Source organism: Heteronotia binoei, chromosome 2, assembly GCF_032191835.1.
Source record: "Heteronotia binoei isolate CCM8104 ecotype False Entrance Well chromosome 2, APGP_CSIRO_Hbin_v1, whole genome shotgun sequence".
Lineage (NCBI taxonomy): Eukaryota > Metazoa > Chordata > Lepidosauria > Squamata > Gekkonidae > Heteronotia > Heteronotia binoei.
Window position 1 is genome coordinate 175,914,766 of NC_083224.1, and position 287,302 is coordinate 176,202,067.

General features: G+C 45.6%; 10 protein-coding genes, 1 non-coding gene and 1 pseudogene across 11 annotated transcripts; 10 read left to right on the forward strand and 2 right to left on the reverse strand.

The window, feature by feature from the left end:
- Window positions 1-29,064: 29,064 nt before the first annotated feature.
- LOC132567381 (vomeronasal type-2 receptor 26-like) lies at window positions 29,065-36,254 on the forward strand. The gene is made up of 3 exons (XM_060233056.1): window positions 29,065-29,205; window positions 33,234-33,360; window positions 35,335-36,254. Exons 1-3 carry the CDS (start codon window positions 29,065-29,067, stop codon window positions 36,252-36,254), a joined length of 1,188 nt encoding a protein of 395 aa, XP_060089039.1.
- A 4,940-nt stretch (window positions 36,255-41,194) lies between these two features.
- On the forward strand, window positions 41,195-53,937 carry LOC132567382 (vomeronasal type-2 receptor 26-like). The gene is made up of 5 exons (XM_060233057.1): window positions 41,195-41,400; window positions 42,913-43,204; window positions 49,464-49,682; window positions 50,793-50,919; window positions 53,018-53,937. Exons 1-5 carry the CDS (start codon window positions 41,195-41,197, stop codon window positions 53,935-53,937), a joined length of 1,764 nt encoding a protein of 587 aa, XP_060089040.1.
- A 17,182-nt stretch (window positions 53,938-71,119) lies between these two features.
- On the forward strand, window positions 71,120-116,070 carry LOC132567383 (vomeronasal type-2 receptor 26-like). Its single transcript, XM_060233058.1, has 3 exons — window positions 71,120-71,325; window positions 72,640-72,931; window positions 115,828-116,070. Exons 1-3 carry the CDS (start codon window positions 71,120-71,122, stop codon window positions 116,068-116,070), a joined length of 741 nt encoding a protein of 246 aa, XP_060089041.1.
- Window positions 116,071-116,738: 668 nt separating this feature from the next.
- Window positions 116,739-119,338, forward strand: LOC132567384 (vomeronasal type-2 receptor 26-like). Its single transcript, XM_060233059.1, has 2 exons — window positions 116,739-116,904; window positions 118,419-119,338. The coding sequence occupies exons 1-2, from the start codon at window positions 116,739-116,741 to the stop codon at window positions 119,336-119,338; spliced, it is 1,086 nt and encodes a 361-aa protein (XP_060089042.1).
- A 2,245-nt stretch (window positions 119,339-121,583) lies between these two features.
- LOC132567386 (vomeronasal type-2 receptor 26-like) lies at window positions 121,584-138,736 on the forward strand. The gene is made up of 6 exons (XM_060233061.1): window positions 121,584-121,589; window positions 123,649-123,818; window positions 125,078-125,369; window positions 134,765-134,983; window positions 136,469-136,595; window positions 137,817-138,736. The coding sequence occupies exons 1-6, from the start codon at window positions 121,584-121,586 to the stop codon at window positions 138,734-138,736; spliced, it is 1,734 nt and encodes a 577-aa protein (XP_060089044.1).
- On the reverse strand, window positions 130,445-130,526 carry LOC132567847 (U4 spliceosomal RNA; annotated as a pseudogene).
- Window positions 138,737-149,474: 10,738 nt separating the features above from the next.
- Window positions 149,475-168,662, forward strand: LOC132567387 (vomeronasal type-2 receptor 26-like). The gene is made up of 5 exons (XM_060233062.1): window positions 149,475-149,783; window positions 153,106-153,297; window positions 163,319-163,537; window positions 165,261-165,387; window positions 167,743-168,662. The coding sequence occupies exons 1-5, from the start codon at window positions 149,475-149,477 to the stop codon at window positions 168,660-168,662; spliced, it is 1,767 nt and encodes a 588-aa protein (XP_060089045.1).
- Window positions 168,663-173,316: 4,654 nt separating this feature from the next.
- Window positions 173,317-189,506, forward strand: LOC132567388 (vomeronasal type-2 receptor 26-like). The gene is made up of 5 exons (XM_060233063.1): window positions 173,317-173,522; window positions 174,712-175,003; window positions 185,291-185,509; window positions 187,264-187,390; window positions 188,587-189,506. Exons 1-5 carry the CDS (start codon window positions 173,317-173,319, stop codon window positions 189,504-189,506), a joined length of 1,764 nt encoding a protein of 587 aa, XP_060089046.1.
- A 25,582-nt stretch (window positions 189,507-215,088) lies between these two features.
- LOC132567389 (vomeronasal type-2 receptor 26-like) lies at window positions 215,089-224,170 on the forward strand. The gene is made up of 8 exons (XM_060233064.1): window positions 215,089-215,246; window positions 215,361-215,652; window positions 217,899-217,993; window positions 218,593-218,687; window positions 219,320-219,592; window positions 219,956-220,137; window positions 221,613-221,739; window positions 223,260-224,170. Exons 1-8 carry the CDS (start codon window positions 215,089-215,091, stop codon window positions 224,168-224,170), a joined length of 2,133 nt encoding a protein of 710 aa, XP_060089047.1.
- A 6,858-nt stretch (window positions 224,171-231,028) lies between these two features.
- Window positions 231,029-238,103, forward strand: LOC132567390 (vomeronasal type-2 receptor 26-like). Its single transcript, XM_060233065.1, has 7 exons — window positions 231,029-231,243; window positions 231,363-231,654; window positions 233,293-233,536; window positions 233,900-234,081; window positions 234,176-234,394; window positions 235,549-235,675; window positions 237,193-238,103. The coding sequence occupies exons 1-7, from the start codon at window positions 231,029-231,031 to the stop codon at window positions 238,101-238,103; spliced, it is 2,190 nt and encodes a 729-aa protein (XP_060089048.1).
- Window positions 238,104-244,181: 6,078 nt separating this feature from the next.
- SLC5A5 (solute carrier family 5 member 5) lies at window positions 244,182-277,198 on the reverse strand. Its single transcript, XM_060233370.1, has 15 exons — window positions 276,827-277,198; window positions 266,222-266,287; window positions 265,695-265,746; window positions 265,103-265,170; window positions 264,709-264,863; window positions 262,516-262,656; window positions 257,763-257,892; window positions 256,192-256,280; window positions 253,851-253,963; window positions 252,895-252,965; window positions 252,026-252,112; window positions 249,464-249,669; window positions 246,340-246,443; window positions 245,358-245,461; window positions 244,182-244,494 (listed from the first exon to the last, which is right to left on the reverse strand). Exons 1-15 carry the CDS (start codon window positions 277,196-277,198, stop codon window positions 244,300-244,302), a joined length of 1,953 nt encoding a protein of 650 aa, XP_060089353.1. The 3' UTR covers window positions 244,182-244,299.
- Window positions 272,100-272,166, forward strand: TRNAI-GAU (transfer RNA isoleucine (anticodon GAU)). Its single transcript has one exon. It is a non-coding gene; the product is annotated as a tRNA-Ile (tRNA).
- Window positions 277,199-287,302: the final 10,104 nt, after the last annotated feature.

Genomic DNA, 287,302 nt, shown 5'->3' on the forward strand with positions numbered 1-287,302 from the left:
GCCTCCACATATGCAGAGGTGCTGTGCAACTGGTGTTTGGGTGCAACATCCTTCAAGCATAGCTGTTTGCATTGTGTGAAAACTAATGGCTATGAATGTTGAGCGTAATTTTAAAAAGGAAATCTTGGACCAATATTGTGCATTAAAATGATCCGATTTAATTGATTTGTACCAGGGTGAGAATTTAGTTTCTAGTGCAACTTGCCTGTCTGTGGCAGCAGCATCTGTGTATATTTGCACCTTACCATTAAAGTCAGCCTGAGAGGTGCCTTGGAGAACATCTGGCAAATTATATCTTTGAGTAATTTTATTACAATTGGATTGCCACTTAGAATCTTTTAGGCGTACAGAGAAACAGATACTTGAAAGATGACCTACTGGGGCTCTCTTCAGTTTGTGTCTATAATTAAAAAAGGATTTGTGTGCACGTGCCCGAAGAGAGGGAAGGCCCAGTTCAGCTCTCAACAATGCAGCTGGGGAGTTTGGAGGCAGTATCAGTAATCTTTTCAGAAAAAGGTTTGGGATTCCCTCCAGGTTTACAATCAGAGCATTGTTCCATCCCCAAAGCACAACACTGAAGAAGTTGGGCAACTACTTTACTCTAAAAAAGCTTTAGGGCGGGGTCAGTCTGGAACCGGTGCTTGCACAGGGGACCACTTTTACCTTTTACAATCTGGAAACCCCCTTTGGAGTGGTAAAATTTGAGAATTGTCCCCACTGACTGGAGGGCTGTTGATTTTATAATTTATGTGTGTGCCTTCTAGGAGACTGTATCAGTAAAGGTGATACCCAGATGTTTGAAAGTTCAACATTGATCAGCTTGGGAATGATCTATTGGTCGGTGAGAAATACGCTGCTCTTTTTCACTAAGTTTGGACACTAACCTTCTTAAGCCAATGTGCATTATAGACAACAAAAGCTTATCATTGGCATAAAGAAGGATTCAAATCTCCGTGAGCCAAAGCAGGGAGGAAAATGGTCAGAGCCTGAAAGCTTCTTAGTGATGTCATTAATATAGAGGTTGAACAAAATCCTGTTTTACACCTCTAGCTACTGAGATACTGTCTGTTAAGGAACCTGAGATAACTACACTTATTCTGGATGATGTATTGCTATGGAGTTCCCTTATTAGAGGCAGAACGCATTTGTCGATATTAGTACCTGTTGATTTAGACCAGAGCCTTTCTGTATTGATTGAGTAAAAAAACCCCACAAGGTCAAGAAAGGCTGCATGTAGGTGTTTAGTGAGATCCATTACACAATCTATAGTTAGCCCATGCAACATTAGACAGTTGCTGATGGTAGCACAGAGTTTAGTACTTTGACCCTTCGTAAAAGCAGCTTGTTCTGGTGAGATGACCTGATTGTCAGCTTCCCAGTCTTTCCAGTTTTCTCCAGAAAAATTTACTATGAAGCTTAGAGTCTATATCCAACAACTGATAGGGTGGTACTTATGAGGATCCAGTTTATTGCCCTTTTTGTATATTGGCACAACAATACTTTGTTTCCAGCTGGCAGGAAGGAGTCCAGAAGAGTTTATCTAGGTAACTACCTCTGCCAATACAGGGGCCCACCAATCAGAAAATTGCTTTAAAAGCTCCAGAGGGATCATGTATTTTCCAGGACCCTTTCCACATGAGAGAGTGTCAATAAGGCTTTTCACCTTAGATGCCATGACTGGCGGTCACTGAGGTGTATCGAGGGAGCTCAACCGAGAAGTTTATGGATCAGCAGTATGGGTACCACTGATAGAGTTGCCAAGGACTTGACTAAATGAAAATGCCAGCCTTTGGCACTGATTTGAGCAAAGGAGACATTTTGCCCATAGCTAGGGATACCACCAGCTTCCAAAACCTTGGCTCATTTTTTTCATGCAAGTTCTTCATACTGGGATCTAGCAAAAGCAGCTTCTTCTGTTTTAAGAGCTCTTTATATGCTGGTCTCATTGACAGTAGCTGGTCAGTGGGTGGGGATAAATGTTAACACATATCCTCAGAACTTGAATTAGGTCCAGGGATTCACTTTTCAAAACCTGGATTTGCACTGACAGTTCAATGGAGACCAGAAGTGCCAGGCCCGCCCCCTACTGCTGGATTTAATTGCTACTGTTAGGGCAATTTCCCCCTTCAGGTTACCAGATCCTGCCTCCTCCTCAGAAGAGTATAACCAAAGTCTACATCACACAGCCGGGGACCAGAAAAGACCTACTGGCTTCCACCACTCTGGCAAGGGCCTGTAAGGGAGGGCCCAGAACACAACCACCCTTGTCTCTTATTTTAGCTAAAACTTGTACCTGTGACCAAGGAGACGTGAGGACCCAGGCAGTTAGACAACAACAACAGTTTATTTACAGTGCTCAAACAATAGGTGGGTAATGAAAACTTTTAGTGCAGCAGTGAACTATACATACAGTAAAGGTTGGTGTAAACAAAAATAAACGTGGCTTGCTAAACTTTCCCTTGATACAACTACAAAGACTTACACCTACTGTAAGGGATCTCTCCTGCTGCCTTTTCCAGAGACAACAACTTCCTTTTCCAACCAAGCAACTGGCTCTTCCTTCTTCACCTCCAGAGGAGCCCTCCTCAGTGGCCATGGGTGACTGCCTTGGGGGAGGAGCTTGGGGTGGGGCTTCCCCCACCGGTCAGCTGGCTGGTAGTGAGCAGAAGCCACCAAAATTGGGGGATCCTCCACCCCCAGCTGTGGACTTGCATCCTTATTCCACCTTCTTCTCAGAACTCTTTCAGTTTTTCTCTCTGGTCGTTTTCGCACTTAGCGTTTGCTACCGGTTTTCGCCGGAGCAATTATGTCCGGACCATTTCCCTCGTTTTCGCACTAGTGACTCTTTTGCGGAGTTGCTTTCCATGAAGCCCCAGCTCAAATCGTTTTTGCACTGGCATCGACTTGAGTTCGATGCCCTGTCAATCATTTTTTTTTAAACGGAAGTCTGGTTGCGTTACTACGTAACAACGTAACAATGAGCGGTCACAGCTGTTCCTTCCCCTTATTTTCGTGGGCAAACCGCATCACATGTGCTGATTCTGCTTATGGATTGGCTGCAGCTGTAGCATCCTCCACAGCCCTTTATGTATTGACAGAAGCATTCACAGTGGAGAATCTGGATAACGAGACTGTGGCATGTCTTTATTCCAGAGTGGAGGTTTTGCTTTTGTGTCTGTACGCCAGACGCCAACTGATTAATACATATGCAAGGAGTCTCACTTCCATGAGAAGCCTCCCAGCACTAGATTCCCCCCCCCAACACTTATGTCCGCAGGGATCGACCCTGATTCCGTAATTCCGTATGACCAAATTCTGAAGTTGCGAAATATCGCAATAACGCTGACAGCCTGAAGAGAGAGAGGGAAATCGAGGGGTAATCGAGAGAGAGGGGGGGGGGTGTTTGTGTGTGCGTGTGTGGCAGCTTCTTCCCTTCCCAGCCTCGCTCCCTCCCGGCCTTTCCACAAGATGCGCCTGTTGAACACATTAAAACTGTGCTGGATGCGAAGGTTGGGGTTGGAGAACCCTCTTTGGCTCCCCCTTTCCCCGTCCTGGTCTCAGAGACGTCATGGGAGGGAGGTATAAAATTTCAAGGCAGAGGAGTAGATAGAGGCAGTGTGTGCTGTGAGCCAGCGATTAGCAGCTGGGCAGCAGGAGCGGCGGCGGCAACGGAGCCCAGGCGAGCGAGCAGGGGGCCAGGGTTCGCCTCGAGCTGCGCGACCATGGAGCGGGTGAGGAAGGAGGCCAGGCGCTCCCGGCGCTCTCCCTCCCCTCTCTCCATGAAGCCGAGGCATAGCTCTTGAGGGGCGAGTCCGCTCGGGCGCTGCTGCCGTCCTGAGGGGCATGCCAAGCCCGCGGGAGGCATGAGTGGGGCGCGGCGGCCGCCACAAGTGCGCTCCGGGGCCCGCCTGGCACGTGGGCTCCTGGCTGTGCCTCTGCCACGCCTGGCTGGGGAGCTGGCCGGCGCAGCGTAAATTCGGAGCGCAGACGGGGCCGCCCAAGCTGGCAGGTTCTCCTGGCCCCGGCAAACCAAGCCGCCGCTTTGCTTTGGCCCGCGGCGGCACTAGATTCCCCCCCCAACACTTATGTCCGCAGGGATCGAAATTTCGTAGCTGTGAAATATCGCTATTACGCAAGGAACTGAAATGAAGGGGAAAAAAATGGCCGGGCAGGCACGTTTCGGAAGCACCATGAACACGGCTGATGATTGGCCAGGCCAGCAGCGTAGGGATGGAGTGGGAGGACTGAAAGGCAGGGGAGGGTGCCGCCCCCAAAGCAGTCGATGCGGATCTGATGAGTTTCCCACTAAAAAATCTGCGGAGTGGATCCGGTGTGGATCCGCAGGTTTTCGGAAACTCCGGAAGCCTGTGGATCAAGAAACTCCGGGGTAAAACCCCTGAAGCCCCGGAGCAAACCGCGACCGCAGAGCAACATGTGGGAAATCCAGGAAAAGATCCGGAGGTAAACTGGATGCCACCCCGGAGCAAACACTAATGCAAAAACGGCCTCTGTCTCTCAACTACTGATTCTCCACTTTCCTATCAAGTTTGTTAGTTTGTAAATAAACTCTCACCGACTCTTTAATAAACTGTTACCTACTCTTGCTGTGTTAGTTACACTGCCAACAATATGTAAGATACAAGTCCAGCCTCGCATCCAGTGAGACACAAGGGGGATAATAATGTCGAGAGGGTAGAGACAGTGTGATGTCACTTTCGTAAAACCCCTGGAAGTAATGTCAATCATTTCTAATAATCACCAGAAACAAAGAGTTTCTGACAACTCCTAGAGAAGCCAGCATCACTTCCAGATGACCCCGGGAAGTAATGTCTTGCCATGTTTTGTTTTATTTTTCTCTTGTTGCCACTCTGAGTTGTGGCGGGGAACACCCACCCCACTGGGGAACTTACAACTCTAGTTCCAGGCTCAGTCATCAAACTGGTATCCAACAACGAGATCTTTGACTCTTGAAATCTTACAACACAAAGATCTCTTTGGTCCTTAAGTACTGGGCTCCATGCTGGATAGTGTGTGGTAGCAGAGAGCCGTCCAAATAGGCTGATAATTATGGTCATGCCAACAAGAAGAGTCTTCACACCAGTTCTTCTAGAACTATCAGTGTATTTACAAATATTTACAGATAAGTGCAGTATAAATACAATCCAGAGCTCCGAAGTGCTACGCCAGACAATCATCAATACAGAAGAAAAATACCTTGGTACTCAGCACTTTTTTTATAGCTCAGCCCACCAATCAGCAAATATGCTGACTCACTGTGACTACAGGCATTGCATCAGCCTGTCCTGTGATCACTGTCACATGACCTCATCTACACTGACAGTAGATGATCTAGGATGCAGTAACTTTTAAGCTACTCAGTCACTGACACACCTCCTTAGATTACAAGTTAATGCATACCCAATAAGTTTGTTAACTTTACATGTTTCTCTGTGCATAAACACTTGGTATACAGGTCTGCAACATTATTGTCTGTGGAACATTTTACCAATGTCATAATACCACGACTTATTGCCTCCTTTGCCAATTACCGTGTTCACTGAAGTTTGCTGATCTACTCAGTGTGATCTTTTTGTCTGGATCACTGAACCTGTAGGACTTCATGTGAGTTTGGTATCCTAGGAATACTAGTTTCTTGGACCTTGCACCTCCTTTGCATCTTAACTGCAAAGGGATATTTACCCAGGCTTTAGATCTGAACACCTTCAGGAATTCTAAACTTGGTTCTTTATTGTACAGTGCTACTAAGGAATATTGTTTGTGGCTTTGGTCCATAGTCTGTTATGCAGAAATGTAGCCACCATAATTGCTTCTGCCCAATAAGCCATTGGTAGATCTGCATCAGCTAACATTGCATACATCATCTGTTTTAATATGGCACCACCCTTTCTGACACGCCATTCTCAGAGGGGGTTTCTGGGTTCGCTATTCCATGCACAACACCCTGCTTTTCCAGCCATGTTTTAAACTGATTAGACGTAAACTCTCCACCTTTATCAGATTGCACAGCTTTTAACTGCAATCCAAGTTGTTTTTGCACCTTTGTTGCCCACAACTTAAAACAGTTAAACACATCAGATTTATGCTTGAGCATGTATGACCAACAAAAACGTGTACAGTCATCAATGATAACTAATAGGTATCTATTGGATGAGTGGCTTTTTGGGAATGGTCCCACTATGTCGGTATGGACCAACTCTAGTGGCCCTTTAGACACTCTTAGACTTTCTTTAGCCACAGGGAACACTTTACTTTTCACCTGCTTGCATATCTGGCAGTCTAAATATGCCTTGCAATTTTTCACTGATGCAATAGGTGACAGGGACAACATTTTGTTTATAGTGTGGAAGCTAGAATAATGTGGGCCAGAGCCTTCTGCTCTTGAGCTGCCTCATTAGCTGACTGTTGAGTATCGGACACTGCACCCGCGCCGCGCAAGCCGGGACGTCCTCGGGTTACCTGGCGCAGCGCGGGAAAAGTCACCGCCAATCAAGACCAAGCGCGGGAAGTTTAACTGGCCAGGATTGGGCTGGCCAGCAGGGGGGTTGATCCGGGGTGCATGTATATATTAGCGGACCCGGCCGCGTGTTCCCCAGTTCTGTAATGTACCAGCGATTAAAGACCAATGCCTTTACCACGTCTCGTCTCCCAGTACATTACACTGGCGACGAGGATGGGATCTAGATAGGTCCGGCCGGAGACGAGGAAGGCGAGAGACCGCAGGATCGGGCAGCCCGCCGCCACCATGGCGAACTCGAGCGTAACGACGGGCCATCTTGCGGAATTCAACCCGGAGCACCCCGAGAGATGGGAGACCTACACCGAAAGGGTCGAGTGCTACCTGCGGGCGAACCTGATCGACGATGACGAGAGAAAGAGAGACGTCCTGCTGAGCGTCTGTGGCGAAGAGACCTTCGAGATCGCACGAGGTCTCTCCGCTCCAGCTAAGCTGACGGAGAGGACCTACCGGGAAGTCGTGAGGCTCCTCACGGGCCACTTTTCACCCCAACCGTCCATCGTCGCCCGCCGATTCCTCTTCCACAAGAGGGACCAAAAGTCGGGGGAGACAGCGGCGGTCTACCTGGCGGCCCTTCGGCAGATCGCCGGAAATTGCAACTTTGACAAAAGGGACGAAGCCCTGCGGGACCGTTTCGTCTGGGGCCTCCGCGACGAGCGATTGCAGCAGAAGCTCTTCGCGAAGGAGGAGCTAACGCTACAACAAGCCTTCAACGAGGCAACGGCCTTCGAGAGGGCCACCAAGGCGTTCGGCCAGCCACGAGGTGAAGCAGTCCACCAAGGGGAAACGGAGCCAGAAGACCGAACAGAGGAAGAAGCGTTTCAACTCCGGCGGCCCCAAAGAACGGACACAAGGGCCCCCACTAGACAGCGAGCGACGGAGAGGGCCACCGCCACCACCGGTCCCAGGTGCGCCAGCTGCGGCGACCCCCACGAGCGCCGTGACTGCCCGTACCGCAACCTGGACTGCCGCAGCTGCGGAAAGACGGGCCACATCGCTCGGGCTTGCCGGGCCAAGAACAGCCGCCGACAACCATCAGCGCATCACGACTCCCTGGACACCCACACGACGGCATCCACCACTCTGCAGGTATTGAACTTGCCCCTATCGGCCCCAGACAAGGTCAAAATGTCGGTCCTAATCGAGGGCGCCCCCTGCACCATGGAAGTGGACTCGGGTTCCTCCATCTCCATCATTTCGGAGGAAACCCTCAAGAAACTATGCCCCCACCGCCGCCTGCAAACGAGGCCAGCGGACTTCGTACTGAGGGACTTTCAGAAGAACCCAGTACACATCGTGGGGTGGGCCCGGGTGCATGTGGAAAGAAGGGGTTTCAGAGGGCCCCTGGACATCCTAGTGGTCAAGCGCCAACTGACCACACTTCTAGGGTTGGCTTGGTTCAATCCCCTGGGGATCCAGCTGGTGGGGGTGGACCACTTGCAGGCAAGCAATTTCGACGGGGTCTGCCGAGAGTTCCCCGAGGTCTTTGATGGGTCTTTGGGGAGCTATAAGGGTCCGCCCATCACCCTACCGATTGACCCAATGGTCAGGCCCATAAGGCTTAAAGCGAGGCGCGTCCCGTTCGCCCTTAAGCCGAAAATAGAGGCAGAACTGGACCGCCTAACGGCCCAGGGCGTCCTAGAACCGGTAACATACGCGGAATGGGAAACCCCCATAGTAACGCCCGTCAAACCCAATGGGGAGGTGAGGATCTGCGCTGACTACAAGTGCACGATCAATAAGGCGCTACAAGACAACCCCTACCCAGTCCCGGTGGTCAGCCACGTCCTAGCAGCGCTAGCCGGGGCGAAGGTTTTTGGGAAGCTGGACTTAGCACAAGCATACCAGCAACTGCCGGTCGACGCTAAGACAGCGGAGGCGCAGACGATCGTGACCCACAGGGGCGCGTTCAGGGTTAAACGGCTGCAGTTCGGGGTCAGTGTGGCTCCGGGGATATTCCAGAGCATAATGGACTCTCTCCTGAAAGGGATCCCCGGAGTTCAACCCTTCTTTGACGACGTTTTAATCGCCGCCCCCAATGAAGGAGAGTTCTGCTGCCGCCTGCGCGAGGTCCTCAGGCGGTTCCAAGCGGCGGGGCTGAGAGTCAAAAAGGAGAAATGTTTGTTAGGGGTCCCGCGAGTGGAGTTCCTGGGGTTCGCCGTGGACGCGGCGGGGATACACCCGACGGCGGACAAGACCAGGGCCATAGTCCAGGCTCCTGCGCCCAAATGCAAGGCAGAACTACAGAGTTTTTTAGGATTGTTGAACTTTTATCACACGTTCCTACCGCACAAAGCCGCCGTAGCGGAACCGTTGCACCGTTTGCTGGATAAACAGGCCCCGTGGGTCTGGGGCCAACGCCAAGCCGCGGCGTTCCAAGCAGTGAAGGACCTCTTGGTCTCTAACGCGGTACTTCACCACTACGACGAAAACCTACCCCTGATCCTAGCTTGCGACGCCTCCCCCTACGGAGTAGGAGCGGTTTTGGGGCACCAACTTCCGGACGGGAGGGAAGTGCCAGTCGCGTACTATTCACGGACTCTATCTCCAGCGGAGCGGAACTACGCTCAAATTGACAAGGAGGCCTTGGCGATCGTGGCGGGGGTGCACAAGTTCAACGACTACCTCTACGGTAGGCGTTTCACCATCGCCACGGACCACAAGCCGCTCCTGGGCCTCCTAGCTCCAGACCGTCAGACCCCCCAAATCCTATCCCAGAGGGTCCTGAGGTGGAACCAGTTCCTGAACTCCTACACGTATGAACTGGTCCACCGCCCGGGTAAAGCCATGGGACACGCCGATGCCCTCAGCCGCCTGCCGCTCCCCATGACAGAACCGGATCCCGCCCCTGCACATGGGGTAATGCTCATTGAATCGCTCCCCGAGCGCCCCCTGCACGCGGCGGAGGTGGCTCGGGCAACAGGGAGGGACCGCATCCTGGCACGGGTCAGGGACTGGGTGGGGAGGGGGTGGCCATCAGGCAAAGTCGAAGACGCGTTCAGGCCATTCGCGTCCAGGAAGGACGAGCTATCAACCCACAAGGGGTGTGTGCTTTGGGGCAGCCGGGTGGTGGTTCCCCCCCCCTTGCGCAAGCAGGTGCTGGAAGACCTCCACGAGACCCACCCGGGCATCGTGAGGATGAAAGCCCTGGCCCGTAGTTATGTGTGGTGGCCGGGCATGGATGAGGAGATAGAGGGGTGGGTGAGGAGGTGCCAACCCTGCCAAGAATCCCGGCCCGATCCCCCATCAGCCCCGGTCCACAGATGGGAGTCTAACAGGCGACCATGGTCCCGCCTCCACTTAGATTTTGCAGGCCCGTATCAGGGCCAAATCTTTTTTATACTTGTGGATGCCTACACAAAATGGCTGGAGGTGATTCCAGTAGCCTCGACCTCCACAGCAGCAGCCGTCCGGGCACTCAGGAGGGTCCTATGCTCGCACGGGATCCCAGACACCCTGGTGACGGATAACGGTACTGCATTCACCTCCCGGGAATTCCGGGAGTTCACGGAGAGGTACCTCATACGACACATAAGATCCGCACCCTTCCATCCGGCCACCAACGGCCAGGCAGAGCGGATGGTGCGGACCACCAAGGAAGCACTGGGGAGAATAGTACAAGGGGATTGGGACCACCGCCTCTCAGCCTTCCTGTTCCACAACAGGATCACCCCAAACCCTATAACGGGATCCAGCCCCGCAGAACTGCTTATGGGGAGGAAACTGACAACACGCCTAGACAGGCTGCACCCCGACCGGGCCCCCGAGGTCCGCGGGTCCCCAGAGGTCCGGGAGGCGGTGCGGGGGTTCTTTCCGGGTGACCCGGTATACGCGAAGAACTTCGCAAGCGGTCCCGAGTGGGTCGCGGGGAGAGTCCTTAGGGTGACAGGTTCCAGGTCATACGAGGTGACCACCGAGGGGGGCCAGGTACTAAGGCGGCACATAGATCAGCTGCGCCGCCGCACCCTACCCGAAGAAACAGAGGAGGTAGGGAATAGGGAACCGCGGGCAACCGAAGGTCCGGAAGGGCGCTCGCCAATACAGGAACTACCCACTTATGACGCCCCCAGAGACACCGAACCAGAGCCGGAGCCTGAAACAGACCCCAACATCCCGCAGCCAGAAGCAGCATCGCCCACAACGGAACCAGCCTCCGCACCAAGAGCGACCCCGAGGAGATCGACACGGGAACGGAGAGCACCGGCGTACCTCCGGGACTATGTGGTTTAAACTAAGGGGGGAGGAGTGTTGAGTATCGGACACTGCACCCGCGCCGCGCAAGCCGGGACGTCCTCGGGTTACCTGGCGCAGCGCGGGAAAAGTCACCGCCAATCAAGACCAAGCGCGGGAAGTTTAACTGGCCAGGATTGGGCTGGCCAGCAGGGGGGTTGATCCGGGGTGCATGTATATATTAGCGGACCCGGCCGCGTGTTCCCCAGTTCTGTAATGTACCAGCGATTAAAGACCAATGCCTTTACCACGTCTCGTCTCCCAGTACATTACACTGACCCAGCCTGCGGTGCAGTAAATGAACACAAGAATCATGTGGACAAATATGACACTTGCTCTGCTTTTGCAGACATACTTTCCATCACATAAACACCATCAATTAGTCTCCTCCGGGAATAAACCTTCCCGTTCTTGGACACCTTGCAATCAGGACCAGTAAACCTCACATCAAACCCTGCTTTTGCTAAAGCACTTACACTCAATAGATTAGATTTCAGCTCCGGTACACAGAGCACCTCCTCCAGCTCACACCCCAGAGCTGGAAAACTCACCCTGCCTTTGCACACTGACTCAGACCCATCTGCGAGGTTAACATGTGTTAATACAGGCTTTTGGGCATTTTTAATTAGAGCTTTGTCAGTACAAATGTGACTGGTTGCACCAGTGTCCACCAGCCAAACAGTCTTTAGTCCATTCGTTCCTGCAGTCACCAGTCATGCTTGCTCACAGCTCCCAGATGATGACAGTGACGTCTGCTTCCGCTGCATCCTGGTCTCAGTACAAAACCTTCTGAGATGAGATGTAGAACCACAACGATAGCACTTTCTTACATGAAGAGCAACCGGGTCGACCTCTTGCTTCTGCCTCGCAACAGGCTTCAAGCTTGACACAGAACTCTGCTCATTCTCACCGGCAAGTGCACTGGCTCCATTCCCAGAATGGGACGCTGCAGTCATCCTGTCCTGATAGTCGTAGAGATGAGCGCAAACATAGTCTATGGTCAGCGTTGCACCATTCACAGCCTCTAATGAAGTAATTAGCTGCAGATATTCTCCTGGCAGCGAAGAAAGTAAAATATAAGCACGGTCATCAGCCGCAACAGCTTTTCCTCTCATCTCCAGCTCCATGAAACAGTCAGTTAGAGCCTTAATATGCTCTTTCACATAGCTTCCTGGGCTCATCAGCATATGATACATTTTCCACGTCAAGGCCATAAGCGAACCAGCCGTAGTACGCTCGTACATACCACGTGTGTGCATTCCACACTTTGCTAGTGGTAGCTGTGCCTCTCACGTAAACAAGCTGATCGTCTCCCACACAGAGAATAATGTGGGCCAGAGCCTTCTGCTCTTGAGCTGCCTCATTAGCTGTAGGATTCACAGGAAGGGTAGAAACAAACACCCACAGTCCTTCCCTCCGTAGGAAATATTCCATCCGGAGAGACCACACAGCATAATTGCTCAAGGTTAGCTTCTCCACCGGCACAGCCTGCAGTTGAGCCATATCTCTGCTCTCCTCTGCTGATAGCTGGACTCCGTCCTCCCCCTCGTCACTCACTGACAAGGATAACGAGACGTCCTCGGCACTTTCTCCAACTCGCTCATGCACTTCTGTTCTGCATGACTCTTCTCCACACGGACCTTCACAGTCAGAACAGCCTCAACACCACAGCCTACGGTCTGGGCCCATAACCCTGACGGATAGTGTGTAGTAGCAGAGAGCCGTCCAAATAGGCTGATAATTATGGTCATGCCAACAAGAAGAGTCTTCACACCAGTTCTAGAACTATCAGTGTATTTACAAATATTTACAGATAAGTGCAGTATAAATACAATCCAGAGCTCCAAAGTGCTATGCCAGACAATCATCAATACAGAAAGAAAAATACCTTAGTACTCAGCACTTTTTAAATAGCTCAGCCCACCAATCAGCAAACATGCTGACTTACTGTGACTACAGGCATTACCAGGCATTGCATCAGCCTGTCCTGTGATCACTGTCACATAACCTCATCTACACTGACAGTAGATGATCTAGGATGCAGTAACTTTTAAGCTACTCAGTCACTGACACTCCAATCTAGCCATCAAATGGGGACAAATCAATTTGGGCCACCCCAGATGCCATTTTGGTTTCTACTGGTTAGATTCACACAGGCCCAAGTTCAGGATCTGGCAGCCTAAGTTCAACCCCCCTGAGTCTGTCTGCCCCAAGGAGAAACACAGAGTCACACAAACACATTTATCTCCCATTGAGGTGCAAATACAGTCCAGTACTCTTGAGATGTGATTATCGCTCTCCTCTGAAATTGACAAAATCACAGTAATTCTTACTCACCCCCTGATGTTTTCTATCTATCAAGCGCAAAACAAACAACATCCAGATCAGAACAAAACAAGTTTGGATAAAGCATGTCATATAGACTGGGTGTTTCTAAAGGGGTTGGGGTGGGCAGTGAGCACATTGACATCATATGCTTCCTCCCCACAGTCTGCAAGTCCACAGTGTTGACTGCGATTCAGGCTCTATGCAGCAATTTCTTTGCTGATCTAGGGGGGAAGATTTCGATCTAGGGGGGAAATTTTCATGAAACTGGTACTGATGTGGGTGCTGTTCCTCTCTTGGCTCTTGCCTCGGGCTGTGCAAGGGACCCCGAGGAGCAAGTGCCTCTTGACCAGACACCTTGAGCTCCGAGAAGCATATTACAGACCAGGGGACTTCCTTGTTGGTGGGATTTTGCCCTTCCTCAGGACTACATTTATACAGTTGTCCTTTGAAAAACCTCCCAGGTACATGCATCATTACCGGTAAGTTGTGCCAAGTGGGCTCTGAAATGATGTACTTTCTGTCTGTCCAGCAATTTCCACTGGAATTTCTAGAAACAGGCACCTGTGTCAAGCAGCAGAAGGGCAAAAAGAAATGCTTCTTTACACAGAGAGTGATTATTAAAATGTGGAATGTGCTGCCAGAGGCTGCAGTGATGGCCACAGGCATAGACAGCTTTAAAAGGGGAATAAATCAGTCAGCCTCTGAACTCCAACCTCCAGTACCTGGAGGCAATATCAGGGGCAATGTTCCCTCTACGATGAGTTAGCGTGAGCTAGCTCACAGTTTCTCAGCCTCCAGCTCACACACTTTTGTCTTAGCTCAAGAAATATGGCCCCAGAGCATACTAATGTATGCAGTAGCTCACATCTTTAATGCCAGTAGCTCACAACGTAGAACTTTTGCTCACAAGACTCCATGGCTTAGAGGGAGTACTGATCAGGGGAAGGCCTCACCCTCTGTCCCCTGTTGCTGGCTCTCCAAAGGTAATGGTTGGCCACTGTGTGAGACAGGATGCTGGACTAGATGGACAACTTGTCTGATCCAGCAGAGCTCTATTATGTTCTTATGTGAAACTAGCGTTAGATGCTGTCAGATCCCATGGAGACAGAGCTCAGAGATCACTTCCTATGCTGATAATCTGGAAAGGAAGAGGACATATTAATAAGATAAAATGATGCTATAGACCGAATTTCAGTCATTTATTATCATATTCATAGGTAGTGATCCTGGACAAAACACCAAAAGAACAGCACAGTCTGTTAAATACTTTTATCTGGACACCAGGAGGAAATTAGGCTACTTCTCAAGATTAGTGAAATCGTAAAAGGATGGAAACCCCCATTATAAAAGGATGTAATGAAGCAGCTATATTGACCTGAATTGAGCAACACATAAAACTGATTTAACTGACATTGGTATTGAATAATCCTTGGTTAGAATGCCTTTTTTATGGATTAAGAACTCTGATAGATACAGGGGTTGTCACTGGGACAATTTAATTATTAGTGTCCCACTGCAAATATGGGAGCTATAAAAAGTATCAGCTGCTAAACCATGACAGAAAAAGAGACCTTCCACAGTCAGAGGCAGTCTACCCCTGAATGACAGATGCTAGGGAGGGTGATGGCAGGAAAGGGGTATTGCCTTTATGTCTTTCATGTGGGTATCTTGAAGACTCTCTCAGAAACTGGATGCTGTAGTAGACGTATTCTTGGTCTGAGGCAGTTAGAGTCTTATAAAAGTAGCAGTACTCTGTGTGAAGGGGCAGGGTGTTTAAATGCAAATATCTGATGAATGGACTTAAAAATAGTCTGATTATGAGCCGCTCTGAGATTCAGAGTGGAGGATGGGATATAAATCCAATAACTTCTTCTTATTCTGGTCTGCAGGGTTTTCTTTCTAAAAGATTGTGACTGCAACCAGAAGGTCTTTCGTTACACTCCTTGTTTTTCCACTGGCTCATCTCATGTACCTTTTATTGCAGCGCAGTGGCTAAACACTATCAACAAATCCTGGCCCTCGTGTTTGCCATCAGTGAGATCAACAAGGATCTGGCACTCCTCCCCAACATCACGCTGGGCTTCCGCATCTTTGAGGACACCTACTTTGCAAAAATGACCTACCAGGCAGGCCTGTCCTTTCTGTCCACGGGGGACCAAGTTGTGCCTAACTACAGATGCAGCAGACAGGAGAAGCTGCTCTCTGTCATTGGAAGTCTCTACTCCAGAAGCTCAATGCAAATGGCCTCCCTCTTGGGCCTCTACAAGATCCCACAGGTAAGAGGACGTTTTTATGGGGATAAAAGCATGTGAACACACAGAAGAGGCAATGGGGCTTGCTGAAGGGCATGTTAGAGTGGAGAAACAGGATTTTCAGTAATATATTCGCTTTGATAATAATGTAAATGTATTGTCATCAGTGGTTAGTATTCCAGAAAAAGATCTGAGTGAGTGCAGATCCCCACACTGCCATGATGCACGCTGGCTGACTTAGGGCCTGTTCATCTTAGTGTCTCACTGGGTTATTACGGTGAGGGTGAACCAGAAAAGAACCATGTAAGATGCTCTGAGCACTTAGGATGAATGGGAGAATAAAACTGTGCTCAATAGACTGGCTGAGAAGAGATTTCCTTCAGGGGAGAGAAGCAGCAGGGCTGAGACTGAGGCACTGGGACTGCACGCTGAAATTCCTGGCTACTGGCCTGGCTGCCTTTTATGGCCTTATTCCAAAGAACTACCAAACTGATTTCCCCCTGCACCCTGCAGCCTGCTCTGGGATAGCCATAGAGAATCAGGATTGTGCAAAACTTTTAATTCAATGAACTATTCATAGAACTTACTGCAGGTGTTAAGTTCCACCAACATTGTTGGTGGAAGGTGCCGTCAAATCACAACTGACTTCTGTTGTCCCTATAGGGTTTTTTTTTTCAGTAATAAACAATTTTATTAGTAACATATGGTAGCAAAACTATATCTACGACTTATAAAAACTTAAAGTAAAAGAAAAAAACTTTCTACCCCATATCTTACTTTTCCCCCACCCCTCCCCCCGTTACTTGACCCCCACCAGTGTTATTTACTTAAAGGAAACAAATATTAAAGGTACGCTTAACTATTAAAAACAAACAAACAACAGTTATATTCTTATTTTAAAAACCTTAATCATTATCAAAGATTGTCCAATGTCCTTTTATTTTCCACTCTTTTTCTACGTATCTTCTGAATTTCTTCCACTCCAACTTAAAAAGTTCCAAATCATAGTCTCTTAATTTTCTTGTTAATTTGTCCATTTCACTCCATGACATAGCTTTTGTAATCCAATCCCATTTCTCTGGTATTTTTTCTTGCTTCCACAGCTGCGCATACAATGTCCTAGCAGCTGAGAGCAAGTACGATATTAAAGTTCTGTCTTCTTTTGGAAATTTTTCCATTTGTAATCCCAGCAGAAAAGTCTCTGCCGCTTTATTGAATTCATATCCCAAAATCTTAGAAATCTCTTGCTGAATCATTTGCCAAAACATTTTAGCCCTTTCACAAGTCCACCACATATGGTAGAAAGAACCTTCGTGCTTTTTACATTTCCAACATCTATCTGGCATCTTGTTGTTCATCTTTGCTAATTTTTTGGGAGTCATATACCATCTATACATCATCTTAAAACAGTTTTCTTTAATACTATGACATGTTGCGAGTTTCATAGAATTTTTCCACAAATATTCCCAAGATTCCATCTTTATTTCTTTATTTACATTAATTGCCCATTTTATCATCTGAGATTTCACTACTTCATCTTCTGTAGACCATTGTAAAAGTAATTTGTATACTTTTGAAATTAATTTCTTATTATCTCCAAGCAGAATTCTTTCCATTTCTGTTTGCTCCTTCCTTATTCCTTCAGTTTTGATATCATTCTCCACCAAACTTTTTATTTGTTGCATTTGAAACCAATCATACTTGTAACTCAGTTCTTCTGCAGTTTTCAGTTCTATTTTTCCACTTTGTATTTTTAGTAGCTGATTGTATGATAGCCGTTTTTCTTTGGCTGTTTTAGCCGTTATCTTTATCACTTCAGCTGGCACTATCCACAAAGGTCTCCTCTCATCACCATATTTCTTATACTTTATCCATACATTTAGTAGATTCCTTCTTATATAATGGTGAGAGAAAAGGCCATCCATCTTCTTTTTTCCATAGTATAAGTATGAATGCCAGCCAAATTTTTTTCCATGGCCTTCCAACATTAAAAGTTTTTTATTTAACAATGTTATCCATTCTTTCATCCATACTAAACAAACTGCTTCATGATACAATTTCAAATCTGGTAATTGGAATCCACCTTTCTCTTTTGCATCTGTCAAGATTTTCATTTTAATCCTTGGTTTCTTCCCAGCCTACACAAATTCTGAAATTTTCCTTCGCCATTTATCGAACTGTTTAGCATCTTTCACAATGGGAATAGTTTGAAACAGATACATTATCCTTGGTAGAATATTCATTTTTATTGCAGCTATTCTGCCCAGCAATGACAAATTGAGCTTGTTCCATTTTAGCACATCTTCCTCTATTCTACGCCATAACTTCTCATAATTATTCTTAAACAAATCAATATTTTTCATTGTTATCTGTACCCCTAGGTACTTTACCTTAGAGGTAACTTCACAGCCCGTTAGTCTTTGTAATTCTTGTTGTCTATTTATCTGCATATTCTTACACAAAATTTTAGATTTTTCTTTATTTATGTAAAGTCCCGCCAACTCCCCAAACTCTTGTATTTTTATTAATAACAAAGGTGTAACTTGTATGGGGTTTTCATTTATAAACATTATATCATCAGCAAATGCTCTGTACTTGTAGGTATAGCCTTTTATTTGTAATCCTTCTAGATCTTTTTCTTCTTGAATCTGCATCAATAAAATTTCAAGAGTCATTATGAACAACAATGGTGAAAGCGGGCAGCCTTGTCTAGTACCTTTGCTGATTTTCATTTCATCTGTAAGATCTGCATTCACACACAACCTTGCCCTTTGTTCAGAATATATTGCTTTTATCATTCTTATAAAGCCTTCTCCAAGCTCCATCTTATCCATTACTGCAAACATAAAGTCCCAGTTTAAATTGACAAATGCTTTCTCTGCATCCGCAAAGAATAATGCTACTTCTTTTTCTGGATGTCTTTCATAATATTCTACAATATTTACAACAGTTCTGATATTGTCTCTTATTTGTCTTTTGGGAAGAAAACCAGCTTGATCTTCCTTTATAAAATTTATCAAATATTTTTTAAGTCATTCTGCCAGAATTCTTGTAAATATTTTGTAGTTGTTATTCAAAAGCGAACTTGGTCTGTACTTTTTCACATTTGTGGCATCTCTATCTTCTTTGGGTATCAAGGAAATAACGGCTTCTTTGCATGTATTTGGTACATTCCCTTCTGTTCTTATTACATTCATCAACTTCTGCAATTTTGGTACTAATTCATCGTTAAAAGTTTTAAAATATTTAGCTGTATATTCATCTGGCCCGGGAGCTTTCTCATTTTTCATCGCGTTGATTGCTGCTTCAATTTCTATTTTTTTCAATTGGGTCATTTAAGACTTTTCTCATATTTTCAGTTAGGGGCTCAATTTTTAATTTTTGTAGATATTCATCTACCTTCTCTCTCTTTACTTCAGCACCTTTAAACAGCTTGGCATAGTACTTAAAAAATTCTCTTTTTATTCCCTCTTGAGTAACTACTTCTCTTCCATCTATCACAATCCTACTAATTATTTTGTTTTCTCTCTTTTTCTTCAATTGCCACGCCAAATACTTTCCCGTCTTATTTGCCCCTTCAAACGATTTCTGCTGAAGCCTTTTCAGATTCCATTCCACTTCTTTGTTTAACAAATGTCTCAATTGAGTTTGTAATATTGAAATTTCCCTTAGAATTTTCTTTTTCCCTGGTCTTTTTCTCAGCTCCCCTTCTTTTTTCTTTATTTAATTTTGAATATTCAATAATTGTTTTTCTTTTTTCCTTTTGTCTTTATTGTTCAGAGTAATCAACAACCCTCTCATTACTGCTTTATAAGCATCCCAGACCATCTGAAAGTGAATATCTTCTTTATCATTCACTTGGAAAAAGTCCTTAGTTTCTTTTTCTAGAAATGTCACTGTTTCTTTACTCTGTAGTAAATCTTCATTCAGTCTCCATCTCCTCAATCTTTTAGACAATTTTGTAATCCACATTATTGGGTTATGATCAGCCCCAATTTTAGGTAAAATCTCTATCTTCCTTGTTATGAGACCTAAGTCTCTAGTTTCCCACAGCATGTCAATTCTGGAAAAAGTCTTATGTCTTGCAGAAAAAAAAGTATAGTCCCGCACTTCAGGATTAAACTTCCTCCATATATCTTCTAAGTTTTCTTGTTTAACTAGTTCAAAGAAAGACTTTGGCAGTTTCCCTTCTTTCCCATCGCTTTTTTCCCCTCCAGATCTATGCAATGAGTTCTCAACTGTTCCATTAAGATCTCCCATTAAGAGTATTTGATCATAAGTCAACTCATCCAACTGTTGTATAATGTCTTTGAAAAAAGCATCCTTTGCACAGTTGGGTGCATATAGTCCCAATAACAACGTTCTTTTCCCACTTAATATTATCTCAACTGCTATAAATCTTCCATCTTTATCTTTAAATACTAACTTTGGCTCCAATTCTTGTTTAATATAGAAAACTACTCCCCTTTTCTTCTGTTCAGCTAATGAAAAAAATTCCATTCCCAATTGTTTGTTCCATAAAAATTTATAATCCTTTTGTTTAATGTGTACTTCTTGCAAGCAAATTATATTACAATTTTGCTTCTTGATCCAATGAAATGTTGCCCTTCTTTTTTGTGGTGAATTTAGTCCATTAACGTTCCAAGACAGTAATTTGTAATCCATCATGGTGCAAATTCTTTATTTTCTTCAAAAAATCTACTCAACTCCTGAGCATTTGTAATTGTAACTCTCTTCCCCTGAAGTTCAAAACTCAAACCTTCGGGTATTATCCATCTGAACCTCGTGCCATTGTCTTTCAGTTTTTCTGTCAACTTTTTGTATGTTCTCCTGTCGTATCACTTGTCTTGGCAGCTCCTTCATGATTCTCACTTTACTGCCTCCTACTATCAGTGACTGTTCAAAGTTTTTGTTCATGATCCTTCCCACCATTTCCTTTGTCATATATCTTATAACAACATCTCTTGGTAAATTGTTTTTCTTGGCAAAAAGTGAATTAACTCTATACATGTGATCATACATGTTTTTGGTCTCATCAGGGTCTTCTTCTAAAAATTCTGCAATTATTTTTATTATATATCCTTTCAAGTCACCATTCTCTGCTTCAGGTACTCCTCTCAGACGTATCTGAGTTTCCATTAATTTACAGTCGTGGATTGTCACTTTTTCTTGAATTTTCAACAAGGTGGTATCATGTACTTTTACTTTCTCTTCCACCCCCTGCACTTTCTTAGCTGTCTCCTCAGGTTTTTTTTTTTGAGATCATCCACTTCTTTTCTAACCTCCGTAATAATTTCTTCCTTTAGTTCATCTATCATTCTCTTAACTCCTTTCATTATTCTGGCTTCCATGGCATCCATTTGGTCCTGCATTTTCTCTAATTTCTCGGCATGGACTGCAGCCCGATTGGGACGGCGACGTGGGCGCCCGGGCCGGGAGTGAAATCGACACCGCGGACTAGCGACCTGACGGAGGCCGGAGCCACTCGCTTGGGCTGGGAGTGGAGCCGAGAGTGGAGCCGACATCGCTGCTGGGCTGCTTGGCTGGGGCCAGGGGAGGCCGGAGTCGTCTCCTCGGTGAGTGCGGCAAGCAGCGGCGGGTGCGACGAGAGGTTTCCGACGCCTACGTGGTGGGGACGACAGGAGGAGCGCCGGATGAGCCGAGCCGCCCGGGGGAACTTTGAGGTGACTACGGGCAACGCCGGGAGCCGATGCAGGTGACCTGGGTGCCTAAAGAGAATAATGGGATACATAGGCGAAATGAGGCCTCATATGAACCGACTGCCCCTATAGACAAAGTGGGGGGGAGCTCCACTGCGTGGCAGGCGAGCACGAGGGGGGTTTTTACCCGCCACGGGCTCACCAGCCTATGCAAGAAACACCGGACAAGACCCTCAATTACGAGACCTTGCACCCAGAGCCTGCGACCCTTGGAACTACCCAACATATCCACACGGCACCCCTGTCGCCGACGTCTGAATCTGATTTTACACCTCGCACTTTATTCCACGTTGACTGCTTAACACCTCATTGGAAATACTCCACTATAACCTGCTGGTGCCTTTACTACCTCATGAGAAGAGTTTGGACTGCACTTACATCGCACTTTAACAACTTCTACCTCCACTTACCCGTAATCCCCTAGTTTAAAAAAGAATTTTTGCTACTAATTGACTCTTTGATTATTCTATTTTACTGTATATTTTGGATTGGATATATAAAATTTTTAGCCAATTAATTTGAGGTTAATAAGGGGGGACTAAAATTGATTGCTATTCGAATTAACTTTACCAAATATATACAAAGGAATTTGGGTGGGGTTTTTAGGTTGATTGGAAGACTAGGACCTAGTGGGACGGAGTAGTGTGAGAGTAATTTTGATAGCAGCCTTGACAGTGGTTAACATAGCAGCTGCTGCCAACGAGAAATGGCCGGCTCAGGGATTCCAGTGCTCCTGGGGAGGGGGAGGTATGGCGGTGGGAGCAGATGTTATAAGGGAGGAGGACAGAGACATGACAGTGCTCGGTCCTCCTCCAATCTGCGTCCCATCCCAAGGGTGACAGGTAGCAGGGCCAGGCTGAATAACCCGCCTCCATCATTGGTGTTATGCAACGCCAGGTCCATTAATAATAAGACCTCAATCCTTCGAGAGTTTCTGCTCGAACAGAACATGGACCTGGCTTGCGTGACTGAGACCTGGATTCGGGAGGGTGATACAGTAGCCCTCTCGCAAACAGCTCCCCCGGGTTACTCAGTCTTTCACCAATCGCGGACTAGCGGGCGGGGGGGAGGAGTGGCATTATTTATGCGGGAGGCTTACTCCTTTAGGGCGCTCCCAGCCCCAAAGATTGAGGGTATTGAATGTGCCGGTCTGGCGTGGGAGGCTGGAGAGGGGTTGGCGATATGGCCATATGCCTAATGCACCAGCCAGCGCCTTATCATCCCTGCTCGAGGCGGCAACAGGCTGGGCGCTGGAGCACCCAAGGTTGATAATCCTGGGTGACTTCAACATCCATGCTGATGACCCATCCTCCAGTCAGGCGACGGACCTAGTGTCTTCCATGGCGACACTGGGACTCTCTCAACTTGTTGCAACCCCCACCCACCAGGCTGGACACATGTTGGACTTGATCTTTGCGGCCGGGGTTGCAGTGACTGATATAACCGCAGAGGCGGTGCCATGGTCAGATCACTTCGCCCTCAAGGCCCGTGTAGATATGCCTCCCCAAACCTGTTTAAGCATGGAGCCTATTATGGCTCGCCCGCGGAGCCAAATGGACCTGGAACGGTTCCAAATGGCCCTGCGGGATCCCTGGCCCTCTGGCGATTCCCTTGATGGCCTGGTTGAGACCTGGAATAGCTGGCTCTCTAGGGCCATTGAGGAGATCGCACCTCGACGCCCTCTGCGACATCGGACTAGGCTGGCCCCGTGGTATACCCCGGAATTACGCCAGCTGAAACAAGGTCTTAGACGGCTAGAGAGGCAATGGCGGCGTACCCGCGACGAAGCGACTAGAACATCTTATAGGAAGCTTATGAAGTCCTATGAGATGGCAATCAAGACCGCAAAGAAAATATACTTTGCAGCTAAGATTGCATCTGCAAATTTGCGCCCGGCTCAATTATTTAGAATCATTCGGAATCTTACTACATTGCCACAGGGCAATTCAAATGTTAAGGAATTGGAGATAGGCTGTGAGGCTTTTGCGAAATTTTTTGCAGATAAGGTCCAATCGCTCCGCCACGACTGCCCTGCCAACTTAGATGCAGTAAGTGAACTCGAGGCCCAATGCGTGTCTTCTGATTTAACCCTGGATTGCTTCAACCCGCTCAGCTTGGAGGAAGTCGACAGAATTCTTGGCACTGCACGATCCACAACTTGCGATCTGGACCCATGTCCCTCCTGGCTAATTAAGGCCTATACGGGACATCATAAATCGATCTCTTTCAGAGGGTGCCTTTCCAACACCCCTGGAAGAGGCAGTGGTCCACCCTCTCTTGAAAAAAGCTACATCGGACCCGGCTGAATTGGCACATTACCGACCGGTCTCAAACTTGCCCTTTTGGGGCAAGATTATTGAGAGGGCTGTGGCGTTGCAGTTACAGGACTTTTTGGAGGACGCTTCCGTCCTGGACCCATGCCAGTCCGGCTTCTGCCCGGGCCATGGGACAGAAACAGTCTTGGTTGCCCTCATGGATGACTTCCGGCGGCAACTGGACCGAGGCGGCTAGGCAGTATTGCTGCTGCTAGACCTATCGGCTGCGTTCGATATGGTCGATCATCAGCTGCTGACCCGATGCAGGAATTCGGGGGCTAGCCTTGCAGTGGCTCTCCTTCCTCGAAGGTCGGGGACAAAGGGTGGCAATTGGGGAGCTGTCCCAGAGACACCCACTTCATTGTGGGGTGCCTCAAGGGGCAGTTCTCTCCCCGATGTTGTTTAACATCTACATGCGCCCCCTTGCCCAAATTGCACGGAGGTATGGGCTTGGCTGTCATCAGTATGCTCATGATACCCAGCTCTATCTATTGATGGACGGCCGGACTGGCGATGTCCCTATAAATTTGGACTGGGCGCTACAAGCCGTGGCTGGCTGGCTCAGGCTGAGTGGGCTGAAGCTGAATCCGGCGAAGACTGAGGTCCTTTGCGTGGGCCACGGCGGACCAGGAGGGGAGATCACCCTACCGGCTTTTGACGGTGCGCCATTGATACCAGTGCGCAGGGTCAAGAGCCTGGGAGTGCTACTGGAATCCTCTTTATCAATGGAGGCCCAGATAGCTGCCACTGCTAGATCCACCTTCTTCCATCTTAAGAGGGTGAGGCAGTTGGCTCCCTTCCTGGAACGCAGCAACCTAGCAACTGTGATCCACGCAACGGTCACCTCGAGATTAGACTACTGCAATGCCCTCTACATGGGGCTGCCCTTACGCCGAACACGGAAACTTCAGGTAGTGCAGAACGCGGCGGCCAGGCTGTTAGTGGGACTACCACGGTGGGAACATGTGCAGCCTGGGCTGCAGGACCTGCACTGGCTGCCGGTTGTGTACCGTGTCCACTATAAGGTGCTGGTTATTACCTTTAAAGCCCTATATGGCCGAGGACCTGCCTACCTTAGGGACCGCCTCTCCCCATATGTTCCCCAGAGAGCACTGAGATCTAGCTCTCAAAACCTCTTAAAAATCCCTGGGCCAAGAGAGGCTAGACTGAAGACAGCCAGGGAGCAAGCCTTTTCAGTAATGGCCCCTCGACGGTGGAATCAACTTCCAGAGATGGTACGAGCCCTGCGGGACCTGAATCAATTCCGCAGGGCTTGCAAAACCACTCTCTTTCACCTTGCTTTTAAGACAGAACCTGACTAAACTGAATTGTAGCTACCTAGCCATCTTATGTACGATTGTGATCTATAGCACCTTAACTAATTTTAATTTCATAATAGTTGTTTTATTTATTTTAACCAACCTATGTAACTGAATTGTATTTTAAATTGCCTGTCTAGATTGTATTTTATGTAATTCATGGTATTCCATGTCTGTGAGCCGCCCTGAGCCCGCCTTTGGCGGGGGAGGGCGGGATATAAAAATAAATTTATTTACTTACTACTTACTTACTAATGAAAGAGCCCTTTGTCGAGTCTGCTTGGGTTCAGACATTTAAGCAAAAAACAAAGGGTTAGAAGAAATAAAAAAATAAAAATACTAAAAGTTTCGGTCTCACAAATTACAAGTTTAACTACCAAATTCAAAAGATCTGAATTTACTCTTTTAGTTAAACTTTATTCTATCTTCTTCTGAGCTTCCTAGACCAAGATATAAATTTTTTTTAAAAAATTCCCCTTTAAAAAATGACGAAATTTTTGACCTCACCAATTTGCAATCTGACAGTCAGGTTCAATAGAATAGGGCTTGCCCTTTCCAGCAAGCCCAATTTCGCTGGTTTCTGAGCCCCCAAAGTTAAGATATTTATCAAAGAAGTCTCTAAAATTTCCAAAATGGCGGCCGCAATTTTTTACCTCTTCAAAAAAAAAAAAAAAATTCCTTTTAAAATCACCCTAGGAGTCCACAAATAATGTAGCCAATAGTTCTTATCTTCTTACCCTTTTCCAGTTGATTCTGACAATTTTTAATGTCCCAAATTCTTTTAAAAACGATGTTTTATATTTGGCCTCCCAGCAATGGCTGCCGATGTTTCTCTATGGTATAGAGTAGGCTTTTTTCTTTACTGCTTCCTGCCTCTGTCACCTTCAACTCTCATGAAGATCTCACGATACTTGACGTACTTCCTGTCTTGCTCAGAAGTGCTGCAGGTCTGTGACGTAGTTGCTTTTGCTTCGAGACCACAAAACCGCAAATAGACTAAACAATGAATTCCTTTTCACTTTTTAGCAGTTTTTAGCACTGTCCTTTATATTTAAACAATCCAAACTTCACACCTTTCTTCTTCTTCTTGCAAGCTTTCTATTTTTCTTTTCCCCACCTTTTAATTTTGTCCCTTTAAGCTATAAATAGCTCCGGAATGAAAAGAAAACTTCTGTACCTTTTTCTCCACTTATCCAAGTTTCCACTGGTCTTTCAAAGCTTTAGTCGTTTAGAAATGTCCAAGAAGGTTAGGATCCTGATGAGCTTATGTCAAATCAATGACTCTGAGAACTTTTGCAGACGTTGACTATGCAGACTCCACAAGACCCCTCAAAGAAGTCCCCTCCAGGGCTCCTTTTCAGCCAAGGTAAATCTCTTATCAAAGTTTCCGTGCAAGTCTTGGACCTTTCTCTCACTGAGAAAAGTAGGCAGTAGGCATTAATTTGCCCTCTACTACCCCGAACAAAAGTTTCAGCCTGCTCCTGTTATGAGAGACAGCTCAGCTCGGCATTTTCCTTCCTCGGAAGTCCCCGATAGGGTTTTTAGGTACAAGACTAACAGAGGCAGTTTGCCATTGCCTGCCTCTGTGTTGCAACCTTGGACTTGCGTGATGGTCCCCAATCCAAGTTCTAAAAAGGGCTGGCCCTGCTTAACTTCTGAGATCTGATGTGATAGAGCTAGCCTGGGCTATCCAGGTCAGGGTGCACCAGCATTATGGGTCAGTAAAACTGCTTTATGAGAATGGCCTTTGCATGCCTAAAGGCAAGTTTACATGTTCTTCTGATCCTCTTCCATGTAGCCAGTCTGTACTCTCTTCAGGGCAGTCACTGTGGTCTGCTGCTTTTGGCCACTCTGTGATGTGGCAGCTTCAGTGATAGCTGAGGGGCCTCCCAAAGGATATTGGGCAATGAATCCGAATGCCCTAAATTCCCACCTTATAATATTCCTCCTCCATAAGACTCTTGAACCTGAGAACGGCACTGATCACCACAGCAAATATTACTGGAGGGATCATGGCATCCCGTGTATGTCCCCTCAGCATCTGATTCTTGTTACTCTCCTGACCTGGTTTTACATATGCAAAATCTCCAAAATCTCAGAATTCTCTGATTCGAATTACTCTAAAATGTGAATTACAAGTTCAACCTTGATCAAGCTGAGTCTTTATTCCCTGGCAGAAGACAACAGTATCCAAGTTAGAATCTCCCTTCAAACAGGGTGAGAGGAAAAACTGAACTAGGAATATTACCTGAAATCCTGGCGGCTGGCGAGAATGATTTCTGTCTGGAAAGAAACTAAATGCTCTCATGGAGCCAGTTTGGTGTAGTAAAGTGCACGGACTCTTATCCGGGAGAACCATGTTTGAGTTTGATTCCCCACTCCTCCACTTGCTGCTGCTGGAATGGCTTTGGGTCAGCCATAGCTCTGGTAGGAGTTGTCCTTGAAAGGGCAGCTGCTGTAAGAGCTCTCTTAGCCCCACCCACCTCACAGGGTGTCTGTTGCGTGTGTGTGTGGGGGGGGGGGAAGGTCAAGGAGATTGTGGCCACTCTGAGACTCTTAGATTCAGAGTATAGGGTGGGATATAAGTCCAATATCATCATCTTCTTCTTCTTCTTGATGCTGGTAGGCTAAATACAAAGGAGATGAACTGAAAGTTACTGTGTAAGATTAGGGAAGTGGCATTCTGTGGCTGCACTGAGATAGTGGTGCTGGCAGAAATGTCAGAGCCTCTCAATTTTGATGGGCTTTTTGCAATCGTCTTCCTGACAAATTAAGACTCCCAGGAAGACTCTTCCAGGGGAATTCATCCAGGCAAATGTTTCCACAGAAAATTCTCACAGCTCAGAGAACAATGTCAGTGGTTTGAAGGAACTTTGGTGAGCTGGTTAGATTCAGCTACACTCCGTCCAGATTTCAGTCATGGCCCCTACTCTTCTGGTTCACCAGCCTCCAGGCTTAAAGGAAGTATTCCTAATTCAGTTTTTCCTCTCACCCTGATTAAAGAGTGACTTTAACCTGGGTACTGATCAGACCAATGGCCCATCCAGTTCTATGGTCTGTGTCACACAGTGGCCAAAACAAGGCTGCATGAGGAAATCCACCTGCAGGGCCAGAACTCCAGAAACCCTCCCACTGTTGCCCCCCAAGCACCAAGAATACAGAGCATCACTGCCTCAGAGAGAGTGTTCCATCTATACCTTGTAGCTCATAGCCACTGATGGACCTCTGCTTCAGATATTTATCCAGTCACCTCTTGAAGCTACGTTTATAGCTGCCACCACTTCCTGCGGCAGTGAATTCCATGTGTTAATTACTCACACAGGCACAAACACACACATGTATGCACACAATGTGTCCAAGAGCAGATTCTTCATTTCTCTTTCTCACAAGCAGTTAATGGCCCAGTTGGCTGCATTGCTGAACCAAGTACCTTCATTGTCTAAAAGAGCCCAGATAGATCAGTAGATTGAACCCTGAAACAGTAATATCTAGCAATAGAAATTATTTCTTCTGAAAAAACAGGAAAATAGTCACCAGGATTTGAGATTACCTCCATGGGCCTGATTTTTGTGGAGCCGCATACAACATTTAGCCATCTGTTTTCCAGCTAAAAACCTTCCTTCCTTCCTCCTTCCCTCCCTCCCGCCCTTTCTCCAGCTTGGTTATGGCTCATTCAATCCTGTTAAAGAGAGGACCATATTTCCTTCCTTCTACCGGATCGACCCCAGTGAAGTCTCACAGTATTTGGGGATCACCCGCTTACTTCTTCATTTCCACTGGAACTGGATTGGGATTGTTGCTTCAGATGATGACAGCGGTGAAAACTTCGTCCGAGCCCTAACACCAATGCTTGACCAGAACAACATCTGTGTCGAGTTCACTATACGGACTTTATCTGAAATCTCACTGTACTATGCAAGTATGTATATTTATTTTAATCTAGCTTTAGCTCTCACGCAGCATAAGGCCAAAGTTGTTGTTGTTTCTGGTGACTCAAATTCCATACGGAATTTAATCCTGCCCCTTTGGACTTCTAGACTAAGGAATAATACATATGTTGAGAAGATCTGGATTGTGACGAGCCAGTGGGAATTGGCTGCATTTGGCTTCACTTTTACCTGGAGCGCTGTAAAGACTCTCCATGGTGCCCTGTCCTTCAGAGGCCATACAAGTGATGTTCCGGGATTCCACAGATTTCTCCGGATTTTGGATCCACGCCAGCCCCAGGGAGATGTCTTCCTTAAAGAATGGTGGAAACTTGTATTCTTATGTATATTTAAAAAGCCAAATGATGACATTTCTGGGATCGTTAAGAACTGTACAGAGAAGGAGGACATTGAGACCCTCCCACCCTTTCTCTTCGAAATGAGTATGACTGGGAAAAGCTATAATGTTTATAATGCTGCCTATTCCGTGGCACACGCCTTACATGCCATGTATACTTTTGCATCAAGACGTGCAATGATAAGGAATGGCAAGAGGCTTCTGGATGTTCAGCCATGGCAGGTAACCTCCTCCGTAGGCTACGTGGCTCTTGTGTCAAGGAATGGACAGCCTAGAGCATGTCAGTCAAGATGGGTCAATGCTACAGTAATACTGACCCATCCCAAGTAAACGAATTAATCTGATTTTCTCCCTTTCCATTTCTTTGGCCACAAAGAAGGAGGAACAGCAGCCAAAGAGTTGTTTTCCTTGTGCAGAAAAAGCAGCATAAGTTCCTCTTATTTTTTTGTTCACAGGGTCCCCATTTACTTAAACAAAGCAATCTCCCTCACCTCTTAAACTGCCCTTTTTGGGCCATGTGGCATTTCCAGGTCCCTTCTGGCTCTCATATTTGGATAAAACTATGTTAAGATAACTTCTACAGAAGAGTTTTTGCCCACATACCAGAGCATCACCCAGAAATCAGTGCCATGGGGATGATTCCTCCTGTGTGATGCCACCAAGGTGGCCTAGGCCTTCCTTTTTTTCCTGGACACAGGGCCTGATGGCAAGGGACCCCGGCCTGCACTAGGGGGGCTGACAACCCTAAGGCCTTGGTGTGAGTTACAAGGGGGCTTGCAGCTTCCTTTTCTCTCTCTCGTTCCCATCTTTTACAGAATCTATCTGGTTCTGCAAGCAGAGTTTTCTATGGTTTCAATTACACATTCTGCATGGCCAGCTTCCCTTCTGAACCTCTTGAATGGGAATATATTTCCTTCATTTATGGTCCACCTTATTTTGCTGAGACTCAAAGCAAACTACAGATTAGACTACAAGTAGAACAGTGTGCAATACATCCAGTCAGCTATGCAGTAGACAGAGTTAAATTCTGTTGTAGTTGTTACATTATATGTAACTTCGTGAATCTCCCCATCCCAGCCAGCGCCAGGCTCTGGGCGATGTACAACACAAGAATAAAATACATACATTTAAGTCAATAAAACCAATTACATTAAGAAGAAGTTTTAAATCCCAGTGGCTTCTCATTTAAAGTGCTGTTGTTCACTTCCCAGCCGTTACATTGAGGATGCGGGGATTCCCCCCAGCAGTGGTAGAGAGAAAAAGGCGCCAGCATGGCAACCGTTGCTGTCCTTATGCAAAGGCTTGGCGGAACATCTTCTTGCAGAGTGTTCCTCCAAGTCGGGACCAGGACTGAAAAAATCCTGGCCCTCATTGAAGATAGCTGGAGCTCTTTAGGCTCAGGGATCACTAGCAGATTTTGACTGGTAGAGCCTAACGCCCTTTCAGGGACATAGTGGAGGAGGCGGTCCTTTAGATACTTTGGTCCCAGACCACTCAAAGCCTTAAAGTCATAGCCAAAACCATGAATCTGACCTGGTACTCAACTTTCAACCTGTGCAACTGGCCCAGCACAAGTAGACTATGTGCCATCCATATATTTAGAAGTATATTGTTTTCATGGGTTGCCTTGATTGCCCAGTGTCAGCAATGGCCAGTCTTTCGTGGAATCGCCTGTTCTGCCATGGCTTTTAGTGAGCCTGTGCTACCAAGGTTATACTTGACTGATGCACTAGCACAGTCGGGTTGGCATCACATCACTGAAGCTTTCTCAGTATACTGAGAGAACTCCACCCATTCGCTTATACAAAACAATGAGGGGACATTGTTGAACACTATGGAAAGCCACTCAGATACAAAGAGCATGCACCCCCCCATTCCCCACCTTCTTTCTCGATAACCAGGTGCATCATCTTAAACTTCTGTTGCCTCCATCCTCCATCCAAGCATATGGAGTGTATATCATGGAAAGCAGCTACTATGAGAGATGCTCCCCAACGTGAAGAAGTCAGCTAGTATTTGTACCCACTAAGAATTCACCCTTAGCTTTTCCATTAAGGAAGCAACTACAGAAACTATCATCTCTTCTTGTGGTAGCCCAGACAGAATGCCCAAAGTACCAGTCTCCTAACGGTCAGGGCCAGTGTAAGCATACCCTGAGGAGGGGCAGCTGCTGGGGACCAGGATTTCTTCTGAGGCTCACTGTTGTGTCAACCCCTTCCCCCGACCGCTCTCTTCCTGGCAACTGATGCTGCCAGCTACACACACTGCTATAGCCAGGGAAAGGGCTGCAAGTGGGCAGGAAGCTGTGAGCAAACACAATAGAAGGTTATGCAAGTGGGCAGGAAGAAGGCACACAGGTAGGTGAGTGGCATGAGATGGAGGAGAGGGCATAAGCAGGGGGCCTGATGCTGGAAGGAAAGGGGGTCTTGAGAAATCTATGCACACAGCTCACCAAAACCTGAAAATGTCCCTTCTCATTGTCATATAGCCAGTGACATCATTTTCTTAGGATCTCTTTCATTTCAGATCCTCACTTCTTTGAGAAGCACCCACTTCAACAACACTGCTGGCGAGGAAGTGTTCTTCACTGGAAATTACAAGGAATCAGCTGGCTATGATATTCTGAACTTGATCTTTTCCCCAAATCAATCTTCAGCGCAAGTGAAAGTTGGAAGGATGGATCCTAGAGCCCCCCCAGGCAAAGATTTCATCATTAATGCAAATGCAATTGTTTGGGCTACGCAGGTGGGGAAGAAGTCAATATTATTGAAAAAAATGTTCACAAAACCTTTGGGAGTATAACATTGCATTTATAGAACAGACTAAACGCCAGCTTCCTTTAGAAGTTGGTCTGCAGAACGGTATATTTTCCCCTCCCAAAGCTTGGTTTTATTGGTTGTAGTAAAATACGCATATTTCCTAGAAAGATCTGATCCTGCTAAAATGGTGACTCATAGCACCATGCCCAAGAAAACCCTTTTTAATAGTTCTTTAATGCAAGAAAGACATTGGAGAGCCAGTTTGCTGCAGTGGTTAAGTGTGCGGACTCTTATCTGGGAGAACCGGGTTTGATTCCCCACTCCTCCACTTGCACCTGCTAGCATTGCCTTGGGTCCGCCATAGCTCTGGCAGAGGTTGTCCTTGAAAGGGCAGCTGCTGTGAGAGCCCTCTCCAGCCCCACCCACCTCACAGGGTGTCTGTTGTGGGGGAGGAAGGTAAAGGAGATTGTGAGCCGCTCTGAGACTCTTCGGAGTGGAGGGCGGGATAGAAATCCAATATCATCATCATCTTCATCTTCTTCTTCTTCTTCTTCTTCTTCTTCTTCTTCTTCTTCTTCTTCTTCTTCTTCTTCTTCTTCTTCTTCTTCTTCTTCTTCTTCTTCTTCTTCTTCTTCTTCTTCTTCTTCTTCCATTCCAGGTTGAGTCAAGATGAAACGGGGGAAACTGTGTTGTCATTAGAGTGCCTCTGCATCCACAGTAACAAGACAGTTCTAGGGAAGGGCATGAGCTGAAGTTCAAGGCAAATTTTGACCCGTTTGCGGTTTATGAAGTCAAGTTTATGGCTGGTCAACCAGCCTTTCTAATTTATTTTTTAGCGTGGACTTACTATGAACTTTCATTCGTTTTGTGGAGGTTTGTGCCAGTTTGTGAGCAGAGACATTTCCAGACAGATTGTCTGTGCTCATTCAAAGTATTTACATAACTACTAAGCAACAACTTGGAGGGCATGTTGAGGAACATCTGGGGGGGTCCCCTGATACTGTGATGTCTCAAGTTTGTACAGGATCAATTTTATACACTCCTGAAGCTCCTGAACCTGAGCCTGTTAGAATGACTGCTGCAGTCGTTTTGACAGGTGCTTGTTCAGGAGTGTATAGAATAGATCTTGTTCAAGGGGAAATGACAGGCACTTTCCTGGGGGCACCTACTTTGGGGGGCCCTAACTCTGACCCCATAACTCTACTCTTAAGTAGAAGGGAGTAATTTGGTGATCTTGTGAGCTTGGTATCTAGCAAGCCAAGGAGGGGCATTCTACCACCTCGTCTACCTCACAAACTGAACCAGTACATAAACTGGTTAAGAGTTTGTGACAGTTCATGGGTTACAAACGGGACAAGCCACAAACCACAAACCAAACTGTATTTTTCTGGTTCATGTCTATCCTTAGGGAGCATCGTGGAGAATTATTAGGATGTGGAAGCAATCCTACTTATTCAGAAAATCTCACGAGTTCTTCTTTCTTCCACTTAGAAGCTGCCCTCTTCCAGGTGTGTGGAGAGCTGCCTGCCAGGGTACAGCAGAAAAGTTCTAGAAGAAAAGCCGCCTTGCTGTTATGAATGTAAACTTTGTCCTGAAGGGATGATTTCTGACCATACAGGTAGTTCAACGCATCTTGAAACCCCAAGTTAAAGGGTCAAAGTTGTTGGATACTGAGTGGCTCTCAAGGGCTGCAAATGCCACTTAGGTTTAGACTCTGGAATTACAGAGTTATGCCTGCCTTTTGACATTATAATGTATACCTCAGATAAGGAGCTACAGCTTTCTATTGGGCCCCATACAAAGTTCAGCCCTGAAACTATCACTGATAACTTCACACAGTCTGTATAACGAAAAAACTGATTCTCTCGTACAGTGATTGAAAGATTTTCTGTCTTCGTCACTGAATTCATTTTGGGGAGATGATCTGGATAATTCTTTCTCTTCTAGATAGATCAAGGTGGGGAGCCACGTTGGTCTGAAGCAGTAGAACAAAGTTTGAATCCAGTGGCTCCTTTAAGAACAACCAAGTTTTATTCAAGGTATGATGTATCGTGTGCATGCACACTTCCTCAGATACAATGAAATAGTAGTTAAGAAGAAGAAGAAGATATTGGATTTGTATCGCAGTGTCTCTGACTCAGAACCCAGGAGTATTAATTAATCGAGAAACCAGGAAGAATCACAACTCACAAGTCTCTATGTGTCAGTGTGTTTATCAGTTCTTTGTGTTGTTCATGTTCTTCAAGAGTTGATTCTATACATATCTGATTTTGAGTGCTGCGTGGTGCCATGAATGATAATTGGTTAATTAAACATGACTTCATGACCTCGTCCCTTCCCTATTGGATGATATTCTCCCCGAGATATAGGAGTTGGAGCCAAAAGTGTTGTATTAACACGTTTTTCAAAGTTGCACTTTTTGTGCAGTGGCTATTCTCAAGGGAAAAATCAATTTGCTTACAAGTAGTCACGGAAATGCGAAGTCCTATTATGGGATGGGACTTCCCCTCTCTCAAAGTTGCGAAGTTGTCTTGACCCATCTCTGCTTTTGGAATGTGGAAGTTTTTAGGAAGTGCTTGCCCTGCATCTTGTCTGAGATAACGGCTCTATTGCTTCGAGGACTCTTGCAGGTCTCTTAATATGACTGCATTTCTTAATACAAAGTAAAGCTCTTTAGTATAAAGTACAACTCTCAGTATCAGATATGCTTTAAGGCTTAATCAAAATATATATGTTTCCATATTCAAGTATGATTCTCTGTGCAAAGCATACCTAGTATGGCTCTTGTTTAGTCTCTGCAGAAATAACTGTGCGAGTTCACACTGTGCACGCTTCAGGTTCACAGAGGCTACTCTGAACATAGGATCTGCTGTTCACCCTCTGCCTATATGTATGGGATGTTCAATTCTATCTCAGTATATCTGAGGAAGTGTGCATATGCCCCAAGGTCATAGCTTAAATAAAACTTCGTTAATCTTCAACGTACCACTGGACTCAAACTTTGCTCTTCTCTTTCTCTTCTAGAACTTCTTTCTCTTATGAACTTCAAAAAGTTGCATTTCTTATGAAGAATTATTTTTGGTTAAATTGCAGAAGTAGAAAAAGAGGGATGTCAAAGAGAATCTGCACCTTTAGATTGACACTAGTCATTCTGAAAGATTTTGAAATGGGCCCATTTCTATACAGGTGTCATTTTGGGGACCTACATAGAGTGTAACTTCGTGCTGCTCCCCTACTCCTCAAGTAATAATATCAAAATGGCTCATAATAGCAAACCAGTTTCTGTTCTCTGTTGCCTGCTTAGTATTTCTTAATATATAACATTATTGTTATTATTATGCAACAGGCTATATTTCACAAATAAGATGCAGCAGGAAACTCAGTCTTATCCCAGATTCTCTGTTCCGTCTTCTTCCTCCTGGCTTAACCTCTAAGAGAGTTGGGATCTACTTTCAACCTCTGATTCACAGCATGAGAACCACTAGCTAGACAGTGTATCATCCCATCTCCATGGATAAGGGCTGCATTGAATACTATACAAACATCAGTTGCGTTGTGCTGGAATTCATTAATCAGTGGTTCTTTGTTCCAGATGCTGACCGTTGTGTCCCATGTTCAGAAGATCAATATCCAAACAAGAACAAAGACCAATGTATCTCCAAGAACATAAGCTTTCTTTCCTATCGAGAGATTTTGGGGGTGGTTTTGGCTTCTCTTGCTCTTTTGCTGTCTCTGATCACAACCCTAGTTCTGACAACTTTCATTACATATCGAGACACACCAATCGTCAAAGCTAACAACAGAGAACTCACCTATGTCCTCCTCAGCTCCCTCCTGCTCTGCTTCCTCTCCTCCTTCCTCTTCATTGGTCGACCTACAAGGGTCACCTGCCTTCTGAGACAAATTGCATTTACTGTAAACTTCTGTGTTGTTCTTTCCTCGATCTTGGCCAAAACGATCATGGTAGTTGTGGCCTTCTTGGCCACTCAGCCAGGAAACAGGGCCAGGGAACTGTTGGGGAGACAAGGAGTGAACTCCATTGTCCTGGCATGTCCCCTCCTCCAAGTTTTTATCTCTGCCATTTGGCTAGGAACCTCTCCCCCATTCCCCAACTTGGACTTCCATTCCTTGGCCAAGGAGATCATAGTGGAATGTAATGAGGGGTCCGTCATCATGTTTTACACAGCCCTGGGATACATGGGATTTCTGGCCCTGGTCAGCTTTGTGGTGGCTTTCCTAGCCAGGAAACTCCCCGGCAGCTTTAACGAAGCCAAGTTTATCACCTTCAGTATGCTGGTCTTTTGCAGCGTGTGGATCTCCTTCATGCCCACCTACCTGAGCACGAAAGGGAAGGCTATGGTGGCCGTGGAGGTCTTCTCCATCTTGGCCTCTGGTGCTGGTCTCCTGGGCTGCATCTTCCTTCCCAAATGCTACATTATTTTCCTGAGGCCTGATCTCAACAGCAGAGATCACCTCCTAAGGAACAAGAAATACAGGAACCTACATTTCTGAATATTCTCCCCCTGTTCCAGTTTGATCTCAACAGCAGAGATCACCTCCTAAGGAACAAGAAATACAGGAACCTACATTTCTGAATATTCTCCCCCTGTTCCAGTTTGATCTCAATAGCAGAGATCACCTTCTAAGGAACAGTAAATACAGGAACCTAAATTTCTGCGTCTTCTCTGCTTGCTCCAGTTTCAGTTCATTATAGCTCCTTATGCAGGTGGTGAAAATGAGCATTTTTAAAAAAAAAATCAACTAGGAACTTCAAAAGAGACTCTTATTATAATGTGTATAAGTACTTTGTTTTATTCTATTCAAAAAGGTAAACATCAGAACTATACAACTGTTGGTTCATTTCATAACATATGGAAACCTTACTTAAAAATTCATCCACCTGGCTAATTGTGGTCCATCACAAGCTAATGACCTTAGGTTCCCCCTAAAGTCTCTCCTAGCTATGGGTCTAGATCAGGCAAAAGCTGTCATCAATCAGAGGGTGCTTGGCATTGAATGGCAGCCAAATATTTGTGAAGCACCAAATTTTCTGGCACTGGAAAACAGCAGGTATATAGAAATGTCAGCAATGTCTGTGGTCTTAGAGGGGAAATATAGAAAGACGCTTGAGAGGGCCTGCCCTTGTAGCACTGGTGCTATCAAAACTGTAGAACATGTTCTGCTCTCGTGTTGATTTTATCAGGAGATACACGTTAAATTTATTATTCCAGTAGTCTCTCTGGTCACTCTGATTCTGAGATCATTATGAAGTTTCTCACGGTAGCCAACCCGCAGGTTACAGCTTCATACGCAAGGCTTCTTTCAGCTGTTTAGAAAACCTGCAAAGCTATTTTGTGTACTAAAGCAAAAAATGAACTATTGGGTGTTAAATTGTTTATCCTAATAACAACTATCATCATGTTAATCTTTTATCCCTAATAGTTTACACTGATTTCATTTGTTTGTGTTTGGAGTCTCTCTCCACTTTTAGTGTTTATGAAGGAACACTATATTGTGCGTAGATTTAACTTTCAGTGGCCTGGCTGGGAGGAGACTATCAAATTTAGGGTAGGCCTTGGCCTAATCTCCTCATTCCCCCCTCCCCTCTGTCTTGAACCAGTAATCTGAGGGCAACTCCCTAAGGAGGACAAGAAATCCATCATGGTTATAAGAAGATATGCCCCATAATGCTGCAGGAGGGAGAGCCCGTTCCTGGGCAGGAACTGCTGTTTATATGATTTAGTTTTTGGGTGAAAAGTTAGTTTGTTGGAGCTTGCAGCAGACAAAGGCAGGTATGGAGCCCTGCTCCCGGGCCAGAGACGGTGGCCATTTGGGGTATATGTTGTTCCAGCTTACCCTAGGTAACCAAGTACTGCACCTGCCCTGTATACCACCTAGATAGGGCATGAGTTTAGAGGAGGGAGAGAGAAGAAACATTTTTGTCCCCGCTATTTTATTTCTTCCATTCACGTTTGATGTGCCTGCATATAGTGGTGAGTTTGAAATAAATCCTTTGAATGTTGAAGGAGTGAAGTCTCTCAGTACCACATAGTTCACCCAACCACTTGGAACACTAGGAGTGGGTTAGAGAATCCCTAAGGAGGAGAAAAGTGGTAAAATGACAACTTACCAACTCTGCAGGTGCCCCGAATAGGTCCTGGAAGCCCCAAGGTGGGTTCCGAATGATTCCACTGGGAGATTAGGAAGCTGTCCCACCTAACCAGGGCCCAAGACAGGGTCGATGATGGCAGCCAGTCCCTGAGGTAGTGGAGTGGAATGGCCCCTTCAGATCAGAATCCCAGGAGAGGTAGACACCGCTGGGGCCCACCAGATAACCAAGCTCGGTCCGTCACAGTGTTTATTAACTATAGTTCATATTCCTCTTTAGCGTTTAACGAGCTATGTAACCATTATGGAAAATTAATAAAAATTATATATTTTTAGAATCACTCAAGAAGGTTGGGGGAAAGGCCACCCCCCCCCCCCTCCCCAACAGGCCGGTTTGTGTCTTTGTGTAAAGAAAGCAAGCCCTTAGAGGCTGGTGGACAAGGAGAGCAAGTGGCAGGTCACATTTGGGTTAGTGAGACCCATTACACAATCTATAGTTAGCCCATGCAACATTAGACAGTTGCTGATGGTAGCACAGAGTTTAGTACTTTGACCCTTCGTAAAAGCAGCTTGTTCTGGTGAGATGACCTGATTGTCAGCTTCCCAGTCTTTCCAGTTTTCTCCAGAAAAATTTACTATGAAGCTTAGAGTCTATATCCAACAAGCTGATAGGGTGGCACTTATGAGGATCCAGTTTATTGTCCTTTTTGTATATTGGCACAACAATACTTTGTTTCCAGCCGGCAGGAAGGAGTCCAGAAGAGTTTATCTAGGTAACTACCTCTGCCAATACAGGGGCCCACCAATCAGAAAATTGCTTTAAAAGCTCCAGAGGGATCATGTATTTTCCAGGACCCTTTCCACATGAGAGAGTGTCAATAAGGCTTTTCACCTTAGATGCCATGACTGGCGGTCACTGAGGTGCATCGAGGGAGCTCAACCGAGAAGTTTATGGATCAGCAGTATGGGTACCACTGATAGAGTTGCCAAGGACTTGACTAAATGAAAATGCCAGCCTTTGGCACTGATTTGAGCAAAGGAGACATTTTGCCCATAGCTAGGGATACCACCAGGTTCCAAAACCTTGGCTCATTTTTTTCCTGCACTGCAAGATCAAGTTCTTCATACTGGGATCTAGCAAAAGCAGCTTCTTCTGTTTTAAGAGCTCTTTATATGCTGGTCTCATTGACAGTAGCTGGTCAGTGGGTGGGGATAAATGTTAACACATATCCTCAGAACTTGAATTAGGTCCAGAGATTCACTTTTCAAAACCTGGATTTCCACTGACAGTTCAATGGAGACCAGAAGTGCCAGGCCCGCCCCCTACAGCTGGATTTAATTGCTACTGTTAAGGCAATTTCCCCCTTCAGGTTACCAGATCCTGCCTCCTCCTCAGAAGAGTATAACCAAAGTCTATGTCACACAGATGGGGACCAGAAAAGACCTTCTACTGGCTACTACCACTCTGGCAAGGGCCTGTAAGGGAGGGCCCAGAACACAACCACCCTTGTCTCTTCCTTTTTAGCAAAAGCTTGTACCTGTGACCAAGGAGACGTGAGGACCCAGGCAATTAGACAACAACAACAGTTTATTTACAGTGCTCAAACAATAGGTGGGTAATGAAAACTTTTAGTGCAGCAGTGAACTATACATACAGTAAAGGTTGGTGTAAACAAAAATAAACACGGCTTGCTAAACTTTCCCTTGATACAACTAGAAAGACTTACCCGTATGGTCAGGGATCTCTCCTGCTGCCTTTTCCAGAGACAACAACTTCTTTTTCCAACCAAGCAACTGGCTCTTCCTTCTTCAGCTCCAGAGGAGCCCTCCTCAGTGGCCATGGGTGGCTGCATTGGGGGAGGAGCTTGGGGTGGGGCTTCCCCCACCGATCAGCTGGCTGGTAGTGAGCAGAAGCCACCAAAATTGCAGGATCCTCCACCCCCAGCTGTGGACTTGCATCCTTATTCAACCTTCTTCTCAGAACTCTTTCAGTTTTTCTCTCTGTCTCTCAGCTACTGATTCTCCACTTTCCTATCAAGTTTGTTAGTTTGTAAATAAACTCTCACCTACTCTTTAATAAACTGTTACCTACTCTTTCTGTGTTAGTTACACTGCCAACAATATGTAAGATGCAAGTCCAGCCTCGCATCCAGTGAGACACAAGCGGGATAATAATGTCGGGAGGGTAGAGACAGTGTGATGTCACTTTCGTAAAGCCCCTGGAAGTAATGTCAATCGTTTCTAATAATCACCGGAAACAAAGAGTTTCTGACAACTCCTAGAGAAGCCAGCATCACTTCCAGATGACCCCGGGAAGTAATGTCTTGCCATGTTTTGTTTTGTTTTTCTCCTGTTGCCACTCTGAGTTGTGGCGGGGAACACCCACCCCACTGGGGAACTTACAACTCTAGTTCCAGACTCAGTCATCAAACTGGTATCCAACAAAGCGATCTTTCACTCTTGAAATCTTACAACACAAAGATCTCTTTGGTCCTTAAGTACTTGGCTTTATGCCGGATAGTGTGTGGTAGCAGAGAGCCGTCCAAATAGGCTGATAATTATGGTCATGCCAAGAAGAAGAGTCTTCACACCAGTTCTTCTAGAACTATCCGTGTATTTACAAATATTTACAGATAAGTGCAGTATAAATACAATCCAGAGCTCCAAAGTGCTACGCCAGACAATCATCAATACAGAAGAAAAATACCTTGGTACTCAGCACTTTTTTAAATAGCTCAGCCCACCAATCAGCAAATATGCTGACTCACTGTGACTACAGGCATTACCAGGCATTGCATCAGCCTGTCCTGTGATCATTGTCACATGACCTCATCTACACTGACAGTAGATGATCTAGGATGCAGTAACTTTTAAGCTACTCAGTCACTGACACACACAGGCCCAAGTTCAGGATCTGGCAGCCTAAGTTCAACCCCCCTGAGTCTGTCTGCCGCAAGGAGAAACACAGAATCACACAAACACATTTATCTCCCAATGAGGTGCAAATACAGTCCAGTACTCTTGAGATGTGATTATTGCTCTCCTCTGAAATTGACAAAATCACAGTAATTCTTACTCAGCCCCTGATGTCTTCTATCTATCAAGCGCAAACTAAACAACATCCAGATCAGAACAAAACATGTTTGGATTAAGCATGTCATATAGACTGGGTGTTTCTAAGGGGCTTGGGGTGGGCAGTGAGCACATGGACATCATATGCTTCCTCCCCACAGTCTGCAAGTCCACAGTGTTGACTGCGATTCAGGCTCTATGCAGCAATTTCTTTGCTGATCTAGGGGGGAAGATTTCGATCTAGGGGGAAAATTTTCATGAAACTGGTACTGATGTGGGTGCTGTTCCTCTCTTGGCTCTTGCCTCAGGCTGTGCAAGGGACCCTGAGGAGCAAGTGCCTCTTGACCAGACCCTTTGAGCTCCGAGAAGCATATTACAGGCCAGGGGACTTCCTTGTTGGTGGGATTTTGCCCTTCCTCAAGACTACAGTTATACAGTTGTCCTTTGAAAAACCTCCCAGGTACATGCATCATTACCGGTAAGTTTTGCCAAGTGGGCTCTGAAATGATGTACTTTCTGTCTGTCCAGCAATTTCCACTAGAACTTCTAGAAACAGGCACCTGTGTCAAGCAGCAGAAGGGCAAAAAGAAACGCTTCTTTACACAGAGAGTGATTATTAAAATGTGGAATGTGCTGCCAGAGGCTGCAGTGATGGCCACAGGCACAGACAGCTTTAAAAGGGGAATAAATCAGTCAGCCTCTGAACTCCAACCTCCAGTACCAGGAGGCAATATCAGGGGCAATGTTCCCTCTACGATGAGTTAGCGTGAGCTAGATCACAGTTTCTCAGCCTCCAGCTCACACACTTTTGTCTTAGCGCAAGAAATATGGCCCCAGAGCAAACTAATGTATGCAGTAGCTCACAACTTTAATGCCAGTAGCTCACAAAGTAGAACTTTTGCTCACAAGACTCCATGGCTTAGAGGGAGTATTGATCAGGGGAAGGCCTCACCCTCTGTCCCCTGTTGCTGGCTCTCCAAAGGTAATGGTTGGCCACTGTGTGAGACAGGATGCTGGACTAGATGGACAACTTCTCTGATCCAGCAGAGCTCTATTATGTTCTTATGTGAAACTAGCGTTAGATGCTGTCAGATCCCATGGAGACAGAGCTCAGAGATCACTTCCTATGCTGATAATCTGGAAAGGAAGAGGACATATTAATAAGATAAAATGATGCTATGGACCGAATTTCAGTCATTTATCATCAAATTCATAGGTAGTGATCCTGGACAAAACACCAAAAGAACAGCACAGTCTGTTAAATACTTTTATCTGGACACCCAGAGGAAATTAGGCTACTGCTAAAGATTAGTGAAATCGTAAAAGGATGGAAACCCCCATTATAAAAGGATGTAATGAAGCAGCTATATTGACCTGAATTGTTAGATGAGCAACACATAAAACTGATTTAACTGGCATTGGTATTGAATAATCCTTGGTTAGAATGCCTTTTTTATGGATTAAGAACTCTGATAGATACAGGGGTTGTCACTGGGACAATTTAATTATTAGTGTCCCACTGCAAATATGGGAGCTATAAAAAGTATCAGCTGCTAAACCATGACAGAAAAAGAGACCCTCCACAGTTAGAGGCAGTCTACCCCTGAATGACAGATGCTAGGGAGGGTGATGGCAGGAAAGGGGTATTGCCTTTATGTCTTTCATGTGGGTATCTTGAAGACTCTCTCAGAAACTGGATGCTGTAGTAGACGTATTCTTGGCCTGAGCCAGTTAGAGTCTTATAAAAGTAGCAGTACTCTGTGTGAAGGGGCAGGGTGTTTAAATGCAAATATCTGATGAATGGACTTAAAAGTAGTCTGATTGTGAGCAGCTCTGAGATTCAGAGTGGAGGACGGGATATAAATCCAATAACTTCTTCTTATTCTGGTCTGCAGAGTTTTCTTTCCAAAAGATTGTGACTGCAACCAGAAAGTCTTTCGTTACATTCCTTGTTTTTCCACTGGCCCATCTCATGTACATTTTATTGCAGCGCAGTGGCTAAAAACTATCAACAAATCCTGGCCCTCGTGTTTGCCATCAGTGAGATCAACAAGGATCTGGCACTCCTCCCCAACATCACGCTGGGCTTCCGCATCTTTGAGGACACCTACTTTGCAGAAATGACCTACCAGGCAGGCCTGTCCTTTCTGTCCATGGGGGACCAAATTGTGCCTAACTACAGATGCAGCAGACAGGAGAAGCTGCTCTCTGTCATTGGAAGTCTCTACTCCAGAAGCTCAATGCAAATGGCCTCCCTCTTGGGCCTCTACAAGATCCCACAGGTAAGAGGACGTTTTTATGGGAATAAAAGCATGTGAACACACAGAAGAGGCAATGAGGCTTGCTGAAGGGCATGTTAGAGTGGAGAAACAGGATTTTCAGTAATATATTCGCTTTGATAATAATGTAAATGTATTGTCATCAGTGGTTAGTATTCCAGAAAAAGATCTGAGTGAGTGCAGATCCCCACACTGCCATGATGCACACTGGCTGACTTAGGGCCTGTTCATCTTAGTGTCACCTACCTCACTGGGTTATTAGTGTGAGGGTGAACCAGGAAAGAACCATGTAAGCTGCTCTGAGCGCTTAGGATGAATGGAAGAATAAAACTGTGCTCAACAGACTGGCTGAGAAGAGATTTCCTTCAGGGGAGAGAAGCAGCAGGGCTGAGACTGAGGCACTGGGACTGCACGCTGAAATTCCTGGCTCCTGGCCTGGCTGCCTTTTATGGCCTTATTCCAAAGAACTACCAAACTGATTTCCCCCTGCACCCCGCAGCCTGCTCCGAGATAGCCATAGAGAACCAGGATTGTGCAAAACTTTTAATTCAATGAACTATTCATAGAACTTACTGCAGGTGTTAAGTTCCACCAACATTGGTGGAGGAAGGTGCTGTCAAATCACAGCTGACTTCTGGTGTCCCTACAGGGTTTTCTAGGTACAAGACTAACAGAGGCAGTTTGCCATTGCCTGCCTCTGTGTTGCAACCTTGGACTTGTGTGATGGTCCCCAATCCAAGTTCTAAAAAGGGCTGGCCCTGCTTAGCTTCTGAGATCTGATGTGATAGAGCTAGCCTGGGCTATCCAGGTCAGGGTGCACTAACATTATGGGTCAGTAAAACTGCTTTATGAGAATGGCCTTTGCATGCCTAAAGGCAAGTTTACATGTTCTTCTGTTCCTCTTCCATGTAGCCAGTCTGTACTCTCTTCAGGGCAGTCACTGTGGTCTCCTGCTTTTGGCCGCTCTGTGATGTGGCAGCTTCAGTGATAGCTGAGGGGCCTCCCAGAGGATATTGGGCAATGAATTCCAATGCCCTAAATTCCCACCTTATATTATTCCTCCTCCATAAGACTCTTGAACCTAAGAACTGAGAACGGCACTGATCACCAAGGCAAATATTACTGGAGGGATCATGGCATCCCGTGTATGTCCCCTCAGCATCTGATTCTTGTTAGTCCACAAGGTTACGTGATGGAAACATACAAAAATGTAAAGAGAGTTGGGAACCGATATATAGTTGGGTAAAAAGTAAAGGTATATTGTTGGAATAAGAGGAAAGTAAAATATTACTCTCTGGTCACTCCCGGTGTGTTTGGGAGGATGTCTGGGAGGTGGAGGGGGATTGAAAGTGTTGAGACGATTGTGAGATATATGTATGTGTATATAAATGTGTATTGTATGTCTATATGTTTTTGTCTTTATAAGGTGGACTAATTCAATAAAATTTATACATCTGATTCTTGTTAGTCCCCAGCCATGGTTTTACATATGCCAAAATCTCCAAAATCTCAGAATTCTCTGATTTGAATTACTCTAAGATGTGAATTACAAGTTCAACCTTGATCAAGCTGAGTCTTTATTCCCTGGCAGAAGACAACAGTATCCAAGTTAGAATCTCCCTTCAAACAGGGTGAGAGGAAAAATTGAACTAGGAATATTACCTGAAATCCTGGCGGCTGGCGAGAATGATTTCTGTCTGGAAAGAAACTAAATGCTCTCATGGAGCCAGTTTGGTGTAGTAAAGTGCATGGACTCTTATCTGGAAGAATCATGTTTGAGTTTGATTCACCACTCCTCCACTTGCTGCTGCTGGAATGGCTTTGGGTCAGCCATAGCTCTGGTAGGAGTTGTCCTTGAAAAGGCAGCTGCTGTAAGAGCTCTCTTAGCCTCACCTACCTCACAGGGTGTCTGTTGCGTGTGTGTGTGTGGGGGGGGGGGGAGGTCAAGGAGATTGTGGCCACTCTGAGACTCTTAGATTCAGAGTATAGGGTGGGATATAAGTCCAATATCATCATCTTCTTCTTCTTCTTCTTCTTGATGCTGGTAGGCTAAATACAAAGGAGAGGAACTGAAAGTTACTGTGTAAGATTAGGGAAGTGGCATTCTGTGGCTGCACTGAGATAGTGGTGCTGGCAGAAATGTCAGAGCCTCTCAACTTTGATCAGCTTTTTTCAATCGTCTTCCTGACAAATTAAGACTCCCAGGAAGACTCTTCCAGGGGAATTCATCCAGGCAAATGTTTCTACAGAAAATTCTCACAGCTCAGAGAACAATGTCAGTGGTTTAAAGGAACTTTGGTGAGCTGGTTAGATTCAGCTACACTCTGTCCAGGCTTCAGTCATGGCCCCTACTCTTCTGGTTCACCAGCCTCCAGGCTTAAAGGAAGTATTCCTAATTCAGTTTTTCCTCTCACCCTGATTAAAGAGTGACTTTAACCTGGGTACTGATCAGACCAATGGCCCATCCAGTTCTATGGTCTGTGTCACACAGTGGCCAAAACAAGGCTGCCATGAGGAAATCCACCTGCAGGGCCAGAACTCCAGAAACCCTCCCACTGTTGCCCCCCAAGCACCAAGAATACAGAGCATCACTGCCTCAGAGAGAGTGTTCCATCTATACCTTGTAGCTCATAACCACTGATGGACCTCTGCTTCATGTATTTATCCAGTCACCTCTTGAAGCTACATTTATAGCTGCCACCACTTCCTGCGGCAGTGAATTCCATGTGTTAATTACTCACACAGGCACAAACACACACATGTATGCACACAATGTGTCCAAGAGCAGATTCTTCATTTCTCTTTCTCACAAGCAGTTAATGGCCCAGTTGGCTGCATTGCTGAACCAAGTACCTTCATTGTCTAAAAGATTTCAGCCCAGATAGATCAGTAGATTGAACCCTGAAACAGTAAGATCTAGCAATAGAAATTATTTCTTCTGAAAAAACAGGAAAATAGTCACCAGGATTTGAGATTACCTCCATGGGCCTGATTTTTGTGGAGCCGCACACAACATTTAGCCATCTGTTTTCCAGCTAAAAGCCTTCCTTCCTTCCTTCCTCCTTCCCTCCTTCCCGCCCTTTATCCAGCTTGGTTATGGCTCATTCAATCCTGTTAAAGAGAGGACTATATTTCCTTCCTTCTACCGGATCGACCCCAGTGAAGTCTCACAGTATTTGGGGATCATCCGCTTACTTCTTCATTTCCACTGGAACTGGATTGGGATTGTTGCTTCAGATGATGACAGCGGTGACAACTTCATCCAAGCCCTAACACCAATGCTTGACCAGAACAACATCTGTGTCGAGTTCACTATTCGGACTTTGTCTGAAATCTCACTGTATTATTCAAGTATATATATTAATTATAATCTAGCTTTAGCTCTCATGCAGCGTAAGGCCAAAGTTGTTGTTGTTTCTGGTGTCTCAAATTCCATACGGAATTTAATCCTGCCCCTTTGGACTTCTAGACTAAGAGATAAGACATATGTTGAGAAGATCTGGATTGTGACGAGCCAGTGGGAATTGGCTGCATTTGGCTTCACTTTTACCTGGAGCGCTGTACAGACTCTCCATGGTGCCCTATCCTTCAGAGGCCACACAAGTGATGTGCCAGGATTCCACAGATTTCTCCGGATTTTGGATCCACGCCAGCCCCAGGGAGATGTCTTCCTTAAAGAATGGTGGAAACTTGTATTCATATGTTCCTTTAAAAAACCAAATGATCATATTTCTGGAATCGTTAAGAACTGTACAGAGAAGGAGGACATTGAGACCCTCCCACCCTTTCTCTTCGAAATGAGTATGACTGGGAACAGCTATAATGTTTATAATGCTGCCTATTCCGTAGCACACGCCTTACATGCCATGTACACTTTTGCATCAAGACGTGCAGTAATGAGGAATGGCAAGAGGCTTCTGGATGTTCAGCCATGGCAGGTATCCTCCTCCGTAGGTTATGTGTCAAGAAATGGACAGCCTAGAACATGTCAGTCAAGATGGGTGAATGCCAAGTAAACGAATTAATCTGATGTGCTCCCTTTCCATTTCTTTGGCCACAAAGAAGGAGGAACAGCAGCCAAAGAGTTCTTTTCCTTGTGCAGAAAAAGCAGCATAAGTTCCTCTTATTGTTTTTGTTCACAGGGTCCCCATTTACTTAAACAAAGCAATTTCCCACACCTCTTAAACTGCCCTTTTTGGGCCATGTGGAGTTTCCAGGTCCCTTCTGGCTCTCATATTTGGATAAAACTATGGTAAAATAACTTCTACAGTAGAGTTTTTGCCCACATACCGGAGCATCACCCAGAAATCAGTGCCATGGGGATGATTCCTTCTGTGTGATGCCACCAAGGTGGCCTAGGCCTTCCTTTTTTTTCTGGATGCAGGGCCTGATGGCAAGGGACCCTGGCCTGCACTAGGGGGGCTGACAACCCTAAGACCTGGTGTGAGTTCAAAGGGGGTTTACAGCTTCCTTTTCTCTCTCTCGTTCCCATCTTTTACAAAATCTATCTGGTTCTGCAAGCAGAGTTTTCTATGGTTTCAATTACAGTTTCTGCATGGCCAGCTTCCCTTCTGAACCTCTTGAATGGGAATATATTTCCTTCATTTATGGTCCACTTATTTTGCTGAGACTCAATGCAAACTACAGATTAGACTACAAGTAGAACAGTGTGCAATACATCCAGTCAGCTATGCAGTAGACAGGGTTAAATTCTGTTGTAGTTGTTAAATTATATGTAACTTCGTGAATCTCCCCATCCCAGCCAGCGCCAGGCTCTGGGCGATGTACAACACAGGAATAAAATACATACATTTAAGTCAATAAAACCAATTACATTAAGAAGAAGTTTTAAATCCCAGTGGCTTCTCATTTAAAATGCTGTTGTTCAATTCCCAGTTGTTACATTGAAGATGGGGGGATTCCCCCCAGCAGTGGTAGAGAGAAAAAGGCGCCAGCATGGCAACCGTTGCTGTTCTTATGCAAAGGCTTGGCAGAACATCTCTGCCTTACAGGCCCTGTGAAACGAATAGATCCTGCAGGGCCCTGATGCCTTCTTGCAGAGCGTTCCACCAAGTCGGGACCAGGACTGAAAAAATTCTGGCCCTCATTGAGGATAGCTGGAGCTCTTTAGGGTCAGGGATCACTAGCAGATTTTGACCGGTAGAGCGTAACGCCCTTTCAGGGACATAGTGGAGGAGTTGGTCCCTTAGATACTTTGGTCCCAGACCACTCAAAGCCTTGAAGTCATAGCCAAAACCATGAATCTGACCGGGTACTCAACTTTCAGCCAGTGCAACTGGCCCAGCACAAGTAGACTATGTGCCATCCGTATATTTAGAAGTATATTGTTTTCATGGGCTGCCTTGATTGCACAGCATCAGCAATGGCCAGTCTTTCGTGGAATCGCCTGTTCTGCCATGGCTTTTAGTGAGCCTGTGCTACCAAGGTTATACTTGACTGATGCACTAGAACAATCAGGTTGCCTTCACATCACTGAGGTTTTCTCAGTATAGTGAGAGAACTCCACCCATTTGCTTATACAAAACAACGAGGGGACATTGTTGAACACTATAGAAAGCCACTCAGATGCAAAGAGCATACACCCCCCCCCCCATTCCCCATCTTCTTTCTCGATAACCAGGTGCATCATCTTCCTCCATCCTCCACCCAAGTAAATGGAGTGTATGTCATGGAAAGCAGCTACTATGAGAGATGCTCCCCAACACAGAGACATAAAGAAGTCACCTGGTATTTGTACCCACTGAGAATTCACCCTTAGCTTTTCCATTAAGGAAGCAACTACGGAAACCATCATCTCTTCTTGTGGTAGCCCAGACAGAATGCCCAAAGTACCAGTCTCCTAACAGTCAGGGCCCGTGTAAGCAAACCCTGAGGAGGGGCAGCTGCTGGGGACCAGGATTTCTTCTGATGCTCACTGTTGTGTCAACCCCTTCCCCCGACCGCTCTCTTCCTGGCAACTGATGCTGCCAGCTACACACACTGCTATAGCCAGGGAAAGGGCTGCAAGTGGGCAGGAAGCTGTGAGCAAACACAATAGAAGGTTATGCAAGTGGGCAGGAAGAAGGCACACAGGTAGGTGAGTGGCATGAGATGGAGGAGAGGGCAGAAGTAGGGGGCCTGATGCTGGAAGGAAAGGGGGCCTTGAGAAATCTATGCACACAGCTCACCAAAACCTGAAAATGTCCCTTCTTGTTGTCATATAGCCAGTGACATCATTTTCTTAGGATCTCTTTCATTTCAGATCCTTACCTCTTTGAGAAGCACCCGGTTCAACAATACTGCTGGCGAGGAAGTGTTTTTCACTGGAAATTACAAGGAATCAGCTGGCTATGATATTCTGAACTTGATCTTTTCCCCAAATCAATCTTCAGCGCAAGTGAAAGTCGGAAGGATGGATCCTAGAGCCCCCCCAGGCAAAGATTTCATCATTAATGCAGATGCAGTTGTTTGGGCTACCCAGGTGGGGAAGAAGTCAATATTATTGAAAAAAATGTTCACAGAACCTTTGGGAGTATAACATTGCATTTATAGAACAGACTAAACGCCAGCTTCCTTTAGAAGTTGGTCTCCAGAATGGTACTTTTCACCCACCCAAAGCTTGGTTTTATTGGTTTAAGTAAAACATGCACATTTCCTAGAAATGATCCTGCTAAAATGGTGATTCATAGCACCATGCCCAAGAAAACCCCCTTTAATAGCTCTTTAATGCAAGAAAGACATTCCAGGTTGAGTCAAGATGACTGGGGAAAACTGTGTTGTGATTAGAGTGCCTCTGCATCCACAGTAACAATACAGTTCTAAGGAAGGGCATGAGCTGAAGTTCATGGCAAATTTTGACCAGTTTGTGGTTTATGAAGTCAAATTTATGGCTGGTCAACCAGCCTTTCTAATTTATTTTTTAGCATGGACTTACTATGAACTTTCAATCGGTTTGTGGAGGTTTGTGCCAGTTTCTGAGCAGAGACATTTCCAGACAGATTGTCTCTGCTCATTCAAAGTATTTACATAACTACTAAGCAACAACTTGGAGGGCATGTTGAGGAACATCTGGGGAGGTCCCCTGATACTGTGATGTCTCAAGTTTGTACAGGATCAATTCTATACACTCCTGAAGCTCCTGAACCTGAGCCTGTTAGAATGACTGTTAGAATGACTGCTGCAGTCGTTTTGACAGGTGCTTGTTCAGGAGTGTATAGAATAGATCTTGTTCAAGGGGAAATGACAGGCACTTTCCTGGGGCACCTACTTTGGGGGGCCCTAACTCTGACCCCATAACTCTACTCTTAAGTAGAAGGGAGTAATTTGGTGATCTTGTGAGCTTGGTGTATCTAGCAAGCCAAGGAGGGGCATTCTACCACCTCATGTACCTCACAAACTGAACCAGTACATAAACTGGTTAAGAGTTTGTGACAGTTGATGGGTTACAAACGGGACAAGCCACAAACCACAAACCAAACTGCATTTTTCTGGTTCATGTCCATCCTTAGGGAGCATCCTGGAGAATCATTAGGGTGTGGAAGCAATCCTACTTATTCGGAAAATCTCACGAGTTCTTCTTTCTTCCACTTAGAAGCTGCCCTCTTCCAGGTGTGTGGAGAGCTGCCTGCCAGGGTACAGCAGAAAAGTTCTAGAAGGAAAGCCTCCTTGTTGTTATGAATGTAAACTTTGTCCTGAAGGGATGATTTCTGACCATACAGGTAGTTCAACGCATCTTGAAACCCCAAGTTAAAGGGTCAAAGTTGTTGGATACTGAGTGGCTCTCAAGGGCTGCAAATGCCACTTAGGTTTAGACTCTGGAATTACAGAGTTATGCCTGCCTTTTGACATTATAATGTATACCTCAGATAAGGAGCTACAGCTTTCTATTGGGCCCCATACAAAGTTCAGCCCTGAAACTATCACTGATAACTTCACACAGTCTGTATAATGAAAAAACTGATTCTCTCGTACAGTGATTGAAAGATTTTCTGTCTTTGTCACTGAATTTATTTTGGGGATATTATCTGGATAATTCTTTCTCTTCTAGATAGATCAAGGTGGGGAGCCACGTTGGTCTGAAGCAGTAGAACAAAGTTTGAATCCAGTGGCACCTTTAAGAACAACCAAGTTTTAGTTAAAGTATGATGTGTCGTGTGCATGCACACTTCCTCAGATACAATGAAATGGAAGTTAACAGTCCATACATATAGGGAGAGATTGAACAGTGAAGCAAATAAATAGGAGACTAATGTGTAATTGTGGAATGCTAAGAGTAATTCACTGAGACCCAGTTACAACTCTGTTTCCGCCCCCCTGTAATTAAATCCAAACAAATGGTGACCATAATGTTAGCTTCTTATTCCTGTTTTTTCTTTGCTTTGGTTAAAACAACTTCATTATCTTAGATTCTAATCTGTTGCACACAAACTTGTGCATGTTTCCTCTCTGTTCCAGTGTGTACATTACAGTTTATTATACACATATCTGATTTTGAGTGCTGCGTGGTGCCATGGATGATAATTGGTTAATTAAACATGACTTCATGACCTCGTCCCTTCCCTATTGGATGATATTCTCCCTGAGATATAGGAGCTGGGGCCAAAAGTGTTGTATTTTTCAAAGTTGCACTTTTTGTGCAGTGGCTATTCTCAAGGGAAAAATCAATTTGCTTACAAGTTCAGAGGCTCAAAGTCATGGAAATGCGAAGTCCTATTATGGGATGGGTTTTCCGCTCTCTCAAAGTTGTGAAGTTCTCTTGACCCATCTCTGCTTTTGGAATGTGGAAGTTTTTAGGAAGTGCTTGCCCTGCATCTTGTCTGAGATAAAGGCTCCGTTGCTTCGAGGACTCTTGCAGGTCTCTTAATATGACTGCATTTCTTAATACAAAGTAAAGCTCTTTAGTATAAAGTACAACTCTCAGTATCAGATATGCTTTAAGGCTTAATCAAAATATATATGTTTCCATATTCAAGTATGATTCTCTGTGCAAAGCATACCTAGTATGGCTCTTGTTTAGTCTCTGCAGAAATAACTGTGCGAGTTCACGCTGTGCACGCTTCAGGTTCACAGAGGATACTCTGTACATCGGATCTGCTCTTCACCCTCTGCCTATATGTATGGGATGTTCAATTCTATCTCAGTATATCTGAGGAAGTGTGCATATGCCCCAAGGTCATAGCTTAAATAAAACTTCGTTAATCTTCAACGTACCACTGGACTCAAACTTTGCTCTTCTCTTTCTCTTCTAGAACTTCTTTCTCTTATGAACTTCAAAAAGTTGCATTTCTTATGAAGAATTATTTTTGGTTAAATTGCAGAAGTAGAAAAAGAGGGATGTCAAAGAGAATCTGCACCTTTAGATTGACACTAGTCATTCTGAAAGATTTTGAAATGGGCCCATTTCTATACAGGTGTCATTTTGGGGACCTACATAGAGTGTAACTTCGTGCTGCTCCCCTACTCCTCAAGTAATAATATCAAAATGGCTCATAATAGCAAACCAGTTTCTGTTCTCTGTTGCCTGCTTAGTATTTCTTAATATATAACATTATTGTTATTATTATGCAACAAGCTATATTTCACAAATAAGATGCAGCAGGAAACTCAGTCTTATCCCAGATTCTCTGTTCCGTCTTCTTCCTCCTGCCTTAACCTCTAAGAGAGTTGGGATCTACTTTCAACCTCTGATTCACAGCATGAGAACCACTAGCTAGACAGTGTATCATTCCATCTCCATGGATAAGGGCTCCATTGAATACTATACAAACATCAGTTGTGTTGTGCTGGAATTCATTAATCAGTGGTTCTTTGTTCCAGATGCTGACCGTTGTGTCCCATGTTCAGAAGATCAATATCCAAACAAGAACAAAGACCAATGTATCTCCAAGAACATAAGCTTTCTTTCCTATCGAGAGATTTTGGGGGTGGTTTTGGCTTCTCTTGCTCTTTTGCTGTCTCTGATCACAACCCTAGTTCTGACAACTTTCATTACATATCGAGACACACCAATCGTGAAAGCTAACAACAGAGAACTCACCTATATCCTCCTCAGCTCCCTCCTGCTCTGCTTCCTCTCCTCCTTCCTCTTCATCGGTAGACCTACAAGGGTCACCTGCCTTCTGAGACAAATTGCGTTTACTGTAAACTTCTCTGTTGCTCTTTCCTCGATCTTGGCCAAAACGACCATGGTGGTTGTGGCTTTCTTGGCCACTCAGCCAGGAAACAGGGCCAGGGAACTGTTGGGGAGACAAGGAGTGAACTCCATTGTCCTGGCCTGTCCCCTCCTCCAAGTTTTTATCTCTGCCATTTGGCTAGGAACCTCTCCCCCATTCCCCAACTTGGACTTCCATTCCTTGGCCAAGGAGATCATAGTGGAATGTAATGAGGGGTCCGTCATCATGTTTTACACAGCCCTGGGATACATGGGATTTTTGGCCCTGGTCAGCTTTGTGGTGGCTTTCCTAGCCAGGAAACTCCCCGACAGCTTTAACGAAGCCAAGTTTATCACCTTCAGTATGCTGGTCTTCTGCAGCGTGTGGGTCTCCTTCATGCCCACCTACCTGAGCACGAAAGGGAAGGCTATGGTGGCCGTGGAGGTCTTCTCCATCTTGGCCTCTGGTGCTGGTCTCCTGGGCTGCATCTTCCTTCCCAAATGCTGCATTATTTTCTTGAAGCCTGATCTCAACAGCAGAGATCATCTTCTAAGGAACAAGAAATACAGGAACCTACATTTCTGAATATTCTCTCCCTGTTCCAGTTTGATCTCAATAGCAGAGATCACCTTCTAAGGAACAGTAAATACAGGAACCTAAATTTCTGTGTCTTCTCCGCTTGCTCCAGTTTCAGTTCATTATAGCTCCTTATGCAGGTGGTGAAAATGAGCATTTTTTAAAAAAAATTCAACTAGGAACTTCAAAAGAGACTCTTATTATAATGTGTATAAGTACTTCGTTCTATTCTATTCAAAAAAGTAAACATCACAACTATACAACTGTTGGTTCATTTCATAATATATGGAAACCTTACTTAAAAATTCATCCACCTGGCTAATTGTGGTCCATCACAAGCTAATGACCTTAGGTTTCCCCCTAAAGTCTCTCCTAGCTATGGGTCTAGAGCAGGCAAAAGCTGTCATCAATCAGAGGGTGCTCGGCATTGAATGGCAACAAGATATTTGTGAAGCACCAAATTTTCTGGCACTGGATAACAGAAGGTATGTCTGTGGTCTTAGAGGGGAAATATAGAAAGACGCTTGAGAGGGCCTGCCCTTGTAGCACTGGTGCTATCAAAACTGTAGAACATGTTCTGCTCTCGTGTTGATTTTATCAGGAGATACACGTTAAATTTATTATTCCAGTAGTTTCTCTGGTCACTCTGATTCTGAGATCATTATGAAGTTTCTCACGGTAGCCAACTGCAGGTTACAGCTTCATACGCAAGGCTTTTTTCAGCTGTTTAGAAAACCTGAAAAGATATTTTGTGTACTAAAGCAAAAATTGAACTATTGGGTGTTAAATTGTTTATCCTAATAACAACTATCATCATGTTAACCTTTTATCCCTAATAGTTTACACTGATTTCATTTGTTTGTGGTTTGAGTCTCTCTCCACTTTTAGTGTTTATGAAGAAACACTATATTGTGCGTAGATTTAACTTTCTGTGGCCTGGCTGGGAGGAGACTATCAAATTTAGGGTAGGCCTTGGCATAATCTCCTCCTCATTACCCCCTTCCCTCTGTCTTGAACCAGGAATCTGAGGGCAACTACCTAAGGAGGACAAGAAATCCATCATGGTTATGAGAAGATATGCCCCAGAATGCTGCAGGAGGGAGAGCCCGTTCCTGGGCAGGAACTGCTGTTCATATGATTTAGTTTTTGGGTGAAAAGTCAGTCATCAGTTAGTTGGTTGGAGCTTGCAGCAGACAAAGGCCGGTATGTAGCCCTGCTCCCGGGCCGAAGACGGTGGCCATTTGGGGTTCCAGCTTACCCTAGGTAAGCAAGTATTGCACCTGCCCTGCATACCACCTAGATAGGGCATGAGTTTAGAGGAGGGGGAGAGAGATGAAACATTTTTGTCCCCGCTATTTTATTTCTTCCATTTGCTTTTGATGTGCCTGCATATAGTGGTGAGTTTGAAAGAAATCCTTTGATTGTTGAAGGAGTGAAGTTAGGGTTGCCAAGTCCAATTTAAGAAATATCTGGGGACTTTGGGGGTGGAGCCAGGAGACTTTGGGGGTGGAGCCAGGAGACATTAGGGGTGGAGTCAAGACCAAGGCTGTGACAAACATAATTGAACTCCAACGGGTGTTCTGGCCATCACATTTAAAGGGATGGCACACCTTTTCAATGCCTTTATTCCATAGGAAATAATGAAGGATAGGGGCACCTTCTTTTGGGGCTCATAGAATTGGACCCCCTGGTCCAATAGTTTTGAAACTTGGGGGATATTTTGGGGAGAAGCACTAGATGCTGTACTGAAAATTTGGTGCTTCTACCTCAAAAAACAGCCCCCTCTGAGCCCCAGATACCCGCAGATCAATTCATTATTTTTTATGGGAATAAATCTCCATAGGGAATAACAGAGTTCCCAGCAGACATTTCACTCCTCTCCCCCTGCTTTCTGACTACCCTGAAGCAGGGGGTGGGCCTCCAAACCGGGGGATCCCCTGCCCCCACCTGGGGATTGGCAACCCTATGCCTGCAGCATGAAAAAAAAATAATACCAAGGTCATCCTTCTTTGGAGGAAAAAAAACAACCCTTACCTGTTGTTTCCAGATTGCGGCTCAGCTCCAGTCTGTGCTGCGGCTGCTACCTCAGCTTGTTCTGAGGCCTCAGGCTGGAGCTAGGAAGCAAAGATGACCACCAAGCAACTTGCCCAAGTCCCACGTCCACCAAATGAGGGTTGCTGGGACAGGAAATGCAGCTGCTGAAGAGAGGAGGGCGGGGCAAGGCCACTTCTCTCAGAACTAGAAATTCCCCTGTCAGACAAAGACTTGTGCTGGCTGGGGGCGGCGCCGGCAAGGGACACACAGGGAATCACAGAGACAAATCCTAGAGCATCTCTTTGGTATCATAGAGAGAAAATCCTAGAGTGGCAGAAAAATTTGCGCCATTTCTCCCCCGCTTTCGGATTTTTGGAGAGCGGGGAAGCAGGCTGCATATCGGGGGGTCCCCCGCCCGGGCGGGGGCGTTGGGAAGCCTATGTGAAGTCTCTCAGTACCACATAGTTCACCCAACCACTTGGACACACTAGGAGTGGGTTAGAGAATCCCTAAGGAGGAGAAAAGTGGTAAAATGACAACTTACCAACTCTGCAGGTAATAGATCCTTTCCACATGAGAGAGTGTCAATAAGACTTTTCACCTGAGATGCCATGACTGGCGGTCACTGAGGTGCATCAAGAGAGCTCAACTGAGAAGTTAATGGATCAGCAGTATGGGTACCACTGATAGAGTTGCCAAGGACATGACTAAATGAAAATGCCATCCTTTGGCACTGATTTAAGCAAAGGAGACATTTTGCCCATAGCTAGGGATACCACCAGCTTCCAAAACCTTGGCTCATTTTTTTCATGCACTGCAAGATCAAGTTCTTCATACTGGGATCTGGCAAAAGCAGCTTCTTCTGTTTTAAGAGCTCTTTATAGGCTGGTCTCATTGACAGTAGCTGGTCAGTGGGTGGGAATAAATGTTAACACATATCCTCAGAACTTGAATTAGGTCCTAGGATTTACTTTTCAAAACCTGGATTTCCACTGACAGTTCAATGGAGACCAAAGTGCCAGCCCCCCACTACTGCCGGATTTAATTGCTACTGTTAGGGCAATTTCCCCCTTCAGGTTATAAGATCCTGCCTCCTTCCCAGTAGAGTATAACCAAAGTCTATATCACACAGCCGAGGACCAGAAAAGACCTACTGGCTTCCACCACTCTGGTAATGGCCTGTAAGGGAGGGCCCAGAACACAACCACCCTTGTCTCTTCCTTTTTAGCAAAAGCTTGTACCTGTGACCAAGGAGACGTGAGGACCCAGGCAGTTAGACAACAACAACAGTTTATTTACAGTGCTCAAACAATAGGTGGGTAATGAAAACTTTTAGTGCAACAGTGAACTATATACAGTAAAGGTTTCTGGGGACTCAGTAACGCCATAGAGTCCTAGATCCTTGGTTTGCAATCCTCCACAGTTATTTGTTGAGAGGATGCAGTTGTGTGTGTAAAATGGTAGCTATTTTTGCACCAGTTTGTGTTTGCAACGGGTAAGCTTTTCAAAAATAGACGCTTTGTAATTCTAGGAGATCCCCAACCCAGAGGCTGGTAACCCTAATGCTGGGCATCTGTGCAAAAGCTGTGCTTTGGGGAAAAAACGATGTTGAGGGTGTTAAAAGGTTTTTCAGTGTCTCTCTGTGTGTTTTACAGGTGGAAAGTGTTGCAAGACAAGCATGACTAATTCTCAACCCATTCTAATAACACTGCCCCAATTGCAAACACCTATAGTTTTAATCCTATCTTTCTAGCATCTTCAGCAGCCTGTTCTCAAACGATTATGTTCTCTGCAAGCACTCAGGGGGGGTGGGGGGGGGGGTTTGCCAGTCTCCAGACTGGAGAATCTAACTTTGGCTACCAAAACAGAAAAAGCACATCCTTGCAAAAAGAGTTCTCAGAGGCCCGTGTCTGGGAAACTGATTTCTTCCATGGGGCTTTGGAACACAGCTTTAAAAAAAACAAACAAGGTATAGTTTTTCAGCTTCATGATGTTTTGATAACTACCTTCTAATTTAATCAATCTTATATTTTGCTATTACAGGATGGGAGTGCATGCTGCAGAAGGTTACAGAAATGTACAATGTATTTCAAAAGTTGCCGGTCACTCCCGGTATTAGACTCCCATTTTCATGGACATTGTTTTAAAATTACATGCTCTGCTTAGACCTTATCAGGTCAGACAAGATAAATAAAGAACTTGGGAGGGTTTTTCAAAAACAGATGTTTTCATCTTGAGTAATTCTAGGAGATTTCTACCCGGAGGTTCGCATCCCTAATGCACAGCATTTGTGCTTGTGCAAAAGCTGTGCAGAGCTGTGTCTGTTACATGTTTTTAAGTAATTAGTTTCCCCCACATTTCAACGCAATGAACATTTTTTAAAATTTTTAGTTCCCCAGCCTGGAACTCTTCCTCTGTAGCTTCAAATAGTTAAGCAAACTCGGTTTATAGAGTGTTTCGAGCCCGTCCCTGTGGCATCGGTCCCATCGTTGTAGGGCCCAGGGGGCCGGCGCAGCGGCCCGCTGAAGCAGCCTGTCGGTCACGTCCGGGTTCCTGTCCTGCATCTCCACCTGTGTTATTAGTGACAGGCTGCTTCGGCGGGCCGCTGCGCCGCCCCCCTGGGTCCCACAATGATGGGACCGATGCCACAGGGACGGGCTCGAAACACTCTATAACTCCTCAAAAGAACAGCAGTCTAGCTCGCTTCCCCCGAGCCCTGCCGCCATAAGCCTCAAGGGGGCTCATTTTGCGGCATCTCCCGGCGGGAGGGTGGCACCCGCACGGGACACATATCAAATGAAAGAGGGGGCGCAGGGCTATCAGAAACAGCCGGCGGAGGGAGTCGGGAGACCACCCCACTGGGGGATCCACACCCCGAAAGTGATGAAGGTGGCGCAGATAGAACCAACAGAGCAAACAGGACAAAATAAATAGGCTGCATTATGCAGCACAGTTGAGAAAGTGCCTTATCCCATATACTGATGAAGTAAATACAGGATCTGAGAACAAAATTGCACCAGAAGACACAAACACAAAGCTCCCTTACACTGAATCAGTGCTTGGGTGCACCAAAGTCAGTATTGTCCACTCCAGTCACAAACACAAAGCTCCCTTACACTGAATCAGTGCTTGGGTCCACCAAAGTCAGTATTGTCCACTCCAGTCACAAACACAAAGCTCCCTTACACTGAATCAGTGCTTGGGTCCACCAAAGTCAGTATTGTCACATAAGAACATAAGAGAAGCCATGTTGGATCAGGCCAGTGGCCCATCCAGTCCAACACTCTGCGTCACATAAGAACATAAGAGAAGCCCTGTTGGATCAGGCCAGTGGCCCATCCAGTCCAACACTCTGCGTCACATAAGAACATAAGAGAAGCCCTGTTGGATCAGGCCAGTGGCCCATCCAGTCCAACACTCTGCGTCACATAAGAACATAAGAGAAGCCCTGTTGGATCAGGCCAGTGGCCCATCCAGTCCAACACTCTGCATCACATAAGAACATAAGAGAAGCCCTGTTGGATCAGGCCAGTGGCCCATCCAGTCCAACACTCTGCGTCACATAAGAACATAAGAGAAGCCCTGTTGGATCAGGCCAGTGGCCCATCCAGTCCAACACTCTGCATCACATAAGAACATAAGAGAAGCCCTGTTGGATCAGGCCAGTGGCCCATCCAGTCCAACACTCTGCGTCACATAAGAACATAAGAGAAGCCCTGTTGGATCAGGCCAGTGGCCCATCCAGTCCAACACTCTGCGTCACATAAGAACATAAGAGAAGCCCTGTTGGATCAGGCCAGTGGCCCATCCAGTCCAACACTCTGCGTCACATAAGAACATAAGAGAAGCCCTGTTGGATCAGGCCAGTGGCCCATTCAGTCCAACACTCTGTGTCACATAAGAACATAAGGAGGGAGGGAGGGAGGGAGGGAGGGAGGGAAGGAAGGAAGGAAGGAAGGAAGGAAGGAAGGAAGGAAGGAAGGAAGGAAGGAAGGAAGGAAGGAAGGAAGGAAGGAAGGAAGGAAGGAAGGAAGGAAGGAAGGAAGGAAGGAAGGAAGGAAGGAGGGAGGGAAGGAAGAAAGGAAGGAAGAAAGGAAGGGAGGAGGGAGGGAGGGAAGGAAGGAAGGGAGGAGGGAGGGAAGGGAAGAAGGAAGGAAGGGAGGGAGGGAGGGAAGGAAGGGAGGAGGGAGGGAAGGAAGGAAGGAAGGAAGGAAGGAAGGAAGGAAGGAAGGAAGGAAGGGAGGAGGGAGGGAAGGAAGGGAGGAGGGAGGGAAGGAAGGAAGGGAGGAGGGAGGGAGGGAAGGAAGGAAGGGAGGGAAGGAAGGAAGAAAGGAAGGAAGAAAGGAAGGGAGGGGGGAGGGAGGGAAGGAAGACCGCCCCCTCCCGCCAGCCCCCCCCGCTTTCGGCCCCCACCCTCCCTGCTTACCTTCTTCCAGGGCGGGTGACGGCCTCTCCTCCCGGCGGCTGGTGCTGCTGGCGAGGCTGGCGGCGGCTGCGGAGGCCGGGGAGGGCCTCCGCTGGTCTCTGGAGGACCTCCAGCGACCAGCGCCGGCCTCTCCGCGGCCTCCGCGGGTCGGCGCTGGTCGCTGGAGGCCCTCCAGAGTCTCTGGAAGGCCTTCCAGGACCAGCACCGGCTGCTGCGCGGCCCCTCCGCGGCCTCCGCTGGTCGCTGGAGGCCCTCCAGAGTCTCTGGAGGGCCTCCAGCGACCAGCGGAGGCCGCGGAGAGGCCTTCGCTGGCCGGCGCTGGTCCCGGAAGGCCCTCCAGAGTCTCTGGAAGGCCTTCCGGGACCAGCGCCGGCTGCTCCACGGCCTCTCCGCGGCCTCTCCGCGGCCTCCGCTGGTCGCTGGAGACCCTCCAGAGTCTCTGGAGGGCCTCCAGCGACCAGTGGAGGCCGCGGAGAGGCCTTCGCTGGTCGGCGCTGGTCCCGGAAGGCCCTCCAGAGTCTCTGGAAGGCCTTCCGGGACCAGCGCCTGCAGCTCCGCGGCCTCTCCGCGGCCTCCGCTGGTCGCTGGAGGCCCTCCAGAGTCTCTGGAGGGCCTCCAGCGACCAGCGGAGGCCACGGAGAGGCCTTCGCTGGTCGGCGCTGGTCCCGGAAGGCCCTCCGGAGTCTCTGGAAGGCCTTCCGGGACCAGCGCCGGCTGCTCCGCGGCCTCTCCGCGGCCTCCGCTGGTCGCTGGAGACCCTCCAGAGTCTCTGGAAAGCCTCCAGCGACCAGCGGAGGCCGTGGAGAGGCCTTCGCTGGTCGGCGCTGGTCCTGGAAGGCCCTCCAGAGTCTCTGGAAGGCCTTCCGGGACCAGCGCCGGCTGCTCCGCGGCCTGTCCGCGGCCTCCGCTGGTCGCTGGAGGCCCTCCAGAGTCTCTGGAGGGCCTCCAGCGAACAGCGGAGGCTGCGGACAGGCCTTCGCTGGTCGGCGCTGGTCCCGGAAGGCCCTCCAGAGTCTCTGGAAGGCCTTCCGGGACCAGCGCCGGCTGCTCCGCGGCCTGTCCGCGGCCTCCGCTGGTCGCTGGAGGCCCTCCAGAGTCTCTGGAGGGCCTCCAGCGAACAGCGGAGGCCGCGGACAGGCCTTTTCTGGTCGGCGCTGGTCCCGGAAGGCCCTCCAGAGTCTCTGGAAGGCCTTCCGGGACCAGCACCGGCTGCTCCGCGGCCTCTCCGCGGCCTCCGCTGATCGCTGGAGGCCCTCCAGAGTCTCTGGAGGGCCTCCAGCGACCAGCGGAGGCCGCGGAGAGGCCTTCGCTGGTCGGCGCTGGTCCCGGAAGGCCCTCCAGAGTCTCTGGAAGGCCTTCCGGGACCAGCGCCGGCTGCTCCGCGGCCTCTCCGCGGCCTCCGCTGGTCGCTGGAGGCCCTCCAGAGTCTCTGGAGGGCCTCCAGGGACCAACGGAGGCCGCGGAGAGCCCTTCGCTGGTCCGCGCTGGTCCCGGAAGGCCCTCCAGAGTCTCTGGAAGGCCTTCCGGGACCAGCGCCGGCTGCTCCGCGGCCTCTCCGTGGCCTCTGCTGGTCGCTGGAGGCTCTCCAGAGTCTCTGGAAGGCCTCCAGCGACCAGCAGAGGCCGCGGAGAGGCCTTCGCTGGTCCTGGAAGGCCCTCCAGAGTCTCTGGAAGGCCTTCCGGGACCAGCGCCGGCTGCTCCGCGGCCTCTCCGCGGCCTCCGCTGGTCGCTGGAGGCCCTCCAGAGTCTCTGGAGGGCCTCCAGCGACCAGCGGAGGCCGCGGAGAGGCCTTCGCTGGTCGGCGCTGGTCCAGGAAGGCCCTTCAGAGTCTCTGGAAGGCCTTCCGGGACCAGCGCCGGCTGCTCCGCGGCCTCTCCGCGGCCTCCGCTGATCGCTGGAGAGCCTCCAGAGTCTCTGGAGGGCCTCCAGCGACCAGCGGAGGCCGCGGAGAGGCCTTCGCTGGTCGGCGCTGGTCCGGGAAGGCCTTCTGGGACCAGCGCCGGCTGCTCCGCGGCCTCTGCTGATCGCTGGAGACCCTCCAGAGTCTCTGGAGGGCCTCCAGCAACCAGCGGAGGCCGCGGAGAGGCCTTCGCTGGTCGGCGCTGGTCCCGGAAGGCCCTCCAGAGTCTCTGGAAGGCCTTCCGGGACCAGCGCCGGCTGCTCCGCGGCCTCTTCGCGGCCTCCGCTGGTCGCTGGAGGCCCTCCAGAGTCTCTGGAGGGCCTCCAGTGACCAGCGGAGGCCGCGGAGAGGCCTTCGCTGGTCGGCGCTGGTCCCGGAAGGCCCTCCAGAGTCTCTGGAAGGCCTTCCGGGACCACCTCCGGCTGCTCCGCGGCCTCTCCGCGGCCTCCGCTGGTCGCTGGAGGCCCTCCAGAGTCTCTGGAGGGCCTCCAGCGACCAGCGGAGGCCGCGGAGAGGCCTTCACTGGTCGGCGCTGGTCTCGGAAGGCCCTCCAGAGTCTCTGGAAGGCCTTCCGGGACCAGCGCCGGCTGCTCCGCGGTCTCTCCGCGGCCTCCGCTGATCGCTGGATACCCTCCAGAGTCTCTGGAGGGCCTCCAGCGACCAGCGGAGGCCGCGGAGAGGCCTTCGCTGGTCGGCGCTGGTCCCGGAAGGCCCTCCAGAGTCTCTGGAAGGCCTTCCGGGACCAGCGCCGGCTGCTCCGCGGCCTCTCCGCGGCCTCTGCTGATCGCTGGAGACCCTCCAGAGTCTCTGGAGGGCCTCCAGCGACCAGCGGAGGCCGCGGAGAGGCCTTCGCTGGTCGGCGCTGGTCCCGGAAGGCCCTCCAGAGTCTCTGGAGGGCCTCCAGCGACCAGCGGAGGCCGCAGAGAGGCCTTCGCTGGTCGGCGCTGGTCCCGGAAGGCCATCCAGAGTCTCTGGAAGGCCTTCCGGGACCAGCGCTGGCTGCTCCGCGGCCACTCCGCGGCCTCCGCTGGTCACTGGAGACCCTCCAGAGTCTCTAGAGGGCCTCCAGCGATCAGCGGAGGCCGCGGAGAGTCCTTCGCTGGTCGGCGCTGGTCCCGGAAGGCCCTCCAGAGTCTCTGGAAGGCCTTCCGGGACCAGCGCCGGCTGCTCCGCGGCCTCTCCGCGGCCTCCGCTGGTCGCTGGAGGCCCTCCAGAGTCTCTGGAGGGCTTCCAGCGACCAGCAGAGGCCGCGGAGAGGCCTCCGCCACCGCCGCCGGGCCCCGCACGCGGGCGGGGAAGGCGGCGAGTGAGGGAGGGAGCGTCCCTGCGCGTGTGCAGGGGCCCTGCGCACGCGCAGGGACGCTCCCTCCCTCACTTGCCGCCTTCCCCGCCGGTGCCCGCGGCCCACCGCCTCCGGGGCTGGCTAAACCGGGACCTCTAAATGGTCCCGGTATAGCCAGCCCGGGAGGCGGGAATAGGGGGCCAGAACCGGGACATTCCCGGGCGCCCGGGACGGTCTGGCCACCCTAGTAGGTACAAAGCACACAGGTAGGCGAGCGGCATGAGATGGGGGAGGAGGAGATGCTAGAAAGAAAGGGAACCTTGGGAACTCTATTCTCACACCCACCAAAACTTGAAAATGACCCTGCTAGTGATCATAACCAGTTAAATCATTTTCTTAGGATGTCTTTCATTTCAGATCCTTGCCTCTTTGGGAAGCACCCAGTTCAACAACAGTGCTGTCAAGGAAGTGTTTTGCACTGGAAATGACAAGAGATCAGCTGGCTATGATATCCTGAACTTGTTTTTCTTCCCAAATCAATCTTCAACTCAAGTGAAAGTTGGAAGGATGGATCCTAGAGCCCCCCCCAGGCAAAGATTTCATCGTTAATGCAGATGCAATTGTTTGATGCTACCCAGGTGGGAAAGAAATCAATATTCTTGGGTAATGGCAGAAAAAAATGCTCATAAAACCTTTGGAAGTATAAGGCTGATTGCAGACGGGCATTCTGGGGCAGCTGCAAGGTGGCGGAAAGCAGGATGGCTCAAAACGAGCCATCCCGGATCCTCCGCACGGTCCCGGAGAGACAACCCCATCCCATCCATGAGGCGGCTGGGCACCTTCACATGGGGAGGTACCTCAGAAGTTGCTGCCCTGCATGGGTTGAATGGGAAGAGTGCACATGTGCAGAAGCACTGCCACCGGCTTTCAAAGGAAAAAAAAACTGGAAATGGCTTGTTGTGGCTTGGCGCTTCCACACTGCCAAGTTGACTTGTCTGCGCCCTTTCCCTTCCAGACGATGAGGAGGTGACTGGTGGCTGGCTCAAATATTTGCGACCACTTCTGACATGGTAGCTTTTGGGGCCAGTGGATCGGCCTGGAGGATGGGGTGAATATGGGATAGAGATGGGCACCAGATGTTGCTGGGTGGATGGTTTTTTGGGGTCAACTTCAGAGGCGTCTGAGTCAGCCCAAAGCGCTGGTCTGTTATCAGTCTAAGATTGCATTTATAGAACAGATTAAAGGCCAGTTTCATTCAGAGGTTGGTCTCCCTTCCCTGAATATACTTCCCCTCCCCTGAAGCTCTGTTTTAGTGGTTGTAGCAAAACATGCACATTTCCTAGAAAGAACTGATCCTACCAAACTGGTGATTCATCTACCAAACTGGTGATAAAATCTTTTAGTAGTTTTTTAATGTAAGAAAGTCATTCCAGACAGAGTTGAGATAACTATGTTAATATGGCCCCACTGGTGGACTTCCTGATGACACCTGGTTGTTGTTGTTGTTGTTTTTGCCACAGTGTGACAGAGTGTTTGACTGGATGGGCCACTGGCCTGATCCATCATGGCTTCTCTTATCTTGTTATGTTGCAATGTGAGTGCCTCTGCATTCACAGCAGTAATGAGAGCTCTAAGGATGGATATGAACTAAATTCATGGCAAATTTTGTCCACTTCATGAAGTCAGCTCAACCAGTATGAACTTTAAATGAACTTTCAAGATGTTTATGGAGATTCCTACGGAGGTTCCTATAGAACAGATTCTGTGCTAGCTAGAGGCACCAAAACTGCAGGGGATCTCCAGATGGAACTTCTCTCTGCCCTCCATGTTTGGTGATGAATGGATTTATGGGCTCCACGTTATGGCCTCCTCACAGTAGGTCTTCCCAGGAAAGTACTTTCTGGGGAAATGACAGGCACTTTCCTGGGGGCACCTAATATGGGAGGGGGAGGAAGTACCTCAGACCTCATAACACCAATCCTCCCAAACTTAAAGGGCAAGTAGGAGAGAGTCATCCAGTGATCCCTTGTGAGTTTGGTGTGTCTAGCAAGTCAGAGGGAGGAGCATTCAGCACCTCATAAATCTCACAAACAGACCCAATTCATGAACCAGTGAAAAGTTTGTGACCTTTTGTGGTTCGTGAACAGGGCACATCAGACCCCATAAAGCAAACTGCATTTTTCCAGTTCATGTCCATCTCTAGAGAGCTCCATGGAGACTCATCATGGCGTAGAATCAACCCCACTCACTAGGAAAATCTCACCAGTTCTTCTTTCTCCTACTCAGAAGCTGCCCTCTTCCAGGTGCGTGGAAAGCTGCCCACCAGGGTACAGTAGAAAAGTTGTAGAAGAAAAGCCACCTTGTTGTTATGAATGTCAACTTTGTCCAGAAGGAATGATTTCTAACCATACAGGTAGTTCAACACATCTTGAAACCCCAAGATAAGGGGTCAAAGTTGCTGGACACTGGTTGGCTCACAAGGGCTGTAAGTGCCACTTAGGTTTAAATTCTGGAGTGATGGAGTTATGTGTGCCTTTTGAGATTATAATGTATACCTCAGATAAGCAGAGGCCATGCAGTTTTCAGCCCTGACACTACCACTGAAAATACTGATTATCTAGAATAAACTTTGAAATATTTTCTCTTCTTCACTAAATTCAGTTTTGATAGATACTCTGGATAATCCTTTCTCTTCTAAATGGATCCAGGCAGGCAGCCATGCTGGTCTGAAGCATGAAAGCTCATACCTTGTATAAAACTTTGTTGGTCTTAAAGGTGCCACTGGATTCAAACTTTGTTCTTTCTCTTCTAGAACTTGTTTATGTTTTATTTACAACTGAATTATGAAATTCAAAAAGTTGTTTGTCTTTTTCATGCATTTCTTATGTAGAATTTTTCTCAACTAATTTGCAGAAGTAGAAACAGAGGGCTATCACAGGGAATTTGCACCTTTAAATTGACCCTAGCCATTGAAATGGTCCGCTTCTACACAGTTGTCCTTTTTGGGTGTAACCTCATACCACTTCCCTCCTCCTCAAGTAAGAACATCAGAATTGCTCATAACTTAACAGCAAACCAGTTTCCATTCTATGTTGCACATTTAGTAAATATAAATATATAAGATTAGTATTAGTGTGCAACAGGCTTTTTTTGATGCAGCAGGAAACTCAGTCTTGCAATTGAGTGTATTGTCCCAGATTTCCTGTTCCTCCTTCTCCCTCCTGGCCTTGTGACCCACCTCTGAGAGAACTCGGATGCACTTGTAGCCTCTGACCCACAGCATGAGAACCACGAGTTGACACGGTATCATTCTATCTCCTTGCATAAAGGCTCAACCGAATACTACACAGACATTAGTTGTGTTGTGCTGTAATTTATTAATTAGTGGTTCTTTGTTCCAGATGCTGACCGTTGCATCCCATGCTCAGAAGATCAATATCCAAACGAGAACAAAGACGAGTGTATCTCCAAGAGCATAAACTTTCTTTCCTACCAAGAATTTTTGGGGATGGTTTTGGCTACTTTTGCTCTTTTACTGTCTTTGATCACAGTCCTAGCCTTGGCAACTGTCATTACATATCGAGACACAGCAATCGTCAAAGCCAACAACAGAGAACTCACCTATGTCCTCCTCAGCTCCCTCCTGCTCTGCTTCCTCTCTTCCTTCCTATTCATCGGTCAACCTACGAGAATCACCTGCCTTCTGAGACAAATTGCTTTTACTGTGACCTTCTCTGTTGCAATTTCCTCCATCTTGGCCAAAACAATCATGGTGGCTGTGGCCTTCATGGCCTCTAAGCCAGGAAACAGGACCAGGGAACTGTTGGGGAGACAAGGAGTGAACTCCATTGTCCTGGCCTGTCCCCTCCTCCAAGTTATCATTTCTGCTATTTGGCTAGGAACCTCTCCCCCATTCCCCAACTTGGACTTACATTCCTTGGCCAAGGAGATCATAGTGGAATGTAATGAGGGGTCCATCATCATGTTTTACACAGCCCTGGGATACATGGGATTTCTGGCCCTGGTCAGCTTTGTGGTGGCTTTCCTAGCCAGGAAACTCCCTGACAGCTTTAATGAAGCCAAGTTTATCACCTTCAGCATGCTGGTCTTCTGCAGCGTGTGGGTCTCCTTCATGCCCACCTACCTGAGCATGAAAGGGAAGGCTATGGTGGCCGTGGAGGTCTTCTCCATCTTGGCCTCCGGTGCTGGTCTCCTGGGCTGCATCTTCCTTCCCAAATGCTACATTATTTTTTTGAGGCCTGATCTCAATAGCAGAGATCACCTCCTAAGGAACAAGAAAAATACAGGAACCTAAACATTTGACTATTTTCTGCTTGCTCAGTTTATGATAGCTCCTCATACAAGTTTTAACATTACTGAAGAAATTAAAAAAATTAAAACATTCATTAAAAAATTCAATGTGATTCCATATGAACCCTTAAAGAGAATCATATTAGAATATGTATACATACTTTGTTTTATTCTATTCATAAAGGAAAACATCAGAACTACACAGCTACAGGTGTATTACATAACATATAGAACTCCTACTTAAAATACAGTAATAACAGTAGCGATCACTATCTCTAGCCCTCTAATTTCTACATTTCCACCACCACACTATAAACCTAAACTGAAGTTTCACATTGCCATACTTTTTAAATCTCTAAATGTATAGAACCATGTTTCATACAAATTCCAGTATCTGTTCTTGCACATTCTGATAGCCTCTAAAGTTTTTCCAATACAATGAAATTGAATGAATGAAATTTCCAAATATCTACCAATTTAAGAGCAGACCAACCTTTCCATGTCCACATGTACCTGTATGATGATGTTTTGTTCATTGTCCATGCAAAGCATACTTCATGTAAGCACAGTCCCAAAGATAGCACCAGCAGGTCCTTCCATTCTTGTGCCAGTACTATTATCACTGCTATAACCAAACTGAGACGATAAATACTTTTGAATCACATTCAGACTAGTGGGGCAGTCATTCTGTAAACTGATCTTTGGTGGGCAATTAAATTTATGTTGCAAAATAACTTCAATTTCATTATGCCCCATTCCAGTGTTTGTTTGTTTTTTGAACAATTTGGCAGGTCCACTATGGGTGAAAAAAAGGAAAAAAAGATCCCTTTTCCTTCCCATACTGTCAACAAATGTCAGGAGGACCTTCTGAGACTTCAGCCAGTCTTGCAGTGGTGAAATAACCATTCTCTCTGATCCCAACATGTAATGCTCTTACAAACCATATAAAATGCTTTCTGCCATTCCTTTGGTGAGATGTGCGGAATAAATGTGAGAATTTTTTTTTTTATTCTCATCCCTTTATATAAAAAATAATTTAGAAATTTTTAAAGAAGAAAATTCTATTTATAGATCCAAACCTGTCACTAGCCAAATAGTCAACATCTCCATTTGTGCTAATGTAAATCAAGAGTGACTCCTCATTTCAGTGATGTTTTGTATGCCCAGTTGTATTGTTAAACATCATAACTGGGAGGGGAATTTCAAGTTGTCCTTGAAAGGGCAGCTTCTGTGAAAGTTCTCTCAGCCCCACCTACCTCACAGAGTGTTTGTTCTGAGGGAGGAAGGTAAAGGAGATTGTGACTGCTCTAAGACTCTGAGATTCTGAGTGAAGGGCAGGATATAAATGCAGGATATCTTCTTCTTCTTCTTGCTACTATATGGATATGTGGATAAAAGTATACTTTTAATGCCAAGAAGCAATCTGTTGGGTACTTGGAGAAGGGGTGTCAATGGAGGAGGTACTGATTTCCTGTCTTATTCAAACTGCCTAGACCCTGAGAAGGGGGGTTGGAAAAGACAATTTCTGACATTCAAAGAGAAATACGACCTTTATGGGGGCCACAGCAAGAAGAAATTACATAGGACAGCACCTTCTCTTGCCTGTTAAGTGTAACTCCTTGTCTGTCTCCAGATTTCTGCTGATGATAGATGATAGATAGATAGATAGATAGATAGATAGATAGATAGATAGATAGATAGATAGATAGATAGATAGATAGATAGATAGATAGATAGATAGATAGATGATAGATAATTTTATTTATATCCCGCCCTCCCCGCCGGAGCAGGCTCAGGGCGGCTAACAACATCATTCAAATTTCCCTTATACAAAAGACAAGGTTACATTTAACATTAAACATTAACATTAAACATTAAAAATTCTGATAGTTTAAAATTAATTAGTTAAATTGATAAAAGTGCTAATGCTATTTGTTCTTTTATAATGGCGGTAATCATTAGCAATTTCTTAGGGCAATTCCCCCTTCTCAGAAGTGCCACATTTAGTTTTACTTTCTCTTTCTGAGCTACAGATGTAGCTAGGAGCCTATCTCTGTCTCTCCTCCTTCCAGTCAAGGATGTTAGTTTGTAAATAAATGATTACCTAGTCTTTAATCAGCTTGTGCACCATTGCTGTGTTAATTAGTCTGCCAACAATATGTAGGATATGAATAAAGCTATGCAATCAGTGAGAGACAATGGGGATGTGAATGGTGGGGAGGTGGAGACAGTGTGAAATCACTTCCAGAAAACCCCTGGAAGTAATGTGAATCCTCTCTAGTAATCACTGGAAATTTTATGATAAAACAGGAGAGTTTCTGACAATTCCTAGAAAGACAGACAGAAACATTGCTTCCAGATGAACCCTGCAAGTGATGTCATGCCATAGTCCTGGAAGCCATTTTTATTTTATCTTTCTTCTCCTGCCACTCTGAGTGGGGGTGGGGAACAGGAGAGGGGTGGGTGGGATCAACCACCCCACTGGGGAACTTGCAACCCTAGTTCCAGACTCAACCATCAAATTGGTATCCAATTAAGGGACCTCTGACTCTTAGAATCATAGAGTTGGAAGGGACCTCCAGGGTCATCGAGTCCAACTCCCTGCACAATGCAGGACACTCACAAACACCTCTCCCTAAATTCAGGATCTTTGGGGTATAAGCTTGAAAACTTATAAGTTTGAAAGCTTATACCCCAAAGATCCTGTTGGTGTTTAAGTATTGGGCTCCAATCTAGCTGTCCAATTGAGACAAATCACTTTGGACCACCCCCGGATGTCATTTTGGTTTTTGCTGGTCAGCTTCACACAGACCCCATTCAGAATCTGGCAGCCTAAGTCCAACCTCCTGATTCTGTCTGTCCCATGGAGAAGCACAGAGTTACGCAAACACATTCGTCTCTGATTGAAGTACAAATATAGCCCAGTGCTCTTGAGATGTGATTATCGCTTTCCTCTGAAATTAGCAAAATCACAGTAATTCCTACTGAGTGCTCTGAACGTTTTTGTCTTCCATGCTCAAAATAAGCAGCATCTAAACCAGAACAAAATATGTTTCCATTAAGTATGTTATATAGACCGAGTGTTACCAAGCAGGTTGTGGTGTGTAATGATCATATTGACATCATATGCTTCCTCCCTCACTACAACCTAAAAGTTCACACTGTTGACTGTGATTTAGGTTCCATGCAGTAATTTATTTGCTGATCTAGGAAAGAAGATTTCATGAAACTGGTACTGATGTGGGTGCTGTTCTTCTCTTGGCTTTTGCCTTGGGCTGAGCACCGGACACTGAGGAGCAAGTGCCTCTTGACCAGACCCTTTGAGCTCCAAGAAGCATATTACAGGCCAGGAGACTTCCTTGTTGGTGGGATTTTGCCCTACCTCAAGACTACGGTTACACATCCATCCTTTGAAAAACGTCCCAGGAACAGGCATACTGACCGGTAAGTTTTACTTGGAAGGCTCTGGGATGCTGTATATTCAGTCTGACCAAATTCCACCAGAACATTTAGAAATGGGCACTTATGTTAAAGAGCAATAGGAAATGCTTCTTTACACAGAGAGTGATTAAAATGTGGAATTTGCAAGCCAGAGGATACAGTGACGGCCATAGACCGCTTTAAAACGGGAAAGCAACGTCACCCCAGAGTCAAAAATGACTGGTGATTGCACAGTGGACTACCTTTACCTTTTTAAAGATAGATTTACAAAGGATACATCAATCAGAGGCTACTAGCCATGGGAAGCTCCCCATTTTCAGGCAGTCAACCTCTGAACCTGAGTGCCAGGAGGTAAAATCTAGGAAGGCCTCGGCCTCTCTGCCCTGTATTTGGCTCTCCAGAAGAAGTGGTTCAGCACTGTGTGAGACAGGATGCTGGACTACATGGACTACTGGTCTGATCCAGTAGGGCTCTACTTATGTTCTTACATGAATCTAGTGTTAGATGCTGTCAGGTCCCAAAAGGCAGAGCTGAAGAACAGTTTGAGCTGCATGTTGAGTGAAAAGGACCAAGACATGTCAATGAGACGAACATGATCATATTGAGCAAATCTCAGACATTTATTATCTAATTTATGTCTAATGATTCTGGACAAAACACTGAAAGCACAGCACAGCCTGTTAAATACCTTTATCTGGTCAACCAAAGGAAATTGGGCTAGTGTTCAAGATAAGTGGAGTCACACAAGGATGGAAACCCAAAATATTAAAGAACGCAATGAAGCAGTTAAATTGACCTGGATTGTTAGATGGTCTGCACATGAAACTGATTTTGCTGACACTTGGTATTCACTAATCCTTGATTGGAATGCCTTTTTATGGATTAATAAATCTGATGGATATAGGGTTTATCACTGCAACAATTTAGTTATTATTGCCCTACTGCAAACATGGGAGCTATTAAGAGCTATTAATAGCTAAATAGACCTTCAATGGTCAGAGGCAGCCTACCCCTGAATTACAGGTGTTGGGCAGGGCAATTGCAGGATTGCCTTTATGTCTTCCATGTGGATATCCAGAAGGCTCTCTCTGAAACAGGATGCTGTAATAGACAGACTCTTGGTAGGAGCCAGTACCAGTAGCAGTGCTCTGTATGAAGGGGCAGGGCATTTAAATTCAAATATCTGTTATGACTGGACTTAAAACTAGACTTTAGGTCTGCAGGAGTTTTTTTCTAAGAAATGGTGAGTGCAACCAGAAGGTCTTTCATTACACTCCTTTTTTTGCCGCTGGCACATATCATTCACTCTTATTGTAGCCAGGTGACCAAAAACTATCAGCAAATCCTGGCCCTTGTGTTTGCCATCAGTGAGATCAACAAGGATCCGGCACTCCTTCCCAACATCACACTGGGCTTCCGCATCTTTGAGGACACCTACTTTGCAAGAATGACCTACCAGGCAGGCCTGTCCTTTCTGTCTACAGGAGATCAACTGGTCCCTAACTACAGATGCAGCAGGCAGGAGAAGCTACTCTCTGTGATTGGAAGTCTCTACTCCAGAATCTCAATGCAGATGGCCTCCCTCTTGGGCCTCTTCAAGATCCCACAGGTAAGAGGACTTTCTGATGTGGATAAAAGTGTGTGTTTGGAGAATGGTGTGAGCACATAGGAGAGGTGACGGGGCTTGCTGAAGGGCACATAAGAGTGGTGAAGCAAAATCTTCAGTGATATTCAGTGTTTAGAATGTCAGTTGGGGATCTGAGTGACATGGATACAAATCCCCATGCTGCCATGATGCAGGCTGGCTGATCTAGAGCCAGTTTATCTCAGTCTCACCTGCCTCACAGGATTATTACTGTGAGGATGAACCAGAAGTGGAAAGAACCATGTAAGACTCCCTGAGCACTTAGAATGAATGGGAGGATAAAACTGTGCTCAATAGCCTGAATGAGAAAAGAGGACCGATTTCCCATTCACCTTACGCCACTTTCACGCTCCTCTTCTCAGTGGGGCGTTCGTCCGATTTCACACTATCTGCCCCGGGGCTGCAACTAGTGTTGGGTTTTTCGCTCAGCAAACAGAAAGTTTCGGTTATTAGAAGTTTCTGTTTGCTGTGCGAAAAAGCTGATGCTAGTTGCAGTCCTGAACCAGATAGTGTGAAATAGGACGAAAGTCCCACTGAGAAGAGGAGCATGAGAGCAGCATAAGGTGAGTGGGAAATCTGTCAAGGTTTCCACAAGAAGGAGAGAAGCAGCAAAGTGGAGAAATGAGGCACTGGGGCTGCATGCTGAAATTCCTAGCTCCTGGCCTGGCTGCCTTTTATGTACTTGTTCCAAAGAACCACCAAACTAACTCACCCACCCCAGCCTGTCCGAAGACAGCCATAGAGAACCAGGATTGTGCAAAACTTTTAATTAAATAAAGTATTCATAGAACTCTGAGCATATGTAAATCCCACTAACACTAGTGGTGGAAAGTGCCATCAAGTCACAGCTGATTTCTGGGGTCCCCAAGTATATTCTCATGATTAAACTAACAATGGTGGTTTGCCATTGCCTGCCTCTGTGTTGTGACTTTGGACTTCTGTGGTGGTCACCCATCCAAGTACTAAACAGGGCTGGCCTTGCTTAGCTACTGAGATCTGATGTGACTGAGCTAGCCTGGGCTGTCCAGATCAGGGTCCACCAACATTATAGGTAAGTAAAACTGATTTATGAAAATGGTTTTTAGTTTACATGTTCTTCTGTTACTCTTCCATATAGCCATCTGTACTCTCTTCAGAGCAGTCACTGTGGTTTCCAGTTTTTGGCTAACCTGTGATTTGCCAGCTACAGAGATATCTGAGGTGCCTCCCAAACGACACTGTGCAGTGAATTACAGTGCCCTAAATTTCTACTTTATCATATCCCTCCTCCATAAGACTTTTGAATCCAAGAATTAAGAACTGCACTGATCACCACAGCAAATATAACTGGAGGGGTCATGCCATCCCCTTCATGTTCCCTCAGCATCCTTATTCTTTTTGGTTAACTAGGAATACTACCTTAGAGCATCGTGCTTGGGGTGCCATTATTGGAGCCTGTATGGGGTCCAGTTGAACCTAACCACATTCATTGGAGAGGAGTGACAAGTGGAGTTCCTAAAGAATCAGTCCTAGGGCCTTGTTTGTTCAACACCTTTATAAATGATTTGGATGAAGGAATAGAGGGAATGCTTATTAAATTTGCAGATGATACTAAATTGGAAGGGGTCACAAATACAGTAGAAAACAGTATGCAGGATGATCTTGACAAGCTGGAATACTGGGCAAAAAGAAATAAAATGAATCTTAACAGGGAAAAATGTAAAGTTCTTAATTTAGGTAAGGAAAAGCAGGGATAAAATATTTTATTAGAATTTTTGTACAAATAATAAAAAAGAGAAAAAGAAAAGCAACACCAAAAAAAACCCTACTCACAAAGAAGAAACAACTACAGTTATAAATGAAGGGATTGATACATAACTTTCTCCACTACCAGAATCCATATATTTTTTACTTATTACAAACTCAGTCCGGATCAGACCAAGGGAAATTTATCACCTTTCTGGATAATCTTACCATCTTTTCCTTTTAATCTTCAAAAGCAGAAATCATCAATTCATATTTTTTTTTTCTTTTTCACACAAGAACTCCATAAAGGGTTCCCATGCATGCATAAACATAAGTAAAGTCTTATATTTTAACAAGGCCATAAGTTTGGCTATCTCTGCAAATTCTATCATCTTGACCAGCCATTCCTCTATTGTAGGTATATACACAGTTTTCCCTTTCTGAGCATATAACAATCTTGCTGCTGTTGTCATATACATAAACAAAGTTCCATTCATCTTCTCAGGTTGCTTATCCATTATTCCCAGCAAAAAGGGGCCTCTGGTTTTATCTGTATGTCAGTATTTAAAATCTTCTGCATGACTGAATGTATTTGTATCCAATACAAATATCAGACAGCTAAGGTCTTAAAACTTACAGATAAAAGCCACAACGTCTGCTAAGAATATCTTAAAATGTCTTTAAAAGCCAAATTTGTCAGAGCCAACACCATAGCCGCCTGCACTCCGCCATGTTGTTCTTAATCCTTGTATCCAATATTTTTCGGCATTCTTATAAGACTACCACATATGATAAAATGTCCCTTCATTCTTTTTTTTTAATTAAGCTTTATTTTAAATTTGAAGCTCAAGTACAATATTCAGAGAGAGTAGTTGCTCAGGTTATAGTTCCATGTCAAATACAAAGACAAAATTCACAGAAAACTAAAACAGTATGAACATTTCCATTTAAAAAATATCACATCTTACTATAAAGCATTCTGCGTGGTAGGACATTTTGTTCAGATAGGTAACTTATTACTGGATACCATACAGCAACAAAAAGGGTTTCATAATTTTCAGTTAAAGCAACCTGGAACTGAACAGAAATCTTAGTCATTATAAAATATTCCCAGAGTCTTTGTTGCCATACTAGGAGAGGTGGGGGATTTTTATCTATCCAGTGCGCTGACTACATAAAGCAAGACCAAACTGGCTTTATGTATAAGAGAAATATCACAGACAACATACGACACCTTTTAAATGTAATTTCCCACTGTAAATCCAATAACCTCGAAGCCCTATTACTTTCACTAGATGACACCAAGGCTTTCAACAGTGTGGTAATTCCCTATTTGAAAATGGTATTAAATGTCATTTGGCACTAAGTTTAACAATGCAATACATGCTCTGTATATTGAGCCCTCGGCCAAATTACTGATATGGACTCTTTACTGAATCAATACCACTACAAAGAGGAATGATGAAGGGATGCCCCCATCTCCGCTTCTCTTTGCACTGGCCATTGAGCCATTAGCTGAAGCGATGCGTACAAACCCCCTAATTAAATGTATAGATATAGGAACTGTCTCTCATAAAATATCCTTATATGCTGATGATGTCGTCTTGTGTCTTTCAAAACCTTCAGATTCACTGCATGAAATACAGTCAGTTTTACACAACTTTAGCTTAGTCTCTGGACTAACTTTCAGTCAAACAAAATCGGATATCTATCCCATCAATATGTTCAAACTAAATATCCAAAACATTAAACAATCCTTTCCTTACAATTGGATTTCCAAAAATTGGAAATATTTAGAGGTGACTATACCTGCAGATCTATCACAGATATTTTCTGCAAACCTCTGCCCCCTACAAATAGAAATTAGAAATTCAATTAAAAAATGGAACACTTTGACACTAAATTGGACTGATAGAGTAGATCTCATCAAATACTTTCTCCTCCCCAAATATCTCTATCTCTTTCAAACTATTCTGATTGAGATACCTAGGAAACATATAGATTCTTGGCAAAGAGAATTGGAAAATTCCTATGCGCAAAAAAGGGCCGCAAATCAACAAATGGATTCTCTATAGAACAACACAGCTTGGAGGCCTTGAAATACCAAATCTTACACTATATTATGAGGCTTCCAATCTAGCTTCTCTGCTTAGTAGGGTTGCCAAGTCCAATTGAAGAAATAGCTGGGGACTTTGTGGGTGGAGCCAGGAGACTTTGGGGGTGGAGCCAGGAGATGTTAGGGGTGGAGCCAATATCAAGGCTGTGACAAGCGCCGCAGCCGCAGGTTCCTGCGCCGCAGCCGCACTAGCAGCTGTCCCTCCCTCCTCCTCCCGCTCGTCCTCCCCGCCCCTCCGCGGCCGCCTGAGGCTGGAGGCCTGGGTGAAGCAGGGCAGTGGCGCGGGCATGGAGAGCAGGGCCGGGGGCTCGGGGCCTCCTCCTCGGCCTCCAGCGCTGCCGCGCTGGTGCTGGCGGGGCTGTGCTGCACCCCTCCAAGAGCTCCCTCACCGCCCTGGGCCGCACCTGGCTCCGCCGCCTCCGCTGCCCGATCTCCTCGCCGCGCTCCTGCTGCCTCTCTGCTGTGCCAACGCGAGGCCCTCGGCCGACAGCTCCTCCGCCACTGCCTCCTCCTGCTGCTGGGCGCCGGCGGGCCCGCCGCCTACGGCTTCACTGGGCGGGGAGGGGGCGGCAGAGGCTCGCCATTTCCCCCCCTCCCCCGCTTCCATTTTTGGGGGGAGCGGGGAAGAGGGTGGAAATCCTGAGGTCCCCCGCCAGGGCGGGAGGGTTGGGACCCCTACTGCTTAGGGCCCTAACCTCCCCCAATTTGGCATGGGTCCAACCTTTAAATCTATTTGATTATGTATGGAACTCAAATGCTAAGAAACCCAAAACTAAAGCTACTCTCACAAAAAACCTATTTACATACAGCTATCAAGATTTGGAATAAATATAGGACACAGACTATCCCAAACCTATCCACTCAATCTTCATATATGAATCAAGAATGGTCACTCAAAGAAACTGCAGATATACTGACAATATGTTATAATGCAGGACTTACTCGAATTATAGATTTTTTTTAACAAAGGGAAGGTCTTCGACAAAGACAAATTGGAGCAAAAATTGATTTTAAATTATTGTGGTTACATTATTTTCAAATACTAAGTTTTTTCTCTGTTCCATTAATACAGAAAGCTCTGACCAGACCTCCAACAGAGTTTGAAAAACTGTTACATTCCTTATCTACAAATGACTCTAAACTTATCTCTAGAATACACAAAACTCTGCTTAATCTAGATCATACACCATCTCTGAAATATCAAAAGTTATGGCAAAAAGACTGCAACAGAAACTTCCTCACCAAAAACTGGAAAGAAATATGGTCATCCCCATCTTACACCTCTAAAATCATACCTATCAGACTACAATCCTATAAATTGATAATGCAGTGGTACCTACCTCCAAAGGTGCTCCATCACATAAATAGCGACAAAAGCCTAAAATGTATAAAACAATGTGGCAAAATCGGAGACTACTTTCATTGTTGGTGGACCTGCACATATATACAGAACTTCTGGAAACTTATCCTACAACATATTGCACTTATTACAAACACATGCCTACCTTTAAAACCTAAAGTGATTCTCCTCGGTAAATGGGTGGATCCTGGAAAAGATAAAACAAACTTAGAAAGACCACATATGTTAATATCAGCTAAAATGTCCCTTCATGATATTGACATTTCCAGTATTTATTTTTAATATCTTTAAACATTTTAGCTAGTTTATCTGGAGTCATATACAATCGGTACATCATTTTATAAGTTTTCCTTCTAATTGGAACTTAATGTAGATTTTAAACCTTTCAAACATAAATGTTCCCATTGTTCCATTTAAATAGAATAACCATTTTTTTTACCACTTTATCATAAATCTCTTTACCCGATTTTCCTCTGTTTCAAATTTCAACAAAGGTTTATACATTCAGGCAATAATATGTTGGTCACTGGAACACAATTCTGTTCAATACAGTAGTAGATTGTTCAAAACTACCCATCCTTTTCTCAAGTTTAAATCTTTCTAATAATCGTGATTTTTTTAAAAAATCGGCAATTATAATATTGTGTTAACAAATTCTCATTTTCATTTCACAATTGCATTCATTTCACAAGCACAATCTAAAATATCCCAATATGTTAAATATTTTTGTATAGTAGCCATTTTCCATCTAAAAAATGCCTCTTGAGTTGAGATCCATAGCAGAGTTTTAGGACATAACCTGGGATTATATTTATTCTATATTCTCAGAATGGAATGTCTAATATAGTGGTTTTTAAAATCAACATTAACTTTATCATACCATAAATAAGCATGCCCAGGGGTTATTTTGTAGAAAAATAGGTGGTGGTGCTCATCCAGGGATTGTTATGCAGCTGCACACACTATTCAATGGACAAGGAGGTGGAACTCTCAGAAGGAGGAGGTGGAACTCTCAGAAAGGTTCAGGAGCTGTGTTCCTGTGAGCTTCTACTGAATCTGAGGCCTGAACATGCCACCCAAATATCAAAGCATGACCTATTAAGGTAGGAAAAATCAAATGCATCATTATAGGATAGGGGAAATTGTCTTGGCAGTAGTATCTCCGAAAAGGATCTAGGGGTCTTAGTGGACCATACACTGAGCATGAGTCAGCAATGTGATGTGGTGGTTAAAAAGGCAAATGTGATTTTAGGCTGTATTAACAGAAGTATAGTGTCAAGATGACATGAAGTGATGGTATTGCTTTACTCTGCTCTGATTAGACCTCACCTAGAGTATTGTATTCAGTTTTGGGCACCACAATTTAAGAAGGATATAGACAAGCTGGAATGTGTCCAGAGAAGGGCAATGAAGATGGTGAAGGGTTTGGAGACCATCCTATGAGGAATGGTTGAGGAAAGGTTTCAGAGAGCTGGGTATGTTTAGCCTGCAGAGGAGACAACTGAGAGGTGATATGATCACCATCTTCAAGTACTTGAAGGGCTGTCATATAGAGGATGGTACAGACTTGTTTTCTGTTGCCCCAGAAGTTTGGAGCAGAACCAACAGGCTGAATTTAAATCAAGAGTTTCTGGCTAAACATTAGGAAGAACTTCCTGACAGAGTGGTTCCTAATTGGAACAGGCTTCCTTGGAGGTGATGGGCTCTCCTTCCTTGGAGGTTTTTAAACAGGCTAGATGGCCATCTGACAGCAATGCTGATTCTGTGAATTAGGCAGATCATGAGAAGGAGGACAGGAAGGGTTGCATCAGTGCATAGTTCTCATTGCCTTTTCTTACATGCCCTTGGAAATGCTGATTTCCACTTTGGGGTCAGTCAGCAATTTTTCTCCAGGCCAGTTTGGCAAGGGATCCTGGAAGTTTCTATCATCTTCTGGCCAGGGAGCAGGGGTCACTGGGGATGTGAGGGGCTCATAGTCAGAGGCATCGAATCCTCATCTGCGGGCACAGTATGGTTTTCTGGGCTGCCCACCAGACCAGGAGATGGCAAGTTGGTACCCAGCGGGCTCAGTGAGTGGGCAACGGTGGAGTGGATGGGTCGCCGTGGCCTGCGTTGGCCTGGGATCATGCCACTTTTGTTCTGTGGGAGGCAGGCGCCTCCCCCGCACATCCTGGTTTTCCACCTCGGTGGCAATGACCTTGGCTTTATGAAAGGAAAGGCGCTTTCATTGCAGGCGAGTGAGGATTTGCGGGCCATTAAGCGGAGATGGCCAGGAGTTCTTTTAGCAATTCTGCCATGCAGAGTCTGGCGGTGTGCTTTATCCCCTGCTGGGATTGAACGTGCCAGGTGCAAGGCCTTGCATAAGGTCATGGAGGGCGGATTAGGGATGTTTTTGCCCCATCCGGCTATTTGAGTTGAGAATGCTGATTTGCATAGGACAGATGGGGTACATTTATCTGAGCTTGGTAACCGGGCCTTTTTGGAAGAGCTTAGGCAGGGGTTGCAGTCAGCTCTGGACCGTCCGGTGGGTGCTAATGCCTAAACAGAGGCTTGGCAGTGGCAGTGGCAGGATGAGGTATGGGCTACAGTATTTGTTCAGGGGAGCACCTATGGCCCTGTACCAGTAGGTGCAGGTGGTCTGTATGAACTGCAGATGGGCTGTACGGCTCAATGCTGGGAGTACAGATCACGGCAAAGCCTCACCGGGGCAGATTTTTCCAGAGGGATTGATGCTGGCCTAGGTAGAGGTGGAGTTTGGTCCTGGCCGCTCAGCACCAGTCAGAATATGTGGTGGGTGCTGGGGGCAGGGTGGCTCGCCCTCTAAGGACAAGGCGGGGTCCTGCGTTTAACCCCAGGGCTTGTCCTGTTAGGTCTATACCCCTTGCCGTTCTAGTTGATTAAGTTATATTTAATAAAGCGGCCTGGTTTATCCAACATACTGTGTCAGCCTCTTCATTCCGACTGGGGGGGCAAGATCGGCCCCTTCCCAGCCACGCTGGCATCGTGCTGTTGCCCTCCCGGAAGGAGGGAAGGCTGGCCCCGCCTCATATGGTAGCCGGGAAGGCTCATCGGGTGTGGCGTCGGGGCTATAAAGGCCCCGCCCCCACTCGGTGTGTTGCACTTGCTTTTCTGCTCTTGGCCCGCCCGCCCATATACCCCTTGCTGTTCTAGTTGATTGTTATATTTAATAAAGCAGCCCGGTTTATCCAACATACTGTGTCAGTCTCTTCATTCCGACTGCGGGGGCAAAGCAAATGCACTGTTTAGATGCTGGTGGGCTAAATAAAAGGAGAGGAACTGACAAGTACTGGGTAAGATTTGGGAAGTGGCAGGCAGGTGCTTATAAGAACATGAGAGGCCATGTCGGATCAAGCCTATGGCCCACCCAGTCCAACACTCTATGACCCATAGTAGGTCAAGATCCAGGTGCCGTCAGGAGGTCCATCTGCAGGGCTGGAACTCCAGGAGCCCCTTCACTGTTGCCTCCCCAATCATAAAGAATACAGAGCATCATTCCCCAGAGAAAATGTTCCATCTGTAGCTTGTAGCTAAAAGCCACTGATGGACCTCTGCTTGTTTATCCAATCCCCTCTCAGAGTTATGTTTGTAGCTGTTACCACTTCCTGTGGCCGTGAATCCCACATGTTAATTCCACAGTCACACACACACACACAGTGTGTCCCAGAGCAATTTCTTCATTTCTCTTTCTCAGAAGCAGTGCATGGCCCAGATGGTTTCACTAATGAACCCAGTGCCTTCGTTGCCTCAACAATTTCAGGCCAGACAGATTCGTGGACCCTGACACAGCAAGATCTAGCAACAGAAATTAGGTCTTGAGAAAGAAGGGGAAAATCCAGTCACCAGGACATGGGATTACCTCCACAGACCTGATTCTTGTGGAGCCTGAAAATATCTGTACAACATTTATAAATTTGTTTTTCAACTAAATGTCTTCTTTCTTTCCACCAGCTTGGTTATGGCTCTTTCAATCCTATTCTGAAAGAGACGACCAGATTTCCTTCCTTCTACAGGATTGACCCCAGTGAAGCCCCTCAGTATCGGGGGATCATCCGCTTACTTCTTCATTTCCACTGGAACTGGATTGGGATTGTTGCTCCAGAAGATGACAGTGGTGAAAACTTCATCCAAGCCCTAACACCAATGCTTGAACAGAACAACATCTGTGTCGAGTTCACTAAACGGACTTTGTCAGAAATCTCAGCGTACTATACAAGTCCATATAAGGATAAGAGTCTAGCTATAGCTCTCATGCAGGCTAAGGCCAAAGTTGTAGTTGTCTCTGGCAACTCAAATTCCATACGGAATTTAATCGTACCCCTTTCAGTATACAGAACAAAGACTAAGACATCTCTTGATAAGGTCTGGATTGTGACAAGCCAGTGGGAATTTGCTGCAGTCGGCACCTTTTTTCTTTGGAGGGCTATAGAGGTCTTCCATGGTGCCTTGTCTTTCAGAGGCCACACAAGCGATGTGCCAGGATTTGACAGTTTTCTCCGGACTTTAGATCCATGCCAACCCCAGGGAGATATTTTTCTCAAAGAGTGGTGGCAATTTGTATTTGTTTGTTTCTTTAGAAATCCAAATGATTTTCCTGGAGGCTTTAAGAACTGTACAGGGAAGGAAAAGATTGAGACCCTTCCACCTTCTGTATTCGAAATGAGCATGACTGGAAACAGCTATAATGTTTATAATGCAGTCTATTCCATGGCACATCCCCTACATGCTGTGTACACCTTTGCATCAAGACATGCAATGATGCAGAATGGGAAGAGGCTTCTGGATGTTCAGCCATGGCAGGTAACCTCCTCCCTATGTTATGTGTGGTTCTTGTGTCAAGGAACAGACAGCCTAGGACATGGCAGTCAAGATGGATCAGTGTTACAGTGCTGCTGACCTTTCCCGAGTAAACTAAGCTATCTGATGTGCTGCCATTCATGGCTTGCGACTTCTTCAGCCATAGAGAAGGAGGAAGAGCTGCCACTGGGCTGTTTTCCTTGTGAGTTCCCCTACCAGCCAGCTGATTGGTGGCAGGGGGTGGGGCTTGGTAGTAGGGGACCAAAGCATCTACCAGAGGGCTGGCCATCCTAGGTCCTTGGTGTCAGTTGAAAGGTTACAACTTCCATTTCCCCCTCTTGCTCCCCATCTCTCATGAAAAAAAGGCCAAAAAAGTCCTGGATGTAGTTAAAGACAGCAGGATATATTTAGGACCAGGGACCACCAGCAGATTTTTCTCAGCAGAGCATAATGCTTTTCTGGGGACATACTGGAGGAGGCGATCCCAAAGATTCAGGTCCCAGATTGCTCAAGGCCTTAAAGGTCAAAACCAAAACCTTTAATCTGACTTGTATTCCATTGGGACCCAGTGTAGCTGGTGCAGCACAGATTGAATATGTGCTCTTTCTGGCATTCTTCTCAAGACTTGTGCCACCACATTCTGGAACAGTTGGAAATTCCAGATCAGTCTCAAAAGCAGGTCAGTGTACAGCGAGTTACAGTAGTCCAGCCTGGATTACAGTGGCTAGATCAAGGCAATTGCCTAATTGGTACAGATGAAAAAATGCCAGCCTAGCAATATTCATGATCTGGACCTCCACAGTCAAGAAGCCATCCAGGGTCATGCACAAACTCCTGATGGATGATGCCAGAATCAGTGGTGTCCCATCTAGAGTGGGAAGAGTATGGCCTAAGCCTGCCCCCCCCCACCACAGAACCTTCATATTTACTAGATTCAGTCTCAGCTTGCTCTTTTTTAACCATCCCACCATGGCCTCCAAACCCTCAGCCAGGTCATCAGGGGTGGTATCCAGGTGGCCATCCAATAACAGATATAGCTGGTTGTTATCATTCTACTAGTGATAACCCAGGCCAAAGCTCCATACCAGCTGGGAGAGGGAATACATATAGATGTTGAATAACATCAGAGAGAGGATTGCCCCTTGGGGAACCCCATTTATTGGGGGTACATAGGTGATGACCTCTCCCCTAGTGCCACCCCCTATTCCCAACCATGGAGAAATGAGGTAAGCCACAGTAACACCACCCATGAATTCTCATGTTGGTGAGGTGGTGAGTCATAGTTGAGTGTAGTAGTTGAGTGTGTCATACACTGCTGTAAATCTAACAACAACAGCAGTGGCAACCCATTGTGATACAACTGACAATGGAGATGATCTCTCAGGGTGACCAACACTGTCTCCATCCCATGGTCAGGGTGGAAACTGGGCTAGAATGGATCCAGTGCTGATATGTAATCCAGAAAATTCTGGAGATGGTCAGCAACTGCTCTCTCAATCACGTTGCCCAGAAACAGCAGGTTCAGAAAGGGGTGGTAATTGGCTGTACCCTTTGGAACCAAACAGCCTCCTTTAAACCTTCCAGATGGAAAGCCACTCAGATGCATGCATCCCCATTCCCCAGTTTCTTTGATGATAACCAGATCCACCATCTTCAACTTCGTCACTGTTTCTAATCCAGCTGCATCCAGCCTCCATCCAAGCATATGAAGTGTGTGTCATGGGAAGCAGCTGCTGTGAGAGATACCCACCAATGCAGAGACATAAAGAAGTCACCTGATCATTAGTGCCCACTGAGAATTCACTCTTGGCTTTTCCATTCAGGAAATGACTACAGAAACCTTCTTGTAATAGCCCAGACAGAATGTCCAAAGGACCAGTCCCCTAATGGTCAGGGCTGGTGTCAGCATACTCTGAGGAGGGGCAGCTGCTGGGGCTCTGGGTTTCTTCTGGAGCTACTACTGCCAACCGCTCCCCCTGCCCACTCTCTTCCTAGCAAACCATGCTCCCAGCTACAACAACCACTATTGCCAGGGAAAGAACTGCAGGTGGTCAGGAAGCCATGAGCATAGGAGATATAAGAGAGTGCAGGTGGGTAGGTACAAAACACACAGGTAGGCGAGTGGCATGGAATGGGGGAGGAGGAGATGCTAGAAAGAAAGCGAACCTTGGGAACTCTATTCTCACAGCCCACCAAAACTTGAAGATGACCCTGCTAGTGATCATAACCAGTTACATCATTTTCTTAGGATGTCTTTCATTTCAGATCCTTGCCTCTTTGAGAAGCACCCAGTTCAACAACAGTGCTGGCGAGGAAGTGTTTTGCACTGGAAATGACAAGGGATCAGCTGGCTATGATATCCTGAACTTGGGTTTCTTCCCAAATCAATCTTCAGTGCAAGTGAAAGTTGGAAGGATGGATCCTAGAGCCCCCCCAGGCAAAGATTTCGTCATTAATACAGATGCAATTGTTTGGGCTACCCAGGTGGGAAAGAAATCAATATTCTTGGGTACTGGTAGAAAAAAATGCTCATAGAACCTTTGGAAGTATAAGGCTGATTGCAGACGGGCATTCTGGGGCAGCTGCAAGGTGGCAGAAAGCAGGACGGCTCAAAACGAGCCATCCCAGATCCTCCGCACGGTCCCGGAGAGACAACCCCATCCCATCCATGAGGCGGCTGGGCACCTCCACATGGGGAGGTACCTCAGAGGTTGCTGCCCTGCATGGGTTGAATGGGAAGAGTGCTCATGTGCAGAAGCACTCCCACCGGCTTTCAAAGGAAAAAAACCTGGAAACGGCTTATTGTGGCTTGGCGCTTCCACACTGCCAAATTGACTTGTGTGCGCCCTTTCCCTTCTGGACGATGAGGAGGTGACTGGTGGCTGGCTCAAATATTTGCGACCACTTCTGACATGGTAGCTTTTGGGGCCAGTGGATCGGCCTGGAGGATGGGGTGAATATGGGATAGAGATGGGCACCAGATGTTGCTGGGTGGATGGTTTTTTGGGGTCAACTTCAGAGGCGTCTGAGTCAGCCCAAAGTGCCGGTCTGTTATCAGTCTAAGATTGCATTTATAGAACAGATTAAAGGCCAGTTTCATTCAGAAGTTGGTCTCCCTTCCCTGAATATACTTCCCTGAAGCTCTGTTTTAGTGGTTGTAGCAAAACATGCACATTTCCTAGAAAGAACTGATCCTACCAAACTGGTGATTCATTTCACCATGTGCAAGAAAATCTTTTAGTAGATTTTTAATGTAAGAAAGTCATTCCAGACAGAGTTGAGATAACTATGTTAATCTGGCCCCACTGGTGGACTTCCTGATGACATCTGGTTGTTGTTGTTGTTTTTGCCACAGTGTGACAGAGTGTTTGACTGGATGGGCTACTGGCCTGATCCATCATGGCTTCTCTTATCTTGTTATGTTGCAATGTGAGTGCCTCTGCATTCACAGCAGTAATGAGAGCTCTAAGGATGAATATGAGCTAAAGTTCATGGCAAATTTTGTCCACTTCATGAAGTCAGCTCAACCAGTATGAACTTTAAATGAACTTTCAAGATGTTTATGGAGATTCCTACGGAGGTTCCTATAGAACAGATTCTGTGCTAGCCAGAGGGACCAAAACTGCAGGGGATCTCCAGATGGAACTCCTCTCTGCCCTCCATGTTTGGTGATGAATGGATTTATGGGCTCCACGTTATGGCCTCCTCACAGTAGGTGTTCCCAGGAAAGTACTTTCTGGGGAAATGACAGGCACTTTCTTGGGGGCACCTAATATGGGGTGGGGGGAGGTAACTCAGACCTCATAACACCAATCCTCCCAAACTTAAAGGGCAAGTAGGAGAGAGTCATCCAGTGATCCCTTCTGAGTTTGGTGTGTCTAGCAAGTCAGAGGGAGGAGCATTCAGCACCTCATAAATCTCACAAACAGACCCAATTCATGAACCAGTGAAAAGTTTGTGACCTTTTGTGGTTCGTGAACAGGGCACATCAGACCCCATAAAGCAAACTGCATTTTTCCAGTTCATGTCCATCTCTAGAGAGCTCCATGGAGAATCATCATGGCGTAGAATCAACTCCACTCACTAGGAAAATCTCACCAGTTCTTCTTTCTCCTACTCAGAAGCTGCCCTCTTCCAGGTGCGTGGAAAGCTGCCCACCAGGGTACAGTAGAAAAGTTGTAGAAGAAAAGCCACCTTGTTGTTATGAATGTCAACTTTGTCCAGAAGGAATGATTTCTAACCATACAGGTAGTTCAACACATCTTGAAACCCCAAGATAAGGGGTCAAAGTTGCTAGACACTGGTTGGCTCACAAGGGCTGTAAGTGCCACTTAGGTTTAAATTCTGGAGTGATGGAGTTATGTGTGCCTTTTGAGATTATCATGTATACCTCAGATAAGCAGAGGGGGGCCATGCAGTTTTCAGCCCTGACACTACCACTGAAAAAACTGATTATCTAGAATAAACTTTGAAAGATTTTCTCTTCTTCATTAAATTCAGTTTTGATAGATAATCTAGATAATCCTTTCTCTTCTAAATGGATCCAGGCAGGCAGCCATGCTGATCTGAAGCATGAAAGCTCATACCTTGTATACAACTTGGTTGGTCTTAAAGGTGCCACTGGATTCAAACTTTGTTTTTTCTCTTCTAGAACTTGTTTATGTTTTATTTACAACTGAATTATGAAATTCAAAAAGTTGTTTGTCTTTTTCATGCATTTCTTATGTAGAATTCTTCCCAACTAATTTGCAGAAGTAGAAACAGTGGGCTATCATGGGGAATTTGCACCTTTAAATTGACCCAAATCATTGAAATGCCCCCCTTCTACAGTTGTCCTTTTGGGGTGTAACCTCATACCACTTCCCTCCTCCTCAAGTAAAAACATCAGAATTGCTCATAAGTTAACAGCAAACCAGTTTCCATTCTATGTTGCACATTTGGTAAATATAAATATATAAGATTAGTATTATTGTGTAACAGGCTTTATTTGATGCAGCAGGAAACTCAGTCTTACAGTTGAGTGTATTGTCCCAGATTCCCTGTTCCTCCTTCTCCCTCCTGGTCTTGTGACCCACCTCTGAGAGAACTCAGATGCACTTGTAGCCTCTGACCCACAGCATGAGAACCACAAGTTGACACGGTATCATTCTATCTCCTTGCATAAAGGCTCAACTGAATACTACACAAACATTAGTTGTATTGTGCTGGAATTTATTAATTAGTGGTTCTTTGTTCCAGATGCTGACCGTTGCATCCCATGTTCAGAAGATCAATATCCAAACGAGAACCAAGACGAGTGTTTCTCCAAGAGCATAAACTTTCTTTCCTACCAAGAAATTTTGGGAATGGTTTTGACTTCTCTTGCTCTTTTACTGTCTTTGATCACAGCCGTAGTCCTGGCAACTGTCATTACATATCAAGACACAGCAATCATAAAAGCCAACAACAGAGAACTCACCTATGTCCTCCTCAGCTCCCTCCTGCTCTGCTTCCTTTCTTCCTTCCTATTCATCGGTCAACCTACGAGGATGACCTGCCTTCTGAGACAAATTGCGTTTACTGTGACCTTCTCTGTTGCCATTTCCTCCATCTTGGCCAAAACGATCATGGTGGTTGTGGCCTTCATGGCCACTAAGCCAGGAAACAGGACCAGGGAACTGTTGGGGAGACAAGGAGTGAACTCCATTGTCCTGGCCTGTCCACTCTTCCAAGTTATCATTTCTGCTATTTGGCTAGGAACCTCTCCCCCATTCCCGAACTTGGACTTACATTCCTTGGCCAAGGAGATCATAGTGGAATGTAATGAGGGGTCCATCATCATGTTTTACACAGCCCTGGGATACATGGGATTTCTGGCCCTGGTCAGCTTTGTGGTGGCTTTCCTAGCCAGGAAACTCCCTGACAGCTTTAATGAAGCCAAGTTTATCACCTTCAGCATGCTGGTCTTCTGCAGCGTGTGGGTCTCCTTCATACCCACCTACCTGAGCACGAAAGGGAAGGCTATGGTGGCCGTGGAGGTCTTCTCCATCTTGGCCTCTGGTGCTGGTCTCCTGGGCTGCATCTTCCTTCCCAAATGCTACATTATTTTTCTGAGGCCTGATCTCAATAGCAGAGATCACCTCCTAAGAAACAAGAAAAATACAGGAACCTAAACATTTGAATATTCTCTGCTTGCTCAAGTTTCAGTTTATTATAGCTCCTCATGCAGGTTAACATTACTGAAGAATGAACATTAAAAAATTTAATGTGATTCCATGTGAACCCTTAAAGAGAATCTTATTAGAATATGTACACATACTTTGTTTTATTCTATTCAAAAAGGAAAACATCAGAACTACACAGCTACAGGTGTATTACATAATATATAGAAATCCTACTTCAAATATATTAATAACAGTAGCGACCACTATCTCTAGCCCTTTAACTATTTTCTACATTTCCACCACCGCACTATAAACCTATACTGAAGTTTCACATTGCCATACTTTTAAAAGCTCTAAATAAATAGAATCATCTTTCATGTGAATTGCAATATCTGTTCCTGCACATTCTGATAACCTGTAAAGTTTTTCCAATACAATGAATGAAATTTCCACATATCCACCAATTTAAGAGCAGAACAACCTTTCCATGTCCACATGTACCCATATGATGATGTTTTGTTCATCATCCATGAAAACCATACTTCAGGTAAGCACAGCCCCAGAGATGGCACCACAGTTCCAACTGGCTTGGTGTCAGGGGGCATGGCCTAATATGCAAATTAGTTCATTCTGGGCTTTTTCTACAAAAAGAAAGCCCTGCTTTTATTGCTAGGAAGCAGTCTGTGGGGTACTTGGAGAAGGGGCATCAACAGAGGAGGCACTGATTTCCTTATTTAAACTGCCTAGAAAATGAAAACAGGGAGGGAGAATTGTACATATTCTATTTTGTATTTGTTTTATCCCCATGTATATTTTGTGTCTGCTTTGCCTTTGTGTATCTGTATTAGGGTCTTTCTGATTATAAATATATTTAAAAAAAACAAAAAGAATGAGGAATTACTAGCCATGATAAAAATGCCTATGGAATGCCTATGGACTGTGTGCAACCTGGTTAATGATTCCAACCTGAGCTGGTAGAGGTGTTTGGCTTGCTTACCTGGAAGGACACTGGCAGCCTTGGGGTTGCCAGATAGTGGAATTCCCTTGGAACTTTTCAAGTTGCACAACCTGTCAATTCTCCTTCCTGCTCAGACCCACAAATAATTTTCTTCCAGGAGACCTTCCTCTTGGCCAAGCAGCATGTCAACTTGATATACTAGTCTTTCATCCTCATGGTTTTTAGAAAATACGGATTCTGGAGAGTTTATATCCCAGGTTGGAAAGAGAGGCAGCTACCTGCTCACGGAACCATGAGATTCAAGTCCAATAGCATTTTAGGGACCAACAGAATTTTTTTGGTATAAACTTTCAAGAGTCAAAGCTCCCTCCATCAGATGGTAAATCTTGTTCATCTTTAAGGTGCTACTGGCCTTTAATCCAGCTGATCCATTACAAATGAACATGGCTGCCCTTTGAATCTGCTAACTAAAATTAGGCAAGGTTTGCAGGGCTCTCAGATTTAAGAGTAAAAAATCCCAAACCAGTACAACTCTTTGAAGACAACCAAGAGTGCATAAAACTTTGCGCAGATAGAGAAGATCAACTGCAGAACTAAACACATGGATCTGAAGTGTCACCTAGTAAGAAACATGCAAGAAGAAGGGCTTCTTAAGAAGGACTACTGTCCTACAGATGAAATTTTATGCATTCACCAAGCCATGTCTGGAGAAAAGTTTGAAAGTCTATGTAAGATCAGTCTTGTGGAGTTTGTACACTAGACGCTGAGAAGGCAGGTTGAAAAAGACAATGTCTGATCAAAGAAAAAGACAACCCTGATGGGGGCCTTAGCAAGAAGAAATTACATAGGATAGTGAGGACAGCACCTTCTCTCTACCATTGTGTAATTCCTTGTCTGTCTCCAGATTTCTACTCTTAGGGCAATTTCAGATTTACTCTCTTTTTACTTACATCAGCTACAGGTGTAGTTAGGAGCCTATTTGTGTCTTCTCCTTCTAGTCAAGGATGTTAGTTTGTAAATAAATTATCACCTGCTCTTTAATCAGTTTGTGCGCCATTGTTGTGTTAATTACTCTGCCAACAATATGTAGGATATGAGTCCAGCCATGCAACCCACAGGGGATGGGGATGGTGGGAGCTGGAGAAAATATGACATCACTTCCAGGAAACCCCTGGAACTAATGTCAGTCCTCTCTAGTAATCACTGGAAATTTTATGATAAAACCAGAGCGTTTCCAACAATTCATAGAGAAGACGGACATAACTTCCAGATGACCCTTGCAACTAATGTCATGCGCCTGACAGCCATTTTTATTCTATTTTTCTCCTCCTGCAACTCTGAGTGGTGGTAGGATGCAGAAGATGAGTGGGGGATCACCCTTTCTCACTGGGGAACTTGAAACCCCAGTTCCAGACTCAGCCAAAAAATTGGTATCTAATTAACAGACCTTTGGCTCTTGAAAGATTATACCCTGAAGATCTCATTGGTCTTTAAATATCAGGCTCCTATCTAGCCATCAGATAGGGATGAATCACTTTAGGCCACCCATGGTCATTTTGGCATTCGCTGCTCAGATTTACACAGCCCCAAGTTCAGAATTTGGCAGTCTAAGTCCTGTGTCTGTTTGCCCATGGAGAAGCACAAAGTTAGACAAACAACTTTGTCACAAGTACAGTCCAGTGCTCTTGAGATGTGATTATCTCTCTCCTCTTACATTAGCAAAATCACAGTAATTCTTAGCGAGCCCGATATTTTCTCTCTACCAAGCTCAAACTAAACAATATTCAGATAGAACAAAACATGTTTGTATTAAGCATGTCCTATAAACTGAGTGTTTCCAAGGGGGTAGGGATGGGCAGTGGATACACTGACATAATATGCTTCCTCCCTACAATCCAAAAGTGCACACAGTTGGCTCTATGCAGTAATTTCTTTGCTCATCCAGGATGGATAGGGTTGCCAAGTCCAATTCAAGAAATATCTGGGTACTTTGGGGGCGGAGCCAGGAGACTTTGGGGGTGGAGCCAGGAGACATTGGGGGCGGAGCCAGGAACAAGGGTGTGACAAGCATAATTGAACTCCAAGGGAGTTCTGGCCATCACATTTAAAGGGGCAGAACACCTTTTCAAATGCCTTTCTTCCATAGGAAATAATGAAGGATAGGGGCACCATCTTTTGGGGCTCATAGAATTGGACCCCCTGGTCCAATCGTTTTGAAACTTGGGGGGTATTTTGGGGAGAGGCACTAGATGCTATACTAAAAATTTGGTGCCTCTACCTCAAAAAATAGCACCCCCCCCAGATCCCCCAATACCCACGGATCAATTCCCCATTATTCCCTATGGGAATCGTGTTCCATAGGGAATAATAGAGTGCTTAGTAAACATTTCCCTCCCCCCTCACACTTTCTAAAGCGTGGGGAAGCCTCCAAACTAGGGAATCCCCTGCCCCCTCCCTCTCTCACACACACAAATACTTACTGGGTCTTGTTCCTGCAGAACTTTACTTGCTCTGAAAAGGAAAGCAAAAGAAAGGGAGGGGCCGTTCTCTGAGGAAACTGTTACTGATCCTTTCCCATGAAGCCCTTCCTGTTTCCTACTTCCTGCTCAGCCTTAAAGGCACACATTTTAAAAACTGCAGGTTTCTAAACCTGCAGGAGCTCTAAAACTACAGGATTATTGTGAGGGCGGGGCTTCCCCCGCCGGCCAGCTGACTGGGGGCCCGGAGAAGCCTGTCAAAACGGGGGATCCCCGGCTGGGACCTGGAGATTGGGAAGCCTAAGGATGGAAGATTTCACAAAAATGGTACTGATGTGGGTACTGTTCCTCTCTTGGCTCTTGCCTTGGGCTGAACACAGGACACTGAGGAGCAAGTGCCTCTTGACCAGGCCCTTTGAGCTCCAAGAAGCATATTACAGGCCAGTAGACCTCTTTGTTGGTGGGATTTTGCCCCATCTCAAAATTATAGTTACACTTGCATCCTTTAAAAAACCTCCCAGGAGCAAGCATGTTGACCGGTAAGTTTTGCCAGGTGGGCTCTGGAATGCTGTACTTTCAGTCTGGCCAGCAAATTCCACGGGACCTTTTAGAAACAGGCACCCGTGTTAAGCAGCAGCAGGGCAAAAGGAAATACTTCTTTACACAGAGAGGGATTAAAATGTGGAATTTGCTGCCAGAGGATACAGTGATGGTCATAGGCACAGACAGCTTTAAAAGGGGATTAGATAGAGTCACAGAGGATACATCAATCAGTGGCTACTAGCCATGGTGACTGAGGGGAAGCTGCCCATTCAGGGGCAGTAAACCTCTGAACCCAGTGCCAGGAGACAACTTCAAGGGAAGACAGCCTGTAGAACCAGTTGGGTGTCGTGGTTAAGTGCATGGACTTTTATCTGGGAGAACCAGGTTTGATTCCCCATTCCCCCACTTGCAGCTGCAGGAATGGCCTTGGGTCAGCCATAGCTCTTGTAGGAGTTGTCCTTGAAAGGACAGCTGCTGTCAGAGCTCTCTTGGCCCCACCTACCTCACAGAGTGTCTGTTGTGGTGGGGGGAGGTAAAGGAGATTGTGAGCCACTCTGAGATTCGAAGTGTATGATGGAATATAAATCCAATGTCATCATCATCATTATCATCTCCTCCTCCTGCTCCCTGTTGTTGGCTCTACAGAGAAACTTGTAAGCCACTGTTGCAAAACAGGATGCTGGACTAGATGTGCCACCAGTCTGATCCAGCAGAGCGCTTCTTATGTTCTTACATGAATGTAGTGTTAGATGCTGTCAGTTCATATGGAGACAGAACTGAGCAATACTTTGTGTTCTATGCTGAGACACTGGAAAGGACTAGGAGATGTGAATGAGATGAACATGATGGTATAGACCAAATTTCAGTCATGTATTATCTAATTCATGGGTAGGGATTGTGGACAAAAGAACAGCACAGTCTGTTAAATAACTTTATCTGGACACTCAAGAGGAAATTGGACTACTGCTCAAGAAAAGATAAGTGGAGTCATAAAAAGTTGGAAACCCCAAATATTAAAGTATGTGACGAAACAGCTAAATTGACCTGCATTGTTAGATGGGCTCCACATAGAACTGATTTTCCTGACATTGGTTAGAATCACTTTTTTATGGATTTGCTCCATGGAGTGTAATGGATTTTTCCTGGGATAATTTATTTATCACTGGGTTTTGTCCTGGTACAATTTAGTTATTTGTGCCCCACTGCAAACATGGGAGCTAGAAAAAGAATGTTCTATCAGTTGGTAAGCATGACCATATTCCATCTGTTAAGCTGCCCTTCCTGGGCCTTAACGGTCACCTCAAGATTGGATTACTGTAATGCCCTCTACATGGGGCTGCCTCTGTGCCGAACCCGGAGATTGCAGCTGGTGCAGAACGCGGCGGCTAGGCTGTTATTGGGGCTCCCGAAGTGGGAGCACATGCAGTCGGGGCTACGTGGGCTGCACTGGTTGCTGGTTACTTACTGAGTTCATTACAAAGTGCTGGTTATTACCTTCAAAGCCCTATATGGCCGAGGACCTGCCTACCTGAGGGACCGTCTTTCCCCATATGAACACCAGAGAGCACTGAGGTCAGCAGGGAAGAACCAGCTGGCTATCCCCGGACCAAAGGAGGCAAAACTACAAAATACTCGCACACGGGCCTTCTCTATCGCAGCTCCAGACCTATGGAACCAGCTCCTGGAAGAAGTGCGAGCCCTGCGGAGCCTTGACCAGTTCCGCAGGGCCTGCAAGACCACTCTTTTCAGGATGGCCTTTGCCGGCTGAGCGACTGATGCTAGGTGACTTCTACCACCATTATTTTTATGAACAGAATTAGCACCTGGAATGTTTTTGTTTTAAATTGGAATGTTTTAAGATTAATGTGATTTTAAACCCTTGTATAATTATATGGACATGTTGTTAGCCGCCCTGAGCCTGCTTCGGCGGGGAGGGCGGGATATAAATAAAATTTATTATTATTATTATTACGAGGGAGAAAGATTAAGGCATCATAGGCTGCATTGCTACTGTTGCACAGAAAGTGATGTCATCCATCTGTGATATCACTGCAAGGCTCTGATTTGTATGTTTAACATTTATTCATTTATTTTAACCTTTATGGTTAAAATTTATTTTTGTGTATGTTTTATATGATATGCTATACATTTCAGGATTTGTGGTATAGGCAGTTTGACCCTCCATTACACTGTTTTGATTTGGGCTGAGTTTTTTCCCCTTCCCCTTTGTTCTTCTTCACCAGATTTGCTATCACTGATTCTGCATCTGATTCAGCTTCCCCTCTGGGTCTCTTGTATGGAAATTTATTTCCTTCATTTTTGTTCCTTTTTTTTTTTGGCTCTGACTCAAAGCAAACTACGCAAGTGAAAACAGTGCAATTAGAACAGTGTGCAATACATCCAGTCAACAATGCAGTAAAACCAGATTACACATTTAGAAGTACATTGTTTTCATGGGCTGAACTGATTGCCTAGCTTTGGTGATGGTCAGCCTTCCATGAATTCACCTGGAGTTCCGTTGCTGAAAGTGAGCCTCTGCTAGCAAGGTCATGTGTAGTTGAAGTTCTAACAGCACTGGGTTGGCTTCTCATCTTTTAGGCTTGCTCATTATAATGAGAGAACTCCACCCATTCACATATACAAAATGATGAGGGGTCTGAAGGATAATATGGAAAACACAATACAAGTGAAAACTGTGTGGCAAAAGATCATCCAATGTGTAGTGTATCCAGAAATGTCATGCGACCCGACGGGGGGGGGCAACTGGGCAGTCCCAGGAGCCCCAGCGCCGGGAGCCTGTCCCCGCCTATCTACAGCTGTGGCGGGAAGTTTAAAGGGGCTGGATTGGCCCGACCAACCCAGTAGGCAGTACCCGGGATTGTATATAAGCGGGACCCGGCCCGCGTGCTCGCTCTCTTGCAACGTGCTCCTATAAACCATGTTGCCCTACTCTCGTCTCCGCTTCGAGTACGTTACACTGGCGACGAGGATGGGATTCTAGCCTCAGCGGCTACGACGGAGATCTGGGCAACAAGCGACCGCCGCCGCCATCATGGCCAACCAAGGCGGGATCACCGGCTACCTCGAGCCCTTCGACCCGACCAACCCAGAGGGATGGGAGTCCTACGCGGAGCGGGTCGAGTTCTACCTCCGGGCCAACAAGATCACTGACGCCGGAGCAAAGAGGGACGTTCTCATGAGCGTCTGCGGGCCTGCCACATTTGAGATCGCCAAGGGTCTCTCGGCACCCGCCCGTCTGACAGAGAAATCCTACGACGAGATCATCCGACTCCTCACGGGACACTTCTCACCACAGCCTTCGCGGGTGGCTCGCAGGTTCCTGTTCCACAAACGGGACCAGATCGCGGGCGAGTCCGCCGCGGACTACCTGGCGGCCCTCCGCAAACTCGCCGGGAACTGCAACCTTCCCCAACTGGAGGAAGCCCTGGCGGACAGATTCACGTGGGGCCTCCGCGACGAGAGGCTCCAGCAGAAGCTCTTCGCCAAAGAAGAGCTCACTCTCCAGGCCGCCTTCAGCGAAGCGGTGGCATGGGAACGAACCGCACGAACGTTTCCCCGGGCCAAGATGGAGGCTGCCCACCACGGAGAGCTGGACCACGACGGCCCCGAGGAGGAGGAAGCCCATCAGCTACACCGCCCAGCCGGGCCACCCAACAGAGCGACCCAACGCCCCCGAGCGACCGACCGACCACCAGCGTCGGAGAGAGCCCCGGCCACCAAGTGCGCCAGCTGCGGCGGCCCCCACGAGCGGAGAGACTGCCAATACCGGACCTGGGACTGCAGGAGCTGCGGAAAGACCGGCCACATTGCCAGGGCTTGCCGAGCCAAGCCCAACCGCAGGAAGCCGACCACGTACCACGAGTCCGCGGAGTCCCACGCGGTAGACTCCACGTCCCTACAGGTACTGAACTTGCCCCACGATTCCCCCGATAAAATCAAAGTGGCGGTCCTTATAGAGGGGAACCCCTGCCAAATGGAGGTGGACTCAGGGTCCTCCATTTCCCTTATTGCGGAAGAAACCCTAAGAGAACTGTGTCCCCGCCAGCGGCTGCAACTTCGGCCGGCAGACTTCATACTCCGGGACTTCCAGAAGAACCCGGTGCAAATTGCGGGGTGGGCGCGGGTACAAGTCGAGCGGGGGCCCTTCCACGGCCCGCTGGACATCCTGGTGGTTAAGCGCCAGCTGGCCACCCTGCTAGGTCTGGCCTGGTTCAAACCCTTGGGAATCCGAGTGGAGGGGGTGGGCCAGACCATCACGCCCCGGGGGTTCGGGGAGATTTGCAAGGAATTCCCCGAGGTATTCGATGGGTCCCTAGGGAGCTACCGGGGGCCGCCCATCTCCTTGCCCCTAGATCCCGCGGTCAGACCGATTCGGCTCAAGGCCAGGAGGGTTCCATTCGCCTTGAAACCTAAGATTGAGGCAGAGTTAGACCGCCTCACGGCACAAGGCGTCCTCGAGCCGGTGGACTACGCCACCTGGGAAACCCCCATAGTTACCCCCATCAAGCCGAACGGGGAGGTGCGGATCTGTGCCGATTATAAATGCACCATAAACAAGGCACTACAGGACAACCCCTACCCAGTGCCGGTGGTGAGCCATGTCCTGGCCGCCCTAGCGGGGGCTAGGATATTTGGGAAGCTAGACCTGGCCCAGGCCTACCAGCAGCTCCCAGTAGACAATAAGACGGCGGAGGCCCAAACGATCGTGACCCACAGGGGGGCTTTCCGGGTAAAGAGACTTCAGTTCGGGGTGAGCGTCGCTCCGGGGATTTTCCAGAGCCTAATGGACGCTCTCCTTAAAGGGATCCCAGGAGTCCAGCCGTTTTTCGACGACGTTTTAGTCGCCGCCCCGGACCCCGATGAATTCGGCAACCGCCTTCGAGAGGTGCTCCGCCGGTTCCAGGCAGCGGGGCTCAAGGTCAAGAGAGAGAAATGCTTGCTGGGGGTTCCACGGGTGGAGTTTCTGGGGTTCGCCGTCGACGCAGCAGGCATCCACCCCACGGAAGAAAAGACCCGAGCCATAGTGCAAGCTCCGGCTCCCACTTGTAAAGTGGAGCTCCAAAGCTTCTTGGGGGTGCTCAACTTTTACCACTCCTTCCTCCCCCACAAGGCAGCCTTGGCGGAACCCCTTCACCGGCTGCTGGACAAAAAAGCCCCTTGGGTTTGGGGCAAGCGACAGGCCGCGGCGTTTCAGGCGGTCAAGGACGTCCTGGTGTCCAATGCGGTGCTCCACCATTTTGACGAGGCCCTCCCCGTCATCCTGGCCTGCGATGCATCGCCGTATGGGGTGGGAGCAGTCCTGGGGCACCAGCTCCCGGACGGGAGGGAGGTACCGGTCGCATATTACTCCCGCACACTCACTTCAGCCGAGCGCAACTACGCGCAAATAGATAAAGAGGCCCTGGCAATCGTGGCAGGGGTCCGGAAGTTCCATGAGTATCTATATGGGAGAAGGTTCACCATTGCCACGGACCACAAGCCCCTCTTAGGTCTACTGGCCCCAGACCGACAAACCCCCCAAATACTCTCACAGCGCGTGTTGAGGTGGAACCAATTCCTCAACTCATACACGTACACACTGGTTCATAGGGCCGGCAAGGCTATGGGACACGCGGATGCGCTTAGCCGTTTGCCGCTGCAGGAGACGGGTCCGGACCCCGCACCCGCACACCAGGTCATGATGATAGAGAGCCTCCCTGAGCCGCCCCTCCACGCAGCGGAGGTGGCCAAGGCCACCCAGAAACACAGGACACTGGCACGGGTGCTCGACTGGGTGGTGAGGGGGTGGCCAGAGGGAAACATGGGGGAAGAATTCAAGCCTTACAAGGCGAGGAGGGAGGAATTAGCCGCACACAAGGGCTGCATACTTTGGGGCAGTAGGGTAGTGATTCCACCCCCGCTCCAAAAGCGTGTTCTAGAATCCCTACACGAGACTCTTCCCGGCATAGTGCGGATGAAGGCTCTGGCCAGGAGCTACGTCTGGTGGCCGGGAATGGACGGGGAGATCGAGGGCTGGGTCCGCGGGTGCCAGACCTGCCAGGAATCACGGCTCGAGCCGCCCAGCGCCCCCGTCACTAGGTGGGAGTCCACCCGGAAACCATGGTCGAGGCTCCATATCGACTTTGCGGGCCCATTCCAGGGGCAGACCTTCATCATAATGGTGGACTCCTACACCAAATGGCTGGAGGTCGTCCCCGTAGGGTCCACCTCGTCCACAGCCGCGATCAGAGCTCTGCGCAGGGTCCTATGCACACACGGCATCCCGGACACCATAGTCTCTGATAACGGGGCCGCCTTCACCTCAGCCGACTTCCAGGCGTTCCTACAAAGATATCTGATCAGGCACATAAGGTCGGCTCCCTTCCATCCGGCCACCAACGGCCAGGCGGAGCGGATGGTCCGCACAACAAAGGAGGCCCTCGGCCGGATTGTACAGGGGGACTGGGACCACAGGCTGGCCGCGTTCCTCTTCGATAATCGGATCACCCCTAACCCGGTCACAGGAGTCAGCCCGGCTGAGCTCCTCATGGGACGCAAACTCATAACCCGGCTGGACCGGCTGCATCCCGACCGAGTTTCAGACACCCGCGGGAGCCCCGAAGTCCGAGACGCCGCCCGGGGCTTCTTCGCGGGCGACCCAGTTTTCGCCAGAAACTATGCTAGGGGCCCCGATTGGGTGGCGGGGCGGGTACTGAGGGTAACCGGGTCCCGCCACTACGACATATCAACGGAGGGGGGCCAGGTACTACGGCGGCACATTGACCAGTTGAGGCGCCGCACCCTTCCGGAGGCCCCCACAGACACGGACGAGGCTATATCCAGCGAGGAGCCTAACGGCGACCGCCTAGAGGACGCGATCCCAACCTCCGTGATGTGGGCGCCGGAGGGACCGGAACCGACTGAGCCCGAGGGATCCGCTGAACCGGACGGGCCGCCCCCGTCCACCCCAGGACCTACAGAGGCACCATCCTCGGCGGCCGCGCCGCCGACACCGGGACCCCCCCGACGGTCCACGCGGGAGCGCCGGCCCCCCGCATACTTACAGGACTTTGTACATTAACCAGGGGGGGAGGGGTGTAGTGTATCCAGAAATGTCATGCGACCCGACGGGGGGGGGCAACTGGGCAGTCCCAGGAGCCCCAGCGCCGGGAGCCTGTCCCCGCCTATCTACAGCTGTGGCGGGAAGTTTAAAGGGGCTGGATTGGCCCGACCAACCCAGTAGGCAGTACCCGGGATTGTATATAAGCGGGACCCGGCCCGCGTGCTCGCTCTCTTGCAACGTGCTCCTATAAACCATGTTGCCCTACTCTCGTCTCCGCTTCGAGTACGTTACACAATGCTAAATTATTATTGTAACAAGATTATTATTTATATTATTATCAATAATAATAATCTTCTGTGGTTCTGTTTTTGTTATATGACCTTGTGCTTGGATAATATGGTAAACTGCTCAAATGCAAAGAGCATGCATCACCTGTTCCCCAGGTTATTTCTTGATAACCAAATCCACCATCTTAAACTTCTGCGCTTTCTCTAATCCAGTTGCTTCACGCCCCCATCCAAGCATATGGAATGTGTGTTGGGAAGCAGCTACCATAAGAGATGTCCCCCAATGCAGGGACATAAAGAAGTTACCTTAAGAATTTACCCATGGCTTTTCTGTTAAGGAAACAACTACAGACACCATCACCTCTTCCTGTGGTAGCCCAGACAGAATGTCCAAAGGACCAATTCCTTAACAGCCAGGGTTGGTTTCAGGATACCCTGAGGAGGAACAGCTGCTGGGTCCCAAGTTTCTGCTGGGCTGCACTGCTGTCAACCCCTCCGCCTGACCATTCTCTTCCTAGAAACCCATGTTCCCAGCTACACACGCCGCCATTCCTAGGGAAAGGCCTGCAGGTGGCCATAGGTGATAGAAGAGTTTGCCAAGTGGGCAGGGACAAAAGACAGGGGTAGGTGAGTGGCATGCAGATGGAGAGGAGGGCATAAGCAGGGGGCCTGATGGTGAAGGGAATGGGGACCTTGAGAACTCCATGTCCATGGGCCACCAAAACCTGCAACCAGCCCTGCTAGTGGTCATATAACTACTTACATAATTTCTCTTTCATTCTCTTAGGATCTCTTTCATTTCAGATCCTTGCCTCTTTGAGGAGCACCCAGTTCAACAATAGTGCTGGCAAGGAAGTGTTTTTCACTGGAAATGAGAAGAGATCAGCTGGCTATGATATTCTGAACATGGTCTTTTTCTCAAATCAATCTTCAGCTCAAGTGAAAGTTGGGAGAATTGATCCTAGGGCTCCCCCAGACACAGATTTCATCATTAATGCCGATGCAATTGTTTGGGCTACCCAGGTGGGGAAGAAGTCAATATTCTTAGGTAATGGAAGAAAAAATTGCTGATAGAAATTTTGGGAGAATAAGATTGAACCGACTAAAGGCCATAGAGTTTTACCTCCCAAATGGCTAGATTGTCCCGGAAAAACATAGTTTCCCCAGAAATGCCTAGAGCGGCCCCGCATGGGCACCACCATTTTGATGACATCACTTCTGGGTGACGTCATTGCGCCAGTGACACAGGGGGAGGTTCCCCCCGCTGGCCCAATGTGGGTTGGCAGGTTGAGAACCTCCCGGGCTGGAAATCCCCCACCCGAACCGGGGGCTTGGAAGCCCTATGTTTTGTTAATATTTGCATATCTATGTAATCTATATAGAAAATTAATTAAAACTATATAATGGCTCTAGCAGGTCTTTTTGTAGATTGTACTTGAGAAAGGCAGCCTTCTAGTTGCACACTCAGCTGAGGTCCTGAGGCCATGTTCCAGCTGCTGGCGTGGCTGGCCTCCCAACAGAGAACTTGGTTGGACATTTTGGTGCCTGAGCTGCCTATGGTGTTGGGGGAGAGGAGAAGGAGGTGAGTCCGGCTGTGGTGGTGGCGTTCATCCTCGTCCCCTGGTGGAGTCTGAGCCTCCACAAGTGGCGGGGGGCAGCAATCCTGGAGGCACTAGTGACTGGCAAGTAAGGGAAATGGCACATAGGGCAGGGGCAGAAATGGCTGGAAGGCCTACCAGGCTTGGGGGACAGGATAAGAAGGGAAGGCAGTGGAAAGAGAGCCTGATGGGGACAAAGGCCAACGCAATAACTTCCCCCCTGAGCGAAACTCAAAAGAATGTATCTCACAACAGGCTGGTTTGTGTATTTGTGCAAAGAAAGGAAGCCTTTATGCTGGCAAGCAAGGAGAGCAGCTGGCAGATCACAACTGGGAAGAGAGGAGGCAACCAATACTGGAGATCTGGATTAAGCACCTTGGGGGGTATATGGATCCAATGCAAGATAGTGGATCTGTAACCCCTTAGAAATGCCTCTCAGCTTCCACCTGCACTCTCTCCAATTGAAGCTGGGTACTCATTTTACCAACCTCGGAAAGATGGAAGGCTGAGTCAACCTTGAGCCGGCTACCTGAACCAGCTTCCTCTGGAATCAAACTCAGGTCGTGAGCAGAGGGTTCCAACTGCTGTATTGCAGCATTACCACTCTGCACCACGGGGCTCTTAATAGCATTTAATTGGACCTTAAAATACTTTTGAAGAGCAGGGACAGTCATGCCTGAATCCCAAGTGGTTGTAGGTGTGCGGTTGGCAGCCAACTCTCTCCCTCTCCTGCAATCTGATTTAAAGGCACTCCAGCTGATCAACTGGTCACATGCTCCTGCGGATCAGCTGGAGGGCCCGTTAAACCTGGCAGGAGGGGAGGGAGCGGGGTGACCATGAGTGGCCTCATTTGGGTGTGGAGCTTGGGGTGAGACTTCCCCCCCTCTCCAGCTGGCTGGTGGCAGGTAGGAGCCCCTAAAATCAGGGATTCTCCACCCCCATCTGGGGACCAGCATCCCTGTTTCCCCTTCTTCTTGTAACTGCCACATTGTTTTACTCTTTCTCTTAGCTAGAAATGTAGTTAGGGACCTAGCTCTGTCTCTCCTCTTTCCTATCAAGTATTTTAGTTTGTAATAAACTATTATCTACTCTTTAATCAGGTTGTGCATCATTGCTGTGTTTATTATTCTGCCAACGATATGTAGGGACAAGTCCAGCCTCACATCCAGCGGGAGACAAGGAATGCATGGGAGGCAAAGACAATGTGATGTCACTTTTGAAAACTCATGGAGGTAATGTACTAGTGTTCTCTAATAATCACTGGGAATTTTATGGTAAAACCTAGAGTTTCTGACAATTCCTAGAGAAGTCAGAATCACTTCCAGATGACCCCTGGAAGTAATGTCAGGCCATAGGCCTGATAGCCATGTCTTATTTTATTTCTTCTCCTGTTGCCACTCTGAGTTGTGGTGGGAAACACCCATCCTCAATGGGGAACTTACAACTCTAGTTCCAATCTCAGTCATCAAACTGGTATCCAGTGAAGGGACCTTTGACTCTTGGAAGCTTACACCCCAAAGATCTCACTGGTTTTTAAGTACTGGGATCCAATCTAGCCATCAAATTGGAACAAATCACTTTGACCATCTTCGGATGCCATTTTGGTTTTCTCTGGTCAGCTTCACACAGGCCCAAGTTCAGGATCTGGCAGCCAAAGTCCAACCTCCTGCGTCTGTCTGCCTCATGGAGAAGCACAGAGTTACACAAACACATTTGTCTCTGATTGAGGTGCAAATATAACTCAGTGCTCTTGAGATGTGATTATCGCTTTCCTCTGAAATTAGCAAAATCACAGTAATTCTTACCGAGTGCTCTGAACTTTTCTGTCTTCCATGCTCAAAATAAACAGCTTCTAAAATAGAACAAAACATGTTTCCATTAAGCATGTTATATAGACCGAGTGTTACCAAGCAGGTTGTGGTGCATAATAATCATTTTGATATCATATGATTCCTCCCTCACTACAACCTAAAAGTTCGCACAGTTGACTGTGATTCAGGTTCTATGCAGTAATTTGTTTGCTGATCTAGGAAAGAAGATTTCATGAAAGTGGTACTGATGTGGGTGCTGTTCCTCTCTTGGCTCTTGCCTTGGGCTGAGCACAGGACACTGAGGATCAACTGCCTCTTGACTAGACCCTTTCAGCTCCAAGAAGCATATTACAGACCAGGAGACCTCCTTGTTGGTGGGATTTTGCCCCACCTCAAGACCACAGTTACACATCCATCCTTTGAAGAACCTCCCAGGAACAAACATCCTCCACGGTAAGTTTTGCTTGGAGGGCTCCAGGGTGGTGTATTTTCAGTCTGGACAGTACGTTCCTATAGAATTTTTAGAAATGGGCACCTGTGTTAAAGAGCAGTAGGGCAAAAGGAAATACTTCTTTACACAGAGAGTGATTAAAGTGTGGAATCTGCTGCCAGAGGATGCAGTGATGGCCACAAACATAGACAGCTTTAAAAGGGGAATAGGTAGATTCAGAGAGGATATATCAATCAGCAGGTACTAGCCATGGTGACTGAGGGGAAGCTCCCCATTCACAGGCAGTCAACCTCTGAACCTGTGTGCCTGGAGGTAAAATCTTGAAAGGCCTCAGCCTTTCTGCCCTTTATTTAGCACTCCAGAAGAAGCAGTCCATCACTGTGTGAGACAGGATGATGGACTACATGGGCTACTGGTCTGATCCAGCAGGCCTCTACTTATGTTCTTAGTGTTAGGTGCTGTAACATCCAAAAAGCAGAGCTGAAGAACAGTTTGGGTTACATGCTCAGACTTTGGAAAAGACCAAGACATGTCAATGAGACAAACATGATCATATTGAGCATATCTCAGACATTTATTATCTACTTCATAATAATAATAATAATAATAGATTTTATTTATATCCCGCCCTCCCCGCCTAGGCGGCTCAGGGCGGCTAAAAACATTTTACACAATTAACATAAATAAGTAAAACTCTAAATTTAACAATTAAAAAGAAAATAGACATAAAAACCAGTTAATTAAGTTAAAATACATAATTCAAATTACATTAAATATATCTGGCAGCAATAAAATTGTTTGGCGCTGGTTCTGCCAGTTTAGGTAGTTCCATGATCGTATTATAAATGGCGATTCATTATTCTTAGCAACTCAGTAATCAATATCAGCATAGGCTTGTTTGAAAAGGGCGGTCTTGCAGGCCCTGCGGAACTGGTCAAGGTTCCACAGGGCCCACACTTCCTCCGGGAGTTGGTTCCACAGTGCAGGGGCCGCAGCTGAAAAGGCCCGTGTTCTGGTGTTTTGAAGTTTGACCTCTCTCGGCCCAGGGATGGTCACTTTATTTTTACCCATTGACCTCAATGCCCTCTGGGGTTCATATGGGGAGAGACGGTCCCTTAGGTAGGCTGGTCCTCGGCCATATAGGGCTTTAAAGGTAATAACCAACACTTTGTACTGGACTCGGTAGGTAATTGGCAGCCAGTGCAGTTCGCACAGCCCCGGCCGTATGTTCTCCCATTTTGAGAGCCCCAATAGTAGCCTGGCCGACGCGTTCTGCACCAGCTGCAGCTTCCGGGTCCGGCACAGAGGTAGCCCCAAGTAGAGGGCATTACAGTAGTCCAATCTTGAGGTGACCGTTGCATGGATCACTGTTGCGAGGTCGCGACGCTCCAGAAAGGGGGCCAGCTGCCTTGCCCGCTTCAGATGGAAGAATGCTGACTTGGCAGTGGCTGCTATCTGGGCCTCCATTGATAATGAAGGCTCCAGTAAAACGCCCAAACTCTTTACCTGGCGCACTGGTTTCAATGGTGCGCCGTCGAAGGTTGGGAGAGCTATTTCCCCTCCTAGAGCGCCGCGACCCACACAAAGGACTGTAGTGATTCTGGATAAAACAATGAAAGAACAGCACAGCCTATTAAATACTTTTATCTGGTCACCCAGAGGAAATTGGGCTACTGCTCAAGATAAGTGGAGTTACACAAGGATGGAAACTTAAAATATTAATATACTTAATGAAGCAGTTAAATTGACCTGGATTGTTAGATGGGCTGTACATCAAACTGATTTTGCTGACACTGGTATTCAATAATCCTTGCTTAGAATGCCTTTTTTGTGACTTAAGAAAGCTGATAGATACAGGATTTATCACTGCAACAATTTAGTTATTATTGCCGTACTGCAAACATGGAAGCTATTAAAATAATGTTCTATCACCTGTTAAGGCCTTATAGCTAAATAGACCTTCCATGGTCAGAGGCAGCCTACCCCTGAATGCCAGGTGCTGGCAGGAAAGGGGCATTGTCTTTATGTCTTCCATGTGGGTATCCTGAAGGCTCTCTCAGAAACAGGATACTGTAGTTCAGGGGTGGCCAACGGTAGCTCTCCAGATGTTTTTTGCCTACAACTTCCATCAGTCCCAGGCAGCATGGCTGATGGCTGGGGCTGATGGGCGTTGTAGGCAAAAAACATCTGGAGAGCTACCGTTGGCCACCACTGCTTGATGGACTCTTGGTAGGAGCCAGTTAGAGTCTTATAAATGTAGCAGTGCTCTGTGTGAAGGGGCAGGGCATTTAAATGCAAATATCTGTTATGACTGGATTTAAAACTAGTCTTTAAGTCTGCAGGGTTTTCTTTCTAAGGAATGGTGTGTGCAACCAGAAGGTCTTTCATTACACTCCTTGTTTCCCCACTGACCCATATCATTCACTCTTATTGCAGTCAGGTGGCCAAAAACTACCAGCAAATCCTGGCCCTCGTGTTTGCCATCAATGAGATCAACAAGGATCCGGCACTCCTCCCCAACATCACGCTGGGCTTCCGCATCTTTGAGGATACCTACTTTGCAAGAATGACCTACCAGGCAGGCCTGTCCTTTCTGTCCACGGGGGACCAAATTGTGCCTAACTACAGATGCAGCAGACAGGAGAAGCTGCTCTCTGTGATTGGAAGTCTCTACTCCAGAATCTCAATGCAAATGGCCTCCCTCTTGGGCCTTTACAAGATCCCACAGGTAAGAGGACATTTTTTGGGGGATGAAAGTGTGTGTTTGGAGAATGGTGTGAACACATAAGGGAGGAAATGGGGCTTGCTGAAGGACATGTTAGAGTGGCAAAGCAAAAAAAAAAAAAACCCTACTCACAAAGAAGAAACAACCAAAGAAATTATAAATGAAGGGAGTGATATCTGGCCTTCTCCACTACCAGAATCCATATTTTTTTTTTACTTTTTACAATCCCCATCCAGAATCAGACCAAGGGAAATTTATTACCTTTCTGGATAATCTTATAATTTTTTCCTTTTAATCTTCAAAAGCAGAAATCATGATTCATTTTTTTTCTTTTTCACACACGAAGTTCATAAAAGGTTTTCATGTATGCATAAAATTAAGTAAATCTTATCTTTTATCAAAGCCATACGTTTACCGTCTCTACTAATTCTATCATTTTGACCAGCCATTCCTATATTGTAGGCATATACACAATTTTCCATTTCTGAGCCTATAACAAACTTGTTGCAGTTGTCATATACATAAACAAAGTTCCATTCATCTTCTCAAGTTGTTTATCCATTATTTCCAGCAAAAAAGCCTCTGGTTTCATTTGTATGTCAGTATATAATTTGTATGCCAGTATATGGACTTTGCCCATGGGATTGCAAAGAGTTGGACTCGACTGTACGACTGAACAATAAAATATAAAATCTTGTGCATGATAGAATGTATTTGTATCCATTTTTACGGGGCATTCTTATAAGACTACCATATATGATAAAATGTCCCTTCATGATATTGACATTTCCAGCATTTATTTTTAATAATTTAATCTTTAAACATTTTAGCTAGTTAATCTAGAGTTATATACCATCGGTGCATCATTTTATAAGTTTTCCTTCAAATTGGAACTTAAGGTAGATTTTAAACCTTTCAACCATAAATGTTCTCATTGTTCCATTTCAACAGAATAACCATTTTTTTTACCAATTTATTATAAATCCCTTTACCTGTTCTTCCTCTTTCAAATTTCAACAAGGGTTTATACATTTTGGCAATGACATGTTGGTCATTTGAACACAATTCTGTTCAAATACAGTAGTAGATTGTTCAAAACCACCCATCCTTTTCTCGAGTTTAAATCTTTCTAATAATTGTGAATTTTTTTAAAAATGGCAATTATAATCTTGTGTTAACAAAGACTCTCTCATTTTCATTTCACAATTACATTGAACAAAATCTAAAATATCCCGATATGTTAAATACTTTTCTATAGTAGCCATCTAAAAAATGCCTCTTGAGTTGAGATCCATAGCAGAGTTTTAGGACATAACCTGGGATTATATTTATTCTATATTTTCAGAATGGCATGAATAATATATTGTTTTTTTTAAATCAACATTAATTTTATTATACCATAAATAAACATGCCACCCAAATCTCAAATCATAACCTATTTAGGTAGGAAAAATCAAATGCTTCATTATAGGATAGGGGAGACTTGTCTTGGCAGTAGTATGTGCGAAAAGGATCTAGGGATCTTAGTGGACCATACGCTGAGCATGAGTCAGCAAATGTGATTTTAGTCTGTATTAACAGAAGTATAGTGTCAAGATCACATGAAGTGATGGTATTGCTTTACTCTGCTCTGGTTAAACCTCACCTAGAGTATTGTGTTCAGTTTTGGGCACTACAATTTAAGAAGGATATAGACAAGTTGGAACGGGTCCAGAGAAGGGCAACGAAGATGTTGAAGGGTCTGGAGACCAAGTCCTATGAGGGAAGGCTGAGGAAAGGTTGAGGGAGCTGAGCATGTTTAGCCTGGAGAGGAGATGACTGAGAGGTGATATGATCAACATATTCAAGTACTTGAAGGGCTGCCATAATCTCCAGGTAAATATTTGAAATAACTTTCTGACAGAGTGGTCCCTAAGTGGAACAGGCTTCCTTGGGAGGTGGTGGGCGCTCCTTCCTTGGATGTTTTTAAACAGGCTAGATGGTTATCTGACAGCAATGCTGATTCTGTTAATTAGACAGATCATGAGAAGGAAGACAGGAAGGGTTACGTCTGTTTTTCAATTAAAAGTCTTCCTTCTTTCTTTCCACCAGCTCGGTTATGGCTCATTCAATCCTGTTCTGAAAGAAAGGACCAGATTTCCTTCATTCTACCAGATTGATCCCAGTGAAGTCTCGCAGTATTGGGGAATCATCCATTTACTTCTTCATTTCCACTGGAACTGGATTGGGATTGTTGCTCCGGATGATGACTGTGGTGAAAACTTCATCCAAGCCCTAACACCAATGCTTGACCAGAACAACATCTGTGTTGAATTCACTAAACGGACTTCGTCAGAAATCTCAGTGTACTATACAAGTCCATATAATGATAAGAGTCTAGCTATAGCCCTCATGCAGGCTAAAGCCAAAGTTGTTGTCGTCTCCGGTGACTCAAATTCCATACGAAATTTAATCATGCCCCTTTTGAGATACAGAAAAAAGACTAAGGCATCTGTTGAGAAGATCTGGATTGTGACAAGCCAGTGGGAATTTGCTGCATTTGGCCCCTTTGTTCTCTGGAGGGCTGTAGAGACCTTCCATGGTGCCTTGTCTTTCAGAGGCCACACAAGTGATGTGCCAGGATTCCATAATTTTCTCCGGACTTTAGATCCACGCCAGCCCCAGGGAGATGTCTTTCTTAAACAGTGGTGGAAACTTGTATTCATATGTTCCTTTAAAAAACCAAATGATGGTATTTCTGGAATCTTTAAGAACTGTACAGAGAAGGAGGACATTGAGACCCTCCCACCTTCTGTATTTGAAATGAGCATGACTGGAAACAGCTATAATGTTTATAATGCAGTCTATTCTGTGGCACATGCCCTACATGCCATGCACACTTTTGCATCAAGGCGTGCAATGATGGGGAATGGCAAGAGGCTTCTGGATGTTCAGTCATGGCAGGTAACCTCCCTATGCTATGTGGTTCTTGTGTCAAGGAATGGGTAATCCAGAACGCGTTAGCTAAGATGGGTCAACGCTAACTGATACTGACCCATCTGAAGTAAACTAAGCTATCTGATGTTCTGGCTTTCATGGCTTGCCAATTTTGTGGCCATAAAAAAGGAGTAGCAGCTGCCATTGGGTTGTTTTCCTTATGAGTAAAAAGCAGCAAAAGTTCTTATAACTCTCTTTGTTCAGTACCAGAGTCAATCCAACATCCTCTTTCTCTTAAACAACCTCTCTAATCTATTAAACTACTTTCTGGGCCTTTAGGAGTTCTTCCCAGGTCCCTCCTGGAAACTGGTGGGGGATGGGGGGGGGGGTGACTTACCAAAAAAAGAGAAGGCACAGGTCACATTGCAGGAAGTTCTGTTATCAAGCTGTGATATTCCTGCAATGCTCTGATATCTGAATAAAAACTCTATGGTAAAAACAGTTTGTACTATAGAATTTTTGCCCAAATATGAGAACATTGCCCAGAGATCAGTGGCATGATGACATCACTTCCTGTGTGATGCCAGCAAAATGGCCTGGGCATTCCTCTTAGTCCTAGCAAGCCCCCCTAACAGCCAGCTGTGGTGGCGGGCGGTGGGGCTTGGTCGTAGGGGACACCAGTAGGGTTGCCAAGTCCAATTCAAAAAATATCTGGGGACTTTGGGGGTGGAGCCAGGAAACATTGGGGCGGAGCCAGGAGCAAAGGTGTGACAAGCATAATTGAACTTCAAGGGAGTTCTGGCCATCACATTTAAAGGGACCACACATCTTTTAAATCCCTTCCCTCCATAGGAAATAATGAAGGATAGTGGCACCTTCTTTTGGGGCCCATAGAATTGGACCCCCTGGTCCAATCTTTTTGAAACTTGGGGGGTATTTTGGGGAAAGGTACTGGATGCTATGCTGCAAATCTGGTGTCTCAACCTCAAAAAACAGCGCCCCCCCAGAGCCCCAGATACCAACGGATCAATTCTCCATTATTTCCTATGAGAATAATTCTCCACAGGGAATAATAGAGTTCCCTCCCCTCCCCCCTTTTTCTCTCTCTCACTCACACACATGCTTAACTGTCTCTGGTGCAAGTGGGCAGCCGTGTTGGTCTGAAGCAGTAGAACAAAGCAGGAGTCTCTGGTGCCTCCACAAGGAGGTCTGGAAAGTACAGGGGCTAAGCTTCTCTTTTACACACACACTCACTTGTCCAAAAGGAAAGCAAAACAAACAAAGGGGCTGCACTCTGACGAGGTCTGCTGTTGCTAACCCTTCCCCATTAAGTACTTCCTGCTCCAATTTAAAGGCACACACACATTTTAAAACTGGACCTGTTTGCAGGTCCTGCCCAAGATCTAGAGGTACAGGGTGGCTGTGGGGGAGGAGCTTCCCCCGCCGGCCAGCTGGCTGGGGCGGGGGGGGGGGAAGCCTGTAAAACCGGGGAATCCCCTGCTGGGACCTGGGAATTGGGAAGCCTAGACAACAGTGTCTATTGGGGGCAGGGCTTTTTTGTACCTGCTACAAAAAAAAGCCCTGACCAGGGACTGGCATTCCTAGGGTCTTGGTGTCAGTCGGAAGGGGTTTTACAACTTCCATTTCCCCCTCTTGCTCCCCCATCTCTCATGGAACCTATCTGGTGCTGTAAGCAGAGTCTTCAATGATTTGAATCACTGGGTTTCCTATCTACCACTCATTCTGCATGTCCAGGTCCCCTTCTGTGCCTTTCGTATAGTCCGCCTTTTTTTTTGCTGAGACTCAAAGCAGACTGCGCATGTGAAAACAATGCAATTAGAACAGCATGCAATACATCCAGTCAACAATGCAATAAAATCAGATCACACATTTAGAAGTACATTGTTTTCTTGAACTGAATTGACTGCCCAGTGTCAGTGAAGGCCAGCCTTCCATGGATTCACCTGAAGTTCCATAACTGTCAGCTTGTGCTAGCAAGGACATACTTAGCTGGCACACTATCAGCAATGGATTGGGTTTTCACCTCTTACACTTTCTAACTATAGTAAGAGAACTCCACCTATTTGCACATACAGAATGACAAGGGGCCATTGTTAGACAATATTTATATATCCAATTTATGAATCGCCTATTCCCTACTGGCACATTATCTACTACATTATTTCAGATGGTGTCAAATATTTACTACCCCACTCTGGACTGCACCATCTACTTGCAGGTAGATGAGGAGTGGGTCAAAGTAAAGATGGAGGAAGAAAAGAAAGAAAGAGGAGAGTGCCAGTTATGATGGTACCATCAGTGTCCTCAACCAAAGGCCTGGCGGAACACTTCTGCCTTACAGGTCCCGAAGAATTGCATCATGTCCCTCAGGCCTCAGGTGGTATGTGGCAGAGAGTTTCACCAGGTCAGAGCCAGGGCTGAAAAAGCCCTGGGTGTAGTTGAGGACAGCCGGATATCTTTGGATCAGGGACCACCAGCAGATTGTTTTCAGCAGGATGTAATGCTTTTCCAGGAATATACTGGAAGAGGTGATCCCAAAGATGAGCTTAAAGGTCAATACCAAACTTTGAATCTGACTTGGTATTCCATTGGGGACCTGTGGCTGGTGTAGCACAGGTCATATATGTGCTGTTTCTGACGTTCTAACCAGAACTTGTGCCATGCATTCTGGACCAACTGGAGCTTCTGGGTCAGTCTCAAGGGCAGGCCAGCTAGACCAAGTTACAGAAGCCTGGAGGTGACCATTGCATGGATGACAGTGGCTAGGTCAAGGCGCGACAGCAAAGGGGTCAGTTACCTAGTTGGTGCAGATGGAAAAATGCCAGCCCTAGCAATATTCATGACCTGAGTCTCCATAGCCAAGAAATCACCCAGGATCATGCCCAAACTGCTGGTGAATGATGCTGGATTCAGTCTCCACAGGGCTGTAGGCAGGATTTGGGGAGTCAAGGACCGTGGGATTTTGAGGGGGCACTCAAGGTCCCCCCTTGCCCGACTCCTGCCCCGCTGCAGCTAGCTTGAGGACTGCGCTCCCAGCCTCCTCCTCCCTCCCTTCCCCACCATTTCAATGCCCAGGAAGCGGCAGTGGAGTGGCTGCGGCTTTCCAGACTATTTAAGTCCCCCCCCCCCCCCACATGATCAACTGATTGGCAGGTAAAATGGCTCTGGAGCCTCATGGTTCCTATCCCAGCCCTCCAGCGCGATCACTATCAATGCAGGGTGAGGAGGCAGCAGCAGTGGGAAAGACACGCAGCCAAAAGAGCAGCCACTCCTCCCCCCTTCCTTCCCACATGATCCAGGAAGGAAGGGGGGAGGAGGAGGAGGAGGAGGCAGTGGCTGCAGTTGCTCTTTTGACAGCTTATCCTTCTCACTGCTGCTGCCCCCTCACCCCACACAGATAGCGATCACACCAGAGTACCAGCATAGGAGCCATGAGCCTCCAGAGCCATTTTATCAGTCAATCAACTGATTGGGGGGCTTTAAATAGCCAGAGAAGCCATGGCCGGTCCACTGCCGCTTCCTGGGTATTGAAATGGTGGGGAAGGCAGGGAGGAGGAGGCTGGGGAGCCAATGAAGGACCCCTACAGCCCTCAAGCCACCGGGGGGCTCCAATTCAGGGGGGCCCAGCCTGAAGTCAGGGGGCTGTTATGATGTTAAGTCGGGGGGTTGTTATGATGTTATCAATTAAAGAGTTTGTGAGCCCCATAGATGGGGAAAAATTATATTATGTCAATTGCAACCCAAATTATATTTGTCAATTGCAACCCAAAAGAATTGGTCTATGCAACTTTATGCAAATGTGGAAAATTATACATTGGTAAAACTTCACGTGCATTCAACGTACGAATTTTGGAACACAAGGCACGTCTTGAAAGAAAATTGCCTGAAATACCGATGTTTCAACATATTAATGAGAGTGGCCATCTAATTAAAGATCTGAGTTTTTTTGTCTTGTTTAAATCTCAACCCAGACCTTATGCTAGAGAAAATATAGAAATTCTTTTGCAACAAGAAAGTTCTTGGATTTATAAGCTCCAGACAGTCGCATCAAAGGGAATGAATTTGTTGTTAGATTTCTCGCCCTTCTTGTAGAGTTATTATGGTAACAGTAAAAATGGAATAGCAGGAAGAGAGAATAACAGCGGAGCTGTATGTGTGTGTTTTTAGCCCTTCGTATATGTTAAACTGTAAATATAGACGTTTATGTAACATTAAGTAATGATAACAGTATGGCAGTGATGTCTTCTCTGAAATATAAAGAAATAAGCTTGAACTTATAGGTTTAAGAACAGTTGAAATGGGACTATTTAACAAACCCTGAAGAATGGGAATGGTGACTGCCAGCAGCAGAGGTTTAGAGCATGCGTTGATCCGTGTCTGTAACATAATTACTGTGGGTGAGTGTGCACTAGATTTCTGTTTAAGTGTGATGTTGGTTGTTCGTATGAGCGTTATTCTAATGGCTTTATGTTATGACAGCTCCGAAAAACACTGAGAATAGAGCTGACAGAGTGTAAGACGGGCGAAACCGTGAGGACTCCTTTCTATATGGTCCCTCCTTTTTTTCTCTATTGCAACGTCACAGCGGAACGTTTAAAGACTCCGCCCTAAAACATTTACTTATAGACTTGGTTAAGGCTGGTTCCTATGTAGAAACGCTTAAGTATATAATTTGGGGGAGTACAAATACCATATTGTTCCTTTGTTCTTCATTTTTTCTTATATTTGCACTAAATCAATAGTATGTACACACAATGAGAGTGAGAATATTTATTGTTGACCGGTGATTTTATTATTTTCCTATTGCCAGGGAACAGGCTGGAGGTGGTCAGGCAGCTGTAAGCATAGGTGATAAAAGGGTTTGCAAGTGGGCAGGGACAAAACACAGAGGTAGGTGAGTGGCATGCAGATGAATGGGAGGGGAGGGCATAAGCAGGAGGCCTGATGGTGGAGAGAAAGGGGACCTTGGAAACTCTGTGCCCAGGGCTCACCAGAACCTGCAACCAGCCCTGCTAGTGGTCATATAACCAGCTGTATCATTTTCTTAGAGTGCGGTCACATGTACCATTAGTGGCGACACAGCTCCGTCTCGCTGACAGATTAAATATGTTCGTCCAGACATCCACATCTGGCAATCGAGCGTAATCCAGGGTCATTCCGACTTGATGCGGATCAGCGCCGCATTAATTTGACAGCGTAGAAAGTCCGACCCTTTTTCAAAAAAGCAGCACAAGATCGGCTTTTTCCTGTTTGGACAGCTCACGCACGATACTGCCCCTTGGAATGTTTAACGCTCCTCCTACCTTTTTTTTTTTTTTTAAAGCCCCAGCAGACATGTGCATTGCCAGATCATCCGAGAATCTGAGGTGACGCTTCTGCTTCGCCAATCAACACAGGATCGGAGGGGGGGGGGAACGTTATCCCACTATTGAGAACAGGAAAAAATTCTTTTTTTTCAATGTGGAGGATTTCCAGATATCATTGTCACTGCCAATTTCTAAGAAAGTAATTCCTGGCAGTTCCTTGGTTTGAATCGGAAACGTTAATTCCGGAAACTTTCCCCCTTCCCCCCTGCCTCTGAAGCAACGTTTGATTTCCCACCTCCAAACAGTTGGGTGCATGTTCAATGGACCACCACCCCCTCCCAGAAATCACCATCTGATCACGCATGCTCCAAGAAAAGAGTGTGATAGTATTGGATGTCTGATCGCTCAACAGAATGAGTCGCATTCTTGGATGCTTGTCTGAATAACCCTTCATCGAATCAATATTCAGCGGTTCAAATTTGAGTGTTACACACCTGCTTTTAATGTGACGTGTGACCGCACCCTTAGAATCTCTTTCATTTCAGATCCTTGCCTCTTTGAGGAGCACCCAGTTCAACAACAGTGCTGGTGAGGAAGTATTTTTCACTGGAAATGAGGAGAGATCAGCTGGCTATGATATCCTGAACTTGGCTTTCTTCCCAAATCAATCTTCAGCTCAAGTGAAAGTTGGAAGGATGGATCCTAGGGCCCCCCAAGGCAAAGATTTCATCATTAACGCAGATGCAATTGTTTGGGCTACCCAGGTCAATATTCATGGACAATGGTAGAAAAAATTCCTGATAGAACTCTTGGGAATCTAAAATTGCATTTATAGAATAAACTAAAGGCTAGCTTTGTTTAGATGTTGGTCTTCACAATGCTATACTTTCCCCCCACCCACCCAAGCTCTGTTTTAATGGCTGTAGTAAACCATGCACAATTCCTAGAAAGAGCTGATCCCACTAAGCTTGGGATTCATTTCCCCATGCCCAAGACAACCCCTTTCAATAGTTCTTTAATGCAAGAAAGTCTTCCCAGACAGAGTCAAGATAATTTACAGGATTGTCTGAGTTATGGCCTCCTCGAAGTAGATGTCCCCAGAAAAGTACTTTCTGGGCAAATGACAGGCACTTTTCTGGGGGCACCTAATATGGGGGACCATAACTCAGACCCCATAAAACCAAATCCTCATCAAACTTGAAGAGCAAGTAGAAGACAATCATCTGGAGATCCCTTGCAAGGTTAGTGTATCTAGCAAGCTGTGGGAAGGGGCATTCTACCACCTCATGAACCTCACAAAACCAAACCATTTCATGAAGTGGCTAAAAGTTTGTGACCTTTCACGGCTTGTGAATGGGACATGCCAGAAACCATGAACCAAACTGCATTTTTCCAGTTCATGCCCATCCCTAGGGAGCTGCATGGCGAATTGTCAGGGTGTGGAATAACCCCGCTCATGGGGAAAATCTCACCAGTTCTTCTTTCTTCTACTCAGAAACTGCCCTCTTCCAGTTGCGTGGAGAGCTGCTCACCAGGATACAACAAAAAAGTTGTAGAAGAAAAGCCGCCTTGTTGCTATGAATGTCAACTTTGTCCAGAAGGGATGATTTCTAACCATACAGGTAATTCCATACTACTTGAGACCCCAAGTTAAAGAGTCAGAGTTCCTGGACACTGAGTGGTTCACAAGGACTGTAAACACCACTTAGGGTTAGACTATGGAGTTATGAAGTTATGTGCACATTTTGAAATTACAAAGTATACCTCAAATAATGTGCCCAAAAGAGTTTTACAGTCAATACAATCAATACCTACTGGTTGTCCCCAGCCTGAAAGACATCCGATTAGCCTCGACTATGGCCAGGGGCTCCAGCCTGCTGGAACATGCTTCCCCTTGAGGTTAGGGCACTGCTGGACCTTCTGCCATTCCACAGGGCCTGCAAAATGGAGCAGTTCCACCAACCTTTGGTTGAGACAATGGGCGTCTACATAATTTGGCCTCTGTACCACGGTCTCTTTGTATGGGCCAAGTTATAAGAAGTTATGCTCAGCAGCACTAGTCTCTGACTTTGTGTATTCTGGGCTGACAACTGTCTGTTTTAACTCTTATTTTAACTGTTTAATATATTTATGCTTTAACAAATTCTGTTATTATATGTTGTAATCTGCCCAGAGCCGAATTGCAACAAGGGCAGAATATAAATCACCTAAAATAAAAATCAATCAATCAATAAACTACAACTTTCTCTTGGGTCCCATGCAATATTCAGCCCTGATACGACCACTGATAACCACCCAAAGTCTGCATAATGAAAAAAATGATTCTCTAATACAAACACTGAAAGATTTTCTCTTCTTCATTAAATCCAGTTTTGGGATATAATGTGGATAATCCTTTCTCTTCTAGACAGAGCCAGGTGGGCAGCCATGTTGCTCTGAAGCATGAAAGCTCATACCTTAAATAAAACATTGTCGGTCTTAAAGGCGCCACTGGAGTAAAACTTTGTTCTTTCTCTTCTAGAACTTCTTTCTGTTATATTTACATCTGAACCTTCAAAGTATGAATTGCAAAAAGTTGTTTGTATTTATCATGCATTTAGTATGTATAATTCTTCTCAGTTAAGTGGCAGAAATGGAAACAGAGGGTCATCATAGGGAATTTGCACCTTTAGAATGACACTAGTCATTAAAATGGGCCTGCTTCTACACAGGTGTCCTTTTGGACCCATTTGGGTTGTAACTTCATGTTACTTCTCTCTTCCTCATGTAAGAATATCAGAATTGCTCAAAAGTTAACAGTAAACCAGTTTCTATTCTATATTGCACATTTAGTATTTATAAATACATAACATTATTATTATGCAACGGGCTATATTTCACAAATATGAAGCAACAGGAAACTCAGGCTTACCACTGAGTGACTTATCCCAGATTCCCTGTTCCTCCTTCTCCCTCCTGGTCTTTTGACCCACCTCTGAGAGAGTTGGGATCCACTTGCAGCCTCTGACCCACATCATGAGAGCCACTAGTGAAACACTGTACTGTTCCATCTCTTTGGATAAAGGCTCAACTGAATACTATACAAACATTACTTGTGTTGTCCTGGAATTAATTAATGAATGGTTGTTTGTTCCAGATGCTAACCGTTGCATCCCATGCTCAGAAGATCAATATCCAAACAAGAAAAAAGACCAATGCATCTCCAAGAACATAAGCTTTCTTTCCTATCAAGAGATTTTGGGGATGATTTTGGCTTCTCTTGCTCTTTTCCTGTCTCTGATCACAGCCCTAATCCTGGCAATGGTCATTAAATATCAAGACACACCAATCGTCAAAGCCAACAACAGAGAACTCACCTATGTCCTCCTCATCTCCCTCCTGCTCTGCTTCCTCTCCCCCTTCCTATTCATAGGTCGACCTACGAGGATCACCTGCCTTCTGAGACAAATTGCTTTTACTATCATCTTCTCTGCTTCCATTTCCGCCATCCTTGCCAAAACAATCATGGTGATTGTGGCCTTCATGGCTACTAAGCCAGGAAACAAGGCCAGGGAACTGTTGGGGAGACAAGGAGTAAACTCCGTCGTGCTGGCCTGTCCCCTCCTCCAAGTTATCATCTCTGCCATTTGGCTAGGAACCTCTCCCCCATTCCCAAACTTGGACTTCCATTCCTTGCCCAAGGAGATCGTAGTGGAATGTAATGAAGGGTCAGTCATCATGTTTTACACAGCCCTGGGATACATGGGATTTCTGGCCTTGGTCAGCTTTGTGGTGGCTTTCCTAGCCAGGAAACTCCCTGACAGCTTTAATGAAGCCAAGTTTATCACTTTCAGCATGCTGGTCTTCTGCAGCGTGTGGGTCTCCTTCATGCCCACCTATCTGAGCACTAAGGGGAAGTCTATGGTGGCCGTGGAGGTCTTCTCCATCTTGGCCTCCGGTGCTGGTCTCCTGTGCTGCATCTTCCTTCCCAAATGTTACATTATTTTCCTGAGGCCTGATCTCAATAGTAGAGATCACCTCCTAAGGAACAAGAAATTCAGGAACCAAAATTTCTGAATATTCTCTGCTTGCTCAAGTTTTGGTTCATTATAGCTCCTCAACATTCAGGTGTTTAACATTATACTGACAGTGGATCAATATCTTAAAATTCTAGATTTTACCTTTCCCAGGAGGGTTTTTACACTGGCCAGATGTGACACCATGCCATCTATGATTTTGGAAGGGAAATATAAGAAGAGTCCATACTCTGAGAGGATTTGCCTCTGCCCTCTAGCTGAGACAGAAACTATAGAACATGTCTTTTTTCTGATGCCTCCTCTATAATCAAATTTAAGATAAGACAATTCTTTCCATTGTAGACAGACTTGTGGTAGGGGGAGGACAAGACATGTTTAATTAAATTATTGGGGTTGCCAGGTGCACTTGAAGAACTATGTGGGGACTTTAGGGGTGGAGACTTTGGGAATGGAGCCAGGAGACTTTGGGGGTAGAGCCAGGAACAAGGTTGTGACAAACGTCATTGAACTCCAAAGGGAGTTCTGGCCATCACTTTTAAAGGGACTGCACATCTTTTAAATGCCTTCCCTCCATTGGAAATAATGAAGGATAGGGGCACCTTCTTTTGGGGCTCATAGAATTGGACCTCCTTGTCCAATATTTTTAAACATGGAGGGTGTTTTGAGGAGAGGCACTGGATGCTATGCTGCAAATTTAGTGCTAAAAAACCCCAAAACCACAGAGCCCCAGATACCCACAGATCAATTCTCCATTATAACCTATGGGAATCAATCTCCATAGGGAATAATGGAGTACCAGCAGACATTTCCCTCCCCTTCCCCCGCTTTCTGATGACCCTGAAGCGGGGGGAAGGGCCTCCAAACTGGGGGATCCCCTGCAGCCAACTGGAGATTGGAAATCCTATAAATTATTACAAGAGAAAATTTCATTTATGTGAAATGTAATGCCAGGAAGTGAAGATACAAACTTTATAAAGCACACGGACAAGTACAATTAACGATTTTGTATCGCTCCTGTGTGATTGAGGAAACTGGGCAAATGAAGCTCTGGCTTTTTCCCTCCCTCTTCCTTCTTGTTTTTTAGATTTCTAGGTTCAAATTTAAAAATAGTTATTGGTGCTGTTATTTATGTATTTTATATATTATCTTTCTCTCAACTATGTAATTTTATATAGTTTTTATACATTTTATTATTGTATTTTAGCTGCAACTTGTATACTAGTATGCCTGATAATGTTTTGTTTTGTCAGTTGGATCTGGTTTTGGACTGTAATAAAACTGAATCTGAATCTGAAATCTGAGCCTAAATGTTTGAATATTCTCTGCTTGCTCAACTTTCAGTTCATTATAGTGTCTCATGTAGGTGGTTAAAACTACTGGATTTATTCAAAAATTTCAACTTGAATCCACAAACACAGGGCTTTTTTGTAGCAGGAACTCTTTTGCATATTAGACCACAACCTCTGATGTAGCCAATCCTCCAAGAGCTTACAGGGCTCTTCTTACAGGACCTACTGTAAGCTCCTGGAGGATTGGCTACATCAGGGGTGTGTGGCCTAATATGCAAAGAAGTTCCTGCTACAAAAAAAGCCCTGCACAATAAATTAATAAACGATTAAGTGGGTGAGTTCTGAATTCTGAAAATTTTACTTCAGCATAATGGATGATTATCTCCTCAGACCATCTGTTTAAAAGGCTTGCTTGCAGGATAAGCTGATGGACTGGACAATCAGGGTAACTGTGCAAGCTGGCACCTATTCTGGCATTAAAGTCACCGCATAAGAGAACATGAGAATTCCGATATTGAAAACCTAGAGTTTCCAGAGTAACACAAACTTTCTTCCAGACATTGTCTGGGCTCCAAAGGATAGAATTTGGAGGGGGGAGGATAAACGTTGATGCAAATGAGGGAGCCAACCTGGGCCCCATCATGTATCACAGAACCTGAATCAGGTCTTGGGATTCCCTTTTCAGAACCTGGATTTCTGCGGACAGATCAACTGAGACCAGAATTGCCAGGCCCCCATTACCATGGCCCTTGCTGCTGGGTTTAATAGGAACTGTTAGGGCAATTTCCCCCTGATGGTTGCAAGGTCCTGCTTCTTCCCCAGCAGGGGACTTTGGGAGGCGTTCCTGGAAGGGACGGGGATGTTCCAAATGTGATGATCCTCAAAGTGATGACTTCACTCAGAAGTGAAGTGGTGATTCAGACAAGTGTGGCCCCTGCTCTCTGAAAGCATTGAAAGGGGCCAGGTGAATCCCAAGTGGTGAATTTGCTGTTTAGGATGCAGGTGTGTGACTGACAGCTGATCAATGGGCCACATGCTTTTGCAAAGCAGCTAGATGGCCCTTTAAATCTGGAAAGAGGAAAGGGAGACGGGTGGACATGGGTGGGGTTGGGGCTTGAACCAGGGCCTCCCCCACTGTCCACCTGGTTGGTGGTGGGCAGGAGACCCCAAAATAAAGGGTTCCCCCACCCACACCTGTGGACTGGCATCCCTATTCCCCGTTCTTCTCAGAATTGCCACATTAAGTTTTACTCTATCTCTCTCAGCTAGAGATGAACCTATCTCTCTCTCTCCTCTTTGCTATCACGTATTTTTGCTTGTAAATAAACAATTATCTACTTTTTAATCAGGTTCTGCACCATTGTTATGATAACCACTCTGCCAACAATATGTAGGATACAAGTCCAGACTCACATCCAGTGGGAGACAAAGGGTGTAGGAATGCGAGGAAGCAGAGACAGTGTGATGTCATTTCCTGAAAACCCCTGGAGATAATGTCAGTCCTCTCTATTAATCATTGGAAATTTTATGGTAAAACCATAGAGTTTCTGAAAATTCCCAGAGAAGACAGCATCACTTCCAGATGATCCTTGGAAGTAATGTCAGGCCATAGGCTCGACATCCATGTCTTGTTTTATTTTTTGCCTGTTGCTACTCTGAGTTGTGGCAGTAAACCCCCAGGGCGGGCCCTAGACTATTCGTCATCCTAGGTAAGGCTAACTTCTGGTGCCTGCTGCTGCACTGATAATGTCACGAAGTCACATTGGGGTTGCACAACTGGATGCCCCCAGAAGGCCGGCGACGTTGCCTAGTTTGCATAATGGCAGGGCTAGGCTTAGAAACCCCCAGCCAATCACCAGCTGTGGCGGGAAGTTCAACAGGCCAGGATTGGACTGGCCTGTCTGGAGGGAGGTTTCCGGAGTTGTACATAAGCGGGACCCGGCCCGCGTGTTCTCTCTCTTGTAACGTGCCTCCATTAAAGAAGAAGAAGAAGAAGATATTGGATTTATATCCCGCCCTCCACTCTGAAGAGTCTCAGAGCGGCTCACAATCTCCTTTACCTTCCTCCCCCACAACAGACACCCTGTGAGGTGGGTGGGGCTGGAGAGGGCTCTCCCAGCAGCTGCCCTTTCAAGGACAACCTCTGCCAGAGCTATGGCTGACCCAAGGCCATGCTAGCAGGTGCAAGTGGAGGAGTGGGGAATCAAACCCGGTTCTCCCAGATAAGAGTCCGCACACTTAACCACTACACCAAACCGGCATGTTGCATGTTGCCCTACCAACGTCTCCTGTCTCAGTACGTTACACATACTTCAAAGGATTCCCAAAGGAGGGGGCGAGGGATGCTCTCTAACACATAAACTATCATAAATGTCTACATTCTCACAATGTTATCAGTATATTGTCCTTGCTCTCCTCAGATGTCTCACACTCCCAGGCAGGAATGTATGGGAAGGTGTTGATTATTCTTTCTCTTACTAGTTTCATTTCTCACTACTCTACTTCAAAAGCAATAAAGCAATAAAGCAAGAAGGGGGAGGGGGAGGGGGAAAGAATAACAGAGCCAAAGTACTACGGTCCTCCATGATGTTTCATAGACCAGCTTTATGGAGGACCCTAAAACAATTAATTACCATTGAAATTTTACCATGCTTGACATCCCATAGATGAGCACAAGTTACACAAACACGTCCATCTCTGATTGAGATGCAAATACAGTCCAGTGCTCTTGAGATGTGATTATCATTCTCCTCTGAAATTAGCGAAATCACAGTAATTCTTATTGAGCCCCTGATGTTTTCTGTCTCTCATGATCAAAATAAATAACATCCAGATCAGAACAAAACATGTTTGTATGAAGCATGTCATATATAGACTGGGTGTTTTCAAGCAGATTGGGATGGACGATTGACGTCATATGCTTCCTCCCTACGATCTAAGAATCCACACAGTCGACTGCGATTCAGGTTCTATGCAGTAATTTGTTTGCTGATCTAGAAGCGAAGATTTCATGAAACTGGTACTGATGTGGGTGCTGTTCCTCTCTTGGCTCTTGCCTCAGGCTGTGCAAGGGACCCTGAGGAGCAAGTGCCTCTTGACCAGACCCTTTGAGCTCCAAGAAGCATATTACAGGCCAGGAGACCTCCTTGTTGGTGGGATTCTTCCCCTCCTCAAGACTACTATTACACATCCATCTTTTGAAAAACCTCCCCAAAACAAAAATAATATAAGGTAAGTGTTGCTAGGTGGGCTCTGGATGTTGTACTTTCTGTCCAGCAAATTTCGACCATAACTGTTAAAAACCTGTATAAAGCAGCAGAAGGGCAAAAGGAAATACTTCTTTTCACAAAAGGATGTTTAAAAGTGGAATTTGCTGCCAGAGTGTGCAGTGATGGCCACAGGCACAGACAGCTTTAAAAGGGGTATAGTTGGATTCACAGAGGATACATCAATCAGTGGTTACTAGCCATGGTGACTGAGAGCAATCGCCACATTCAGAGGCAGTCAACCTCTGAACCCCAGTACCAGGAGACAACATCAGGGCAAGGCCTCAGCCCTTCTGCCCCATAGCTGATTCTGCAGAGGAAATGGCTGGCCACTCTGTGAGACAGGATGCTGGACTAGATGGACCATGGGTCTGATCCAGCAGGACTCTTCTTATGTTCTTAAGTGACTCTAGTATTAAATGCTGTCAAGGCTCATGGAGACAGAGCTGAGCAATATTTGGGTTGTATGTTGAGAATCTGGAAAGGACTAGGAGATGTGAATGATGCAAACATGATGACATTGACCAAATTTCAGTCATTTATGATCTAATTCATGTGTAGTGATTCTAGACAAAACGCTGAAAGAGCAGCACAGTCTGTTAAATAATCTTATCTCACCAAGAGAAAATTGGACTACTGCTCAGTATATGGAGTCATAAAAGGATGGAAACCCCAACTATGAAAGTATATAATGAATCTGTTATATTGTCCTGGATTAATAGATGGTCTGCACATAAAACTGATTTTGCTGACATGGGTTATAATGTCCTTTTTTTTGGATTAAAAAATTTAATAGATAAAGGGTTTATCACTAGGACAAATTAGTTATTAGAGCTCCACTGCAAACATGGGAGCTGCAAAAAGAATGTTCTATCAGCTGCTTAAGCCATGATAGATAAACAGACCTTCCATGGTCAGAGGCAGTCCACCTCTGAATGACAGGAGCTGGGGAGGGTGATGGCAGGAAAGGGATATTGTCTTTATGTCCTCTATGTGGGTACCCTGAAGGCTCTCTCTGGAAAAGGATGCTGTAATAAACAGACTCTTGGTCCAAGCCAAATGTAGCAGTGCTGTGTGTGAGGGGGCAGGGCATTCACGTGCAAATATCTGATGAATGGAATTTAAACTAGCCTTTAGGTCTGCAGGGTTTTTTCCTCAAAAATTGTGATCTTTCAGTACAGTATCTGTTTTGCCACTGAATCATATCATGCACTCCTATTGCAGACAGGCAGCCAAAAACTATCAATACATCCTGGCCCTCGTGTTTGCCGTCAATGAGATCAACAAAGATCCGGCACTCCTCCCCAACATCACGCTTGGCTTCCGCATCTTTGAGGATACCTACTTTGCAACAATGGCCTACCAGGCAAGCCTGTCCTTTCTGTCCATGGGGGATGAAATCGTGCCTAACTACAGATGCAGCAGGCAGGAGAAGCTGCTCTCTGTTATTGGAAGTCTCTACACCAGAATCTCAATGCAGATGGCTTCTCTCTTGGGCCTCTTCAAGATCCCACAGGTAAGAGGACATTTTTATGGAGATGTGTGTTTGGGGAGTGGAGTGAACATGTAGGGGAGGTAATGGGGTTTGCTGAAGGGCACATAAGAGTGGAGAAGAAGGACCTTCAGTCATATATTTGCTTTGCACTATTTTTTGTAATATAAGACAAGGGTTATTACTGTGAGGTTGAACCAGAAATAGAAAGAACCATGTAAACTGCTGCCCTGAGCACTTAGAATGAAGGGAAGGATAAGAATGTGCTCGATTGAATGACTGAGAAAAGAGGTTTCCATTAGGAGGAGAGAAACAGCAGAGCTGAGAATGAGGCACTGGAACTGGATGCTGAAATTCCTGTCTCCTGGCCTGGCTGCCTCTTTTTCCAATGAGCCACCAAACTGACCCTCCACACACACACTCAGCCTGTCCCAAGACAGCCATAGAGAACCTGGATTGTGCAAAACTTTTAATTACTTGAACCACCCATAGACCGTAGTGCATATATAAATTCCAGCAGCACTGGAGGTAGAAAATACCATCCGGTCACAGCTAATTTCTGGTGTCCTCATAGGGTTTTCTAATTATGAGACTAACAGAGTCAGTTTGCCATTGCCTGCCTTTCTGTTGCAACCATGGTCTTCCATGGTGGTCACCCATTCATGTACTAACCAGGGTGAAGGGGGGCAACTCTGTTTAGCTTCTGAGATCTGATGTGATTGAGCTAGCCTGGGCAATCCAAGTCAGGCCCACCAACATTATGGGTCAGCAAAACTGCTTTATGAGAACAGCCGTTGCATGTCTACAGGCAAGTTTACATGTTCTTCTGTTGCTCTCCTATATAGCCATTCTGTACTCTCTTCAAGGCAGTCACTGAGTTCTCTTGTTTTTGATCACCCTGTGATGTGGCAGCTTCAGTAATAGCAAGGGGTGCCTTCCAAAGGATACCGTGCAATGAATTCCAGTGCCCTACATTTCTCTCTTATCCTATCCCTCCTCCATTAGAATTCTGAACCTAAGAATTAAGAACAGCACTGACCACCATAGCAAATATTACTGGAGGGATCATGGCATCCCTCAGCATCCTGATTCTTCTTCCTCCCCACCCATACCCTCAATTTCAGATATGCCAAAGTCGCTGAAATCTCTGATTCCAATTATTCTGAGGTGTGAATTATGACCTTGATAAAGCTTAGTCTTTATTTCCTGCCAAAAGGCAACAGAACTCAGGTTAGAATCAGAATCCTTCAGACAGGGTGGTGGTGGGGAAACACTGACCTAGGAACACTACCTTAGAGAGTGGAGGTTGGGGAACCAGAAGAATGGGCGCCATGATTGTAGTCTGGGTGATGTCCAGTTGAACCTAACTAGTTCACCTAAGTTCCTTCAAGCTACTGACACTGTTCTCTAAGCAGTGAGAACTTTCTGTGTGAGTTCCTGGGTGAGTTCACTTGGAAGAGTCCTCCGGGGGGGGGGGTAATTGTTAGGAAGAGAGTTGCAAAGTGCTCCTCAAGATGAAGAGGTTAGGACACATCTACCACCAGCACTACCCTAAGTCAGCCACACAATGATTTCTATCTGAAAAGAAAGCAAAAGCACTGTTTAGATGCTGGTGGCTAAATGCAAAGGAGAGGAATGAACAGGTACTGGGTGATATTTGGGAAGTGAGAGACATGTGCTATATGAGTACTGAAGAGAAGCCATGTTGGATCAGGCCAATGGCCCATCCAGTCCATCACTCTGTGTCACACAGTGGCCAAAACCCAGGTGCCATCAGGATGTCCACCTGTGGTACCAGAATTTTAGAAGTCCTCCCACTATTGCCCTCCAAGAATACAGAGCATCACGGCCCCAGAGAGAGTGTTCCATCCAGGGCTTTTGTTGAGCAGGAACATACAGAAATTGCAGTTATGACTGGCTTGATGTCAGGGGCTGTAGCCTAATACGCAAATAAGTTCCTGCTGGGCTCTTTCTACAAAAAAAAGCCCTGTGCAAAACAACAGTGATGCCACAGGGTGTGGCCTAATATGCAAATTAATTCCTGCTGGGGGGGTTCTTTTTTTTTTAAAAAAAAAAAAAAGCCCTGGTTCTATCTGTACATTGTAACTAATATTTAAGCCCCACTGCAGATCTTTTAGTGGATATCTTCCCTGGGGCCAGGAGAATCAAGTGGTCTGAGCAATTATTTACAGTCTTGGCTCAGATTTTGACAAGTGAAGTTCTATGGTCTCAGTGCCAGTCATTATTGCAGCCTGGCAGTGATTCTGTCACACTTTTTGAAGAGATTATTAGTTTCCTAAAACCTGTGATCTCAAATAATAGAGCTTTAAAATCTAAAACCCTTGGTAGCAGTGGGTGGCTTGACCAGGAGTACAAACTTGCCAAGATAGAGTTAAGTAAATGCATGTGTTTAACTTGTCATAGTAAATATGAAACTTCTGTAGCACAACTTATACTTTCTAGATCCAAATATAAAAGCCTCCTTAAACAAACACAAAAAAATTAGATCATGCCAAACTTTTGTGGCATAAATTAGATCTGGCAGTCACAGAGCAAAGAGAGAAGCACTCTTCTGGGAACTTGTTTCCTTTGGGTTTGGTAAACCCCCTCCTCAGGAAAGGCTGGGTTTACACATTTTAGTAATATCTTTGGAGTACCCCCATCCTTGCCCTTGATTGATGCTCACAGAGGCAGATATCCACTTTTGAATTTGCTATGTCACCTGACTGGCCACCAGTCGCTGAATCTGAGGTTAAAGGTCTTATTGCCTCTCTATCCTTGGGAAAATCAAGTTTTTACCCAGATTAATGAAACTGGTAACTTTCCTTCTGGATGGAAACTGAGCATCATAGTTCCAATTACAAGTAAGGTGATAAGGCAGACCCAAAAAATTATCGCCCCATAAACCTACTGAATATAGCTGCAAAACCTTATAGTAAATATCTCTTGCATAAACTGGAGGACTGGGAGACTTCTAATCACATGATCCATCCTAGCCAAATTGGCTTTAGAAAAAGACAAAGCACAACTGAGCACTGTCACACTCTTTATCATTTAGCCCTTTGGGGCATTAATGGCCCCACCAAAGCCCTTTTTGTAGCTTTTGTAGATCTAGCTGCTGCATTTGATTCCATAGATAGGAACCATCTCTGGAAGAAGTTAGCCAGCACAAATATTGACAAACGTTTGCTGTTTCTTCTCCAGGAATTGCATGCAGACATTTTGCTAGGATTAGAGTGGGCACATCAGGCTCCCTAACAAATGAAATCCCAATTTGCAGGGGGGTTAAGCAGGCATATGTTCCTGGCTCCCCTGCTCTTCAATTTGTACCTAAATGACATTGTGCACAGGTTGTCAGGGCCTGAGTTTGTCACTCCCTCATTTGGCCATCAGAAATTTTTTGATTTTATTATATGCAGATGATATGGTCCTAATCTCCCTTACATAAACTGGATTTAAAAGGTTGCTGTACCAATTAGGTGAGTACTGTAAATAGGAGGCCCTTAACATAAATTATTGCAAAACCAAGGTTATGGTTTTTAGAAAACGGCCCAGAAAATTCTACTGGAGTATTCACGGAATTTCTATTGAACAGTGCAGCTCCTTTAAATACTTGGGGAGTGAGACTCTAAATTGGAATTCACATCTGGAAACCGCCAAATCCTCCAATGTAAAAACAATAGGGGTAATCCTGAGACTTTACCATATTGGGGTGGATTTCTTTTAGATCCAGCAGTAAAAATATTTACACACGAGGTAATCCCCCATCTTCTTTATGGTGTTGAGGTATGGGGCTGGAAAGAATAAATAATCTCCAGCTGGAATCAATCCAAAATGTATTCATTAGACAACTTCTTGCTTTGCCCAAGCGGACCCCTGAAGACCTTATGAGGACGGAACTTGGTCCGGAATTGTGTCCATCTTGCCTTACTTAAATTTTGGAGCACTACCATCAACCCACGCAGTAATCAATGTTTTCAGTCACATAACAATATAGTTTGGTCTGCATGCTACAATTAACATACTTGCCCGTTATTCTATTCCAGATTGTTGGGGGCTTTGAATAATGGCTCCAATATTCAAAATGGGGTGTATAGATGTGATGCCTTACTGAATAGTTTTACCATTTCCAAGTCCAAATTTTCCTCATGGCTCAAGCCAGGGGTCATTTTGTAGAAAAATAGATGGTGGAGCTCATCCAGTGATTGTTATGCAGCTGCACCTACTATTCAATGGACAAGGAAGTGGAACTCTCAGAAGGAAGAGGTGGAACTCTCAGAAAGGTTCAGGAGCTGTGCTCCTGTGAGCTCTCACTGAATCTGAGGCCTGGTTCAAGCTAATCAAAAGAGATCATGTTAGATCTTCTTCCTTGTTAAATATTTCATCTTAGAACCTCAGAAAGGCACTCACTTCTTTACGCTTTCAGACAATGCCAATGGCTTTGCTCATGGGAAGAAGCTCTCAAATACCGATATACAAACCGTATATTTTGTATATGTGGTGCTTCAGTTCCAGAGGATATATTACATTACACCTTATTTTGTCCTATGTATGCAGAAGTTAGAACTAAATTCCTTGAAAACCTGTTAAAGGGACAACATTTTTCCTCAATGATCTCAATAAGCTGAGTTTTTTATTATCTGATACTAACCTGTTCGTTACCTATAGAGTGTCACTTTCCGCCCTGGCTGCAAAAAAATATATATATATATATTGGCCAATAATGCCATTTCAGTAAATACATTTTATGACTAACTGGTTTCATTTTAGATGTTTATAATTTTATCACATGCCAATATTTGTAACTAATTAGGTTGGCTGAGTCTAGTGGTAATTGTATTTCTGCAATTTAATATTACTTGCTTTTGTATCTTATCTTGTAATGGATTTTTTTTGGATGATTCTTTTAGTCTTGTTTGATTTTTTTTTATCATCATGTTCTTAATTTTCTGTTGTGATGACCTTCAGCTATGTACAATAAATATTTCTGCTCTGCTCTGCTAATAGTCACTGTTGGACCTCTGCTTCATATGTTTATCCAATAACCTCTTGAAGCTATGTTTCTAACTGCGAGGACTTCCTGTGACAGTGAATTCCATATGTTAATGACACAATTTCAATGAGCAATAATCGTGCCTCAGATTAAACTCATTGGCTACGATACTGCCATTACATAAAGCTGTTAATTACAGTCAGACACGCACAGTGCATCCATGAAGGGTTTCTTCATTTCTCTTTCTCAGAAGCAGTGCATGGCCTAGTTGGCTGCATTGCTGACCCCAGTGCCTTCATTGCCTCAACCATTTCAGCCCAGACAGATCAGTAGATTGAACTCTGAGAAAGCAAGATCAAGCAACAGATATAATTATGTCTGAAAAAACAGAAAAATCCAGTCACCAAAACATGGGATTACTTCCATAGGCCAGATATTTGTTGAGCTCTGAAGATAACTGTACAACATTTAAAAATCTGTTTTTTCAACTAAAAGCCTTCCTTCCTGCCTTCCTTCTTCCTCCCTCCCTCCAGCTGGGTTATGGCTCATTCAATCCTGTTCTGAAAGAGACAAGTAGATTTCCTTCCTTCTACCAGACTGACCCCAGTGAAGTCTCACAGTATTGGGGGATCATACACTTACTTCTTCATTTCCACTGGAACTGGATTGGGATTGTTGCTCCAGATGATGACAGCGGTGAAAACTTCGTCCGAGCCCTAACACCAATGCTTGACCAGAACAATATCTGTGTTGAGTTCACTAAATGGATCTTGCCTGAAATATCAGCATACTATACAATTGTATATAATGATAAGAGTCTAGCTCTATATCTCATGCAGCATAATAAATCCAAAGTTATTGTTTTCTTTGGCTCAGATTCCATACAGCATTTAATCCTACCCCTTTATCGATACAGAGTAAAGACTAAGACATCTGTTGAGAAGATCTGGATTGTGACGAGCCAGTGGGAATTTGCTGCAATGGGCTCCTTCTTTCTTTGGAGGGCTGTAGAGACCCTTCATGGTGCCCTGTCCTTCAGAGGCCATGCAAGTCATGTGCCAGGATTCCACAGTTTTCTCCGGACTTTAGATCCACGCCAGCCCCAGGGAGATGTCTTTCTTAAACAGTGGTGGCAACTTGTATTCCTATGTTCCTTTAAAAAACCAAATGATTATACTCCTGGAATCATTAAGAACTGTACAGAGAAGGAGGCCATAGAGAACCTCCCACCATTTTTATTTGAAATGAGCATGACTGGAAACAGCTATAATGTTTATAATGCAGTCTACTCCGTGGCACATGCCTTACATGCCATGTACACCTTTGCATCAAGACGTGCAACGATGGGGAATGGCAAGAGGCTTCTAGATGTTCAGCCATGGCAGGTAACCTCCTCCCTATGTTATGTGGCTCTTGTGTTAAGGAATGGACAGCCTGGACTGTGGCAGCCAAGATGGATCAGTGCTACAAGGATAGTGACCCATCCCAAGTAAACAAAGCAATCTGATGTGCTGCCTTTCATGGCTTGCCATTTCTTCAGCCATATAGAAGGAGAAACAGGTACCACAGGGTTCTTTTCCTCATGAGGAAAACTATTTCTTTGTTCAATGTCAGAGACAGCCCAAGGTCGTTGTTCTCTTAAGCAAAGCAATCTCCCTCATGTCTTAAGCTGTCTTTTCTGGGCCTTTTGGGGTTCTTCCCAAATTTCTCCTGGCAACCATTGGGAGATGGGGGGAATTACCAGGAAAAACAAGATGGCATAGTCCACATCACTATTGTTGCAGAAGAAGTGATGTCATCAAGCCATGATGTCGCTGCAAAACTCTGGGTAAAAACTCTATGGTAAAAACCGTTTTCTGCTATAGAATCATTGCTCAAATATGAGAGCATTGCCCAGAAATCAGTGGAATGATGATGTCACTTCCCATGTGATGCTGGTAAGGTGGTCTGGGCATTCCTGTTTCTCTCCTGGTAAGTCCCCATGCCAGCCAGCTGATTGGTGGTAGGGGGTGGGGCCTGGTAGTAGGGGACCCCAGCCTCCCCCAGGGGGACTGGCAACCCTACGGCCTCGGTGTCAGTCGGAAGGGCACTTACTACTCCCATTTCCCCCTCTTGCTCCTCACCTCTCATGGAATCATATCTGGTGCTGCAAGCAGTCTTCCATGATTTGTCTCATGGGATTTGCTGTCTATCACTGATTTTGCATGGCCAGCTCCCCTTCTGGCCCCACTATATAGGAATTTATGTCCTTCATTTATGGTCCACCTGTTTTTGCTGAGTCTCAAAGCAGACTACACAAGAACAGTATGCAATGCGTCCTATGCAGTGAAACCAGAAAACACATTTAGAAGTATGTTGTTTTAGGTGCCTACTTAATTGCCCAGTACCAGGGATGGCCAGTCTTCCACGGATTCACCTGGACTTCCATTGCTGTTAGGGGGTTTCTGCTAGCACATAAAACAACATACTTCTAAATGTGTTAGCTGACCCCACATATCGGGGGGTACAGAGATTATTCCCTCCCCCCTAGTGTCACCCTCTATTCTTGACCACAGAGAAATAAGGTAAGCCACTGCAAGGTCACCCCACAAACTTCCATGTCATTAAGGCGGTGAGTCAAGGGGTTGTAGTTGATTGTTCTAGTTTAAGTTTATTCACAGCCTGAGCTAGCATTTAGAGTGGTAAAATCATACAAAAATAAAACTGAATGACCATAAAATCGTAGATAAAATAGCAAAAAATACTGTTGTGAAATTACAAATATAATGAAACATGGCAGTTCATGAAACCCCTGTGTATGCCCTCAATTGGCAAAGGTGTTAAGTCATTTCCTGTCTGAGCTATTAGTGTTTTTTCTTATTCTTAAGGCAAGCCAGCCAAATTTTGCTAATTTGTATATAACCTTGGGGTTCTTACTGTCAAGGAGATTCTTAAGGAGTTGCAATTTTTGGCTACTGGCAAAAGGTTTGGCCATGGAATATGGAAGAACTTCATGATGGACATTATAAGCCTCACAGTCAAATATGACATGGACTAAAGATTCAATGCCACCATTACAGCAGGGACATAACCGTTCTTTAAACAGCTCTTTTTTTGTATCACCGCTCCACAACAGCTGAAGGGAGAACTTCCCACCTCATAAGAGTAAACATTCTCCTATATTCATAATTTGTTAAGCAGTATAGGTAGGCATCGGGGTCACCCTGTTGATCAATTCTGCCAGAGCTCGCCATTTGGTTGTGCTATTAAGGTCATTTTGTCTAACGATGCCCAATATTCTCTGTTTCACTATCTCCCTAGCGTTGTCATAAGTAAGATAGCTGAGATATTGTTTTGTAAGGCTGTAATAATGAATTCTGTCTTCTATGGCCCTAATCAATCTTGGGACCAAGGTATCTTTCAGAAGTAAACTAATCAAGCCTCCAAACCCTTGGCCAAGTCATCAGGGGTGGTATCCAGGTGGCCGTCCAGCAACAGATATAGATGGGTGTCATCATCCTACTGGTGACATCCTAGGCCAAAGCTCCATATCAGCTGGGAGACGGGGTGGATATTGATGTTGAATCAGAGAGAGGACTGCCCCCTGGAAAACCCCACATATCAGGGGGTACAGAGATGTCAGTTTGGTGTAGTGGTTAAGTGTGTGGACTCTTATCTGAGAGAGACGGGTTTGATTCCTCACTCCTCCATTTGCAGCTGCTGAAATGGCCTTGGGTCAGCATAGCTTTTGTAGGAGTTGTCCTTGAAAGGGCAGCTGCTGTAAGAGCTCCCTCAGCCCCACCTACCTCACAGGATGTCTGTTGTGGGGTGGGGGGAAGGTAAAGGAGATTGTGTCCACTCTGAGACTCTGAGATTCAGAGTATAGGGCAGGATATGAATCCAATATCGTCTTCTTCAATATCTTCTTAGGGGAAAATATGTTTCAATCAGAACTGGATGGCCAAAATCCAAAGCTTTGTTTCTACTATAATCATGCTGGTTTCTATCCTGATTAACACATTCGGAATGTCTTTAGGTACCTGGAGAATTGTTTTTAAAATTTTTGATCAAACACTCTCCAGTTTTTTGTAATTTTTAGTGATATTGATTGAAGCACCAAATGTAAGCTGGCAGAGGGATTTAGCCTTAAACAATCTTGTTAGCTACCCATGCACACAGCTATGTACACTGTCATTTACCAGGGAAAGGGCTGCAGGTGGTCAGACAGTTGTGAGCATAAGTGATACAAGCACTTGCAATTGGGTAGGGACAAGACACACAGGTAGGTAAGTGGCATGTAGATGTTGGGGAGGAGAGGGCATACACAGGGGTTTCATGAAGGAGGGAAAGGGGACCTTGGGAACTCTATGCAAATGGCCCACCAAAACCGGCAACTGGCCCTGCTAGTGGTCATATAACCAGTTACATCGTTTCTCTTTCATTTCAGATCCTTGCCTCTTTGAGGACCACTCAGTTCAACAACAGTGCTGGCGAGGAAGTGTTTTTCACTGGAAATGAGAAGAGATCAGCTGGCTATGATATCCTGAACTTGCTCTTTTTCCCAAATCAATCTTCTGCTCAAGTGAAAGTTGGAAGGATGGATCCTAGGGCCCCCCCAGGCAAAGATTTCATCATTAATGCCGATGCAATTGTTTGGGCTACCCAGGTGAGGAAGAAGTCAATATTCATGGGCAATGGTAGAAAAAAAATGCTGTTAGGATCTATGGGAAGATAAGATTGCATTTATAGAAAAGACTGAAGGCCAGTTTCATTTAGGTGTTGGTATCCAGAATGGTATACTTCCTTGCCCAATGAAACTGTTTTTATTGATTGTAGTGAAACATGCACATATTCTAGAAAGAGCTGATCCCACTAAGCTTGGGATTCATTTCACCATGCCCAAGAAAACCCCTTTCAATAGTTATTTAATGCAAGAAATTCATCCCAGACTGAGTCAAGATAACTGGGGGAAACTGCTATGTTGCAATGTGAGTTCCACCACATACAGAGCTGCAACGTGAGCCCTAAGGATGGACACAAACTAAAGTTTATGGCAATGTTTGTCCAGTTCATGACGTCAAGTTTGTATCAGGTAAACCAGTATGAATTTTTCACCAGCTTTCAGGATGTTCATGGAGGTCTGTGCCAGTTTGTGAACAGAGATATTTTCGGACAGACTCTCTGTTCATTCAAAATATTTATATAACTTCAGAGCAACAACTCAGAGGACATGTAGCGGAGTATTCAGTACGGGCCCTGTGACGTTGATGTCTCTAGCTTGCACAGGATCCATTCTATACACTCTTGAACCTCCTTGTGACACGTGCAGGTTCAGGGGATTCAGGAGTGTATAGAAAAGATTCTGTGCAAGCTAGAGGCACCAAAATAGCAGGGAATCACCAGATTTGGTGTAGTGGTTAAGCGTGCAGACTCTTACCTTGGAGAACTGGGTTTGATTCCCCACTCCTCCACTTGCAACTGCTGGAATGGCCTTGAGTCAGCCATAGCTCTGGCAGAGGTTGTCCTTGAAAGGGCAGCTGCTGTGAGAGCCCTCTTAACTCCACCCACCTCACAGAGTGTCTTTTGTGGGGGAGGAAGATAAAGGAGATTGTGAGCCGCTCTGAGACTCTGAGTGGAAGGTGGAATATAAATCCAATGTCTTCTTCTTCTTCTTCTCTCTGCTCTCCAAGTTTGGTGAGGATTGGCTTTATGAGGTCTGAGCTATGGTCTCCTCAAAGTAGGGGCCCTAAGGAAAGTACTTTCTGGGGAAATGGCAGTCATTTTCTTGTGAGCACCTAATGTTGGGCGGATGTGGGGGGGGGGGGGCTGTAGCTGAGACTCATGAATCCAATCCTCACAAAACTTGAAGGGCAAGTAGAAAAGAATCATCTGGAGATTCCTTGTGAGGTTGGTGTATCTAGCAAGCTGGGGGGAAGGGCATTCTGTCACCTCATTAATCTCACAAACCGAACCACTTAATGAACCAGTTAAACATTTGTAACAGTTTCTGGTTTGTGAATGGGGCAGATTACAAGCCATAAAGCAAACTGCATTGTTCCAGTTCATGCCCATTCCTAGAGAGCTCCGTGGAAAATCATTAGGGTACCCACATACTGGTAAAATCTCACCAATTATTTTTTCTTCTACTCAGAAGCTGCCCTCTTCCAGGTGTGTGGAGAGCTGCCTGCCAGGGTACAGCAGAAAAGTTCTAGAAGGAAAGCCGCCTTGTTGTTATGAATGTCAACATTGTCCAGAAGGGATGATTTCTTACCATACAGGTAATTCAACATATCTTGAAACCCCAAGTTAAAGGGTGGAAAACCTCCTTATACCTGCAGCGTAAGGCTTGTAGACCAATGATACTGCCCTACAGATCATTAACAGTTTTGGACAAATTTAAATGTACAGGTGGGGACTCTGTGTTGGCTGGGATGATATTTAGCTGATTGGATGGAAGAGTACTAGTTCACTCTTGAAGCAGTGCCAACGTCCTCTCTTGTGCAGAAAATATTTTCTTTAGAGTGTCCATCATCAGGAATGTTTGTTGGGCTAATAATTCTAACCCCTCTCAAGAACTGAAAGCTTGTTTGCCACTGGAGGATAGAGAGCAACATTAGCTTTGTTCACACTCTGGAATAATTTAATGAGTAAGGTGCTCATTCCATTTGGCATTATTTAGTGTGTGTGATCACAGCCATTGTGTGTTGGAATTGTAGCATAACAGTCTTCTAATTTGGATTGTTTAAATGAAGGGAGGGTGGCTTCTTCTTCAGATGGATGTCCTTTCTTGTCCCATAATTTGCAAGTGTCGAAGCCAAGAGTACTCAGACAAGAAATGTAGGAAGTGCAAGTCAATAGTTAATTCCTAAAAGAAACAGCAAATTGAATAGAATACTGATTGCAATGATGATCTTCTCTCCTGTTTTGCCGCAATCCTTTCCCCTTAAAAATTAAACATAAACACTAAGAACTGAACAGCCTTTCACAGTTTGGGAGGAAAGAAGTTCTGTATGTGTCTGTGTATGTGCGTGCGTGTGTGTATATATGTATATGTGCTTTTGTGAATGTGTATAAAGATAACATAATTATCAGGGCTTTTTTGTAGCAGGAACTCCTTTGCATATGAGGGCACACACCCCTGATGCAGCCAATCATCCAGGAGCTTACAGTAGACCCTGTGAGAAGAGCCTGTAAGCTCTTGGAGGATTGGCAACAAAAGAGAGGTGTGGCATAATATGAAAAGGAGTTCCTGATTATTATTATTGCGCCCAGGTTATATTTCACAAATATGATGAAACAGGAAACTCAAACTCAACCCTCTGGTCTTATGACCCACCTCTGGAAAGGAGTGATCCACTTGCAGCCACCAACCCACAGCAGGAAAGTCAATGGCTGGACACTGTACCATTCCGTCACCTTGGATAAAGGCTCAACTGAATAGTACACAAACATTAGTTATGTTCTGCTGGAATTCATTAATTAGTGGGTCTTTATTCCAGATGCTGACCGTTGTGTCCCGTGTTCAAAGGATCAATATCCAAACAAGAACAAAGTTCAATGTATCTCTAAGAACATAAACTTTCTTTCCTATCAAGAGATTTTGGGGATGGTGTTGGCTTCTCTTGCTCTTTTGCTGTCTCTGATCACAGCCCTAGTCCTGGCAACCGTCATTACATATCGAGGCACACCAATTGTCAAAGCCAACAACAGAGAACTCACCTATGTCCTCCTCATCTCCCTCCTGCTCTGCTTCCTCTCCTCCTTCCTCTTCATTGGTCGACCTACAAGGGTCACCTGCCTTCTGAGACAAATTGGGTTTACTATAAACTTCACTGTTGCCATTTCCTCCATCTTGGCCAAAACAATCATGGTGGTTGTGGCCTTCTTGGCCACTAAACCGGGAAACAGGACCAGGGAACTGTTGGGGAGACAAGGAGTAAACTCCATTTTACTGGCCTGTCCCCTCTTCCAAATTTTGATCTCTACCATTTGGCTAGGAACCACTCCCCCATTCCCCAACTTGGAGTTCCATTCCTTGCCCAAGGAGATCATAGTGGAGTGTAATGAGGGATCAGTCATCATGTTTTACACAGTCCTGGGATACATGGGATTTTTGGCTCTGGTCAGTTTCGTGGTGGCTTTCCTAGCCAGGAAACTCCCTGACAGCTTTAATGAAGCCAAGTTTATCACCTTCAGCATGCTGGTCTTCTGCAGCGTGTGGGTCTCCTTCATACCCACCTACCTGAGCACGAAAGGGAAGGCTATGGTGGCTGTGGAGGTCTTCTCCATTTTGGCCTCTGGTGCTGGTCTCCTGGGCTGCATCTTCCTTCCCAAATGCTACATTATTTTTCTGAGGCCTGATCTCAATCAAAGAGATCACCTCCTAAGGAACAAGAAATTCAGGAATCTAAATTGTTGAATATGCTCAAGCTTCATTTCTTTACAGCTACTCATGCAGGTGGTTAGCATTACTGACAATGGTCCAATACCTTAAACTCTAGATTTCCCCCCTCACAGGAGGGCTTTTACACTGACCAGATGTGATGCCATGCCTGCTATGATTTTGGAAGGGAGATATAGGAAGACTGCATACTCTGAGAGGATTTGCCTCTGCCCTCTAGCTGAGTTGGAAAGAAAGGAACATGTCTGTTTCCTATGCCCCCACTATAATCGTATTTGAGATAAGACAATCCTTTCTGTTTTAGACAGTCCTGTGATAGGAAAGGACATGTTTAGATAAATCATTAATAGTTGAAACTTCCATTATTACCAAGCTAACTGTACTTGGGCTCAATAAATTTCAGGCCTGCCCTTTTGAGCCTTGGTTCAGGTTCTTCAGGAGGTTTATTATAGAGTTGCTGTTTTTTAGATTTCCAGGTTCAGATTTAAAAATAGCTATCGGTGCTGTCATTTATGTATTTTATATATTATCTTTCTTCAACTATGTAATTTTATCTAGTTTTTGTCTTTGATATGTTGTATTATTACATTTTAACTGGAACTCTTAACTTGTATACTGGTATACCTGGTAATGTTTTGCTTTGTCAGTTGGATCTGGTTGTGGAGTGTAATAAAACTAAATCTGAAAACTTAACCAAAATGTTTAAATATTCTCTGCTTGCTCAACTTCCACTTCATTATAGCTCCTCATGCAGGTGGTGAAAATTACTGAATTTATCCAAAAATTTCAACTTGAATCCATAAAAAGCCAGTTCTTTATTAACTGATAGAGGACCCAAAATGGAATGCTTCCAGTTTAGGTGCTAAAAGGCCATGTAAAATCCCCTTATCAGGGCCTGTGTAACATCTGTATGCTTATTGATTTACAAGTGTGACAGGGACTTTCTTGTATGTTGTAATTTGTACGATTTGACCTTTGAAGAAGGCCTCTGCTGAAACATGTCAGGTCATATATGGTTCTTTTTTTCTGCATATCTCCCATTGATTATTTCCATAAGGCTTCATTTTGGCCCCTACAAGGTTTTTATATGTTTTTTTAAAATAAAAAATAAAATAAAAATATGTACTTTCTTTTATAATTATTGATATTTTAAAACTTTTGGCCCCTTAGTAGTACTTTAAACTTCCTTTGGAGGTTTTTGTCTGATTAGTTTCCTTCCGTCCTTTTACTGGCTTGACTTCAGTAAAGTCCGGCAGTATATGAAGCTCATCTGTTGATTCCTGCATTTCTACGGGAACTGGATTGGGATTGTTGCTCCAGGTGACGATTGTGGTGAAAATTTCATCCAGTCCCTGCCCCCAGTGCTTGACCAGATCGACATCTATCTTGTGTTCATTAAAAGGACTTTGTCAGAAATCCTGACATTCTCTGTTCTTCAAAGAAAAGTTTATTTGATTTAGTTTACAACTTACATATAGTGAGACCAAAGTGGTGATTATCTCTGAGTGCTACAATACCATACAAAACTTATTCAATCTACTTTTTGCTTACCAGATACAGACCAAGATCTTATTTGAGAAGGTCTAGATTGTGACAATTCAGGAGGAGTTTGTGGCCATAGGATATACAGGTCTTCCACGATGCTTTGTCCTTCAGATGCTTTGTCCTTCACAAGGGATTTGCCAGGATTCCACAGTTTTCCCCAGACTTTAGATCCATACTGGCTCCAGGGAGATATCTTTCTCAACAACTGGTGGTATTGTGTACCGAACTCAAGTGAAAACTGAATTAGGTGTTCCTGCCTGGCTCATTGGAGCCATACAAACAGAGCTTGGGGACTTGAGAACAATGGACAGCAGGATCCAAATCCCTGCTGCCTTGCACCAATCACAGACTCCCTGCTGGTTGAATGATCCAATAATGTGCTTGCGAAGAAACCCAAAGTTGTATATAGTTGGCCCCGTTGGCCTAGTTCCCCAGTCTTTGTAGTGCAGCCACCTACCATGCTGTATCTAATAAAGAGCTGATTATCACTACCACTTTGCCTTTTCAATGCATCGAACCCACTATATTATAGGTGGAAACTTATCCTTAACTGTGTGATTCTGAAATAAAATCCATTCCTTTGGGGTTTAGCAAAAGAACATAAGTGAAGCTATGTTGGATCAGACCTGTGGCCCATCCATTCCAGCAGTCTTACCAATTTCCCACTCACCTTGTTTCTGTCTGATTGCTTCTTTTCCCTGCAGGGCTGCTGCTGGATTTTGCACAAGCTGCCCCAAGCCAGTGAGTTGCCTGCCCCTTTTCAAGTTCCCTCCATGGCAGACAGAAACTGATTTTCAGAGGATGCTGCCTGCTGTGGAGGGAACTTGAAATAAGATGGACCAACTTGGAGGGAACATGGAGGGAACTTGAAGTGAGATGGTCCAGGGCAATTTGTGCAAAATCCAGCAGCAGCCCGCAAAGAATAGGAGAGTGAAAGCAGCGTACGTTTAGTGGGAAATCGGTCTCTGTGTCACACAGTGGCCAAAAAACCTCAGGTGCCATCAGGAGGTCCACCAATGGGGCCAGGACACTAGACACCCTCCCATTGTCTCCCCCCCGCAACACTGAAGAATAAAGAGCACCACTGCCCCAGACAGAGAGTTGCATCTATCTATCTATCTATCTATCTATCTATCTATCTATCTATCTATCTATCTATCTATCTATCTATCTATCTATCTATCATCTATCTATCATCTATCTATCTATCTATCTATCTATCTATCTATCTATCTATCATCTATTTGTGTTGACTTGTATACCGTCCTTTCCTGCGAATGGGCTCAGGCAGATAACAACAAAAGTTAAAACAATTAAAAACTAGAAACTAAAACCATAAGAATACAATACAACAAACAGCATATATGTCAAAGGCGGTAGTTTCCATTGGGCACATTCTATAAATCAGTACAGCTGTAAGCCCAGAGATGTAATAATAAAGTAAAATAGGATTAAGATAAGATAGCACTATGACAGGCAAGGGAGACTAAGCAGATGGAATAAGGACGTCCGCTGCCTCAAGCAAAGGCCTGGGGGAATAGCTCTGTCTTTCAGGCCTTATGGAATGGCAGTAAGTATCTCTCTCGGCTTGACTTCACGAATGAAGATTTAAGAAGGGTGCAGTAGTCCACGTCTGCTGCAGGCTCACTGGTGGCTGACAAGACCAATGTGGGACAGGCAGATCCGGCCACAGTGGCTGCAGGGAAAAGTCTGATTTGGGGTTGGTGCTGTAGCAGTGCGATTCTTTCTCAGTCTCCTTTTGTCCTCAAGACCAGCTATGCGTGAGTTCTCAAAGGAAGATACAGCCTGGTGGATGGTGTGCCTCCATGCTTTGCGATCTGAGGCTAGGTCAGACCACTGGTGATGGTTGATGCGACAGGTGCCAAGGGATTTCTTCAAGGAGTCCTTGTACCTCTTCTTTGGTGCCCCTCTATTTCGATGGCCGGTGGAAAGTTCGCCATACAGAGCAATCTTGGGAAGGCGGTGGTTTTCCATCATAGAAATATGCCCTGCCCAGCGCAGCTGCGTCTTCAACAGCAGTGCCTCGATGCTTGTAACCTCCGCCGGACTTCAGTGTTGGTCACAAAGTCACTCCAGTGGATGTTGAGGATGGTGCGAAGGCAGCGCTGATGAAAGCGCTCAAGGAGTCGCAGGTGATGACGGTATAAAACCCACGATTCGGAGCCGTAGATGAGGGTTGTCATCACAACCACTTTGTAAACATTGATCTTTGTGCCTTTTTTCAGATGCTTGTTGCTCCACACTCTTTTGTGTAGTCGGCCAAATGCACGGTTTGCCTTTGCCAGCCTGTTGTCAATCTCCTTGTCGATCTTGGCATCTGAGGAGATGATGCACCCCAGGTAGCTGAACTGCTGGACTGTCTTCAGAACTGATTCACCCACAGTGATGCAGGGAGGGTGATAATCTTCCTGGGGTGCAGGCTGGTGGAGAACTTCTGTCTTCTTCAGACTAACTTCTAGGCCGAATAGCTTGGCAGCCTCTGCAAAGCAGGACGTCATATGCTGCAGAGCTGATACCGAGTGGGAGACGAGTGCAGCATCATCAGCAAACAGTAGCTCGCGGATAAGTTTTTCCATTGTCTTGGAGTGAGCCTTTAGTCGCCTCAGGTTGAACAGGCTGCCATCGGTGCAATAGCGGATGTAGACACCATCGTCATCTTCTAGATCTACTGCCGCTCTTTGAAGCATCATGCTAAAGAAGATCGTAAAGAGAGTTGGCGTGAGAACGCAGCCTTGCTTTACACCTGTGCCTATTGGGAAGGGCTCCGAGAGGTCATTGCAGTGTCTGACTTGGCCTCGCTGGTCTTCATGTAGCTGGATGATCATGGTGAGGAACCTTGGGGGACATCCTAAACATTCCAAGATTTGCCACAGGCCTTTAATGCTAACGGTATCGAAAGCTTTGGTAAGGTCGACAAAAGTCACATATAGACCCTTGTTTTGTTCCCTGCATTTCTCTTGGAGCTGCCTGAGAACAAATACCATGTCGGTGGTGCTCCTGTTAGCTCTGAAGCCGCACTGGCTCTCTGGGAGGAGTTCTTCTGCAATGGTGGGCACCAGTCTGTTCAGGAGTATTCTGGCAAGGATTTTGCCTGCGATGGAGAGCAGGGTTATCCCCCGGTAGTTGGAGCAGTCTGACTTTTCCCCTTTGTTCTTGTGTAGAGTGATGATGATTGCATCGCGAAAGTCCCGTGGTAGTTTGCCTTGTTCCCAGCAGGTGACAAGTACTTTGTGAAGTGTGCTATGTGGTACTGTGCCCCCATGCTTCCAGATCTCTGGTGGGATTCCATCAACTCCCGCTGCCTTGCCACTTTTCAGTTGCTTGATGGCTTTAACAGTCTCTTCTAGGGTGGGGATCTCATCCAACTCTGTTTTCACTGGTTGAAGTGGGGTGAGGTGGATTGCTGAATCTTGAACTACGCGGTTGGCACTGAAGAGAACCTGAAAATACTCCGACCACCGGTTCAGTATGGATGCCTTGTCTGTGAGGAGCACTTGGCCGTCTGCACTACGCAAGGGACTCTGAGCCTGATATGATGGGCCATATACTGCCTTCAGGGCTTCGTAGAACCCTCTTTAAATCACCAGTGTCTGCACACAGCTGGGTTCTCTCTGCAAGCTTGGTCCACCACTCGTTCTGAATGTCTCGAAGCTTGCGCTGGAGGTTGCTACATGCAGTGCGAAAGATTGCTTTTTTTCCGGGACAGGAGGGCTGAGCAAGATGTGCTTGGTAGGCAGATCTCTTTTTCGCTAGTAATTCTTGGATCTCTTGATTGTTCTCGTCAAACCAGTCCTTGTTCTTCCTTGTGAAGAACCCGAGGACTTCTTCAGAGATAGACAGGATGGTAGTTTTTAGGTGTTCCCAGAGTGCTTCTGGAGAAGGGTCTGTGGGGCAACTGGGGTCCTCAATTCTTGACTGGAGTTTTGCCTGGAAGGCAGCTTTAACTTCGGCTGACTGAAGGCTGCCAACCTGAAGCTTCCTCCGAGGGATATCTCCTCTCCTGGGTGTGGGTTTAAAGTGAAGACGGAGATTGCAGCGTACAAGACGATGATCTGTATGACATTCCGCACTGGGCATTACTCGGGTATGTAAGACATCTCGAAGGTCTCTCTGGCGCACCAGAATGTAGTCGATAAGGTGCCAGTGCTTGGACCGTGGGTGCATCCAGGTTGTCTTCAGGCTGTTCTTCTGCTGAAAGATAGTGTTGGTGATGGTGAGCTGGTGCTCCGTGCAGAATTCTAGCAGGAGGCGCCCGTTATCATTGCAGTTGCCAATGCCGTGTTTGCCAAGTACTCCTTTCCAGGCTTCTGAGTCTTTACCTACCGTGGCATTGAAGTCGCCAAGGATGATCACCTTGTCCTCTATAGGGGTCTTCCATACGAGGTTGCGTAGATCAGCATAGAACTTGTTCTTTTCTGCAGGATCTGCTTGAAGGGTTGGGGCATGCACACCGAAGAGTGTTGCATGTTGCTTGTTTTGAAGTGGGAGGCGCATGGACATGATGCGATCTGAGTGACCTGTTGGCAGGTTTTCGAGTTTGGAGACAATGGAGTTCCTGACCATTAAGCCAACGCCAGAAAGGCGGCTCTCAGCCTTTGACTTACCCGACCAGTAGAGGGTATAGCCAGCACCATGTTCTTGAAGACTACCTTCCTCAGGGAAACGGACCTCACTGAGAGCTGCTATGTCAATATTCAACCTGAGAAGTTCGTGGGCAACTAGAGCAGAGCGTCGTTCAGGGCGACCACTGTCTACTGTGTCAAGCATGGTTCTGATGTTCCAACACACAAGCTTTAGTCTTTGCACACTTTGTGAGGCAGTGTCACGACCCAGACCTGCAGGCAGCGATGGGCAGCTTCTGTTGCCCTGGCAATCGGCCAGGACGCGGGCTGCCGTCTGTAGTGCTTGCAAAGGGAGCTCAAGCGTTATCTTAACAGTCCTAATTGGTCTTCACCATAAATCAGTCCAGCCGAAGGGAGTAGCAAAGCACAGTGTCAGGAATGCAAAGGGTCAATAACCGGGGAAAGCAAGCCGAATATATCCAAAGTACTTAGCCAAGTCGCAGAGTCAAAGCAGGGTCCAGTGTCCAGTCCAAAAGTCAAGCCGGGTCGGGAACAGACAGGTTTGCTCAGCAGGCAAGAGGGTGCAGGGCGCGGTCACGTCCGAGGGTGATCATTTGTTGCCAGCACAGTTTGTACTGAGGCCAGGATTCCAGATATACTGTGCTGGCTAATTAGCTTGTTAGTATTCTGGGCTCAGATCCCTCCTAGCACGCCTGCGTGCCTCTCTACGCCTGTTCCTGAACTCCAGCCGTCTCCTCTCGCGTAGCCGGTCTCCAGGTGGTGGTGATTCAGGAGGGGATGAGCTAGTGCTTGGTGTAGCCTGATCGGCTCCAGGTGGCCCCTGCTGCTGGCTTGCTCCTTCGGGACTTACGTCCGATGTTGGTAAAGGCATCTGCACAGCAGGGGCTGGGTCTGAAGCAGGCACCTGCTCCGAGTCAGCAGGGGCAGGCATGACAGGCAGGTGCATGCCTTTTTTTGTTGTTATTTTTCGACCGCAAGTAAGGATGCCCATTGACCGTGGCTAGCCAACTGGGGTGGGGGAGACGAGCTTTGTTTAGGCCACCTTTTCTAGGCCCCTCTCCGTGTGGAGCAAGCAGTGCTGTCCCTAGATAAGGCTGCTTGGTCGTTCAGGGTGCTGCCAAAAAATGCTTTTGTCTCCGGGTCAGCATCAGGCGACCAATACCCTGAACTGCCTACATGCAGGATCGGGACTGCGGCTTCCAGTGGCATCTTCCACCTGCCGTTTCGCCCCTTGCCCATCGCTGCAGGATTTGGTGTGTTGTGGGTTGTGGATGTGGATATGCCCTTCAGGCCTGCGCAGAGGAATTTTTAGGTGAAGCACAGTGTGCGCGGTACTGGCTCCACCCTTTCACCTTGGGGTCATCTGCCATGGCCCAGTAAGCCGGGATGCCGGCAGCGAGTCCTCCAGGTGGTAGGTGTTACATTAACGAGCTCTATCTGCCTGGGTTTGATGTTAGAGTTTTCCTTCTCTTGGCTGGCGAGGTTGGTGAGCCCAGCCTGCCCATCCGGTTATACCGCCGGACATTCGGTCGCACCATCACATGGCAAACTCTGTGAGAAACGGGGGGGACCAGCGGGAAGGTGTTGCCATGGATGCAGTAATGCAGGAGAGGCCATTGCAGTGACCATCTGCCAGGCATAGCCGGACAGTGACCACGCGGCGTTCACTACACCGGGAAAGGAGAGGCTATGTATTGCGCATACACTTTTCCGGGGGGGGGCAGGATACCCAAGAGGGAGCCCACCCCCTCCCCTCCCAGTAAGTCTATAACTTGTGTCTAATAGCCACTGATGGACCTCTGCTCCGATCCCCTCTTGAAGCAATCCCCTCTTGAAGCTATGCTTGTAGCTGCCACCACCTCAAGTGTAGGTGTGTGGCCTTTTCCCTCCCCTCTTGCCAGGTTTAAAGGGCACTCCGACTGATCAATGGGACATGGGCTCCTGCCAATCAGCTAGAGGGCCCCTTAAATCTGGCAAGAGGGCAGGGAGAGGGGTGGCTGTGGTTGGCGTTAGTCCTTGGGGCAGGGCTTCCCCTGCTGGCCAGCTGGGGACTGGCATCCCTATTTCCTCTTCTTCTCAGAATTGCCACATTAAATTTTACTCTCTGTCTCTCAGCTAGGGATGTAGTTAGGAACCTATCTCTGACTGATTTCTCACTAGGCTTGTTCCAGTCTCTGAGCCCTTTCCCCCCCAGTGCTTCTGTCTGGTTTTATACTACTTGCTACGGGGTGGTGACTTGCCCTGCCTCTTTCCCTCAGCAAGCAGAAACCAGTTTTCAGAGGATCTTGTTTGCCATGGGGAAAAGCTGAGGCAAGTCACAGCCCCATGGCAACTTGTGTGAAATTGGATAGAAGCGCTGGGGGGGAAAGGGGCTCTGAGACCGGAACAAGCCTAGTGAGAAATCGTCACTGTCTCTCCTCCTTCCTATCATGTATATTTGCTTGTAAATAAACAACTGTCTACTCTTTAATCAGGTTGTGCACCATTGTTTTATTTTTCTCCTGTTGCCACTTATGACTTGTGGCGGGAGAAACTCACCCCACTGGGGAACTTACAACTCCATTTCCAGATTCAACCGTCAAAGTGGTACCCAACAAAGGGACCTTTGACTCTTGAAAGCTTAAACCACAAAGATCTCTTTGGTCTTTAAGTACTGAACTCTGACCTAGCCTGCAGATTAGGACAAATCACTTTGCACCACCCCCAGATGCCATTTTGGTTTCTCTTGGTCAGCTTCACACAGGCCCATGTTCAGGATCTGGCAACCTAAGTCTGACCCTGAGTCTGTCTGCCGCACAGAGGAGCACAAACATATCTGTCCCTGATTGAGGCGCAAATATAGCCCTGCGCTCTGAGGTGTGATCATCGTTCTCCTCTGAAATTAGCAAAATCATAGTAATTCTTATTGAGCCCCTGATGTTTTCTGTCTCCCAATATCAAAATAAATAACATCCAGATCAGAACAAAACATGTTTGTATTAAGCATGTCATATAGACTGGGTGTTTCCAAGGAGATTGGGATAGACAATGAGCACACTCACTTCATTTGCTTTCTCCCTATCTGAAATTCCACACAGTCGATTGTGATTCAGGCTCTATGCAGTAATTTGTTTGCTGATCTAGGGGGAAAGACTTCATGAAACTGGTACTGATGTGGCTGCTGTTCCTCTCTTGGCTTTTGCCTCCCGCTGAGCATGGGACACTGAGGAGCAAGTGTCTCTTGACCAGACCCTTTGAGCTCCAAGAAGCATATTACAGGCCAGGAGAATTCCTTGTTGGTGGGATTTTGCCCTTCTTCAGGACTACAGTTACACACCCATCCTTTGAAAATCCTCCCAGGAACAGTCACACTCTTAGGTAAGCTTTTCCAGGAGGGCTCTGGGATGTTGTACTTTCAGTCTGCACAGCAAATTCCACTGGAACTTCTAAAAGCAGGCACCTGTGTCAAGCAGCAGAAGAACAAAAGGAAATACTTCTTTACACAGAGAGTTGTTAAAATGTGGAATTTACTGCCAGAGGATGCAGTGATGGCCACAGGCACAGGCGGGAATAAGATGGATTCCCAGAGGATACATTGATCAGTGTCTACTAGTCATGGTGACTGAAAGCAACCTCCACATTCAGAGGCAGTCAACCTCTGAGCCCCAGTATCAGGAGACAACATCAGGGAAAGGCCTCAGCCTCTCTGCCCCGTAGTTGGTTCTCCAGAGGAAATGGTTGGCCACTCTGTGAAACAGGATGCTGGACCATGAGGCTGATCCAGTAGGACTCTTCTTACGTTCTTTAGTGAATCTAGTATTAGATGCTGTCAAGTCCCACGGAGACAGAGCTGAGCAATAGTTTGGGTTGTATGTTGAGAATCCGGAAAGGACTAGGAGATGTGAATGATATGAACATGATGATATTGACCAAATTTCAGTCATTTATTATCTAATTCATGTGCAGTAATTCTGGATAAAACACTAAAAGAACAGCACCGTCTGTTAAATACTTTTATCTGGAGACCAAGAGGAAATTGGACTACTGTGCAAAATACTGTGCAAAATGGAATCATAAAAGGATGGAAACCCAAATATTAAAGTACATAATTAATCGGTTATATTGACCTGGATTACTAGATGATCAGCATGTATAACTAATTTAATTGACATAGGTTATAATGCCTTTTTTATGGGTTAAGTGATTTGATAAATACAGGGTTTATCTCTAGGACAAATTAGTTATTAGAGCCCCACTGCAAACATGGGAGCTGCAAGAAGAATGTTCTGCCAGCTGCTTAAGCCATGATAACTAAACAGACCATCCATGGTCAGAGGCAGTCTATCCTTGAATGACAGATGCTGGGAAGGGTGATGACAGGAAAGGGGTATTGTCTTTATGACCTACATGTGGGTACACTAAAGGCTCTTTCTGAAAAATGATGCTGCAGTAAAGAGACCCTTGGTCCGAGGCTAACGTAGCAGGGCTCTGTGTGAAGGGGCAGTGCACTTAAATGCAAATATCTGACGAATGGGATTTAAACTAGACTTTAGGTCTGCAGGCATTTTTTTCCCCCTCAACAATTGTGATCTTTCAGTACAGTGTTTGTTTTGCCATTGACCCATATCATGCACTCTTATTGCAGCCAGGTGGCCAAAAACTATCAATGCATCCTGGCCCTCGTGTTTGCCATTAATGAGATCAACAAGGATCCGGCACTCCTCCCCAACATCACGCTGGGCTTCCGCATCTTTGAGGACACCCGCTTTGCAACAATGGCCTACCAGGCAGGCCTGTCATTTCTCTCCACAGGAGACCAAATTGTGCCTAACTACAGATGCAACAGACGGGAGAAGCTGCTCTCTGTCACTGGAAGTCTCTACTCCAGAATCTCAGTGCAGATGGCCTCCCTCTTGGGCCTCTTCAAGATCCCACAGGTAAAAAGACATTTTTATGGGGATAAAAGTCTGTGTTTGGGGACTGGCGTGAACACATCAGGGAAGCAATGGGCCTTGCTGAAGGGCAAGTAAGAATAGAGAAGCAGAACCTTCAGTAATATACTTGCTTTCCAGCAGCGTTGTCAGATGAGGATCTGAGTGACATGGGTACCAATCCCCACACTGCCATGATGCCTTCTGGCTGACTTAGGGTCAGTTCATCTCAAATCTCAACTACCCCACTGGGTTATTACTGTGAGGATGAACCAGCAATAGAAAGCACTTGGGATGAATGGGAGGATAAAATTTGATAGATGGAGTGAAAAAAGAGGTTTCCGTGCGGAAGAGAGACCCAGCAGAGCTGAGAATGAGGCACTGGGACTGGATGCTGAAATTCCTGGCTCCTGGCCTGGCTGCCTTTTACCATTCCCTGCCTTTGTGTTGCAACCTTGGTCTTCCATGGTGGTCACCCATCCAAGTACTAACCAGGGTGAAGGGGGGCAACCCTGTTTAGCTTCTGAGATCTGATGTGATGGAGCTAGCCTGGGCAATCCAGGTCAGGCCCACCAACATTATGGGTCAGTAAAACTGCTTTATGAGAACAGCCGTTGCATGTCTACAGGCAAGTGTACGTGTTGTTCTGCTGCTCTTCCATACTGCAAGTCTGTACTCTCTTCAGGGCAGTCACTGTGTTTGATCACCCTGTGATGTGGCAGCTTCAGTGATAGCTGAGGGGCCTCCCAAAGGATACTGTGCAGTAGATTCCAGTGCCCTACATTCCCCTTATCCTATCCTTCCTCCATAAGAATTCCGAACCTAAGAATTAAGAGCGGCACTGACCACCTGTTGTGTATTGGGACCGAAGTTTGGCCTTAGGGCCAGCAGAGACTTGGCTGAGCTGCAGACCCTAAAACAATAGCCACCTGGATTCAGGAAGGAGGCCCATCAGCGATCGTTAGGCCAGCTATTAACCTATAGTTCTGTGTAATAGGATTATGGTAATAGGATTCAGAAAGGAGGCCCATCAGGGATCGTTAGGCCAGCTATTAACCTATAGTTATGTGTAATGGGATGATGGTAATGGGTTTTTTGGGTGGGGAGGTTTGCATGCATATAAGCAGGGCCTTGGGCCTGCCAGACAGTTCTGTTCCTACCTCACTATGCTGAATCACTGAATAAAGAGCTGAACTCACTATCTCTTGGGCGTCCTCATGCTTTGAACTCAGTACATTTTACCACCATAGCAGATATTACTGGAGGGATCATGACATCCCTCAGCTTCCTGATTCTTGTTGCTCCCCATCCCCCCACCGCCCCACCCATTTTAAATATGCCAAAATCTCTGAAATCTCAGAACTCTCTGATTCCAGTTATTCTGAGGTGTGAACTATGACCTTGATAAAGCTTAGTCTTTATTTCCTGCCACAAGGCAACAGTACCCAGGTTAGAATCAGAACACTTCAGACAGGAAGAGGGGAGGAGGGACACTGACCTAGAATGCTACCTTAGAGCATGGAGGTTGGGGAACCAGAAGAGTGGGGGCTATAACTGAAGCTCAGACAGGATCCAGTTGAACCTAACCAGCTCACCAAAGTTCCTTTAAGCCATTGACATCATTCTCTGAGCAGTGAGAACCTTTTGTGGAAACATGCCTGGGTGAGTTCCCTTAGAAGAGTCATCCAGGGAAGTGGGAGTCCTGTGCTTATAGGAACTGAAGATAAGCCATGTTGGATCAGGCCAATGGCCCATGCAGTCCATCATGCTGTGTCACACAGTAGCCAAAACCCAGGTGCTGTCAGGATGTCCACCTGTAGTACCAGAATATTAAATCCCTCCCCCTGTTGCTCTCCAAGCATCCAAGAATACAGAGCATCACTGTCCCAGAGAGAGTGTTCCATCCAGGGCTTTTTTTGAGTAGGAACACATAGAAATGCAGTTCCAATTGGCTTGGTGTCATGGGGTTTGGCCTAATATGCAAGGTGTTCCTGTTGGGCTTTTTCTACAAAAAAACCAACCCTGGTTCCATCTATACCTTGTAACTAATAGTCACTGATGGACCTCTGCTTCATATGTTTATCCAAAACCCTCTTGAAGCTATGTTTGTAACTGTGACCACTTCCTATAGCAGTGAATGCTATATCTTAAATACACAATTTCAATTAGCAATTATTGCACTTCAGATTAACCTCATTGGCTACAATACTGCCACTATCCAAAGGTGTTTATTACACAAGTTCACACACATACACACACAGTCTGTCCAAGAGCAGTTTCTTCATTGCCCTTTATCATAAGCAGAGCATGGCCCAGCTGGCTGCATTGATGACCCCAGTGCCTTCATTGCCTCAACCATTTCAGCCCAGAAAGATCAATAGATTGAACTCTGAGAAAGCAAGATCAAGCAACAGATATGATTTCATCTGAAAAAAACAGGAAAATCGAGTCACCAAGACATGGGATTATTTCCATGGGCCAGATTTTTGTTGAGCTCTGACAATAACTGTACAACATATAAAAATCTGTTTTTCAACTAAAAGCCTTCCTTCCTTCCTTCCTTCCTTCCTTCCTTCCTTCCTTCCTTCCTTCCTTCCTTCCTTCCTTCCTTCCTTCCTTCCTTCCTCCCTCCCTCCCTCCATCCCTCTCTCTCTCCCTTCCTCCCTCTCTCCAGCTGGGTTATGGTTCATTCAATCCTGTTCTGAAAGAGACAGCCAGATTTCCTTGCTTCTACCAGATTGAGCCCAGTGAAGTCCCACAGTATAGGGGGATCATCCGCTTACTTCTTCATTTTCGTTGGAACTGGATTGGAATTATTGCTCCAGATGATGACAGTGGGGAAAACTTCATCCAAGCCCTAACACCAATGCTTGACCAGAACAACATCTGTGTTGAGTTCACTAAACAAATCTTGTCTGAAATCTCAGCGTACTATACAAGTTCTTATAATGATAACAGTCTAGCTCTATATCTCATGCAGCGTAAGTCCAAAGTTATTGTGTTCTTTGCTTCAGATTCCATACAGCATTTAATCTTACCCCTTTTGAGATACAGAGTAAAAACTAAGACATCTGTTAGGAAGATCTGGATTGTGACGAGCCAGTGGGAATTTGCTGCAATGGGCACCTTATTTCGCTGGAAGGCTGTGGAGACCCTCCATGGTGCCCTGTCCTTCAGAGGCCATACAAGGGATGTGCCAGGATTCCAGAGTTTTCTCCAGACTTTGGATCCACGCCAGCCCCAGGGAGACATTTTTCTTAAAGAGTGGTGGAAACTTGTATTTGTATGTTACTTTAAAAATTTATATGATTTTCCTGGAATCCTTAAGAACTGTACAGAGAAGGAGGACATTGAGACCCTCCCACCTTTTCTATTTGAAATGAGCATGACTGGGAACAGCTATAATGTTTACAATGCAGTCTATTCCGTAGCACATGCCCTGCATGCCATGTACACCTTTGCATCAAGACGTGCAACGATGGGGAATGGCAAGAGGCTTCTGGATGTTCAGCCATGGCAGGTAACCTCCTCCCTATGCTATGTGGTTCTTGTGTCAAGGAATGCCTAGAGCGTAACAGCCAAGATGGGTCAATGCTACAGTGAATGCAGAAAATGTATTAAGCTGAATGCAGAAAATGTATTCAGCTATTGCTTGTTATGAACTTTTAAGGATTTGTGAAGCTTGTTAAAGCCTCTGGTGAAACAGGGTTATAAGCGCTTCCCTGTCGCTGCTGTTGCAAAATAGCGATTTATTGCTTTCTGTTCAATATTTGCTGCTTCAAAAATCATGAAGTTGCGCTGTGTCGCCTTAGCGGAATAACACTATACATCCATTCCGACAGAAAAGATCGTTCTTGGAATCCCTGCTCACGGATTTTCGGGAAAGCCTTCCCTGGACATTCACTTTGTTTATGAACTTTGCACTTATAAATTAAGACTGGGTCTTGAATGTTTTTTGTAACTTTGCTATTACTGTATGTGGTTTTGTATGGAATATATCATTGCACAAGTTTTCCAGAGTGGTTGGTCGTTCGTGGATGCTTTTGTGCTTTACCCCTGCTTTACTTTTCCACGTTGCTCTTTTGGTTGCTCAATCCCCAGGTGGAGGCCGGCGATTCCCCAGTTTGGAGGCCCTCCCCCCACTTCAGTGTCATCAGAAAGTGGGGGGACGCCTGCTGGGCACTCCATTATTCTCTGTGGAGACCGATTCCCATAGGGTATAATGGAAAATTGATCCGTGATTATCTGGGCTGGAGGGGCCCTGTTTTTTGAGGTAGAGGAACCAAATTTTCAGCATAGCATCTGGTGCCTCTCCTCAAAGTTTCAAAAATATTGGACCAAGGCGTCCAATTCTATGAGCCCCTATCCTTCATTATTTCCAATGGAAGGAAGGTTTTAAAAGATGTGTGGTCCGTTTAAATGTGATGGCCAGAACTCCCTTTGGAGTTCAGTTCTGCTTGTCACAACCTTGCTCCTGGCTCCACCTCCAATGCCTCCTCGCTCCACCTCCAAAGTCTCCTAGTTCCACCCCCAAAGTCCCCAGATATTTCTTGAATTGGACCTGGCAACCCTACCAGCTCCCCTTCTTGGCCCATTGTATGGGAATTTGTCCTTCATTTATGGTCTATCTAGCAAGGCTCTAGGTGATTTACAACCAATAAATACAGTTAAAAACAAAACCAAGAGACCAACTTCATTATTTCAGATGGCGTGAAGTATCTACTACCAGTCTCTGGACTGTGCCATAGACTCATTCCATTCCCATACCATAGACCTTTCTTGGCATTAATACAAGAATATAGTATACTTTAAAACCAACAGTGACACTATGGAATATAATAAAACCTTTAAAAACCAGCAAAAGTTAAATGACATAAAATAGCAGTAGGCTATGCATGAGTAAAAGCCACTCTGATTTGGATCGCAACCTGTAAAAAGCAAGCAACATGAGTAGTGACAAGGTTGTGTTTCCCGTGGAGTAAAAAACGAACCTTGGCATTGTCAGAAAGGTCTTGATGGTCAGAAAGCAGTGCATCTAGATATCTTGCAGGTGGACTGCTATAAAAAGGGCAGTCCAAAAGAACATGAGGGACTGTTTCGATGACTCCTTGACTACAAGGGCATCGTCTAAGATTGCGAGGGATTCTGTGGTATCTTCCAAAAAGGATGGCCGATGGTAATGCATTAAATCTAGCCAGCATTAATGCTCTTCTTTGGTGAGGATCAGGAATCCTAAAAGCCCAGGAATCTGGGATAAACCCAGATAGCTTGGGGAGCAAGTTTTCCGAGCTGCCTCAGTTAGACGTTGCAACTGGATATCTAGTAGTCTACGTTTGATGGATTGAAATACCGCAGAAGCAGAGGATAGATAAAATGCATCCAAGGAAATTCCTATGGATGTGGTTTTCTTTTGGATCAGGGTCAACCATTTGGATGCATGATGGTCCATCAGCATCCAATTCTGATCAGAATTAAATAAAAGGCGCAGCCAAAATGTAAAGGTCAAAAGCCAGGCACGAGTTTCCAGCAGCAACAGTGCAGTTTCCATGCAAATTGCAGCATAAGGAACACAGTTGGGTAGTCCCAGAATTTTCCTCAAAAAGAAGGATTGTAGGCCTTCAGTGCTGTGATCAAAGGCACTGATCCATATAGGGGCACCATATAAAAGTTGGGGGCTAGATTTCACATTAAAAGCTCTTAGGGCCAAAGGGACATATCGGTTCCCTTTCAAATAAAAGAAACGGGCAATAGCCAAAGCACTAGTTCTTGCCACTGTTAGAGCGCACTTGCGATGGGTTGCCCAGCTTCCATTATAGGAAAAATTAATCCCCAGATATTTGGTAGTTTTGACCTGTTCAATAGGGTTTCCCTGGACTGACCATAATAATTGCTTCCAAGATTTAGAGAAAACTAAAATCTTTGTTTCCCCATAATTCAGGGTTAACTTGTTGTTATTGAGATAGGTCATAACTTGGTATAACAGACGTCTCAATCCAATTTGGGAACATGACAATAAGATGGCGTCATCCGCATATAAAAGGATGGGAACATGACGGTGAGCAATTTTAGGGGCATGCCCATCGATTGCATATAAAACAGGGGCTAGATCACTTAAAAAAAGATTAAAAAGTGCTGGGGCAAGGATACAGCCCTGTTTCACACCCTTACAAATTGGAATTTCCAAAGTTAGATTTCCCTGGAGGTTGTACTTAACTTGACAGCTGGTGCGTGTATACAGTTTTTTAATCAAGGTAAGCAATCTGGGATCCATGTTCATCCTGGCCAACTTAACCCAGAGCAACTCTCTAGGAACTGAGTCAAAGGCCGCCTTGAGGTCTAAAAAGGCAGCGAAGAGTTTGTTGCCAGATTTCCCACTGTATTTGGAAACTAGGTGTGATCAAATGACACAGTGGTCAAGGGTGGATTTACCATGGCGAAACCCTATTTGTTCTGGGCCTAGTATGTTGTTTGTTGTCAGCCAGCTTTCTAGTTTCACTAGGAGGTGTTTGGCATAAAGCTTGCTGACAACTGATAGGAGGCTAATCGGCCGATAGTTCTCAGGTAATGAGGGATTGCCCTTTTTATGGATGGGGACAATGATTGCATTGTTCCATGTCCTGGGCATTATTCCAGTGTTATTTATCATAGTAAAACAGGGCAGCCAGGGGTGGAGCCCACCATTCTGGGTGGAACTTCAATAGCTCTGAAATGACTGCGTCAATAGATAGATAGATAGATAGATGAATTTATTGTCATTGTTCTCAACAAAAAGAGAGCAACGAAATGAGGTGCTCTTCCACAAACATACCAACACATCAAACACACATATTCATAAACCATTTAAATACATCAATAGCTGTGGAATGACTCAAGGTGGAGGAGAAGTGGGCCCAAGCAAAAATAGAGGAAGGAAAGAGGAAGGTGCCAGCTATGGTGGGATTGTTGCTGGCCTCAACCAAAGGTCTGCTGAAACATCTCTGCATTTCAGGCCCTATAAATTGCATCACATTCCTCCTGGCCATGGTGATATCTGGCAGCCCTGGTTCTAGCTGAGGGCAGCTAGACATCTTTAGGGCCAGGAACCACTAGTAGATTATTTTTAGCAGAGTGCAATGTTCTTCCAGGAACCAGGACCGGCCCTAGCCCTTCTGGCACCCCAGCCAGCACAGTTCCACCCCACCAGGCCTGCCGCCTACTCGCGGGTAGACCTGTGTCTGCCACCTACTCGTGAGTAGCCCTGCATGTAGGCTGCAGGCGTGGGGCTACTCGCGAGTAGGCAGCAGGTGCAGATCTACTTGTAAGTAGGTGGCAGGCGTGGGGCTACTCGCGGGAAAGGGGGAGAGACAGGCAGGAAGGCAGGCAAACTAGGCAACCCTCCCCCCCAGAGTGCGGCGTGACTCAGCCCGGCCCTACCGGTTTCGATGCGGCCAGCTTTTTATCCTTCTTTGAAGAACATGCTGGAGGAGGCTTTCCCCCCCTCATTTCTGGAGCCGGAAGGGAGGGAGAGCAAAGCTTCCTTCAGCACGGTCTTCAAAGAGGGATAAGATGCGGGCTGTGTCAAAGCCAGTAGGGCCGAGCCTCAGCCTGGCGCACTCTGATCGCTCTGGGGGTGGTGTGGAAAGGAAGGGAGGGAAGGGAAGGGAAGGTGCAGCAGTGCCGGGGGGGAGAGAGGAAGGCAGGCAAACTAGGCGTTTGTCATGGGAACCGGGAGGGGGAGCCCGACTTGTCATCCGCTCCCTCCTGGCACCCTAGGCAAGTGCCTAGTTTGGCTAGTGGGCGAGCTGGCCCTGCCAGGAACACACTATTCAAGGTCTCAAAGGTCCAAAACAAAACCTTGAAGCTGACTTAGTATTCCACTGGGAGCCAGTGTAGCTGGCAAAGCACAGGTTGTATATATGCTGCTTGTGGTGTTCTTGCCAGGACTCGTGCCACCACATTCTGGACCAGCTGGAGCTTCTGGGTCAGTCTCAAGGGCAGGTCAGCATAGAGCAAGTTATACCAGTCTAGCCTGAAGGAGACCATTGCATGGATTAAAGTGGCTGGGTCGAGGCACGACAAGATAAGGGCCAGTTGACTTGGCACAGATTTTAAAAAATCAGCCTAGCAATAGTCATGACCTGAGCCTGCATAGTCAGGGTCATGCCCAAACTCATGGCAGATGACGCTAGAATTAATGGCACCCCATCTAGAGTGGGAAGTCTGTGCCCCAACCTGCAACCCCCACCCCCCACCACAGAACCTCCATCTTTACTGGATTCAGTCTCAGCCTGCTCTTTTTTAACCATCCCACCATGGCCTCCAAACCCTCAGCCAGGTCATAGAATCATAGAGTTGGAAGGGACCTCCAGGGTCATCTAGTCCAACCCACTGCACAATGCAGGAAACTCACAAATACCTCCCCCTAAATTCACAGGACCTTCATTGCTGTCAGATGGCCATCTAGCCTCTGTTTAAAGGAAGGAGAGCCCACCACCTCCCGAGGAAGCCTGTTCCACTGAGGAACTGCTCTAACAGTCAGGAAGTTCTTCCTAATGTTGAGCCGGAAACTCTTTTGATTTAATTTCAACCCATTGGTTCTGGTCCTACCTTCTGGGGCCACAGAAAACAATTCCACCCATCCTCTATATGACAGCCCTTCAAGTACTTGAAGATGGTGATCATATCACCTCTCAGCCGCCTCCTCTCCAGGCTAAACATCCCCAGCTCCTTCAACCTTTCTTCATAGGACATGGTCTCCAGACTCCTCACGATCTCCAACGCCCTGCTCTGGACCTGTTCCAGCTTGTCTATATCCTTCTTAAAATGTGGTGCCCAAAACTGAACACAATGCTCCAGGTGAGGTCTTACCAGAGCAGAGTAAAGCGAAACCATCACTTCATGTGATCTGGACACTATACTTCTGTTGATACATACCAAAATGCATTTGCCTTTTTAGCCACCGCATCACACTATTGACTCATGTTCAGCGTTAAGGATGTGCAAAAAAAAAATTCGGATTTACACAGATTCGGAAGTATACGGGGGGGGGGGGGATTCGGAATCCCCGTATACTGCTGAATACCGCATTCGGAATAGCCGCATATACGGTAGATGGGCGGCTATTCCCGAATATACGGCCCTATTATACCCTATAGGCCATTGAAATCAATGGCAAATAGGGTATATTTGAAGCCGCCTGGAGGGGAGGGGGTTTGAGGGAGAGCCCCAAAATTTGCAGGGGACCTGCAGGGGACTGCAGGACAAAAAGATTGGGCCAGGGGGTCCCTGTCTTTGGGCTCCCCAAAAGGCCCATTGCCAACAATGATGGGGAAAGCCCAATTAGCCACTTCCTCACTGTAATTGTCGTGGGAAAAGTGGCTCTGGGGAGCAGGGGGTTTTGAGGAGAGCCCCCCAAACTGCTGTGCAGCTTCAGGGCACTGTCCCACACAAAACCCACAAGGCCAAAAAAAATTGGACCAGGGGGTCCAATTCCTGGGGCACCCAAAGCCAAACCTAACTTCACATCAGAGAATCTCTATAGGACCCAAATGCACTACATCCCTCTATCTACTCTATGAACCCTGCAGGCCTGGAACCAATATAAACCCAGTTGCCAACGTCACTGCCACACAAAACACAATCTGCTCAAGGTCTGCTCTGCAGACCTGGCTGCAGCAAACCCAGATGCCAGCTCTCCAGCCCTGCCCCAAACAACACGGGGAGAGCTGGCCAACCACAACAAGCCTGCTGGTTCTGGGTCTCTCACCCAGGTGCCAGCTTCCCTGCCACAGAACACACAATCTACCGATGCCAGCTCTCCAGCCCTGCCCCAAACAACACAGGGAGAGCTGGCCAACCACAACAAGCCTGCTGGTTCTGGGTCTCTCACCCAGGTGCCAGCTTCCCTGCCACAGAACACACAATCTACAGATGCCAGCTCTCCAGCCCTGCACCAAACAACACGGGGAGAGCTGGCCAACCACAACAAGCCTGCTGGTTCTGGGTCTCTCACCCAGGTGCCAGCTTCCCTGCCACAGAACACACAATCTACAGATGCCAGCTCTCCAGCCCTGCCCCAAACAACACGGGGAGAGCTGGCCAACCACAACAAGCCTGCTGGTTCTGGGTCTCTCACCCAGGTGCCAGCTTCCCTGCCATAGAACACACAATCTACTCTATAAAAACAAGAAAGTGACCCAGCCCACACACACCCTCGCCAACCCCCACACCAACCAGAGGTAATTTTAAAAAACCAAAATAAAAACTGCAGAATCACAAAAGGCCAAGTGTTAAAAAGTGGCCTTTTCACCAACAAGAAAGCTCAGGCCAAATAAGTCAACAACACCCCCACCCCCACCCCCAAACCAGGAAAAGGGACAACAGGAGAAAAGGCCAAGCAACTCAAGTGTTAAAAAATGGCCTTTTCACCAATAAGAAAGCTCAGGCCAAATCAGTCAACAACACCGCTCCCCCTAAAACCAGAACCAGGAAAAGGGGAACAAAAGTGGCCTTTTAAACAATGGAAATTAGTAACAGCAGCAGCACAACACAGCACAACACAGCAGTTACAAATCAAACACTGAATACTTTTAAAACAGTAAAAAAAATAACTTCTAACAATACAGGAACTTTGCCAACCCCTCCCCCCCCAAAAACCCCTTCACCCTAACCCCAAGAAATCCAAGCCACCCAAATCAGGAGAAGTAAAAGGACACTGCACTTTTAAAAGTCCAATCACTAAATTAAGATATGGGCAAATTGGCAAAAAAAAAAAAAAACCCACCCCAGGCCCTCACCCCAAGCAGAAACCCCTAACCCCAAATAAGCTACCCAACCACCACCACCACCACGCAAATTTGGATAAGTAAAGGGACTCTGAGTCTTAAAAAGTCCTTTTACCAACAATAAATAAAAACAAGAACCCCAAGACTGTCTTACCTTGTCTTCTCTAGTCCAGGGAAGTCTGGTAAGGCTGAGTGAGAGAACAGCAGGCAGCAGCTGAAGCCAAGGGCCAGCCAGCAGCAGCACAATCTCTCACACCTGTCACCAACCAACACAGCAGCAATGGAGGAGTCCAGCCAGGAAGACTCCTTAAAAAGCCCTGCAAAGCATGTATTTGAAATGCATTTTGCAAATGCATGCTTTGGATTGGCTGCTGGGGCTCCTCTTCCCCCTCCCCCCCTCCCTGATCCCAGGGAGGCTATGGGAGAGGCGGGAAAAGGCAACTAAAGGCGGGAAAGTAGGCAAGCAGCTCCTTTGAGGCTGCAGAAGCTACTTTCCCGCCTTTTGAATTGACAGCCGTATACTTCTGAATAGCTATTCGGGAGTATAAGGCGAGCCGTATTCGGCTGCCGTGTAATGGGCGCCTATGGGGATTGGCTGAAGCCTATTCCGTATACAACCGAATCAGTGTTGATTCAGCTGTAAATACAGTTCGGCCGAACCGAATGCACATCCCTATTCAGCGTATGATCCACGAAGACCCCTAGATCCTTTTCGCACATACTGCTGCTAAGACAAGTCTCCCCCATCTTATAACCATGCATAGGATTTTCCCCACAAATGCAGAATTTTACTTTTATCCCTGTTAAAATTCAGTTTATTGGTTTTAGACCAGTTTTCCAGCCTGTCAAGGTCATCCTGTATCATGTTTCTGTCTTCTACTGTATTTGCAACCCCTCCCAATTTAGTATCATCAGCAAATTTAATAAGCATTTCCTCTATTCCTTCATCCAAATCATTGATAAAGATGTTGAGCCAAACAGGTCCCAGGACAGATCCTTGAGGCACACCACTTGTCACTCCTCTTCAAGAGGATGAAGAACCATTCACAAGCATTCTTTGGGTGCGATCTGTCAACCAGTTACAGATCCACCTAACGGTAACAGGATCCAAACCACATTTTACCAACTTGTCAACAAGGATAGTATGTGGAACCTTATCAAAAGCTTTACTGAAATCAAGATAAACGATGTCTACAGCATTCCCCTGATCCAGCAAGGTAGTAACTTTCTCAATAAAAGAGATCAGATTAGTCTGACATGACTTGTTCTTGAGAAACCCATGCTAGCTCTTAGTAATCGCAGCCATATTTTCTAAATGTTCCAGGACTGACTGTTTGATGATTTGTTCTAAAACTTTTCCAGGTATAGACATCAAGCTGACGGGTTAGTAGTTACCCGGATCCTCCTTTTCCCCCTTCTTGAAGGACATTCGCCCGCCTCCAAGCTTCCGGCACCTCTCCTGTTCTCCAAGAATTCTCAAAAATCAGGGGACATATCCAGGTGGCCATCCGACAATAGATATAGCTGGTTGTCATCAGAATACTGGTAAAATCCCAGGCCAAAGCTCCATACCAGATGGGAAAGGGGATGCATATAAATGTTGAATAACATCAGAAAGAGGATTGCCCCCTAAGGAACCACACACATTGGGTGGCAGAGAGATTATTCCCTCTCCCCTAGTGCCACGCTCTATTCCTGGCCATAGAAAAATGAGGTAAGCCACTGTAAGGCCACCCCATGAACTCCAAGTCAGTAAGGCTGTGAGTCAAGAGGTTGTAGCTGAGTGTGTTGAACACTGCTGTGAGGTCTAACAACAACAGCAGTGCTGACCCACCTTGATCAAACTGACCAAAAAGATGGTCTGTCAGAGTGATCAACACCATCTCCATCCAATGGTCAGGGTGGAAGCCAGACTAGAATGGATCCAGTACCTATGTGTAATCCAGGCGACTCTGGAGCTTCTCGGCAACTGCTCTCTCAAGCACCTTGCCCAGTAATGATAGGTTCAAAAGTGGGTGGTTATTGGCTGCACCCTTTGGATCCAAACATGGCTTCTTCAAGAGTGGTACAACCACAGCCTCTTTTAAACCTTCCCGATGGAAAGCCACTCAGATGCATACATCCCCATTCCCCGGTTCCTTTCTCAATAACCAGATCTACCATCTGCAGTGTATCTAATCCAGTTGCTTCCACCCTTCATCCAAATATATGGAGTGTGTGTCATGGGAAGCAACTACCTTGAGAAATCCCCCATGATAGAGATAAAGAAGTCAGTTGTCATTGGTTCCCACTGATAATTCACCCTTGGCTTTTCCATTAAGGAAATGACTAAAGAAACTATTATCTCTTCTTGTGGTAGCTCAGACAGGATGTCCTATAATGGTCGGGGCCAGCGTCAGCATACCCTGAGTAGGGGTAGCAGCCAGGGCCCAGGGTTTCTTCTGAGGCCCACTGCTGTCAACCACTCTTCCTGACCACTCTCTTGTTAGTAACCCATGCACACAGCTACACACATTGCCATTGCCAGGGAAAGGGCTGCAGGTGGTCATGAAGTTGTGAGCATAGGTGATACAAAGGCTTGCAATTGGGTAGGAACAAGACACACAGGTAGGTGAGTGGCATGCAGATGGAGGGGAGAGGAGGGGAGGGCATCCATAGGAGTCTGATGAAGGAGGGAAAGAAAACTTTAGGAACTCTTATGCCCACGGCCCACCAAAACCTGCAACTGACCCTGCTAGTGGTCATATAACCAGTTACATCGTTTCTCTTTCATTTCAGATTCTTGCCTCTTTGAGGAGCATCCAGTTCAACAACAGTGCTGGCGAGGAAGTGTTTTTCACTGGAAATGAGAAGAGATCAGCTGGCTATGATATTCTGAACTTGGTCTTTTTCTCAAATCAATCTTCAGCTCAAGTGAAAGTTGGGAGAATTGATCCTAGGGCTCCCCCAGACAAAGATTTCATCATTAATGCCGATTCAATTGTTTGGGCTACCCAGGTGAGGAAGAAGTCAATATTGATAGGCAACGGTAGAAAAAAAAATGCTGCTAGGATCTTTGGGAGGATAAGATTGCATTTATAGAACAGACTGAAGGCCAGTTTCATCCAGGTGTTGCTCTTCAGAATGGTATACTTCCTTGCCCAATGAAGCTGTATTTTATTGGTTGCAGTCAAACATGCACATTTCCTAGAAAGAGCTGATCCCACTAAGCTTGGGATTCGTTTCACCATGCCCAAGAAAACCCCTTTCAATACCTCTTTAATGCAAGAAAGTCATCCCAGACTGAGTCAAGATAACTGGGGGAAACTACTATGTTGAATAAGAACATAAGAGAAGCCATGTTCGATCAGGCCAATGGCCCATCCAGTCCAACACTCTGTGTCACACAGTGGGAGGGGGGGGGGGTTCACCGCACCATCCTCCTCTCCCGGTCCCGGGTTGTCACCCTTTCCATTAGCCATCTTCACCCAGCGCATGTGCCTGGTTAGTATGGCCTCTAGGCGCACTGGGGCCTCATCCATCGTGGTGGTAGAGCTGTGTGGCTGCCACTGTTGGGGGGTGACAAGGAGCTGTTGAATGTGGAGAGGGGAACTCGGTCGAGCAACTCTCCGGGCGTCCAGCACGTGCCACGGTGGGGTCGGTGCTGTCGTCCCTTCTTCAGGTTCTGGAAGTTCACTGTGTACTGGAATCTTTTCAGCCATTCGGTTATAAAGTTGCCAGGGTGGTTAAACTTCTTGCAGGATTACTCTCAAAATGTCAAGCATGCGGGTTCAATGATGAGTCAAAGTTGATACAAAGACTACATTTATTGACAGACTGATACTTGGTATAGCAAGTTCTTGAGAGTAATGAAACTGATACAGTGATACAATACTTTTAAGGCTTACTTCAAAAGGATTCCAAAGGAGGGGGTTGCGGGCCAGCATTCACACATAAACTATCATAAATGTCTACGTTCCCATAGTGTTATCAGGACTTCATCCTTGCTTTCTCCAGATGTTCTATCCTCCCTTAGAGGAATGTATGAGAAGGTGCTGATTACTTGGTTTCAGTTCTCACTACTTCTAATTACAAGCCATAAAGCAAGACAGGGGGAAGGGAAAGAATAACAGGCTAACAAGGTTGGGTCCTCCATGACACTTCACAGACCAGGTTTAGGCAGGACCCTAAAACAATCAATTAACAATGGAATTTCACCATGCTTGACAGTGAGCTGCTCTGAGTGGAGGGCGGAATATAAATTCAATGTCTTCTTCTTCTTCTCTCTGCTCCCCAAGTTTGGTGAGGATTGGCTTTAGGGGGTCTGAGCTATGGTCTCCTCAAAGTAGGGGCCCTAAGGAAAGTACTTTCTGGGGAAATGAAAGGCATTTTCCTGGGAGCACCTAATGTTGGGCGGGTGCGGGGGGGAGGCTGAAGCTGAGACCCATGAATCTTGAAGGGCAAGTAGAAAAGAATCATCTGGAGATTCCTTGTGAGGTTGGACTATCTAGCAAGCCGGGGGGAGGGGCATTCTGTCACCTTATTAATCTTACAAACCGAACCACTTAATGAACCAGTTAAACGTTTGTAACAGTTTGTGGTTTGTGAATGAGGCAGATTACAAGCCATAAAGCAAACTGCATTTTTCCAGTTCATGCCGATCCCTAGAGAGCTCCGTGGAAAATCATCAGCGTACTCACATACTGGTAAAATCTCACCAATTATTTTTTCTCCTACTCAGAAGCTACCCTCTTCCAGGTGTGTGGAGAGCTGCCTGCCAGGGTACAGCAGAAAAGTTCTAGAAGGAAAGCCTCCTTGTTGTTATGAATGTCAACTTTGTCCAGAAGGGATGATTTCTAACCATATAGGTAATTCAACATATCTTGAAACCCCAAGTTAAAGGGTGGAAAACCTCCTTATAACTGCAGTGTAAGGTTTGTAGACCAATGACACTGGCCTATGGATCATTAACAGTTTTGGTCAAATTTAATTGTACAGGCGGGGACTCTGTTTTGGCTGGGATGATATTTAGCTGATTGGATGGAAAAGTACTAGTTCGGTCCGCCCGCTCTTGAAAAAAAGTAGAGCAGACCCGGCCAAATTGGCGAATTACCGACCGGTCTCGAACTTACCATTTTTAGGTAAAGTTATTGAGAGGGTAGTGGCGCTATAGCTACAGAGTTTTTTGGATGACGCTTCCACCTTAGACTCCCACCAGTCCGGCTTCCGTCCGGGCCATGGGACGGAGACAGTGTTGGTCGCCTTGGTGGATGACCTCCAGCGGCATCTGGATCGAGGCGACGTGGCGGTGCTGATGTTGTTAGACCTGTCGGCGGCGTTCGACATGGTCAACCATCAGCTACTGGCCCGCCGGCTCGCCGACACAGGGATTAGGGGGTTGGCCTTACAGTGGCTCTCCTCCATCCTTGATGGACAGGGACAAAGGGCGGCAATTGGGGGAGAGCTGTCCCGGAGGCACCCACTAACCTGTGGGGTGCCACAAGGGGCAGTTCTCTCTCCGATGTTGTTTAACATCCACATGCGCCCCCTTGCCCAGATTGCTCGGAGGTTTGGGCTTGGGTGTCACCAATATGCAGATGACACATAGCTCTATCTACTAATGGACGGCCGACCTGACTGCGTCCCAGAAAACCTGGACTTGGCATTGCAGGCCGTGGCAGGTTGGTTCAGGCTGAGTGGGCTGAAGTTGAACCCAATGAAGACGGAGGTCCTTTGCTTGGGTTGCGGTGCTCCCGGAGGGGAAATCCCCCTGCCGGTCCTTTACGGTGTGCCGCATAGGGTCAAGAGCTTGGGGTTTTTTTCTGGAGCCTTCATTATCAATGGAGGCACAGATAGTGGCCACTGCCAACTCCGCATTTTTTCATCTTCGACAGGCGAAGCAACTGGCCCCCTTCCTGGAGCGCCGGGACCTAGCAACGGTGATCCATGCTACGGTCACCTCGAGATTAGATTACTGCAACGCCTTCTACATGGGGCTGCCCCTGTGCCGAACTCGGCAGCTGCAGCTGGTGTAGAATGCGGCGGCTAGGCTGTTATTGGGACGCCCAAGATGGGAGCACATACAGCTGGGGCTGCGCAGACTGCACTGGCTACCAGTAGTGTACCGAGTCCGTTACAAGGTGCTGGTCATTACCTTTAAAGCCCTATATGGCCGAGGACCTGCCTACCTGAGTGACCGTCTCTCCCCATATGAGCCCCAGAGAGCGCTGAGGTCAGCAGGGAAGAACCAGCTATGTATACTATGTATAATTTTATAATTTTATTGTATTGTATTCATATGTTGTGAGCCGCCCTGAGCCTGCCCATGCGGGGAGGGCGGGATACAAATAAAAAGTATTATTATTATTATTATTATTACATTAGCTTTGTTCACACTCTGGAATAGTTTAATGAGTAAGGTGCTCGTTCCATTTGGCATTATTTAGTGTGTGTGATCACAGCCATTGTGTGTTGGAATTGTAGCATAACAGTCTTCTAATTTGGATTGTTTAAATGAAGGGAGGGTGGCTTCTTCTTCAGATGGATAAGTCCTTTCTTGTCCCATAATTTGCAAGTGTGGAAGCCAAGAGTACTCAGACAAGAAATGTAGGAAGTGCAAGTCAATAGTTAATGCCTAAAAGAAACAGCAAATTGAATAGAATACTGATTGCAATTATGATCTTCTCTCCTGTTTTGCCGCAATCCTTTCCCCTTAAAAATTAAACATAAACAATAAGAACTGTACAGCCTTTCACAGCTTGGGAGGAAAAGAAGTTCTGTATCTATCTGTGTATGTGCGTGTGTATAAAGATAACATTATTATCAGGACTTTTTTTGTAGCAGGAACTCCTTTGCATATGAGGGCACACACCCCTGATGCAGCCAATCTTCCAAGAGCTTTCAGTAGACCCTGTGAGAAGAGCCTGTAAGCTCTTGGAGGATTGGCAACAAAAGAGAGGTGTGGCATAATATGAAAAGGAGTTCCTGCTTATTATTATTGCGCCCAAGTTATATTTCACAAATATGATGAAGCAGGAAACTCAAACTTAACCCTCTGGTCTTATGGAAAGTTGTGATCCACTTGCAGCCACTGACCCACAGCAGGAAAGTCACTAGCTGGACACCGTACCATTCCGTCACCTTGGATAAAGGCTCAACTGAATAGTACACAAACATTAGTTATGTTGTGCTGGAATTCATTAAATTGTGGGTCTTTATTCCAGATGCTGACCGTTGTGTCCCGTGTTCAAAGGATCAATATCCAAACAAGAACAAAGTTAAATGTATCTCCAAGAACATAAGCTTTCTTTCCTATCAAGAGATTTTGGGGACGGTGTTGGCTTCTCTTGCTCTTTTGCTGTCTCTGATCACAGCCCTAGTCCTGGCAACCGTCATTACATATCGAGGCACACCAATTGTCAAAGCCAACAACAGAGAACTCACCTATGTCCTCCTCATCTCCCTCCTGCTCTGCTTCCTTTCCTCCTTCCTCTTCATTGGTCGACCTACAAGGGTCACCTGCCTTCTGAGACAAATTGGGTTTACGATAAACTTCACTGTTGCCATTTCCTCCATCTTGGCCAAAACAATCATGGTGGTTGTGGCCTTCTTAGCCACTAAGCCGGGAAACAGGACCAGAGAACTGTTGGGGAGAAAAGGAGTAAACTCCATTTTACTGGCCTGTCCCCTCTTCCAAATTTTGATCTCTACCATTTGGCTAGGAACCACTCCCCCATTCCCCAACTTGGAGTTCCATTCCTTGGCCAAGGAGATCATAGTGGAGTGTAATGAGGGATCAGTCATCATGTTTTACACAGTCCTGGGATGCATGGGATTTTTGGCCCTGGTCAGTTTTGTGATGTCTTTCCTAGCCAGGAAACTCCCTGACAGCTTTAATGAAGCCAAGTTTATCACCTTCAGCATGCTGGTCTTCTGCAGCGTGTGGGTCTCCTTCATACCCACCTACCTGAGCACGAAAGGGAAGGCTATGGTGGCTGTGGAGGTCTTCTCCATTTTGGCCTCTGGTGCTGGTCTCCTGGGTTGCATCTTCCTTCCCAAATGCTACATTATTTTTCTGAGGCCTGATCTCAATCAAAGAGATCACCTCCTAAGGAACAAGAAATTGAGGAATCTAAACCGTTGAATATTCTCTGCTTGCTCAAGTTTCATTTCTTTATAGCTACTCATGCAGGTGGTTAACATTACTGACAATGGTCTAATACATTAAACTCTAGATTTCCCCCCTCATAGGAGGGCTTTTGCACTGACCAGATGTGATGTCATGCCTGCTATGATTTTGGAAGGGAGATATAGGAAGACTGCATACTCTGAGAGGATTTGCCTCTGCCCTCTGGCTGAGTTGGAAACAAAGGAACATGTCTGTTTCCTATGCCCGCACTATAATCATATTTGAGATAAGACAATCCTTTCTGTTGTAGACAGTCCTGTGATAGGAAAGGACATGTTTAGATAAATTATTAATAGTTGAAACTTCCATTATTACCAAGCTAACTGTACTTGGGCTCAATAAATTTCAGTCCTGCCCTTTTGAGCCTTGGTTCAGGTTCTTCAGGAGGTTTATTATAGAGTTGCTGTTTTTTAGATTTCTAGGTTCAGATTTAAAGATAGCTATCGGTGCTGTCGTTTATGTATTTTATATATTATCTTTCTCTCAACTATGTAATTTTATCTAGTTTTTGTCTTTGATATGTTTTATTATTACATTTTAACTGGAACTCTTAACTTGTATACTGGTATACCTGATAATGTTTTGCTTTGTCAGTTGGATCTGGTTGTGGAGTATAATAAAACTAAATCTGAAAACTTAACCAAAATGTTTAAATATTCTCTGCTTGCTCAACTTCCACTTCATTATAGCTCCTCATGCAGGTGGTGAAAATTACTGAATTTATCCAAAAATTTCAACTTGAATCCATAAAAAGCCAGTTCTTTATTAACTGATATAGGACCCAAAATGGAATTCTTACAGTTTAGGTGCTAAAAGGCCATGTAAAATCCCCTTATCAGGGCCTGTGTAACATCTGTATGCTTATTGATTTACAAGTGTGACAGGGACTTTCTTGTATGTTGTAATTTGTACCATTTGACCTTTGAAGAAGACCTCTGCTGAAAGATGTCAGGTCATATATGGTTCGTTTCTTCTGCATATGTCCCATTGATTATTTCAATAAGGCTTCATTTGGGCCCCTACAAGGTTTTTATATGTTTTTTTTAATAAATAAAATAAAAACATGTACTTTCTTTTATAATTATTGATATTTTAAAACTTTTGGCCGCTTAGTAGTACTTTAAACTTCCTTTGGAGGTTTTTATGTGATTGGTTTCCTTCCGTCCTTTTATCGGCTTGACTTCAGTAAAGTCCGGCAGTATATGAAGCTCATCTGTTGATTCCTGCATTTCTACGGGAACTGGATTGAGATTATTGCTCCAGGTGACGATTGTGGTGAAAATTTCATCCAGTCCCTGCCCCCATTGTTTGACCAGAATGACATCTATCTTGTGTTCATTAAAAGGACTTTGTCAAAAATCCTGACATTCTCTGTTCTTCAAAGAAAAGTTTATTTGATTTAGTTTACAACTTACATACAGTGAGACCAAAGTGGTGATTATCTCTGAGTGCTACAATACCATACAAAACTTATTCAATCCACTTTTTGCTGACCAGATACAGACCAAGATCTTATTTGAGAAGGTCTAGATTGTGACAATTCAGGAGGAGTTTGTGGCCATAGGATATACAGGTCTTCCACGATGCTTTGTCCTTCAGATGCTTTGTCCTTCACAAGGGATTTGCCAGGATTCCACAGTTTTCCCCAGACTTTAGATCCATACTGGCTCCAGGGAGATATCTTTCTCAACAACTGGTGGTATTGTGTACCGAACTCAAGTGAAGACTGAATTAGGTGTTCCTGCTAGTCTCATTGGAGCCATACAAACAGAGCTTGGGAACAATGGACAGCAGGATCCAAATCCCTGCTGCCTTGCACCAATCACAGACCCCCTGCTGGTTGAATGATCCAATAAAGCACAGAAACCCAAAGTTGTATATAGTTGGTCCCATTGGCCTAGTTCCCCAGTCTTTGTAGTGCAGCCACCTACCATGCTGTATCTAATAAAGAGCTGGTTATCTCTACCACTTTGCCTTTTCGATGCATCGAACCCACTATATTATAGGTGGAAACTTATCTTTAACTGTGTGATTCTGAAATTAGATCCATTCCTTTGGGGTTTAGCATAAGAACATAAGTGAAGCTATGTTGGATCAGACCAGTGGCCCATCAATTCCAGCACTCTTACCAATTTCCCACTCACGTTGTTTCGGTCTCATTGCTTCTTTTCCCTGCAGTGCTGCTGCTGGATTCCGCACAAGCTGCCCCAAGCCAGTGAGTTGCCTGCCCCTTTTCAAGTTCTCTCCATGGCAGACAGAAACTAATTTTCAGAGGATGCTGCCTGCTGTGTAGGGAACTTGCAGTGAGGCAGACAAATTTGCTGGTCCAGGGCAGTTTGTGCAAAATCCAGCAGCAGCCCCGCGAAGAAGAGGAGAGTGAGAGCAGCGTACGTTTAGTGGGAAATCGGTCTCTGTGTCACACAATGGCCAAAAAATCTCAGGTTCTATCAGGAGGTCCACCAGTGGGTCCAGGACACTAGACACCCCCCCCCCGCCCACTGTCTCCCCCCCAGCACCGAAGAATAAAGAGCACCACTGCCCCAGACAGAGAGTTGCATCTATCTATCTATCTATCTATCTATCTATCTATCTATCTATCTATCTATCTATCTATCTATCTATCTATCTATCTATGTATCTGTCTGTCTGTCTGTCTGTGTTGACTTGTATACCGTCCTTTCCTGCAAATGGGCTCAGGGCGGATAACAACAAAAGTTAAAACAATTAAAAACTAGAAACTAAAACCATAAAAATACAATACAACAAACAGCATATATGTCATAGGCAGTGGTTTCCATTGGGCACATTCTATAAATCAGTACAGCTGTAAGCCCAGAGATGTAATAATAAAGTAAGAAAGGATTAAGATAAGATAGCACCATGACAGGCAAGGGAGGCTAAGCAGATGGAATAAGGACGTCCGCTGCCTCAACCAAAGGCCTGGGGGAATAGCTCTGTCTTGCAGGCCTTATGGAATGGCAGTAAGTCTATAACTTGTGGCTAATAGCCACTGATGGGCCTCTGCTCCAATCCCCTCTTGAAGCTGTCTATGCTTGTAGCTGCCACCACCCCAATTGTAGGTGTGTGGCCCTGTCCCTCCCCTCTTGCCAGGTTTAAAGGGCACTCCGACTGATCAATGGGACATGGGCTCCTGCCAATCAGCTGGAGGGCCCCTTAAATCTGGCAAGAGGGCAGGGAGAGGGGTGGCTGTGGTTGGAGTTAGTCCTTGGGGCAGGGCTTCCCCTGCTGGCCAGCTGGGGACTGGCATCCCTATTTCCTCTTCTTCTCAGAATTGCCACATTAAATGTTAATCTCTGTCTCTCAGCTAGAGATTTAGTTAGGAACCTATCTCTGACTGATTTCTCACTAGTCTCTGAGCCCTTTCCCCCCCAGTGCTTCTGTCTGGTTTTATACTACTAGCCACGGGGTGGTGACTTGCCCTGCCTCTTTCCCTCAACAAGCAGAAACCAGTTTTCATAGGATCTTGTTTGCCATGGGGAAAAGCTGAGGCAAGTCACAGCCCCATGGCAACTTTGTGAAATTGGATAGAAGCGCTGGGTGGGAAAGGGGCTCTGAGACCGGAACAAGCTTAGGGAGAAATCGGTCACTGTCTCTCCTCCTTCCTATCATGTATATTTGCTTGTAAATAAACAACTGTCTACTCTTTAATCAGGTTGTGCACCATTGCTATAGTGATTACTCTGCCAACAATATGGAGAACACAAGTCCACACTTGTATCTAGTGGGAAACAAGGGGGATGGGAATGCAGGGGAAGCAGAAACAGTGTGATGTCACTTTCAGGAAGTAATGTCAGTCCTCCCTAACAATCCCTGGAAATGTTATGGTAAAACCAGAGAGTTTCTGACAATTCCTAGAGAAGACAGCATCACTTCCAGATGATCTCTGGAAGTAATGTTATGCCATAGGCCTAAAAGCCATGTTTTGTTTTATTTTTCTCCTGTTGCCACTTATGACTTGTGGCGGGAGAAACTCACCCCACTGGGGAACTTACAACTCCATTTCCAGATTCAACCGTCAAAGTGGTACCCAACAAAGGGACCTTTGACTCTTGAAAGCTTAAACCACAAAGATCTCTTTGGTCTTTAAGTACTGAACTCTGACCTAGCCCGCAGATTAGGACAAATCACTTTGCACCACCCCCAGATGCCATTTTGGTTTCTCTTGGTCAGCTTCAAACAGGCCCATGTTCAGGATCTGGCAACCTAAGTCTGACCCTGAGTCTGTCTGCCCCACAGAGGAGCACAAACATATCTGTCCCTGATTGAGGCGCATATATAGCCCTGTGCTCTGAGGTGTGATCATCGTTCTCCTCTGAAATTAGCAAAATCATAGTAATTCTTATTGAGCCCCTGATGTTTTCTGTCTCCCAAGATCAAAATAAATAACATCCAGATCAGAACAAAACATGTTTGTATTAAGCATGTCATATAGACTGGGTGTTTCCAAGGAGATTGGGATAGACAATGAGCACACTGACTTCATCTGCTTCCTCCCTATCTGAAATTCCACACAGTCGATTGTGATTCAGGCTCTATGCAGTAATTTGTTTGCTGATCTAGGAAAGAAGATTTCATGAAACTGGTACTGATGTGGCTGCTGTTCCTCTCTTGGCTTTTGCCTCCCGCTGAGCATGGGACACTGAGGAGCAAGTGCCTCTTGACCAGACCCTTTGAGCTCCAAGAAGCATATTACAGGCCAGAAGACCTCCTTGTTGGTGGGATTTTGCCCTTCTTCAGGACTACAGTTACACACCCATCCTTTGAAAAACCTCCCAGGAAGAGGCACAATTTTAGGTAAGCTTTTCCAGGAGGGCTCTGGGATGTTGTACTTTCAGTCTGCACAGCAAATTCCACTGGAACTTCTAAAAACAGGCACCTGTGTCAAGCAGCAGAAGAACAAAAGGAAATACTTCTTTACACAGAGAGTTGTTAAAATGTGGAATTTACTGCCAGAGAATGCAGTGTCTACTAGTCATGGTGACTGAAAGCAACCTCCACATTCAGAGGCAGTCAACCTCTGAGCCCCAGTATCAGGAGACAACATCAGGGAAAGGCCTCAGCCTCAATGCCCCGTAGTTGGTTCTCCAGAGGAAATGGTTGGCCACTCTGTGAGGCTGATCCAGTAGGACTCTTCTTACGTTCTTAAGTGAATCTAGTATTAGATGCTGTCAAGTCCCACGGAGACAGAGCTGAGCAATAGTTTGGGTTGTATGTTGAGAATCTGGTAAGGACTAGGAGATGTGAATGATATGAACATGATGATATTGACCAAATTTCAGTCATTTATTATCTAATTCATGTGTAGTAATTCTGAATAAAACACCAAAAGAACAGCACAGTCTGTTCAATACTTTTAACTGGAGACCAAGAGGAAATTGGACTACTGTGCAAAAAACTGTGCAAAATGGAATCATAAAAGGATGGAAACCCCAAATATTAAAGTGCATATGAATTGGTTATATTGACCTGGATTGCTAGATGATCAGCACGTAAAACTAATTTAACTGACATTGGTTATAATGCCTTTTTTTATGGGTTAAGTAATTTGATAAATAAGAGTTTATCACTAGGACAAATTAGCTATTAGAGCCCCACTGCAAACATGGGAGCTGCAAGAAGAATGTTCTGCCAGCTGCTTAAGCCATGATAACTAAACAGACCATCCATGGTCAGAGGCAGTCTATCCTTGAATGACAGATGCTGGGAAGGGTGATGACAGGAAAGGGGTATTGTCTTTATGACCTAAATGTGGGTACACTTAAAGCTCTTTCTGAAAAATGATGCTGCAATAAACAGACCATTGGTCCGAGGCTAACGTAGCAGGGCTCTGTGTAAACGGGCAGTGCACTTAAATGCAAATATCAGATGAATGGGATTAAAATTAGATTTTAGGTCTGCAGGGATTTTTTCCTCCTGAATAATTGTGATCTTTCAGTACAGTGTTTGTTTTGCCATTGACCCATATCATGCACTCTTATTGCAGCCAGGTGGCCAAAAACTATCAATACATCCTGGCCCTCGTGTTTGCCATTAATGAGATCAACAAGGATCCGGCACTCCTCCCCAACATCACGCTGGGCTTCCACATCTTTGAGGACACCCGCTTTGCAACAATGGCCTACCAGGCAGGCCTGTCATTTCTTTCCACAGGAGACCAAATTGTGCCTAACTACAGATGCAACAGACGGGAGAAGCTGCTCTCTGTCATTGGAAGTCTCTACTCTAGAATCTCAGTGCAGATGGCCTCCCTCTTGGGCCTCTTCAAGATCCCACAGGTAAAAAAGACATTTTTATGGGGATAAAAGTCTGTGTTTGGGGACTGGCATGAACACATCAGGGAAGCAACGGGCCTTGCTGAAGGGCAAGTAAGAATAGAGAAGCAGAACCTTCAGTAATATACTTGCTTTCCACCAGCGTTGTCAGATGAGGATCTGAGTGACATGGGTACCAATCCCCACACTGCCATGATGCCTTCTGGCTGACTTAGGGTCAGTTCATCTCAAATCTCAGCTACCCCACTGGGTTATTACCGTGAGGATGAACCAGCAATAGAAACCACTTGGGATGAATGGGAGGATAAAACTCGATAGATGGAGTGAAAAAAGAGGTTTCCGTGCGGAAGAGAGAACCAGCAGAACTGAAAATGAGGCACTGGGACTGGATGCTGAAATTCCTGGCTCCTGGCCTGGCTGCCTTTTATGGACTTTTCCCAATGAGCTACCAAACTGACCAACCCCCCCGCCTGCCCCAAGACAGCAAAAGAGAACCAGGATTGTGCAAACTTTTAATTACTTGAACTACCTGTAGACTTTAGTGTATATATAAATCCCAGCAACACTGGAGGTAGAAAATACCATCCAGTCACAGCTACCTTCTAGTGTCCCATAGGGTTTTCCAGTTATGAGACTAAGAGATGCCTTTGTGTTGCAACCTTGGTCTTCCATGGTGGTCACCCATCCAAGTACTAACCAAGGTGAAGGGGGGCGACCCTGTTTAGCTTCTGAGATCTGATGTGATTGAGTTAGCCTGGGCCATCCAGGTCAGGCCCACCAACATTATGGGTCAGTAAAACTGCTTTATGAGAACAGCTGTTGCATGTCTACAGGCAAGTGTACGGGTTCTTCTGCTGCTCTTCCATACTGCAAGTCTCTCTTCAGGGCAGTCACTGTGTTTGATCACCCTGTGATGTGGCAGCTTCAGTGATAGCTGAGGGGCCACCCAAAGGATACTGTGCAGTAGATTCCAGTGCCCTACATTCCCCTTATCCTATCCTTCCTCCATAAGAATTCCGAACCTAAGAATTAAGAGCAGCACTGACCACCTGTTATGTATTGGAACTGAAGTTTGGCCTTTGGGCCAGCAGAGACTTGGCTGAGCTGCAGACCCTAAAACAATAGCCACCTGGATTCAGGAAGGAGGCCCATCAGGAATTGTTAGGCCAGCTATTAACCTATAGTTGTGTGTAATGGGATGATGGTAATGGTTTTTTTGGGTGGGGAGGTTTGCATGCATATAAGCAGGGCCTTGGGCCTTGGGCCTGCTAGACAGTTCTGTTCCTATCTCACTATGCTGAATCACTGAATAAAGAGCTGAACTCACTATCTCTTGGGCGTCCTCATGCTTTGAACTCAGTACATTTTACCACCATTGCAGATATTACTGGGGGGATCATAACATCCCTCAGCTTCCTAATTCTTGTTGCTCCCCATCACCCCAACCCCACCCCCCATTTTAAATATGCCAAAATCTCTGAAATCTCAGAACTCTCTGATTCCACTTATTCTGAGGTGTGAACTATGACCTTGATAAAGCTTAGTCTTTATTTCCTGCCACAAGGCAACAGTACCCAGGTTAGAATCAGAACACTTCAGACAGGAAGAGGGGAGGAGAGACACTGACCTAGAATACTACCTTAGAACATGGAGGTTGGGGAACCAGAAGAGTGGGGGCCATAATTGAAGCTCAGACAGGATCGAGTTGAACCTAACCAGCTCACCAAAGTTCCTTTAAGCCATTGACATCATTCTCTGAGCAGTGAGAACCTTTTGTGGAAACATATGCCTGGGTGAGTTCCCTTAGAAGAGTCATCCAGGGGGTCTTAATTGGCAGGAAGAGGATTGCAAAATGTTCATCAAGGTGAAGAGGTTCTGACACATCTACCACCACCACTACCCCAGGTCAGTCACACAATGTTTTCTGTCTGAAAAGAAGCACTGTTTAGATGCTGGTGGCTTAATACGAAGGAGAAGAACTAACAGGTATTGGGTGATATTTGGGAAGTGGGAGTCCCGTGCTTATAGGAACTGAAGATAAGCCATGTTGGATCAGGCAGTGCAGTCCATCATGCTGTGTCACACAGTAGCCAAAACCCAGGTGCTGTCAGGATGTCCACCTGTAATACCAGAATTTTAAATCCCTCCCACTGTTGCTCTCCAAGCATCCAAGAATACAGAGCATCACTGTCCCAGAGAGAGTGTTCCATCCAGGGCTTTTTTTGAGTAGGAACACACAGAAATGCAGTTCCAATTGGCTTGGTGTCATGGGGTGTGGCCTAATATGCAAGGTGTTCCTGTTGGGCTTTTTCTACAAAAAAAACCAACCCTGGTTCCATCTATACCTTGTAACTAATACTCACTGATGGACCTCTGCTTCATAGGTTTATCCAATACCCTCTTGAAGCTATGTTTGTAACTGTGACCACTTCCTATAGCAGTGAATGCTATATCTTAAATACACAATTTCAATTAGCAATTATTGCACTTCAGATTAACCTCATTGGCTACAATACTGCCACTATCCAAAGCTGTTTATTACACATGTTCACACACAGTCTGTCCAAGAGCAGTTTCTTCATTGCCCTTTATCATAAGCAGTGCATGGCCCAGTTTGCTGCACTGATGACCCCAGTGGCTTCATTGCCTCAACCATTTCAGCCCAGACAGATCAATAGACTGAACTCTGAGAAAGCAAGATCAAGCAACAGATATGATTTCAACTGAATGGGATTATTTCCATGGGCCAGATTTTTGTTGAGCTCTGACGATAACTGTACAACATATAAAAATCTGTTTTTCAACTAAAAGCCTTCCTTCCTTCCTTCCTCCCTCCCTCCCTCTCTCCCTCCCTCCCTCTCTCCAGCTGGGTTATGGCTCATTCAATCCTGTTCTGAAAGAGAGAGCCAGATTTCCTTGCTTCTACCAGATTGACCCCAGTGTAGTCCCACAGTATAGGGGGATCATCCGCTTACTTCTTCATTTTCATTGGAACTGGATTGGAATTATTGCTCCAGATGATGACAGTGGTGAAAAGTTCATCCAAGCCCTAACCCCAATGCTTGACCAGAACAACATCTGTGTCGAGTTCACGAAACAAATCTTGTCTGAAATCTCAGCGTTCTATACAAGTTCGTATATTGATAAGAGTCTAGCTCTATATCTCATGCAGTGTAAGTCCAAAGTTATTGTTTTCTTTAGTTCAGATTCCATACAGCATTTAATCTTACCCCTTTTGAGATACAGAGTAAAAACTAAGACATCTGTTAGGAAGATCTGGATTGTGACGAGCCAGTGGGAATTTGCTGCAATGGGCACCGTATTTCGCTGGAAGGCTTTGGAGACCCTCCATGGTGCCCTGTCCTTCAGAGGCCACACAAGTGATGTGCCAGGATTCCAGAGTTTTCTCCGGACTTTGGATCCACGCCAGCCCCAGGGAGACATTTTTCTTAAAGAGTGGTGGAAACTTGTATTCATATGTAAATATATATATGATTTTCCTGGAATCCTTAAGAACTGTACAGAGGAGGACATTGAGACCCTCCCACCCTTTCTATTTGAAATGAGCATGACTGGGAACAGCTATAATGTTTACAATGCAGTCTATTCCGTAGCACACGCCCTACATGCCATGTACACCTTTGCATCAAGACGTGCAACGATGGGGAATGGCAAGAGGCTTCTGGATGTTCAGCCATGGCAGGTAACCTCCTCCCTATGCTATGTGGCTCTTGTGTCAAGGAATGCACTGCCTAGAGTGTAACAGCCAAGATGGGTCAATGCTACAGTGAATGCAGAAAATGTATTAAGCTGAATGCAGAAAATGTATTCAGCTATTGCTTGTTATGAACTTTTAAGGATTTGTGAAGCTTGTTAAAGCCTCTGGTGAAACAGGGTTTTAAGCGCCTCCCTGTCGCTCAAATGCGCTATGCTGCTGTTGCAAAATAGCGATTTATCGCTTTCTGTTCAATATTTGCTGCTTCAAATATCATGAAGTTGCGCTGTGTCGCCTTAGCGGAATAATGCTATACATCCATTCCGACGGAAAAGATTGTTCTTGTAATCCCTGCTGACGGCTTTTCAGGAAAGTCTTCCCTGGACATTCACTTTATTTATGAACTTTGCACTTATAAATTAAGACTGAGTCTTGAATGTTTTTTTTGTAACTTTGCTATTCCTATATGTGGTTTTGTATGGAATATATCATTGCACAAGTTTTCCAGAGTGGTTGGTCGTTCGTGGATGCTTTTGTGCTTTACCCCTGCTTTACTTTTCCACGTTGCTCTTTTGGTTGCTCAATCCCCAGGTGGGGGCCGGTGATTCCCCAGTTTGGAGGCCCTCCCCCTGCTTCAGTGTCATCAGAAAGCGGGGGGACGCCTGCTGGGCACTCCATTATTCTCTGTGGAGACTGATTCCCAGAGGGTATAATGGAAAATTGATCCGTGGTGATCTGGGCTGGAGGGGCCCTGTTTTTTGAGGAAGAGGCACCAAATTTTCAGCATAGCATCTGGTGCCTCTCCTCAAAGTTTCAAAAATGTTGGACCAAGGGGTCCAATTCTATGAGCCCCTATCCTTTATTATTTCCAATGGAAGGAAGGTTTTAAAAGGTGTGTGGTCCGTTTAAATGTGATGGCCAGAACTCCCTTTGGAGTTCAGTTCTGCTTGTCACAAACTTGCTCCTGGCTCCACCTCCAATGCCTCCTGGCTCCAGCTCCAAAGTCTCCTGGTTCCACCCCCAAAGTCCCCAGATATTTCTTGAATTGGACCTGGCAACCCTACCGGCTCCCCTTCTCGGCCCATTGTATGGGAATTTGTCCTTCATTTATGGTCTATCTAGCAAGGCTCTAGGTGATTTACAACCAATAAATACAGTTAAAAACAAAACCAAGAGTCCAACTTCATTATTTCAGATGGCGTGAAGTATCTACTACCAGTCTCTGGACTGTGCCATAGACTCAAGGCGGAGGAGAAGTGGGCCCAAGCAAAAATAGAGGAAGGAAAGAGGGAAAGAGGAAGGTGCCAGCTATGGTGGGATTGTTGCTGGCCTCAACCAAAGGTCTGGTGAAACATCTCTGCATTCCAGGCCCTGTAAATTGCATCACATTCCTCCTGGCCATGGTGATATCTGGCAGCCCTGGTGATATCTGGCAGCTGAGGGCAGCTAGATATCTTTAGGGCCAGGAACCACTAGTAGATTGTTTTTAGCAGAGTGCAGTGTTCTTCCAGGAACCAGGACCGGCCCTAGCCCTTCTGGCACCCTAGCCAGCACAGTTCCACCCCACCCCATGTGTCTGCCGCCTACTCGTGAGTAGACATGTGTCTGCCACCTACTTGTGAGTAGCCCTGCATGTAGGCTGCATGCGCAGGGCTACTCGCGAGTAGGCGGCAGGTGCAGATCTACTTGTAAGTAGGCGGCAGGCGCGGGGCTACTTGTGGGAAAGGGGGAGAGGCAGGCAGGAAGGCAGGCAAACTAGGCAACCCTCCCCCCTGAGTGTGGCATGATTCAGCCCAGCCCTACCGGTTTTGACGCGGCCAGCTTTTTATCCTTTTTTGAAGAACATGCTGAAGGAGGCTTCTCTCCCCTCCTTTCCAGAGCCGGAAGGGAGGGAGAGCAAAGCTTCCTTCAGCACGGTCTTCAAAGAGGGATAAGATGTGGGCTGTGTCAAAGCCAGTAGGGCCAAGTCTCAGCATGGCGCGCTCTGATCGCTCGGTGGGGGGGGGGGGGAGAAAGGGAGAGAAGGGAAGGTGTGGCAGTGGGAGGGGGGGCAGGCAGGCAAACTAGGCGGTTGTCATGGGCATAGGGTTGCCAAGTCCAATTCAAGAAATATCTGGGGACTTTGGGGGTGGAGCCTGGAGACTTTGGGGGTGGAGCCTGGAGACATTAGGGGTGGAGCCAAGATCAAGGCTGTGACAAGCATCATTGAACTCCAAAGGGAGTTCTGGCCATCACATTTAAAGGGACGGCACACCTTTTCAATGCCTTCCTTCCGTAGGAAATAATGAAGGATAGGGGCACCTTCTTTTGGGGCTCATAGAATTGGACTCCCAGGGGATATCTGGGGCTAATTGGAAAAAATGGGGGTGCTCCGGCCAGGGTTACTGGGCAGAACTTGCCCAGGGAAGCCCCAGAGCTGCAGTCTTCTCTCCCAGACCCGTGTGCATGTGTGAATGTGACATCGCTGGCGCTGGCCCGGGCCGGAGGCGAAAGCAGCGGGAAGAGGCGCCTTGAGGAGGAGGGGAGCTGGTACCTGCTTGGGGGGCATGCAGAAGGGGGGTGGGTTGCAGGTGCAGTCCCTGGCAGCAGCAGGCGACAAGAGCAAGAGACCCTCCCTCCCTTCCTTGCAGCAGCAGCAGCCCAAGCTCCAACCCTGGCTCAGAAGGCGCGGCAAAGCAGCCCCGCGCAAGGCGCCTTTTCCAAGCCCCTGCCGCCTCCCGGCCCAGCCGCCGCCTGCTGCTCCTCCCCCCCCCCAGGGCCCGGGCGGGCACCCCAGCAGCAGCAGGCCGCGCAAGGCCTTCCTCCTCCTGGCCGCCGGGCACCTTTGCGCGCCTGGTCGGGAAAGCAGCAGCAGCAGCGGCTGCATCGTCCCGTCGCCCCCGCGGCCCTGCTCGGCCTCTCCCTGCCTGCCTGCAAGCGGTGAGTAGCGGGGCGGCACAGACAGAGCGGGTGACAAGGAGGGTGGAGGCAGGCCAGGAGCGTGGCGAGCTGCGAGTCTGGGTCCTACAAGTACCCAGATTTGTGGCTCGCCACGCTCCTGACCTGCCTGCAGCCTCCCCTTCTCTGATTTTAACATCAGAGGCGGAGCAGGCGACGCCGCTGCGCTGCCGCCTCTTCTCCGTAGCTGCTTCTCCGAGATGGGCTCAGGCTGAGCCCATCTCGGAGGAACAGCTACGGAGAAGAGGTGGCAGCCGCGCAGCGGCTTCGCCCGCTCCGAGAAGGGGGGGCTCGCCACGCTCCTTGGCGCCGTTTCCCCCCTCCCCCGCTTCCATTTGGGGGGGGAGCGGGGGAAGAGACTGGAAAACCTGGGGTCCCCCGCCAGGGCGGGAGGGTTGGGACCCCTACATGGGCACAACAAAACCTTGAAGCTAACTTAGTATTCCACTGGGAGCCAGTGTAGCTGGCAAAGCACAGGTAGTATATATGCTGCTTGTGGTGTTCTTGCCAGGACTCGTGCCACCACATTCTGGACCAGCTGGAGCTTCTGGGTCAGTCTCAAGGGCAGGCCAGCATAGAGCAAGTTACACCAGTCTAGCCTGAAGGAGACCATTGCATGGATTACAGTGGCTAGGTCGAGGCACGACAGGATAAGAGCCAGTTGACTTGGCGCAGATTTTAAAAAATCAGCCTAGCAATATTCATGACCTGAGCCTGCATAGTCAGGGTCATGCCCAAACTCATGGCAGATGACGCCAGAATTAATGGCACCCCATCTAGAGTGGGAAGTCTGTGCCCCAACCTGAAACCCCCCACCCCCCACCACAGAACCTTCATCTTCACTGGATTCAGTCTCAGCCTGCTCTTTTTTAACCATCCCACCATGGCCTCCAAACCCTCAGCCAGGTCATAGAATCATAGAGTTGGAAGGGACCTCCAGGGTCATCTAGTCCAACCCCCTGCACAATGCAGGAAACTCACAAATACCTCCCCCTAAATTCAGAGGACCTTCATTGCTGTCAGATGGCCATCTAGCCTCTGTTTAAAAACCTCCAAGGAAGGAGAGCCCACCACCTCCCGAGGAAGCCTGTTCCACTGAGGAACTGCTCTAACAGTCAGGAAGTTTTTTCTAATGTTGAGCAGGAAACTCTTTTGATTTAATTTCAACCCATTGGTTCTGGCCCTACCTTCTGGGGCCACAGAAAACAATTCCACCCATCCTCTATATGACAGCCCTTCAAGTACTTGAAGATGGTGATCATATCACCTCTCAGCCGCCTCCTCTCCAGGCTAAACATCTCCAGCTCCTTCAACCTTTCTTCATAGGACTTGGTCTCCAGACTCCTCACGATCTCCAACGCCCTGCTCTGGACCTGTTCCAGCTTGTCTATATCCTTCTTAAAATGTGGTGCCCAAAACTGAACACAATACTCCAGGTGAGGTCTTACCAGAGCAGAGTAAAGCGAAACTATCACTTCATGTGATCTGGACACTATACTTCTGTTGATACATCCCAAAATGCATTTGCCTTTTTAGCCACCGCATCACACTGTTGACTCATGTTCAGCGTATGATCCACGGAGACCCCTAGATTTTTTTCGCACATACTGCTACTAAGACTGCTACTCCCCCATCCTATAACCATGCATTGGATTTTCCCCACCTAAATGCAGAACTTTACTTTTATCCCTGTTAAAATTCATTTTTTTTTTGTTTTAGCCCAGTTTTCCAGCCTGCCAAGGTCATCCTGTATCATGTTTCTGTCTTCTACTGTATTTGCAACCCCTCTCAATTTAGTATCATCAGCAAATTTAATAAGCATTCCCTCTATTCCTTCATCCAAATCGTTTATAAAGATGTTGAACAAAACAGGTCCCAGGACAGATCCTTGAGGCACACCACTTGTCACTCCTCTTCAAGAGGATGAAGAACCATTCACAAGCATTCTTTGGGTGTGATCTGTGAAACAGTTACAGATCCACCTAACGGTAACAGGATCCAAACCACATTTTACCAACTTGTCAACAAGGATAGTATGTGGAACCTTATCAAAAGCTTTACTGAAATCAAGATAAACGATGTCTACAGCATTCCCCTGATCCAGCAAGGTAGTCACTTTCTCAAAAAAAGAGATCAGATTAGTCTGACATGACTTGTTTTTGAGAAACCCATGCTGGCTTAGTAATCACAGCCATCCTTTCTAAATGTTCCAGGACTGACTGTTTGATGATTTGTTCTAAAACTTTTCCAGGTATAGACATCAAGCTGATGGGTTAGTAGTTTTCCCCCTTCTTGAAGGACAACATTAGCCCGTCTCCAAGCTTCCGGCACCTCTCCTGTTCTCCAAGAATTCTCAAAAATCAGGGGACATATGCAGGTGGCCATCCAACAATAGATATAGCTGGTTGTCATCAGCATACTGGTAAAATCCCAGGCCAAAGCTCCATACCAGCTAGGAAAGGGGATGCATATAAATGTTGAATAACATCAGAAAGAGGATTGCCCCCTAAGGAACCGCACATATTGGGTGGCAGAGAGATTATTCCCTCTCCCCTAGTGCCACTCTCTATTCCTGGCCATAGAGAAATGAGGTAAGCCACTGTAAGGCCACCCCATGAACTCCCAAGTCAGTAAGGCTGTAAATCAAGAGGTTTTAGCTAAGTGTGTTGAACACTGCTGTGAGGTCTAACAACAACAGCAGTGCTGACCCACCTTAATCAAACTGACCACAGAGATGGTCTGTCAGAGTGATCAACATCATCTCCATCCAATGGTCAGGGTGGAAGCCAGACTAGAATGGATCCAGTACCTATGTGTAATCTAGGCGACTCTGGAGCTTCTCAGCAACTGCTCTCTCAATCACCTTGCCCAGTAATGACAGGTTCAAAAGTGGGTGGTTATTGACTGCACCCTTTGGATCCAAACATGGCTTCTTCAAGAGCGGTACAACCACAGCCTCTTTTAAACCTTCCCGATGGAAAGCCACTCAGATGCATACATCCCCGTTCCCCAGTTCCTTTCTCAATAACCAGATCTACCATCTGCAGTGTATCTAATCCAGTTGCTTCCACCCTTCATCCAAATATATGGAGTGTGTGTCATGGGAAGCAGCTACCTTGAGAAATCCCCCATGATAGACATAAAGAAGTCACTTGTCATTGGTGCCCACTGAGAATTCATCCTTGGCTTTTCCATTAAGGAAATGACTAAAGAAACTATTATCTCTTCTTGTGGTAGCTCAGACAGGATGTCCTGTAATGGTCGGGGCCAGCGTCATCATACCCTGAGTAGGGGTAGCAGCCAGGGCCCAGGGTTTCTTCTGAGGCCCACTGCTGTCAACCACTCTTCCTGACCACTCTCTTGTTAGTAACCCATGCACACAGCTACACACATTGCCATTGCCAGGGAAAGGGCTGCAGGTGGTCATGAGCATAGGTGATACAAGGGCTTGCAATTGGGTAGGAATAAGACACACAAGTAGGTGAGTGGCATACAGATGGAGGGGATGGCATACATAGGGGTCTGAGGAAGGAGGGAAAGGGAACTTTGGGAACTCTTATTCCCACAGCCCACCAAAACCTGCAACTGACCCTGCTAGTGGTCATATAACCAGTGACATCATTTCTCTTTTATTTAAGATTCTTGCCTCTTTGAGGAGCATCCAGTTCAACAACAGTGCTGGCGAGGAAGTGTTTTTCACTGGAAATGAGAGGAGATCAGCTGGCTATGATATTCTGAACTTGGTCTTTTTCTCAAATCAATCTTCAGCTCAAGTGAAAGTTGGGAGAATTGATCCTAGGGCTCCCCCAGGCAAAGATTTCATCATTAATGCCGATGCAATTGTTTGGGCTACCCAGGTGAGGAAGAAGTCAATATTCATGGGCAATGATAGAAAAAAAAATGCTGTTAGGATCTTTGGGAGGATAAGATTGCATTTATAGAACAGACTGTATGCCAGTTTCATCCAGGTGTTGCTCCTCAGAATGGTATACTTCCTTGCCCAATGAAGCTGTATTTTATTGGTTGCAGTGAAACATGCACATTTCCTAGAAAGAGCTGATCCCACTAAGCTTGGGATTCATTTCACCATGCCCAAGAAAACCCCTTTCAATAGCTCTTTAATGCAAGAAAGTCATCCCAGATTGAGTCAAGATAACTGGGGAAAACTACTATGTTGCATAAGAACATAAGACAAGCCATGTTCGATCAGGCCAATGGCCCATCCAGTCCAACACTCTGTGTCACACATTGGGGGTGGAGGTCAGCATCCACGATGGCTACTGCCGCGGGCACCGCACCATCCTCCTCTCCCGGTCCCGGGTTGTCGCCCTCTCCATTAGCCATCTTCACCCAGCGCATGTGCCTGGTTAGTATGGCCTCTCAGTGCACCGGGGCCTCATCCATCGTGGTGGTAGGAGTGCGTGGCTGCCACAGTCGGGGGGTGACAAGGAGCTGTTGAATGTGGAGAGGGGAACTTGGTCCAGCAACTCTCCGGGCGTCCAGCACGTGCCACGGTGGGGTTGGTGCTGTCGCCCCTTCTTCGGGTTCTGGAAGTTCACTGTGTACTGGAATCTTTTTAGCCATTCAGTTATAAAGTTGCCAGGGTGGTTAAACTTCTTGCAGGATTACTCTCAAAATGTCAAGCATGCGGGTTCAATGATGAGTCAAAGTTGATACAAAGACTACGTTTATTGATAGACTGATACTTGGTATAGCAAGTTCTTGAGAGTAATGAAACTGATACAGTGATACAATACTTTTAAGGCTTACTTCAAAAGGATTCCAAAGGAGGGGGTTGCGGGCCAGCATTCACACATAAACTATCATAAATGTCTACGTTCTCATGGTGTTATCAGGACTTCGTCCTTGCTTTCTCCAGATGTTCTATCCTCCCTTAGAGGAATGTATGAGAAGGTGCTGATTACTTGGTTTCAGTTCTCACTACTTCTAATCACAAGCCATAAAGCAAGACAGGGGAAAGGGAAAGAATAACAGGCTAACAAGGTTGGGTCCTCCATGACACTTCACAGACCAGGTTTAGGCAGGACCCTAAAACAATCAATTAACAATGGAATTTCACCATGCTTGACAGTGAGCTGCTCTGAGACTCTGAGTGGAGGGCGGAATATAAATTCAATGTCTTCTTCTTCTTCTCTCTGCTCCCCAAGTTTGGTGAGGATTGGATTTATGGGGTCTAAGCTATGGTCTCCTCAAAGTAGGGGCCCTAAGGAAAGTACTTTCTGGGGAAATGAAAGGCATTTTCCTGGGAGCACCTAATGTTGGGCGGGTGGGGGGGGGAGGCTGAAGCTGAGACCCATGAATCTTGAAGGGCAAGTAGAAAAGAATCATCTGGAGATTCCTTGTGAGGTTGGACTATCTAGCAAGCCGGGGGGAGGGGCATTCTGTCACCTTATTAATCTCACAAACTGAACCACTTAATGAACCATTTAAACGTTTGTAACAGTTTGTGGTTTGTGAATGAGGCAGATTACAAGCCATAAAGCAAACTTCCTTTTTCGAGTTCATGCCCATCCCTAGAGAGCTCCGTAGAAAATCATCAGCATACTCACATACTGGTAAAATCTCACCAATTATTTTTTCTCCTACTCAGAAGCTACCCTCTTCCAGGTGTGTGGAGAGCTGCCTGCCAGGGTACAGCAGAAAAGTTCTAAAAGGAAAGCCGCCTTGTTGTTATGAATGTCAACATTGTCCAGAAGGGATGATTTCTAACCATACAGGTAATTCAACATATCCTGAATCCCCAAGTTAAAGGGTGAAAAACCTCCTTATAACTGCAGCGTAAGGCTTGTAGACCAATGACACTGCCCTACAGATCATTAACAGTTTTGGTCAAATTTAATTGTACAGGCGGGGACTCTGTGTTGGCTGGGATGATATTTGCTGATTGGATGGAAGAGTACTAGTTCACTCTTGAAGCAGTGCCAACGTCCTCTCTTGTACAGAAAATATTTTCTTTAGAGTGTCCACATCAGGAATGTCTGTTGGGCTAATAATTCTAACCCCTCTCAAGAACTGAAAGCTTGTTCGCCACTGGACGGTAGAGAGCAACATTAGCTTTGTTCACTCTCTGGAACAGTTTAATGAGTAAGGTGCTCATTCCATTTGGCATTATTTAGTGTGTGTGATCACAGCCATTGTGTGTTGGAATTGTAGCATAACAGTCTTCTAATTTGGATTGTTTAAATGAAGGGAGGGTGGCTTCTTCTTCAGATGGATGTCCTTTCTTGTCCCATAATTTGCAAGTGTCGAAGCCAAGAGTACTCAGACAAGAAATGTAGGAAGTGCAAGTCAATAGTTAATGCCTAAAAGAAACAGCAAATTGAATAGAATACTGATTGCAATTATGATCTTCTCTCCTGTTTTGCCGCAATCCTTTCCCCTTAAAAATTAAACATAAACAATAAGAACTGTACAGCCTTTCACAGCTTGGGAGGAAAGAAGTTCTGTATCTATCTGTGTATGTGCGTGTGTGTGTATATGTATATGTGCTTGTGTGTGTGTGTGTATAAAGATAACATTATTATCAGGGCTTTTTTTGTAGCAGGAACTCCTTTGCATATGAGGACACACAGCTCTGATGCAGCCAATCTTCCAGGAGCTTACATTAGACCCTGTGAGAAGAGCCTGTAAGCTCTTGGAGGACTGGCAACAAAAGAGAGGTGGGGCATAATATGAAAAGGAGTTCCTGATTATTATTATTGCACCTAAGTTATATTTCACAAATATGATGAAGCAGGAAACTCAAACTCAACCCTCTGGTCTTATGACCTACATCTGGAAAGTTGTGATCCACTTGCAGTCACTAGCTGGACACCGTACCATTCCGTCACCTTGGATAAAGGCTCAACTGAATAGTACACAAACATTACTTATGTTGTGCTGGAATTCATTAATTAGTGGGTCTTTATTCCAGATGCTGACCATTGTGTCCCATGTTCAAAGGATCAATATCCAAACAAGAACAAAGTTCAATGTACCTCCAAGAACATAAGCTTTCTTTCCTATCAAGAGATTTTGGGGATGGTGTTGGCTTCTCTTGCTCTTTTGCTGTCTTTGATCACAGCCCTAGTCCTGGCAACCGTCATTACATATCGAGGCACACCAATTGTCAAAGCCAACAACAGAGAACTCACCTATGTCCTCCTCATCTCCCTCCTGCTCTGCTTCCTTTCCTCCTTCCTCTTTATTGGTCGACCTACAAGGGTCACCTGCCTTCTGAGACAAATTGGGTTTACGATAAACTTCACTGTTGCCATTTCCTCCATCTTGACCAAAACAATCATGGTGGTTGTGGCCTTCTTGGCCACTAAGCCGGGAAACAGGACCAGGGAAATGTTGGGGAGAAAAGTAGTAAACTCCATTTTACTGGCCTGTCCCCTGTTCCAAATTTTGATCTCTACCATTTGGCTAGGAACCACTCCCCCATTCCCCAACTTGGAGTTCCATTCCTTGGCCAAGGAGATCATAGTGGAGTGTAATGAGGGATCAGTCATCATGTTTTACACAGTCCTGGGATACATGGGATTTTTGGCCCTGGTCAGTTTTGTGGTGGCTTTCCTAGCCAGGAAACTCCCTGACAGCTTTAATGAAGCCAAGTTTATCACCTTCAGCATGCTGGTCTTCTGCAGCGTGTGGGTCTCCTTCATACCCACCTACCTGAGCACGAAAGGGAAGGCTATGGTGGCTGTGGAGGTCTTCTCCATTTTGGCCTCTGGTGCTGGTCTCCTGGGCTGCATATTCCTTCCCAAATGCTACATTATTTTTCTTAGGCCTGATCTCAATCATAGAGATCACCTCCTAAGGAACAAGAAATTCAGGAATCTAAACCGTTGAATATTCTCTGCTTGCTCAAGTTTCATTTCTTTACAGCTACTCATGCAGGTGGTTAACATTACTGACAATGGTCCAATATCTTAAAACTCTTGATTTCCCCCCTCGCAGGAGGGCTTTTACACTGACCAGATGTGATGCCATGCCAGCTATGATTTTGTAAGTAAGTAAGTAAAATGTTATTTGTATCCCGCCCTCCCCCGCCGAAGCGGGCTCAGGGCGGCTAACATCAACAAAATTAACAGTACATTAATAAAACATTACATTAGTAGACATTAAATTTGCCTTAAAACCAATTAATACATTAATTAAAAACCATTATTAAGCTAATTACATTAATTAAAACAACCATAGTGTTATCATTGATGCTATACCTATCAGTTGGTGTTGATGGCGGATGTTTCTTTGTTATGCACTTGCAGTTCAGCTATTCATAAACGCCAGTTTAAAAAGCGTAGTCTTGCAGGCCCTGCGGAACTGATCGAGGTTTTGGAAGGGAGATATAAGAAGACTGCATACTCTGAGAGGATTTGCCTCTGCCCTCTAGCTGAGTTGGAAACAAAGGAACATGTCTGTTTCCTATGCCCCCGCTATAATCATATTTGAGATAAGACAAACCTTTCTGTTGTAGACAGTCCTGTGATAGGAAAGGACATGTTTAGATAAATCATTAATAGTTGAAACTTCCATTATTACCAAGCTAACTGTACTTGGGCTCAATAAATTTCAGGCCCGCCCTTTTGAGCCTTGGTTCAGGTTCTTCAGGAGGTTTATTATAGAGCTGCTGTTTTTTTAGATTTCTAGGTTCAGCTTTAAAAATAGCTATCGGTGCTGTCATTTATGTATTTTATATATTATCTTTCTCTCAACTATGTAATTTTATCTAGTTTTTGTCTTTGATATGTTTTATTATTACATTTTAACTGGAACTCTTAACTTGTATACTGGTATACCTGATAATGTTTTGCTTTGTCAGTTGGATCTGGTTGTGGAGTTTAATAAAACTAAATCTGAACCTAAATGTTTGCATATTCTCTGCTTGCTCAACTTCCACTTCGTTATAGCTTCTCATGCAGGTGGTGAAAATTACTGAATTTATCCAAAGATTTCAACTTGAATCCATAAAAAGCCAGTTTTTTATTAACTGATATAGGACCCAAAATGGAATGCTTCCAGTTTAGGTGCTAAAAGTCCACGTAAAATCCCCTTATCAGGGCCTGTGTAACATCTGTATGCTTATTGATTTACAAGTGTGACAGGGACTTTCTTGTACGTTGTGATTTGTACCGTTTGACCTTTGAAGAAGGCCTCTGCTGAAACATGTCAGGTCATATATGGTTCGTTTCTTCTGCATATGTCCCATTGATTATTTCCATGAGGCTTCATTTGGGCCCCTACAAGGTTTTTATATGTTTTTTTAAAATAAAATAAAATAAAATAAAATAAAAACATGTACTTTCTTTTATAATTATTGATATTTTTGAAATTTTGGCCCCTTAGTAGTACTTAGTAGTACTTTAAACTTCCTTTGGAGGTTTTTGTCTGATTGGTTTCCTTCCGTCCTTTTACCGGCTTAACTTCAGTAAAGTCCGGCAGTATATGAAGCTCATCTGTTGATTCCTGCATTTCTACGGGAAATGGATTGGGATTGTTGCTCCAGGTGATGATTGTGGTGAAAATTTCATCCAGTCCCTGCCCCCATTGTTTGACCAGAATGACATCTATCTTGTGTTCATTAAAAGGACTTTGTCAGAAATCCTAACATTCTCTGTTCTTCAAAGAAAAGTTTATTTGATTTAGTTTACAACTTAGATACAGTGAGACCAAAGTGGTGATTATCTCCGAGTGCTACAATACCATACAAAACTTATTCAATCCACTTTTTGCTTCCAGATACAGACCAAGATCTTATTTGAGAAGGTCTAGATTGTGACAATTCAGGAGGAGTTTGTGGCCATAGGATATGGGGAGCTATACAGGTCTTCCACGATGCTTTGTCCTTCAGATGCTTTGTCCTTCACAAGGGATTTGCCAGGATTCCACAGTTTTCCCCAGACTTTAGATCCATACAGGCTCCAGGGAGATATCTTTCTCAACAACTGGTGGTATTGTGTACTGAACTCAAGTGAAGACTGAATTAGGTGTTCCTGCCTGGCTCATTGGAGCCATACAAACAGAGCTTGGGAACAATGGACAGCAGGATCCAAATCCCTGCTGCCTTGCACCAATCACAGACCCCCTGCTGGTTGAATGATTCAATAATGTGCTTGCGCAGAAACCCAAAGTTGTATATAGTTGGCCCCGTTGGCCTAGTTCCCCAGTCTTTGTAGTGCAGCCACCTACCATGCTGTATCTAATAAAGAGCTGATTATCACTACCACTTTGCCTTTTCCATTCATCGAACCCACTATATTATAGGTGGAAACTTATCTTTAACTGTGTGATTCTGAAATAAATCCATTCCTTTGGGGTTTAGCATAAGAACATAAGTGAAGCTATGTTGGATCAGACCAGTGGCCCATCCATTCCAACACTCTTACCAATTTCCCACTCACCTTGTTTCAGTCTCATTGCTCCTTTTCCCTGTAGGGCTGCTGCTGGATTTCACACAAGCTGCCCCAAGCCAGTGAGTTGCATGCCCCTTTTCAAGTTCCCTCCATGGCGGACAGAAACTAATTTTCAGAGGATGCTGCCTGCTGTGGAGGGAACTTGAAGAAAGGCGGAGCAACTTGCTGGTCCGGGGCAGTTTGTGCGAAATCCAGCAGCAGCCCCATGGAGAAGAGGAGAGTGAGAGCAGCATAGGTTTAGTGGGAAATCGGTCTCTGTGTCAAACAGTAGCCAAAAAACCTCAGGTGCCATCAGGAGGTCCACCAGTGGGGCCAGGACACTAGACACCCTCCCACTGTCTCCCGCCCCCCAGCACCGAAGAATAAAGAGCACCAATGCCCCAGCCAAAGAGTTACATCTATCTATCTATCTATCTATCTGTCTGTCTGTCTGTCTGTCTGTCTGTCTGTCTGTCTGTCTGTCTGTCTGTCTGTCTGTCTGTCTGTCTATCTATCTATCTATCTATCTATCTATCTATCTATCTATCTATCATCTATTTGTGTTGACTTGAATGCCGTCCTTTCCTGTGAATGGGCTCAGGCCGCATAACAAGAAAAGTTAAAACAATTAAAAACTAGAAACTAAAACCATAAGAATACAATACAACAAACAGCATATATGTCATAGGCGGTGGTTTCCATTGGGCACATTCTATAAATCAGTACAGCTGTAAGCCCAGAGATGTAATAATAAAGTAAGATAGGATTAAGATAAGATAGCACTATGACAGGCAAGGGAGACTAAGCAGATGGAATAAGGATGTCCGCTGCCTCAACCAAAGGCCTAAGGGAATAGCTCTGCCTTGCAGGCCTTATGGAATGGCAGTAAGTCTATAACTTGTGGCTAATAGCCACTGATGGACCTCTGCTCCAATCCCCTCTTGAAGCTGTCTATGCTTGTAGCTGCCACCACCACCAGGTGTGTGGCCCTGTCCCTCCTCTCTTGCCAGGTTTAAAGGGCACTCCGACTGATCAATGGGACATGGGCTCCTACCAATCAGCTAGAGGGCCCCTTAAATCTGGCAAGAGGGCAGGGAGAGGGATGGCAGTGGTTGGAGTTAGTCCTTGGGGCAGGGCTTCCTCTTCTGGCCAGCTGGGGACTGGCATCCCTATTTCCTCTTCTTCTCAGAATTGCCACATTAAATTTTACTCTCTGTCTATCAGCTACAGATACAGTTAGGAACCTATCTCTGACTGATTTCTCACTAGGCTTGTTCCAGTCTCTGAGCCCTCCCCCCCCCCCCCCCAGTGCTTCTGTCTGGTTTTGTACTAGTTGCCACGGGGTGGTGACTTGCCCTGCCTCTTTCCCACAGCAAGCAGATACTAGTTTTCAGAGGATCCTGTTTGCCATGGGGAAAAGGTGAGGCAAGTCACAGCCCCGTGGCAACTTGTGTGAAATTGGATAGAAGCACTGGGGGGGGGGAAGGGTCTCTGAGAGTGGAACAAGCCTAGTGAGAAATCAGTCACTGTCTCTCCTCCTTCCTATCATGTATATTTGCTTGTAAATAAACAACTGTCTACTCTGGTGCACCATTGCTATAGTAATTACTCTGCCAACAATATGTAGAACACAAGTCCAGACTTACATCTAGTGGGAAACAAGGGTGATGGGAATGCAGAGGAAGTAGAAACAGTGTGATGTCACTTTCAGGAAAAGCCCTGGAAGTAATATCAGTCCTCCTCTCCAAGAGGATGAGGAACCACTCACAAGCACTCTTTGGGTGCGATCTGTCAACCAGTTACAGATCCACCTAACGGTAACAGGATCCAAACCACATTTTACCAACTTGTCACAAGGATAGTATGTGGAACCTTACCAAAAGCTTTACTGAAATCAAGATAAATGATGTCTACAGCATTCCCCTGATCCAGCAAGGTAGTCACTTTCTCAAAAAAAGAGATCAGATTACTCTGATATGACTTGTTCTTGAGAAACCCATGCTGGCTCTTAGTAATCATAGCCATCCTTTCTAAATGTTCCAGGACTGACTGATGTTTTGTTCTAAAATTTTTCCAGGTATAAAAGTCAATCTGATGGGTCAGTAGTTACCAGGACCCTCCTTTTCCCCCTTCTTGAAGATGGGGACAACATTCACCCGCCTCCAATCTTCCGGCACCTCTCCTGTTCTCCAAGAATTCTCAAAAATCAGGGGACATATCCAGGTGGCCATCCGACAACAGATATAGATGGTTGTCATCAGCATACTGGTAAAATCCCAGGCCAAAGCTCCATACCAGCTGGGAAAGGGGATGCATATAATTGTTGAATAACATCAAAGAGAGGATTGCCCCCTAAGGAACCCCACATATTGTGTGGCAGAGAGATTATTCCCTCTCCCCTAGTGCCACGCTCTATTCCTGGCCATAGAGAAATGAGGTAAGCCACTGTAAGGCCACCCCATGAACTCCCAAGTCAATAAGGCTGTGAGTCAAGAGGCTGTAGCTGAGTGTGTTGAACACTGCTGTGAAATCTAACAACAACAGCAGTGCTGACCCACCTTGATCAAACTGACCACAGAGATGGTCTGTCAGAGTGATCAACACCATCTCCATCCTGGGCTGCAGGTGGTCATGAAGCTGTGAGTATAGGTGATACAAGGGCTTGCATTTGGGTAGGGACAAGACACACAGGTAGGTGAGTGGCACGCAGATGGAGGGGAGGGCATACATAGGGGTCTGCTGAAGGAGGGAAAGGGGACCTTGGGAACTCTATGCCCACGGCCCACCCAAGCCTGCAACTGGCCCTGCTAGTGGTCATATAGCCAGTTACATCATTTCTCCTTCATTTCAGATCCTTGCCTCTTTGAGGAGCATCCAGTTCAACAACAGTGCTGGCGAACAAGTGTTTTTCACTGGAAATGAGAAGAAATCAACTGGCTATGATATCCTGAACTTGGTCTTTTTCCCAAATAAATCTTCAGCTCAAGTGAAAGTTGGAAGGATAGATCCTAGATCCCGCCCCCCCCCCCCCCCCCAGGCAAAGACTTCATCATTAATGCAAATGCAATTGTTTGGGCTACCCAGGTGGGGAAGAAGGCAATATTCTTGGATAATGGTAGAAAAAAATGCTGTTAGGATCTTTGGGAGGATAAGATTGCATTTATAGAACAGACTGAAGACCAGTTTCATCTAGTTGTTGTTCTCCAGAATGATATACGCCCCCTCCCCCAAAGCCCTGTTTCAGTGGTTATAGTAACATATGCCCATTTCCTAGAAAGATCTGATCCTGCTAAACTGGTGATTCATTTCCCCATGCCCAAGAAAACCCATTTCAGTAGGTTTTTAATGCAAAAAAATCATTCCAGACAGAGTCAAGAAAACTGGGGGAAACTAATTTGTTGCAATGCGAGTGCCTCCAGATTCACAGCAGCAATGAGAGCTCCAAGGATGGACATGAGCTAAAGTTCATGGCCAATTTTGTCCAGTTCATGAAGTCAAGCTCATGGCAGGTCAAACAGTATGAACTTTCAAGATGTTTATGAAGGTTCATAAAGACTTGGGAGCAGACATTTTCAGACAGTCACTGTTCATTCAAAATATTCACATAACTTCAAAGCAACAACTAGGAGGGCATGTAGAGGAGCATATTGGGAGGTCTCCTGTGACTCTGATGTCTCTTGCTTGCACAGGATCCATTCTATACACTCCTCAACCTCCTTGTGACAGGTGCAGATTCAGGAGTGTATAGAACAGATTCTGTGCAAGCTAGAGGCACCAAAATAGCAAGGAATCACCAGATGACTCTTCTCTCTGCCCTCTACCTTGGTGAGGATTGGATTTATAGAATCTGAGTTATGGCCTCCTCAAAGTTGGTGCCCCTTGGAAGACACCATGAATCCAGTCCTCACCAAACTTGAAGGGCAAGTAGAAAAGAATCATCTAGAGATCCCTTGTGAAGTTGATGTATCTAGCAAGCCTGGAAGAGGAGTATTCTGCCACCTCATTAACTTCACAAACTGAACCAATTCATGAACCAGTTAAATGTCTGTAACACTTTGTGGTTTGTGAATGGGGCACATTACAAGCCATAAAGCAAACTGCATTTTTTCCAGTTCATGCCCATCGCTAGAGAGCTCCATGGAAAAACATCAGGGTGAGGAAGCATCCACACACACTGGAAAAATCTCACCAATTATTCTTTCTCCTACTCAGAAGTTGCCCTCTTCCAGGTGTGTGGAGAGCTGCCTGCCAGGGTACAGCAGAAAAGTTCTAGAAGGAAAGCCGCCTTGTTGTTATGAATGTCAGCTCTGTCCAGAAGGGATGATTTCTAACCATACAGGTAATTCAACATATCTTGAAACACCAAGTCAATGGGTGACAAACCTCCTTATAACTGCAGCGTAAGGATTGTACACCAATGAGAGGGATCCTTTCACACTGGCCTCTGGATCATGAACAGTTTCGTCCAAGTTTAATTGTGCAGGCGGGGACTCTGTGTTGACTGGGATAATATTTGGTTGATTGGATGGAAGAGCACTAGTTCATTCTTCAAGCAGTGCCAGCATCCTCTCTTGTACAGAAAATATTTTCTTTAGAGATTCCACCACCAGAAATGTCTGTTAGGCTAATAACTCTAGCCCCACCCAAGAACTAAAAGCTTGTTTGCCACTGGAGGGTAGAGAGCAACATTAGCTGTGTTCACAATCTGGAATAGTTTATTAAGTTAGGTGCTCATTCCCCTTGGTATCTACCTCCAAACATTTGAACGTATTGTGTGTTGGAATTGTAGCACAAGAGTCTCCTAAAATTGATTGTTTGAATGAGGGGAGGGTGGCTTCTTCTTCAAATGAATAAGTCCTTTTTTGTCCCATAATTTGCAAGTGCAGAAGCCAAAAATACTCAGACAAGAAATGTAGGAAGTGTAAAAGTCAATCGTTAATACCAAATAATGAACTAACAGTGAGTTGGATAGAATACTGCTTGCAATGATAATCCTCTCTCCTATTTTGCTGCAGTCCTTTCCCCATAGAAATTAAACATAAACTTTAAAAACTGTACGGATGGATGGACGGACAGACAGACAGACAGACAGACAGACAGACAGACAGACAGACAGACAGACAGACAGACAGACAGACAGACAGACAGACAGACAGACAGACAGACAGACAGACAGATAGATAGATAGATAGATAGATAGATAGATAGATAGATAGATAGATAGATAGATAGATAGATAGATACTGTTCTGAAAATGCTACCTCTGTCAGCCTAAATTCCTCTTGTGGCACAGTGTAGGATATGGCATGGCACTGAATGTTTTTGTTATTAAAATGTTTTGGGAACAAACTTGTTTACAGCATTTTTGTGCAACTATGCAGTCACATAACAAGATACTGACTCCACACATACTTTTACCGATAAGTTTATCCGGCCAGCCGCTAATTAGTACCAAATGTGTTTTCCCAGATAAGTTCATCCGTTGGCCAACCGTCCCTTTTTATTAGAGAAATCCGGGCCCTTCAGCCATATAGAAACATCATATATATAAAAAATCCAACAATGTTGAACTGGCCCCTCCCTGATGTGAAGGAACATTCCTTTTGAGTCAGCTGAAGAGAAGTAACTGCTACCGTTTATGTCATGAACATGTCTCTCACAGTTTACTGTTTGCTTCATGGCAGCATTATTTTTTTTTGGGGGGGGGGAGATGGACTGTCCCAGACTTCCTACAACAGACCCTGAGGAGAGGCAGTACTGATCAGTAAGCCTCCAGGAGAACCCCCAGAAGATCAGTGGCCATCTGGTGGGGTTCCCGCCTGACAGGGCTAGCGGTGGACAGGGCAGAGCAGAATCAGCCAATGGCATGCCAGAGACAGAATGCAAGCCTATCCTGCATAGCCCACATCCAACCAAAGAAAATCCTCAGATTTGTCACCACAGTAGAGCTTTTATTTATTACTGATACTTTGTTTTATTCTATTCAAAACATAAACATCACAGCTATACAGCTATAGATTCATTACATAACATATAGAAACTTTGCCTAAAAATACATTAATAGCGCTACTAACCACTATCTCTAGCCTTCTAACTGATTTCTACTTCTCCAACACCACGCTATAAACTTAAACTGAAGTTTCACATTGCCATACTTTTTCAAATGGCGTTTTCGCACTGACCTTACTCCGGAGCAACGTCCCTCTTCACCACGCAGCGTCTGCGCGGATTTCGCACCAACTGCTCCGCAGAACCCGGAAGAGCTGCAAAGTCCCGCGGCTTTTGCGTCGCAAATGTAAACCGCCAAAAACCAGTTTACATTTGCGACACAAAAGCCGCGGGACTTTGCAGCTCTTCCGGGTTCTGCGGAGCATTTGGTGCGAAATCCGCGCAGACGCTGCGCAGTGAAGAGGGACGTCGCTCCGGAGTAAGGTCAGTGGGAAAACGACCAAAGTCTAAATCATGACTTTTTTTGTAGCAGGAACTCCTTTGCATATTAGACCACACACCCATAATGTAGCCAATCCTCCAAGAGCTTACAGGGCCTACTGTAAGCTCTTGGAGGATTGGCTACATCAGGGGTGTGTGGCCTAATTTGCAAATGAGTTCCTGCTACAAAAAAAGCCCTGGTCTAAATAAATAGACCCATCTTTCATATAAATTCCAGTATCTGTTGTTGTACAGCTTTAAGGTTGGTCTTAAAGGTCATTCCAATAAAATTCATGTAATTTCCAGATATCCACAAATTTAACAGCAGACCAACCTTCCCATGCCCTGCATGATGATGTTTTGTTGATTGTAGATGTGAATCATGCTTCATGTAAGCATAGTCCCAAAGATGGCACCAACAGGTCCTTCCATATTTGTGCCAGTACCTCTGTCACTGCTACAACCACCTGAGATGATACACACTTTTGAATGACCAGTGGGGCAGTCTTTGGTGGGCAATCTTTGGGGCACTTCATTGCAAGAACCAACACAAACATTAAATATGTGTTGCAATATAACTTCAATTTCATTATACACACTCTTCCAAGATTTTTTTAAATACAACTTGGCAGATCCACTGTAGGTGAAAAAGGATTCCTTTGCTTCCCACATTTTCAACAAATGTCAGGACTTCTTGAGATTTCAGCCAATCTTGCAGAGGTCAATAAAGCAATTTAAACAGTTCTCTTTGGTCCCAACATTTAATGATACTTAGAAACCCTATAAAATGCTTTCTCCTATTCCTTTGGTGAGATGTGCAGATCTAGATCAATTTCTTAACCAATCCCATAGTTCTACTATAGCTCCCACCTTTTTGAAGAGCTGCATACATTTTTGCAAAGGCCCTTCAGAATGAGTCTGCTTGCCCAATATTTTCTCAATACCATCTAATAACTGAAATACAATCATAGTGATACTGAAACTTGGGGACTTGTGTTGAAACTCTACTTGTCAATACCTACAAAGTAAAACAACAACAACAACAACAAACCTCTTCCCTCTCAGATAAATGAACCTTTCTAACCCAACTTGAATCCACCAATCTAAATTCCTACTCTTTAGTCGATTCTGAAGTTATTTGGAATATATCCAAGGTTTTAAAGGAGAATTATAAAGTCCTAACTTGCTAACACATCTATCCCAATATTTAACCAACACTGCGCTGTGCTTTCAACCATATTAAAATGTCTTTAGGGCATGATTAGGCTTTTAATCCAAAACTGTAGCCAGGCCTGCAAGTTATAGTCCTTGTGTCAACGCTGGTTCCAAACTAGGTGTTGGTATTAATTACATTGAAGTGCCACTTGGCCACACCCAAGTCTTCTTGTGGCTCAGCCATCAAGCTAGACTCTACTGTGTGTATGTAATTCTTAAAGTAATCTAAAGTATGTTAAACATTAAATGTTAAAGTTGGTAGAAATACCTAAAGAACCATGTACAATTTATTAAACTACTAACAAACAATGCTAATTATTAATCCCCACTCCCTAAGAAAAACAACACTATATTCAGACACACAACAAACAATGATTGTTTTTAAGAGTCCACACTTTTCCAGATCACTTATTGTGTGACAATAGGTAATAATGTCCACAACAGGAATTTCAATAATTTTGCAGGCTTTGTTCATATTCTTGTAAACAAAGCATCCATGAGGTTTGCAATTGATAAAAAAAATCTTCAGTAATTAGAACTTAAATTACCTTTAAGACTTATGTACAAATAAGTAGATTTTTAATGCTGTATATTTGTACACTGTGTTCCCTCTGGTATAACATCAAACTAGACTCAGCTTCATCGATATTGAGCTCAATTCCTCACTATCTGATGTATCAAAGTCTTCAGAGGTCAATAGTTACTGTTAGAGGAGGAATAGAAGCATCCATATCTTTACTTGCAGTGAATAAAAATTCTTGAAAGATTGTAAAAATTGAAGACAAAGAACTTTTTCTTTGCAGCCCAAACACTTCATTACAAAAACCAACACAAGCACTTTAATCCCTCTTGAATGGGGCAGAGATTGGATTACTGGAAGTTTTTGTAGACTGTGGACTTTCTGCTCATTAACCAACAGAAGGGTATTTGCCCCACCCCGGGCGATGAACAAGCAATTGTAAACCTGTACAGTGGCCAGGGATATAGTCAAGGAACTGAGCCTCTTGCCTAGTTTCTTGTTCTTAAATGTTGGTTCAGGCCTGGCACTGACTTTTAACATGCAAACCAAGTTGAAAAATTTAAGTGGAAAAGAACTGTGCTGCTGAGAACATTCAGCAGAACTGACCTCATGGCTAGATAACAGTCAGGTGCAAGGAAGGGAGTTTCTAGTTATCACTCCTTCCCAGTCTCAAAACCATGACACCATGGTAACCAATTAGTCATGTGCCATTGAATTAAACATCATGATTTGCACCTGTGGGAAACGATTGGACTCGCCTACAGATAGTTCTCCCATTTCATCCTCAGGTCACATGCTTAAGAACAGGTCACGCCATCACTGAAAACATGAGCCAAGGTTCTGAATGGTCTATTGAGCCCTAGACCATGTGAGATCTTTTGGCCCTGATAGCCTTTGAATTAGCAATGAGGCCAAGAATTAAGAATGGGCAAGACATGAGTAGCCTTCTGACCGCTGACTTGGATTTGACTATGGTTCCTTTAAACCTGCTTGACATGGGTCAGCTGCTTTGCTGGCTCATGCTGACTCTGGAGAGAGTTGAGCTTTGTATGCTGAACAAATCTGAATGGTAACATCTTGCAGGGCTTTTTTTGCATATTAGTCCACACACCCCTCACGCCAAGCCAACCAGAACTGCGCTTTGAATAGGCTTGCCAATCCCCAGGTGGGAGCAGGGGATCCCACGGTTTGGAGGCCCTCCCCCTGCTTCAGGGTCGTCAGAAAGTGGGGGGAGAGGAGGGAAATGTCTGCTGGGAACTCTATTATTCCCTATGGAGATTTATTCCCATAGAAAATCATGGAGAATTGATCCACGGGTATCTGGGGCTCTGGGGGGGGGGCTGTTTTTTGAGGTAGAGGCACCATATTTTCAGTATAGCATCTAGTGCCTCTCCCCAAGTTTCAAAAGGATTGGACCAGGGGGTCCAATTCTATGAGCCCCAAAAGAAGGTGCCCCTATCCATTATTTCCTATGGAAGGAAGGAATTGAAAAGATGTGCCGTCCCTTTAAATGTGATGGCCAGAACTCCCTTTGGAGTTCAATTATGCTTGTCACAGCCTTGATCTTGGCTCCACCCCTAATGTCTCCTGGTTCCACCCCCAAAGTCCCCAGATATTTCTTGAATTGGACTTGGCAACCCTAGCTTTGAATCCTGCTCCCTGCCCCTGGGCTGTAATCCGCCTCCAGCCCTTATGGGAAAGGGCGGAATATAAATCCACTAAATAAAATAAATAAATAAATAAATAAATAAATAAATAAATCCTGTCTTTTGAACCAGCATCTTATTACTATGCAGTTAGCATTTTATAACAGCTTTGTTATTTCTTAATTCCTCACTGCTTGTTCTTATTGAATACATTCTTGCACACTTGTAAATAAATTTCATTTAATTGTATTGGTAGCATTTTGTGTTCAAGGGGCTTCAATTCTAATTCCAGTTCCTAGACCAAGTGCTTGCCTACAGACCCAGTGCTGGGGGTTCTGTCGCCCCAGGCAGACCCCTGCTACCTGCCCCCTTGCCTCGCTGCCACACACACACACACACCCGACTTTGCAGAGGTTTCCTGAGCAAACCCAGACAGCTCACATATGAACCCCACAATCCCAGACAATTCACATATGAACCGAATTGGGTTTATGAGGTTTGTGCCTGGAACAGCTGAGCCACAGGAGCAGGTTCAGTGGTTTTGAACCCAGAACCATGTGGGGCCTGGAGATCTCCTGGAATTGTGACTAATGTCCATGCCACAGGGATCAGTTCCCCTGGAGATAATGGCAGGTTTGGAGGGTGGATTCTAAGGCATTATACCCCACTGAAGTCCCTCTCCTCTCCAAATGTCCCAAAAATTCCCAACCTGGAAGTGGCAATCCTACGATCTCTCTTTTCCTCTACAGCTGCCCTGCTAGGTAGGCAAGACTAACAGTGACTAGCCCAAGGCCACCCACTACATGACAGAATGAGGACTGGAACCCAGCCACTCCCCTCCATATGGTTCATTCCAGAGCGCTTCTTCTTCTTCTTTCTTTTTCTTTTTTTTTGAGCAGGAATGCACAGGAACGCAGTTCCGGCTGACTTGGCATCAGGGGGTGTGGCCTAATAGGCAAATGAGCTCCTGCTGGGCTTTTTCTACAAAAAAGCCCTGTGTGAAACATTGGTGATGTCAGGAAGTGTGGCCTAATATGCAGATGAGCTCCTGCTGGGCTTTTTTTTTTTCTGTAGAAAAAGTTCATTCCATTACCTTTCAACCAACATCTGCTGCTTAACCTTTTGTGTTTCTTTCATTTTAGGTTTGCACCTCTTGTGGAATTACTTGATCAAAATGATGACTCTTGTCTCCTGGGAACCTTACCAAGACAGGATTTATGGCCTCACCTAACTGCAAGAGATGTTTGCATGGAATAAATACAGTGTTGTACTATTCCCTGAAGCATGTCTAGGTGGAGTGGCAGCAGAGCAGAGAAAGTTGTTATGGAGCCACAGCTGTTATTATTATTATTATTATGACTCCTTATTGTGACCTATTTTTTTGCTGAGTTTTGCCTCCAGGGCACAATCAATTTAGAAACCCCTGAAGGACACTACATCAAGTTGACATGCTGCTGGACCAAGAGGAAGATTTCCAGGAAGAAAACTCTTGGCGAGCTCAAGCAGGAAGGAAAATTAGCTAGCTGTGCAACTTGAAACATCCTAGGAGAATTCCATCATCTGGCAAGCCCAAGGTACTAGGGCTGTGTCCTTCCAGGTGAACCAAGCAAACAAACACCTCTGCCAACTTGGGTTGGAATCATTGCCAAGTAGGGCTTCCAATTTGTGGTTTTAAAAAAGGTAGGTCAATGGGAGACATACACCTGCCATATTGTGGGGATAGCTCTGGCTTAGATAAATTTATGGAGTAGGAAGAGGGGTCATTAGGTTGTCTTAACAAGGACAGATGAATGGAAACTCCAGTGTTCACAAGCAGCTTGCATCTCAACCCTTCAAAGGAAAAAGGAGGGACATCCATGCCCTATTGTTGGCCAGATTGCCCAATGAGTATGTTGGGGATATTGGGAAGACTGCTCTGGTCAGTTTCAGCACTATAATTCTAGGCCTAAAGCAGAAGAAGAAGTGGCCTGTAGGCCTCAAGCCTCTCTTCCATGAAGGCCTGAGGCCTTCTGTCAATTTTGCAATAGGCCTGTATTTCTCAAGCATGTTCCAAACCCCTTCCCCCCCACTTCCCAAGAGAGGAGCCTCAGCCAATGGGGAAAATAGAGGCTTTGTTCTGTAGCTTATGTGCAATTGAGAAATCCTGGCAAAGCAAGCTGCGACACAGAAAGAAGCAAGAGAGAGGAGAAGGAAGCAGACTTGGTCATGGGCCTGATGGGAGCCCTCTTGGGGCCTGATCCGTCCCCCAGGCTGCTTGTTTGATACCCCAGGTTTAAAGGAACTCAAATCCCTTTAAACCCTTGCTTTCTGCTCCATTCACAAACTGCTCTAAAAGTTTGTGGAAGTTCATGATGGTAGATCCAATCATGAACTTCTGTTCACAAACCACAAACAGGGCAAAATTTGTGGTGAATTTTGCTTTGTGGTTCAGTTTGTGCCCATCCCTAATTTATACCCTGTTTTTCTGTCCCAATTAAAAGATGTAAAACATCTATAATAAAAAAACACATATTTAAAACAATTCAGATAAAAATACATCATCGAAAATTTTGAAGACAAGCTAAAATGTGTTACATACAAGACAAGCTAAAATAAAAGTAAAATACAAGCATGCAAAAGCAACAATTAAAACATAGGGCAGGAAGGAGGGAACACTGATGGAAACCAAACCAAACAAAAAAGTCTTCACCTGCAGGTGGCAGATGGAAACAGAAAGGGACAGGTAAATCTCTCTGGGGAGAGATTTCAGAGTTTTGGGGCCACAACTGAGAAGGCCATCTCTTGGGCTGCCACCATCCTAATCCTAGAAGGTTGGGGCACCTTAAACAGCTTCAGACAGGGATCATAGCAGTCAGGTAGGTTCATAAGACTGACATATCTAATATCATTTTAGAAGCTGCAGTTACCGTCTTCCAATCCCTCACCTGAGATTCCTATGAATTATATAGTTTTTTCAAATCCAACAAATCTGTCAGACTAGTAGGAGCATTTGTAGAGCAAAAACATCTATGGCATTGCTGTATAGCTCATTTGTTATATGTGCACTTTTTGGCTGGATTCATACCGGCAGTTCATGGCAGCAGCCTCTTTGCTTTAGAAAAGCTGGCACAGTTTGAGGTGCCCCACTGCAAGTAGATGGCGCACACCCAGCTGCCGAGAGAGGCATGGGCAGCACACGACAAAAGGGGTGGTCACACCACTTGGGCACTTGGAAGGTGCTTGCATAGTGTGCCCTGGCCATTCAGACAGCCTGGAAATGCCCCATGCAAGCACTTCAGCAGTTTGCCACTAGGAAGTACCTGGTGGCTTTTTAAGGCACAGTTAAGGTAGCAGGAGACAAAGCGGGTGCAATTCCAGCTCAGGGCCCAGATGTGCATGTGTAAACACACCTTTTAAATCCAGGGGGCCTAGGAGCCCTACATTCAAGGAGAGAACACCTATATACACTTAGGCTGATTTCGCACTGACCTTTTACTGGCGCGACCACCCTCCTCAAGCCAGCGGATCTGCGGGGATTTCGCACCAGAAGCGCCGGCGCAGCCAAAAGAGCCGGCAACTTCCGTCGCGAAACCAGCTCAAACGGAAACCGCCAAGAAGCAGGAAAACGTTTGAGCGGGTTTCGCGACGGAAGTAGCCGGCTCTTTTGGCTGCGCCGGCGCTTCTGGTGCGAAATCCCTGCAGATCCGCCGGCGTGAGGAGGGTGGTCGCGCCAGTAAAAGGTCAGTGCGAAAACGCCCTTAGAGTGATGTAGCACCCCCTAGTGCCCTTGAATGCTGGGTCTCTCACTCCACTTATATTATAATACAGCTGACAACACCACAAAATAGTCTATTATGCTGTTCCCTCTTGAGTTTATGTATGTGAAATCTCCTGTTGGGTCCACTTCCACCTGACAATTCAGAATAACCAGTCCTTTATTTACTATGAATGCCATAGTTTTCAACAACTTTATTTAAAATCTGATCTTTAGATTTTCCATTAAAGAAAAAACAGAATAGAATTTCTGCAATAGAAAATATTATTTTCTGGGTCTATTAACTGCATCAAACTCATCAGCCACCAATGTTCCCTCTAAGCTGCAGAGTCTTTTGAGCAAAAATTCTACTTTGTGAGCTACCAGCATTAAAGTCGTGAGCTGCTGCATAAATTATTGTGCTCTGGGGTCATCCTTTCTGAATTAAAAAATTTGTGAGCTGCAGACTAAAAACCTATGAGCTAGCTCATGCTAACTCAGCTTAGAGGGAACACTGCCAGCCACTATCAAGGCAAGCAAGGATAATCCATGATTAATTGACCCATAAAAGAATTAAACTTCCACCGGTTCATTTCTACTACTACCGGTTCATTTCTACTACTAAAGATGACAGACTGAGAGGGTGGGGGAGGTATACTGTGTTAGGGATTTCTGTTTGAACCTCTATTTCTTTATCTCAAACAGTTCAATGGATCACTGGATCAAATAATCATTGAGAGGCATTCAACATGAAAAAGCAAAAACATATTTATTACTACAGGGAAAGGGTACTGGGAGATGAAAATAACAAACGCTATAGAACTACATGCTTACACTAGAAGATCATGTGCTTAATGAAAGACCACTTCCTCCTTCTTCTTGAACTCTCTGCTTGAACAGAGGAAGTCACCTGACTAACTGACCAAACAAACAAAACAGGTTTTCCACTTCTAGACCTTGATTGACAGCAGTCAGTATCTTCTTCCTAGGTCATGCAGACAATAGGGAATCAGGCACAGTGTTAACCCTATAATGACTGGAACTTTAGAACATTGCAAAGGACATACAGAACAGATATATATTTCCAACACCCCTTCTCAGTGCCTAATGTGCAAGTCATTATACATTCAATAGTCATTACTCATTATTCACTGTAACATTCAAATCAACTAGATTCATCATTTCATGTAAATGTTCAAATCTAGCACAAAGTAATGGCTTTGTAAGTATATCAGCTACCATAGCTTCTGTATAACAATATTCTATCTTAATCAGCCCCCTCTGGTGTAGATCTTTCACTAGCTCACATTTAATACCAATAGATCTACTTCTGGCTGTTCTACTTTCCCCTTTACATATAGCAATACAAGCTTGATTATCTTCAAACATTACAATAGGCACAGGTTCTTTTATCTTGAAGTCTTTCAGCGGATGAAAAATCCATTCAAGTTCACTGCAGGCACTGGCTGCTGACACACACTCAGCTTCTGCTGTAGATTGTGCCACTATAGTCTGTTTTCTGCTAGTCCATTCTACAAGTCCATTTCCGTAGAAGAACAAGTATTCACTGGTTGATCTGTAATTGCACGATTCTTCTGCATAGTTGGCATCCATGTATCCAGCTAGTCTGGGATTCTCAGAAGGTTCAATGATCAGTCTTAAGTCCATAGTCCCTTTTACGTATCTGGCAAGTTTCTTTACTGCATTCCAATCATGGTAATTAGACAAACTTACTTTTCTGCTCAGTATTCCGACAGCAGCTGTGATATCAGGTCTGGTAGTTTTACAAAGGTACAGGAGTTTTCCTATAGCTTCTCTGTACTCTCCAATGTCTTTAAGTGGTTGACCCCCCTGAGCTCTCAGGTATGCAGGTTCAAGAGATATCTTAGATTCTTTACAGTCTCTCATGCCAAGAGATTCTATAAAGTCCATAATCGTTCGTCTTTGGCACAGTTGAAAGGTTCCATCCTTGAGTCTCTCAATTTATATTCCTAGATAGTGTTTAATATCTCCAAGTCTTTTGACTTCAACCTCTTTGTTCAGCTTTTCAACAATGTCTTTAATGTCCTCTTTGTTCTTGCAGCTCACGACCAAATCGTCAACGTAAACCAGAATGTATTGATATTCTCCATCTTTGAGTCTAGTGTACATGCAGGGTTCAGCTTTCCCTTGCTCAAATTCTTGTTGTTGTAGTAGTCCAGTTATTTTGTCATACCAACTTCTTGTGGCTGGTTTCAAACCATACGGTCCTTGCTGAATTTGAAAACACAGTTCCCTTTGCCAGGGACTTGAAAACCTTCAGGTATTTCCATATAGATTTCCTCTGATAGCTCACCATTAAGAAATGCTGTCTTAATGTCTAGGGGCTCTACAAGCATATTTCTAGATGATGCCACACTCAATAGTGTTTTAAGTGTAGCACTATTGATAACTGGTGCAAAAGTCTCTGAATAATCAGTTCCAAATTCTTGTACATAGCCTTTGGCTACTAGCCTTGCTTTGTACAAGTCTATAGTTCCATCATCTTTGTATTTTATTTTGTAGACCCATTTGCATCCAACAGGCTTTCTTCCTGCAGGTAGTTTTGTAAGAGTTCATACATCTTTTTCATAAATGGATAGTATCTCTTGTTCCATTGCTTGAATCCATTTCTCCCTTTCTTCATTAGGTAAATCACACACTTGTTCCCAGTTCTTGGGTTCCTCTTTAGGTTTTACAGTCTCTATAGATCTCACAGTATCAGAGTATCCATATTTCTGTGGTGGTTGCCCTTTTATGCTCCTTTCTTATCGTCTTAAAATAAGTGGAGGTTTTGTCGCTCCCTGTGGTGCGTTCCCCATTTCCCCTTCTGGTTCAGTAGAGTCTTCAGAAGGTAGACCTGCCGATTCACCAGTGGTCACTACAGGTAACCTACTATACCAATCATCAGAAGCATCATCAGTAACCTCAGGATCAGATTCAGGTACACAGAGTGCTCTAGGCAAATCACTGTCATCCACAAACACAACATTACATCCAACTCTGAAAACATGCCTTTAGATCAACAAATATGCATAGAAGATCCACTATCAATCAAAAATCTTCCTCTTTCACCAATAAAATTCACATTATTGACATGCATGGTACTTTCTCTGTTCCTTTCTTTGTTCCCACCTGGGCCATGTGGCTTGGAAAATTTCTGCTTAAAAAATTTCTGGCTGCTGTTATTTCTATAGCCACAAGATGGTACCCATGTTCCCTCATTTGAAACGTGCTTTAACATTCCTTTGTTCAGTGCCCTTGTCCCCAGACCTGGAGGCTGCTTCTTCCTTGATAGCATTTAACAGGCCTTCCAGGCTCAAATCCTTTTGCAGTCTCAAAATCATCTTAATTGGTTTGTAGTACTGGGTAGAGCTTTCAGTATAGCTGAGATTAAGTCTCTTTCTGCAATGGCCTCACCAAGCTCCTGTAGTCTGGATTGCACTAAACGTTCCTTCAGATGTTTAGTCATATTCTCCCCTTCTTGCACTTGAAAACCAAATATTTTGCCCTTTAAATCATGAATAGTGCATATGGGAGTTTTGTTATATTTATCTTTAAGGCATACAGAGCTATTCCATCCATAGGTATATTCAGGATACAAGAAATCAAAGTCAGTTTTTTTCTAAAATTTTAAAGAGTCTCAACAATTAAAATTGTCTGAGTTGCTAGCAAATAGACTGGTCTGACACTGGTCTATCTCCCTTCATTTAGGCATTCAAATAGCATTGTCATCCAAAGAATGAGGGGAGCACATGCTATCCTCCTGTAAGTTCTGCAGCAAGTTAAACTTCCACATTGGTTAAAAAAATCAGAATCAGATTTACCTAATGTACTAATTAAAGGGCCCAGAACAAAATTTGATGCCCAGTGGCACCTTTAGACCAAATCTGATTTTGAGTATAAGCATTTCTGTGCATTCATCAGAACTTTGTTGGCCAGGGGACTCAAACTTTGCTCTATTGCATCATGACCAACGCGGCTACCCACTAAAGGGCTGTTATCATTGAAAAAGCACTCTGTTTTGCAGCTCAAATTATCTGTAACTAACGCAAAGCAAAGATTATATATATCACAAAGTATAATCCCTACAGTTCTCTCTACTCTCTCTGCTCCCTTGGCTATTGTCATATAATTAATAGTTAGCAGGGCTCCTTTTGTAGCAGGAGCTCCTTTGGATTTTAGGCGACACCTCCCTGATGTAGCCAATCCTCCAAGAGCTTCCAGGACTCTTCTTACATGGCCTGCTGTAAGCTCTTGGAGGATTGGCTACATCAGGGGTATGTGGCCTTATATGCAAAGGAGCTTCTGCTACAAAAAAGAGCCCTGATAGTTAGCATCCTATAATTAACAGTTAGCATCTGCTCCTCAGAAGTTAGGAGAGCAATTACCGCCAGCCTCCATAATTAGCTCTAACAGAACTAAAGTTAGAAATAACAAGCTTGTTTCCCTCCTAATTAAGAATAAAAATAAAACAAAAGAACAGGAAGTAAAGAGTATCTTCCTAACACTTGTGGAAAGTGACATTGCTCCAGAGATTCTGCAAAGCCTGTTATCAAAAGCTAATTAAATATCAAAGTTAGTGAAGCTGAACTGAGAGGGAGGAAACTACTCCACAGCTCCCTGCCTTCACGCTTCCACTCCCAAAATTCCTTTTCTTCATGCCTGTAGCAATAACATAGCAACCAACAAAATAAATCAAATATTTTTTAAAAAGAAAAGAGAAATAGCAACAATAAGTAAAATAGATACAGAAAATATGAAACAAGTGTTCTTGCAGCGTGAATGCCTGCCAACTGGAAATAAACTCCCCCCCACTCAAAAAATAACCAATCTTCCTTGTCATTTCTTTTCCCTCCCCCAGGATCTGATATTCACTGACAGACTACCTCTAAACATGGAGGTTTCACTCAGCTATCATGGTTAAGCAATTGCTACATCTCTTCTCCATGCATTTCTCTCATCTCCTTTTAAACCTATCTAATGCCTATCATTAGACATGGGATGAAGCATGCAGGATCAAAATGAAATATCAGCAGTTCTTAACCTTTTTCAGATTATTGATGTGGAACCCCAACAGTTGTCAGCTGTGTCTCCCTTTAGTTCTAGATTCACCCTAAATTCAGCCTCTAGTCCTAGATTCTCCCTTCTTGACAACTCAGATGCTTATTTCGAGAAGTTCCACTTTACTCTGGTCTCTAGCTACCAAACCATCCTGAGATACCTTACTGTGCAGCAGGGGATGTAATTTAGAGATTTTACAAAGGTATCGTAATTCTGAAATGGGGCCAAATCCCACCAATAGTGAGCTCTCCTGGCCTGTAATGGTCTTTCTGAAGTGGAAATGGTCTTGTCAAGAGGCATTTGGTCCTCAGTAACCCATGAGTGGCTTGCCGCAGGAGCCAAGAGAAGAGCAGAACCTTAATTAGCTATCTGGCCAAGAAATCTTGCCTCCTAGATCATCCACTAAACTATGGAACCTGAAATGCAGCCTGCAAGAAATTTCCCAGCTGTGGAGGGAGAAAGCATCTGACAGTAAAGCCAACCTGATTTGGTGAATGTGGCTTCAACACCCCACATGAGAGAGGGCCCAGTTAAAATATTCCACCCACGATGGAGGCTCATCTCTGCTGAAGCTGCAGTGGGAGTGCGGAATGCAAAATTCCTTAAAGCTGTCAACAAATTTCCCCCTCTACAACCACTCCAACTCTGGGGCATAAACCAGACCCAGTTTACCATGAACTGGGTGATCTGAAAAACCCACTGGAAGTAAATCCATACCAAATCTGATAGATTCCACCAGGGCTTTTTTTGTAGCACGAATTCCTTTGCATATTGAGCCATACCCTCCCAATGTAGCCAATCCTCCAAGAGTTTACAGGACTCTTATTGCAGGACCTACTGTAAGCTCTTGGAGGACTGGCTACATCAGGGGTGTGTGGCCTAATATGCAAAGGAATTTCTGCTACAAAAAGAACCCTGGATTACACTAAAGAGCCCAATAGAAGTGGTGGTAAAAAAAAATGTCCCTACTCCACTACTATAGCATCAGATAGCTCACAACCATTGCAACTGTTCAAGGTAGCTCAGCAACTGCTGATGCCAAAATCTGAGCCTTTATTGTCTCAGGAAGAAGCAATTAGCAGTGATAAGTTTGCAGAGTTTTTTGTTGATAAAATATCAGGAATACTATCCAATGTGGATGTCAGTTGGTTTTGGGGACAGCAATGGTTGGCATCAAGGCTTTTTGGTAGAAAAAGCCCAGGAGGAACTCATTTGCATATTAGACCACACCCCCGGGCATTGCCATTGTTTCACACAGGACTTTTTGGAAGAAAAAGTCAAGCAGGAACTTATTTGCATATTAGGCCACTCCCCCTGATGCCAAGCCAGCCAGAACTGTTCCTGCTCAAAAAAAGTCCTGGTTTCCATCATGGCTGGCTGGCACCCTCCCTTTTTCTTCTGTCTTTCTCTCTTTGTCCTGCCCATGAGACAGTAACATGGCCTGGAGAAGGTTCAAGTATAAATAAACAATAGCATCTTGAGACTATTTATAATATAAGAACTGTTTCACTAATTCTAACAATGTTTACTGATGTTTTGATGGTTTTAACCTTTGTTGTATATCATCCAGAGGACCATGTATTCGATGATTGGGCAATTCACAAATCTAAAATATAAACAAACAAACACAGGCACACCAGTAGACAGCACCAATATATCACCTAGTCTATTCATGGATCATTTTGTCCCAGTTTTCATGATGGATGCCAAAAAGATCCTGGGATATATTAAGTACTCTGAATCTTGCCCATCCTGGCTGCTAAAATCATGTAAGGACCTGTCAGCAAACCCTTAGTATCTATTATAAATTAGCCACTGACTCAGGGAACCTTCCTTTGGTCATTCAAAGAGGTGGTTATCCGTTCACCATCCCTACAGAATAACGATGTAGCCAATAATTGCCCTGTCTGTAATCTATCCTTTCTGAGCCAAGTGACTGAAAGAGCAATAGCAAACCAATTCCAGGTCTTGTTGGCTAACTCATCTTCTCTAGATGCTTCAGGCTGGATTATGGATCAGAGGCAGCTCTGTTAGCTTTAGTCGATTATCTCTGTCTGGGTATAAACAAAGGCTATGCCACTTTGTTGCCCTTGTTGGACTTATCTGTCACCTTTGATACCGTAGATCATACCATCTTGTTGAGGTACTTGGACACAGAAGTAGGTATCAGGGGATATGAGTTGAACTGGTTCAAATTATTCCTTCTAGATAAGATTCAAAAGGCTCCTGCTCTTTGGGGAACATATGGGGACAAATGGTCCTGCTGATATGTTGGTCACAGATTGCACAGGGCTTCAAAGGTGAATGCCATAAGCATGAACTTGAGGCAATCAGCTAGGATCCAATGCAGCTGGCATTGGTTGTTTATGCACTCTTAAAGGTTTCCCAGTAAGGATTCATGCCACTCCATTCTCAACCAGGTCAAATTCAAGTTTCCAGGTCAAGCTCAAGGACAGCCCTGTGTCGAGTGAGTTTCAGTAATCCTATTTAGAGGTGACCGTTGCATGGAGTGTGGCTAAGTCATGGAGAGAAAGGCAGGGAACCAGTAGCCTGACCAGCCAAAGACAATAAAAAGCTGATCTTGCAACATTCATGATTTGGGCCTGCATCCCTCAGGGCCCTGATCTCACTCGGGAGAGTGTTCCACCAGGTTAAATGGATGTCCTTTGAGTTGGAGACCAGTGGCAGCTGTTTAAATTCTTAATTTAGCCATTTTTTCAAGATTTATGGCTTTTGCCACCCCTTACCCTTCCCGGTGTGTACTAGAGGGATATTTCTTTCTCTCCTCAGTACCATTCCACTGTGGCAGAGGTTGCTTCATTGCAACCTAGTTCCTTCCTTGATTCAACCCCCAATGCAGTCAACCTGAGTGCATAGGCTCGTCTGTGGCCTCTGGCAGGATTTCTTGATATGGCATGAGGAGAACACAGCACATGGGATTGCCTCCACAGCCCTGATTCTTGTGGAACCCTGAACACATCACACAGCACTTACAGAATCCATTTTTCAACTACAACTCTTCCTCTACTCCAGCAGCTGGGTTATAGTTCATCCAACCCTGTTCTGGAAGAGAGAACTTCATTTCCTTCCTTCTACCAGATTGACGCCAGTGAAAGCCCACAGTATTTGGGGTTAATCTACTTGCTCCTTCATTTCAACTGAAACTGGATTGGGGGGTGGGGAGGTGGCAGTGGAAAAGACATGTGTTGTATATGCAGTTGGAATTGTGACTATTATTTGGAGTTCTTGCCTGGCTCATTGGAGCCTGTAGGACTGAGCTTGGGGACTCAGGAACAATAGGCAGTAGGATCCAAATTCCTGCTGCCCTGCCCCAGTCACAAGCCCCCTGCTGGTTTGAATGGTCCAATAACATGCTAGCGTGGGAACTTTGTGTGTATATATAGTTGGTCCTGTTGGCCCAGTCTTTAGTCTTTCGAGGCAGCCCAATACTATGCTGTATTCAATAAAAGAGCTATGATCACTACCACCTCTCCTCCTCATTGCATAGAACCCTCTATATTATAACATGAATGCCACTTCCATCAAAAACCTTTAAATAACACCACCATAGGGATACCAGGCTGGTGCAGGTTCTGGATGGAAATTATAGTGCATGATGTATGGCATCAGGTCCAGCCAAAAATTCAAATGTGACATAAGCCATTCTGAAAGACTGACACATCAATGATGTTTCCCCCTCTGCCAGGGCTTTTTTTGTAGCAGGAACTCCTTTGCATATTAGGCCACACACCCCTGATGTACCCAACCCTCCTGGAGCTTACAAAAGGCCCTGGACTAAGACCCCTGTAAGCTCTTGCAGGATTGGCTACATCAGGGGAGTATGGCTTAATATGCAAAGGAGTTCCTGCTACAAAAAAGCCCTGCCCTCTGCTATTTTGAAAAGTTACTGGGGTGGGAGATTGTCCACCATAGCAGGTAGCTGGAAATTCTATACAGGTCCAAGTTCAGAAATCAACAGTTGAAGATAACTTTCTGAGCACATTTGCTCAATGGAAAAGTAGGGAGTTAGGCAGTCAAAGGTTGTTTTGCAGAAGTACAAAGAGAGCCCTGGGCTATTATGTAATTATTTATCTCCCCTGAAATTATAAAAATCACAATAATTTTTACTGAGTTGCTGTAGTTTTGCATCCAACAAGCAGATAACAAAGAAATGCAGGACTAGACATATTTGGTGGAGAATGTTATAAAAGAAGTCTTCCAGGTGGGGCTGAGGTGGGCAATGGCCATTTTTATGTCAGATGCTTTCTCCCTCCCATCTAAAGCCCCAACTGAGAACTTTCTTCCAGGTTCTGTTCTGTATTTGGGTTGCTGGCTTAGGAAGGAAGATTTCTTGGCTATGATGCTGATCTGGCTGCTATTCTTCTTCTGCTTCATGCCTCAAGCAGTGCATAGGATGCTGAAGACCAAGTGCCTCTTGATTAGACCCTTTGAGCTCCAAGAGGACTATTACAGGCCAGGAGACCTCCTTATTGGTGGATATTTGCCCCATCTCAGTACGATAGCAACAGAAAAGTCCTTTGAAAAACGTCCCCAAAACACCCCTTTATCACGGTTAGTTTTTCCAGAGATCTACAGTGTTTTGTTTTTAGGCAGTGGGGAACCCAGTGGTCTTCCTTTGCATCCTTAGTCCTGCCATTCCCCCTTACCATGCACCTCTCGTTGCAGCCCAGTGCCCAAAAACTATCAACACATCCTAGCCCTTGTATTTGCCATCAACGAGATCAACAAGGATCCGGAAGTCCTTCCCAACATCACGCTGGGCTTCCGCATCTATGAGGACACCTACTTCGCAAGAATGACCTACCGGACAAGCCTGTCATTTCTCTCCTCAAGGAGTCAACTGGTCCCTAACTACAGATGCAGCAGACAGGAGAAGCTGCTCTCTGTCATTGGAAGTCTCTATTCCAGAATCTCAATGCAGATGGCCTCTATCTTGGGCCTCTTCAAGGTCCCACAGGTAAGTAAGGAGATGTGATGGAAATGAGGCTGTGTATGTGTGTAATCAAGTGACAGCCAACTTAGGATGACTCCATTTTTTTAAAAGGCAAATGAGAAGCAGAGGTGGATGGGCACTGCATTCCCCTGCAGAGTCTCCCTTGATGGTCTTCCATCTGGTCACCCATCCAAGTACTGACCTTGCTTGGCTTCCAACTTCTGATGAGATTGGGCTATACTAGGGGTGGCCAACTGCAGCTTGGGGGCCACATGTGGCTCTTTCACTGATATTGTGTAGCTCTCGAAACCACCATTGTCCTGTTGGCTGCCTTGGAGAAGGTATTTCTCTCTTTAAATCACTTCTCCAAGCCAAGCCAGCTGGCAGCTTCCTTCCTGTATTGTGGCTCTCAAACATCTGACGTTCATGCCTTGTGGTTCTCAAACATCTGACTTTTGTTTTATGTTTGGCCACCCCTGGGCTATACCATACCATTGTATACACCCACAGTTGAGGAAAACTTGGGGGTAGGGTCCTCCCCTTTGCCCATATTGTTCCTAAGTGTCTGAGTCTTCCACAACATCTCTCTCCCAATCTTGTTGCATGACGGGTTTTTGTTATTGTCTCCTAGAGAGACCCCCCCCCTCGTCTGAGTACCATTCTACTGCCAGGGTGGTTAATTTACAGCAACCCTTGATTCAGTCCCATTCCAGCCCTGCTGGGTCAGTAGGTTGGCCTCCGGCAAGATCCACAACTGTTGTTTGAACGTTGCTAAGCTATTGATGTGCTGCAATTGAAATGTGAAAAGGCTGGCTTTGAAGAAGAAAATTCTGACACAGGAATCAAGCGGGGGCCCCCGCCCCATTAACATCCCTTCACTGATTACTATGAAGCTTTGCAACATTTCTCGGTTAATTACTGCCAAGTTGGAATTTTAAATTACCAACTTATTGCAGAATTATTTGAACCAATACTTTGTGATATCTGAATACCGCTACCTGATTTCTCGCTTAGTATTTAATTTTTGATTGCATCACTGGCTGATTCTACATGCATGTTTGGGTCTGATTTTCTGAGCACTGAAATCGCCTTCTAGAAATCCGGGGTATATTTTTCATCTACACTCATAATTTTGCTCCTGGACTTTCTCCTCTACACTTGCTTGCTTTACTGTGATTCCTATCATTAAATTATATAGGTGTCTGGAGGATATGCATGCCAAACTTAAAAACTGCTTGAAACCATGGAGGGGGGGCAGGTTTAAGAGTTCCTTTGTTCTTTCTTGAGAAACGAGTTTATTGCCCTATTTCCCAGAAAAGATATCTTTATGGCCTCAGCACTTTTTGTCCTATGGAATGCACTTGCAATTTCTCTAGCCAGGGAAAGAGTCAAAACAAATGCTTTCTTTTAAAAGGAATTACTTTGCCTAAGCATTCTATCCTATATTATCTTCTACTTTAGCCATATGCACTACTACTTATAACTACTTATAACAATTTTATTAATACAAATCAGATTGTCATAGCTGATCTATAGGTCTGGGAAGCATCATAGGTACCAACAACCAGTAACAACTGATGCTCAAAAGGACATCTGCTGTTGTTAACTAAACAATGTGCCAAACAGAAGTAAAACATTTACTTATAGCCTTAGATCTGAAGTTTCCTGGAAAACCCTCATTCAAAAGTAGTCTTGGAAAGTCAGCAGCAACTCAGTGGCGAAAAAGTTTTCAGAGCCAATTCAGGGTTTTAAATGTAAATGACAGTCAAAACAGAAGTCAAATGACGGGAGCAAAACAGAAGTGAAGGCGGATTGTAATGTAGATGGTCACTTTTGGAAGCGCAACATTACTGGATCTTTTGTCCAGTGTAAAATTAGCCAATGTGAAATAAACTCTATGATGAAAGTAGTGTTTCTGGAGCCACACCCCTAGTACGTTTTGTGAGATTGCGTTGCGGCTTGGCTGTTGTCATATCATTACATCCCTTGCATGTCCCTTCAGCATCCTGATTCCTGTTCCCCTCACCCTGGGTTTCACACACATCATCCCAGAAATTTCAGACCTCTCTGATTCCAATTACTCTGAGGTGTGAACTATGACATTTGATAAAGCTTAGTCTTTGTCACAAGGCAACAGTACCCAGGTGAGAATCAGAACCCTTCAAACAGGGTGAGAAGGAAAACTGAACTAGGAATGCTACCTTAGAGCCTGAAGGTTGGAAAAGCAGAAGATTAGATGCCACGACCGGAGTATGTTATTGCTTGGACAGGTTCCTGTTGAACCTAACCAGTTCACCGAAGTTCCTTCAAGCTACTGGCATTGTTCTCCAAACAGTGAGAAGTTCCGGTGGAAACGTTTGCCTGGGTGAGTTCCCTTGGAAGAATCTTCCAAGAGGTATTAATTGTTAGGAAGGGGATTGCAAAATTGCTCATCAAAATGCTCATGAAGGTTGAGAGGCTCTGATACTTCTACCACCACCATGACCCCAGCTCAGCCGCACAAATATTTCTGTTTGGAAAGAAAACATATGCACTGTTAGATGTTAGTGGGCTAAACGCAAAGGAGAGGAACTGGCAGGTTCTGGGTAAGATATGGGAAGTGGCAGACATGCATGTACACACACAAGATGTCCTAGAGCATTTCTCTTTCTCATAAGCAGTTAATGGCACAGTTGGCTGCATTGCTGAACTTAGTGCCTTCATTGCCTAAAACATTTCAACCCAGACAGATCAGTAGATTGAAGCCTGAGACAGTAAGATTTAGCAACAGAAATTATTTCTTGAGAAAGAAGAGAAAAATTATCAAGAGTCTTAGTGTGATTCTGGATACCTCCGTATCTCTGGAGGCCCAGATCATGAAGTTTGCCAGACTGACATATGTACACCTTTGCCAAGTCAGACAACTGGACCCTACCTCTCCCACCCCAACCTAGATTCCGTGATCCATACATCTGTCATCTCTAGGCTAAATTATTGCAACTTGCTCTGCGTGGGGCTAACCTTGAAGCTGACCCGGAAACTACAGTTTGTCCAAAATGCAGCCGTGCAGGTGTTTACAGGTACCCCAATAACAGCACATATCTTGCCGGTGCTTCACCCACTTCATAGGCTCTAAACTGGGTACTGGATCCACTTCAAGGTTCTGGTTTTGACCTATAAAGCCGTACCTGGCCTGGGACCAGCATACCTGTGGGACTGCCTCTCCTGTTATATCCCCCAGACAGCTTTGCACTTGGAAGATCAGAATCTACTGGCGGTCCCTGGTCCAAAGGACATCCAGCTATTCTCAACAAAAATCAGGGCTTTTTTGGCAGTGGCTCCTAGCTACTGGAACGATTTACCTGGTGATATCTGTGCCCTGTGGGACTTGCTTGCGAAACCTTAAACAATGTTGTTCACTGTCCTGAGCCTTTTGAGGAAGGGCGGTGGAGAAATACAAAAATAGATAAAATCCAGTCACCAGGACATGAGATTACCTCCACATAACTGATTGTTGTGGAGCCCTGAAGATAATTGTACAATATTTAGAAATATGTTTTGCAACTAAAAACCTTCCTTCCTTCCTTCCTTCCTTCCTTCCTTCCTTCCTTCCTTCCTTCCTTCCTTCCTTCCTTCCTTCCTTCCTTCCTTCCTTCCTTCCTTCCTTCCTTCCTTTAGCTCGGTTATGGCTCATTCAATCCTGTTCTGAAAGATACGATCAGATTTCCTTCCTTCTACCGGATTGACCCCAGTGAAGTCCCACAGTACTGGGGGATCGTCCGCTTACTTCTCCATTTCCACTGGAACTGGATTGGGATTGTTGCTCCAGATGATGACAGCGGTGAAAACTTCATCCAAGCCCTAACACCAATGCTTGACCAGAACAACATCTGTGTCGAGTTCATGAAACGGACTTTGTCAGAAATCTCAATGTACCATACAGCTATACATGACTATATGAACCTAGCTATAGCTATCTTGGAGGGTAAGGCCAAAGCTATAGTTGTCTCCGGCGACTCAAATGCCATACGGAATTTAATCAGACCCCTTTTTAGTTACAAAAAAAAGACTAAAACATCTCTTGGTAAGGTCTGGATTGTGACAAGCCAGTGGGAATTTTCTGCAGTAGGATACTTCTTTGAGTGGGGGTCTGTAGAAGCCTTCCATGGTGCCCTGTCCTTCAGAGGTCACACAAGTGATGTGCCAGGATTCCACAGTTTTATCCGGAATTTAGATCCATACCAACCCCAGGGAGATGTCTTTCTTCAAAAGTGGTGGAGTCATGTATTTAAGTGTGTGATACTAAAACCAAATCACCTCCTTAAATGGGGTTACTCATACTGTACAGGGAAGGAGAATATCGAGAACCTGACCCCCTCTGTATTCGAAATGAGCATGACTGGAAACAGCTATAACATCTACAATGCAGTCTACTCCATGGCACGTGCGCTACATGCCATGTACACATTTGGATCAAAACCTGCAATCATGGGGAAAAGCAAGAGGCTTCTGGATGTCCAGCCATGGCAGGTAACCTCCTCCATTCAACATGTGGCTCTTGCACATCTATAATATCAGACTCGTGATCATGACAAGTCATCTCCAACAATCTCATTTATTTCAGATTCATGCTTATCTGAGGAATACCCAGTTCAACAATAGTGCAGGAGAGGAAGTGTTTGTTGCTGGAAATGATGAGAGATCAGCTGGCTATGATATTCTGAACTTGGCTTTTTTCCCAAATCAATCTTCAACTCAAGTGAAAGTTGGAAGAATGTATCCTTGGGCTCCCCCAGGCCAAGATTTCATCATAAACCCAGATGCAATTGTTTGGGCTACCCAGGTGGGGAGAAACTGAATATTTTTAACTCATAGGAGAATTAGAGACTTCTCAGTGTAACTCTGGTCCTGCTGGTGGACCTCCCGATGGCACCTGAGTTTTGGCCACTGTGTGCCACAGAATGTTGGACTGGATGGGCCAGTGGCCTGATCCAACATAGCTTCTTTTATGTGCTTAACTTGTTCCTAGGATTTCCCCCTTTAAACAGGATTAAAAATAAACCTACTATATCCTGAAAAAAGAATGCCCATGGGTTTGGCAGGGGGTTGCAGCTATGCTCTAGTTTGAAAATCCTGCCGCCATGTTAGTCCTTTAAAGGGCTTTTCCCTATTTCTCTGTTGAGCTATATTGTAACATTACTGGTCAGTTCAGAAGGAAAAGCTGAAGTAAGGGGTGTGTGGCTTGGGTGACACAGCTTACTATTCAGGGCTTCTTTTGTAGCAGAAACTCTTTTGCACATTAGGCCACACACCCCTGATGTAGCCAACCTTCCAAGAGCTTACAGGGCTCTTAGTTCAGGGCCAACTGTAAGCTCTAGGAGGGTTGACTACATCAGGAGTGTGTGGCCTAATATGCAAAGGAGTTCCTGCTAAAAAAATGCCCTATTACTGTTGATCTTGCTGTTATGAGTTGAGTTTCATGCAGGCATAGTGAGAAAAAGTAATATGAGTGGGGGCAGCATTGGGTGGCAAAGGAATGGGGGGAGGACACCTTTTTTTGGCTTTTTCTGTGCTGCTTGCACCTGCTGCTGCAAAGGGGCTTGCTTTCTTGCCCTCTCTCCATCCTGTGGATGCAGCCTGACCCTTTGTTTCGATGGTTTAATTAAAATGATTTATACTTTATGGCAGGGCTTTTTTGCCACAGGAACTCCTTTGCATATTAGGCCACAGCTCTCTGATGTAGCCAATCCTCCTGGAGTTTACAGTAGGTCCTGTGCTAAAAACCCTGTAACCTCTTGGAGGATTGGCTACATCAGGGGTGTGTAGCCTTACTGGCCTAATACGCAAAGGCGTTCCTGCTACAAAAAAAGCCCTGCTTTATGGAAAGATTTTGCCCTCTTTTCAGCAGGCAGAAGACAGCTACTTTCAGTAACTCTGAGTCCTCCTTGGTGCAAGAAAGGTATTCCGCATAGAAAACCTCACTACTTCCTCTCTTTTCTACTTAGAAGCTGCCCTCTTCCAGGTGTGTGGAGAGCTGCTTGCCAGGTTCCAGCAGAGCAATTCAAGAAGGGAAGCCGGTTTGCTGTTACGAGTGCTTCCATTGTGCAGAAAGGGCGATTTCTAGCCACACAGGTAGCTCTCTTCTGTCATGAACCCCATGTCAAAGTGGAAAAGTTGTCATTTGAGTGGATTGCAAACAATATGAACATCAGTTAGGTTTAGATTCTGCACTTAGTGGTCTGATTCCCACCCTGGAAATGAGCTTCAAATGAAAATCTAGGGATGCTTGAATACTGTCCAGTTCAGCTCACATCCCTTTTCCCATCTGCAAACAGCATCCTATTTGTTGGTGACTGTACCTCAGTCCACTCTTGTCAGTCCAGGGGTATATAGGGCTTTTTTTGTAGTGGGAACTCCTTTGCACACATCTTTGATGCAGCCAATCCACCAAGAGCTTTCAGGGCTCTTAGTACAGGGCCTACTGTAAGCTCCAGGAGGATTGGCTACTTCAGAGAGCCTAATATGCAAAGGAGTTCCTGCTATTAAAAAAAGCCCTGACTGTATGCCTTCTAATAGTGCAGTACAGTGCAACTGACTTTTCCTGTAGCCACATCTGCAATTTTCCCTGCTCTGTCACTGGAGTGCTCTCAGAGGACTTCTTAAAATGACCTTTTAAAGTAGGGGACTCATAAATTGTGGCAATAGGTTGTTAGAAAGGAAATCACTGTACACTTCCACAATAACAAGTACCAATTTTTTAAAAAGTGTTCTGGTGGTCCTCCAGGTGGTGAATGCAGGGGAAATGATGGTTCTCTGAGTTGGAGCGAGTCAGATGGAAATCTGTCACAGTCATATAAATCAGTCATAAATAAATGTTTTGTGTGTGTGTTTAAAAAGCATACAATTCAGTGTTTTTCTAGTTAGTCCTTAGCAATGTGAATGGTTGCCAGTGTGTTTGGACAGGCAATGTTTTGGCACATGCTCAGCTTTTAGAACCTCAGCACAAATCTGTTTGGCAAGCATTTAAATCCTAAAGGGTGATTGCCTCACATCTGATCATCACATTTGAAAATGGTAAACTCTTGGCTAATACATTTAATGGAAAATTCATGACATCCCTATCTACAGGCCTGTTTTGTATCCCCCTGGAGAGGCAAGGAACCCAGACACTAGACATCTGTCTAAAAGCCCAGCCCTGATGGCACCACTTCTGGCTGCTGGCTCCACAGATCGGATGAGGTGTGGCTTAAAACAACTTCCAGGGCTTTTTTGTAGCAGGAACTCCTTTGCATATTAGGCTACACCCCCCGATGTATCCAATCCTCCCAGAGCTTACAGGGCTCTTCTTACAGGACCAACTGTAAGCTCTTGGAGGACTGGTCACTTCAGATGTTATTCAGCTGTGAACTTAAATTTGTCCTGAAACTTCACAGACCCTCATTGGCCAGCTGAGGCTGTTCCTCCCTTTTTCATAGGCTTCTCAACTCACCTGCAAAAGAGAGCTCTCAACCGCTTATAGAGCCCCAATCCACAGTTTGAGAATCGCTGGTTGACACTCAGTCACACAGTGTATCATTCCATCTCTTTGAGAGTGAGCTCAAACATTATCTGTGTTGTGCTGGAGATAATGCATTAGAGGTTGTTTGTTTCAGATGCTGATCACTGCGTCCCATGCCCAGAAGATCAATTCCCAAACAAGAACAAAGACCAGTGTATCTCCAAGACTATAAACTTCCTTTCCTATCAAGAGATTTGGGGGTTCGTTTTAGCTTCTCTTGCACTTTTGCTGTCTCTGACCACAGCTGTAGTCATGGCAACCATCGTTAAACATCAAGGCACACCAATTGTCAAAGCCAACAACAGAGACCTCACCTATGTCCTCCTCATCTCCCTCCTGCTGTGTTTCCTCTGCTCCTTCCTATTCATTGGTCAACCTAGGAAGATCACCTGTCTTCTCCGACAAACCTCATTCAGCGTAACGTTCTCTGTTGCCATTTCAACCATCTTGGCAAAAACAATCACAGTGGTTCTGGCCTTCATGGCTACTAAGCCGGGAAGCATGGCGAGAGGATGGTTGAGGGGCAAATGGGTACATTCTACTGTTCTAGTCTGTCCCCTTATCCAAGCTGTCATCTGTGCTATATGGCTGGGAACCTCTCCCCCATTCCCCAACTTGGACTTCCATTCCTTGGCCAAGGAGATCGTAGTGGAATGTAATGAAGGGTCGGTCGCCATGTTCTATACTGTATTGGGCTACATGGGATTTCTAGCCCTGGTCAGTTTTCTGGTGGCGTTTATAGCCAGGAAACTGCCAGATAACTTTAATGAAGCCAAGTTCATCACCTTCAGCATGCTAATGTTCTGCAGTGTGTGGGTCTCCTTTGTGCCCACCTACTTGAGCACTAAAGGGAAGTTCATGGTGGCAGTGGAGGTCTTCTCCATCTTGGTCTCTGGTGCCGGTCTTCTGGGCTGCATCTTCCTACCCAAATGCTACATTATTGTTTTGAGGCCTGATCTCAATAGCAGAGATCATCTAATGAGGAAAAAGGATAGCAGGACCTGAATCCTTGAACATTCTCTGCAAGTTTGATTTCCAGATGGGTATAATTATGCAGGTGTGTTGATAATATTGCTTAGAATTGGATCCATTTTTTGAGTCTTCATCTGTAGGAACAATTAAAGACCCAGAAAACAAGTGAACAAGAAGTGCTCGGACTCCCTAACATAAGGGACTGGAAAATAATAGAAATACTCGAAAAAGCCACTATATCCTATATAGACACAAACAGATAATGCTTTACTTTATCCTATCTGTGGCTGGCAGGCATTGGGCTCATGCCATGTTTCACCCAGAGCTTTTTTTGTAGCAGGAACTCTTTTGCATATTAGGCTACATGCCGCTGATGTAGCCAGTCCTCCAACAGATTAAATGGCTCTTTGTACAGGGCCTGCTGTAAGCTCCAAGGGGATTGGCTACATCAGGGAGTGTGGCCTAACAGGCAAAGGACTTCCTGCTACAAAAAAAAAAGGCCCTGTCACCCAAATGCATACTGCACAACAGTTCAGGCCACGAGAAGAATCTGGAAATAAATCTGCTATCATTACATTAACACTGATGTTAAACAATCATGAGCTTATTAAATTATGTAGAAACTGAGAACTGGAGTTATTCCCCAGTTATTGGCAATATCTGTAATTAATCTATTGCTTTCCTAACAAAATTGGGCCAGCTCCACTTCCAGCTTTCCTCATACCTAATGTTGCTTTTTTGCCCTATATACATTCATTGAAAGCACAGAATATTTATATGTTTCTTGATATCTGATGGGTTGCCAACCTCCAGGTACATCTGGAGATCTCCCACTATTACAAATGACAGGCGAAAGAGATCAGTTCCCCTGGAGAAAATGGCTGCTATGGAAGACAGACTCTATGGCATAATACTACATTGAAGTCCCTCCCCTCCCCAAACTCCTCCTCTTTAAGCTCCACTCCCAATATCTCCCAGTATTCCCCAGTTTAGAGCTGGCAACCCACAACTGAGTCAGTAGGGCAGAATTCTAATATGCAGCTTAATATCCAAATTCAGAAAACAACATAGCAAGAAGATGCTTATTGTTTAACTTCTTTAGTCATTGTGGTGTCCTTACTCTGAGCTACCAAGTAAACAGGGAGCATGGTTTCATACAGGAGCAGTTTAAGAATTCCACGTCTTTCTCTGTCTGGGGCTACAGTGAGTACAACTTCCTTTCTTCCTGTTCCTTCCCGCACCAAAGCTTGGAGTGGATTTAGAGCACTCTGAAACACTGGCCTAGATTCAAGCAATGGAGTTGTCACAACACCACATCCCTCCTTTTCTCCCAGACGTCAAACTGTAACCATAAACACAGATGCAGCAACTTACAACATCCCAACACTTTGCAATCATAGCCTTGCAATTTCAGCATCCATCATTCAATGCAAACCAGTGGCTGAACAAACAAATTAGGTTCATGAGGCTTTTGATCAGTTATTATGGTGAATGGGCATCTCCATATATCTACAGATGAAAATGAGAGCATGCCCAAGCGACCTCACGAGCCCCCTTCTCAGTTTGGGAATATTGTTTTTCAGTGGGTAAGAGAGCTTTGCTGGCATAGGCAACAGTGTGAACATGACCATGCCAATCAGTCTCTGTGAGTACACTTTCCAGGACAACAGAGCCAACATTCACCAAAAGTTCAGTTTCTTTGGGGGGGCTTCTGGTGGAGATGTAATGGCAGGCTGATGTCTTCATGGAAAGTGAAAACACAATGCAGCTGATTAACAACTAGAAGGGCTCTCCAGCCAGCAAAATCTCCCTGGATTAAAATGGAGATCAAAGAGATAAACCACAGGTGATAACAGATGGGCATTTAGGAGCATATGGGAGGCATTCCAAATTGGGTGGGATCAAAAAGAACCATCCTGAAACCTCCACATTCTCCTCCACAAGCCATCCCCATTCCATCCACGGGGCAACATGGGCGTGATCAAACAGCTGTCGCGCACAATTCTTGCTATTATAGCCCCCCTCTCTGCCTGGAACAATGGAATATTTCTACTAGGCATTACAAATAATAGTGCCTTCAGTGAGCTGGACACTTCCTTCCTGGCCAAGTTGTACACCTCTAAGTAGCCTTAAACTGAGAGCAAGGGGAACAACAATTGCTTACGGATGCTCTCATGGCTGCCTTATTGTAGTTCATATTGTTTCCTTTCAAATTTTCTACATGCCGCTGTTATTTTTTAAAAAAAATCTAAATGTTGGTCTTCCTGCATTGGCCCTATATCAGAACAAAATGTCGGCAAGCCACACATAGAATCATAGAATTATAGACTAATAGAGTTGGAAAGGACCTCCAGGGGCATCTAGTCCAACCCCCTGCACAATGCAGGAAATTCACAAACACCTCCCCCTAAATTCACAGGATCTGTTTGATGTGTTCATCAACCTGATATTTGCTGTGGGTATTCAGTTGGTAGCACAGCACTTGGAAGCTGTATAAGGCGTGTAGTGTACAGATAAGCCAGACGGGTTTGCTTTATTTCATTTTGTCTGCCAAGGGAGGTGGGGGAACCTGGGAAGTTCTTGGGGTGGAGGTGATGTGGAAACAGAATGCTGCACAAAACCAATGTTGACTTCTGTTTCAAATCAAATTTGCAGCTATTGGCCGAAGCTAGAGGTCTCCTTTTGGTGGTCCTTCCTTCCTTCCTTCCTTCCTTCCTTCCTTCCTTCCTTCCTTCCTTCCTTCCTTCCTTCCTTCCTTCCTTCCTTCCTTCCTTCCTTCCTTCCTCGAATCTGTTCTTGTAGCCCAAGGGCTTTGAACAGCTCACACTGATAGGCCAGGTAAATTAAAATCAACTAAATATCAACCCTCCCTTGCAAGTAGAAGGGGGTTCTTACATTGACACATCTCCAAGACTACACAAGCCAAAGTCTGCAACATCTTGACCTTTTCTTTCCTCTGTTGTGAGATTGTTCCTCGTTTGCTCTGTTTAAACAGCCGCCCCATCCAGATGAGGCACAAGAGAACTCAGTGACTGGCCTACAACAGTTGTGTGGATTTTCTAGAGCTACTTCACAGGAGAGTTCAAGTAACTTAACCAAATCTTGGTAACAAACCACAATCCTCCCCCTCTATTAAAAAATTGCTTTCTTCAGATTTTGTAGTTTGGGTTGGCTGAAGACACCCGCTTTTCCGTATCTCATGCTTGAAGAAGGATCTTCTCCCATGCACAGCTGTTCAAGGTGGCCTCTCACCTTCAGAATCCTTGGCCACCTACACATCAGTCTCTCTAAGCAAGTGGAAACAGCTGGGTTCCAAGCTGGTGCACAGACAGAGGGACTCCTCCGAGCCCTTGGGGAATGCACTCTCTGCCTTAGCCATCAGAACCTTCTCATCAGCCCAAACCCCAGACACCAGGGTAGCTGATCCAAAGGTTTTCTTTTATAAACCAGGAGAATCTTGGGAGACCTGTGGAGACAGGAGAGAAATGCAAAGAATAAGACATGCCTAAGAAATCCAGCCACCTGTCTTTTCCAGGATTCTGTACTCACAGTGTACAAGCATGGAATACTGCATTGGCTAGAGAAATCAGTGTTATGTGGTTATACATAAACATTTCTTAAAGACAGCGGCTGCTATGAACTAGAACATTCACCACATTCTCCAGGATTCAGCTTAGGGAAAACAAGTTCTGCAGATTTACAGAAGCACTTGACTGTGCGCTATACTAATTAGTTAGGAGCTGTTATCAAAATCCTTATCCAGACAAATCCCAGATATAAATACTTTGCAATTTTTTTCCTCTTAATGGTCTATTCCTTTCCAAGACTGAGCTCAGGAAAAGTTCATCAGTTATGTCTGTTTGCAGCACAAGTTAGTTAGGCACTGACTGGCCAGTGACTGTGCCATCATGATCATACCATCCTTAATTTTAAAATATTGTTCTAATTACCATCAATTTGTAAAAGGCATATATATCTGTAACTATATCTATATCTATCTATATCTAGGCTTTTAAAAGATTGTATACAGCTATATATACATATATACAGATTTTATACAGCTATTACATACATATGTCAGTGCTGACAAATCACAGGCGACTTACGGTGACTCCTGACAAGGGCCTTTCAAGGCAAGTGAGAAACAGAGATGGTTGGCCATTGCCTTCCTCTGCAGAGTCTTCCTTGGTGGTCTCCTACCCAAGCATGGACCCTGTTCAGTTTCTCAGTTTTGATGAAGTAGATATATCACACGACCTTCTCTCTGTTGTTGGAACCTGCCCTAACTACTGACCTCTCCCATAATATGCCCACACCTCCGTTTTCTAATTACCTTAGTGAAAGGTTTCTTTGGCTCCTCTGGTGAGACTGAAGAGGTCTGCTTCATGACATCCCACCACAGGATGCTTGGTTGACAGGCACTTCTTTTCACAGGACCTGAAAGAAAACCTGTGATGGTGAGGAAGGAAATCCAGGCAAATCACAAACCTTCGACCTAAATGTGACCTTTGTCAGCTGCCCTGCCAATGGCCTTTTAAACTAAGAGGATGGCTCTCTGGCTGTGGCAAGGAACAGGAGCACTCCCTAGCACAGTCAGCCTGTCTGTTTTCATGGGTGTCTTCAGTGCTACAAGATGAGGTAATGAATTGTTCCAGACATAACTGATGAAGCGTAATATTGGCCTGCAGCAATACCATCTTGAGATTATTTATACTATAAGGACTGTTTCACTAATTTTAACAATGTTTACTGATGTTTTGATGGTTTTAACCTTTGTTGTATATTATCCAGAGCACCATGTATTTGGGGATTGGGCAATTCACGAATCTAAAATATAAACAAACAAACACAGGCACACCAGTAGATAGCACCAATATATCACCTAGTCAATTCATGGATCATTTTGTCCCAGTTTTCATGATGGATGCCAAAAAGATCCTGGGATAAATTAAGTACTCTGAATCTTGCCCATCCTGGCTGCTAAAATCATGTAAGGACCTGTCAGCAAACCCTTAGTATCTATTATAAATTAGCCACTAACTCAGGGAACCTTCCTTTGGTCATTCAAAGAGGTGGTTATCCGTTCACCATTTAAAAACCATCCCTACAGAATAACGATGCAGCCAATAATTGCCCTGTCTGTAATCTATCCTTTCTGAGCCAAGTGACTGAAAGAGCAATAGCAAACCAATTCCAGGTCTTGTTGGCTAACTCATCTTCTCTAGATGCTTCAAGCTGGATTATGGATCGGAGGCAGCTCTGTTAGCTTTAGTTGATTATCTCTGTCTGGGTATAAACAAAGGCTATGCCACTTTGTTGCCCTTATTGGACTTATCTGTCACTTTTGATACCGTAGATCATACCATCTTGTTGAGGTACTTGGACACAGAAGTAGGTATCAGGGGATATGAGTTGAACTGGTTCAAATTATTCCTTCTAGATAAGATTCAAAAGTTCCTACTCTTTGGGGAACATATGGAGATAAATGGTCCTGCTGATGTGTTGGTCACAGATTGAACAGGGCTTCAAAGGTGAATGCCATAAGCATGAACTTGAGGCAATCAGGTAGGATCCAATGCAGCTGGCATTGGTTGTTTATGTACTCTTAAACATTTCCCAGTAAGGATACATGCCACTCCATTTTCAACCAGGTCAAATTCAAGTTTCCAGGTCAAGCTCAAGGACAGCCCTGTGTCGAGTGAGTTTCAGTAATCCTGTTTAGAGGTGACCGTTCCATGGAGTGTGGCTAAATCATGGAGAGAAAGGCAGGGAACCAGTAGCCTGACCAGCCAAAGACAATACAAAGCTGATCTTGCAACATTCATGATTTGGGCTTGCATCCCTCAGGGTCCTGATCTCACTCGAGAGAGTGTTCCACCAGGTTAAATGGATGTCCTTTGAGTTGGAGACCAGTGGCAGCTGTTTAAATTCTTAATTTAGCCATTTTTTCAAGATTTATGGCTTTTGCCACCCCTTCCCCTTCCCAGTGTGTCCTAGAGGAATATTTCCCTCTCTCCTTCTCAGTACCTTCCACAGTACCATTCCTCATCATTGCATAGAACATGAATGCTTCCAACAAAAACCCTGAAATAACACCACCATAGAGATACCAGGCTGGTGCAGGTTCTGGATGGAAATTATAGTGCATGATGTATGGCATAAGGTCCAGCCAAAAATACAAATGTGACAAAAGCCATTCTGACAGACTGACGCATCAATGATGTTTCCCCCTCTACCAGGGCTTTTTTTGTAGCAGGAACTCCTTTGCATATTAGGCCACACACCCCTGATGTACCCAACCCTCCTGGAGCTTACAAAAGGCCCTGGACTAAGAGACCTATAAGCTCTTGCAGGATTGGCTACATCAGGGGTGTGTGGCCTAATATGCAAAGGAGTTCCTGCTACAAAAAAGCCCTGCCCTTTGCTATTTTGAAAAGTGTCTGGGGTGAGAGATTGTCCACTGTAGCAGTTCGCTGGAAATTCTATACAGGTCCAAGTTCAGAAATCGACAGTTGAAGATAACTTTCTGAGCACATCTGCTCAATGGAAAAGTAGGGAGTTAGGCAGTCAAGGGTTGTTTTGCGGAAGTACAAAGAGAGCCCGGGGCTATTATGTAATTATTTATCTCCCCTGAAATTATAAAAATCACAATATTTTTTACTGAAGCTCCTGTAGTTTTCCATCCACCAAGCAGATAACAAAGAAATGCAGGACAAGACATATTTGGTGGAGAATGTTATAAAGGAACCCTTCCAGGTGGGGCTGAGGTGGGCAATGGCCATTTTGATGTCAGATGCTTTCTCCCTCCCATCTAAAGCCCCAACTGAGAACTTTCTTCCAGGTTCTGTTCTGTAATTCGGGTACTGGTTTAGGAAGGAAGATTTCTTGGCTATGGTGCTGATCAGGCTGCTATTCTTCTTCTGGTTCGTGCCTCAAGCAGTGCATAGGACGCTGAGGACCAAGTGCCTCTTGATTAGACCCTTTGAGCTCCAAGAGGACTATTACAGGCCAGGAGACCTCCTTATTGGTGGATATTTGCCCCATCTCAGTACGATAGCAACACACGAGTCCTTTGAAAAACGTCCCCAAAACACCCCTTTATCACGGTTAGTTTTTCCAGAGATCTACAGTGTTTTGTTTTTAGGCAGTGGGGGGTGGAACCCGGTGGTCTTCCTTTGCATCCTTAGTCCTGCCATTCCCCCTTACCATGCGCCTCTCGTTGCAGCCCAGTGCCCAAAAACTATCAACACATCCTAGCCTTTGTATTTGCCATCAACGAGATAAACAAGGATCCGGAAGTCCTTCCCAACATCACGCTGGGCTTCCGCATCTATGAGGACACCTACTTCGCAAGAATGACCTACCGGACAAGCCTGTCATTTCTCTCCTCAAGGAGTCAACTGGTCCCTAACTACAGATGCAGCAGACAGGAGAAGCTGCTCTCTGTCATTGGAAGTCTCTATTCCAGAATCTCAATGCAGATGGCCTCTATCTTGGGCCTCTTCAAGGTCCCACAAGTAAGTAAGGAGATGTGGTGGAAATGAGGCTGTGTATGTGTGTAATTAAGTGACAGCAAATTTAGGATGACCTCATTTTTTTTTTAAGGCAAATGAGAAGCAGAGGTGGATGGGCACTGCCTTCCCATGCAGAGTCTCCCTTGATGGTCTCCCATCTGGTCTCCCATCCAAGTACTGACCTTGCTTGGCTTCCAACTTCTGATGAGATTGGGCTATACTAGGGGTGGCCAACTGCAGCTCGGGGGCCACATGTGGCTCTTTCACTGATATTGTGTAGCTCTCGAAACCACCATTGTCCTGTTGGCTGCCTTGGAGAAGGTATTTCTCTCTTTAAATCACTTCTCCAAGCCAAGCCAGCTGGCAGCTTCCTTCCCATATTGTGGCTCTCAAACATCTGACTTTTGTTCTATGTTTGGCCACCCCTGGGCTATACCATACCATTGTATAAACACAAAGTTGAGGAAAAACTGGGGGTAGGGTCCTCCCCTTTGCCCATATTGTTCCTAAGTGTCTGAGTCTTCCACAACATCTCTCTCCCAGTCTTGTTGAATGGCTGGTTTTTGTTATTGTCTCCTAAAGAATTCCACCGCCACCCCTTTTCTGAGTACCATTCTACTGCCAAGGTGGTTAATTTACAGCAACCTTTGATTCAATCCCATTCCGGATTAGTAGATTGAAGCCTGAGACAGTAAGATTTAGCAACAGAAATTATTTCTTGAGAAAGAAGAGAAAAATTATCAAGAGTCTTAGTGTGATTCTAGATACCTCCCTATCTCATGATCCCAGATCATGAAGTTTGCCAGACTGACATATGTACAACTTTGCCAAGTCAGACAACCGGCCCCTACCTCTCCCACCCCAGCCTACATTCAGTGATCCATACAACTGTCATCTCTAGGCTAGATTATTGCAACTTGCTCTGCATGGGGCTAACCTTGAAGCTGACCCAGAAACTACAGTTTGTCCAAAATGCAGCCGTGCAGGTGTTTACAGGTACCCCAATAACAGCACATATCTAGCCGGTGCTTCACCAACTTCATAGGCTCTAAGCTGGGTACTGGATCCACTTCAAGGTTCTGGTTTTGATCTATAAAGCCGTACCTGGCCTGGGACCAGCATACCTGTGGGACTGCCTCTCCTGTTATATCCCCCAGACAGCTTTGCACTTGGAAGATCAGAATCTACTGGCGGTCCCTGGCCCAAAGGACATCCAGCTATCCTCAACAAAAACCAGGGCCTTTTTGACACTGGCTCCTAGCTACTGGAACTCTTTACCTGGTGACATCTGTGCCCTGTGGGACTTGCTTGAGAAACTTTAAACAATGTTGTTTACTGTCCTGAGCCTTTTGAGGGTGGGTGGTGGAGAAATACAAAAATAGATAAAATCCAGTCACCAGGACATGAGATTACCTCCACATAACTGATTGTTGTGGAGCCCTGAAGATAATTGTACAATATTTAGAAATATGTTTTACAACTAAAAACCTTCCTTCCTTCCTTCCTTCCTTCCTTCCTTCCTTCCTTCCTTCCTTCCTTCCTTCCTTCCTTCCTTCCTTACTTTCTTACTTACTTCAGCTTGGTTATGGCTCATTCAATCCTGTTCTGAAAGATACGACCAGATTTCCTTCCTTCTACCAGATTGACCCCAGTGAAGTCCCACAGTACTGGGGGATCGTCCGCTTACTTCTGCATTTCCACTGGAACTGGATTGGGATTGTTGCTCCAGATGATGACAGCGGTGAAAACTTCATCCAAGGCATAACACCAATGCTTGACCAGAACAACATCTGTGTCGAGTTCACGAAACGGACCTTGTCAGAAATCTCAATATACCATACAGCTATACATGACTATATGAACCTAGCTATAGCTATCTTGGAGGGTAAGGCCAAAGCTATAGTTGTCTCCGGCGACTCAAATGCCATACGGAATTTAATCAGACCCCTTTTTAGTTACAAAAAAAAGACTAAAACATCTCTTGGTAAGGTCTGGATTGTGACAAGCCAGTGGGAATTTTCTGCAGTAGGATACTTCTTTGAGTGGGGGTCTGTAGAAGCCTTCCATGGTGCCCTGTCCTTCAGAGGTCACACAAGTGATGTGCCAGGATTCCACAGTTTTATCCGGAATTTAGATCCATACCAACCCCAGGGAGATGTCTTTCTTCAAAAGTGGTGGAGTCATGTATTTAAGTGTGTGATACTAAAACCAAATCTACTCCTTAAAGGGGGTTACCCATACTGTACAGGGAAGGAGAATATCGAGAACCTGACCCCCTCTGTATTCGAAATGAGCATGACTGGAAACAGCTATAACATCTACAATGCAGTCAACTCCATGGCACGTGCGCTACATGCCATGTACACATTTGGATCAAAACCTGCAATCATGGGAAAAAGCAAGAGGCTTCTGGATGTCCAGCCATGGCAGGTAACCTCCTCCATTCAACATGTGGCTCTTGCATATCTATAATATCAGACTCGTGCTCATGACATGTCATCTCCAACAATCTCATTTATTTCAGGTTCATGCTTATCTGAGGAATACCCAGTTCAACAATAGTGCAGGAGAGGAAATGTTTGTCGCTGGAAATGATGAGAGATCAGCTGGCTATGATATTCTGAACTTGGCTTTCTTCCCAAATCAATCTTCAACTCAAGTGAAAGTTGGAAGAATGTATCCTTGGGCTCCCCCAGGCCAAGATTTCATCATAAACGCAGATGCAATTGTTTGGGCTACCCAGGTGGGGAGAAACTGAATATTTTTAAGTCATAGGAGAATTAGAGATTTCTCAGTGTAACTCTGGTCCTGCTGATTCTGATGGCATCTGGGTTTTGGCTACTGTGTGACACAGAATGTTGGACTGGATGGGCCATTGGCCTGATCCAACATAGCTTCTCTTATGTTCTTAACTTGTTCCTAGGATTTCCCCCTTTAAACAGGATTAAAAATAAACCTACTATAACCTGAAAAAAGAAGGCCCATGGGTTTGGAAGGGGGTTGCAGCTATGCTCAAGTTTGAAAATCCTTCCTCCCTGTTAGTCCTTTAAAGGGCTTTTCCCCATTTCTCTGTTGAGCCATATTGTAGCGTTACTGGTCAGTTCAGAAGGAAAAACTGAAGTAAGGAGGTGTGTGGCTTGGGTGACACAGCTTACTATTCAGGGCTTCTTTCGTAGCAGAAACTCTTTGCATATTAGGCCACATACCCCTGATGTAGCCAATCTTCCAAGAGCTTACAGGGCTCTTAATACAGGGCCAACGGTAAGCTCTAGGAGGGTTGACTACATCAGGGGTGTGTGGCCTAATATGCAAAGGAGTTCCTGCTAAAAAAATGCCCTATTACTGTTGATCTTCCTGTTATGAATAGAGTTTCATGCAGGCATAGTGAGAAAAAGTAATATGAGTGGGGGCAGCATGGGGTGGCAAAGGAATGGGGGGAGGACACCTTTTTTGGCTTTTTCTGTGCTGCTTGCACCTGCTGCTGCACAGGGGCTTGCTTTCTTGCCCTCTCTCCATCCTGTGGATGCAGCCTGACCCTTTGTTTCGATGGTTTAATTAAAATGATCTATACTTTATGGCAGGGCTTTTTTGCCACAGGAACTCCTTTGCATATTAGGCCACACCTCCCTCATGTAGCCAATCCTCCTTGAGTTTACAGAAGGCCCTGTGCTAAAAGCCCTGTAAGCTCTTGGAGGATTGGCTACATCAGGGGTGTGTAGCCTTACTGGCCTAATACGCAAAGGAGCTCCTGCTACAAAAAAAGCCCTGCTTTATGCAAATTTTTGCCGTCTTTTCAGCAGGCAGAAGACAGCTACTCTCAGTAACTCTGAGTCCTCCTTGGTGCAAGAAACGTATTCCGCATAGAAAGCCTCACCACTTCCTCTCTTCTCTACTTAGAAGCTGCCCTCTTCCAGGTGTGTGGAGAGCTGCTTGCCAGGTTCCAGCAGAGCAATTCAAGAAGGGAAGCCGGTTTGCTGCTACGCGTGCCTCCATTGTGCAGAAAGGGCGATTTCTAGCCACACAGGTAGCTCTCTTCTGTCATGAACCCCCTGTCAAAGTGGAAAAGTTGTCATTTGAGTGGATTGCAAACAGTATGAACATCAGTTAGGTTTAGATTCTGCACTTAGTGGTCTGATTCCCCTCCTGGAAATGAGCTTCAGATGAAAATCTAGGGATGCTTGAATACTGTCCAGTTCAGCTCACATCCCTTTTCCCATCTGCAAACAGGCACCTCATTTGTTGGTGACTGTACCTCATTCCACTGTTGTCAGTCCAGGGGTATATAGGGCTTTTTTTGTAGTGGGAACTCCTTTGCACACATCTTTGATGCAGCCAATCCACCAAGAGCTTTCAGGGCTCTTAGTACAGGGCCTACTGTAAGCTCCAGGAGGATTGGCTACATCAGAGGGCTAATATGCAAAGGAGTTCCTGCTATTAAAAAAGCCCTGACTGTATGCCTTCTAATAGTGCAGTACAGTGCAATTTACTTTTCCTGTAGCCACATCTGCAATTTACCCTGCTCTGTCACTGGAGTGCTCTCAGAGGATTTCTTAAAATGACTTTTTAAAGTAGGGGACTCATACATTGTGGCAATAGGTTGTTAGAGAGGAAATCACTGTACACTTCCACAATAACTAGTACCATTTTTTAAAAAGTGTTCTGGCGGTACTCCAGGCGGTGAATGCAGGGGAAATGATGGTTCTCTGACTTGCAGGGAGACAGATGGAAATCTGTCAAAATCATTTAAATCAGTCATAAATAAATGTTGCATGCGTGTGTTTAAAAAGCATACAATTCAGTGTTTTTCTAGTTAGTCCTTAGCAATGTGAATGGTTGCCAGTGTGTTTGGACAGGCAATGTTTTGGCACATGCTCAGCTTTCAGAACCTCAGCACAAATTTGTTTAGCAAGCATTTGAATCCTAAAGGGTGATCGGTCACATCTGATCATCACATTTGAAAATGGTAAACTCTTGGCTAATTCATTTAATGGAAAATTCATGACATCCCTATCTACAGGCCTGTTTTGTATCCCCCTGGAGAGGCAAGGAACTCAGACTCTAGACATCTGTCTAAAAGCCCAGCCCCGATGGCACCACTTCTGGTTGTTGGCTCCACAGATGGGATGAGGTGTGGCTTAAAACAACTTCCAGGGCTTTTTAGTAGCAGGAACTCCTTTGCATATTAGGCTACACCCCCCGATGTATCCAATCCTCCCAGAGCTTACAGGGCTCTTCTTACAGGACCAACTGTAAGCTCTTGGAGGACTGGTCACTTCAGATGTTATTCAGCTGTGAACTTAAATATGTCCTGAAACTTCCCAGACCCTCATTGGCTAGCTGAGGCTGTTCCTCCCTCTTTCATAGGCTTCTCAACTCACCTGCAAAAGAGAGCTCTCAACCGCTTATAGAGCCCCAATCCACAGTTTGAGAATCACTGGTTGACACTCAGTCACACAGTGTATCATTCCATCTCTTTGAGAGTGAGCTCAAACATTATCTGTGTTGTGCTGGAGATAATGCATTAGAGGTTGTTTGTTTCAGATGCTGATCACTGCGTCCCATGCCCAGAAGATCAATTCCCAAACAAGAACAAAGACCAGTGTATCTCCAAGACTATAAACTTCCTTTCCTATCAAGAGATTTGGGGGTTCGTTTTAGCTTCTCTTGCACTTTTGCTGTCTCTGACCACAGCTGTAGTCATGGCAACCATGGTTAAACATCAAGGCACACCAATTGTCAAAGCCAACAACAGAGACCTCACCTATGTCCTCCTCATCTCCCTCCTGCTGTGTTTCCTCTGCTCCTTCCTATTCATTGGTCAACCTAGGAAGGTCACCTGTCTTCTCCGACAAACCTCTTTCAGCGTAACCTTCTCTGTTGCCATTTCAACCATCTTGGCAAAAACAATCACAGTGGTTTTGGCCTTCATGGCTACTAAGCCGGGAAGCATGGCGAGAGGATGGTTGAGGGGCAAATGGGTACATTCTACTGTTCTAGTCTGTCCCCTTATCCAAGCTGTCATCTGTGCTATATGGCTGGGAACCTCTCCCCCATTCCCCAACTTGGACTTCCATTCCTTGGCCAAGGAGATCGTAGTAGAATGTAATGAAGGGTCGGTCGCCATGTTCCATACTGTATTGGGCTACATGGGATTTCTAGCCCTGGTCAGTTTTTGGGTGGCGTATATAGCCAGGAAATTGCCAGACAACTTTAATGAAGCCAAGTTCATCACCTTCAGCATGCTAATGTTCTGCAGTGTGTGGGTCTCCTTTGTGCCCACCTACTTGAGCACTAAAGGGAAGTTCATGGTGGCAGTGGAGGTCTTCTCCATCTTGGTCTCTGGTGCCGGTCTTCTGGGTTGCATCTTCCTTCCCAAATGCTACATCATTGTTTTGAGGCCTGATCTCAATAGCAGAGATCATCTAATGAGGAAAAAGGACAGCAGGACCTGAATCCTTGAACATTCTCTGCAAGTTTGATTTCCAGATGGGTATAATTATGCAGGTGTGTTGATAATATTGCTCAGAATTGGATCCATTTTTTGAGTCTTCATCTGCAGGAACATAAGAACATAAGAGAAGCCATGTTGGATCAGGCCAACGGCCCATCAAGTCCAACACTCTGTGTCACACAGTGGCAAAAAAATTTATATACACACATACACTGTGGCTAATAGCCACTGATGGACCTGTGCTCCATATTTTTATCTAAACCCTTCTTGAAGGTGGCTATTCTTGTGGCCGCCACCACCTCCTGTGGCAGTGAATTCCACATGTTAATCACCCTTTGGGTGAAGAAGTACTTCCTTTTATCCGTTTTAACCTGTCTGCTCAGCAATTTCATCGAATGCCCACGAGTTCTTGTATTGTGAGAAAGGGAGAAAAGTACTTCTTTCTCTACTTTCTCCATCCCATGCATTATCTTGTAAACCTCTATCATGTCACCCCGCAGTCAGCGTTTCTCCAAGCTAAAGAGTCCCAAGCGTTTCAACCTTTCTTCATAGGGAAAGTGCTCCAGCCCTTTAATCATTCTAGTTGCCCTTCTCTGGACTTTCTCCAATGCTATAATATCCTTTTTGAGGTGCGGCGACCAGAACTGCACACAGTACTCCAAATGAGACCGCACCATCGATTTATACAGGGGCATTATGATACTGGCTGATTTGTTTTCAATTCCCTTCCTAATAATTCCCAGCATGGCGTTGGCCTTTTTTATTGCAAACCACACTGTCTTGACATTTTCAGTGAGTTATCTACCACGACCCCAAGATCTCTCTCTTGGTCAGTCTCTGCCAGTTCACACCCCATCAACTTGTATTTGTAGCTGGGATTCTTGGCCCCAATGTGCATTACTTTGCACTTGGCCACATTGAACCGCATCTGCCACGTTGACGCCCACTCACCCAGCCTCAACAGATCCCTTTGGAGTTCCTCACAATCCTCTCTGGTTCTCACCACCCTGAACAATTTAGTGTCATCCGCAAACTTGGCCACTTCACTGCTCACTCCCAACTCTAAATCATTTATGAACAAGCTAAAGAGCATGGGACCCATTAAAGCCTGGGAACATTAAAGCATGGGAACATTAAAGCATGGGAACAATTAAAGACCCAGAAACCAAGTGAACAAGAAGTGCTCGGACTCCCTAACATAAGGGTCTGGAAAATAATAGAAATACTCGAAAAAGCCACTATATCCTATATAGACACAAACAGATAATGCTTCACTTTATCCTGTCTGTGGCTGGCAGGCATTGGGCTCATGCCATGTTTCACCCAGAGCTTTTTTTGTAGCAGGAACTCTTTTGCATATTAGGCCACATGCCCCTGATGTAGCCAGTCCTCCAACAGCTTACAGGGCTCTTTGTACAGGGCCTACTGTAAGATCCAAGAGGATTGGCTACATCAGGGGGTGTGGCCTAATAGGCAAAGGACTTCCTTCTACAAAAAAAGGCCCCGTCACCCAAATGCATACTGCACAACAGTTCAGGCCACCAGAAGAATCTGGAAATAAATCTGCTATCATTACATTAACACTGATGTTAAACAATCATGAGCTTATTAAATTATGTAGAGACTTAGAATCGGAGAACATTCCCCACCCCCAGTTATTGGCAATATCTGTAATTAATCTATTGCTTTCCTACCAAAATTGGGCCAGCTCCACTTCCAGCTTTCCTCATACCTAATGTTGCCTTTTTGCCCTATATACAATCATTGAAAGCACAGAATATTTATGCTTCTTTGATACCTGATGGGTTGCCAACCTCCAGATACATCTGGAGATCTCCCACTATTACAAATGACAGGCGACAGAGATCAGTTCCCCTGGAGAAAATGGCTGCTTTGGAAGACAGACTCTATGGCATAATACTACATTGAAGTCCCTCCCCTCCCCAAACTCCTCCTCTTTAAGCTCCACCCCCAATATCTCCCAGTATTCCCCAGTTTAGAGCTGGCAACCCACAACTGAGTCAGTAGGGCAGAATTCTAATATGCAGCTTAATATCCAAATCCAGAAAACAACATAGCAAGAAGATGCTTATTGTTTAACTTCTTTAGTCATTGTGGTGTCCTTACTGTGAGCTACCAAGTAAGGAGGCAGCATGGTTTCATACAGGAGCACAGTTTAAGAATTCCACGTCTTTCTCTGTCTGGGGCTACAGTGAGTACAACTTCCTTTCTTCCTGTTCCTTCCCGCACCAAAGCTTGGAGTGGATTTAGAGCACTCTGAAACACTGGCCTAGATTCAAGCAATGGAGTTGTCACAACACCACATCCCTCCTTTTCTCCCAGACGTCAAACTGTAACCATAAACACAGATGCAGCAACTTACAACATCCCAACACTTTGCAATCATAGCCTTGCAATTTCAGCATCCATCATTCAATGCAAACCAGTGGCTGAACAAACAAATTGGGTTCATGAGGCTTATGATCAGTTATTATGGTGAATGGGCATCTCCATATATCTACAGATGAAAATGAGAGCATGCCCAAGCAACCTCAAGAGCCCCCTTCTTAGTTTGGGAATATTGTTTTTCAGTGGATAAGAGAGCTTTGCTGGCATAGGCAGCAGTGTGAACATGACCATGCCAATCAGTCTCTGTGAGTACACTTTCCAGGGCAACAGAGCCAACATTCACCAAAAGTTCAGTTTCTTTGGGGGGCTTCCGGTGGAGATGGAATGGCAGGCTGATGTCTTCATGGAAAGTGAAGACACAATGCAGCTGATTACCAACTAGAAGGGCTCTCGAGCCAGCAAAATCTCCCTGGATTAAAATGGAGATCAAAGAGATAAACCACGGGTGATAACAGATGGGCATTTAGGGGCAGATGGGAAGCATTCCAACTTGGGTGGGATCAAAAAGAACCATCCTGAAACCTCCACATTCTCCTCCACAAGCCATCCCCATTCCATCCACGGGGCAACATGGGCGTGATCAAGCAGCTGTCGCGCACAACTCCTGTCACTTGGTTTGGGGGTTTTCCCCATACATTTTAGTGGTCATGCGCTTGCACATGCACTAATGCACATGCACACATGCGCTCTGAACAGTTTTTTGTCAAAAACAAAAAAAAAGCCAGATGCAGCTTGGGGCGGCTTGGCGGTTTCACACTGGGAAGGTGCCTCACTTGCGACCTTCTGCTTCCAGATGTCAAGGAGGCGACTGGAGTGCAGCTCAAAATTTGCTACCACTTTGAAAGGGACCAGGTTCAATCCCCAGTTAAAATTTTCTCTAGTTTAAAAGGTACTGGGAAATACACTTTATCTGCTGTGAGACCTTGGACAGTCCCTACCAGTTAGAAGAGACAATTCTGGACTAAAGGCCTAACTCCATAGAAGGCAAAGTAAAACAGAAATCAAGAGGCATCTTTAAGAGTAATGGAAATTATTTCAACATAAGACTTTGGCAGTCAGACCTCATGCCTTCAGATGCATCTGAAGTGGATCATTATTATACAGATTTTTTTTTAAATGACCAGAATCACAAAAAAGTGGCAAGAGGCACTATAGCAGAGAATGACCTCTTGTACATCATCCAAGTGTGAGTCCCAGTGTAAGGTCTGGAACACATGTGGTGGTTCCAATTAGTGGCTTCAGTGAGCTGGACACTTCCCTCCTGACCAAGTTCTACAGCTCTAAGTAGCCTTAAACTGAGAGCAAGGGGAACAACAACTGCTTACGGATGCTCTCATGGCTGCCTTATTGTAGTTCATATTGTTTCCTTTCAAATTTTCTACATGCCGTTCATGGAACTTATTCAAGATTGGATGGAATCTTAGTCTCTCAAGAAATGAGGAATTGGGTAGAAGATATGGAGATTGGAATGATTAAAATTACTGATCATGCCCCTGTTTCAGCCTTTTTGCAAATAGGTCATTGTAATAGATCTTATAATTGGAAGCTTAATCCATGGTTAGTGGCCGATGAAGTAAGTAAGTGTAATATTAAAAATGCAATGGAAAGATATTTTGAGGAGAATAGGAAATCAGATACTTCATTAACAATAATATGGGAAGCAATGAAAGCCACTATTAGAGGTGTGTGTATACAGAATTTGGTGAGATTGAAGAAAGGTAAAGATAGGAAGATTAAAGATGTAGAAGAAGAAGTTAGAGTATTGGAGGAGAAATTTAGGAAATCTAAGAAGGAGGAGGATAAAGAACAAGTAGTTAGGAAAAGGGAAGAGTTGAATGTATTGGATGTTAATAGGACTACGTTAAAATTATGGTATAATAGACAGAAATATTATGAGTTCGAAGGGAAAGGAGGAAGAATTTTAGCAAATAAAATTAAGAATTTTCAGGTAAGAAAAAATATTAAGGCTATCAGAAATGATATAGGGTTTTTGGAAACTGAACCTAAAATGATACTGGAGAATTTTATAGACTTTTATAATAAATTGTATGCAAATAAAGGGATTAAAAATGATGATATAGAAAAATTCTGTGAGGGGTTGGAATTTTTAGAATTAAGGGAAGATAGTAGGAAAGAATTAGATAAGGATATAACAGAAGAAGTTAAGATGGCTATAGATTCTATGAATATGCAATCTGCACCTGGACTGGATGGTTTTAATGCGGTATTTTATAAGCATTTTAAGGATATATTGGTGCCTCATGTGACTGAATTGTTTCAAGGAATTTTGGATGGATCTCCTACACCGCCTACATGGTTGGAGTCGAGATTGGTGTTAATTCCAAAACCTGGGAAAGATCAGACTTTAAGGGATTCATATAGGCCAATTTCTATCACCAATATGGATTATCGAATATTTGCCAAGGTTATGGCAATGAGACTTAAAAAATGTATTACACAATTGATAGGGAAAGATCAATTTGGGTTTATGCCTCAAAAGTATTTAGTAGAGGCAGTTAGGAAGGTGATGGGTATGGTTTATTTAGCTAAAAATCAGGATTTGCCACTTAAGCTTTTGGCGTTGGATATTTATAAGGCCTTTGATTCTGTGGATTGGACGTACATGAAGATTGTATTTCAAAAGTAAGTAGCCTTAAACTGAGAACAAGGAGAGCAACAATTGCTTACGGATGCTCTCATGGCTGCCTTGTTGTAGTTCATATTGTTTCCTTTCAAATTTTCTACAGGCCGCTGTTGTTGTTTTTAAAAAAATCTAAATGTTGGTCTTCCTGCATTGGCCCTATATCAAAACAAAATGTCAGCAAGTCACACATAGAATTATAGACAAATAGAGTTGGAAAGGAACTCCAGGGTCATCTAGTCCAACCTCCTGCACAATGCAGGAAATTCACAAATACCTTCCCCTAAATTCACAGGATCTGTTTGATGTGTTCATCCACCTGATATTTGCTGTGGGTATTCAGTTGGTAGCACCTAGATACAGCACTTGGAAGCTGCATAAGGCATGTAGTGTACAGATAAGCCAGACGGGTTTGCTTTATTCCATTTTTTCTGCCAAAGGAGGTGGGGGAACCTGGGAAGTTCTTGGGATGGAGGTGATGTGCAAACAGAATGCTGCACAAAACCAATGTTGACTTCTCTTTCAAATCACATTTGCAGCTATTGGCCGAAGCTAGAGGTCTCCTTTTGGTGGTCCTTCCTTCCTTCCTTCCTTCCTTCCTTCCTTCCTTCCTTCCTTCCTTCCTTCCTTCCTTCCTTCCTTCCTTCCTTCCTTCCTTCCTTTAATCTGTTCTTGTAGCCCAAGGGCTTTGAACAGCTCACACTGATAGGCCAGGTAAATTAAAATCAACTAAATATCAACCCTCCCTTGCAAGTAGAAGGGGGTTCTTACATTGGCACATCTCCAAGACTACACAAGCCAAAGTCTGCAACATCTTGACCTTTTCTTTCCTCTGTTGTGAGATTGTTCCTTGTTTGCTCTGTTTAAACAGCCTCCCCATCCAGATGAGGCACAAGAGAACTCAGTGACTGGCCTACAACAGTTGTGTGGATTTTCTAGACCTACTTCACAGGAGAGTTCAAGTAACTTAGCCAAATCTTCCTAACAAACCGCCATCCTCCCCCTCTATTAAAAAATTGCCTTCTTCAGATTTTGTAGTTTGGGTTGGCTGAAGACACCCGCTTGTCCGTATCTCATGCTTGAAGAAAGATCTTCTCCCATGCACAGCTGTTCAAGGTGGCCTCTCACCTTCAGAATCCTTGGCCACCTACACATCAGTCTCTCTAAGCAAGTGGAAACAGCTGGGTTCCAAGCTGGTGCACAGACAGAGGGACTCCTCCGAGCCCTTGGGGAATGCACTCTCTGCCTTAGCCATCAGAACCTTCTCATCAGCCCAAACCCCAGACACCAGGGTAGCTGATCCAAAGGTCTTCTTTTGTAAACCAGGAGAATCTTGGGAGACCTGTGGAGACAGGAGAGAAATGCAAAGAATAAGACATGCCTAAGAAATCCAGCCACCTGTCTATGCCAGGATTCTGTACTCACAGTGTACAAGCATGGAATACTGCATTGGCTAGAGAAATCGGTGTTCTGTGGTTATACATAAACATTTCTTAAAGACAGCGGCTGCTATGAACTAGAACATTCACCACATTCTCCAGGATTCAGCTTAGGGAAAACAAGTTCTGCAAATTTACAGAAGCACTTGACTGTGCGCTAAACTAATTGGTTAGGAGCTGTTATCAAAATCCTTATCCAGACAAATCCCAGATATAAATACTTTGCAATTTTTTTCCTCTTAATGGTCTATTCCTTTCCAAGACTGAGCTCAGGAAAAGTTCATCTGTTGTGTCTGTTTGCAGCACAAGTTAGTTAGGCACTGACTGGCCAGTGACTATGCCATCATGATCATACCATCCTTAATTTTAAAATATTGTTCTAATTACCATCAATTTGTAAAAGGCATATATATCTGTAACTATATCTATATCTATATCTAGGCTTTTAAAAGATTTTATACAGCTATATATACATATATACAGATTTTATACAGCTATTACATACATATGTCAGTGCTGACAAATCACAGGCGACTTACGGTGACTCCTGACAAGGGGCTTTCAAGGCAAGTGAGAAACAGAGATGGTTGGCCATTGCCTTCTTCTACAGAGTCTTCCTTGGTGGTCGCCTACCCAAGTATGGACCCTGTTCAGTTTCTCAGTTTTGATGAAGTGGATATATCACACCACCTTCTCTCTGTTGTTGGAACCTGCCCTAACTACTGACCTCTCCCATAATATGCCCACACCTCCGTTTTCTAATTACCTTAGTGAAAGGTTTCTTTGGCTCCTCTGGTGAGACTGAAGAGGTCTGCTTCATGACATCCCACCACAGGACGCCTGGTTGACTGGCACTTCTTTTCACAGGACCTGAAAGAAAACCTGAGATGGTGAGGAAGGAAATCCAGGCAAATCACAAACCTTCAACCTAAATGTGAGCTTTGTCAGCTCCCCTGCCAATGGCCTTTTAAACTAAGAGGATGGCTCTCTGGCTGTGGCAAGGAACAGGAGCGCTCCCTAGCACAGTCAACCTGTCTGTTTTCATGGGTGTCTTCAGTGCTACAAGATGAGGTAATGAATTGTTCCAGACATAACTGATGAAGCGTAATATTATACAGTTGAAATACTTTCTGCTCCTTGAAATTCATTATTAGATATGTTTTTAATAGAATAATCTGACATCCACATGCCATCAAGCAATGTTCCCTCTAAGCTCCACAGTGTTGTGAGCAGAAATTCTACCCTGAGGGCAGCGCCAGCTCTAGGGCGCGTGGCACCCCAGGCAGGCTCCCTGCCCGCCCACCACCACTGTGGCCTCCCCTCCTGCCACTGTGGCCCCCGCCCCCCACCGCCACATTTTCCTATGACTCAAGGAAGCTTACGAATCTTACCCAAAATTATAATAGGGTTGTGGAAAAAATTGTCCCCCCTTCCTCCAGCTGCACTGTAACCTATTGTAGGCCACTATAGTTGATGGCCCCATAAACTATTATGGAGAATTTATTTGGGGGTATCTGGGGCTTGGGGGGGACTGTTTTTTGAGGGAGAGGCATGAAATCTGCCACATAGCTGCTGGTGCCTCTCCTCGAAAACCTCCCCAAGTTTTAAAAAGATTGGAGTAGGGGGTCCAATTCCATGGGCCTCAGAAGGAGATGTGAGCAGAGAACAGAAACCTGTTAGTAGCCCATTGAAAATATGTGTGCCAGTGCCCCCTAGTGCAGCTTAGAGGGAATTACGTCACCAAGTACCTGTTAGACAGCTTGCCAGAATCCCTATGATGACAGTGCTCAGGGTTCCCAAGGCACCATAGTATAGGTATGACATGGCATAGAAGTCATCTGCCATGGCTGGCCTGCAAAGGAAGTGACATCATAAAACACATAGGAAGTGCCGCAAGAAAAGTGTTCCTTAAATTATGTAATGCTGTTCTCATCAAAAGCCATAACGTGTGTTAACAACAATTAATTGTTATGCATACATCACCATCTTGTTATCAACCGGGTGCAGCATCTCCAGAGGATCAGAGTAGATCACTGTGGATTTTGGAATGGCTGCCATTATGAATGCTTCTATTTCTTTCTTTCCTCAGGAAATCTACCCACACCATTCTACCCACAACATTCGCGCTGCCTCCGCCTTCACCTAAAATCAATCTGTTTGGTAGTACATTTCTCTCCTCAGCCCAATTTATCTTCACTTATGGCTAAGACTGACTGGCCCAAGGTCACCCAGCAAAATTCTGTGCCTGAATGCCAGATTAAATCTGGGTCTATCAAATGTTAGTGCATTCCAACACTTCTAATCACTTCACCACTCTGGCACAACATACTTTTTGTTCCCAAGCATAACATCACAGTTCTCCTTTTCCAGGGCTTTTTTTGTAGAAGGAACTCCTTTGCATATTAGGCCACACACTCCTGATATAGCTAATCCTCCAAGGGCTTACAGTAAACCCTGTAATAGGAGCCCTGTAAACTCTTGGAGGATTGGCTACATAAGAGGGGTGTGGCCTAATATGCAAAGGAGTTCTTCCTACAAAAAAAGCCCTGCCATTTTCTATTTACCTCCCTCCCCATATTGGCTCCTTGTGGATCATCCTATCAGGACCCCCACTGTCTTTTCTTTTCTTGGCTCTGTTCATGCCACCTTATGACTGACAGACTACTAACAAAGATAATCAGCATTTATTTCAGGGATTTAAAGGCCTTCCACAAGCCTACCTTGTAATGCCTACCTTGTAATGTAAGTGGAATCATTATCCTCATATTGCAGATAGTGGAAAGATGAATGCCAGTTTGGATCAAGCTATATTGAGCCCAGTTCTATGCATGTTTACACAGAAATACATTTTGCTGCATTTAATGTGCTTTACTCCTAGGTAAATATGCAATGGACTGCAACCCCGGTATGTCTACGACTGATGCAAGATTCAGATTAATGAGTTATTTGCTCTTAGCTCACCATTCTAAATCTGAAAGGTTTCACACTGTGATTTATCTATCTATTTTACAAAATTTATATCCTGCCTTTTGGGCCCCAGAAGGGCCACTGAGGCAGTTAACTAATTGCAACATATGTAATAAAATCACATTTTAAACCTATTTAAAACAACAAGAACAGCAAAACACACAAATAAAACAGCTAAAAACAGCTAAAAGACATTAAAACAACCATTTAGCAACTGGCCAGGAAAGAGATCACTAATACACCAATCCTTCTTTCACTTTCCTGGAGTTCCCGGACCTTTGTGGCTTCCTTGCTGTTGCTTAGAATTCACACTGGTAGTAATGCCAGCCTCCAAGTGGAACCTGGGGATCCCCCAGAATTATAGCTCATCTCCTAAGTACAGAGATCAGTTCCTCTAGAGAAAATGGATGCTTTGGAGGGTGTACTCTGCAGCATTGTACCCCACTGGGGTCCCTGTCTTCCCAAGGCTTGTTCCCCAAATATCTAGCAGTTTCCCGAATCTGGCAACCCTACCCCCCCCCTGCCACCCCCTATTGTAACCTGGCAGCCCTATTTGGCGCCTCCACATATGGACAATTGTCTTGCGCTGTCTGTGTCCAGTGCGGACACCAACCTACTTACGGTACTGATTTACTGAATATTCCGATGGTGGTGGTTGTGGTCCCCCACACACACACCCACATACCAGTGACAGTATTCCAAGCTCTATTCACCTAATCCACTCACGACAGGAACAGAGTAGATTTTTAAAGACTACTGTCAACTTTGCCACATTTCAGTCATCTTGGAAGAAATCTCCTTTCCCTGCCACAATGGCAAGTGCATCAAGATAGGTGGGCCAGAGGTAAGTGACAAGAACTATCAGAAGAAAAAGCAGGAGAAGGAGATTGGATTCATACCCCACCCTTCACTATCTGAAGGAGTCTCAAAGCGGCTTACAATCTCCTTTCCCTTCCCACAACAGACACCCTGAGAGGTAAGTGGAGCTGAGAGAACTCTGACAGAAACTGCTCTTGAGAGGAACAGCTCGGTGAGAACTTGTGACTGACTCAAGATCACATCAGCAAGTGCATATGGAGGAGTGGGGAATCAAACCCGGTTCTTCCAGATAAGAGGCTGCACACTTAACCACTACACCAAGTTGGCTCTCCACCAAACCGTCTCTAAAGGTGTTCATTATGTAGAAACAGGGCTTTTTTTTGAGCAGGAACGCACAGGAACGCAGTTCCGGCTGGCTTGGCGCCAAGGGGTGTTGCCTAATATGCAAATAAATTCCTGCTGAGCTTTTACTACAAAAAGCCCTGTATGAAACAATGGTGATGTCAGGGAGTGTGGCCTAATATGCAAATTAGTTCCTGCTGAGCTTTTTCTACTAAAAAAGCCCTGTGTAGAAATAGAAGGTTCTTAACTTACAAGGTATCAGACTGACTAAATAAGAGTAGGAAAGTTCTTATTCTACTGAAGCTAAGAATTCAGAGATACCAGAATACAAATATGGAATTTGGGCTTGGCAAAAAGGTCCTATAAGTCTCTGCTGATTTTCAGTATAGACTCTGAGTTCCCAGTCAGTCATCTGAAGCCCCATCAAACCAGGAAATCTGGCTAGGACTCTGAACAAGGATCCATTCTTAACCCTTCATTCTCAGGTGAACATTCAGACATGGAGGCAAGCTGAAATACGTTGCCTCTTTGCCTTTTTCTTCCAAGAAAGTGATTTCAGAAGGCCCAAAGGATGATTTTACATATGGGATCATAAAGGTACAGCCAAGACAAAACAAATCAACCACATCAGCTGCTTTTTGATCCCTACAAATGTTGCCATTTTATTACCATTACCTTTTAATAACAACTGAAAGAAATATAATTCTCTTTGCTCACTTCCATCTCTCCTTCCCCGTACCTTACCTTTCCAAGGTTTCTGAGATGTTTAGTGGGAGCAGAGGCCCAAACACGATGGTGCCATTCAGTCCCTCAGAAGCATTGTAGAGTGGACAAAAATCTCCATAGGATGGGAGAACACCCATAGTGGCAGGACTTGGTGGGTAGATGGTGCCCCCTACAGCAACCCAGAAGGAGATCACAAAGCCAACCCCTAGACCAAAGAAAACACCCTAGAAGGACAAAAAAAAAAAATTCACAGATCGTTAGAGCAGGGGTACTCAACCTTTTAGAGCCTGTGGGCATCTTTGGAATTCTGAGACAGCATGGTGGCACAGCCACAAAATGGCTGCCACAAGAAGTTGTTCCAGTCACAAAATGGTGCTGCAGCTTACTTTCAAACAGTGAAAATCTTTGTGCCATGGTGGCAGCCAATGCTAAAGCAATATTTTTAAAGGTCTGCACAGCCAATCAAATCTTCAGTGGCCAGTCAGAATCCTTACTGGGGAAAAGCCCCATCTGGCTCTGTCCACTTTCTCAAAATCCTTGGCAGGTGTCAGAAAAGATGTCAGACGGTACCATAGCACCCATTGGCATCATGTTGGAAACTCATGAATTAGAGAGTACTGCTTTTTGTGTGAGTTTAGGCGCTGATGCCTAAAATAATAATAATAATATTTTATTTTTATATCCCGCCCTCCCCGCCAGGCAGGCTCAGGGCGGCTAACAGACATGGGAGTCCCATGATACACATAAACAGCATAACAGACATGGGAGTCCCATGATTCACATAAAACAACATAACAGTTTAAATCAGTTACAAATAAGTTATTTAAAATAGATAAAACATATAAAATAGGTGCTAAAATGTTGTAATCCTGATATACATAAGATGGCTAAGTGTCTGCTCGTTAGTTAATCAGGTTCTGTCTCGAATGCCAACTGAAAAAGAAATGTTTTGCAAGCCCTGCGGAATTGGTTCAGGTCCCGCAGGGCTCGCACCATCTCTGGAAGGTCGTTCCACCAACGAGGGGCTATCACCGAGAAGGCCTGCTCCCTAGTAGCCCTCAACCTAGCTTCTCTTGGCCCAGGGATTGTTAGTAAGTTCTGGGAACCAGACCTCAGTGCTCTCCGGGGTACATATGGGGAGAGGCGGTCCTTTAGGTAGGCAGGTCCTCGGCCATATAGGGCTTTAAAGGTGATAACCAGCACCTTATAGCGAACACGGTAGACAACCGGCAGCCAATGCAGATTCCGCAGCCCAGGCCGTGCAGGCTCCCACCGTGGTAGTCCCTCCAACAGCCTGGCCGCCGCGTTCTGGACTACCTGGAGTCTCCGTGTTCGGTACAAGGGCAGCCCCATGTAGAGGGCATTGCAGTAGTCTAACCTCGAAGTGACCGTTGCGTGGATCACAGTTGCTAGGTCGGTGCGCTCCAAGAAGGGAGCCAACTGCCTCGCCCTCTTAAGATGGAAGAAGGCGGATCTCGCAGTGGCAGCTACCTGGGCCTCCATTGATAGGGAGGACTCCAGTAGCACTCCCAGGCTCTTGACTTTGCGCACCGGTACCAGTGGCGCACCGTCAAAGGCCGGTAAAGTAATCTCCCCTCCCGGTCCGCCGCGGCCCACGCAAAGGACCTCAGTCTTCGCCGGATTCAACTTCAGCCCGCTCAGCCTGAGCCAGTCAGCCACGGCTTGTAGTGCCCGGTCCAAATTTGCAGGGACATCACCAGCCCGGTCACCCATCAATAGATAGAGCTGGGTGTCATCTGCATTTTGATGGCAACCCAGCCCATACCTCCGTGCAATCTGGGCAAGGGGGCGCATAAAGATGTTAAACAGCATCGGGGAGAGGACTGCTCCCTGAGGCACTCCACAATGAAGTGGGTACCTCTGAGACAGTTCCCCCCCAATTGCCATCCTTTGTCCCCGACCCTCAAGAAAGGAGGAGAGCCACTGTAAGGCTAGCCCCCGAATTCCTGCGTAAAATAACTTTACAAAAGGCACCAGATATTAGGGTTGCCAATCCCCAGGTGGGGGCAGGGGATCCCCCAGTTTGGAGGCTCTCCCCCCTGCTTCAGAGTCATTAGAAAGGGGGGGACATCTGCCACACACTCTATTATTCCCTATAGAGACCAATTCCCATAGGGTATAATGGAGGATTGATCCACGGGTATCTGGAGCTGGGGGGGGAGCTGTTTTTTGAGATAGAGGCACCAAATTTGCAGCACAGCATCTGATGCCTCTCCTCAAAATACTTTCCACATTTTAAAATGAGCCCCCAAAAAAGGTGCCCCTATCCTCCATTATTTCCTATGGAGGGAAGGCATTTAAAAGCCAGAACTCCCTTTGGAGTTCAATTATGCTTGTCACAACCTTGTTCTTGGCTCCACCCCCAAAGTTCCCAGATATTTCGTGAATTGGACCTGGCAACCCTACCAGATATTGACGTCTGAGTCAGGTTGCTATGGGTAAAGAGAGGCCCCCAAGCCTCTCCACAATGCAGCATCCTCTTTCCCATATCTTTTTGTTGGACAATGTACAAGAGCAGTCAACAACACACTAAAGCAACCTTCCCTTGTAGGAACTTACCACTGTGTTGCAAGATGGTATAAACATCCCCAAGACAAACGCTCCCAGAAGAGGGCCGCTAATAACTCCCATGACAGTGAAGGAACCCTGCAAAGCAAGAGAAAACAAGGCTGTCCTCTAAGGTTGCCAACTCTGGGCTGGGAAATTCCTGGAGATTTGAGGGGTGGAGCCTGAGGAGGGGGAGAAACCTCAATGAGGTAGAATGCCATAGAGTGTACCCTCCAAAGCAGCCATTTTCTCCAGGGGAACTGTCATCTAAAAATCAGGTGAAATTCAGGGAGGTCTCCAGGCCCTACCTAGATATTGGCTAACATACTGTCACCTAAACAGTCAAGAATGAGAAATAAAGGGAAACTAGGATGGGTCCGTTTGATTTGAGCCAGACTGCACTGGATTTCTTGTAGCCTGATAAATCTACAGATAAAGTCAGCGTTGGATGAATTCCGTGGAGGAGAAAAGGGTCACCAAAGGATCCAGCAAGATGAATATTCTCCCTCCTGTGAGAGGCTAAAGAGTTTAGGAGTTTTTTAAGCTTAGGGGAAGAAGACACTCAGGGAGGGACAGGGCAGAGGTATATAAAGCGATGCATGTGGAAAGAGTAGAGATTTTTTTTCCCACTCCTTCCTGTGTCATAACACTAGAATACAGGATAACACAATGACAGGAAAAACAAAAGGGAGGGTTTTTTTATGCAGTGCATAATTGTGTTTATAGGATTTCCTGCCACATGATGCATTGATGGCCACTGTCTCAAAAGGAAAAAACGGAACTTTAAAGGGTCTTGTATGTGACCAGAGCAAAATAATGTGTTCAAAAAGATAAGGCTACAATGTTGCGCCATTTTCTGCCTTTGAATGGATAATAATTACCTGTAGCACTCCACCTCCCAGTAACGAGGACAGCGCTGCAACAGTGATGCATGATGTACCATAGATCAGGGCTAGAAATATACACAATATTCTCTGTCAAAATGTATACAAAGCTGGGACTTTTTTTCATTTAAAGAAGTCTTCACACTCTCTCCTATCCCCATGTCACCAGTACAGCGGTGAGAATAAACCCAGGGAAACTGCATCTTTACCATTCTTGTAATCTCAAAGCTGGCACAGAAAATTCTTTCCCGTGATTATGCATGAGCTCATAAGTAGCCCTTTCTGTTTTGACGCACAGACCCTTGGAGACATCTCACGGCTAAGAACCCCGTCCCTAAATCCTCTTAATCAAGTCAGTCCGCTCAGATGACTCCCAGCAATCTGCTGATTGGTCCCATCCTCTATACATTTTGCCACTCCTCTTTCATCTAAGCTACCACTCAGAAGCTAGTTGTTTCACACTCCGCTGTAGCGTCACAGCTTTTTATCCTACCCTTAACAGCATGCTGGTCTACATTGTCTGCTGATGGAAAAGGTAGGATACAGGAAGAAGAGCTGTGAAGTATGCAGTACTTCTAACATCCACAAGGGACCACCTGGTGGACAGGGTGTCTTATGCAGATCTCTCCAAACAGCAATTGCAATACCAGCCAGTACCAGCAAGTGGCACCAAATCCATGGTTCACTTGCACAGCCAATGATACACCAAGTGGGTGGGTGCAAATCTGGATGTGCATTTGATCTGTCCATGGCACTGCAAATATACCCACATCACCTGGGATAAAAGGTTCCTCTACAAGTTCAGCACCCTTCTGGTAGTGTGCAAATGTTATTCTGCAACCTTTCATATTGCATCTCTGCTGATAGACAGCCAAAGGATACTCTCAGACCTCCCGAAACCCTGAGCCATTCCCACCAGAAAAGCTAATCCTTGCACTCCCGTCTTCACTCACAGAGTCCTTTGGAGATGAGAGTGAGTTTCCGCGGTGCTAAGTTTGGCATAGAAGGCTTGATGAGGTCTTCCACGGTAACAGCAGCCATGGCATTGATGCTGGTCGAAGCCGTGCTGCAGGAGCGAAATCAGGCATGACAATCGTCATTTATACATTAAGTGCCATTTTGACACTATTTTTCACACACACACGCAAAACGCCAAATCAGGCCTTTTTTGGAAGCAGGAACTCCTTTGCATATTAGGCCACACACCCCTAATGTAGCCAATCCTCCTGGAGCTTACAGTAGGTCCTGTACTAAAAGCCCTGTAAGCTCTTGGAGGATTGGCTACATCAAGAGGGTGTGGCCTAATATGCAAAGGAGTTCCTGCTACAAAAAAGGCCCTGGGCATGACAATTGTCATTTATACATTAAGTGCCATTTGGCACCATTTCACGCACAGAGAAAATGCCAAACATCAAATTTTGTTAGCGGTGGTGAAAAGTATTGTCTAGTCACAGCTGACTTGCAGTTACCCAGTAGGGTTTTCCCGCAAGAGGCAAACTGAAGTGGATTGCCATTGCCTGCCTCTGTGTAGCAACCCTGGACTTCAATCAAGATCAAGCAAGCTTTGCCCTTCTGCTCCACTGGAGTTTTCTGTCCTACCTGAGCTCACTTTAGGACACCTGCATTACGGTTTGATAAGTATGCTTCCCTGTCAAACTCCCCACCTGACACTGTCCCTGGAGCAAGTTACACCTGGCCCATGCCAGACACTTGGAGCCAGACGTGAGAGCTCCTTGGGGCTCACCCCCTCCCCACCTCACTGGGTAAGTGGAAAATTATAATAGAAGCCATGACTCAGGTGATAGAGCATCTGTTTGGTATGCAGAAGGTCCCAGGTTCAATCCCAGGCATCTCAAGTAAGAATCAAATCTTTGACAATGGGGAAGATCTCAGCCTGAGACTCTGGAGAGATGCTGTTAGTCTCCATAGACAATACGGACCTTGATGGGCCAACAGTCTGATTCAGTATTAAGCAGCTTCATGATTTCCTTGGTGGTCTCCCATCCAAGTGCTAACAAGGGCTGACCCTACTTAATTTTGGAGATCTGATAAGATCTGGCTAGCCTGGGCCATCAGGTTGTTAGTATGGTCGGGGGGGTGGGGGTGGGATGCTTATCCTGAGCATGAGAACTGGGAAAAACATGGCACCAAAAGTATGGTCCATGAAGGTCAGTACTATCTAGTAGCTGTCCAGGGTCTCCAGTAGATAGAGGTCTTTCACATCTAGGGTTGCCAAGTCCAATTCAAGAAATATCTGGGGACTTTGGGGGTGGAGCCAGGAGACTTTGGGGGTGGAGCCAGGAGACATTAGGGGTGGAGCCAAGATCAAGGCTGTGACGACCCTGAAGGGGGGGAGGGCCTCCAAACCAGGGGATCCCCTGCCCCCACCTGGGGATTGGCAACCCTACCGGCCAGCAGGGAAGGCGAGGAGGCAGCCAGGCCAATCTTTCCCAATCTCCTCGCCTCAAACAGCGGCCCCCAACACATTCGATTCCCTCCCTCGCAAGGGGCGTTGCCAAGCAACCCCCTGAGGAGGGCAGGTGAAGAGGGGAGGAGTTGAGGCGTACCAGGGCGGAGAGGAGGGGTCGCTGCTGCTCTCTCGGGTTTACCCTGGCTCTGAGGGCTGGTGACTGGGCAGCTTGGCTCTGGGGGTGGTGGGTGGCGGCGGCGCGACGTCTCCCCTTCTTCTTCCGGGCCTCCCCGCTGGCTCAAGCCTCGGTTTAGCGAAGGCGGCGGCGATTCCACTACTGCTGCGCACGCACACCACGACGACAGCAGCCTCCTCCTTTTTCTTCCCCCTCCTTTTGCCTTTCTCAACACCGCCCCTCCCCTTCCTTCTGCCTCTTCCTCCTCCCGCCACGGCTCAGTTCAGCGCCGCCGCCTCCTTCTCCGGCGGAGAAGCGAAGCGCGTCCCCCTTGCTCCTCAGGGTCCTAGAAGGACCCAGATTCGGGGCTCGCCACGCTTCTCCATAGCTGCTCCTCAGGCTGAGCCCATCTCGGAGGAGCAGCTACGGAGAAGAGGCGGCAGCAGCGCAGCGGCGTCGCCCGCTCCTTGGCGCCGTTTCCCACCCTTCCCCCGCTTCCATTTGGGGGGGGCGGGGGAAGAGGCTGGAAAAACTGGGGTCCCCCGCCAGAGCGGGAGGGTTGGGACCCCTATTCACATCACCTGCAACAATTCTTATACCGGAGTATTGGGGATTGAACCTTGGACTTTCTACATGCCAAGCAGATGCTCTACCACTGAGCCACAGTCCATCTACTTCCTTTCCCTTATTAATCTTTACTCTTACTTACCTCAGAGTCCCACTGTATGCACAGGCCAGGAAAAGGCCAGGAACACCGGGATATTTCTCAAAGATATCCAAGACCAGATAAGGCATGTACTGAAAGAGAAAACAAGTGCATTTTAGAGAAAGGCCAAGATAATTTAATTTAATTTAATATTTAGATTTACACCCTGCCCTATCCCGCAAGCAGGCTCAGGGCAGCTCACAACAATAAAACAACAGAGTTAAAACAATACCATAAAAGCAGACATTACAAAACAGGAGCAGCCCAGTAAACAGTCTTAAAGACATAGGCAGTAAATAGCATGCGACTGATGGCTAGTAGCATAACATAACACCATAATGGTGAAATGCTGGGGGAAGCGATGACTTTCAGAGGATGCTCGCTGGATTAATTAAAAGCCTGGCTTACAGGCCCTGTGAAACCTTGATAAGTCCCGCAGGGCCTGGATCTCCAGTGGGAGCTCATTCCACCAGGTAGGGGCCCAGACCGAAAAGGTCCTGGCTCTCATTGGACCCAGCCAGGCATCCTTAGGACTAGGGACTATGAGAAGATGTTGAGCGGCAGACCTCAGAGCCTGGAGGGGGGTTCATATGGGAAGAGGCAGTCCCGAAGATATGCAGGTCCTTGGCCATAAAGGGCCTTAAAGGTAAACCAAAAAAAACACAAAAGGAGTGTGGTAGTCAGTGTTCCCTCTAAGCTGAGTTAGTGTGAGCTAGCTCACAGATTTTTAGCCTCCAGCTCACACATTTTTGTCTTGGCTCAGGAAAGATGACCCCAGAGCACACTAATTCATGCAGTAGCTCACAACTTTAATGCCAGTAGCTCACAAAGTAGAATTTTTGCTCACAAGACTCTGCAGCTTAGAGGGAACGTTGGTGGTGGTCCTAGAGGAGTCATGTGGACAAGGTAACCAGCAGCACTATGCCAGCATACAATACTACTTGGAATTTGTGAGAGCCTAGCAAAAGTGTTGGAACAAAGCCAGGATCCACTTGCATAATCGGGCTTCACATCAATGGATATTTCGCATCTATTGTGCTACAGCAGCTATACACAAATGGATTCTGCGGTGTGAACAAACCAATCCAGTCGCAAACGGTTGCTGTAGCGTAACAACGGTATTGAACAATGCCAAACGTTGAGCGGAGGCACCCCTGGTTTGTTCCATAGTATTGGATCTTGCCAGGTGCACTTCTGGATGTTGGACTAATGTCCGCACATCTGGAGTTGCAAGGCTAGGTTCGTTTTTCCAGGGGCCAGCTGCAAAGAACTGATCTTGAAACATATGATGACATCTATCATACTACTCTGCTCAGCCTCCCTCCCACTTCTGCAGCTCTGCTGCCACTCTGGTAGAAGAGCAATTTAAGTTGGAGGGAAGCTCTTTTGCCTTCAAACTTTGCTGAGCGCACTGGCAGGATACAGGCTGATGATTTCCCCATACTGCATTGCAGGCCCTTCTCTGCAGTACAGGAAAAGGCCTCCTTTTCTTCCTTTTCTCTTTCAGCAGTCTCTTTGGATGCCCAGAAAATCCTGCCCCTATCTCAAGCATGTTAAATCAACCCAGAGAGTACCTGATCGGGTGCAGAGATGTGCCCAGCCAAGAGAGGGTCGCAGTCTTTGTAGAGAGCAAACATCACAATGCCACAGGCCACAGCGCTGGAGACTATGAAGAAGAGGCCCACTTGATTGACCAGGAGAGATCTGGAGGCGGGGAGGGAAAGGCAAAGAGAAGCAGAACAGAAAGGGAGGAGAAATTAATGCAAGGAAAGAAAATATTTTCATCTTAGTATTCACAGGATGTTTCCAAGAGGCCTTAAAATCAAACCTGAAACACACATGTGTACACACACACACTTCAACACCCTATCTAATGAAGAGTATCAGAGATCTCAAAAGCTTGCATGCTGTTTTGCATTATTTTGGTTGCTCTTAAAAGGCATTAACGTGACTTTTGGTTTGGGGTTTTGTCGTGGACCAATATAGCTCTCTGGGACCTCAAAAAAATATTGAATGTCTTAGAAATAAAAGGGCACTTAGAACGCAGGAGCGTTAACTCTATAATGCTAGGAAAAGTCAAAGGCAGCAAGAAAAGAGGTGTAGCAGATGCAGCCCACCAAGCTATTTTCCATCTGTCATAGGAATGTGAGAGTCATGTTTTCCAGGGTGATGTGACAGAGCTCTTTGAACTCTCCCCAGCTGCAATTGAGTAGATTGAAAATTTAGATATTATCAGGCCTTTTTTTGGTAGCAAAAGCCCAGCAGGAACTCATTTGCATATTAGGCCACACACCCCCAACATCACCATTGTTTAATGCAGGGCTTTTTTGTAGAAAAAGCCTGGAATTACTCATTTGCATATTAGGTCACACCCCCTGACATTGAGCCAGCCAGAACTGCATTCCTGTGCGTTCCAGTTCAAAAAAAGGCCCTGGATATTAGCATTTAGGGAAATTGCCCAATCAGTTTGCACACCCATTGAATCAGCTTGGTTACATATTTTATATTATTGTGCGCTTCCTGAATGTAACTGCCACTGCAACATCCAATGTCAGCAAATTCCATATTTGAATCACTCACTGGGTAAAAAAGTATTTTATTTATTTGTTTATGTTTATATTCCACCTATTCTATGCAGACTCAAGCTGGCTAAGGACATAAAATACAAAATAAACAATAAGCAATATTAAAACAATAAAACAATCAGATAAATTGCTATGGCATTACTTCCGGCATATAATATTTCCTTTCTCAATGCGTACAGATCCTAGGCAGTTAGTACTAAAGTGCGATAGATCCAGATGTGGTGGCAGCCCTCTCCCATTAGATGTCATATGCCATCAAAACAGTTCAGTCTTGCAGGCCCTGCCGAACTGCGATAAGTCCCGCAGGGCCCTGATGGCTTCTGGGAGGGTGTTCCAGAGTATTGGGGCTGCAACCAAGAAGGCTCTGGCTCTGGTGGAATTAAGCCTAACCTCTTTTAGCCCAGGGACAGCCAAAAGATTTTGAGAGCTTGATGGGGAACAAGTGGGGCAAGGTGGTCCTGCAGATAGGTAGGTCCTAAGCCATATAGGGCTTTGAAGGTCCCAGACTCTTCAGCCTTTCCTCACAGGGAAGGTGCTCTAACCCCCTATTCATCCTGGTTGCTCTCTTCTCCACTTCCTAATCTTCTTGATGGCAGATTCACTTCTAGGCAGGATGTCTTCCCCAAGATTCCAGTCTCCTCATCTGGCTCATCCTTGCTGCTGGTGGCCCCACATTACCTTTAACTTGCTTCACAAGGAGGCCTTGCCCCAGCCCAACCTAGCCTGCTGGACTGACAACTGTATGTGTGCCCTGGAGCTGGGTGGAATGCCAGAGAAAACACTGGAGGGAGCCCGAGGCTTGTCTGGTTTGGCCAGAAGCATAGCTTGAGTTTACAGATTTGTCTAGGGTGGAAAGACAAACACAAACCCTGCAGCGTCTTTGGCATGCACCCCAAAGACACTATAAGAGGCTCAGAAGCAGCTGATCAGATCATGCACTGAAACCACTGCTGTGAGGAACATAATCATGCCAAGGGCACTTTGCATGTCCAAGTCACACAAGGCTGTTCTATTAAATGTATGCCCTGAAATAACTCAAAGTCTCGGGGTGAGAAGCAACACACATTGTCCCTCAGGGCTTTTTTTGTAGCAGGAGCTCCTTTTGCATATTAGGCCACAATCCCCTGATGCAGCCAATCCTCCAAGAGCTTACAGGGTTCTTCGTACAGGGCCTACTGTAAGTTCCAGGAAGACTGGCTACATCAGGGGTGTGTGGCCTAACATGCAAAGGAGTTCCTGCTACAAAAAAAGCCCTGGACTCATCTTGACAAATAGTTCAACTCACAGTTTACAGACTGAGGATTAGGGAACACAAGTGATGGGTCAAGACTGGATGTTCCCAAAGCCAAAAAGGGATTTTTGGACCAGAAAAACAATTGAATTTCATAACGGGTTGGATCTGTATACCCTCTTAAGAACATAAGAGAAGCCATGTTGGATCAGGCCAATTTTTATCCAATCTCCTCTTGAAGCTGGCTATGCTTGTAGCCGCCGCCACCTCCTGTGGCAGTGAATTCCACATGTTAATCACCCTTTTATCCGTTTTAACCTGACTGCTTTGACTCTTCAGGCTTTGTTGCATGAATCAAACCCGTAAACCTATTATTATACTTGAGCATAATATTTCCTGTAAAAACCCACTGTTTTTCAGCCATATTCATGTGTCAATAAATCAACAGGCATTATGCTTATAAATAGCATTGTCCGTATCATGTCAAGCAAAGACAGTGCACAAAGAAAACACATGAATGATGAGTATGAAAACGAACAGACTGAGATCGTTCACTATGCTCCGGTCTGAACCCCTATGGGGAACAGGCGGAATATAAATAAACAGATGATGATGATGATGATGATGATGATGATGATGATGATGATGATGATGATGATGATGATGATGATGATGATATATGGAGGCAAAGAGAAATGAAATATTCGTATTCGCCCATAATGAAATTTGATTCAAGTTTTTCTGGTCCAAATCTGGCTCAAGGAACTTTGCCACCTCAAGCAAGGTACATCCACCACTTCTTGGGTTCACACTTCTACCAGCCAGTACCACCAGTGCTGCCGCATGGGTTTTCCAGGACCCAGCCAGTGGCAGTACAGACTCAGGAAGGAATGTCAGTCACCTTCTGCACAGAGCTGGCCCTGCCACTAGGCAAACTAGGTGATTGCCCAGGGTGCCGGCCTTCTGGGGGTGCCAAATTGGCTCCCCCATGTGACTCAATGATGTTATCAGTGTGGGGGGGGGGGCGCAGAAGTTAGCCTTGCCTAGGGTGCCAGACAGTCTGGGGCCAGCCCTGCTCCTGCACCACTGATCATTTGGAGTGGAATGAGTTTCTGCTGTGCATTTGCAGCTTCCTAACTGCTGCCCATGCATGTAATTGTTTAAATCGAGGGTCCCAACCCCAGGGCTACAGACCCCATTTTCACCATTTAAAGGCCAGGGAAGGGGCCGTGAAGCACTTCCCATGCTGACCCTCTCCCTCCCCCCCCCCCCACGATCACCTGATTGGTGGGGAAAACCACGGCAGTAAGCGGCAAGTGCCACATCGCTCTTTCAGCGGGTCGCTCACCACTACTGCTGCATTTTTTCCTGCCAACCAGGTGATTGGCGGGGGGGGGGGTCGGCCTTGGAAGCGCTTCACAGCCCCTTCTCGGGCCTTTAAATGGTGAAAACGGGGCGGTGAGGCTGCACGGGGGGGGATGGTGAGGCTGCACGGGAGGGGGGAGGAGGAGGAAAACAGGGGGAGGAGGCGCCAAAGGAGTGGGGGGGGCCAAATTGCGTGCCCCCACCCTGCTGGCCCTGGGGCCGGTCCCTGGGGCCAAAAAGGTTGGGGGCCACTGGTTTAAATGGCTTGCCTGGGGAAGTACCCCTGGTTCACCATGTGAACAAGGAGACTGGAGCAAAATGTTGGTATGCTCGAAGAATCTCCCCACTGAGGGGGAAAACAGAAACTGGGAAGGGGGGATTTTTGAATGAGAAAACAAGGCAACAGTTAATACCCACTCCTCCCCACCCCCCGCACTGGTCATTGCCCCAATGGCTGCACTGCATAAAGCATTTTTAAAAGTAGCTAAAAGGAGAGATGTTGTTTAGTTTTTTGATGGTTTTAACAGTGGATCAAACACATTCATAGAGGAGGAGACATTTATCAACAGCTTGTGGCTCTGGTAGCTAAATGGAACCTCCATGATCCAAGGCACTTTACCTTTGTCTAACAGTTACTGGAACAAGCAACCAATAATGGAAGGCTGTTACTGCAGTTTATTTATTTAGAATAGTTCTAGACCACCTTCCACCCAAAGGTCGTCAAGACAGTTTACAACAATTTGGTTTATAAAATCAATAGTAAATTAATACAGAACATGATACTGAACTAGACAGATCTTCTCAGTCTAATTCAGCAGGGATCTTTTCTGTTTAATACTTTTATTATATGTAACCAGGGCTTTTTTTGTAACAGGAACTCCTTTGTATATTAGGCCACACACCCCTGATGTAGCCAATCCTCCAAGAGTTTACAGAGCTTTTAGTACAAGGTCTATTGTAAGCTCCAGGAGGATTGGCTACATCAGGGGTGTGTGGCCTAATATGCAAAGAAGTTCCTGCTACAAAAAAAAATGTAACCATGATTTTTAATTTTTTCTCTTTTTTTTGTAAATCAGTCTCAATGTCACAGTGGGTGGAAGCACAACATTAAGAATATAGCCTTCTCCTTCCTCCCATCTGACTCACAATTTTGCCTCCTTCTCCGTCTTGCAGGCCACATAGCGCTGGACTTGGGCTTGATTCACACCATACATGGAGAGCCAAACCAGCGTCCCACCAAAAATAAAAGTCCAGAAAGTATAACGGCTCCGGGGATCAGGATTGAAGCTGCATTTGGGGTGGGAAGGAAGGAAGGAAAGAAGACATGAAAAGTGAAACAGAAGGCCCCCAAATTAATCCCTGTCATGGGTCCCAGAACAAACCATGACTCTTAAGTGGTGGACCTGATAGTTCAAAGGCAGGTAGGGTTGCCAAGTCCAATTCAAGAAATATCTGGGGACTTTGGGGGTGGAGCCAGGAGACTTTGGGGGTGGAGCCAAGATCAAGGCTGTGACAAGCATAATTGAACTCCAAAGGGAGTTCTGGCCATCACATTTAAAGGGACAGCACACCTTTTCAATTCCTTCCTTCCATAGGAAATAATGAAGGATGGGGCACCTTCTTTTTGGGCTCATAGAACTGGACCCCCTGGTCCAATACTTTTGAAACTTGGGGGGTATTTTGGGGAGAGGGACTAGATGCTATAGGGAAAATTTGGTGCCTCTACCCCAAAAAATAGCCCCTCCAGAGCCCCAGATACCCGTGGATTAATTCTCCATGATTTTCTATGGGAATAAATCTCCATAGGGAATAATAGAGTTCCCAGCAGACATTTCCCTCTCCTCCCCCTGCTTTCTACGACCCTGGAGTGGGGGGAGGGCCTCCAAACTGGGGGATCCCCTGCCCCCACCTGGGAATTGGCAACCCTAAAGGCAGGGCATAGCAGAGGCAGAGCCTGGGGGACACGGTGGGTTTTTAAAATGTCTGAAGCATTTCCTTTTAGCCAGTCTCTAGCAGAGAGTTATCAGATCTCTGTCTTCAAAACAGATTTCTTATGCCTGCACTGGGATCAACATCTCAGTCAGTCTTCCTCACAAGTAGGAGGAGTCAAGAAAACATAATAGACCCTCTTTGGAAAGGGCATTGTGGCAGTAATTTTGAGCCATCCTTTTGGGAAAAGCTGTGAAAAAACACCAGAAGCAATAATACTATCTAAGTGTGTAAATGCAGTCTTGTTAAGTGCAAAATAAAATAAGGCAAAGGAACACGTATTGTTTGAAAACCCGCACAAAGTCACTGCATCAGTCTCACTGGCAATTGCCTCTTCAAAAGAAACTGTAGACGTGGGCGGAGTCTTTTGGCCGATAGCAGATGTTGAGAGCATGCATTGATCTGTGTTGTAGAAAAAAGAACCATGGCTCTGTGTAGCGTCAGGAGAAAAGGCTGAAGAACTTGATAAGCGAAAACCATGAGGATTCCTTTAATAAGCAGTTCCGTAAATCACGAACAGAACACCAAAAGACTCCACCCACGTCTACAGTTTATTTTGAAGAGGCAATTGCCAGTGAGAGACTGATGCAGTGACTTTGCGGGGGTTTTCAAACAATACATGTTTCTTTATCTTATTTTATTTTGCATTAAACAACAATGCATTTACACACTTAAAGTGTGACAGTATTATTGGTTCCGGTGTTTTTTCGCAGCTCTTTGTATATACACTGGTCTCAGTGTTTCTAATCATCTTTTTGGAAAAGGCTGGAGAAGAGGGTGCCAGGAGACTCTTGCATTGTTTCACTGATCCATATGTGAAGACTGATGCTCAGCATCAGGCAACATTTACTGCTTTACATATTTGGATCTGACTGCAATATGAAGAAGAGTTTACTCAGGGGTAGGGGGACATTTCCTCATGTGCACCTAGTAGCAGATAAGTAAACAATACTGAGAAGACAATACTGACTTTGATGGACCAAGGGTCTGATTCAGTATAAGGCAGCTTCATAAACAATGACGGGAAATTGTACACAAAGGAAAGCCAGTATGGTGCAGTGGGCAGAATATTGAACTAGCATCTGGAAACTATGTCAGAGCATTAAATAGCATTGGAAGCTTGGCCTTGGAATTCCCACTAACTCTGAGCTCCCCCGGGGAGGGACAGTGATATGCTAGATAGATGGACAGACAGACATGGAAACATGAACCAAAAAAACCAGGAGGAGGCTATTTTGCAGACATATCTGTGTACATACACAAACAACACAAAATGGCAATGCTGCAGCAAAAATTCAAGTTCATGAAAATTCAGGGCAGGACAAATTGTGACAGTAGGTAAGAACATACTCATTGAAGTTGATCCTGGAGTGGTTGTATGCAATGCCCAAGACTTGGCCTGGCCCTCCTACCATGAGCGTCCCCTGGATTATGATGGCAATGAAGCCCGAGAGCATGACAAAAACTTGGAAAACATCTGTCCAGATAACAGCTTTCATTCCACCCTGAAAGCAGAAAAGAGACTCAGAAAACTTGGATAGACGTTGGTTCAGAAAAGACCACAAAATGACCGACTAGAAGGCAGCTTCCTGTGTTCATCTGAACCTATCAATAATGAAAGGGAAATATATTTTGTGGTTTTCTGAACAGATGCCTGATGGAATGGGTCAAGGAGAATTTGGTGGAGGTTGTTGGCCAACATCTAGATAGGAAGGAACTTTTCAAGTACAACCAGTATACTCACAATGGTAGTGTAGAATGTACAGATGGTTCCAGTGGAGAGAAGAGAGGCCCAGATATCTAGTCCAGTCACTAGAAGAATGAGAAAGACTCTTAATGCACAATTAATTAATTTAATTTTTTGATTTATATCCCGCCCTATCCTGCAAGCGGGCTCAGGGCGGCTTACAACATTAAAACAACATTAAAATGAATCACTTCAAAAACATCACCACAGAAATGTTAATCAGATTTGAGAGTAATAATCAGTACAACAAACCACAAGTTTCCCTAGACCTCCCCAAGCTGGTTGCAAAGCCATCCAAAGCAAAATGATTGTGTTGATTTGTTTAATTGGTGCATACATATTCTATTTCTTTGTAGGGTTTCCATCTTTTAAACTGGGCCAAACTGTAAACATTTAGCTGGAGAGCACTTCCTTCACTTAAGCCCTGTGGCAGGGACAAGTTTTACTTGCAAAGTTTCTATAAGTCTTTCACAAACAAATGCCTTGCAAAAGCGGGGGGTGTCATGTTCTAAATGAGATCCAAATGAAGTAGGATTTACTGCTGAGTAATGCACAAAATTCAAATTGCAAGACAGCTCACAGAGCGTACCCTGGTTGAGGATCAAAGCCGGAGCATAGATGACAATTCCAGTGTACAACATCTGGAAGAGATGGGAATAATGCAAACATTACACAAGATGGCATATTTAGTTAATTTATACTATACCTTCCTAACTGAGACTCAAAGCAGATTACAACTGAAAACAATGCAATAGAGACAGTATGATACCTACAACCAACCGAATTCGGGAGTAACAGACTCAAAAACATACAGCATGATTTTAAGGCAGGTTCCTATGTTCTTCGTGAGCAAAGGCCTTCAACTATGCCCTCCTCTGAGCTATAGCTCAGTAGTAGAACTCAAATACTGCACACAGAAGGTCCTGTATTCAGTCTCCAGTTAAATCAAAGGGTCTAGCATGAGACCCTGGAGGACCACTGCTGGTCAGAGCAGACAGACTGAGCTAGCTAGATCAATAGTCTGTCTCTGTACAAAGCAGTTTAACATAGCTATAAGTCAGTGTTCAAGGCACACAATGCTTCTCAATTTGACAAAGGGCATCCCAGTCAACCTACCGTGGCAATGACGTACTGGATTGTCCCACACAGGCGGACTTTCTTGGAGAACCTTAATTCCAGATACTGCCAAGACAAGAACAGGAAAAGGAAGCTGAAATGTATGCAGACTTGCTCAAGTACTCTCTTCAAGGGATTTCTGTAGAAGGCTTCTGGCCAGGGCTCAAGGAAAATGTCAACATTTGAAATCAAGATATCAAAGATAATGGGGGTGGAATTTTTGAGGGTCTTTATCTTGTGTGGGGGGGAATTGACTCCAGATATTTTTATAACAGTTTTTTTAGCCTTTGTTCCAGGCAAAGTGGTAGCATAAGGAATGGCCTTGAATTTCTTTTCCTCTCAGTGCACATCATATATAAGTACTTAACTGCTGTTTTAGACAGATCCTTTCATTTGGGGCAATTTTAAAATGCTTTACACATATAGACATATTAAAATTATACACACAAGCACACTCTCAGCACAGCAACAAATTGAAAAGGAATCCAAAAGAAAGGTGTAAGCACACAATTCCTCTGCCACCCGCTCTATGTAAGCCCTAGCTGGTCTTACTCTAAGGCAGGCTCTTTAACTTAGAAGTTATTACTTCAGAATCTTTGTCTAGACGGACAGCCCTTCTTCTGCTTCATGTGGCTATGGTGGACTTCAGTTCAGTGAAACTCAGGTGTGAAAGCTCCTTCCTCCAGCATGGACCACCAAAATTGTACCTTTTCCCTTCTGTGCCAAGGGATTTCATTATTTCAGTTCACTTTCTCTCATAGGTCAAGGAATCATTTTCCTTAAATCTCCAGAAGTTATCATCTATCCCCTTGTACATCTAAGTCTTTGTGTCCCTTCTAGGTGCTAGATTCCCAGTTCAGGTGTGAGCTGATTATTTCATTGCCTCTGGCCAAGAAGGCTATTAGCATTTCCAAACTTTGACAGCTGGTAATTGGGCAAGGCTTAGAAGCAATTTACTTTCTCTGTCTTCAACTTAGAGTGAGAAAAAAAAATTACAACTCATTGTGAAGGTTTTACTAAGCCCAAACCTCCAAATAAAAATGCATTTCTCCACACCTTTGTTTTATGCAATAAAGCACTGCACTGATTTACTTCTGCATAAACCAGGATAGTGCTGTCTGCATAGAAATGTATGAACATGCACTGATTTAAAGGCATTGGTGGCAAACTGAGGCTTGTCTCAAGTCAATGTGTGATCAAGCTAAGACCTGAAGTCCAGCACTACCTGACCACCATAGGATTAAAAAAATATTCTTTTCCATCACCAGTTCTGGAGAACCATAATTGCCATTTTGTTAGAACATTGTGTAGACTTTGCCTTCAAGTAGAACACAGCTGTCTTAATAGACCTTCTGTCGAGGGCTTTAGTTGTTTTAAAATAACCTTCCTTTCACAACATTGTTGATTTTTGGAATGTCAAGAAGAACAAAGCTTCAGACCTTTACTCCACTAGGTTTCTACCACATGCACACAGTGGTTGCTTGAATGCGGAAGGGCGCGCCAGTAAAAGCTCTCCTTTTTCTAAAGAGAAATGAAATTTGTTACATATAAATATACTTGGAGCCAGGGCTTTTTTTGCAGCAGGAATTCCTTTGCATATCAGGCCACACACTCCTGATGTAGCCAATCCTCCAAGAGTTTACAGGGCTTCTAGTACAGTACCTACTATAAGCTCCAGGAGGATTGGCTACATTAGGGGTGTGTAGCCTAACATGCAAAGGAGTTCCTGCTACAAAACAAAACAAAACAAAACAGCCCTGCTTGGAGCCAAAGAAGAAACCTCCAAATCATGGTAGAATGACTACACAGTGACATGAAAACAAAACATCTTCATCACTTCCTTGCAGGAAGCTTTGGTCAGTTTTATGAAGGGAATGAGAATTCTTTTAATCATCTGAAGAGCTGCCCTCTCTGGAAGCTAAAATTCTGTAAGGGGGTACAGTTGCCTCTGTATTTGCAACTATGAGTGGGGAATGGAAAATCCTTGCTACGTGAATGCAGCCAAACACATGAAAAGGAGAAATCAAAAGTCAATGACTCTTCCCCATGAGACTTCTAGGCTGGGGGAAGCTGTCCAGGTTTAATTTCTACCTGCTAAGGAACTCTTAAAAGAATACTGTCCATACAAAGATAGCATCGTGGGGATGAACTAGCTGCATTAGATCTCTAGTACAGAAATCCTCTCAGACACACATTTATTTTAGTGTATGTTTGTGTGTGTGTGTGTGTATGTGTGTATATATATATATATACACACACATACACTAAAATAAATGTGTGTCTGAGATAATATATAGGCCTCATATACTTACTCCCCCCCCAAAAAAAACTTGCTTCTGGGCTCCATTGTTCTCCCTCCCCCAGGTGAGAATTTTGCTAAACTCTTAAGATTTAGCAAACGTGTGCTAATGAGCTCCAGCACCTCTTTTTCTATGAAATGACCCCTGGTGTGTGTGTTAACCACAAGGTTAACAAAGGGAAAGAAGGAGAAGAGGCAAAAAAAAAAACCGAAGCAAAAACCTAACCTAAGCAAAACCTGCAAAGAAAAAAAGATACAGATCTTTATAACAATGCAAACAAATTACCCGTTGATGGCATTCTAGTAACATCTGAACCATGACCAGCCTTTTCTTATGTTTTTCAAGTGGTAGGCTGCTTCCAAACACAGCGCTCTCACTGAGCCTCCTTTTAAAGCCATCTAAGCTAGTAGCTCTCACTGCATCTTGAGTCGGTGAGTTCCACAACTCAGTCATGTGAAAAAGGTGTTCTTTTGCCAGTCTGTGCATTTTAAGCTTACAGGAGTGAGAGTCAAAAGTCCCTCTATCCGCTTTCTATGCCTCATGAATAATTTTGTAAGCCTCTATCAAGTGTTTCCTTAATCACCTGCTTTTTTCTAAACTGCAACCCCCAGTCTCTCTACTCATTTCTCATAAGGATGGTGTAACAACACCTGGGCGATTTGGGTTACACCTATTTGGTCTCCAGTGGTGGTGAAAAGTGATGTCAGGTCACAGCCAACTGATGGTGACTCCATAGGATTGCCAAGGCAAAAGGTGGTTTGCCATTGCCTGCCTCTGTGTATCAAAACTGGACTTCCTCAGTGGCCCCCCAACCAAGTACTACCCAAGGCTGACCCTGATTAATTTCTGAGATCTGCAAGATCAGCCTCTATGGCTTAAAATGAACAGTTTTCCAAAGGTGGTGTGAGTTCTAAAGAGCATTATGACCCATCCTTCCAGTCACACTTAATGAAATAATACCTTTAATTAAGATGGACATTTGACTAATTGTTGTTGCAAAGGGGGCTTGTGAGAATATCCTTCAACTCTCACTGGGAAATTGTTCAGGGCTCCTCACTTGGAAGCCTTTAAGAAACCTGTCGCAGAAGATGGATTCACCACCTGCATCCTCATCTCTCAACTCCAGACGGTTTGCACAGCTCATTGACGGGTCTGACATGATGCCACAACACGGCTGGTTTCCTCAGCCCTTCCCAGGAGGGTCCTTCCCACGTCACTGCTGAGTCCATCCATGCCTCTTCAAAAGCACTCACCAGCCCTCAAGCCTCCTCAGCAGGGCAAGCAAGTGGTAGCCAGTGCCTGTGGCTGGCAGCAGAAGGCCACCTGAAGGCTGCTCGGTTTCTGAAGTTTCAGCTTTAAAGTCTTGGGCCAAAAGGCCAGAATCAAGATTTTCATCTTTGTAGAAGGGAGATTTTGTCATAAACTCCTCCTCATGTCTGCCATGTTCCATCCCCTAATCCAATCTCAGCCACTATGATTCATGTTGAGACTAATATTGATGGCAGAAAGTGCCTTCAGTTCACAGCTGACTTATGGCCACCCTGGGGGTTTTCAAGGCAAGAGACATTCAGAGGTGATTTGCCCTTGCCTGCCTCTGCAGGCAACTGCTTGATCTCTCAATGAAATACTAGCCAGGGCTGACCCTGCTTACCTTCCAAGAGCTGACAAGATCAGGCTAGCCTGATCCCCTGTTGCCAACTTTTTCTAGCAAAGCTCCTCTGCCTTTAACATCTGTGTGACAGGCAGAAATTCAGCAAGCAGAGTGTTCCACGGTATTTCAACCATGCCATAGACAAAGCATCTCCTGATATACCTACAGCTGGTTAGAAGCACATGAGCCTTGGTAGAAGAACAAGCTGGCAACATTCCCTGTCACATTGTGATAACAGTGACCCAAGAAAGACAATATAAAGATGCAGGAGGAGGGAGGTTGAGCAAGAACGCCCAGGAATGCAGTTCCAGCTGGCTTGATGTCAGGGGGTATGACCTAATATAGCAGCTTGATGTCAGGGGGTGCGGCCTGTAAAGTAGAGATGTTCCGCCAAGCTTTTATTTGAGGACAGTGATGGTTGCTGGGCTGGCACCCCCTCCCCCCTCCACTTAAGGGGAGGGACTGCTCTCAATGCCCAGAAAGCAGAATTACAGCACATTATAAATAATGTCCACTGGGTTGCAACTGTTTTTAGTTTACTGGTTTTATTGATTCTATGTGTATTTCTTGTTGTGCATCACCTAGAGCCTAGCACTGGCCAGGATGAGGCAAATCACAAATTATTATTATCATCATCATCAACAACAACAACAACAACATGCAAATGAGTTCCTGCTGGGCTTTTTTTGTAGAAAAAACTCAGCAGGAACTCATTTGCAGATGATGATGATGATGATGCAGCAAAACAATGGTGATATCAGGGGTGTGGCCTAAACTGCAAATGAGTCCCTGCTGGGCTTTTTCGATGAAAAAAGACCTGTAAATATATCTTTTTTTTCTTTTAATTCTCTTTACCATGTATAAAGAACCAAGGGAAGATTTTCCCACGGTCTTACTTAAAATTGAACAGCTTGCACCAAGTCCAGAAAAATCTGCTACCATCTTGTGGATGCAGTTTTGTAATAACCAAGACTTCTGAAAGGTGGGGAAATGGAGAAACAAAACTGCTGCTCCTTCTGTGGAAAATCAGTTGCTAACTCCATCCCACAAATTTCCAGGTATTTCTCAACCCAGAAGGGGTTCCAGTTTTCCCTTTAAGACCTGTTTTATTCTCACTTCCCACTGAACGATATCTTAATGACCCTTGACTGACAGTCATAAACTTTACAGTTACAGTTAATTTCCTTATAAAAATGTGGTAATTTGGTTATAAAACGTAATCAACCCTTGTTGATTTCGTCAGACGCCACATTCCGCCAGTTAGCAACAACTAGGCATTTGGTTTTATGGTGTGGCAGAGACGTTAAATGTAAAATTAGTCAATGAATCAACCACCTATGAATGACATAGGAATACATTTCCTCCCAAAGTACGCTTCTGTGTTCTGCTGATCACTTCAAGATAAACTTATTACCTAAAGAACCATCTTGGTTTGCAGGAGGAAATCAGACAAAAAAATTGGTAGCCAAAGGCCATTTCCTGCTCATCAGATTGCTAGGTTTAAAATTCAAATCTAGCAGGTATACATTTCTTGTTTACTCCGGCTGTACAACATCCAAACACTTTTGCACTTTGGAATCAGGAATATCTTTGCAGTTTGTAAAGCCGTATTGACATTCCTTTGGTCTCAAGATGTGATAGCTTTGATTTAAACAATTAATTTGGACTGCTAAAAAATGGCTGCTCGGGGGGGGCGGGGTGGAGTGTACCCTGCTGAGGTACCTCTCCTCCCCAAACCCTGCCCTCCCTTGGCTCCATCCCCCCAAATTTCCAGTATTTCTCAACTCAGAGCTGATAACCCTAATTATTCTAGATTTCACTCTTGACAGTCAAAAACTGGTTTATACTGAGTCAGACTATTGGTCCATATAGTCTGGTATAATTCCATCTGGCATAAATATATCCTGGAACTAATTTGCAAAGGGACGGTGGCTCAGTGGTAGAGCATCTGCTTGATAAGCAGAAGGTCCCAGGTTCAATCCCTGGCATCTCCAAAAAAAGGGTCCAGGCAAATAGGTGTGAAAAACCTCAGCTTGAGACCCTGGAGAGCCGCTGCCAGTCTGAGTAGCCAATACTGACTTTGATGGACCCAGGGTCTGATTCAGTATAAGGCAGCTTCATATGTTCAAAGCTTCCTTGTTAGTTTTCAGCCAACTCCCCATAGTCTGCCAATACGTTTTCCATTTTACAATGCACAAGTTGAGTGTCTAACTTAAGGCTTCATTAAATCTGAGACCCCACAACTGCCCTCTGCCTTAAAGCACCTTGCAGGATTACACCAAGGTCTAACTAGCCCTTGTCCTTTGAAAGAAGCCCAGTAGCCAGTGAGCTATCAGTTGCAATTCCAGGAAATCACTAGACCCATACCTGGCAGCTGGCAACCTTAACACAAAAGGGAATTGCCACTACACAAAATGGGCCCAGCTGCTTATACAATAAATTTCTAGCAAAGTCCCAAAGGAAGGGAGGTACTTTGCCAAAAGTTTATTATATAAGCAATGTCATTTCTTAGACAGACTATTTGGCATTTGAGCAGCACTAGTTTTAAATCTGGGCAAATTAGGGTTGCCATCCCCAGTTGGAGCAGGGGATCTCCCAGCTTAGAGGCCCTCTCCCTACTTCAGGGTTATCAGAAAGGGAGGGGAGAGAGAAGAAGACGACTGCAGATTTATACTCCACCCTTCTCTCTAAATCAGGGACTCAGAGCGGCTTACAATCTCCTATATCTTCTCCCCATCCCCGTGAGGTGGGTGGGGCTGAGAGGGCTCTCACAGCAGCTGCCCTTTCAAGGACAACCTCTGCCAGAGCTATGGCTGACCCAAGGCCATTCCAGCAGCTGTAAGTGGAGGAGTGGGGAATCAAACCCAGTTCTCCCGGATAAGAGTCCGCACACTTAACCACTATACCAAACTGGCAGGGCACTCCATTATACCCTAAGGAGACCAGTTCCCATAGGGTATAATGCAGAATCGATCTGTGAGTAACTGGGGCTCAGGGGGGCTGTTTTTTTGAGGTAGAGGCACCAAATTTTCAGCATAGCATCTGATGCCTCTCCTCAAAAACATCTCTCAAGTCTCAAAAAGATTGGACCAGGAAGTTCAATTCTATGAGCCCCCCCCCCCAAAAAGTGCCCCTATCCTTCATTATTTCCAAAGGCATTTAAAAGGTGCACCTGCCCTTTAAATGTAATGGCCAGAACTCCCTTTGGAGTTGAATCAGGCTTGTCACAACCTTGCTCCTGGCTCCATCCCCAAAGTCCCCAGATATTTCTTGAGTCAGACCTGGCAACCCTAGGGCAATAAGGGGTTGCACAGAAATGTCGTACTTCGGCAGAGAAAAACAAGGAAATTATCCAAGGCCCTGATGGATACTGCACCGTAATTTTGGCTTTCTAATTTCATGCAGAGTAAGTATGAACATGGAAAACAAAAAGGTGACTAATGTCGGTCCTAAGCCCTTTTTGTTAACCTTTCGAAGTCTTCGATGTGGGGAGGCTGCCAAAACAGATGATGTGCCTTTATTATCCAATACAGCTTACCTGTGAGCTGCAGTTTTGCTTTCCAGAAAGCAAAGCAGCATGCCGATTGAGATTCTTTGTTTGCTTTCAGCAAAACAAGCTGTGTATCGACTGAACCACTGACAGACTGAACAATGGCTCAGTCAGAAGTTCCCAGATGGAATCTTGCCCCGGGCTTGGTGGTGGTGGAAAATGAAGTTAACAGCTGACTTTTCTGCAGCCCCTCACTGGCTTTCAAGGCAAGGCATGAACAGAGGTGCCGTTGCCTACCTCACTATAGCAAACTTGGACTTTCTTGATGGTCTCTCATCCAGATACTTATCAGGGCTGGCCCTGCTTAGCTTGTGAGATCTAATGAGATCAGACTAGCCTGGGCCATCAAAGGAAGGGTGCCCCAGCCTTAGGCAAGTCCTTTTTCCTTTGCCACAGTCTCCCCCCCCCCCCTCAATGTGTAATGGAAGGAAAACTGTAGATTTTCATGTTTGCTAGAATTCCAGAGGTTCCTATTTTCTCCTGGATTGGGGTTTGTGATGACACCTTGTTAAAAATATTTTGTACGTGTGAGGAGGAACACACAGGAATGCAGTTCCAGCTGGCTTGGTGTCAGGGGGTGTAGCCTATTGTGCAAATGAGTCCCTGCTGGGCTTTTTCTACAAAACAAGCCCTGCATGCAAGTGCAGGCTCATTCCAAACTCCTGATAAGAGGAGACTGCCAGACAAGGCTGTTCCCCTAGCCTGTCTTCCAGCTGAAGGAATAAACACCTCCTTGGCTTGGCAAACAGATCTGTTTGCAGCTATCTGCAGAGGAAAAGAAAAAAGAGTAAATGGAGAATGGCTTTCCCCACAGTATAATGGAGAAGAGGACATCTCACACTGCCCTGCATCATTGAAGGCTATTGCCAGGTCATCTCCCTATTTAGATCAATGGAATGTTGGGGTTGGAGGTCAGAATCTTGAGGTAGCAGCCAGCTGTCATAACACCAACAAACAGAAGGTCAGAATTATTTTGCATTCCAGAGACATCCAAAGGACAAACTCCTGCCAAGCGGCAATGTTAGTTTGTTCTAGTGGAAACAACCACGAGTCCTATGCATGCCCAGCAGACCTCCAGGTGGGGCCTGGGGATCTCCTAGGATTCCAACTGATCTCCAGATGACAGAGATCAGTTCCACTTTGGGATGCCAGGCTCCAGTTGGGGCCTGGGAATCTCCAGGAGTTGCAGCTCATCTGCAGAGTACAGGGATCTGTTCCTCTGGATAAAATGGAGGCTTTGGAAGGTGGACTCTATGGCACTGTACCCCACTAAGGTCTGTCCTTCCCAGCTTCCACCCCCAAATCTCCAAGAGTTTCCTAAACTGGAGCTGACAACCCTATACCCCCCACCTAGAGTTGCCAGATCTGACTCAAGAAATATCTGGGGACTTTGGGGGTGGAGCCAAGAGACCTTAGGGTGGAGCCAGGAGCAAGAGTATGACAAGCATGACTGAACTCACGTTTAAAGGGACTGCACACCTTTTAAATGCCTTCCCTCCATTTGGAATAATGAAAGATAGGCGCAACTTCTTTTGTGGCTCATATAATTGGACCCCCGGTCCAATCTTTTTGAAACTTGGAGGGTGTTTTAAGGAGAGGTACTGGATGCTATGCTGAAAACGTGGTGCCTCCACCCTAACAAACAGCCCCCCGAGCCCCCAATACCCACAGATTGATTCTCCATTATGCCCTATGGGGATTGGTCTCCATAGGGTATAATGGAGAGCCCAGCAGACATTTCTCTCCCCCACCCCGCTTTCTGATGACCCTGAAGTTGGGAAAGGGCCTCCAAACCAGGAGATCCTTTGTCCCCCCTGGGGCCCTATCCCCAACCTCTGCAGGTAACTAGGGGGGAACTGGCAACCATAGGTCTCGTAGAGATAACAGCTGCTTTGGAGAGTGGACTCTCCAAAGCATTAAATCCTGTTAATGTTCTTCTCCTTCCCAATTCCAGCTTCACCATCAAAATCTCCTAGAATTTCCCAACCCCGAATTGGCAATCCTACCAGACAGAAGTCCAAGCCTCTCTCACACAGGACAGGGGGCTCAGTAGGGAGCCCTATAAGCAGGTGGTAGCTTTGTATATAATGCATACATTCCCACCTAATGGAGTGGGAATAAAATTACAAAGAAGAGCTGGTTTTTATACCACACTTTTCTCTGCCCTAGGGAGTCTCAAAGCAGCTTAAAAATCGCTTTCACTTCCTCTCCTCCCAGCAGGCACCTTGAAGGTAGGTGGGCCTTAGAGAACGGTGACTGGCCCAATGACAAGGGGTTTTGAACACTGAAATTGATACTTCAAAATGGAAAACATCAGTAATAACTTTACACCATGCAAACTAGGGGCTCAATTCAGATTGAGAACCTTTTCTTTTCTTTTTTGACATCCTGGTTTTTGAGGGAATAATGTGGAGTTAGGTCACTGGGGACAATTCTTGCATCCCAGAACATTAATGCTGGGGTCCCCAGGTTTTTTTTAGTCTTGGGGCACCTTTGGAATTCTGACACAAAATAGTTGCCACAGGAGGTGGAGCGAACAACTCAGAAGAAGCCGAATTGCAGAGGGGTTGGGGAAGAGGGGTAATTTTAAAAAAAAAAACATAGGGAAAGAGTTGTGAGAGAGAATAAAACAAACACTGTGGTGGAGACTGCCTCTGAGGCTAAATAATGCAGCTTCAATCCACTTCAGCAACCATTTGCAAGTGGATTTTGTCAGTTCACATAGTAAAATCCAGTTGCAAAGTGCATTGAAAGTGCACTATTTAACATGAATGTCATTTTAATCTGCACAGCCAGTCAGCTCTCCAGTAGTTAATCCGAACCCGCTGCTGGGCAAGAGCCCCATGTAGTATCAATCACTTTCTAAAAACACTTGGTGGATGCCAGAAAGAGTTGGTGGGCATGGGCACCACGTTGGGGACCCCTGCATTAATGTTTATAAGGTCACCTAGTCTTAAAGCCCATCTAGGTCAGATCATTCTCAATCCCACAAAGAGGCAACACAGCCCAACAAGGGTGTTTGTTAGAGGGGAATGCAAGAGGGTAAAAAGAACAAATTCCAGCTCATCCCTCTTCAAATCCTTCCCCAGTCAAGGGTCTCTTACCTCATAAGTGCTGGTGAGCTGCAGACGGTAAAACACCGGCAGGAACAGGTAGGCTGTCAAAAGGGTATTCAGGCATTGCCCCAGACACATCCATATGAACTTCATGCCATACCGATATGCTTCAGCCGGGACTCCCAGCACCTGGATGGCTGACATGAAGCTGGCAGAGAGTGAGAGGCCTACAGGGATTGCAGACATCTGCCGTCCCCCGGTGAAGAAGTCGTCCGATGTCTTCTGCCCACCTTTTCTGAGGGCATAGAAGAGGCCAATGCTGGTGGAAATCAAGAGCATGAGGCCAAAGACCCCATAGTCCCATAAGCTGAAAGTCAGCATCTCTGCTCTGAACACTTCCAAGTGACCATCTTGAGACATTTTGCAAGATCTGCCCCCTCAACCTGAAGTCAAAGCCCCACAGAGATGTGCCTCTTGACAAGATAAGCAAGCTGGAAGAAGGAGGTGAACCCCCACCCAATTGTCAAGCTAACACTGATATTCAAGAGAATCAACGGAGGGAAAGAACCAAGTGATGATTCACAAAGAATAAGAGGGAAAGAAAAGTGTTAGATCCAGTATCTTCTTATTCTTGACTCTAGGAATAATATCCTTTGTGACCGTCACAGAAAAGCCACGGTAAATTACTATTGACGGATAACAGAGCCAAGCGTAGAGGTGCCTAAACTGATGGCAATATGCAAACAGCTTTCCTTAAAACACAATCATAGCAAAGTGAGCAAACGCTCATCAGAAAAGGGACAGAGGTTTTGAGAAAGCAAACAGTTTTATCAAAAAGAAGTCAAAATATTTCCCAGGTCAAAGTTCCAAGTCTGGAAGGAAAGGAAAGGTTCCCTGTGCAAGCACCAGTTGTTTCCGACACTGGGGTGACGTTGCGTTTTGACTCTGGGGTGACGTTGCTTTCACAACGTTTTCACGGGGCAGACTTTTTACAGAGTGGTTTGCCAGCCGGGGATCGAACTCAGGTCATGAGCAGGGCTTAGGACTGCAGTACTGCAGCTTTAACACTCTGCGCCACTGGGCTGCTTCCAAGTCTGGAAAGCAATGGGGAAATAAACCCTTCCTCAGTTCCCTGCAGCAGGTAGAAAAATACCAACATCAATACAAAGCAAATAATGCAGGGTGGAATCACTCGGCATCCGTTTTAGAAATTACAAATGCAATCTGGACTGAGTGAGTTTGGAAACAGAAATCAAATGGCCCCCAAAGGGAAGAATAGTCAATGCTCTTCCTGTCTATCCCAATAACTAGAATAGATATTTAAAAGGAAATATCCCAAATTCAGCCAAATTTTCCTCCTGCAAGGTGGGCAAGAGGCAATTCTGTTGGGAAAGCTTCTCTGTAAAACAAAAAAAATCAGCTAAAGGACCAGTGAGAAATTAAGGAAGAGGCTGAAAAGCACTCTGAGCATATATACACCCCTTAGCCTGCCCACGAATAGAGAGAGAGAAAGGTCAGCTGCTTGCAAGGTAGCAGAGATCAGTTCTCCACCTGTACAGGTTGCATGCCTCCTTATGAAGCCGGCCAGCTCCTTACAAGGGAGAGAAGGTGGGGCTTGATTCTCAGAGGGGCGTAGTGGAGCTGTGTCATGGCAAGTCAAGCCTCCCACTGGCTATCTCTTCAAAAGAAGCTGTGTGTGTGTGTGTGTGTCTGGGCGCCCAGCAGCTTTTCAGCTCTGGAATGAAGAAGCAGCTTGAAGAATAGAGAATGTTTGTCAAGAGGAAATTGGCTCAGGAGAAGGGACTGGCAGGCACTGATGGACCAGGCCAGCAGCAACATCTGGAAGGAAGAATGTTCTGAGATGCAAGTTTCCTGGTTTCACAATCTGGGATGGGAGACGAAGGGTCGTTAGGTTTTCTTGTGCAGGTAGAAGAGGAGAGGAGGGAATGAATACCGGTGCCAGTGGCCAAAACTCCTTGGCATCCTGAGCTGGCACCGGAGCACTGGTAGGCACCTGCGGATGGCATACTTGAGAATGTCTTCTTTCAAGGATTGCCAACAATACTATGGAATGCTAGGCAATGCACCATCTCTTCTGCAGGCGTGTGCCTGCCGCTGCCAACTCAGCAGCATGCTAGCGGCATCCTCAGATACTCATGCTACATTGAGAGATTCTCTCGCTTTTAGTCCTGCGTAAATTGCTGGGTCAGAGCAAGTAGGTCCATCTAGTTCAGTATTCTCCCCCCCCCCCCGCCCCTCGCAACTAGCCAGTCACAAGCTTCCAGGGAGCACACAAGCAAAGGAAGCTTATTCCTTTTAGTCCCCCCCCCCCTGCAAATCACAGCAACTGGCATTGAGGGACACTGCCTGGGAACATGGACGCTCCATTTAGCCATCGTGACTATCAGTCACTAATGGACTATATCAGGGGTGGCCAAACTTGCTTAATGTAAGAGCCACACTGAAAAAACATCAGATTTGGAGGGAGGGAGGGAGGGAGGGAGGAAGGAAGGAAGGAAGGAAGGAAGGAAGGAAGGAAGGAAGGAAGGAAGGAAGGAAGGAAGGAAGGAAGGAAGGAAGGAAGGAAGGAAGGAAGGAAGGAAGGAAGGAAGGAAAGCAGATTGGGAGGGAGATGTAGAAAGAAAGCAACTTTGACTTTAAATGCATTCTCCAAGCTTGGCTTGAAGTGATTTAAACAGAGAAACGCCTTCTCCAAACACCAATGGGACAGTAGGGGCTTCAAGAGCCATACAATATGTGTGAAAGAGCCACATGTGGCTCCTGAGCCACAGTTTGGTCACCCCTCGACTATTTGTGCCGACGTCCTATAAAGCATCCTTGTGGCAGTGAGTTCTGCAAAGTAGTTATGAATTACATGAAGGAGTACTATTTTTATGCATCTGTCCTGAATCCACCACTTATCCTTTCCGTTGGTGCTCCCAGGTTCTGGCAGCTATACCCCCTGCCTTTATCCACTATGCCAGGGCCCTTTCCAATGTCCAAAGTGCATCTTTGGGTTTTTCCAACTTCCTCCCCCATCATCAGCTAGCTACTTTCATCCTTGAGCAAACATCTCCCAGACCATCAGACATTCCCCCCCACCCACAAAAAAACTAATTGGCATCAGCTCAGTTTATCTTGGCAAAAGATGCTTTCTACAGCCAAGAGCTTCCTGGTAGGACTTCCTGAGAGGCTGTGTTGCTATGCCCACTAGTATGCCCACAAAACATTAATCAGGCAGACTGGGGGAGTGCCATCAGGACATATTATGCTGCAGTGCACAAGAGATGAGATCAGTCCTGGTGTAAGGCATTAGCCAATATGACCCAGCACAAAGAGCTATCATTGGAAGTAGTAATAGTAGAAGAAGAGATTGAATGTATAGCCTGTCCTTCACTTGGAGTCTCAGAGCAATTTGCAGTCTCCTTTCCCTTCCCCTCCCTACAGCAGACATCCTGTGAGGTAAATGTGGCTGAGAGAGCTCTGAGAGTAGTGCTTTTGAGAGAACAGCTCTGAGAGAACTGTAACTGACCCAAGGCACACCAGGAGTGGGGAATCAAACCCAGTTCTCCCAGATTAGAGTCTGTGCTCTTCACCACTACACCAAACTGGCTCTCTCAGTTGCAATATGCTGATCATTTTGTACTGAGTGATTGCAAAATGCTGATCATTTTTTCCTACTCACATAAATAAGGAGAGCACTTCCATGTGGCTAGGTTAACAGAAACCCATTTCCTTAAAGGATCACAGCCACAACCAAGAGATCCTCTTCAGGTGCCCAGTGGTACTGTTTTTTAAAATCCCAAAATGAGAGAGGGGGATGAAATCACTACTTTATGATGTTGTGGTTGGTTCAGGCTGAAAAGGTTTACCTTTCTGGACAACATCCTTTTCTTTTCCCTTTTGGTAGTTAACACTCAGGCGGATGAACGGACCACTGTCACAGCCCAAAGACATGCTCACGGGAATTGTTTCCTGAGCCCTGGCCGTTGTGAGCCTCCAATCACAGATGGGCCAGGCTAGCCCAGTCTCAGCAGATCTTGGAAGCTAAGCAGAGTTGGCTAGGATATGGATGGGTCGTGACGCAGAGGCGGGCAATGGCCAACCAGTTCTGCACATCTTTTGCCTTGAGAGCCCCATGGGGTTACCAGAAGCAAGCTGCAACTTGATGACATTTTACACACACACACGCAATGGAACATACAACTTTTATTTTTTTTTAAGCTGGCTATAAGAAAACGCCATGGCAGGCAAAACTAGCAGGTACACGTTGAAGGGTCAGTGCAGCACGAACAGTGACCCCAGTTTCAACAGGGCAGTAGAGATTGCTGCCCTGATCGGTGCTTTGAAGTCAACGCGCATGGTGCAGCTGTACTCGCAAGCAACAGTGCAAAGGCTACGAAAGAGAGCACGAGAGCACAGGGTAGTAGGTTCCTACACCACAAACGACAACCCCATGAGACTGTTCCCCTTTTCCGCATGCACGCATTTCCTCCCCTGGGGCATAAAAAAATATGTCTAGCTGCACAAGCTGTGGCTGGTGGGAGAGCATCATGGGTATATCCCAACCCACCCAACGACAATGTGTTCTTAACTAATTACAAAATGACTAACACTTTCAGCCCTCCTTTTCTGCAAGCTCAGGGCATCAGAGGTGGGGATGATTCCAATTGCATCTTCAAGACAATCATGAGAAACGGGTTGGGGGTGGGGGGAGAGAGAGAGACAGAGACAGAGAGAGAGGCTGGCCCAAGGTCACCCAGTGAACATCAGAGCTTTTTTTTTTAGCAGGAACGCACAGGAACGCAGTTCCGGCTGGCTTGGTGTCAGGAGGTGTGGCTTAATATGCAAATAAGTCCCTGCTGGCCTTTTTCTCCAAAAAAAGTCCTGTGTTAACTCATGGTGATGTCAGTGGGTGTGGCCTAATATGCAAATGAGTTCCTGCTGGGGGGTTCTTCTTCGAAAAAAGTCCTGGTGAACATCATTGCTTGGTGGAGATTTGAATTAGGTTGCCAGCTCCAGGTGGCACCTGAAGACATCCCAATATTAAAATTGGTTTCCAGATGAACAAGATCAGTATAGCTGCTATGGAAGGTGGATTCTGTAGTGTTATACCTGCTATGGCATTATACCCCACCCTCTCCAGGCTCCACTCCCAAGATCTCCAGGTATTTTCCAACCCAGAGGTGGACAACCCTAATTCATACCCAGGTCTCTCCGGCACCCTAACCACTGTACCGCACAGCCATTCTTGTTCATGGTGATTTACAGAAATAACCGAACATAAAAATGCTTACGCTGTCTACCTCGCAGGGCAGGGAAAGACAGCCAGGGCCAAATGCAAAGTGTACAAGGCAGCTCCGAATATGGCTCTTTTGTGCATACCCGTCTGCAGAACAACACCAATAGCAAGCCAGTTCCACTTCGTGAGGCCTTGGTGGGTGGAGGGTGCCCTGAAGTTTATCTGTGTTTAGACTGCAGGAATCAGAGCTGGTTTGCTTAGCCTTGTATCTGTTACAGATTCTGCCTCGGTCCAAAAGGAAGGACAGGACAGCTCTGTCAATATTTAATGCAAGTATCAGAGGCATAGAGGTGCCCCGGAAATTCTAACATGGTTGGCAATGGCCAAAGGTCTTTTACTGTTGAGTCCCCTCCCTGCTCCATTAGACCCATCTCCAGGGTCACAGACATGTTCTGCATCCAGCCCACCAAGCAAAGTTGGCAATCTCCCACCAGTAGGGTTGCCAATCCCCAGGTCGGGCAGGAGATCCCCCAGTTTGGAGGCCCTCCACCACTTCAGGTTCATTAGAAAGCCGGGGAGGGGAGGGAAATGTCTGCTGCACACTCCATTATTCCATATGGAGACCAATTCCCATAGAGTATAATGGAGAATTGATCCATGGGTATCTGGGGCTCTGGAGGGGGCTGTTTTTTATGTAGAGGCACCAAAATTTCAGCATAGTGCCTCTCCCCAAAATACCCTCCAAGTTGCAAAAAGACTGGACCAGGGGGTCCAATTCTATGAGCCCCCGAATGGAGGAAAGGTATTTAAAAGGTATGTATATAAATGTGATGACCAGAACTTCCTTTGGAGTGCAATTTTGCATGTCCCAACCTTGCTCCTGGCTCCACCCCCGAAGTCCCCAGATATTTCTTGAATTGGACTTGGCAACCTTACCCGGTGGTGGCTGGAGATCCACCACTATTACAACTGATCTCCAGGTGGTTGGGAAATTCCTGGAGATTTGAGGTGAAGCCTAGGAGAACAGGATTTGGTGGAGGGAGGGGCCTCAGTGGGGTATAATGCCATAGAGTCCACCCTGCAAAGCTGCTATTCCCTCCAGGGGAAGTTGGGGAACTGACCTCTGTTGTCTGGAGGACATTTGTAATTCTGGGAGAACTCCAGGCTCCACCTCAAGCTTGGCAACCCTATCTGAAGCTGCCTTAAAGTTCTCGGGAGGCTGAATGCTGCAGACGCATGGAGAAGTAGATCATGAGTGTATACGTTCCTTGCTCAACTCACAGACACTCAGATAACAAAAGGGTGAGGCTTAAGACAGAACCACGAGGCTCAGATTCGCAGTATCCCCGGCCAGCCTCAAAAATTTTGTAGTGATCCCCTCTCAGTGTTCACACTATACAACAAAGCCTCTCTCTATCCAACCTGAATCATCACTCTTCAGCCAGGCTCTCAAGCTTTTTGCAAAAATGTCTCCCCCTCCCCCTCCAAGGCTGAGATAATTAATAACTCTCGAAAGATATGAGCAGGCCTATGGATGTCAGAGCATGCTGGTTGCTTTCAGTACAGTTGTATTCCAGCAGGGTGGAAGGAACCCTCCCTCTCCTTCTGCAACACACACTGTGACAGAAATCCAGTTGGTCAAAAATGCAGGTTTTGCACACGAACACACAAACACAAATTCAAATTGCCCTTTGACAGATAAAGAGCATTCCCTTTGGCTGCAGAATACGCATAGGGTTGCTCAGGGGTTGAATTCTAGCAGGAGCTGCTTTGCATATTAGGCCACACACCACTGATGTAGCCAAGTTTACAAAAAAGAGCCTTGTAAGCTCCTGGAGGACTAGCTACATCAGGGGTGTGTGGCCTAATATGCAAAGCAGCTCCTGCTAGAATTCCATTCCTGGGATTGCTAATTTCTAGGTGGGGCCAGGAGACCTCCTGGAATTACAACTGGTCTCCAGACTACAGAGAAAATTACTGCTTTGAAGGGTGGACTCTACGGCAATTTAGCCCACTGAGACTCCTCCCCTCACCAAACCCCATTACCCTCAGGCTGCACCCCCAAATCTCCAGCAGTTTCCCAAATCAGAGTTGCCAGCCCTAAGTATATGTGGTTCAAATACCTCCGTGAGGCCCAGACGAGTTTTGACAGGGTTGTGTGAGCTGTAGAGGATCCACTCCAGGATCCTCCGGGACACTTGGATGAGTTTTGCAAGCTTTCATTTTAAAACAAAAAGTTAAGTTGCTCTCCCTCTTGCTTTGTAGAAAGAAAGTACAAGCAATTCCCTAGCCAGCTAAGGATGGGCTGAGATCCTGGCAACTATTGGAGGATGGGGGGAGGACTTGCCAGCATTAGCAGGAAGACCCATCCGACATGCGGCAACATATCTACATCACTGTCCACATGACCCAGAAGTGATACTTTTGGGATGTCAGGATGATACTTTGGTATTCTTGCAAAACCTCTATGGTAAATTCGGCTTCTACCATAGAGTTTTCACTTAAATACCAGAAAGTCACCCCAATGACCTGGACATGATGACATCACTACCGGGCCACATGGGCAGTGATGTTGCTACATGTTGGATGGATCCCCCTCTTTCTCAGGGTAAGTTTCCACTGGTAGCAGGAGATGCCTACCTCCACTGGAGGGGGAGGGTTGTCTGGCAACCCTAGATGCCATGCCTTGTAAAAAAATCATTAATTCCATTAATAATAAACATTTTTTTTTAATTTAAGCAAAAAATTTAAAGGCTATAGTAAATAATAGCGTGCTGGAAAGTCAAATCCCAGCCAATTTATGGTGACCTCATAGGATTTTCAGAACAGGAAATGAACAGAGGCAATTTGCTATTGGTTGCCTCTCTGTAGTGACAAATGTTCCCTCTAAGCTGCAGAGTTGTGAGCAAAAATTCCACTTTGTGAGCAACTGGCATTAAAGTTGTGAGCTGCTGCATAAATTATTGTGCTCTGGGGCCATTTTTCTTGAGCTGAGACAAAAATGTGTGAGCAGGAGGCTAAAAATCTGTGAGCTAGCTCACGCTAGCTCAGCTCAGAGGGAACACTAGTAGTGACTCTGGACATCCTTGGTGGTCTCCCATCCAAATCTAACAAGGGCTTCCTAGATCTGAGAAGATCAGGCTAGCCTGAATTATCCAGGTCATATATAAAAAGAAGGAGGGGGAGCAGTACTTCCCTGCAGCTCTATATGTAAAAGTCCGGCACTAAGTAGACCCATGCAAAACCTTGTCAAGGCAATGATACTAGCGGGGAAGGCAGTCATCGCCTTGGGGTGGAAAGATAAAAGTAAATGGTCAATAGAAAGCTGGCACAGCTATTTGTTTGATTACATACGGTCTGACATCGTGGCAACAATCAACAAGGATTCCACATGGGAAGATAAAGTCAAGGAAATCGAGACCAGATGGAACCCTTATTTAGAGTGGATCTCAGGAGAAGCAAGGAAGGACATTCAGTGGAAGATCAGGACTCTGTGCCCTTGGCTGAGGGGAAAAGACTAAAAGAAGATGGGGAGGGTTGGGGGGGGGGGCGAGGGTTATTTGTAATTTCAACATCCATATGCTGTAATGGCCAATTGTACTAAAGTCAATAAAACATAAAAATATTTATTTTTAAAAAATATATATGTAAAAGTTTGTACTATCATTCAATAATTTTGTGCAGTCTTTTTCCCACCACCTTTACAAGGAACATAATCCGTGATGCAATCCATAACAGAGCACACTGCACATTGCCCTTTGCGTTCTAGACAGTGTGTGCAAAGATTCCAGTACCAAAGCATTGTATAAGAAGTAAACACACCCCCTCAAATTAAGCAAATGTTTTGTATTGATTTTGGCACATTCTGAACATTGAGGTGTGAAAAATTAACATAAAGCAGCCAAACAGGGAACAGAGTTTTTACCTGGAGGGTGGGGCGAACACTGTGATTAGAGGGGAAATTTCATCAAGGAAATCAGGAAATATTTCACGCAAAGCTCCTTCTCAGGAACTTTGAGACATTATTGAGATTGGAACAGAAGGAAGTCCTGTGAAAATGTAGAAATGATTCAGCGAAATGTGTTCTTTCCTAACAATTAGGGACAGTGACTGAGAAAGAGGGCCAGAAGTGTGTGCCCTGCTGTTTGCTCAGACCAAAGGTTTATCTAGCCCAGTGTTCTGTTTACCAACAGCGGGCAGTTGAAAAGCTCTCAAGCAGGACAAGAAAGTATTCCTTCTCCTTATTTGCTCCCCTTAGTATGTGCAATTTAGAGGTATACAGCCACTGTATATGGAAGTTCTGTTTAGCCATCTCAACAGACCCAGTCAGCCTTCCCTTAATGCATGCTGTCAGAGGCTGGCCCTGCTGTGGCACCATAATGTAACCAGGCAGCCCTTTCTGTAGTCCCAAATCTCATTTCCAGCAGTGGTCAGCCGGGTGAGTCTGAGAACCTACAAGCAGGGGATGCAGGCCTCAAGCCAGTGAGATAGACTGCTGCTCAACAAGAAGGCTCCATTGAAGTTTCATGGTTAATAGGCACCCAGAAACTTCTCTTCCCACAGGAATGTGCCTAATCCCCTTTCGATATGATCATGCAAATATCTGGATCAGACCAAAGAGGACCATCTACATCACAGGGGTGTCAAACTCATTTGTTATGAGCAGGGCTACACACCCTGGCATCATCGTTTCACACAGTGCTTTTTGTAGAAAAAGCCCACCAGGAACTTATTTGCATATTAAGCCACACCCACTGACACCAAGCCAGCCGGAACTGCGTTCCTGTGTGTTACTGCTCAAAAAAAAGCCCTGGTTATGAGGGCCGGATCTTGACCTTGTAAGACCGGGTCATGATTATCATAAAATATAATGCCAGGTAGGGGAGATATAAATTTTATAAAGGACACAGACAACACACACACACTCAACCTAATCCACCTCACTGGCTTGTTGAGCCTCAGCCAACAGAAGGAAGAGAGGCTTGACTGGGCAGCTCTTCTGTACGATTGAGAGAGCCTGGCAAAGCTAGCTCTCCTTCCCCCACTTCCTCAAAGTAGGAGCTTTGCTCTGTAGCTTTTGAGCAATTGAGCAAGCCTGGCAAAGCAAGTTCTGATGCAGAAAGAAGCACAAGAGGGAGAAGGAAGCAGACAACAGTGAGTTGCTCACGGGCCTGATAAGAGCCCTCCGGGGACCTGATTCAGCTCACGGGCCTCATGTTTGACACCCCTGATCTAAGAGATCCAATTTCCAGAGGGACAATCCAGATACCTCTGGAAAGTTA

Bases quoted from the DNA above. Each gene is read 5' to 3' on its own strand.
- LOC132567381 (XM_060233056.1), top strand. From the start codon at position 29,065: ATGAGTATGACTGGGAAAAGCTATAATGTTTATAATGCTGCCTATTCC. The intron at 29,206-33,233 runs GTAACCTCCTCC...TCTTCCACTTAG, and splicing joins TGGATGTTCAGCCATGGCAG to AAGCTGCCCTCTTCCAGGTG. The intron at 33,361-35,334 runs GTAGTTCAACGC...TCTTTGTTCCAG, and splicing joins GATGATTTCTGACCATACAG to ATGCTGACCGTTGTGTCCCA.
- LOC132567387 (XM_060233062.1), top strand. From the start codon at position 149,475: ATGCACTCTTATTGCAGCCAGGTGGCCAAAAACTATCAATGCATCCTG. The intron at 163,538-165,260 runs GTGAGGAAGAAG...TCTCCTACTCAG, and splicing joins CAATTGTTTGGGCTACCCAG to AAGCTACCCTCTTCCAGGTG. The intron at 165,388-167,742 runs GTAATTCAACAT...TCTTTATTCCAG, and splicing joins GATGATTTCTAACCATATAG to ATGCTGACCGTTGTGTCCCG.
- LOC132567383 (XM_060233058.1), top strand. From the start codon at position 71,120: ATGTGGGTGCTGTTCTTCTCTTGGCTTTTGCCTTGGGCTGAGCACCGG. The intron at 71,326-72,639 runs GTAAGTTTTACT...CTCTTATTGTAG, and splicing joins AGGAACAGGCATACTGACCG to CCAGGTGACCAAAAACTATC. The intron at 72,932-115,827 runs GTAAGAGGACTT...CTTTCATTTCAG, and splicing joins GCCTCTTCAAGATCCCACAG to ATCCTTGCCTCTTTGAGGAG.
- LOC132567384 (XM_060233059.1), top strand. From the start codon at position 116,739: ATGGGGAAAATCTCACCAGTTCTTCTTTCTTCTACTCAGAAACTGCCC. The intron at 116,905-118,418 runs GTAATTCCATAC...TGTTTGTTCCAG, and splicing joins GATGATTTCTAACCATACAG to ATGCTAACCGTTGCATCCCA.
- LOC132567388 (XM_060233063.1), top strand. From the start codon at position 173,317: ATGTGGCTGCTGTTCCTCTCTTGGCTTTTGCCTCCCGCTGAGCATGGG. The intron at 173,523-174,711 runs GTAAGCTTTTCC...CTCTTATTGCAG, and splicing joins AGGAAGAGGCACAATTTTAG to CCAGGTGGCCAAAAACTATC. The intron at 187,391-188,586 runs GTAATTCAACAT...TCTTTATTCCAG, and splicing joins GATGATTTCTAACCATACAG to ATGCTGACCATTGTGTCCCA.
- LOC132567382 (XM_060233057.1), top strand. From the start codon at position 41,195: ATGTGGGTGCTGTTCCTCTCTTGGCTCTTGCCTCAGGCTGTGCAAGGG. The intron at 49,683-50,792 runs GTGGGGAAGAAG...TCTTCCACTTAG, and splicing joins CAGTTGTTTGGGCTACCCAG to AAGCTGCCCTCTTCCAGGTG. The intron at 50,920-53,017 runs GTAGTTCAACGC...TCTTTGTTCCAG, and splicing joins GATGATTTCTGACCATACAG to ATGCTGACCGTTGTGTCCCA.
- LOC132567389 (XM_060233064.1), top strand. From the start codon at position 215,089: ATGCTGAAGACCAAGTGCCTCTTGATTAGACCCTTTGAGCTCCAAGAG. The intron at 215,653-217,898 runs GTAAGTAAGGAG...TTGCTTGGACAG, and splicing joins GCCTCTTCAAGGTCCCACAG to GTTCCTGTTGAACCTAACCA. The intron at 221,740-223,259 runs GTAGCTCTCTTC...TGTTTGTTTCAG, and splicing joins GGCGATTTCTAGCCACACAG to ATGCTGATCACTGCGTCCCA.
- SLC5A5 (XM_060233370.1), bottom strand. From the start codon at position 277,198: ATGTCTCAAGATGGTCACTTGGAAGTGTTCAGAGCAGAGATGCTGACT. The intron at 253,964-256,191 runs GTAAGTAAGAGT...TCGCTCCTGCAG, and splicing joins GCATACAGTGGGACTCTGAG to CACGGCTTCGACCAGCATCA. The intron at 252,966-253,850 runs GTGAGTGAAGAC...GTATATTTCTAG, and splicing joins TCTCATCTCCAAAGGACTCT to CCCTGATCTATGGTACATCA.
- LOC132567386 (XM_060233061.1), top strand. The intron at 125,370-134,764 runs GTAAGAGGACAT...CTTTCATTTCAG, and splicing joins GCCTCTTCAAGATCCCACAG to ATCCTTGCCTCTTTGAGGAC. The intron at 134,984-136,468 runs GTGAGGAAGAAG...TCTTCTACTCAG, and splicing joins CAATTGTTTGGGCTACCCAG to AAGCTGCCCTCTTCCAGGTG.
- LOC132567390 (XM_060233065.1), top strand. From the start codon at position 231,029: ATGGTGCTGATCAGGCTGCTATTCTTCTTCTGGTTCGTGCCTCAAGCA. The intron at 233,537-233,899 runs GTAAGGCCAAAG...CATACTGTACAG, and splicing joins AGCTATAGCTATCTTGGAGG to GGAAGGAGAATATCGAGAAC. The intron at 234,082-234,175 runs GTAACCTCCTCC...CATTTATTTCAG, and splicing joins TGGATGTCCAGCCATGGCAG to GTTCATGCTTATCTGAGGAA.